The sequence below is a fragment of the Rhinatrema bivittatum genome, chromosome 4 (genome assembly GCF_901001135.1).
Source record: "Rhinatrema bivittatum chromosome 4, aRhiBiv1.1, whole genome shotgun sequence".
Classification (NCBI taxonomy): Eukaryota; Metazoa; Chordata; class Amphibia; order Gymnophiona; family Rhinatrematidae; genus Rhinatrema; species Rhinatrema bivittatum.
Window position 1 is genome coordinate 406749438 of NC_042618.1, and position 260517 is coordinate 407009954.

The 260517-nt window shown below is 44.3% G+C and overlaps 1 protein-coding gene across 1 annotated transcript; it reads right to left on the minus strand.

Annotated features, from left to right (window-relative positions):
* Window positions 1-5670: 5670 nt before the first annotated feature.
* SHQ1 (SHQ1, H/ACA ribonucleoprotein assembly factor) lies at window positions 5671-216695 on the minus strand. The gene is given in 13 exon segments (XM_029601091.1): window positions 5671-7380; window positions 89152-89272; window positions 111782-111905; window positions 128177-128230; window positions 129382-129536; window positions 133949-134079; window positions 161737-161849; window positions 188251-188396; window positions 191461-191493; window positions 191496-191582; window positions 200725-200789; window positions 214231-214415; window positions 216634-216695. Coding segments are annotated over 12 exon segments (1791 nt in total). The 5' UTR covers window positions 214374-214415; window positions 216634-216695; the 3' UTR covers window positions 5671-6761.
* Window positions 216696-260517: the final 43822 nt, after the last annotated feature.

The window sequence follows — 260517 nt, forward strand, 5'->3', positions numbered from 1 at the left end:
GCGGGGGAGGAGGTCACCATGCGTGCGCTTTCCACTTGCTGGGCACGCCAATTCATTTTCAAAGGGACACTAGCAAGCGCGCAGGTAATTGAAAGCAAGCTTACAGGTCCACTGGGACTTGGATCTACAAGCTGCCCCGGTATGGCCAGCGGTACACCTTTTTGGTTTTGGGGGTGAGGGCCAGGGGCCAGCCAAGCTCTGCTCCCAACTCCGCCCCAGCTCTGCCCTCACAAATTTCTTCCTTTACATTAAATGTCATTCTTTCTTACACACATTCGTCACTTAAATCACAGAGCACAATATTCAGTTCAAGACCAACCAATAAAAAGCTTGATGGTGGAAAAGCAGACATAATGGTAAAGGAGAAAACAACAAAAGCAGCGTTACTGATAGAAGTGTCATTACTAAGTGACCATTTAGTGCTGTGAATGGAGGCAGAGAGATCACCAAGTACCAAGAGAAGTAATCAGAGACCAAGAAAATGTGGCCTAAAGATAAAGAAACAGTGCCACTTGTTCGGGTACCACTCACCTGTTTACAAAGTGCTTCCAACTCCCCTCCCTCTTTTGCTTGGTATTACACTGTACAGGCTTCAGAAAGAAGCTGTTTGGAACATTACAAGTATTAAGAAGAGCACTAGCAGTAAATCTGAGAAAGTGCAATAATACCAAATATACCCCGAGGGGACTTAAGAGTGATGTTCATTCTTGCCAATGTATGTGCAAGACAAACTAAACAAATATCCTGTACCTCCAGTTCTGTAAATACATATTCTGTATTCACAGAAACTCCGTCCCAACAATATTTCCCTGTATATCATCATACATAAGAAAATATTCAAATACTGGTGTCATCTAAGCAACAAAACTCCCTCCACTATCAGTCATATTGTGAAATATAAAATCCTGCCAAACCCCCCCCCCCCCCCCCCCAAATCCCTCTGCATACCTGTAGCAAACCTGCCATATCATAGCAGCACTAACTCACAGGACTCCAACAGCAATAAACCCTGCCTATAAAAAAAAGCAGCACGGTAAATATTAAAACAGGCCCTAGTACACCAATATACCTCCTGTAGGGAAAATTTAATGAACAAGACTGCTGCAGATCCCTACATGTTAACAGAATACCTCAGCTCAGTCACACTTGCAGAACATAGCCAGACCTTTACCAAATACAGAACTGTGGACTACATAAGACATAAGAAATGCCACATGCAGGGTCAGTCAGAAATCCATTGAGCTCAGCATCCTGTCTCCAACAGTGGCCAATACAGGTCACAAGCATTCAGCAGGTTCCAAAAGTAAATCCACAAACTATACATGTGCAGGCAAAAAACTCTAATAGATACCCCAGTAAGCCAAACGCTGGATGCAGTGCAAAACTGGAAAAGTAGAAACAGGAATACATTTCCTTCCATGCTTAAGCCAAGCCCCCATCATCTTTCTTGTGGAGAGTGGAGGGTATAATGCAGGGGCTGCCCAGCTCCTGCCATTGCACTTGTGGAGAATGAGGAGTGTTTTGTTACATAAGACTCACCCCCAGCACCCACAAGAACAAGATGGCGGTTCAGTGGCCCAAAAATAATACTTCCCACACTTCTCATGTGCTATTTTGCTCTCCCCATCCCTTAGCTATCACCAGGGATCTGGCAAACCTTGAGGAATGGTCTTGAGTTTGGCAAGTAAGATTTTACAAAATGCATTCATGAATTTTGGCAGCAAAAAACAAATGTAGATGTACAGTATAGGGGGTGAATTTCTTTTAAGCATGAAAGATTGGGTATAGGGGTGATCATATCTGATGATCTTAAGGTGGCGGCTAAAAGCTGCATAGGGAGAGGAATGATCAGCAGAAAGAAAGGAGGCAATATTGCCCCTGAAAGTCCCTGGCAAGACTTTATTTGGAATCCCATGTACAATTCTGGAGACTTCACCTTCGAAAGACTGTAAACCGGATGGGGCTGGTCCAGAGGGGGGCTACCGAGATGATCTGTGGTCTTCATTCTAAAGCATATGGGGACAACTTCAAGATCTAAACACGTATAACCCTGAGAAAAGGCGGGATAGGGGAAATACGATACAGACACTTTAAATACCTCCGAGGTTTCTATGCACGGGAGGCATGCCTCTTTCAAAGGGCACTCTAGAATGAGGAGAAGTGGGTGAAAGGGGTAGACTCAGGAGTTATATCTAGAAAACATTTCTTTACAGAAGAGAAGGTAGTGGATGCATGGAAGAGCCTCCCCGTCGAAGTGGTGGAGACAAGGGCAGCATTTTGAATTCAAGATAGCACGGGAGAAACAGAGGATAGCTGAAGGAGTGGTAGAGATTGCAAATCTGAATACCTCCAGGCCGATGCAGACAGGCGTCTTCAGTTGAATGCTCCTTTCTGCTTGCCAATGAGTGCACGTATTCTGTATGCAAAATTTACAGCCACTGCAGCAAGGAGTTTTGCACGCAGAAAATGTGCGTTTCTAAAACGGGAGCACTGCCTAGCACACTCACATGGAAATCCCAGGCAAACAAAAGCATTGAGCAGAGAGACTGCACCTGGCCAGTGCATCTCTTTTAGAGCCAGAAATTTAACTCCTGGGTCAGGGCTGGAGTTAAGTTTCCGGTGCTATGAAAAAAATAGGAAAAGGCAGCAACACTCTGGGTAAGTGCTGGCAGCTGCCGCCACTTAACCAGATATTTACTTAAGCCAGGTAAGTGGTGGCCGTCACCGCTGCCACTTACCCGGATGCTGATTTATCCGTCCATCTGCCAGCCAGCACTTATCCGGCTAAGTGGCGGCAAACCGAGTCAGATAGCCAGACAAGTACCAACTTATCTGGCTATCCGACAGCTGCTTCCCACTGCCAGTTAGACGGATAAATCATTATTTATCCAGCTAAGTGGTAGCTGCGGCTGCTGCCACTTACTCGATAGCCCGTCAGGGTACGCCTCCACCCAACCTTCCCAAGTTAAAATGTACATTCGGCCTGTGCCAAATGCACATTTTAGGTACTTTTTTTTTTAAACTCCCAATGCATTTGCATAGAAATACTGCATCAGGAGTTAAAATATGTTTTAAGTGGGCACTAAAACTGTGTGCTGAAATCAAGTGCACAAGGTTTTAATGCTCAACTACCTGCATTGGTTTGTTAGTACGGGTAGATTAGTAAGCCATATGGTATTTTTCTGCTGTCGTGTTTCTAGAATCTCCTCAAACCCTCTTGCTTTCCCCATGCCCCGCAGCTATCCTCTCCTCACTTTCTCTTTCTTACCCCCCCCCCCCCCCCAACAGTGGACCAAGGTTGGAGAGATAGAATGCCTGCCTCAGACCTTTAGCCTTGGACCCCAGCCCCTAACCTCAGATTCCCCCCTAGCCAGCCATGGACCCACAACCTGCCTCGGACCCGCCAGCTCCTAGTCTTGGATCCCAGCCAGCTAACCTTTGGCCCCCACTCCTTATATAATGCCCCGTTTTTCTGCAGCGGCATCGCCTGACCGCAACCTCCTCCTACTCCCAGCACTGTGCTGCATCCAGTGTCTCTTTGTATTATTATTTCTTATACATTTTATATTCCACAGCTTCCCAATAGCGCTTAGTCCAGTGTGGATTACAAACAACTCGTGCATATATAAACATATTAAAAACAATGAAACACAAATTCACAGAGTACCAAATATACTAGGAAGTAGACTGCAGCTCCTGAGCCTTTATAGGCCCTGCATTCAGGACTTCCTGTGGGTGCCGGCTGATGACATCACCACTCTCCCTGGATACAAGGGAGTTCAGAATAGCGAACCAGTGCCTCAGCAACTGGTTCTTCTGGATACCTCTGCCTAGGGGTTGTCTTTGCTGTCCCTGCTGATCTTCTTGCTCATTTTCTGGTTCCTTCCTCTGCTCCAGTCCTGCTTTTACCTGTTCTGCTTGTCCTTGCCTTTGGATTGTCCTCTCGCTGCCTGAATTCTGCCAGCCCTGACCATGAGCCTGCCTTCGTTTCTGCCTGAACTCTGTCAGCTTCGATCTCAAACGCTCATCCCTGTCTGCCCTACCAGCCTGCAACACCTCAGCTGCCACCTGTCGCAGTTTGATCCATTCTTGAACATACGAGGCTGTATCAATCCGATAGTTGCCCAAAAGCTCACCTCACTGAAGCATGGTGCCTTAGCCTCTTAACCCCCCCACGCTTGGACCTCCATCCCCTAGCTTTGGATCCACCAGTCAGCCTGGGACCCCCAGCTTTAAATCCCCAGCCGTGGACTCTCTGATGCCCACCCAGCCAGCCTCAGAACCCCAGCCTTGGGACCACTGCAGGCAGCCTTGGACCCTCATCCCCAAGACTCAAACCCCTCCCCAGCCTGCCTCAGATCCACAGACCCCAGCCTCAGTACCCTCCAAGCCAGCCTCAGACTGTCTCCAAGCCTACAGTCTCGAAATACTAGCTTTGGATCCCCAGCCATGGGCCCCCTGCTTCACCCCCACAACCCCCAGCGACTTACCCTGTGCCATTCCAGACGCACTACTGCAAGTCTGAGCTGTGCAGCTGATGTCTGCATTTCTTGCTCCGGGTCTCGAGAGATTCAGCTTGAGATCACAGACACCAGCATGGCTCGGTCCTGTGAGAACACGAGCATCAACTTCATGACAACTCCTAGAGCTGCACCATGCCTGCACGAGCACTTCCAGAGTGGTGAGTGCCATGACAAGTTGGTGGGGGGGATGGTCTACCTCTTCCCGAAGCCTATGGGCCCCGGGGACTTAGATTTGTTCCCTAGGTATCACTAGCCCAGGCACATTCTCCACCACTAAAACGTCACCTGAAAGCATTATGTAGCTTGAGATTGTAAATAGCTGCTGACCCAGGGATCTATCTCCAAATCACTTTCCTGAGGACAAGCAAGGATTCCCTTCCCACCCCTAAAGTTCTGCTGGATGGGTCACTCTTCACCAGACCATCAAATTATATGCAGAGGGTTGAACACACCCAGGTTTTGTTAATCTACAATTTTTCTATTGCTTATAACAAATACCAGAATAGCAGCACTAGATGCCATTCTCTATTTATTGTCACAGCAGAAGTGCCACTTAAAACTTTAACGCTGTCCAGCCAATGTGCCTCAACTCTGCTCTGGAGACACCATCGCTCGAGCTGGAAAGTTCATTGAGTCTTCTTGCTCATTCGGTCCTTGGCTGAGACTGCCAACAGGGATGTCAATCGCTACCAGTGTAGAGTATTTTTTGTGACGGGGACACCTGTCCACCAGTGACTTAACCGAAACCACCAACTCATTTCACAGAAATCGCTAACTAGCTTTCAGATAGTAATAACTTTAGGTCAGTTGTAATTACTGACGAAGACTGGAAAAATTCCATATGTCTCCGGCAGTAATGTTTTCGTTTCAAGGTATCCACTAGCTGTATTTCTCTGACTCAAAGGAGACTGGCAATACATCATTTTTTTTTTTTTTTTTTAGCACAGAAACAGAAGTCAACAAGTTTATTGGACTAATGAAAAGCATTTGCAGCTAGCTTTCGTGACCTCTGCTCCCTTCTTCAGCACAAATCGGATGAAGTGAGTCTCAAATATGAGTTCAATATAAGGGTATCACCTACAACCTGCCTGCCAACCTTTATTTCTAAATATCCAAGTGGAATAACATGACAACCCCAATATTTTTATTTTTTTAATAAAAACATTCCATAGAACAAGAGAACATCATTGGGTAAATACAAAACTTTATGCAAAAACATTCTATTTAATTCTATTTATTTACACAAGAAACAGATGGCGTGATTGCGTTATCTGTCCGGTATCATTTCTCTAAATGTCTTTGGTCTTATTAGTTTACAACACTCCCTGCCCCACCTACGAATATTCGGATGGTAGGGACACCTATGTTTGCTGACAAACCAATTCTGACTTAAGCAGATCCGTCCAGTTACAAGTCGCATTTGTTTCATATTGCTCAGGATCAAATAAAAATTGTGGCAAGATTTAATTCTGCCACACGCAAGCCACTACTTCCTGCAGTACAAATGGAATCCATCTTTCCTATTACATAAATAACTCACAAACGTTCCTTGTTCAATAAACTAGAAAAGGAGAAAATGGCTGCCAGGGCTGCAAGGGATCTCTTCTTTTAGTGCTCACCAGGGCCAAACATTTTTGTGCCCATGGGCAAGGTTGAAAAGCAGGGAGTAGGAGACCTTGGAGATCGGAAAGTGGAGGACGTCTCTTCCCCACCACCACCATCCAAAGTCCCAGAGGGCCATGGCGGTGCCCCTCTGAAGTGGATTGCTAGAGCAGGCTCCTCCTTGGCACAACTGCATTCCTCTTTGGCCTGGGGATTGCCACCCTAGGCAACTGCCCATGTTGCCTATCCCTAAATCCAGGCCTGCTTCTCACCAACCACCTTACAGCTGCTGTGGTGAGGTGGCTCAAAATTGGTGGTCCAGGATGCGACAGATAGAAAAGACCATTTTCCCTGTTCCTTTTTCATTTAACAAGAATTTGTTTTTCCCAGAAAACAGGACCTGCAGAACTTTTCCCTTATTTACTCCCTAACTTGCAGAAAATATGAAGTTTGCTCTGAAGCAACCTTATTACGTTAACCTTTTTCTCAAAACCAGTTTTGTGTGTGTGTATGTGTAACAAAATGCCATGTTTAATTTTTTTTTTATCACATGGTGGAAGGATACATTTCAACAACCCAGCTGCCAGGGTATCCTTTTCAGATAGTGACCAAGGAGAAGGCGGACACATTTAGCATTTAATCTACATCACTGCCTTCTTCATCTGAGTTCCCAACAAAGAGCAGTGGATTTTTTCTTGGGGCCACTTCCAGGAAACAACTCCCCTGGTTGGGTTTCTCGGCATATTGTACAAATCCAGCAGTACTCTTTTTAGTTGCTTCTTGCAAGGTGCTACAGTCTTGTACTGCCAATCTTTCAGGCTTCTCCGACAGCACAACCGTAGTGCATATTCTCTCCGCCAGTTTCTCCATCGCCTCTCCAAGAACAGATGTTGACTGTGAAGTGTCTGCTGTTTTGCTCCTCTCACTGTTGTCAACATATGGGGTTGTGCTCTCCTGGGGAGCCCGGCCAGAAGAATTTATTGTCACATCTTCCTTTTTTGAGGAGTCCTCTTCATCTGATTCAGACTCCTCTGTTTCAGATGCCGAAGTGCTGCTCGACCCTTCGGCGTCACTTGTCTCCAGTTCAGCAGAAGGTGGCAGTTGCCTGGATACTGTGCTGGCTGTCTTTGCCGCATATTCCTCCTCTTTCACTAGCCGTGCTGCTGTTTCTAGCTCTTCAAGTTCAAAATTTAAGTCTGCCTTCGTAAGGCTGGCTGTCTGCAAACACTTTCCAAGCGCTGCCAACTTTATTGACCTAAAAAAAAAGAAATAAATGTTCAGAGAAAGTAAATGCAATAACAATTAACAACTACCTTTAATATCATCACTAATATCTATTACAATACTGCATTGTTTTTGTGTGTTCTAAGAATATGCTTCATGCTTGCTGTCACGATGCTAGCCCTTCCCGCTCAGCCACACCATATACTGTACTGCTTTACTAGCCAGGGAATTAATTTTTTATTATAATTATCCTACCAGTGACTGGGAAGGTCAGGTCAGCAGGGGGAGGGGAGGGAAAAGACGTTGAGGGCATCAGCTTGGGTGGGGGAATTGACAGCTGTTGTTTGGGCCCATGTGGGCCAGGAGTCTGCACCAGTAACTCTGACCCACACATGCTGGGAGAAGTGATAAGGTGAGTTAGAGGAAAAGACAGTGGTGGGGACAGGAAGAGCATGGTGGAGATGGATTGGGGCAGAGGTTAAGAAAATGGGGACCAGTTGAAGGGAGAGAAAAAGTGGTGGAAACAGGCTGGAGGGTCCTACTTTGACTGCAAATGTTTTGCAGGTCTCAGCAAATACAACGTTTCAGTGGTAGATAAACTGTGACCCAAAGCCATTCTGTTTCATTGCAGATATTTTAAACCTTCTCTTGGAATAAGTTTTTCCTTGATCCATGCCTTAAGTCGGTAAGGGAAAAATTTACTTTTATAATTTGAAAAGGCAGAATCCTGAAAATTGGGACCCACTGTGATAATAAATATAAAAGAAACCAGTGACTGCCTTATGCAGACTATTATACTGCACAGTGGGTAAAGAGGAGACATGTATTATAACACAGGCATCTTACTCAAAGGTGTTTCTGACCTCCTTCAGGAGGTCACAATTAAAAATCCATCTTCCCCTGCCACCTTTATACTGATTCGTGTACAATTAGAAGCTTCACGATTCCAGATACTATAACTACAGCAGTCACACTTTCCTTTTCATAATATAATTTATGATGAGAAATCAGACTGGTTGAACACAGCATTACGGGTACACACTCCACACAGGAACCTCCGCTCAGCAAATAAAGCACTCCTAACCATCGCATCAGTTAAAACAGCAAGACTGACACAAGTGAGAGAAAGAGCCCTGTCACTAGCAGGACCCATAATCTGGAACACAATGCCTCCAGAGATCAGACTGCAAAGTGATCTCAAGCCATTCAAGAAAAACCTAAAAACATGGCTTTTTAAACAAGCATTTTACAAAGAGACAGGAGAATAGAGAGAAATTATTCAGGAAAAGACAGAAAGGCACAGACACACAGTCCTAAAGACTGTACAGTAGATTAGTCTATGATTTCTACCCCACAACAAAGCATAACTAGAATACTATGTGTGATAAAACTACCGGTGTAAGTACCTTGGTACGATTGGTCATGAACTACCTCGCTAAATGACTATGTCTAATGATATATTGTAACCGAAACTTTGACGGCACCTGTTAGAATGTACTATAGTACACTTCTACCTACATTAAATATGTGCCTACATGTAAACCGTTGCAATGGTATTTAACTTAGCAACGGTATAGAAAAGTTTTTAAATAAAAATAAATAAATAAAATAATCAACAAATGGCAACGGAACTGTCCCGTCTTCCTCACTGGGCTTCTTCAGTGGAACTTCCTCCTATGAACCGCTTGACAGGCCTTCTAGGACCCAGTTTTGAGTTTTAGCCCACAGAATGAAACCCATTGTTGTTAAAATATAAAGTCCTGAGTCAAAAAAACAAAAAACAAAAAGAGAACTACTGACCTCTAAAGAGTTCTAATTTTAAAACCATTACTTAACCACCAAGATTTCTCTGAGGCAGGTACGAAGACCTTCCATCATCATTACTAACCTGCGTTTTCCTTCTTGGGAGCTTTTGTACTGTTAATATAGTCAAAGAACAGAGGTGGCAGAAAGCAACAAAAACTAAAACAAACAGAAGAATATTCAAGAAGAATCAAGATCCAATGAGTCTGCTAAATATAGAAATGGATACAGAAAAATAAAAAGTAATAGATTAACCACCTCATTATTTGGAAACTTGGTTGTAGCTATGAGAGGAAGACAAAAGCTGCTATATAAATAGATTTATATACCGTACATATCCTGTTGGTCAGTGAAATCTTGCTTTGAACATTAGCTCATATGAAAAGTATTTTTAAAGCCTCTGTAATGGTACAGAACACCCTTAAATTATTTCAGATTCAGTTAAGTGCTTCATAAAGGGATGGATGCCGTAGCCTAGAAGATTTTTAAGTCAGAGTAAAATGCAAAAAGAAAATTTCACAAAATATGAGGGGGGAGGGGGAGCAGTGGGTATAAATAGCAGTCATACATCCTGTTTCTTACTGTAAAGCTCTGCCAACCATCAATCAACTTTTCACCACTTCCTGCAACGGCAAGCTGACTATAAATCCTGCAGTAAGTGCCTGACTCTCATTTCCTCTGCCAGAACCCTGCTAACCTGCAAGGCATGACATACCGACACCCTAGCAAGCAGCTGATAATGTAATACGCAACTCCTGAAAGGAAAACGCTAAAGTGCTCCTTCCCTCTGTTGGTTTTAGAGATCTTTATACCCCACTTCCCAGGGGAGAATTACCCAGGACAACCCAGAGCAGTGTGATTTATTTTCCAAAAGGAATTTTCTGCTTTCAAAAGGTGAGGGCAAAATGAATGCCAGTCCTTGAACTCCGTTGCATGAATTGAATGCAACCTCACAACAACTCTTGCCAACTTTCTCCATTCAGTCCTAGTGCTAATTCATTCTGGGAAAATATTACATTTGAACTACTTGTTGTCCACTTTGTCTACTTCTTGTATTTCCATGCTAATCAAATTTTGAAAGCAGATCATCACAATAATGACCCCTTTTAAGCATACTAATACACATCACAAGTCAGTTCATACAGCACACGGTTGAATACTGTGGATTACAGCTTCAGCCCTGCCTCTGTGATCAGCCACCTCCCTCACCCTTCTCCCCTCCCAACAGATTCCTGCGCCCAGCACAAACCATATTTGAAGTGAGCACTTAAAAAAAAAAATTCACAGGTGACGTAAAACTTAATCTGAGACAATGGGTCTGGCTTGGCTCAGGGTCAAGAATGAATCAAATCAGGACAAACTTGCTGTGATTATAGTTTTAAGTGAATGGGGTTAAAACAATAACTGTGCGGCAATCATGGCAGCTTTCTCGAAGACATTAAATGAATTAAAAGCTGCACTCACTGAACATCATGAGACCACATTTTAAGCCCACGGCCACAGCCCAGAGTTTGAATGATTACATTTTTTGCTCTGGCTTGGCACTCTCTCAACCTCACCCACCCAGCACACATACTGGCAGCTAAGGCAAAGAGCCAGTGAATAGACCTTCTATGCTGAAATGCACAGCACTGGGTATCTGGTGCTACTCTTCCTTTGGAAATGGGCCATCTGGGCTACCTAGGTGTCCAAACAGAGAATTACACTGTAATATACAATCGCGCTACACAAGCCTAAACTGTAAGTTTACTTTGCTGTCCCCAGTCTGAGCGTTTTGAGTCCCAAGAATTGATAAAGGACGTTTCGAAGCAAATTCATTTTTCATCCCTGATCATAGTGCAAGTCAATATCTTCTGATGACCCGAGACAGAAAACTAGCACCTTAGAAATGATGGGGAGCCATCAAAGAAGATCCTGGATGCCAGAAAAGAGTCAACTATTTATTCTAAACATTGGCTGAGAGACAGTTTAAAGTCCTGCTGAATAGTTTTGGCACAAGTATGGCTTCATTAAAGAACATAAACTAAACAAGGCATGTTGTTTACATAAATTCTTACTGATTTTCTGGCAGGGCAAACTGAGACGCACCAGTGTTTCTTTAGGCAGTTATTCTGAAATGCTGCTTTATACACTAACATACCAGAATATCCTGGTGTGTGTCTCTTATCCTGCTTTGTGTTGCTAATTTCTTCCAGAAAATATCTAGGCAATCAGATCATATACATACATAGAGATATATATGCACTAGCTTCTAGCTTTTGGAGAAAACCAAGCAGTAGCTTAATCACACTATCCCTGCCCCACAGCAAACCACCCCACCAGCCGTTTTCTCTCTATATGCACATACCTGGGAAGTTTCAATTTACAGCTGGATTTATGCGCATGGGGGGGGTTTACACACGCCGAGCCTATTTCGCATAGGCCCAGTGACACGCGCAAGCCCTGGGATGCGCGTATATCCCGGGGCTTTGTGAAAGGGGTGGGGCAGGGGGCGGGACCAAGGCCTCCAGCACAGTGGCCGTGCCGGGAGATCACGCGCCGGCACTTGGCCGGCATGCGCAACCTACACTTGCCCAGAGGCAGGTGAAACTTATGGGACAAAGGTTGGGGGGGGGGGGGGGTGGCGCGGAGGGAACAGGAAAAGTCATTGCGGCTCCCCTGGGGCTCGGCGTGCGCAAGGTGCACACGTGTGCACCCCCTTGTGCGCGCCGACCCAGGCGCGCGCATATTATAAAATCAGGCGTAGATTTTTGTGCACGCCGTGTTGCACGCACAAATCTATGCCCGCGCGTAGGTATTAAAATCCAGCCCATATCATTTTGATTGTTCTAGTACTGAAACTTTGTTATCTTTTGAACAATATTGTATTCTTTGTTCTCAATTCTATGGGTATTTTCAGGCACGTCATTATGTACTGCAAACTGTGTAGATGTATTGCTAATGTTTCATCTGAACTCCCTGGTTGAAACACTGTGATCTGTGGGGAGAAAAACCAACACATTATCTAGGTGGTATAAAATACATTTGTTTAAAATTAATTTGGAGTGTTAACTAATAGTGCACAATACTGGTCACAAAATATTGGAATTACAGTTTCTACAACACATTGGGGAATGCTTTGATCAGTGTAATACGGTTGGTTTGGATGCAAAATTTCAGGAAATTTTCTTTAAATGATTACATCATAGTTACATAGATAACATTAAGACTTGTAAATTTGATCTTTCTCCCTCAGCTTTATGTACAAGATGTAGGATTGAGAAGAGCTCACTCATACACAGTAACTCGGGTATGGCCTTCTTTTGATGGTCATCTGGTGTTTTTAGGTTCATTTCCACTATGTAAAGGTTATATGAGATTTATATATGTGGCTTTACTAATAGCTTTTTTTTTTATTTTAAAATTTTGGCTACACCCTGAACCTCCTATTCTTACCTCCTGGTTTCAGGTTATGATGGATTGGATGTACATTGAAAGGATAGATTTTTTTTGTTTATGTATTGGTCTTTGCCCACAGATTACAAACAAGCTTGGATGCTTTTTCATGCTCTTTTGCCTTTATCTGTACAGGATCATTTACTATGATTAGGATTTACCATTGGTTGGAACTGAGTTTAGATGTTTAAGTGTTGTCTGTATTTTTTGTTGGAGTGAGTGTATAGTTTGCATGATTGTCTGTATGTTATGAATATGATACAAACATTCAAGAAAAATCTAAAGACATGGCTTTTTCAGAAAGCCTTTGTATGAACATTATGATGTTTGACAGTTACTGAAGTTTTCTTTTTTTATATATATTATTCACTCATCTGAAATTTTATGAATGTATTTCTGTGATTTTTGATTATATTCGTGAAGTTGCTATTTTGTTTATTTTTATTTTATTAGATGATGTTTTTAATTGTAAGTGCTTTTACTTTTAATTCTCTTAAGTTTTATTTTTGAGAAATATTGTAAAATATTATTGTAAGCAGCTTCATTTATTTCTTGTAAACCGATGTGATATCTCAGTTTGAATGTCGGTATATAAAAATAAATAAAATATTCACATTCTTATCTGTTTTATATAAAAATTAACTCAATTTGAATATGTATTGCTTTGATAAGTCAATGCTTTTAGTTGGCATGATAACTGTATATGGCTGACTTTTTTTCCCTCTTTTTTTGTATTCCATAACTTTCAAAATGAAAAAAACCCTTACCTAAAACAGAATAAAGGACTACAAATTAGAAACAGAAACTTGCACACAAAAATAAAATGGAAAAGCCTGAGAAACCAGACTCTAAATAGTGGAATACTGAAGAAAGAACAAAATACAAATATGTAATGCACATTCCCAAGGATAACATACCAATTACTAAAAATTCATAATAATTTTTTACCTTTGTTGTCTGATCTTATTTTTCTAATCAGTTGGTCCCAGGCTTTATTATTATTTATTTTACACATTCACTTTCTAGGTCTTTTACCTATTCTTTTTACAGGGTCTTTTTTTTTCCCCTGTTTCTTCTCTGCACCTGTCTTCTTCCCTTTCTCTCTAAAACACACTCAGGCTCTCATTCTCACATGCTGTCTCTCTCTCTCTCACACACACACACACGTTCTCACCCTTACAAGCCCTCTCACACACAGGCTCCCACTCTCACATGCTGTCTCGCATACATACATAGCTCTTTCACATGCTCTCTCTCTCGTACATACACTTCAACTCTCTCTTTCACATGCCGTCTCTCTCATAAAAATACTCTGTCTCTGTCTCACATGCTGTCTCTCTCACATACACAGTCTCTCCACTCTCTCTCTCTCTATAGAGCCTCAGTCTCCCTATCCCCTCTGGGTCTCCTCTTCTTGGGCTGCAAGTGATATAACTATTTGAGAAGATTTTATTTCTATTTCCATTTTCTAGGCTGAGTATGTTCTGGGCGACTTCATCCTCTGACGATTAGGAAGTTTCTCTATTTAAATACCATTCAATACACAGCTTCTTCTGATTTTAAAATATTTGGTGTCAATTCATGTGAACGCCATAATGGACAGTGTAAGTTAGGGCAGTAACATTAAATGTGATCGTCCTGTCTTTTCATTTTTCACAAATGTTATTTTCTGATTTTACAGAAATAAAGGACACTGGTCACAGCTATGCGAATGTGATAACCCCTTGATGCAGAAACATGGTTTGTCGGGGATGAAGCTTCAAGATAAGTTTTTTATGATTTCAAAATTTCCTTTTGCACAGATTTATGCCAAATGATTACTTATAAGACAATGAAGGTTGCGAGACCGGTACTGTCTATTATGATGGCTTTATTTATTATGTGTGCATTGATTTAAGGGAAAGTGCTTTATGAACTATTTTTAAAACAAATGTCCATGCCTGATATAAACTCTTCACCTCTGCAGTTGCTCCGTTCAGTTTTTCTTAACCATTTTTTCATTTTATCATAGTCTCCCTTTTGAACGTTAAAGTAGATTTCATTAGTGTCTGCCCTACAGTTATTTATTTATTTATTATTTTTATATACCTGCATTCAATCTCAATTGAGATATCACACCGGTTTACATTCAGATACTGTAGGTATTTTTCTATCAAGTCAAATTTGTCATGTTATGATTACTATTACCAATTGGCCTCAAAACTTACCTCTCGTTCCAAATCATGTGTTCCACTAAAGATTAGACTTAAAATAACTCCCCCTCGTCACTTCTTACACCATCTGCTCCATGAAAGTCATTTATATCATCTATAAAAACTTTACTTCCTTAGCATATCCTAGTCATTACTGGGGTAATTGAAATCACCCATTATTAATATGTTGATAATTTTGTTAGCTTCCCTAATTTCTGTTAGCATTCCATCATCTGTTCATTTTGGCCAGGTGTATATTAGTACACCCCCACTGCTATTTTATTCCCCTTCTCACATGGAATTTCTATCCATATTCTTACAGTGTATTTTGTTTCTTGCAGAACCTTTTTCCTAACTCTATGGTCTCTTTTACATACAGTGCCATCCCTCTACCAATTTGATCCATCCTACCATTGTGATATAATTTATGCCCTGGTATCATGGTGTCCCATTGGTTATCCTCCTTCCATCAAGTTTCAGATTGTAGAGACTTATTACATAGTGATTCCTGCCCTGATTTCCACATTTTCACTTCCCCAGCCACCCTTCCTTCTGCCATTACATTCCTAAAATCTTGTACTTGTCTTGCCTGTGCATCCTTACTAGATTGCAACCTCCATGAAGCCAAGACTATGACTGTGTCTATATGGTGCTGCGTACATCGTGTAGCAATATATAAGGAGGCAATATACAAAACTTTTCAAGTGGGTAAATGTGTGTTTTCCCGCTTAAAATGTCCTTTGAAAAATAGCAGGATGAGTAAAAGTGCGTGCACTGTTTTAAAATGTACACACTTTTACCTGTGTGAAAAAAGGGATGGCGTTAGCTCGGGGAATGAAAGCATGCACAAACATTACATTTTCAAATCTCGGTGTGGAATTTCCAACTGCATAGTATGCAGGCACAAAAGTATCCACATTCCCCAACTGCAGGCCTGCAGGTGCTTCATTGTAAGCTCTGCAGCCAGTATCATTTCCCTCTAAATGATTAATATTAATAGTTTAGGAAGGCCTACCTCAAATGTCATTTATGGAGTTTAACAAAAATCCACAATGACTTTGGTTGTGAGCATTTTTGCTAGCCAATCATTTCAGAAAGCCTTGGCTTAACATTCTCTTTTATTTAACAATGATTCGCACCTGCAGTGTTTCACAAGATTACCAAAACCACATTTGAAAATGAAGTCTACTAATTAATAGCAAGGAAAATCAGGCAACTGGGAGAATACTAATTGGATTAGTTATTGCTCTCAAAAGGCCCTCACTTCCATCTGTTTCACTAAGATGTGCAGTTGTTCCTTCATTAACCAGTTAGATACACATCACATTCTGTTCAGGGTTTCTTAGGTTCTTCATAGAAGTCTCAAAGATCTAAAAGATTTTCAATGGATTTCGCTAGCCCTTTAAGTCTCACTCTTAACAGATTGTACATGTACCGTTTCCTAGGAAAACACAAAAGTGGATTCTTATGTAATTAATCTATTTTATTTTTTTTCCCATGCAGGAAACACTGAAGTGAGCTCCTCTCCAAAAGAAACTTTTTTTTTTGTATACACAAAAATGGCAAATATGTAAGTTGTGCATTTCTTTCCCTGCAGAGTTATGCTTAATAGAAAGAGAATGTACAGATCAGGGTTACATGGCCCATCTCCTCTACCTAATTTTCCTCAAGATCTCTCACTCTCCAGCTGTACCTTCACTTTCCTGCTCATAAGAACATAAGAAATTGCCATACTGGGTCAGACCAAGTGTCCATCAAGCCCAGCATCCTGTTTCCAACAGTGGCCAATCCAGGCTACAAGTACCTGGCAATTACCCAAACACTAAGTAGATCCAATGCTACTGCTGCCAGTAAGAGCCATGGCTATTCCCTAAGGGGCGGATTTTCAGAGCCCTGCTCGCGTAAATCCGCCCAAAACCGGGCGGATTTAAGTGAGCAGGGCCCTGCGCGCCGGGAAGCCTATTTTACATAGGCCTACCGGCGCGCGCAGAGCCCCGGGACTCGCGTAAGTCCCGGGGTTTTCGGAGGGGGCGTGTCGGGGGGCGTGTCGGGGGCGGGCCCGAACCGCGCGGCGTTTTCGGGGCGTGTCGGGAGCGTTCTGGGGGCGGCCGGGGGGCGTGGCCGCGCCCTCCGGACCCGCCCCCAGGTCGCGTCCCGGCGCGCAGGAGGCCCGCTGATGCGCGGGGATTTACGCCTCCCAGAGGGAGGCGTAAATCCCCCGACAAAGGTAAGGGGGGGGTTTAGACAGGGCCGGGCGGGTGGGTTAGGTAGGGGAAGGTGAGGGGAAGGTGAGGGGAGGGCAAAGGAAAGTTCCCTCCGAGGCCGCTCCGATTTCGGAGCGGCCTCGGAGGGAACGGGGGTAGGCTGCGCGGCTCAGCGCGCGCCGGCTATACGAAATCGATAGCCTTGCGCACGCCGATCCAGGATTTTAGCGGATACGCGCGGCTCCGCGCGTATCTACTAAAATCCAGCGTACTTTTGTTTGCGCCTGGAGCGCAAACAAAAGTAGGCTATTCGCGCTCGTTTTAAAATCCGCCCCTAAGGCAACTTGATTAATATCAGTTTATGGACTTCTCCTCCAAGACCTTATTCAAACCTTTTTTGAAACCCAGCTACACTAACTGCACTAACCACATCTTCTGGCAACAAATTCCAGTGCTTGTGTGCATTGAGTGAAAAAGAATTTTCTCCGATTAGTTTTAAATGTGCTACTTGTTAACTTCATGGTGTGTCCTCTAGTCCTCCTATTATCTGAAAGATTAAATAACAAATTCACATTTACCTGTTTAAGTCCTTTCATGATTTTAAAGATCTTTATCATATCCCCCTTCAGCTGTCACTTCTCGCAAACTTTCTAGAATTCTGATATTGTACCATTGTTGCCCCTACCATTTCCATAAGGCATATCTTGCACTATGTTTACTGATTTCTACAAGGACAAGCAGGATGGTAGTCCTCACACATGGGTGACATCAGCAGATGGAGCCTCAAATCAGAAAACATATCAAACTTTCTAGAACTTTGACCTCTCTTTCCTCCTAGACGATGTTGGCATCAACAACATTTAAGGAGGAGCTGGAGTGCCGAGTCCAGGCAGCAGTGGACTGGTGCTTTAGGGCTTCAGTCCTGTGGCACAAACTGCACTGGACCCAGTGCTACCCATCCTCGTACCGCTTCTGGAGCAGCTCATCGTGCTCATCCGTGAGTTACCGACCCAGCTGGTATTGGTTCCATGGGGACTTAATTCTCCCCCTACTGCTACGGTGGTCATCACCGGTTCCTCTGAGGAGGAAGCTCCACAGAGGCTGACAGATGCAGAGGCCTGCCCTCCCCCTGACCAGTTTAACTGGTGCCTGCACCTCTGGATGAAGGCTGAACACTTAGGGACTCATCCCCTGTGCCTTACAGTGATGAGGAGGAACCCTATGACCCCTGGGGGGATGACATTTCAGAGCCCTCCTCAGAGGGCTCTGAGGCTGTCCCTTCAGACCCTTCTCCTCCAGAGGAGACAAGGAAGTCTCTGCCTGAGGACTTGACCATCGCAGGTTTTGTGAGGGGAGTGGCGGAAGCCATCTCTTTTTAGTTATTAACGGAGGAGTATGCCAGACATAAAATGTTTGACATCCTCCAGTTCTTGGAGTCTCTTAAGGAAACTGTGGCAGTCCTGATTCACAAAATTCTTAAGCAGCTGCTGCTGAGGATATGCGACCACCACCTTACAGTGCCTCCTGTTAATAAAAAGGCAGATGGGATTTCTCATCTAGAAAGCTACTAGATTCGATAAGCGTCAACTGCCCCACCAGTCAGTGGTGGCTGAATCCATCCTCAAGAGGGCTAAGCACTCTCAGACTGACTCCTCGGCACCTTTAGGGAAGGACCATAGAGCAATGGAGACTTCTGGGAGGAAGGCATTTCAAGGCACCATGCACATTGCCCACATTGCTGCCTACCAGCTCTACATGAGCCAGTATTTGTGGGACATCTGGAAGCAGGTGTAGGAGATGACTGAGCAGCTGCCTCAACAGCAGCAGGACACCATGTCGCTGGTGCATAAGGACCTAGTGTGTGGAAAGCACAAGGTCCGTGCGACCTGCAATGTTTTCGAGATGGCATCAAGAGTCTCTGCAGTGGGAATCGGCACCCATAGAATGGTATGGCTGCGGACCTCAGATCTTAAACCAGAAGTACAGGAATGACTCACTGATGTGCCATGTACTGGGGAGAATCTCTTCAGAGATAGGGTGAGGGAAGCTGTGGCCCAACTTCAGGACCACCATGAAACCCTCCAACAACTCTGTCAGCACTCCGGACCAATCCTCCTTTTCTAAGAGGCTGGCGAGACAGGACAAGGAAGTCTCTTTTGCCACATGACGTACTATCTTCCACCCCCTCGCTCCTGTCAACACCATCAGGACTCCCGTGGCTGTCCTAGGCAGCAAAGACTCCCCAAAGCCCAAGCTGGCTCCTCTGTCAACTCCAGGGACAGGGTTTTGACTGGGTTGTAGGGAGCATAGGCCAGTCACCCATACTGGGATATTGGACCCTCCAGTCAGGGCCAGGCTGTGGTTCTTTGCAAACCAGTGGCCCCGTATAACCTTGAACCATTGGGTTCTGTCCATCATCTGTCAAGGGTACCAACTGAATCTATTGGGTGTCCCGCCAAATTGCCCTCCATGCCCATTTTGGGGGCCGGTAACAGAAGTTACTACGAGCAGAGTAAAAAGGATGGGGATTCCAAAGAGAACAGGAAGACTCCGTCCCATCCTAGACCTGCGGGCCTTGAACAAGTTTCTAAAAAAAAAAAAGTTCAAGATGGTTTCCCTGGGTACCTTAATCCCCCTGATGCAAAGAGGGGACTGGCTATGCTTTCTCTATCTAAAGGACGCATACACTCATACAGAGATCTCCCCCAGTCACAGAAAGTGTTTCTGATTTGTGGTACATTCAGTACTGGGTATTGCCGTTCAGGCTCATGTCAGCCCCATGGGTCTTCACAAAATGCCTTGTCTTGGTGGCAGTGCAACTCCGCAAGCTGGGAGTGCATGTTTTCCTATAGCTGTACAATTCGCTGGTAAAGAACACCTCTCAGGCAGGGGCCGTCAGGTCCCTGTGATTGACCATCTGGGTGTTGGAGTCACTCACTAGGGTTTGTTCTCAACTATCCAAAGTCCCATCGCAGCCTGTCACCTCAATTGGACTTCAGAGAAGCCCTATTAGAAATGACTCAGGCCAAGGCCTTCCTGCCTTGCCAGAGGGCAGTCATCTTGACAACCATTTTGGCAGAGGTCCAACAGAGCCAGCAGGTGTCAGCCTGCCATATGTTGAGGCAGCTAGGCCATATGGCCGCAACAGTCTATGTCACTCCCTTGGCACGATTATACATGCACAGAGTCCAATGGACCCAGAGGTCACAGTGGCGCCAGGCGACTCAGAGCCTCCAGGATTGCATCCAAGTCACCCCATCTCTCCAGGACTCAGTGTCCTGGTGGCAGATACTTTAAAATCTGGAAAGCAGAATATCTTTTCAAAGTCTCCTGATCCAAATTATCTTAACCATGGATGCATCCACGCTGGGATGGGGAGCTCATATAGATGGGCTCAGCACCCAGGGTGTCTGTTCCACTCAGGAACCCTCTTTTCAAATCAACTTCCTGGAGCTTCGGGTGATCATGTACATGCTATGGGCTTTCAGGGATCAGCAGTCTAACAAAGTTGTCCTGATCCAAACTGACAACTAGGTAGCCATGTGGTATGTCAACAAGCAGTAAGGCCCCAGGATCATACCTCCTGTGTCAGGAAGCGGTCCAGATCTGGTTGTGGGCCCTGTCCCACGGGATGGTGTTCAGGGCCATGTACCTGGCCAGGACAGAGAACGTGGTAGCAGATGGGCACTGCAAGTCCAGCCTCTGCCCCCCCAGTCTGAAAAGAAGTTACTCCACCCCCCTATAAACCTCCCTCCGGGTGACCAAAAAACATCCCTGCCGAGGGCTCCCAGCAGTTCCTGCGCTGCTTCTGATGGGCAGCATGGAAGCATAAACTGAGCAATGGGGGGAGAGGGGTGTTGTAACAGGAGGTCTAAGCAGAAAAGGGGCAGGGGAAAGAGAGGTTGGCCTACAATGTGTGCACGTTTGGAAATCCAATGTTCCTGGTATGGTCTTTACATCTGCGCATGCAGGCCCGATGGAGTTTAACAATTGTGTCATTAAAGTCCACCCTTTCCATTTAATAATTTTACTGTTTTTGTCAAAAATATTTTCTTATATTTCTTTATAATACAATTGGGCACGTAAGAATCAAAGTCCATCTAATCTCCCCAATTTTATTCTTTCTAATGCCATAAACCCCAGCTAATCATGAATTTCCCTTCACTATTACCCACAAACACTCCGCTATTCAACACTCAATTCATGAGGACACTGCTGTTGCTGCATCTGTAATTTAGTTACTTGAGGGTGGTGACTGCACAGATTTCTAACAATGGTCACACTCACATTAACAAATCCTCAATGCTGGGAATAGTAGAGAAAGCTTTCAAACACCACATTTCTGAGGACTGGCTAGGTCAACAATTTGATGCAGAATTACACAACCTCTCACTTCAAAGTCATTGGTTCAAAATTGGTTCCAGTCAATAGTGGCCAAAGAGCATCTCCAGTGGAAAGCCACACCATGTCCTGTGTGGCATGCATTGGTGGTCTCAGTCCTGTCCAATGAACAGGTCCACATCGCTAAAAACCACCATCATTGGCTGACCCAGCGGCTCAACAGCAGTGCTTTGATCCTCGTGTTGGCTGAAGATGTTGCAGAGGCAGCATTCACAGCTCCCAAGGGTATAGGAGGGTTAAACCATCATGATCATTACTCAAGGATGGCTGGATTTAGGCCCATGATTGCAGGGTTCCAGGAGTCGTCCTGATGCATGGCCCTGCCCCATTCTCCACAATGACCAGACTAAGTGCATTGGAGATAAAATAAGGGAAAAAAATCTCCCTGTAGTTGTAAATGAAGATTCATGGTGTCAAAATCCCAATCTTGGTTCTGACTGAGTTGGAGGGCCAAAGGAGTAGGAAACTGCTGGATCGAAACCAATCCCATCATCACAATTTGGTCCTGACACCATTGGCACTCTCAGAGGGGAAATAAAAAAACAAACAAAAAAATACTATGCAGGTATGGAAACTGAATTACTCTCACCCTTGTGAGGGTGACAAAGAAAATCACCTTGGCTGGAGCAGAAAACCACACCGACTCCAGTCTTTTCAAACGCACTTCCACTTTATTCATATTAATAGTACTTCAACAGTAAGAATGACTGCCTACCTTTCAGTACACGTCCCACTCTCTTGGTGATGCTGCCCATCTCTCCAAACTAAAGATAATTAGTTGTGCAGTACCTGATGCTGCTTCGCGCTGTCCTCCTGCCCTGCCTAAGTGAGTCCTGCGCAGGCCTCAGCACAGTCAAACAGTAACATTATTGGGCTTCTAACTTTATAGTTTGGCGATGCTGCAGTCTGTGCGGGACTCACAAACTGCTGAGGCAAAAGGACAGCATGAAGCAGGAGCAGGTGAGGCACAACTAATTATCTTTAGTTTGGAGAGATAGGGCCGCACTACGCGGAACTTAGATGAGGTCAAAGTGAAGCGGCACGTCTGTGGGAGCTGCAGAGGAAGAGGCGAGTCAAACCCAAGCCCCGAAGACAGGCAGTCAGCATCTCCCTAGGAAACCATCAAGGCTCAAACTGAAAGGGAAGAAATGGGGGTCAGGCTGCGGCCCCCACCCCCACCAAGTGTCCAGTCCTGCTCCGTGGAAAAGCTGGCAACCAGAGGCGGATTTGCTCTGGTCACGTGGTAATCTCAGCTCCTGCTGAGGGATTGCTGCGAAACTCGATGTGGCCCAAGGGAGGTCTCGACTGGGCCGCAACAGAGCGCATCTGTCACAGCCTGAGGGAGTTCTCGACCCAAAGGCCTATACGCTCGGCAACAGGAAGCAGCTGGCAGTGGCAGGGCTGCTTCCTCCCACTTCCCCCTCCGGCAGTAAATGAGCAACACGAGCTCTGCCAAGGCCCAGAAGAAAGGACGACGCCCGAGAGGTGTGTGCGTGTGTGTATGAGAGAAGGCGCCAGCATTGGTGTGTGAAAGACAGAGAGCCTGAATATGTGCATGAGAGAGCCTGCAAGTGTGTATGAAAGAGAGCGAGCCTGCAAGTGTGAATGAAAGAGAGCGAGCCTGCAAGTGTGTTTGAGAGTAAGCACGTGCCTACATGTTTGTATGAGAGTACCTGCATGTGTGCATGAGACAGGGAGAGCCTGCATGTGTATGAGAAAGAGTGCCTGTGTGAGTGTGAAGGAGAGAGAGAGCATAAAGATTCTGTGGCCTTCTTCACCCAAATCCACAATCTCTGGAAAATCAAAAGATGCCAGATATTTATTTATTTATTTATTTATTTAAGGTTTTTTTATACCGGCATTCATGAACTCGTTCACATCATGTCGGTTTACAGAAAACAGGGGTGCGGATAATACAACCAAAAAACATAAATAACGTGATGAAGAGAAGCAGTTACAATTAACAAGGGCTAATGAACTGGGAATGTAAGAAATAGAAAGAGATAGAGGAGAATAATTATGTACAAAAGTTCAATATAAATATGGTGTCTCATATGTACAGTCTCTGAGTAGAGAGTTTGTTTATGGTGCATATTAGGTAGAGTTCGAGAAGGCTTGCCTGAAAAGCCATGTCTTGAGTCTTTTCCTAAAGGTTAGGAGACATGGTTCGTTTCTGAGTTCTGGAGGGATGGAGTTCCATAACTGTGGGCCTGCGGTGGAAAGGGCTCGGTCTCTTAAGGTGCTGTGATTAGTGGTTTTCGTGGATGGAACAATGAGGCATCCTCTGTAGGCTTCCCTGGTCGGTCTTGTGGATTTGTGGAAGCGGGGAGGAATTTGTAGATCGATTGTGGTATGTTGGTGAATGATTTTGTATATCAAGGTGATGGATTTATAAATGACTCTGAAATGAATTGGTAACCAGTGGAGGTCTTCTAGCACTGGGGAGATATGGTCTCTTTTCTTAGTGTTTGTCAGTAGACGGGCTGCTGCGTTTTGGACCATTTGGAGCGGTTTTGTGTATGAGGAGGGGAGGCCAAGTAAAGTGGAGCAGCAGTAGTCCAATTTTGAGAAAATGAGGGCTTGGAGGATGGTTCTGAAGTCTTTGGCATGGAAGAGTGGTCTTATCCTTTTTAAAACTTGCAGTTTATAGAAACAGTCTTTGGTGGTTTTATTGATGTGGGCTTTGAAGTTTAGTTTATTGTCGATTAGCACACCTAGATCTCTTACATGAGTGGTTTGTAGGTTGTTTGGCAGAGAGGTTGTGAGATTGTTATCAGGAGTTATGAGTAATACTTCAGTTTTGGCGGAGTTTAGTACCAGATTGAGGCTGTTGAGGAGGTTTTTGATTTCTAGGTGACAGGATTCCCAGTATTCAAGGGTTTTTGAGTATGATTCTTTGATGGGGATCAGGATCTGGATGTCATCTGCATAGAGAAAGTGTATTAACTTGAGGTTGATGAGGAGTTGACATAGTGGTAGGAGGTAAATATTAAAGAGTGTAGGGGATAAAGAGGAACCTTGTGGGACTCCGATGGTCGAGTCGTGGCGTGATGATTCTTTATTCTGGATTTTTACCTTGTAGCCTCTGTTGGTTAGGAACGATTTGAACCAGGAGAGCGCTAAACCAGAGATTCCTATCGCAGCTAGCAGTTTGATGAGGATAGCGTGATTTACGGTATCGAAAGCTGCTGAGAGGTCCAAAAGGATCAATAGAAAGGATTGACCTTTGTCTGTACCTAAGATGAGTAGGTCTGTTAGGGAGGTAAGTAGGGATTCTGTGCCCCTATTTTTGCGGAATCCATGCTGTGAGGCGGATAGAATTTTGTTGTCTTCGATGAAGTCCGATAGTTGGGCGTTCACAAGCCTTTCCATAATCTTAGCTATGATAGGGAGATTAGCTATTGGACGGTAGTTGTTGGGGTCTTTTAGGTCCAGGTTGGGTTTTTTTAAAAGAGGTTTGAGTGAGGCTTGTTTGAGGTCTTCTGGGAAGGAACCTTGGGATAGCGAGCAGTTGATGATGTCTGCTAATGTTTTGGATATGGTGTCTGGTATTGAGAGGAGAAGTTTTGAGGGAATATGGTCCGCTGGGTGCGAAGATGGTTTCATTCTTTTAAGGATGGTTTGGATTTCGGAAGACGAAGTGGGTTCAAACATTTCAAGATGAATGTTTTTGATGTGAGGCATTAGGGCTGGAGTTAGAGGGATGATATTGGAGGGAAGTTGAGTAAGAAGATTTGTGATTTTGTTTTGAAAGAAGATGGCGAGTTCATCTGCTTTAGCTTGAGCTTGGTTACTAGGGCATTCTGGTGAGGGTACTTGGGTTAGGGAGGAAACATAGGAGAATAGAGCTTTTGCATCAAAGACTAAGTTGTGGATTTTGGAGGCAAAAAAGTCTCTTTTTGATTTGGAGGTGCTGGCCTTGTATTGTTGTAGCGAGCGTTTGTAGGCTGAGAGTGTGCTAGCAGTAGGACTTTTCCGCCAGTTGGATTCCATTTGTCTTAATTTTTGTTTTAGCCTTCTAAGATCGTCAGTGAACCATGGTTGTTTTTTGGAGGCGTCTGGGTGGGATTTTTTTGTTGTTAGAGGGCAGAGCTTATTGGCTATGGATTCTGTGATGGAGTTCCATGATCGTAAGGCCGTATTGGGATCGGTGAGAACAATAGCGGGAAGGTGTTTGGTCAGCTGATTGGTGAGGTCGTCGGGGTGACAAGGTTTCCTGTAATTAAAGGAGGGAGTAGGTGGATGAGGAGCAGTAGATTTTTCCAATGCGAATGAGGTAGAAATCAGGGAGTGATCCGACCAGGGTATCTTCGTATTTTTTGGTGGGGAAGATGATTTTATGCCTTTGTTGATAAAGATCAGGTCCAACGTATGTCCTGCTTTATGTGTCGGGTTATTGACTATTTGGGTAAAGCCCATCGCTGAGAATGCTAGAAGGAGAGTTTGGCAGCTAGTTGAGAGAGCTGAGTTATCCATGTGGAGATTGAAATCTCCTAGTATTATTGCTGGGGCGTCCAGGTTTAGGAAGGTTGTGGTTATTTCGATGATGGGTGAGACGTCGGCTTCTAAGAGTCCTGGGGGGGCATAGATGAGAAGTATTTGAAGTTGGTGTGATGTGAAGAATCCAATTTCAAGTTTGGTATCGGAGTGGATCGGATGTTGTGAGAATTTGAGGTCTTTTTTAGTTGCAAGTAGGATTCCTCCTCCCCTCTTTTTCAGTCTAGGCAGGGAGAAGATGTCGTAGGTTAGCGTCGGTAGTTGGTTTAATATTGCAGTATCTGAGGGTTTCAACCATGTTTCAGTTATTGCGCAAATATCTGGTTTATCGTCAGTGAGGTAGTCGTTGAGGATTAGTGATTTTTTGGTTATAGATTGCGCATTGAATAGCGATAGGGTGAATAGGGAGAGGCCTAGTAGTTGGGTTATCGGAGCTATTAGGATTGGTGTGAGTGTTTTAAGGTTGCGAAGGTTTGCTTGTCTGGTTGGATTTCTTTTCTGTGAGAAATAGTGAGGTGTGATTGGGATTGCAAATGTTGGATGCATTTTAGAGGCTAGGTCCATTTTAATTGTGGGTGTTGTTATAGAAGATGCTGTGTTTGTTTGAGTGGAGTTGTTGAGTGGAGTGGCGTTGTTGAGCGGATGCTGGAGTCCTGGCGTGGATGCTGGGTGAGTGCTGGGTTCCTGGGTGGTTGTTGGAGTGTGTAGTCGTTTGTGAAGTTTGATTGTCTTTGTTTAGCGTTGTTCAGAGGCTGCTGGGGTCCTGCAGAGTTGTCAGTGTGTTTCACCGGTACAGCTGTTTGCCTCTGTATATGTCGTCCTGAATTGTTGTTTGAGAGGAAGAGCGTTTGAGCGTTAGATGGCTGACCTTGAATGTGTAGACGGACCTGGTTCTGATATGTTTGGAAATCTTGGTGGATTTTAGCAGGTGTTCAGCCGGCTTCAGTTAGTGGACCAGGATTCAGGGGCTCTCAGGGGCTGCCCGAAGGGGCGCTCAAAGGGGCAGGCCCCTTTGTCGCGCTCCTTCGGCGCGTGACGCATTTATTTATTTAATGGTATGGAGAGCTGGAGATCTTTTCATTATTTAATTTATTTTAAATTTTGGGGTGTTATTTCATGTGTCTGCTGTTTTGAAATATGTTATTGGTGTTTGGGAAATATCAGAACAAATTTGTGTGACTTTTTAAATCATTCGAGGCCCAATACTGAAAGATGGCCATTTAAGTAACTTGGCCGGATATAACTTATCTGGCTAAATTACACGGTACATTCAGCAGCACAGCCTTGTCGCTAAATATATGCATATATATATTTGTACTTAACCATATCAGTTATAACAGTCTAACATAGCTGGTAAACTTGTGGCTAAGGCAAAATATTGATACTTAGTTGTATAAGTTATGCAGCTAAATCGCTCCACCCACTGTCTGCCCACAACTTATGCAGCTAACTTTTTAGCCATACAAGGGACTTGTGTGACTAAGCAGAAGCCACTAAATGTAAGCGCATATTCAGCAGCCGCTACTTAACCACATAAGTCCTACTTATCCGGCTAAGTAGTGCTGAACGCGCTTTTAAGATTGGGCCCCCTATGTTTGTCAGCTGCTTTGATATATTCATTCTTTTCATGATTTTAATATTATGAATGTCTTATAATCTCTTGATTTTATTGCTTGATGTTTTGTGAGTTTTGATTATTTATTTATTTAAAATGCTTTTATTCCGCAACCTCCATAAAAAGATTTGGCGTGGATTACAATATAACAATCATAAAACAACTAAAAACAAACATATACAAACAAGTTAAGAACATCAACATGTATTGTCTCTAAAGCATTTTAAAATGAGTCATCCCACTTCACCCAAATACTACCTCAAAAAAATACTGCTTTCAAAGCCTTTCTAAAAACTTTAAAATCTTGTAACTGTCTCACTTGTACTGGAAGTCTATTCTACTCATTTGGTGCAACAGAGAAAACACGCCCTCTGGTTTTGACCCATTTAAACTATTTTAAACCGGGGGGGGGGGGACATCTAACAATTGCAAATTCTCAGATCTCAGAGCACGCGCAGGAGTATAACACACAAAGTCTTGTAATATGCAAAGGGAAATATTATGCATAAGTTTAAAAATGATAGTTAGCAACCTGAATCTGTTCCTGCACTTAACTGGGAGCCAGTGTAACTCTCTAAGAACCGGGGATATATGACCTCTCTTTGAGATCCCTGTTATAACTCGGGCAGCCAAATTCTGTACTGACTGCATCGGCCTATCTGAAAGCCCAGTGTAGTGTGTAGTACAATAATCTAAATGGCTAAGTACCAGAGCTTGTACCACCATCCTGAAGAATATTGGCGGCAAGAACACTCAAAGGTCGAACCATCTTGAGCTTATAAAAAAAACTGTCTTTATAACATGGCAAACCTGCTGCTTTATAGACAAATGGGAGTCTAAAAATACTCCTAAGCTCTTTTATCTCGGATTGTATTGGAACCGAAAGAGTGTTGGATGTTGAGTTAAAGAATAAGAGCCAGATTTGGCGCTTATTCTTTAACTCAACATCCTTTCCTACCCATAGGATCTTTGTTTTACTCATATTCAAAAACCAGCCATATTTGCATCTGTTTAGCAATTTCTTGTAATCTAATTTCAGGTATGTTTCTGTTTTTCCATTGTTGCACTGCATAATACAGTCGGACTTTGCTGTGGTTACCAGAGCATGTTTGTGAGCAAGCGAGAACGAGTGAGTCAATGAGCATATGTTTGAGCAAGAGGACTATTTAAGCCAGTGGGCCTCTATGAGAGTATACAAAGAGAGCGATTGAGGCAGTGAGCATGTGTGTGCGCAAGAATGAGTCAGTGAGCATGTATATGAGAGAGCATGTGAGCCAGTGAGCATGTTCGAGACACAGCGTGTGATCTAGTGAATTTGTGTGAGAATGAATATGAGAGTTAGAGAGAAGAAAGTTGTGCATATCTCCCACCCCTTACTAATCCATGACAATCTCAGGGTGACTGGAATCTAAAGTTCCCAGGTATAGAGAGCAGGGGATTTATTTTAGCTTTAATTTTAATTATTGGGTGTTGCTGTGTCTGCTATTTTGAAATATTTTATCAATGTTTAGGAAATTAAAAAAACCCAATGTTTTGTTTGTAATCGCTGAATGTTCTTTTCATCTGTTTTGATTATTTATTCTTTTTATGAGTTTGTTTGTACTGTTATGATTGATGCTTTACATTTATTGATGTTGTTGTTTGATGTTTATTGAGGAATTATATTTGTTTTTCCATTCCATACCGTCTGACTTGTTGCGGTTTCAAGTTCAGTCTTTGTCTGCATGTATCTATTCATACTTTATTATCTCTTTTTTTTGTATTTGGTTGAGGGTCTGTCTGTGTTCTACATGTATGACTAAGGTGAGGTATTCTGCTAAGCAGACTTGTGGGGTGGCTCTAACTGATTTGCATGGATGAAATGGGGGTTCTACAGCTTTGTTTACTCACTGCTGGTCTAGAGTATGCTCTATTTCTTAATCATTTAGGAAAAGCATGACATTTATTTTGGAGATATTTGGGCTTAATTTTGCCGTGTTTCAGAGTTGACTTGGCATGTTGATGCATGTGCTTCAGAGAGAGAGTGCACAAGGGCGTTAGATACCCCATGGGCTGGTTTTGAAAAAAATCCCCCGGTCTGATATTTTCCTGCAATCCACCCCTGCTGGCAACCCTATCTGAACCATCACAATCAGCACCCTTTGGCGACTCCTCTGCGGCTCTCACCAACTCAGTGTCACGCCTTTGTTCCTCTGTAGCCCCTCTTGCTGGGATCTCTACATTCCCTTTCTCAGGGATCTCTGTGGCACCTCCTTCCATGCTCTCCACAGGAGTGCCTCCATCTGGCTTCTCAGTTGTCGCTCTCGCTGGGGACTCCATGGCCTTTACGGCCCCCTTCAACTGGCCCCTTGGCAGCGCCTCTCTCAGACTCCTCCGTGCTGCCTTCCTCTGGCCATTCCATGCTGCCCCTCACAGACCACTCGGTACTGCCCGCTCCAGGACTCTCTTCAGTATTTGGGCACCCTACAGTGCCTTCCTCAGGACTTTCTATAGTGCTGACCTCAGGATTCCCTGCAGCGCCCCTCTTAGGCTTCTTCCTGCTGCATTCCTGGCTTTCTGTGACCCCTCTCTCAGGGATCTCCGCAGGCCCTCTCTCTTTAGGCCATTCCTTTATGCTCCTCCATGAGCTCTTGGGTAATACAGTCTTTTACACTGCCCTTTTACCAGCTCACCGGAGATCTCTGCAGCACCTTTCTCAGGGGCCTCTGCAGCCCCTCTCTCCAGGTTTTCCACAATACCTGGTTCTTGTGTCACCAAGTGTACCAGGGCTTCAGATCCTCAAGAGCGCATTGCCACATTTCACTTAGTACTTGCTCCATTTCTGCAGCCATCATCTTTATTTTCAGCCATTCCACTCTCTGTGCATCTATGGCATCTGGGAATGGGTTCCCTGGCCCCCCATTCCATCTGCCATACCTCCAGTCTCAGGTTCTCCTTCTCACCCGGTTCTTGAGACTGGGGAGCTCGCAGTATGCATAAGTACATGACTATGCACTCCTTTTAAGCCTTCTGGCTTCTCTTTCTTCTTTTACCTGCACTTCAGTTCACCTACTGGATCCAGATCAGGTTTTCAATAGTACAGCCTGGGCTTCAAACAGCCGCAGTCTGCTGGGACCACACTCTGTCCGAACGGTCTCTGCACAATTGTTTCTTTATACCAGTTTTTCTCACTTTTTTCCTATAAAAAGGCAACCCCCCCCCCCCCAAAAAAAACCCAACACACACTCCTGTATGTCCAGCACTAACTTGACTTCAGCACCAGCCCTAAACTTCAGATGGAACTTGTCTCCTTAGACTGCAAAACAACCCTAAACCTATCTTTCAGGTCCCACAGACCATTTACTATTTTAAAAGCTGTTTCAGTTTCTTTTCTCTCTCTTGGGCGCTCCTATATGAGCCAACAAGTCTAACTTCCAGTGGGCTACAGCCCTAGCAGCACTGCTTTTCTTCCAGCCCCTTTTCTTAGGCAGGAATTCCACAAACCTTTCCTTTTTTTCTTGTGTGCTTGTTCCCTGAGCCACACAAACTTCGACTGCCTATTTCTTGAGCAGCGATTTGCCTCCAACCTCTTGGCAGGCCTCACAACAAACTTCAGATCATGGTCTCCCCCCTTGGAGACTTGGGTTTTTTCCTGTGTCAAGCTTAGAAAAAACCCCCCATCCTGACACCATATGCGAGAGCGACTGAGTCAAATCACCTTGGCTGGAGCAGAAAACCACACTGACTGCAGCCTTTTTAAATGTCCTTCCATTTTATTCACATTAACTGTGCTTCAACAATAAAAATGACTGCCTACCTTTGCACTACACTTCTCGTCTCCCTTGGGTTTGGTCAGAATAGATTTACAGGAGCTGCCTCTCCTGGAGATGTGGGGGGGAGGGGGGGCCTCCTGAACCCAGATGGGTTTACACTCTTACCCTGCCCCAGCTGGTCCCACCCTCAGGACTCTCCCCTGCCTCGCAGGGTCCCGCCCACAGAGCTCTCTCCTTCTGTGGGATTTAAGGTGGACCAGGCATGTAGCCTGGTCCTGCACACACACAAAAAGGGGAAAAACAGGGTTACTCCGACACATCCCTCCATAGCAGGACTGAGGCGCATTGGCAGGGCTGTGTGAGGAGGAAGCTTGCAATGATGCAGCCTATTTGGATAAATAGAAGCCTTTGGTTTCTAACCTAATCTGCCTCCTTTCCTAAGAATTAAAATACTCAAATTAAAAAAAAAAAACAACTTACAAAAACCTCTCCCCTTAGAAAATAAATTAATAAATAAATAAAAACATGGCATCTGTAGAGATTTCTTTGAATAAGAAACCTCAGTGATGGAGACAGTTTAAAAAAAATACTATGTGGGGACAAAAGCTTCTAGCAAGCAAAAGCTCCAACAACAAAATGTAAAACCATGCAGCAGTGTTCTCCACATGCTTTGCTCTGTATTTTGCATCTGTGCAGAATTTATAGTTACTCACTTTCATATAATGTCAAATGACACAGGATAGTGATGAAGAAGATGTCGCCTTTCTTTCTCTGCCCAAAAGGAACAAACTAAATATCCCATCTATTCCAACTTGTCTTCCTGGACAATCTCATTTTTGTGAAACAGTGCATTAATCAACTTGGTATGTCTGTTTTCTCTTTGAATGTTACAGTGCCATATGAAAGTCATAAATAGATCTGTACAATAACAAAGCTGTAGGAACAATTTCTCACGTGGCAATAACAAAAAGTGAGCAACAGGGCACGTACTGCTTTTGCCAATACATGCCCTATCTGTCACTTTTGTGTTTGACAAGCAAGACATTGTTCCTGCATATGCCAGGACATTGCAGGTCACATTACAATTAGAGTCTGAGCATGCATGTCCCCCTCCAATGGCACAGGTTAGTTTCTGCTGCTGGTGCGATGGCGTCCCAAGTGGGTACTCATGGTGCCCATCCCTGCCGATGGGCCCGATCACAATTCAGTAAAGGAATGCTGGGATGGGAAGAGGCAGACCTTGAGAGAGGTTGTCAAGAGATTGTAAAGTTTTTACAGGTCCAAGGGTCCTATGTCAGATAATGGGTAAGAAAGCCAATGTCTTCCAGCCTTTTTGTGTTTGCTACAAAATATTTAATCATCTTAATTTCAAATACTTTGCATTCTTGTGTAGTTCTGAAACTCCCTCCAAGCACCCTAATGAGGTCATTAAGGGAGCGATCTTAACTTGAAAAATGTTGACCTGGTAAGGCGTCTTTTTTTTCTTCTCTGTAATGTGTTTTCTTTTTGTGTGTATGATGGCTCATTCTTGTCCTTAATTGTCGGCTTTTCCCCCCACGTAGCACCCCTGGCATACGCACACAACCTAGTGGCTAGTTGACTCTGCCACTATTTAAATCCAGTGCAACTGTGCTATGTCTCCACTGACTTGATGAAAGGAGGAGAGCTCTCAAAAGCCGGTCAAGATGAATTGCGTTAGAGCTATAAGAAGGTATCGCTTACAACTCACTTCTTGTAAGCAATCACAATACTTTAAACATAACAGTTCTATAAGAGGTGAGCCACCCTCATCAGAGAGTGTAAAGACAAGAGAGCTCTCACTCAGGGCTGTGACAAGGTATTTGTGCATCCTAGGCAAGATTTAAAAATTGCACCCTCCCAACCTTCAATGAAAATATATAGGGGCGGATTTTAAAAGCCCTGCGCGCGTAAATCCGGAAGGATTTACGCGTGCAGGGCACTTGCGCGCCGGCGCACCTATTTTGCATAGGCCGCAGGTGCACGTAAAGCCCCGGGACGCGCGTAAGTCCCGGGGCTTTCTAAAAGGGGCGTGTCGGGGGCCGCATCTAAAATGACGCGGCGTTTCGGGGGCGGCGACGCGCGTGACGCGGCATTTCGGGGGCAGCAACGCGGGCGTGGTTTCGGCCCGGGGGCGCCCCCGGGACTGGAACACGGAGCAGGGCTGCCGACCGGCACGCGCAAAGTTACGCCTGAATTCAGCAGGTGTAACTTTGCCGACAAAGGTAGGAGGGGGGGGGTTTAGATAGGGCCGGGGGGGTGGGTGGAGGGTGAAGGAAAGTTCCCTCCGAGGCCGCTCCGAAATCGGAGCGGCCTCGGAGGGAACAGGCAGCACGCGCTGGGCTCGGCGCGCGCAGGTTGCACAAATGTGCACCCCCTTGCGCGCGCCGACCCCAGATTTTATAAGATACGCGCGTATCTTATAAAATTCAGCGTACTTTTGTTCGCGCCTGGTGTGCGAACAAAAGTACATGATCGCGCAATTTTTTAAAATCTACCCCATAGTGTACAATTTTACCTCTCAGAACAGTAGTTTATTTACAATGTAGACAGGTCCAAGCTACCATTCACTGCACCCCTACGTGCGCTGTCTCCTAGCTGGGTACCTAGCTCACCCGCCCCTTGTCCCAGCTCTGTTCTCACCTATAAACAGATTTACAATCTCTTGCTATGGGACTGAGTTAATCAATCAGTCAGACAGCCTGATTTAACAAGGACAGTTCAAATAGTTAACTTATCACCACTCGGCAGGAACCTGACCTGACATCAGAGCAAATGTATTGCCGACCAGGAAGCCTTCTAAATGCTGACCCGTGGAACACTTTGGGGGCCTTCTGTGTCTCAGAAAATGATTGAATGGGATGTAAGGTAAAACAACAGAGGAAAATAAATTAACAAACAAGGTGCTTCAGGTCGCTAAGACCATTAGGGGCAGTTACAAAGGCGCTCAGGATTCTCTGTGCACTTAGCACATGCCTAGAATGGCACCCGGCTGCAACTTAAACCATGAGTACTGAAGAAAATGCAAGCGACCCTGTAGTCATCTACTTCCACAGAACTGAATTCAATAAAAAGGGACAGATCTCATTAAAAAAAACAAACAAAAAACAAAGCAAAGTTAATCTCTCAAAAGCAGGCTTGTCTTCCCCTACTTTTGATTAAAAGTCCTTACATTAGACAAAAAATTTGAGTGCAAAATATGTACTACACAGCTATAAATTCTCAAAATAACTTTCCCAGCAAAAATAAGGCAAGTGACTCATGCAATGACTTTTTTTTTTATTTACCTTTAAAAAAAAATAAAACAAAAACATCCACATTCTGAGGATGTACTGCAGCAAATCAAAACTGAAAGTTTTACCGAAGATTTGAAACCAGAGAGAAAAGAAAAGCACTCGCGTTAGCCAAATAATTCTCCTTGCTGCGCAACATAGTTTTTTGCACTTGGATCCCTATTTATTAAAGCATTATTGTTCCAAGGTTTGCATGTATAGCAAAATCTTTACCAAGTCTGGCCTCAAGTCTCTACAGCATTTGTTACACATTTCATTTTATAAAATTGTATTTTTGCAGGTGATCATAAATTTCATAGAGGTGCTTGAGTAAGGAAATTTATATCTGCAAATCAAGTGACTGTTAGCACTAGAGTTAACTCTACTCACTGAGATACAGTTTTTCCTCTGTTCTTAATCATCAGTACAATTTAAATTCCTTTCATCCACCACATGCTCTAGTGCAGTGGTTCTCAACCTTTATAGTTCTGTGACCCTTTTAATACAATTCCCCACTATGTGGCGACCCCCAACCATAAAATTATTTTTGTTCATAGGCCTAAGTAACTGTATTGTATATACCGTATTTTCCAGCATATAAGATGACCCCCAACTTTTACAGTTAAAATATAGAGTTTGGGATATACTCGCCGTATAAGACTACCCCCTCTTCCAACGCATTCCAACATTTACAGCAGGAGGGAGTGACTCGAGGAGTGAGGGTGCGCTGCCCGATTGGCCGGTGCTGGGCAAAAGGGGCTTGCTTCGGCAAGCCCCTTTTGCCCAGCACCGGCCAATCGGGGAGTGAGGGAGCGCAGAATGAACTTTTTTACTGCATCCGGTGAGGGGAGAGAGTGACTCGAGGAGCGACAAAAAACCCATATTTCCGATGGTCTCTTAGGGCGGGCGACCCCTAGCAAATCGTCATTCGACCCCCAAAGGGGTCGCGACCCACAGGTTGAGAACCACTGCTCTAGTGTAATAAGTCACACACATGCAGGCAAACTAGCAACACATTTCTGGTGCCCAAACTGCATGAAAGATTTCCAAAGGGGAAAAGTAACAGGAAGAACAACGTTTGGGCCAATTTGGTGTCAGAGTCAGGTCTTCCGCTCCCTGGGTCAGCTGGGACTGGACTTGCTAAGGAGGGATGTGTTCACAGTCCTGGAAGGGTATTCGTGCTCACTGCTAAAGAGCGACACCTAGTAACACAGTAAACGATGGGAGGAAAGAGGCTAAGTTGGTTTGTCCAGGTTGAGATTCGCCCACTTTAGCATACTACACACCCATGTACAACCCAACACCATTTCCATCCCCCCACCCTAATGTCTTACTGAGCCTTCCATTGTTTTCCTATCACTTCCCCAGAATTCACTAGTGCAGTGGTCTTCAACCTTTTTTTGGCCGGGACACACCTGACAGATGGTTCTCACATGCATGACACACTGAACATGTGACCATCACGGGGCTAAATGTAAACTTGCACTCTGCATCCACGGGAATCCCCTCGACCCCCAGCAATGAGTGCAGAGCAGATCTAGGGCATTACCCTGTACAACTCGCCATACAACAAAGATATTCTGGTTCTGAATGCATCTCAGTAAAAGCAAAACAAACTCCCTTTACTACCAGGCACAATAGCCTTCCTTATGAGAAGACAGTAATTTACCACTAATGCATATCCTATTGAGAAAACACAACAAATAAGATTGATACAAATGCCTGCATGCTAGTAAAATACCTCACCTCGGTCACACACCCAGAACTGACCTTCACCAAGTACATAAAAACCACAAATTATAAATATGGAGACAGAAACTGGAATGGAAAACCAAAAAGGCCACTCTGCATGCAGTGTGAACCTGGAGAAATGGAAAGAGAAATATAGCACCTAACATAATCCCAGGATCTGCAATAATGCACACAAACTAACCCGCACAAAGTTACACCTGTATTATGGAACACACACAAACAGTAACAATCCTAACTATGAAATACAACTATTAAACCAGGCCCTAAACACTAATACATTTCCTATTGGGAAAACAGAATAAGCCAAGCTGCTACAGAGCCCCACACAGAAATAATTGTAAAGTTATACCAAAAATGTTACAAAACAGCTGCTGAACAGAATAATATCCTATCAATTTTGCTCCTTCTACCTATCTTTCTTGCCTTTGCTCTCTCTCCTCTCTTCTCCTCTGCTTCCGCTCCCCCATCCTGTTATTTGTATTTTTTCCATTTGTTTAACAGTTACAATGTAAACCGGCATGATGTACCCAAGAATGTTGGTATAAAAAAAGCCAACAAATAAAATAAATAAATATCCAACAATTAAAAACTCATAAAAATTATTAAAACATGTCCAAATATCAATAAAATATTTCAAAACAGCAGACATGGCATAATACCCAATAATTAAAATGGCAGTCAATCAAGAAAATTAAATTTAAAAAGCCACCTTTTCTTACCCTCTCCAGAAACTCTCCTACTCCAACAGCACTCACCAGAAGCAGCAAGGTCCTCACAGTCCTCTTCCTTAGCGCCCAGAACCAGTCACTCACACACACACACCCCCAATTAGACCACCACGACCAGTCTCTGTCTCTCTCATCTTCCTGACCAGTCTCTCTTTCTCACACAGAAACACATCACCTCCCTGTCCAGTCTCTCTCTCAATCACACTCATGCTCTCTTATATACAAACTCTCAATCACACACAAATGCTCTCGCACCCATGTACACCAGCTCTCACCCAGGCACCGATTCCCTCCCACAAGCTCTCACCCAGGCTTCTATTCACACCCACACACTCTCACCCATGCATCCATTCACATCCACAGACACAAGCTCTCACCCATGCATCCATTCACACCCACAGACACAAGCTCTCACCAAAAACTTCTTCTTCCTTCACTGCAGGGATGGGCTCCAGTTCCACTGCAGCTTTACTCTGGCAGGCCTTTTTTCGCCGCCACAGGGATGGGCACCCGTGGTGGCCTCTGTCAGGGTCAGGTTTTCCTCTTCACCACTATGGGGATGAGTTCCCATGGCAGCCTTGCTTCATCGGGGTTTGACACTGCCATTCCTCCCTTCCCACCCCCGGGCTATGCGATGCCTGCCTCACCGGCCAATCAAAGGCTTCCTTCCTTCTTCCTACTCCCACTGGCAGGTAGAAGGGAGGAGGCTTCCGATTGGCCTGCGCGGGGGCAGGCAGAATGAAGGAGGCTTCCCATTGGGCAGTGGGGGCAGGAAGAAAGGAGGCTTCCAATTGGCCCACGGGGGCTGGAAAAAGGGAGAAGGAAAGTACAACGGGGCAGTGGGACACCGGGAGACACAACACACCTGCCAGTGTTTGGCGACACACCGATGTAGAAGCGCTGCACTAGTGTACTGGCCTTCCCCACCTCCACTGGTAGGCCAATTCAGAGCTCGTTATCTTCCGCTTTGATGCTTAAAAGAGCAGCACTTGACCCAAAACCCAGGTTCTCTGCCATGTCTTAGCATCAAGCTTTTTAAACAATTCCCGCAACCAATAAATACAGCAAGGCCCTACTCCAAAACAACCAGCCTACCCATGCTCATTGAAGTATGGGTTTTAACCATGGCCATTTCATGCAGGTGATCCCAGCTTAGAAGCCAGATGCACAGTTAGGGTCATAACTGCCGCTTCATGCAAATGACCACAATTTGTTTGTGGAAGCTGAATGTAGTCTTATCACTGCTGTTAGGGTCCTAGTAGGCAGATGGGGTGTATGAACCCTACATAGCCAGAAGACATGCTGTGACAGGAGACAGCTCAAGGTGGACCCTCAGGGCAGCCAAGAATGAGTCTGGGTTAAAAATCTTGGCAACCTTTGCTGGAGGAGGAATGTTGCCATTGGAAGGAATTGGAGGATGGAGTCTCTGAAAGGCAGGGAGGGTGGAGAGTCCCGACGCACCACAGAAAAGTCACAGTGTGTTGCCTCATGGTGAGAACGGGAAGCAAGTAAATGCTACTGATAAAGCAAGGGAAGTATTTGATCTCACTGCTTTTTTTTTTTTTTTTTTTGTGAATTCAACAGTTATTGCAAAATCAAGGTATTTGCAGGTAGCTGCAGTGTGTGTTTGTCTCTGAGAACTGAATTGCTACAACAGAGGCAAGGAGTTTAAAAATAGCTGCAGCCTGCATGGTCTGCCTCTGAGAAACATAGTGAATTTAAAGGCAAAGGTAATTTGGGAGGTTAGCAATTAGGCCGGTGCAGAGTAAGAGGCGAGGAAACGTTTGGTCCCACTTTTGTCTGGATGTGGGTCACAAAGACAGGGGCATGCAGTAATAACGGAGGTGAGTGAAGGAGGTTAAAATCTAACCACTGCCCGCTAGCTGTCTCTCAACTAGGACTTCAACAGCAGAGACAATAAGACTGCAGGAAAAGACCGGAACTTTCTCTTATTGTGGAAGGATTGCAATAAGTTAAAGACAGAGTCCCCGTACTGAGGAGGCTGGATTGCAAGCTAGAAGTACAAACAAGTACAAAGGAGCAGGAAACTGCAAAGTTGAAAAAAATTAACATCCTTACCCAATGGCTTGAACTGCATCACCGGGAGAACTGAAAAATGTCACACACAGTAAAAGGGGCTGAAACCTGCATTGCAGGGGGTCTTCGGGACTACTCAGTCAGCGCCCTAATTAACAACTACATCCTACCTCCTCTTGCCACCGTGTTTACTGTTTTTCTCAGGGTCTGCAAGGAAATTTAAAAACTCCTTTTGATATATAGTGCAGGAAACAGATGCAGAGAATCGAAAGCTTGACTAACCAGAAAAAGTACATGTACTCTCCACGTTGTGGAGAGTACACAATGTACTGCTTTCCAGGCAGAAATGCAAAACCTGTGGCATTCTGGTCTAGATTTTTATCTGCATTCTACATATTCCAACAGTACATATTCTGAAATGAGAAGATTTGAGCAGTGAACGTGTCCAATAAATAGCAGGAGGGGATGCAGCCTTCTTAAGCTAGGCATAATATCTAAAAGGGAGAGGTGAACAATTTGCCTGGCTCTACTCTGGGATGAACATAAACGTCACTCTGTAAATAAAATCCTGGATGATCCAGTGTGATGTAAACAAGAGCTGGGCATTAGCACTGCTCAAAGTCTACCAGGATATATCACAAAGATCTAACAGCTTGCGGCCAGCTCAAAGACACGGGGCCCGAATGATTAAACGGACTTTTCCCAATAACGGGGGCAGGCTGGACATCCAGGGCTTCCCCTTCCCATCTTCCTTTCACGGAACCATAACCCAAACACAGAACGTAGAAACATTTACCATGACAACAACCACTCAGAATGCAAATAACACTTGAAACGCTGAGATGGATGCAAATGGCCGCAGCCATTCATTAGCTGTCCTAACAGGGAACTCTAATTGGGGTGCCGACTCCTGCGTGCTTATCTATGCTTTCCCGCGGGGGCAGGCGCCACAAGCGGCATTCTTGCGCATCCGCCCTAGCGGAATGTTCCGGGGGCTCCCTCCTGCGAGCCCCAGTAGATGTGGTGGTGGGGAGAATGTCCTGGAGGAGCCACGAGTATGCGACCACGCAGCAGGCTTACCAAGAGCCCCCATCTCTGTTACATCTGAGACCGTGAATACGTCAAGGCCCAATCCCGGGGTCTGTCATCACCCTTCTTGCTGTCTGCCGTACAAGTGTGGCCCTAGCCTCTAATTCCATTACATGGTACCTCCCCACCCCGTTATCTCCCATTATCACTATGTCACCCCTCCTGGACTCTGTCACTCCTGCCGGCACGACATGGGTAACAAATCATAAATTATGTTAACAATTAAACTAACTACTGATTAGGGTGGGTTGGGTGGAAAATGCTGTGTCCACTGGAGCCGCGAGGAAAAGAGCCAGTCTCTGCAGGCCAGCAGGATTTAATCTCCCGCTGGCCTGCCCCCCTGTTGATCTGCCCCACTCGACTAATCAGCTGGCCTGGCGCCGAGTCATGTGCAGAATTGCTCATCGGGCTCGATGCTGGGCCAATTGGGCAAGGCTGCGTGATCCTGCTGTAACACCAACCCAGGAGCTCTACCTCCCCCCACCCCCCATGCCGGCCGATGCCATCATCCCAGTCAGTATAGGTAAAAATAGAAGGAAAAGGGGGTTGGGTGGCCATCCAGCCGGGTGCCAGTTACTAGCAGCACCTGTGCTGGGGAGGGGGGGGGTCACCCATAAGGCAAAAAAACAAGAGAAACCCCTCCAATGTATCAGATCTCTCGTTTCCATTGGATCTCTCTTCATGACTGCAAAATCTTCATTCACATCTGCAGAAAAACTGATTTACAGAACACCATGTGGCGTATTAAGGACAGATTCACTAGAATATAATAAATGACATAAGGGAATAGACATCTGAAATCTGTAATTATATTTGGCAATAAGAACTAAATGTACTAACAAGAATAGCTTTACTGAAGTTTTTTTGTTTTGAAGGTCTGGAATAATGACAAGTATTTAGCTCCGTAAACACTTCATATGAAGCTGCAAGTTTGGAACTTAAAAAGCATGGATTTCCAACGGCTTTACAAACAAAAGAAAGCAGAAATTACAAGCCTGACTCACTTGCTGTTATGAATATCTGCTTAACAGTAGGAGGAAACTTTATTTTTGATATCTCCTGTTTCCTCTGACTTTAAAACTCCTGTCCCACCACACCTCTCTCCCAACAGTTTGTGCCATCTGTGCCAGATCCTTAGCTGGCCCAAGGGCTGGAAGGAGCGCATGTTTCAAGCCTGACCCTTTCTTCTGTGTTCTCAAGGGTGGGTGGGGTCACACTTCATCTCTGTGCTTCTGTCAGTCCCTTCTTCAAAAGAAGCATCTTTATAACTAGGCTTGAAGCCCACCCAACCTCAGGTCCCAGCTGCTACGCTGCACTACAGAGATCACTAGGACTGAAATCTCTCTCCCTCCCTCTTTCAATATATATATATATATATATATATATATATATATATATATATATATATATATATATATATATATATATATATATCTAGCTATTATCTATATCTATGATCTATATAGATATATTATATTTACATATAAAATGTAATACTAGTGAAAATCCAAACACACCAAAAAGGAGATAGAGAGCCCACTCAAAATTCACCACACATGTTTCAGTTTCCATATGACAGCCATGCACAAAGAGCAGCAAGTCCTCAATGCTGAAGACAAGCTGTTTTAGTAATCTGTGCTCAGTAACAGACACCCACTCACGTTAGCGTCTGTAAACTACATCTCTACAAGTTAAAACTAGCAAATGTCACAAGGAAACTGTTAAAATGTGTGAGACATGTAAAAGAACACCTGTTCTTTTTAACGAAGGGAAGCTGGGCATTGTTTATGAGAAGATGGGCGAGGGCTGTCCTGGCAGTTCATACTGCCATGCGGAGAGTTTCGCTTCCCGACTCAGATCTTCTGCTTCCCAGGTCAAAGGGCGGAGGCAGCATTCGCAGCCCCTGTGTGAAGGGAAGTCATAGTCACTGTGCAATAGCACCACCCAGTGGCCATATTTAGGGCCCATGATTGCAGGATTCTGGAAGGAGCCCTGATGCAGGGTCCCCAGCTGAGGACTGGACTAGAGTAAATTAGAAGGAGCTTTAAAAATAGGGGGGGGGGGGGGGGGGGGGGAATCCTTGGGTTGCTGGGATGAAGGATTATGGTGCCCAGATCCTAGCCCTTGTTCTAACTGAGCTGGAGGTCCAAAGGGAAAGGAGAAAGCTGTTGTATCAAAAAAAAAAAAAAAAAGGCTGGGTGACAGTGGAAAAGTTTTTAGAAAGACCTAGTGCACAATACATGTAGGGTCCTTCCAGCATCTGTTCTACTGGGTTGTGGTATAATGGAGGAAGAGGAGGAACTGCAAAGAGGATGTAGACAAACTGATATTGGCAAATTTACAGCACCGTGCAGGTCTGTAATTCCACAGAGAGCATAAAATAACAAGGAAAAGAAAACATAGCTGGTCCGAAAGAACAAGAGTTTTAAGCTAGAGACTGGCCCATTCTGGCCGTGGTCAGATGTGGTGAATAAATATACTGGACATTTTCAATTGACAGAGGGAACTCAAAACTTTTCCAAAACTATGAAAGGCTTGGTATCTGCTATAGGGAAAGCAGAAAAGGGCACTGGGGCGTTATGCAGGCTTTAATGGAGATTAGTTAACATCGAGCTACCCGAGGATCTCCAGATAACTTTCTTACAGATGAGTGAGAAACCCAGATGCAGCGGGAGAAGAAAACAAGACAAAACAGCAGACTTGAAAACACTTAACAAGCAGCCACAATTCAGGACCGATGGAATGATAATAGAGAAGGAGCCTTGCAGGTCTTCATTCTGGAAGACATCATGCCAAGTAACTGGCACACCTTAAAACTGGCAGATAAGGATCCACAGTTTTCAATAAGGTTGAAAAATTATCCTATAAAAAGCAAGGAACGAGATTAAGGGCAGGACCAGTAACAACCCAAAGAACGTAAAGGTACCCCCCCCCCATCCAAAAAAACAACCCCCCCCCCATGGCTGCCAGCTTACAGAAGATTTTTCAAGTAACTGAATTACTTTATTCCCTTGAAACAATATTGTGTGATGCTCACAGATGTACTAAATACCAGAGTTACCCTCGGAAGCATGACCACCAGCTGTAGCATAACAGATTAAAATTCTCAGCAAAAAATAATCATAGTAGTTTGTTTATTTAGCAGTAACTATTTTGGGGATTTTATTTTATTACTTATTTTATTTTTTATTTTTTTATTAAAGGCGCACTTCATCCAACCAACTCAGAAGTCAACTAGGTTGAAAAAGCTTCCTTGCTGGTATACAGCACTTTATATTAAATATAATCAATTATTATAATTTGGGGGCCAGCCCCAAGGTTTAGGCCATAGCATTGTGTTCCACGATGGGACCAGCGAGGCTAGGCCTGATATGGAGATGTGGACAAGCTTAGGGGAGGAAGGTGAGACGGTCACTGCTGCTCCTGCCTGCCAAGGAAGCATTCATTATCTTAGAGAAGACTTCTTTCCAGCTCTCAGGGATAGCTAAGGTATTTCAACTGCCTGGAAATGCTATCTGGTCTGGGAGTTCACAAACAAGGGGGAAAATGGAGAGAAAAAAAAAGAAGAAGCTATTTTTAATACAGAGTATTCTTTCGAGTGTTATACCCCCAGCTGACTCATAGGGGGGAGGAATATCGCCTGAGATGATACAGGTGGCCACTCTGTGGCTAGCAGCTGGGATGTACCTTAAGGAGGTAATTTTAAAAAGAATTGTGTATAAACGTAGCATACTATAATAGCAATTTTAAAAAGCCATTCACGTGCGTAAAGTGCACTTAACGTGAATAACTTATGGACAATTCAATGGCATATATTGTAGCAATTTTCAAAAGCTCACTTACACGGGTGCTTTTACACGTCTAAAACCCAATTTTCAGCATGTAAATGCTTTTTAAAAATCAGGCCCTTAGTGCAGACAGGATATCGGGGCAGACTAGATAGGCCAGATCTTTTTCTGATGGCATTTGGAATGTTATTGTGTAAAACGCCTTGGTGTACCAATTTCCAAACTGTGGTGAAAAAAGAATTTTTATCCTAAAGACATACAGCACTGTATTATCTACATTCCCATACATATGTACAGGACAACACATATACTACATGCAAAATCCATGAAATATGCTGGATTCTATATATTACATTGGAATATTGCATCTATTTGGGAATTTCTTTGCCTCACAGGTTCTCCTTGCTTCTTTGGGCTTCCAGCTCAATTAGAAAAGGCTTTGACAAGTGACTTCATTCACAATTATCTGGGGGGAGGGGCCTCCCCCTCCCAATTCAGCTCAGTCATCACAGCATTAGTTCTTTTTGGAGGCCATAAATCACAGCTCCCTCCCTGCCTGGACACATCTCACCAATAAGCAATGACAGAGACTCCCTCCCCTTCCAGGGTCTGCGAGCACTGGTCTGGCCCAGGGAGTGGAAAACTTTAACCAGGAACCACACACAGGTCCCTTCCATATGGAAGCATGCAGCACCGCTGTACAGACACTCAGGTCCAGACAGTAAAGTGCACAGGAGAGCTGGCGCTCCGAGGCGAGCGCCCGCTCTCCCAACGCACGCCCAGGCACCTCTCCTGGGTGCGCAATTCACTATTTAAATTAGGGCCTGCGCTAATAAGGAGGCGCTAGGGACACTAGCGCATCCCTAGCGCCTCCTTATTGGTGGAAGCGGCGGCTGTCAGCGGGGCTGACAACCAACGATTAATTTTACCGGCGTCTGTTGTCGAACCCGCTGACAGCCATGGGTTCGGAAAACAGACGCCGGCAAAATTGAGAGTCTGTTTTCCAACCTGCGGGCAGATTTATTTTTTTTTTTTAAGATTTTTATATTTTTATTTTTGGGGCCTCCGACTTAATATCGGTATTGCAGGTGAATACCTAATAGGCTCATCAACATGCAATTGCATGTGATGAGTGCTATTAGTTTTGGGGGGGGGGGGGGGGTTGGCTGCGTGTTTTCTATGCGCTATTATTACATAGAAACATAGAAGTGACGGCAGAAGACGTCCAAATGGTCCATCCAGTCTGCCCAGCAAGCTTTCACACATTTTTTTTTCATACTTTTCTGTTATTCTTGTCCCTTTAATTAACTTTTTTGGTTCTATTTCCCTTCCACCCCCGCCATCGTAGATAGCAGTGCTGGAGCTGCATCTAAGTGAAGTATCTAGCTAATTGGTTTGGGGTAGTAACTAGCGTAATAAAGCAAGCTACTCCCACACTTGTTTACCCAGCCTGTGCAACTCAGTCCTTGTTGGTTGTTTGAATACAAATCCTCTTTTTTTCATACCCCCTGCCGTTGAAGCAGTGAGCTGCGCTGGATATGTATTCTAAGTGAAGTATCAGGCTTGATTCGGGGTAGTAACTGCCGTAATAATAATCAAGCTACACCCATGCTTATTTGTTTTACTCAGACTATGTAATTCAGTCCTTGTTGGTTATTTGAATACACATCCTCTTTTCTTCATTCCCCCTGCCGTTGAAGCAGAGAGCTATCTGGATATGCATTGAGTGAAGTATCAGGCATTTTTGGTTTGGGGTAGTAACTGCCGTAACAAGCAAGCTACTGTATAAGCGGTAATAATAGCACTGTAGCTTACCGCATAAGGGGTAATAATAGCACGTCAAAAACGTGCGTCCAAACGCGGGCTAACGGTGCGCTTGGCCGAGCGCACAGTTCTGCATTGGCCTAACTGTGCTGGCCAGAATCCTGCATCTCAACACAAACAGAAAACGAATACAAAAACTGGAAAGAATATTAACGTGAATCTCAAGCCTGAGCAGTCTGCTCTGCAATTCCTGGGAATCAGTCCACATAAATTAAGCCCAAGGAAATTCATCAGATCTCTTCCAACCACATGTAAAATGGTCAGTCACACACCACAAAATACACAACTGAAAGGCTTGTCTGCACATGATTCAAGTACAGGTATCTGCAGACAAAGAAACATCAGACACGGCAGGATTTAATACTCTGCTAATTATCCTACATTGTAACAATATCCTACATGTGCTGCTGCTTCTGGCTGCGTCCGCACTTTGCAGGAATCCCTCTATCATCAGCCTCTCTGCCTCGCTCCCTCCACTACCCAGCTGGATTGCAGCTACCCATGGACAAAGCTAATCAAATTAGAAAAAACAGTGCCAAGAAGCACTAATGGCTATTGGGGCCCTTCAGACTACGAAGAGCCCTGGGACCCTGTCAGCTGCCCCATGAGCGATTCAATCTGGATCCGTAATCACAACAAACTTTAGTAATAAGATAAGATAACTGCTTTTGTTTGGCTGGCCACACTACTTCTGCTCATTTAAACAGGCTCTCATCTCTTCCAGACTCACTCCTTGTATCAAACAAGTTTTACGCCTCATTACAGCTGTTGGAAGACATAACTCCCATAATTACCAGGTATTTTTCTCTGCAGCATCCGTTGCACCATTGTTGGTCACGACTGGTTTGTTTGATAATACTGTTATATGCTTTCTTTATTGCACCCAGTTGGGGGGGGGGGGAATGCTTCAGTTTCTCTTGTCTTGTAGCATTTTGAGTTTTGCTCTAAATTCATCCTTTCACTGTGCCTTGCTACTTCTTGCCAACAATTTTCAGAAGAAGGGAGGTTCCAGAACAAGTATGGTCAGGACATGAGGTATGAAGGAGGTAGATGCCAGAGTACTTTTTAAAATATATACTGTGTATTTCTCTACAGGAAAGGGCGGTGAACGCATGGAACAGCTTCCCAGTGGAGGTGGGAGAGGCAAAAAAAAAAAGAGAAGAGCAACAGAATTCAAGAATGCATGGGATCAGGGTCGCTCTAACTACTTATGGGGCCCTGGGCAAATTTTTGTGTATGGGCCCCTTGTGTTTTTTCACAGATTGATCCTATTGCCAGATAAGGAACAGAGAAATATGTGGAAAATTATTAAGGAGTTATTTAATTAATGTTAATAACTTTGTATTGCAATAGAAATTAGTGGAACAAAGATAATCACTAATATTGCTAGGGTAATTGCTTGACATAAGGCCTGTATGTTCTGAGAATAAATGTGTCATTTTTCTTAGCTTTCCTGGTAACAAGAAACAAGTCATGAGTTCAGATATATAAACAAAAAGTCACTCATGAGGCCAACTGTGCAGATATTAGGGAAAACAGGACATCAGCAACCTAACCACACCTAACTGTTGCTGATTTACAAGCTGAGACAGTAAAGTGCGGCCGCGGTTACCCTGCTTCTAACCCGCTTTCTACTCACAATTTGGCCGCGTTAGTCTAACCCGCGATTCACTATCCCTTTTAACCCATCCTTACCGCTTCTTTAAATCAACGGGAAACCCTTTCCACCCGCGGCATGTATATGAGATGTAAACGATCGGATTAGCTAGTCCCTCCCATACAGTAACGTGCGCCCCGATTATCGCTTTTTTAACCTGCAGTTTTGCCGCATGTTTAACCTGCTAATTTACCGCCTACCCTTACCCCTGCGTTAGTGTGGAGCGTCAGGTCAGAGAGACGAAATTTCACGGGCAAACGACCCCCCTCACCTCCCGGGACAAGAGCCAGGATCGGGCAAACTTTCCCCCAGCCCCAGCTCACCTGCCCTGGTCGCATCCATGGTGCCGGTCTCCCGTGCGGGCGCGCTGACAGCTCCGGAGCAGGAAGGAAGGACCTGTTGTTTCCAAGCATAATCTAAATTCTTGCCTGTCCAACCTAAAATCCAACGCGCCGGGAAAGCAACTCTTCAGATCACGACTAATCCCATCCCCCAGCCCCCGCTCACCTGCCCTGGCCACGTCCATGGGTGCTGGTCTCCGGGGCAGCCCCAGTCCTCTCTCCCATCCTCCCGGGGGCAGCCGGCGGCGAGAGCAGCCCGGGGCTGATCGCGAGGCGGCTTCCAACAGCCCCCGCCAGCAAGGGTGCATGAACGCACGCCGTGACCTGAGCGCCCGGCTGGACATCAGAGGTCACGGCGTGCGCCCATTCACCATCGCCGGCGAGGGCAGCTGGAAGCCGCCTCGCGATCCGCCCCGGGCTGTTCTCACTCTCGCCGCCAGCTGCCCCCGGGAGGATGGGAGAGAGGACTGGGGCTGCCCCGGAGACCGGCACCCATGGACGCGGCCAGGGCAGGTGAGCGGGGGCTGGGGGCTGGGATTAGTCACGATCTGAAGAGTGGCTTTTCCGGTGCGTTGGATTTTAGGTTTTTTTTTGCTTAAAGTTGGGATCCAATTCCTGGTACCTGTCATTTCAAATGTCATTTGAAATGACAGGTACCAGCGCACCCAGGATACTGTATAGGCGCTGTATAGCGCCTATACAGTAAAATGGATTGCGCTTCATGTACGCGGCTTGCATTTGCATGCCATTTAAATACAGTATCGAGCGGTATGTGATCCAGACTGTGCGTGCGGCAAACACGGGTGCGCCCGGCACTAACGCACCTCTTTCTACCGCACCTTACTGTATGGGCCTGATAATTAGCACAGATAGTTGAGGCCTCAACAGATGACAAGAACATGAGGAAGTAACCCAGAGAAGAAACTGGGACATAGATCAGAAAAATTAACATAAAGAGACCAACGTCACTCAGACTGGTTGAAATCAGAGAAAGAATAGTTCAGAGGAAAGGTTTGTTGGAAATTAAAGTGACTGATGACCTGTACCTGATTTTCCAGCAATGTGTTTGATTTTTCAAGATATATAAGACACACTGTAAACTATGAGGAAAAGTATTTTTGTACATAAGCAATAAAAGCATAAAAGATTAGATTTTGCATTAAGGTTATTTTCAGACTTAAGTAAAATTTCTATTCTTAAAATAAGTGTGTTGTGTATTCTATAACATAACCATCATTCAACTGACCCACTACAAAATGTTATACTATTACAACATTTATTTTGAAGCAATGCTTTACATGCCTGAATGATTACTTATCCAAATCCTTACTCAGAAACTACATGCCAGTAGAATACATCACCTCAGTCACACATACAGACCTTCACCAAATACACAATAAAGAGACCATAAAGTATAAACATGCAGACAAAAACTGAACTGAAAATGGCAAGAAGCCTGGACTTTGTATGCAGTACAACAATGGAAAAACAAATATCACCATTCCTCATAAAAACAATACAATCAAGAAATATAAGACATAATAAAACCATACTAATAAAAAGAATAAATATTTTAAAATAACTAACAGAATGACATCCAATAATTAAAAACACGTACAAATTTTAAAAATTTCCCAAACATCAATAAAATATTTCAAAACAGCATGCACAAACATTCAATAATTAAAAGTAATAAGGATAAAAAATCCCCTGCTCTCCATACCTGTCATCCTGAGATTGTCATGGGGGGGCACAAACTTTCTCTTCCTTCCTTCTCTCTCACATACACACTCCCTCTTCTCTCGCACACACACATTCAGTGCATTCAGAAAGTATTCAGGCCCCTTGAGTTTTTCCACATTTTAACATTATAGCCTTATTCTAAAATGAATATGCATTTTTCTCTCCTCAGTCTACACACAATATCCCATAATGACAAAGCAAAATCTGGTTTGCAGAAATTTGTGCAAATTAAAAAAAAAAAAAGATAAATCAAAACAAATATCACATTTACATAAATATTCAGATCCTTTATTCAGTAATTTGTTGAGGCACCTTTTGCAGGGATTACAGCCTCAAATCTTCTTGGGTATGATGCTACAATCCTGGCACACCTAGATCTGGGGATTTTCTCTCATTCTTCTGAGGATACTCCCAAGCTCTGTCAGGTTGGATGGGGCGAAACTGTACAGCTATTTTGTGTGTCTCCAGAGATGTTCGATCAGGTTCAAGTCCTGGCTCTGGCTGGGTCACTCAAGGACATTCTCGTATTTGTCCCGAAGCCACTTCTGCATTGTCTTGGCTTGGTACTTAAAGTTGTTGTTTTGTTGGCAGGAGAATTGTCACCCCAGTCTGAGGTCCAGAGCGCTCTAGAGCAGGTTTTCATCAAGGATATAGCAAATGTTGCTTACTTGTAACAATTGTTATCACAGGACAGCAGGATGTTAGTCCTCACCTATGGGTGACATCACAGGATGGAGCCCAATCACGGAACACTTTTGTCAAAGTTTCTAGAACTTTGACTGGCACCTACTGGGCATGCCCAGCATGGCACTAACCCTGCAGCCAGCAGGGGTCCCCCTTCAGTCTTGTTCAAAAGCTATAGGAAGTGCCGAAAAAGAAAATAAGAAACATAACGAACCCAACACCGCGGGGTGGCGGGCAGGTTTTGTGAGGACTAACATCCTGCTGTCCTGTGAGAACACCTGTTACAGGTAAGCAATATTTGCTTTCTCACAGGACAAGCAGGATGGTAGTCCTCACATATGGGTGAGTACTGAGCTGAGGATGTCAGAGAAATGCACCAAATGTACCCAGGTGCGCAAAGGCACTAGGACTGGGGTGGAATTTGGCGGAGGGCATCCTGAACCCTACCAGGCAGGCGGAAGGGTGTTGGTACATCAAATTGTAAATAGGTTGCGCAAGACAGACTGCCCGAAGATGGAATCTTGTCTTCTGGCTTTGTCTAAGCAATAATGGGCTGTAAAGGTATGGAGAGAACTCCAGGTGGCAGCCCCACAAATGTCAGGAAGCGGCACCAAGCATAGGTATGCTACTGAAGTCGCCATGGCCCTCACAGAGTGCGCTTTAACACAGTCTTGAAGTGGAATGCCCGCTTGCTGATAGCAAAAGGATATGTAGTCCGCTAACCAGGAGGAGAGAATCTGCTTACCCACAGGCTGCCCCAATTTGATGGAGTGGAAAGAGACAAACAATTGAGTGTTCTTCCTGTGGGCAGCTGTATGGTCTAGGTAGAACGCTAGAGCCCTTTTACAGTCAAGGGTATGCAGAGCCTGTTATCCTGGTCTGGAATAGGGCCTGGGAAAAAAGGTAGGTAGTATATTGGATTGATTGAGATGAAACTCAGATACTACCTTAGGTAAGAACTTAGGGTGAGTGCGGAGTACTGCCAGGTCCTGCAGTTTAGTGTAAGGCAGGTAAGTAACTAGAGCCCGTAACTCACTAACTCTGCGAGCCGAAGTGATTGCCAAAAGGAAGATCACTTTCCATGTGAGATAGCGAAGATCACATGATTAGAGAGGCTCGAAAGGTGGTTTCATGAGCCGACCCAAAACCAGGTTGAGGTCCCAAGAAGGAGCCGGAGGATGCAGCGGAGGCTTTAAGTGAAGCAAGCCCTTCAGAAAACATGTTACAAGGGACTGTACTGAAATAGGAATGTCCCAGATACCTTTATGGAAGGCGGCTACCACACTGACATGCATTCTGATGGAGGAAGTTTTTAGACCAGATTCTGACAAGTGCCAGAGATAGTCTAGAAACTTCGTGGTAGGACAGGTAAAGGGATCAAGGGATTGAGAAGAGCACTATGACTTAAACCTGTTCCATTTGTAAAGGTAGGATTTTCTCGTGGAAGGCTTCCGTGAAGCAATCAGGACATGGGAAATCGGTTCCGAAAGGTTAAGTGGCTGAAGAATTAACCTTTCAACATCCAGGCTGTCAGGGACAAGGCTTGAAGATTGGGGTGGCGTAGGCACCCGTCGTTTTGAGCGATCAGAAGCGGGTCCTCTCCCAAGGGAATGTGCCTGCGAATGGAGAGATCCTGAAGTATTGGAAACCACATTTGGCGTTGCCAGAGGTGCTATCAGAATCATGGTTCCCATGTCCTGACGTAACTTCACGAGAGTCTTTGAGAGAAGTAGAAGTGGAGGGAATGCATATAGGAGACCGGTCGCCCATGAGAGGGAGAACACATCTCGTGGCTGATAAGAGTTGGCTGCGAGTGAGAGAGCAAAAGTTCTCTACTTTGCGGTTTTGAAGTGACACAAAGATCTATATGAGGGTAACCCCATTTTTAGAAGATCGAGTCCGCCACTGAGGGGTCGAGAGACCACTCATGCGGCTGAAAGGTGCGACTTAGTTTGTCTGCCAACACATTGTCCACTCCCGGCAAGTGGGTGGCCCTGAGGTACATCGAGTGGGAGAGGGCCTCCGCCCATATCTGCACAGCTTCCTGACACAGAAGCTAGGAGCCCGTTCCTCCCTGCTTGTTGATGTACCATATGGCCACCTGGTTGTCTGTCTGAATCAGGATGATTTGATTGAACAGGCAATCCTGAAATACCCTGAGAGCATATCTGATTGCTCGAAGCTCCAGGAAATTGATTTGGTGTTTGGCTTCCTCTGGAGACCAAAATCCTTGTGTCTGCAGTTCAGCCACATGGGTTCCCCAGCCGAGATTGGAAGCATCGGTGGTGAGAATTATTTGGGGATCTGGAGCCTGGAAGGGCAAGCCTTGGAGAAAATTGATCTGATTTTTCCACCAGGCTAGAGACTGACGGAGTGAGTCGGTGACATGGACAATGGTCGACAGGGGCTGAATGGATTGAATCCATTGTGACCTTAGAGTCCACTGCATGACTCTCATGGCCAAGCGGGCCATTGGGGTAACCTGAACTGAGGATGCCATGTGTCCCAACAGGATGAGGAAGTGGCGTGCAGTCGTGCAGTGTTGAGACTGCAGCTGATGTGCGAGAGTGACGAGAGCGAGAGCTCGCTGAAGAGGCAGAAAAGCTTTTGCCTGCAAAGTGTCCAAGTCTGCCCCCATGAATGATAAAGTTTGAGATGGGACTAAGTAGGATCGTAGTTGACTACAAATCCTAGCGAAATAAGAGTGTGTAAGGTAAGATGTAGGGACGACAGAGCAGTTTGCTGAGTGGGAGCCCTGATCAACCAATCTTCTAGATAGGGGTAGACGTGAACACCCTGAGTCCTGAGGAAAGCTGCAACTACTACGAGGCATTTTGTGAAGACTTGTGGTGCAGATGCGAGGCCGAATGGAAGCACCCGGTACTGATAGTGCTTGGGGCCTACCAGAAATCTCAGGAATCTGCGATGAGATGGAGTTATCGCAAAATGTGTATGCGTCCTGGAGGTCTAGAGAGCAGAGCCAGTCTCCTCTTTGCAAAAGAGGAAGAAGATAACCCAAGGTTACCATTTTGAACTTTTCTCGATGGAGGTACTTGTTGAGGGCATGGAGGTCCAAAATTGGACGAATGCCTGCCGATTTTTTGGGGATTAGAAAGTACCAGGAATAGAACCCTAGGCCGTGCTGAGAATAGGGCACTGCTTCTATTGCTTTGGACTGGAGGAGGAGGGAGACCTCCTGTACCAGGAGGATAGAGTGGTCGGATGTTCTCCACGTCGGTAGAGGTGAGGAGTCCGGTGGGATGGAGAGAAAGTTCATATGATAACCTTGAGCGATTATCGCTAGGACCCACTGGTCTGAGGTGACTGAGTGCCACCTGTTGTTGAAATGGCACAATTGACCTCCCATTGATATGTGAGGCAGTGGAAGCTGGCTGCTGCTCTCTATGTAGGAGTCAAAAACCAGAAGCAGGGCACAGCTGAGGAGCTGCTTGAGGCTTTTGTTTTCGTTGTTGACGAGACTGGGTTTTTTTGGAAAGGTCTCGTAGAACAAGCTCTAGACGGTGGCGGGTAGGATTTCTTCGGACGGAAGAATGACTTCTTAGTGTCCTTTCGGAGAGATTGTTTTGAGGAATACTCAGAAGGCATCAGAGAGAGCTGTCTCAGGGTCTCATGATGGTCCTTGAGTTCCGCCACTGTCCGCTGAATCTGCTCACCAAACAGATTGTCTCCTACACAGGGCAGGTTGGACAATCTGTCCTGTACTTCAGGGCGAAGATCCGAAGACTTGAGCCAGGCCCATCTTCTTGCCGAAATAGCAGCTGCAGATACCCTGGTAGCAGTGTCAAAGATATCGTAAGATGATCTTATCTCATGCTTGCCTGCCTCAAAGCCCTTGTTCACTAGGGTTTGAAGTTGTTCTTGGAATTGTTGAGGCAGGGAGTCTGTCAATTCTTGTATCTGCTTAAATAAGACCCTGTTGTATTGGGTCATATAGAGCTGATAAGAGGCGATTCGGGAGATGAGCATTGAGCCCTGGAAGACACGGCGACCAATGGCATCTAGAAATTTCTGCTCTTTGCCTGGGGGAAAGGAAGAGTGGGGTTTTGATCTCCTTGCCCTCTTTTGGGCCAACTCTACAACCACAGATTGGTGATCCAACGGAGGTTTTTGAAAACCTGGCGCTGACTGTACCAAATAAGTCGTGTCAGCCTTCCTATTGACTGGAGTAGAGCCAGCATGTTCCCAGTTCTTTTTGAGGAGATCCAGAAGAACCTGGTGAATAGGGATGGAGGTTATTTCCTTGGGAGCATCCAGGAATTGCAACAGCTCCATCATTTGATGCCTGTCATCTTGTTCGGTCTGTAATTGGAAAGGAACCAATTCAGACATCTCCTTCACAAAATTTATGAAGGAAAGGTCCTCTGGAGGAGAACGCTTCCTGCTTTCAGTAGGAGAAGGTGGTGAAGGCAAGTCATCGGTGTCTGGTAAAGAATCATCAGTCTAGGTATCATAGGGATCAGCACCTGCCCCCTCTAGGACCCAATTGGGGACGGGACGGTGGAATTCCTGAAGGGCCAGGTCTAGGCTCCGAAGGAAGAACTGGAGGCACCAATGAAGGCATCTAAGGCACCGGTGCAGGTATCTAAGGCATCACTGGATGGATCGGTGGCGGCGACAGATGCATCGGCATCGATGGCTAAGGCATCAGTAGGACCCCCGATGGAGGGATGCGGAACGGTGTTTCTCCTCCCGATGACAAGGTAAGTGGAGAGGGCACCGGAGCCATCAGTGACCTGGGATCGATCGGTGGAAAAGCGGCAATAAGCACTTCCATCTTCGAGAGCAGCGGTGCCAACGCTTCTGGAATCGGGTCGGTGGTCGGTTCCATGATCGGCACCGGTGTCGGAGGAAATTGGAATCGATGCATCGCCTTGTCGATTGCCTCCTGAACCATCCGGTCCAATTCTTCATGGAGATCTGGAGCAATCAGCCCCGGCTCTGGAAGGGGAGAAGGAGGCAGAGGCATAGCCGGAGTCGTGGCTCCCGATACCCGTCCGGGTCAGGGTTGCCTCGGTGACCTGGTCGCCGAAAAGGTCAGTGTCTTTTGTGGACAGGGCTTTCTCGACGGCGGCTTGGACGATGGCGAAGTCGATGATTTCACTCCCTTGATGGTCAGAGACTCTGATGTCAATGGCGATGTTTCTCTCTACGATCCCCTCGGTCCTGAGGGGGAGTAGAGGTAGTTGAAGGCCGAGAAGTCGTCAACGCCGGACGGTCACCGGTCAGTGGTCGATTTTGGCGTAAAGTGGAAGGTGCCAGTTCAGATGACGTCGATGCAATGGATGGCGTCAGGGTTTGAGCACGGAAGAGAAGTTCCATCTTCTCCATTCTGGCCTTGCAACCCTTTGGTGTCATTAGGGCACATTTGGTGTAGGTCAGGACATCGTGCTCACATCCAAGACACATTACACAGACTTTATGAGGGTCTGGACATGGTGCGGCTACAGTCTGGGCACCGACGGAACCCCGACGCCATGGCCTTGAAAAATTTGAGTCGCGGTACGGTCGATGGCCAGTAGGCCGCGAGGGCCAAACTCGATGGAAATCGACCAAAAACGGGTAAAACACTTACCGGAGTACCGCGGCTTGAAAAAGTTGAAGGAGGGACCCCTGTGGGGTTAGAAAGTTTTCGGTAATTCCGTGAGGAAAATTACTGTCAGGAATCTCTGCAGAGCTCCTTAACCGCATGGCTAATGCTGCGCGGAAAAAAGAAGACTGAAGGGGGACCCCTGCTGGCTGCAGGGTTCGTGTCATGCTGGGCATGCCCAGTAGGTGCCAGTCAAAGTTCTGGAAACTTTGACAAAGGTGTTCTGTGATTGGGCTCCATCCTGTGATGTCACCCATATGTGAGGACCACCATCCCGCTTGTTCTGTGAGAACTCTGTATTTTGCTCCTTTCATATTTCCCTCGATCCTGACTAGTCTCCCAGGTCCTGCAGTTGAAAACCATCCCCACAGCATGATGCTGCCACCACAATGCTTCATTGTCGGTATGATATTTATTAGGTGATAAGCGGTGCCTGGTTTCCTCCAGACATGATGCTTGGCATTCAGGCCAAAGAGTTCAATCTTAGTTTCATCAGACCACAGAATCTTGTTTTACATGTTCTGAAAATCCTTTAAGTGCCTTTTGGCATCCCAACAGAGAGGTTCCAATACTAAGAAAAGTAGTCCATATGCCTATAAGTAAAGGATCATTCTGAGCTAAAAGGTTCCAAATTATCCCTGACAACTGAAAAACAGAATGTTAATACAAACAAAAAATACACTTTGGAGTGTTTGTATGCCAATGACAGAAGTCTAAGAAGTAAGATGAGAGAGTTAGAGTGTACAGCAGTGAATGACAGACTTAACTGGCATCTCAGAGACATGGTGGAAGGAGGATAACCAATAGGATAGAGCTATCCCAGGATACAAATTATATTGCAACGATAGAGAGGAGCAACTTGTTGGCGCTTTATGTCCGAGATGGCATAGATTCTAACAGGATAAAGATCCTGCAAGAGACTAAATGCACAATCGAATCATTATCAGTAGAAATCCCTTGTGTGTTGGGGAAGAGTATAGTGATAGGGGTATAATACCATCCACCTGGCCAAAATGATGAGACAGACAGTGAAATGTAAGAGAAATTAGGGAAGCTAATCAAATTGATAATGCATTAATAATGTGAGATTTCAATTCCCCTAAAATTGACTGGGCATATGTAACTTCAGGACATGCTAGAGATAATGTTCCTGAATGGAATAAATGACAGTTTTATGAAGCAATTGGCTCAGGAACTGACGAGAGAGGGAGCAATTTTAGATCTAATTCTCAGTGGACAACAGGATCTGGTGAGAAAGGTAACAGTGGTGGGGCTGCTTGGCAATAATGATAATAACATGATCAAATTTGAATTAATGACAGGAAGGGGGACAGATAGTAAATCTATGGCTCTAGCACTAAACTTTCAAAAGGGAAACTGACAAAATGAAGAAAATAGTTAAAAATAGTTTTGGGGTGCTGCTATAATAAAGGAGGACAGAGAGAAACAGTCAGGTACGCTGTAAGAAGGAAGAGTCACATTCATGGTCTCTCTCTGCCTTAAATAGTTCTAAACCAGCATTTTTAAAAATCATCCCAAATTTAGAATAATTCTGACCATTCTGTCAGGCACGGCTTTAGTAACCTAAAGATCATCTAGAAATGAAGAATGACCCGCACAGTTACCCTGTGACAGAAGCATCTTGCAACTTCTGGTCAAATGAGGGGAGTCTGTGGGCCAAGCACCTCTGGCAGCAGATGGCAAATTTAAGCAGGAGGCCATGGGCCTGGCAGAGATTGAGAACAGGTGCGTCTGGGTCTTGAGGGACATGTCTCTGGGTTGTAGGTTCTGCCTGTGACATGGGGGTCACAGTTGATCACAGATTACCAACATGTTCTGTAAGCTTTTACCTATGGGCCCCTTATTATGCTGGGCCTACTACCCCTATTGCTGATAGACAAAAGTGGTCCTATCTGGAATAAGCACAGACAATCTTTAGTACAGGGATGGCGAACTCCAGTCCTCGAGGACGCAAACAGGCCAGGTTTTCAGGATATCCACAATGAATATGCATGAGAAAGATCTGCATGCACTGCCTCCATTGGATGCAAATCTTTCTTATGCATGCTCATTGTGGATATCCTGAAAACCTGGCATGTTTGCGGCTCTCAAGGACTGGAGTTCTCCATCCCTGCCTTAGCAGAAAGGAAATGAAAGGAAAACTGAAGATCAACTAGGCTATGTGGTATTGCAACAGAAAAGAAAGCGGGCAGACTAGATTGGTCTTAATGGTGTGTTTGTCTGCCTTCGGAGACTCTGTTTCTTTGCATTACTGGTTCCAGATAATATTTGACGTGAGAAACATGTAAGTTTCCTCTATGTCAAAAATAAAAAAGGTGGACAATTTAAAAAAAAAAAAAAAAAAAGTGTCCATTCTGGGGCCAAAATCCATGAGAACTTTTTACCTGCAAACATTGCACCAATTCCCAAAGTGAAAGTATACACACACTTTCAGCTACATTCAGGGCAATTTTCAGTCAATTAGTACAAGTAATTCGCTATTTACATGCGTCAATGGTTTTGAAAATTGTACTCCATTGCCAACAAGCAGGCCAACTCAGTAAAAGTCGCAAGAAAGCAGGCAAGTGCCCGCTCTCCTGGCGCGCGCACAGGCCAGTCTTCTATGTGCGCAATTCAGTATTTAAATGAGGGCCCGCGGTAAAAAGAGGCGCTAGGGACACTAGCGCATCCCTAGCGCTTTTTTTGACATGAGCAGCGGCTGTCAGCAAGTTTGACAGCCAACGCTCAATTTTGCCGGCATCGGTTCTCAAACCCGTTGACAGCCCCGGGTTCGGAAACTGGACGCTGGGAAAATTGAGCGTCCAGTTTTCACCCGCGAGCCGATTTTAAGTTGTTTTTTTGGTTTTTATTTTTTTTTAATTATTTTTTACACTTTGGGACCTCCAACTTACTATCGCCATGATATTAAGTCTGAGGGTGTACAGAAAAGCAGTTTTTACTGCTTTTCTGTACACTTTCCCGGTGCCGACAGAAATTAACGCCTACCTTTGGGCAGGCGCTAATTTCTGAAAGTAAAATGTGCGGCTTGGCTGCACATTTTACTTAGTGAATCGCGCAGGAATAACTAATAGGGCCATCAACATGCATTTACATGTTGCGGGCGCTATTAGTTTCGGGGGGGGGGTTTGGACGCGCATTTTCGATGCGCTATTACCCCTTACTGCGGTGGAGCGCACTGTACTGTATCGGCCTGTTGGTCAGGGACCCAATATCTAAAAGCCAGTCTCAGTCTCTCTGGATAACCCTCCGTGTTTCTACAATACCACTACTTCTTCTCTTTTTCTATGCCAAATATGCTCCTTATATGTTTTCAGAGAAATAAAATGTTGGAAAGGTGAGCTAGAAATCTGAATAAATAAATTCAAACAATTCCTAGAAAGCCCTGGAAATTCCCTGTCTGTCAACACAAGGATAATCTCATCCATGTGCATGTATGTGGAACTGCTTGTCTTCACAGAATTAATAAACTACACATCTAAAAGTGTGGGACATTTTTTAATATATTATATAATTTTATTTATTTATTTATTTTAAATTACAGCAAATATTTTATGCTATTTCATTAACAGCAATCTCAGAGCAACAAAAAAAAAAACCAAAACAGTAGCTAAATTGACTATGAACCAATTTGTCAATGAAGCATTCAGCTGTGGAGTGCTCAGGGCAGAGCTGGTCAATTAATCCAGTTAATCCAGTCTTTGGTCGGATTAATCTTTTGACCTTTATCCCCAATGCCAAAACATTACGCAGAAATTCACCAGGATGCAAGGGATTCTAAATCAATGATTAGTGGAGACAGTAATATGAAGAAGCCGGGAGATAACATCTGAGAAAAACAGTTCTAGATGTTGGACTCATTTTTAATACTGGCTCATGCACTGTCTGAGCCACTGATGTTTCTGATGGTGCTCCACTGCTTTCGATATCATTCTGAAGCACAGCTCCGAACTCTTGTGGATCAAATAGGCTCGCCATTTTTTTTTCCATAGGAACCAACTGAGAAGACTGCCATATTGCATGGGGTGGGCAATTTCCACAGATTAAAAACTGCCCACTCTGTATGCATTCCCAGGAGCATATTCAGGTCAAGGGAAGAAGAAAATTATGCATGTAAAATTGCATTTTCAAATCAATACATGCACTTTTACAACAAAATTCTACCTGTGTAAGTTACCATATGCACTTTGAAAACTGCCACAGGTACAAAGTGAAAGTGCATGCACATGTTTTTTGAAAATTGGTGCAAAGATCACACATAAAAAGTAGCTGAGAACTTTGCACTAATGTGCAAAGCAATCAACCAGCTAATTTAGAAATTACTCCCTTGCTCCCTCTTACCTCAGTCTCTCAACTCCAATGATCCTAAATCTGACCCCATTGTTTGTCAAGTATTGTCAGACTGAATTTCGGTACAAGCATTCTCCTGTTCTAAAGGGAAGAACTATGAGGCCCCTTCCCTAGACTAAACCAACTGATCCTCATCTCCAACTATCTGTGCTATTCCAAAGTGCCACCTATTCAAATTCACCCTTTCAAATCTCATCTGCATTTCTCGGAGGACAAGCAGGATGATAGTCCTCACACATGGGTGACATTTTCAGATGGAGCCCTGGTCCAGAACTTTGATCTCAAAGATTCTAGAACTTTCAAACATGCCCTACTGAGCATGTGCAGCTATAGTCATCACCCTACCCCCCCAGGCATAGTCCCTCAGCCTCTTTTTTTTCCCCCGCTGTGCCGTGTGGTTGTGGGAGCTGTGTGTTTCACCGTATTCAGCATTGCTGTCTCCTCACAATTTTGTAAGTGATTTTTTTCTAGAGCTACAGATGTTTTCTTTCCCTTATGGCAGTTTATTTTCTTTTCCTTTTTTCCTTTTCTTTCCTCTGTTTGCCAGCTGCAAGGAAGGCCTTAGCTGCAGCCTGGCAGAGTCGATAGGCATGGAACTCCATGCCTATCGACTCTGCTTACAAACAGACATTAAAACCTTCAGAAAACAGTTAAAAACACGGTTATTCAAACAAGCATACAACAAAGAGAAAGGAGAGTAGAACACAGGGATAAAGAAAAAGCGATCTGCAGAACACCCTAGCACACTACCCCAAATCTACACGGGTATATATTCTATTTTTATTCTTAAATATTTTTGATCACTAAAGATTAAGCTATCTATTTTAAACCTGTTACAAAAATGAACATGATATAACACAACCATTTAGGAATAATTATAATGATCTATGTTACCGTAATATCTTTTCATAGTCCCTCGAGGAGCCATCCTAATTTTAAATAAAGTATTTTATTTATTTAATTTTATTTATTTATTATTTAATTTATTTATTATTTAATTTTATTTATCCACAATTTTATTTTATTTTTTGTTTTTGTTCTCGGTTTGTTATGGTTTGTCATGGTTCCCTGTTTCCAAATGTTTTTCTGAATGTTTTTTCTGAATGTTCCAATTGCTAAGTTCATTGTTTAATGTATCGCCTCTCAGCGAACGTTCTGTTCCATTGTAAACCGGTGTGATCTATATTCTTTATAGGAATATCGGTATATAAAAATTAAAAATAAATAAATAAATAAATATATTGGCACATGTTTAGTGATAGAATTTATTATCTGTTTCCAATATTGATATTTGTGCCTTAGTGTAAACCGTTATGATGGTACCTAACTTAATGACTGTATAGAAATTTTTTTAAATAAATAATACTATCCTTTATTAAATAAATACTGCACCTGCAGTTTAGTGTCTGGGTCCTTTCCTTGCTCTGTCTGTTTTTTGTACCTTTGTCAGGTGCTGGCAGGACTAATGGAATGCAGTTTGTGGGTGATCCGTGTAAGCCACAGAGCCATGTCATTTCATTGAACAATCAGAAGAGACTGAGGGCCACACAGTTCCTGGGGGGGGGGGGGGCATGGGGAGCTCATCCTCCCCAAGTTCAAAGGAACTAGTCTCCATGAGCAGGAGCCCTGGACAGAGTAGCCACCCCTTCTGCTTGCCTGTGACAGCAGTGCAGTTAACACAGAGTGAACAGCAGCCTGGGCAAACAGCTTGCTTCTGCACCTTCGGTGCCATGCTCAGTAATGGTTGACTGTGCATATCTGTGACCAGTGAACCAATGATCTGACATGTCAATGTCAGGACTGCATCAGGGACCAGGATTGCCATTGAGTTCTATGGAAACCCTTGATGTAGTTCAGGTGCTGGGGCATACTTGATGCCATCAAGGTGCATGACCGCCCTCTATGCCATAAGGGTCTTCTGAGCCGTAGGCATCTGTGGACTCATTGTCCTCGACTCCTTCAATCCCATCAAGGTGTATGAGTGGGCCGTTGCGGTGCATGGCCTTGAGGCCACAGCTGCCCTCAAGACTGTCGCAGTGGGGTGCTGCCTCAGTACCATCGATGCTCTTGATACCATTGAAGTGCAGGGTCGTCAAGGAGGCAAGCGGGCATTTTGGCCAGTGATGCCATTTGTTGCCGCTCTCAACAATGTCAAGCACCATTGACAAGGTACTTGGATCGCTACTGAGCGCCTTGGTTGCCTTCAAGGCCATTGACCACCAGGGCTCATGACAGCCCTTGAGTGCCACTGAAGCCCTTGAGCAACAGGGGTTATGGCCTTGGATGGACTTGGTGTTGTCGAGCACCGGGGTCACTATTTACTCAACACACCCAGGAGCACTGAGGCATTCTGGCACAATAGTCTGGTGCCCTAGAGGCTCCTTTGTAGTGTCCAGATGGGGCACAGAGGGACTTCAGACTATCCCATCACTGGCCTACAGTTATTGGGCACCATGGATGCCAATGATCTCAGGAGCCCTAAGCCACTGGGATCAGAAGGCATCGGACGCCCTGCCTGGCTTTGTGCACTATGGGTGCTAATGAATTGCTAGTGAGGCTACTGTCAGCCACAGCCACTGAGGAGAGATACCATCAAGCTCGCAGCATCAATGACCTTGGACATACAGGTGAGCAAACGGGAACCGTCAATGATGCCGGCAGTCATCATTTCCTTTGGGCATTGATGAGGCGTGTCAGGGCCATGCTGGGGCTGCAGAAACTCTGCCTGCAGGCACCCCTGGCATCCTCGGTACTGCTGGTCCATCGATGCCTTCAGACACCAGGGTCTCTATCAGTGCTGTGGAGTTGTTGATGTCAGCGAGCGCCTGTGGCGCCGGGGACGGCACTATATAAAATCGCTTAACTGATCAAGACACAGTCAAGCGCTGTTGAAATCCTAGGTGCAGCATTGTTGATGCAATACATCGTTGGTGACCGCCCTATGAGCACAGTCATCACAGTGGGCACCAGTTGACGCAGTCAGATGCCACAGGACACGACTGTAGAGCACCAGGGGCAGCAGTCACCATTGACATCGCTGCTGCCATTCCATGAGGTAAGTGGCAGTGAGCCTTTACCGACAATTTCAAAGGCTGTGTCCAGTGTGATAACACTCCATCAGGTACTGGGGGAACCATGTAGGTGATGCCATAGAATGCTACCCAGCACCACGGTACTGGGTATGCCGTCACACTGTTCTTATCCACTCCACTGGAAGATAGTGTAACAGTGGAGCACAGCAGGGCATCTACTCCAAGCACCTCGGGAGCTAGAGAATGGCATTCTCCCTATCTGTGCAGTACACAGCCATGTCAGGGTTCTGCCATTGCTGCGTCAAGGTATCAGCCCCGTAATCTGTTCTGCAATTGGCGAGGAGAGGCGCCATCACACACTCTGTGATTGCTTTTTGGCAGCGAGCTGCCAATGACTAACATGTGGTGCTCAGTCCTTGCTGTGCCATGGGATTCTATCCACAAGCACAGTGAGTGGGTTTGTAGGTTTGCCGCCATCCATAGGATGGGATACCACTGTATGAGTACTAGTCAACATGTTTTAACAGCAGAGGGCACTATTCTTTCAGTTGCCCTCTACTCTATGGGGCGGATTTTAAGAGCCCTGCTCGCGTAAATCCGCCCGGATTTACGCGAGCAGGGCCCTGCGCGCCGGTAAGCCTATTTTACATAGGCCTACCGGCGCGCGCAGACCCCGGGACTCGCGTACGTCCCGGGGTTTTCGGAGGGGGGCGTGTCGGGGGGCGGGCCCGGTCGTCGCGGCGTTTCGGGGGCGTGTCGGGGGGCGGGCCCGGTCGTCGCGGCGTTTCGGGGGCGTGTCGGCAGCGTTTTGGGGGCGGGTACGGGGGCGTGGCTACGGCCCGGGGCGGTCCGGGGGCGTGGCCGCGCCCTCCGTACCCGCCCCCAGGTCGCGGCCCGGCGCGCAGCAGGCCCGCTGGCGCGCGGGGATTTACGTCTCCCTCCGGGAGGCGTAAATCCCCCGACAAAGGTAAGGGGGGGGGTGTAGACAGGGCCGGGTGGGTGGGTTAGGTAGGGGAAGGGAGGGGAAGGGAGGGTAAGGTGAGGGGAGGGCAAAGGAAAGTTCCCTCCGAGGCCGCTCCGATTTCGGAGCGGCCTTGGAGGGAACGGGGGGAGGCAGCGCGGCTCGGCGCGCGCAGGCTATACAAAATCGATAGCCTTGCGCGCGCCGATCCAGGATTTTAGTGGATACGCGCGGCTCGCGCGTATCTACTAAAATCCAGCGTACTTTTGCTTGAGTCTGATGCGCAAGCAAAAGTAGGCTGATCGCGCTTCTTTTAAAATCTACCCCTATGGGTGTGTGTGTGTGTGTGTGTGTTTCCTTTCTGGCGAGCACAACAGGTTGTGCGCTGTAACCGCAGGACTGACATAAGAATGCGTTTCTGGTCAAACCCCTATGATAGGAAGGTAATATCGGGAGTCTTTTCCATCCTCAGAAGAGGAATAAGTCTTTCGACCCCTCCCGTGTTAGAAAACCCCTTTGTGGGGGAAGTCCCTGGCGCTTCAACCCTTGCAAGTTTATCGCTGAACTGGAGCCTTGATTCTTTTGAACTGGTGCATCTCCTTGTAGGCCAGGACCAGGGAACAGCAGCAGTGGTCATGTGTCCATTTTTGCTGGGGTCCCTCTGTTGATAACCTTGGTGGCCTATCCCATTTGAGGGTGGCTGCAAGGGGCAGATTGTTTGCTTCTAAACCTCAGCGATCAGTGACTGTAACTTAACTCTCACCTAGAGTGTTAAAAGTATTTTTGGGATTGTGAGACCCCGATTCCCATTGCTTTCCTGTCCCTTCAAGAAGGGGAGATACGATTGTGCTTCCAGATAGACCCTCATGGGTCCCCCCTCTCGACACCTGGTTGTCCCTTGTTCTCCGTTTCCCGGAGAAGGTGTGTAACTGCTTCTGACTGGCAGTCACTCTTGGTTCCTCGCAGGATCAGAGAGCCGGTCGAGTAGTAGTGCTCTCCTTAGGTTGTCCTAAGGCACAGCAGGTCTAGTTCATGAGGAAGCCATTCCAGATCTGGTCTCCCTGTAGGACTAGGAGTCTCTTCTTCAGGGTGGTTCCCCAGTGGAGATTAGGGGTTTCTCCTGTCCTTGAATCACCTTTGATACCTGCTGAGCTCAATGGGCATTTTTCGTAGAGTACCACTATTGCCAGTCATTCTCACCTGCGGGACCCTAACTCAGTGAGGAGGGTTTTAATCCATCTAATTAGCCTTTCAACCTATCCATGGCTGAGGGAGTTGGGGGATGAAGGACCCTGCAACAGAGATGCTAATCTTTGGTTGCAGTAGCTTGCAAGTTATTTGTTCCCATTTTAGGGATAACCCTGTCTGCGGACAGGGGAGTCCTGGTTCATGCAACTATAGTTCCATTTACTGGACCACATGCTTCCTTGGGGGAAGCATATGTAGTCATGGCTGACTTATTAATACCTAAGCCAGGTTCATGGGCAGCTTGTTCCGAGATCACACTGACCCTGCCCTGGTTCGGAAGGGGTTGCACTTGCAGCACTCCGGCTTCCTGTCTCTTGGTGGAGTGTTTCTGGATTTCTTCTCCTGGGGGATTCGCCCTCAGTTTCAGCTGTTCCAAGCAAGCTGAGGGCTCTATCTCGGTGGGTAACTCCCTATTGGAATCGACAGCGAGTTATTCGCTTGGGGATGAGACATATAATCTAGCGACTGTCCTTACCCCTGCGGTCTGCCATCTTTGCTCCTTCCAACTTCCAGTTGGAATGTCGAGGGGAAGGGAAGAAAAGATAGATCATTCATGGTATATCTTAATGTATACCTGCAGGGAAAGACGCACTACTTTTCCCTATATTTTTTGCCAAGTTCTGGCCAGTACTGCCTTTAGCTTTTCTCACCTCCCTAGATTGCCAAAGTGCCTTCCTGCTCACTTGAACTATCCTGTAGCCAGGATGGATAGCCCTGCCTTTGACAGGGTGCACCGCAGGTGAGCTTCAGGCCTAATGTATCTCCCTGCTCAGGGGTTTGGGCTAGTGATCCCATAGAGAGATTGCCTTTCATCCCCTGAAACTCTTGGTGCCGTCATGCATGGTCAGCTATGTCTGGTACTTTAACACGTAGAGTCTGCCATAGACCCTGCTGTTGTTGCTGATTATTTTTCCAAGCGCTGCTGGGGTTTTTCTGCCCATTGTGCTTATCAGCCAAACATGGGCATACTTCTACAGATGCATTCTGTCCTTCAGAGGCCAGTGGACCACAGTTTTTTCTGGGGAGCTCTTGGGACCCAGTTAGGTTTTCGGTTGTCTTGCAACTCCAAAGGAAACTATGCGGTCTTTATCCAAGAGATCTTCTCATTTACATCTCTAGACTTTCTCCTGTGTCCAGGAGGTTCTAGACCTACTGTTGTTGTCAAGGTTTACTGATCCAATACCCTGCTTGTAATGTTTTCCATGATGCAGAGGATGTTTCTTTTGGCACTCACATCACTCCCCTGCCTTAGGCGCCTCTGCTATGCATCGGGGTTTGGTGTCTCAGCCTGTTTTATGGTTTTCTTTTTGTAGAACAACTCTTTTCCCACTTAAACCCCTTTGGGGGTCAGCTGCCTCACAGGCAAAAAGGGAGAGAGAGATGGTGTTTTCAACATTGTGCAGTTTCTTGCTTTGTCCTGCTCAGACAGCTTGTAGCTTTGGAATTCACCAATGTGTGAGGACTACCATCCTGCTTGTCTTCAGAGAAAGCAGAGGTGCTTACTTGTAACAGGTGTTCTCTGAAGACAGCAGGATATCAGGATATTAGTCCTCATGTAACCCACCCACCTCCCCGGGGAGTTAGTTTCTCCATGTATAAGCTATATCATGGACTGAGGAGATCTGCTTAGGGGGCAGGGTGATGACTACAGCCACACATGCTCAGTAGGGCATGGCTGAATGTTCTAGAATCTTTGAGATCAATGTTCCGGACTGGGGCTCCACCCATATGTGAGGACTAACATTCTGCTGGCTTCTGAGAACACCTGTTACAGGAAAGCAACTCTGCTTTTTCACCAAATCTTTTTAGTATCCAGTCTTATTTTTATACTTTTCTCTGCTAAGTACTTCCCTGTCCATTCTGCTGGAGGCAACAATAAATATTAAAATCCTGGTTCACGCAGGAAGAAAAAAAAATCCATATCCTGTCTGCTGCTGGATAGCACACTATAACTACATCATTAGAAAAGTCTGTATTCCTTAATTTGAAATATGCTTTATCCTCTCAGCAGCGGTGTTTAGGCAGGAAAGAAGTACTTTACAAAGCCCAGGGGCAGGAAAGGGGAAGAAATGAGTGATCACAATCAATCTCATCACCTCACTGACATGCTGTGAATGTAATTAATCCTCTGTTTATTTAGGGAGCTTCACGCCCTCCCCATAAAGCACAAACTCCCTGCTGGCTTAGGGCGAGGTAATTATGTTGTAACAAGGATGGGGAATTGGTAGGCGGGGTTCAATCAAATCAAGTAGATGAAAAAGCAGATGAAGCTGAGAGAATGTCCTTTACAAGAGACCTGCTTTACAGCAAATTGCCAGGACTTCTGACACTAGCAGACACGCTAGAGTTTCAGATCAAAGGTCCTTTTAGATAAAAGTTATCAGCTGGTTTTTGCATGACATCTGCTTGGCAAGGCCTCTTCTCTCCCTCAGTTTGTGGTGAAAAAAAACAAACAAAAAAAACAAAACAAAACAAAACCATTGAAACATTTTCTGATTAACGACACTGTTCCAGACCTCATTACCCCAGGTAGCTTCTGATCTGAGCACCAGCGCTCACAGTGCTCTACATCAGGGGTCAGAGAACAGCAACAAAATGGAGAAGTGTGCACAAAACCTCAACATTTACAACGGAAATATTTTTTTAAAATAAGAAAATGATGTGGACTATGTGTTTTGTGCTCTGGATGTTTTCTGTCAACCAGGATGAAAGGCAGTTTTCAGCAGAATCTAGCCATGTTAATGATTCACTGGCTAGATTTTCCCTTTTAAAACTGGTTATCCACTCAGTGCAGTCAAAAGTACATGGTTTGTGGAGCAATGTCTGTACTTTTAACAATGCCACAAAGGGACAGGCAGGGGCAGTTCTATCATAAGGCAAGGTGAGGCAGCTGCCCCAGACGGTAAAATTCTGGAAGCAGCAAAAATCCACCCCCACCCCCCTAAAAAAAAAACCCCAAACACTCTTGTGATGGCCACCTCACCTTGCCTGAAGAGTGGGGCTCTGGTGGAGCCCATCCTGCCATGGCCTGAAGAGCAAAGGTCCTGCAGTGCTACAGCAGAGCCCATAGCGCTGTGGCTTGAAAAGCATCACCGAGCAGGGCCATGATGCAGCCCATCCCACCACAGCTCAAAGGGTAAAGGCCCAGCGGGACTCAAAGAGACACCCTGTAGACAGTTGCAGATTTCATCCCGCAGTTTCCGAAGAAGAGAGAGGGAAACTGCCTGTATGCATGTATGTGTATCTGAGAGAGAAGATATAAGTGCCTGCGTGCATATGTGCGTGTGTGAGAGAGCCTATATGCATGTGTGCCTGTGTATTCTGTGTGTGAGAGAGAGAGGGGGTGTAAGTGCCTGTGCCAACCTGTGTGTGACATACAGTTTTTCTTTCTGTTAAAAGCTTCCTGGACCTCTACTATTTAATACATTACACACTGCCTTTCAACCATTAACAGATGGTTATCTCATAACCATTTCGCCCTGAACCTGAAGAAAACAGAAATTCTAGTTCTAGGTTGCTGCCTTAACTACAACATACCGGACTTTTTTCATATGATAATCAAACATTATATATTTCTAAAAAGGCACATAATCTAGGAGTGATATTTGACCCTATACTTAATTTGAAACCTCAAATTTCTTTCATGAAACTGAAGATGCTGAGACATTTCAAACTCTTTATCAACCCTAACGACATTAGAACCGTTCTTCAATCATTTATCTACCCCTCTCTAGATTACTGCAATTCCCTATTCACAGGTCTGCCTCGAAACACCATTTGCGCTCTTCAGATCATCCCAAACAGCAGCATGTTCATTAACCAGGTCTAATATTCAAGACCACATCACACTAGTTCTTTTTTCTCTCCACTGGCTCCCCATACACTACTGAATACAACACAAACTGGCATCAATTATCCACACTCTAGTTTACAATCTCACCTCACTCTGAACCAAAGCAACTTTTAAATTATACACCCCCAGCAGAACTTTATGCTCCTCCAATCAGATGCTTCTTGAGCTTCCTTCACCCCGACTGACTCGTCTTGACTCTACCAGAGAAGGAGCATTTTCAGTAGCTGGTCCAACACTTTGGAACTCATTACCCACTCAACTTTGAAGCATTATTGATCCAAAGATGTTCCAGAAAGCTCTTAAAACATTTTTATTCAATAGTGCTTACAGTGAATTAATAGGATCCAACCCAATCAATTAAGCTGCAAACAATTTTTCCTTTACATGATACATAGTCTCCCAGATAGATTGGGTCCAGACACCTGTATCTGTTTTGTATTTTTATATATATAGGGTTTTTTTTGTGTTACGTTACCCACTTCGAACTTTGGATGGCGCGATACAAATGATTTAAAATAAATATGAGTATATGTGTGAGAAAAAGGATGTGTGTTTGAACCTGTATGCGAGTGTGTGAGCGAGAAAGCCAGTGTGCATGTACGAGTGTGGGTGTGTGTGTGTGCGCGTATGAGAGAGCGAGTGCATGATAATAAAATGTGTGTGGCCTCCATCCCCAAATCCAGAACAATCTCAGGATAACTGGAAATTAAAAGATCCCAGGTATAGAGAGAAGGGAATTTTTTTAAAATTCTTATTTGGGCAAATTTTAATTCTCCTGCGTGCCTAAAAAACGGGAGTTATGCGTGTGGCCAGGCCTTGCGCGCATTTTCAAACGGGCCTGGCCATGCGCATAACCCCTGTTACGCGCCAAAGTGCAGGCCCAGATAAAGGGGCGGGGCGGTCTGGGGAGCGGGGCTAGAAGCGGCCGGTACAGTGGCCATTTGCCTCTGTGCCAGCTTGCGCAACTTGCTACTGCTCCTGTTGAGGAGCAAGATAAAAATAAATTTAAAAAATTGAGGGTTAGATAGGATAGGGGGCAGGAAGGAGAGGGTAGGGAAATTCCCTCCCAGTCTGCTCCTTAATTGGAGCGAACTGGGAGGTAACTGGGGAATGCGTCACCGTGCAAAAATATTGCATAATTCCCCCTCCCCTTGCACGCACCGCATGCACACGCGGATTATAAAATCCAGTGTGCAGCACCCAGATTTTATAACATGCGCACGCATGTTATAAAACCAGCGCATCCATGTGTGCATGCCAGGAAGTGCGTGCGGGTAGGTTTAAAAATTTACCCCATTATTTTTAATTGTTGGGTATTTGTTTTTTTTGAGAACTTTAAAAATGTTCTTGAGTTCAATTATTGAATGATGTTCTGTTTGTCAGCTGTTTTAAATACGTATTCTATTAGTATAGTTTTACTGTTATGATGGTGTTATATATTTCTTGATTTTATTATTGTTTTCTGAGGAACTGTTTTTCCATTGTTGAACTGCATACAGAGTTTAGCTTCTTGCTGTTTCCAGTTCAGTTTGTTTCTGCACACTCCTGTTTATAGTTTATGGTCACATTGTTTTGTATTCAGGCTCAGATTTAGGCATGGGGAACATAGGCAACTGCCTATGGTGCCAGATTTTGAAAGCACCAAAAAAATATCCAGGCAAAAAAAAAAATAGCCTGCTTCCATTTCCTTTAGGACAGTTTGCTGGTGCAGCTTAAAAAATGCCACCATGGCCCTCTGCCTGTCTGTATTTGGTGAAGGTCTCTCTGTATTCTGCATGTATGACCAAGGTGAGGTATTCTGCCGGCATATAGTTTCTGTATAGGGATCTATAGCAGCCTGGCTTGTTCTGTTTTCCTAGTAGGAGGTATAATAAATAGGAGCCTGGTGTAATATTTGAAGGGTTGCCTTTTCATACTCAAGGTTATCACTGTTTGAGTACTGGCATTTAGTGCTGTTTTGGTATGGGAGGTTTACTGTATAATAATTGCAATTCAGTTTACTCATGGCTTTCTGAGGGCCAAACTCACATTGGATACACTTTACAATCCTTGCCTAACACCATATGAGTTCCAAGTGTCTTTTTTGCAGGCTTATTGTGGTTGACACCACAGCAGTGCATGTAAAAATAACATACATGGTGTCGTGATATTTTTACCTCAGAAGACTATGAATGCCCTTCATGTAAAATCAATTAATAATGCAAAATTTTTAAATTGTGCCGCTTCCTTCCCAGGCCTCACTACACACAAGTCTGTAAAGTTTGCCTATGGTGCCCAATACCTTCGCACTGACACACACAGATCTTGACCATTCATCCATCTCCCACTTCCCCAGGGAGAAAATGCTGTGGAAAAGTGGGAGGCAGGTCACACTCAGGCAGGGTTCCTAGAGATATCACCGGCACTCTATCCGCCACTCCTCTGGGAATTTTTGAGCCCTGCATCAAATCACTGAAAGAGCCAGACTCAAAGGGGAGCCCCCCTTGGCCCTTTTGATGATTTAACCTGTGCTGGGTCTTGCCAGGGCGGTGGGGGGCACGGCCACCTCATCCAATGCCTCAGGCAGAGCATTGCCTTGAACATCTCCTGGGGTGGGGGGTTAGGTCTGGAGCAGGGAAGGAGAAGTATACGCAGGGAGTTTCCCTTTGAAAATGAGTTTGCAGGACTACAGGGCCTGAACACTTCCTGGCCACTGTCAAACACACCCCCTTTAAAGACCCACAGGTTTTTTCGTTTTTCCTAGTGTAAGAATATTAAACCAGGCTTCTGGCTCCTAGCTATGCTTAACTCAAAGGATAATGGCACATTCTTTTCTTTCTACATAAATACACAATTGAAAAAAAAATACTAGAAAAATGGAATACTGCTTTCTACTCTCTAGAACCCTCAACGTCATAAACACACAAAAACTGCCAGCTGACACAGGACAGACTTGGTGGCAGCCATGCACAGAGCAGAGTTCTGCACAAAGATTCTAGGTCAAATGTTGCTTGGATTATAAGGAAGAGGCATAGCTTCCCCCACTGAACCTTGATCTGCAGGAGTTAGCAGTCTAGGCATAATTCAGAACAGTTTTGGTTTTTTTTGTTTGTTTTTTTTTTTAACCTGGCTACTCTAACCAGGCAGATATCTAACAAAATATTAGATGGGAACATCCTCTGTTCTTTGACTTTGGTGTACAATACTTTATTTTTCCTGAGCCTTCAGAGAAGAACACTTAACATGAATCTTTTCTGTGGTAAACTCATTATTCTTTCAAGTCCTTCTAGTCCCAAATGGCCCATTCCAGGTGGTCTCCTTCCCACACTCCTCCTACCTCCCATGGTCCTTTTCCAGCTCCTCTGCCTCAATGACGTGCACGGAGCAGGAGAGGGACCTTGGGGTGATAGTGTCTAATGATATGAAGTCTGCGAAACAATGCGACAAGGCGATAGCAAAAGCCAGAAGAATGCTGGGCTGCATAGAGAGAGGAATATCGAGTAAGAAAAGGGAAGTGATTATTCCCTTGTACAGGTCCTTGGTGAGGCCTCACCTGGAGTACTGTGTTCAGTTCTGGAGACCGTATCTACAAAAAGACAAAGACAAGATGGAAGCGGTACAGAGAAGGGCGACCAGGAAGGTGGAGGATCTTCATCGCATGACGTACGAGGAGAGATTGAAGAATCTAAATATGTATACCCTGGAGGAAAGGAGGAGCAGAGGTGATATGATACAGACTTTCAGATACTTGAAAGGTTTTAATGATCCAAAGGCAACGACAAACCTTTACCATAAGAAAAAAATCAGCAGAACCAGGGGTCACGATTTGAAGCTCCAGGGAGGAAGATTCAGAACCAATGTCAGGAAGTATTTCTTCACGGAGAGGGTGGTGGATGCCTGGAATGCCCTTCCGGAGGAAGTGGTGAAGACCAGAACTGTGAAGGACTTCAAAGGGGCGTGGGATAAACACTGTGGATCCATAAAGTCAAGAGGCCGCCAATGAAGAGTGGGTGACTCGCCAGAATGATGGCCACTGCCTGGAGACAATACCCTTAGTCAATAAACATACACATGGTTACTGTGACTCCAACATCACTCTAAGATTCAACAGCAAGAGGAAATGTGGAAAAAAGGATTTGCACTCACAAAGACAGGAGTAGCTGGCTTGTTACGGCGGTTACTACCCCAAACCAAATATCCAAATTACTACCTCCACCTTCCTCTATTCCTGATGCCTTTCAACTAGCTTGATCACTCCATTCTTATACTTCACTTTCAATGCATATCCAGCATAGTTCTCTGCTTCAACAGCAGGGGAAAAGAAAAACTGTTACTTCACACATCCAGCAGAGCTCTCTGCTTAAACGGCAGGGGAGAAGAAAAAAGGGTTCGCACTCACAAAGCGGGGAGTAGCTGGCTTGTTACGGCGGTTACTACCCCAAACCAAATGTACCTGATACTTCACTCTCGACGCATATCCAGCATAGCTCTCTACTTCAACGGCATCGGAGAAAGACTGATACATCACGAATTTCCAGCATAGCTCTCTGCTTCAACGGCAGGGGAAAAGAAAAACTGATACTTCACGCATATCCAGCATAACTTCAACGGCAGGGGAGAAGAAAAAAGGATTCACACTCACAAAGCGGGGAGTAGCTGGCTTGTCACAGCGGTTACTACCCCAAACCAAATGTGCCTGATACTTCACTTTCGATGCATATCCAGCATAGCTCTCTGCTTCAACGGCAGGGGAGAAGAAAAAAACTGATACCTCACGCATATCCAGCATAGCTCCCTGCTTCAATGGCAGGGGAGAAGATAAACAACCAATAAGGGCTGTATAACATAATCTGGGTAAAAACAAATAAGCATGGGTGTAGCTTGCTTATTGCGGCGGTTACTACTCCTACTACCTCTAACTAATCAAGCTAGATATTTCACTTGGATGCAGCTCCTCCACCGCTCTCTACATTAATGGCGGGGGTGGAAGGGAATTAGAACCAAGAGCTAAGAGAAACAGATAAGTATGGGAGAAGAAATGAGGGAAGCTTGCTGGGCAGACTGGATGGGCCATTTGGTCTTCTTCTGCCGTCATTTCTATGTTTCTATGTTTCTATACTCTGACCAAAAGGAAGTCTCCAATATGTCAGCAGGGTTTGGTCTGAATAATAGGAAGTGCGTTACAGATACACAGACAATAGGTTTTATATAGACCGGCAAGGCAAAGCAGCAATGTACTGACTGTACAATTTGCATCTTCTTTCACAGTACTAGCTTAAGACGCTGAACTAGGTGGTCCAGCCGCTATTTAACCATCTGAAAGTTTGGCACCTCCATACTGTTTCTGAGGCCAATGTACCAAAACTTTGCAACTCCCAGACTAAGCATCTCTTGGGAGTTGGGGGGAGAAGGAGATTATAAAATAAGGGGAAAATTCCCCGAGTAGTTACAAATGAAGGCTCCTGATACTGGATCCCAGCCATGGTTCTGACTGAGCTGGAAATACAAAAAGAGCAGGAGGAACTTGCAGAGTGAAAAAGAAAAGAGTATGTTCATTGTGGAAAAATGCATATAATTTCAGTCCCATTTAAAGGAGGCATTCCCAGGGGCGTGTTTTAAGCGGGATTGGAAAATAAAAGGCACATAGAATTTATTTTCCACAGAAAACCTACCTGCGCAGAAAGCAGGTGCAAGCATTTACGGATGCTTTTTAAATGTGACAAGTTTCAAAGTGAAAGTCCCCTCCTACTCTCTCGTTGAAACTCGACAGGTAAAAAGCACCTGTGCACTTTGTCCCAAAGCGGACAATCTGAAAATTACCCTCTTAAAGGTTTACAACAGCTCTTAAAGTCTACGCTTTCTTTCTCATGGGGGAAAGAAAGCAAAATGGCCTTTTGGTAGTATTTAAAAAGAGATGAGGTCTAATTCAGCTCCCATTTGATCTTTTTGATAAAAGTGAAGGGATGCAAACTTAGATTGTAAGCCCTCTGGGGATAGGGAAATAACTCCAGTCCCTGAATGTAATCCACTTTAAAGCGCTGAAAAGAGTGCGAAAAGCGGAATATAAATCTAAAATTAAATTAAAAAAAAAAAAAGGATTGGGAGCACTGGTGTTCTGTGTCCTGATTATTCCTCCCAATCAAAATGTTACCATGTATTCAGGGTTAGTGAATTTGTTTGCAATTGCAATATCCAATTCTGATAATTTTAGGAGATTTTAATCTGCATTATGATGATGATGATGCTGCTTCGATACTTGTAAAAACTTTTAAATCTGCTATATTATCTTTCGATTTACCTCAACTAGTCCCAATTCCAGCTCATAGAGCTGGGCACATTATTGATTTGGTATTAGTAAAAGAAATGTTATTGATAATAGCATTGCTTTCTCATGAAATATGCAGGTACCTTTGTCTGATCATCATTTATTATTGTTTGCTTGTCATTTACATGTAAAATACAGTGGCTCCCATTTTGTTACTAAGGAAATTAGAAAACCATTTGATAAGGAAAAATTTGAAAATCTTTGGTGAGGAACTGAATTGAAATGTCCTGATGAACCTTTAGAACTACTATTAATGAATTTTATGATGATAGTGCTGCCCCTTCAAGGACGGTTTAACAAAAGTTACAAAGCAATAATGCTCCATGGTTTAATAAGAAGCTACAGCTAGGTTGAAGAGATTTATGTAAATGTGAAAGAAAATGACAAGGATATCTATTATACTGTACTTTAGGTACATAGAGAACTGATATCTACAAAAAAATTTCTATTCCACATTAATTGATTCCTTGAATAAACCACCAGAGCTATTTTCGATTGCTAGTCAATTATTAATGCAACCAAAGAAAGTCACTGAACATGTACCTACAAGTGGAGAACTTGTTGGGTATTGCAAGAATATCATCAATAATTTACAATCTGACATTGTGGCAATAGCGAATGCGGTAGATAGAATATGAGTTATCTGAACAATCTTCAACTATTTTTTGGGCTGTTTACTCCCTTACAAAGAGAAGTCTGTTGCATTTCATTGCTCAAATTCGGTCAACAGCTGTTGTACTGGATCCATGTCCTTATCAAGTTATCAAGAATATGATACAATGTACAGGCAATATGTTATAAATATTGAAAATTTTTCGTTATCAGAAGGTTTAGTACCATCTGCTTTGAAAGAAGCTATTATAAGGCCTATTTTAAAAGATCCATCCAAGTCCGCTTTTTTATTCTCTATCGACCAATTTCTAACCTTTGCCCTTTGAGTAAAGTGTTAGAAGAAAGGATTTTAATCCAACTTGATGACTTTTTAAAGGACCATCAAATTTTAGATAGTGAGCAATATGGTTTTTGCCATAATAGGGATACTGAAACTCTATTACATTCTTTTCTAGATGACATTCATAGAGATCTAGAAATCAGTAAAACAGGAGTACTTGTTCAATTGGATTTCTCTTCAGCTTTTGATTTGGGTTGACCACATCGTATTGCTAGGCAATCTTAAGATGGATAGGGATAGATGGTATAAGAACATAAAAACATGCCATACTGGGTCAAACCAAGGGTCCATCAAGCCCAGCATCCTGTTTCCAACAGTGGCCACTCCAGGCCATAAGAACCTGGCAAGTACCCAAAAACTAATTCTATTCCATGTTACCGTTGCTAGTAATAGCAGTGGCTATTTTCTAAGTCAACTTAATTAATAGCAGGTAATGGACTTCTCCTCCAAGAACTTATCCAATCCTTTTTTAAACACAGCTATACTAACTGCACTAACCACATCCTCTGGCAACAAATTCCAGAGTTTAATTGTGCGTTGTAAAAAAGAACTTTCTCAGATTAGTTTTAAATTTGTCACATGCTAACTTCATGGAGTGCCCCCTAGTCTTTCTATTATCCGAAAGAGTAAATAACAGATTCACATCTACCCGTTCTAGACCTCTCATGATTTTAAACACCTCTATTTATTTATTTTATTTATTTATGGACTTTTATTTACCGACATTCGTGAAGCACATCATGCCGGTTTACAGTGAACGGAAAGGAGGAAAATTACAATAAAACAAGGGAGGGGGAGGGGGAAAAAGGCGAGAAGAGGAAGGGGGATGGGGAGAGGGAGGAGACAGGGAGGAGATGGGAAAGGCAGTAAAGATTGAGAAAAAAAACCCAAATAGAGTAACTATATACAGTTGAATATATGTACAGTTACAAACAACTTATGTAGTACTAAAATGGTACTATAAAAGACTGGAAATATTTTATCAATTCAATGGTTGTTCTCTTAAATATAAAGTATTTAGGGGGTGGCAGGGAGGGGTGTAGAAGGGCAGTGGAGGAATTGGACAGATAGGGAGGGGCAAATGGGGATTGGAGGTCGAGTAAGGGTGGAACTGAATAAGGGAGGCAGTTTATGTTTGGTTCACATCAGAGTAGGCCTCTATCATATCCCCCCTCAGCCGTCTCTTCTCCAAGCTGAAAAGTCCTAACGTCTTCAGTCTTTCCTCATAGAGGAGCTGTTCCATTCCCCTTATCATTTTGGTCGCCCTTCTCTGTACCTTCTCCATCGCAATTATATCGTTTTTTGAGATGCGGCGACCAGAATTGTACACAGTATTCAAAGTGCAGTCTCACCATGGAACGATACAGAGGCATTATGACATTTTCCGATTTATTCACCATTCCCTTTCTAATAATTCACAACATTCTGTTTGCTTTTTTGACTGCCGTAGTACACTGAACTGACGATTTCAATATGTTATCCACTATGATGCCTAGATCTCTTTCTTGGATTGTAGCACCTAATATGGAACCTAACATTGTGTAACTATAGCATGGGTTATTTTTCCCTATATGCATCACCTTGCACTTATCCACATTAAATTTCAGCTGCCATTTTGATGCCCAATTTTCCAGTCTCACAAGGTCTTCCTGCAATTTATCACAATCTGCTTGTGATTTAACTATTCTGAACAATTTTGTATCATCTGCAAATTTGATTATCTCACTCGTCATATTTCTTTCCAGATCATTTATAAATATATTGAAAAGTAATGGTCCCAATACAGATCCCTGAGGCACTCCACTGCCCACTCCCTTCCACTAGTATGGTTGTAAAGTGGTTCAGATTTTGTTTGTCGATCAAAGTGGTTTTCATTTTCTGTTGAGTACCTCAAGAGTCTGCTTCGTCAGCGGCTCTTTTTAATTTGTGTGTGCTCATTAGGTCATCTTTTATCTTCAAGCCTTTTATATCATATGTATCCTGACAATGTGCAATTTTACATTCCTAGCTGCGATGCCAACACTTTCTTTTGAGATGATTTAGGGATGAATATAATCAAGTTATGGATAATTAAAAATAAATTGGTTTTAAACTGTAATAAGACATCCATTCTTTGGTTAGGTAGAGCTGGATTTATTTATTTAAACAAATTTATTACCGGTGCCTTCTAATGTTGTGTTTAATGAGGTTCCAATAGTATTGAGAGAGGAAGTACAAAATTTAGATGTGATACTTGATTCTCTTCTCACTTTAAAATCTCATAACAGAAAGATATTTAAAGCTTCATTTTATAAACTGTGCTTAGTACACCCATTACATCAGAATCTACCCTTTAACGATTTTCAGATCCTGGTTCAATTGCTTGTTCTTTGTAATTTGGATTATTACAACTCGTTATATATGGGTTTGCCCAAATATCTTTTCCATGTACTAGATTTAGTTCAGAATACAGAAGTCAGAACAATTCATAGCTTGAAATAGGGTACTAATATAACTTATTTAAAAAGAATGTTGCATTGGCTCCCATTGGCTGAGTGGATAAAATTTAAAGTTTCAACTTTGACTCACAAAGCACTTTACAAGGATGATTTTTGTTTGAAAGCCAGACAGAAAATATACTCAGTTGTGCACTTTAAGAACAAGATCAAGATCAAAATTGGTTAATGGCTCCTTCAATATTAGAAACAAGAAATAGGGCATTCTCTAAGTTGTTCCTCAACAGCGGAATATTTTGCTATTAGATTTCTATTATGAACAAGCCTATATATGGGTTCGAAAGATGTTGAAAGCAGCTTTATTCAGTTAAGTTTATCCTGTTTAATTTAAATTAGTGATTATTGCTAATTTTGATTTTAACATTAATTTTTAATTTTATGTTTTTATTCTCATGTATATATAATTTTATTATGCATGTTTTATTTGTAATCCATCTTGAACAAACTGGAAATGACTGAATAGAAACTGGTGAAATAAACAAAAAGCTTTGTCTGCAGTGCATTTCTTGGGCCTGAGATTGCAGCAGTTTTGTAAGTTTAGGTCTTTTATTCAGTTTGGAATCTTGGTGTGATTGATACTGAACTCTGAACGAAGGCCCATATTAAGGCTGTGGTGAAAATGGCCTTTTTTAAATTTGACTTTTGCGTAGATTGGTCAACTCCGGTCCTCAAGAGCCACATATAGGCCTTGTTTTCAGGATATCCACAAATGAGTACGTGCAAGATGCATCTGCATACAATGGAGGCAGTGCCTGCAAATCTCTCTCATGCATATTCATTGTGGATATCCTGAAAACCAGGCTTGTTTGTGGCACTTAAGGAATGGAGTTGGCCAACCCTGGAGTAGATTGCAGCCTCTACTGTATCCCCATGTCTTGTTTTGTTCTACAGGCAATGGTCCTAGCTAGTCTAGACTATTGCAATTCCATTTATCTTGGTTTTCCTTTCTTCCCTTCTTCATACTCTTCAACTTCTTCAAAATGCTGCTGCTCGTCCTATTACTCACTGCCCTTTTCAGAATCAATCTAAAATTACAAAGTCTTCACTGGTTCCCTTTTAGGTGAGTTAAATGTAAGACTGTCACCTTGATCTTTAAGGCTTTGAAGGGGAATGCCCCAAATTATTAAAAAATGTATACTGGTGGAATATATTGCTTCATGTTCTTTGTGCTCTTCCAGCCAGTCATGCCTTTTTGCCTCGCCTGTTAAAAGCAATACATTTGTCGGAGACTCGACTTTTTGAAAAAAGGTTAAGCTCACTTTTTTTTTTTGCACACCTTCATCAATATCTAACCTAATACAGAATCATCTTATGGGCTCTATTTTTTCAAGTGTTTTGTTTCTATTTTGTTTTGTTTTTTTATTGCCTAACAAATTTATTTTTTTTTTACCTGTCAGTTTTTCAAATTTGTCTTTCAATTTAATGCATTGTTAATTTATATTATGTTCGTAACATGGCATGGCAGCTGGATTGGAGGAATATAAATATTAAATAAATATAAATAAAATCAGTCAGATAAAGACTTCATCTTTAGTCAACCCGAACTCAGCATGCACTCTCTACTGCCACACATCTCAATTACACTCTTCAAAGTATTTCCCCATCTTTAGACGAGCTTTTACTAGTAGTGCAATATATATTTGCCTAGTCTGAAAAATTAACAAATTTTGGGTTATCCTGAAAAGTAGGCCTGCTGGCAGTTCTTAAGAAATTACTTTGAGAACCACCAACTAGAGCAATGGCTGGAAGAGAAGGCAAATATGAATTGAGTAAACTGAGGGTTTTTTTTATATTGTTAGAGGAGGTCAGTGAAAGCAGTGTTATAGATATCACGGCTTATACTGTTCAATCTTTCATCATATTAGCATCCAGTTAGGGCTGGGCATCTAATACAATATTCATTAAAATACAATGGTATCTTTACATTCTTGGCTAGTGTTCAATTATACTGAGTAGACTCCTGGTTTGCCAAACACGTCAGTAATAAATTTACCTTGTCATAAAGTATGTTTTACTGCCAGTTTTGTGTTTTTCACACAGATTCCTTTCCAACTCAAATGGTCAGGTGCCTTGACATATAAAAAAACAAACAAATCCAAACCCCATTCCTTAAATTTGTTGGGAGAAAGTATTTCACTTCTTGGATACTGGGAATGTTTTGCTGTGACCTAGCTCCATCCCCTAACTTATCCCTTTATTCTTACATAACACTGGCCATCTATGCCTCAATGAAAAGTAAGCAGATATATCAATACACGGCACAATGAATGATTAGAACAAATCACATGAGTACAAATCAGGTGCTTTCTGTCCGAATAAGCTTAAGCTATAAATGAGAAGAAATGAGAAACACACGAGAGGTGGAAGGTGGCAGGAATGACGAGAGCTATTTATTGATTTCCACAAAACTCACATGTGCCTTCAGGCAGGATCTGGAGACAGGAGGAGATCGGCCTATTACAAAAGTACAAAGGGAAGGGAACTCATGAGGTAAGGAAGAGTAGGGTAAAAGGTAAATAGGTGAGAGTAAGACTAGTAAACAAAGGAGGAAGGGCTGTGCCAAGTCCAGGAGGGTTAGAAGAGATAAAAATTAAGACTTCCGTTGATGACATGACCGCGACGGAAGCTCAGGAACTGAGATCCGAGGTCTCGCTCCCCAAGCCAGCAGGAAAACTTTGGTAAAAATGCGCTGAACACACCAGGCACTTCACATTCCGGTTTGCCACCACCCCGGGTGTCCACGGTCCTGCAAACGCTGCGCGGGTGATGTGCCAGAGAAACGCTTGCAAAAGTATAACTCACCGGCCCTGCTCAACTAAAATGGCGGCGTCTCCCACCGGCGCGAAGGTGTGGACTCTGTAGCAGAGGACGCTCTGCTTCAAATTTCTCAGAGCATCATGGCAGCTCTGGATCTCCGTCTTACTAAAATGCAATCCTCTATGGAGGAAATAAAATCAGCCCTGGAGGGCCAAACCAAAAGGTTGGATGAGGCGGAGCATGTTATCTCGGAGCATGGTTACCAACTAGTGGAGTCGGAATGCCATGTGGCTGCTCTTCAAGTTAAACAGTGAGAGTTGATGGCAAAAATTGAAGATTTAGAGGACCGGGGAAGGCGAAATAATATCAAGATTAATCGGCCTGCCTGAGACAGTAAAGGATGGTGAGCTTCCTAATTTGGTGGAGAAATTGTTACCAGCACAGATAGGCCTGGAGTTCCCCACAGATCCTCTGATCTGTGAGCAGGCTCACCGAGTCGGGCTGGTGCATGAGGGCAATGCAAGGCCATGGCCAGTGTTGGCTAAAATATTAAACTGAGCCCATAAAACAAAATTGCCCTCAGCAAGCAGGTGTGGAATACCAGAGTCACAGGATTCTCTTATTTAATGACTTCTCAGCTAGCATAGCAGCGCAGTGGAAGATCATGTCGCTGGCTTGTATTGAATTACACAAGCAGGGTATCAAATTTGGGCTGCTGTATCCAGCTAAGCTCCATGTTTTTCATGATAATAAGGTTCTCTTCTTCACATCCAAAGAGGAGGTGGAGGGTTTCATCGCCACCCTACCACGCATAGGAGCAGAGTGAGGGGAGCCTAAATGCTGGTTTTGTTCTTTTCAGTTTCAGCTGCAGGGCTGTCATTTGCTGTTTGCCTGAGATCACACAGTTTTTCTCTATTGCATAACGTGGTGCGAAGATTGCCCAACACCAACGTGCTCGTCAGATGCTACGCTGGTGGTCTCAGATTCTATACTCTTCGTGCATTCCTTATTCTCTACGATTTCAAGACTCTTGATCCAGGGTGGGAAGGTTTTTTGCTTGTGACATTGACAAATCCTGGAATGTCTTGTTATTTTGTAATTACATTGTTCGTGTAAGGTTTGATAAGCTGGTTTGGGGGGGGGGGGGGGCGGAGGGAAGTATCCCTTTTGCCCGCCAAGTCATAGGATGGGGAGAGGGATGGCTTCGAGCCTCTTGGAGTGGTAGAGTGTGTGGTTGGTGGTATGCATCTGTGTATGTGTGTGTGGGTATGGATGTGGAGAATGACTGAGGGCTTGTGTGGACAGGGGAGAGGGGAGATGGGGGTGCGGAAGGGTTCGGGGTCAGCAGCTAGTGAGACCAGGGAACCTGGGTTGTGGTTAATGCTATTATATGTTCTCGCGGCTTAGGCTGCGAGATTGGGAATCATGTTGGATCAGAGCCCTATAGAAGGGCTCTACAAGTCATAATATATGATGTCGGGTGGAATGGCAACGGTTAAAGTTACTATGTTGAATGTAGATGGTATACCCTCCCCTATCAAGAGGAAAAAGCAGTTAACCATGTTTAACTGCATGCATTCACAAGTTGTCTTTCTACAGGAAACCCATTTGAGCGATATTGAACACCAAAAACTGAGAAAAGAGTGGGTAGGCCAATGTATATATTCCTCTTCTATGGCCCATAAGCGGGGAGTGGCCATATTTCTCCACAAACAATTGCATTCCAACTCACTAGAACTTATCATGTTAAAGATGGCCGATACGTAGTTGCAGCCGGGGTTCTCTACCAGCAGAAGGTGGTATTTTGTAATATTTATGCTCCTAATATTTATTCCCAAGAAATTTCTCTCATCTTGTGGGCTTGTTGGCTGATTTTTCTGATCATGTTTTTGTGGTTGGCGGTGATTTTAATGTGGTGGCTAAAACAATTGGATTGCAAGCCGCCCAAACCCTTCACAGCCAAAGACCAGCAATTGGGGGTAAATTTTTTGTGTGCTGAATTGCAGCTCATAGATGTGTGGCGTGTCCTACATCCGGGAGAACTGGACTTTACTTTTTTCTCTAACCCGCACCAAACGTATTCCCGCCTGGACTATTTGCTTGTTTCCCAGAGTGGAGGAGGCAAGTATAGGGGTCATGTCCTTATCATATCACGCCCCTGTCACAGTCTTTTTTCAATGTGGTCAAGGCCAAAGGCCTCCTCTCTCTTGGCACATGCGACCCGACCTTTATCTAGACAGGATGTTTCACACCCATTTGCAGAGTTGCTGGAAGGAATACGTGACGCTCAATGCTACCCTGGGTATCTCGTCAGCTACTTTGTGGGAGGCCGGGAAGGTGGTCATGCGAGGAGAAATTGCTAAAGCTAATCGGAAGCACAATGCTGAGATATTGCAACTTACAAAGGTGCTTAAAGATGCACAACACCGACATGTGGTTGATATGACCCCGGAAACCAAGGGACAAGTTGATCAGGCGAGGAAAACTTTAAATTGTCTACTCCATCAAAGGGCTTCCAAATCTTAGATATTATCAATATCAGCTAAATAAATACGGTAACAGAGCTAGTCGCCTGCTGGACAATTTAGTGCAACCTAGGGATCATAAGAATGCTATAGTGGGTATTCAGGACCGTCAAGGTGCCCATCGGACTGCTCCAGGGGATATTTCTGAAAGGTTTCTAGAATATTATCAGCAGTTGTATGAGGCGAAACCTCGAGATCCTGCGACCACTGAAGCCTTGTTTCACAGGCTCCCATGGCCACGCTTAACCTCTGATCAACAGAAGGCGCTTAATATCCCTATCAGTGAACAAGAGGTATACTCGGCCATACAGAAGCTTAAAATGGGAAAGGCTGTGGGTCAGGATGGCTTGGGATCAGAGTTTTATAAAATCTTGAAATTTTCTTTGCTCTTGCCCCTCAAAAAATTTAATAATGAAATGCTAGACCTGAACTCCCTGTCTGCGGCTATGAATCATTTGGTCATAGTGGTCCTGCCAAAGTTGGGTAAGGATCCGTTAGAAGTGGGCTCCTATAAACCTATTTCTTTACTTAATGCAGATATTAAAATTCTAGCCGCAATACTAGCTGCATGGCTAAATGGCCTTCTCTCATCCCTAATCCATAGCGATCAGTCTGGGTTTGTTCGGGGTCGTCAGGAGTACGTAATGTTGCCGCCTGATAGCGTCTCTTAGTTATACATCAGGGGAGGATGCAATGATACTTAGTTTGGATGCTGAAAATGCATTCGAGACTGTCTTGGGAGGACTTGTTTTGGGCGCTGTGCCAGTATGGTCTCACTGGAGCATTCTTGCAGTGGCTCGAGCTTTTATATAGCAATCCTAGTGCTATTATTCTGGTGAATGGAGTGCCCACTCCTTTTGCTCTTCACTGTGGGGTGCGACAGGGCTGCCCCCTTTCCCCGCTGCTTTTTGTCATGGCTCTGGAGCCCTTAGCTATCCAGGTGCAAGAGGATCAACGGGTTTGGGGACTTAGTGTTGGACATCACCAGTTTATGTTAGCAATGTTTGCCAACGATATTTTGCTTTTTGTGGGTCGGCCCCGTACCAGTATACCTGTGATCATTGCTTTGTTTGGCCAGTTTCAGCGGGTGGCAGGTATTAAAATTAATTTTGAGAAATCCGAAGCCTTAGCTTTGGAACCCCGGCTGCAACACTCTTGGGTTGGCCACTTTCCTCTTAAGTGGGCTCCAGATAAATTGAAATATCTGGGGATTTGGATACTTAGGAATTTGGGGCGTTTATATGACCTAAATGTTATCAATGTTTTAGATAAGATACAAATTCAGTTGGAGGCTTGGGGCCCTTTACCACTGTCACTTTTTGGGCAGTGTGTGCTTGTCAAAATGGTGGTAGCCCCTAAGATACTTTATGTTATGCATATGATCCCCTGCTGGTTGAGGGCAGGAGACCTTCGGCATTTATGTGCCACAATCCAAAACGTTTTGTGGAAAGGGAAGAAGGCGAGACAATTATGCGACACTGGCATGCCCCAGGGAACATGGGGGATGTGGTATGCCGGACTTTTGGCTCTATAATGCCGCCTGTTAGCTACGCTTCGTGGGGGAAGTGGCTTACTGACACATAATTATTGTGAATCTGGTTTGCTAACACGAATGGCTGCCCCCGGTCGACATTGAGCCTTATTCAAACTAGCGAGGGAGCATGGCGGGCGCTAGACTTCCCCAAAATATTGTTATACCCCTGCATTCGTGCATGGCGGTGGTTGCGCATGCAGGGTGGCCGATGGGGGTAGCCTCGATGTTGATGCCCTTATTGGGAAATGTGGGCTTTGTGCCTGGCAGGGATTGCAGTGCTTTGTTTCAGTTTTGGGCTCATAAGGGCGCTGTCTATGCTTTTCATTTCTATAATCATGATATTCATGTGCTGTTGGACTATGCAACCCTGGCCCAAACCTATCAATTCCCCCACAAACACTTTTTTGCATATTTGCAAGCATGGCATTATTTGACTACTTATCAATGGACACCAGAGGTCATAGCGGCAGAATCATTGTTTGCTACTAAGGTCTTTGACACAGCTCACCTTACCAATACTATAGCCGGATGGGCTAAACTCGGGTGGGCTTTAAAGACAGACAGCCGCCTGGAGTATTTGGCGGCAAAATGGTCTACTGTGTTAGCCACGCAGCTTACTCCTCAATACATGGAACAATGTTTTGAGGCTGTGCACAGACAGATTAAGGATATTGGGCTTTAGGAAGTCCAGTTTAAGATCCTGCATCGCATTTATTATACTGATGTTCGACGTTTCCATATGAGATGCACGGACTCCCCCCTTTGTATATAATGCAGACTGGACGAGGGTACGCTATTTCACTGCCTCTTTAGATGCCAAACTTTGACCTCTTTTTGGTGCACCGTCTTTGATGTCATCTCTCAATGCACTGGTGTCCCAATACCGGCGACTGGACAGTTTATCTTGTCCGCATGCTTGTTCTACTGAGACCAGTCACTCGAAGGATAAATTTAGCAGAGTGGCCGTTTTATTGGCCTGTCGCACCATACTCTCTGAGTGGACAGATCCAAACGCGCCCCCCTCTATCATGGCCTGGTTCCAGAGAATGGCCTCATTTCTCCAACTGGAACGCATGGACTTGCTGCTGGGTAAACGGAAACCTGACAAAGTGTATGGAGCTTGCTGGAATACTTGTGTTCACCTTTTACCAGCTACTGTCCTGGACAGCTTGCGTGCTAGCGGTTATGATTCTGGATGGGTATAATCCCTGGTCCCTGAGAGATGGGAGGGAAAGGGGGGAGGCTGCTTGTGGATGAATGAGTGGAGTGAATGTTGGGTGAGAGGGACAGGGGTGTTGGGGATTACCATGGGGTTTAGGGAAGGGGGAAAATAGTAAAATATGTTGGGAAGGGGCTGCTTTGGATGCGCCACTGTTTGTATTGAGCAATATATATTTCTGAACTGTATTTGTTACTATGTACATGGTTTCACCTGCTCTTGCATGGTGGTGTTTCTTTCCCAATAAAAATTATTTTGACAAAAAAAAAACAAAAAACTGAAATGTAGGGAGTGCCGAACTTGTGAGAGAGATGAAACTTAAGTTTAGGAATTAGGAATAGATGACAAAGGAGTAAGGTGTGAGATGGGGAGGCCAGAGAGCAGGTTAGAATAGTCAGGGCAGGAACCTCTGATGCCTCAAGTGAGTCCAAATCAAATGTTTTTGGTTAGGAAAGGTATCAGAGTTGCAGCTAAGAGTTTGAGGTAATGCTATTCTATGGAGCTAAACAGGAAGTCACATGTTACAACAGCAAGATGGAGCAGGAAATAAATATTTAATTTTGAGTCACAACTGCTTAATCCAGAATTTGAAATGGAAATATTACATGTGCCCCTCAATTTAGGATAGTGTCTCAAATAAATGTATAACTTGCCCAGAGGAGGTATGCTTTGTATTATTTTGAAGTTGCCTGCTGCTTCAAGGATGCTATTTTATTCTATTGAATAAACATCTAAATCACAGATATGCCCCATGCCTCCTAATAAAACAGAAAACACAAAGAAAAACAAGCTGAGATCGCAAGGACAGACTTGCAGCAGTGCAAGTGGTATAAGAAAAATCCAAACCATGAAGGGAACAGTGCTGTACACATTTGGTAAACAGAGAAAGGAAAGTTTGCTAACAAAAAGCAATACAGAAAAGTTAATTGTTTCAAACTGATAAAAAGATTAAAGTGGGATGTGGCAGGCTTTGGTTACCCTGCTTTACTGTGCAGTGCTCTGTTAGTCTGTTTCTAATACAGTCTCTTCTATACACCATGAGCTCTCAGGTCTGTCCACAGAGGACTCATCTCTACATGCTAAACACATGCACCCCCAACACTTACAATGTAAGGGTTCATAGTAACGCCTACAACAGAAAGCGTGAACAGGTTGAAATTAAATTAATTTTATTATTAAAATGCAAGCAATAACAGCAAGTAACAGCAGAGTGCCTGATAAGCCCAATTAGCTGGAGCATCAACGAAGTGATGACATGCCAGCCTGACCCTCAGGGGTTAAAGAGGCATGTTCCCATCTGGCTGAATGCGCTTTCAATACAAATGCTGATACTTCCTGCCAGTTTCTCACTGGGAGCTTTCTCCAACATTCTTGCATCTCCAAAAGCAGGAACAAATCCACCCTTTCCTCTCCCCCAGGTTCACCATTTCTGATTTTAGAGATTTTTTTGGTGACTCCCTTTTACTAAAAAAGCAACCATTTCAACAAAGCTAATCAAAGAGTCAAATGTGATGGAATGATCATCTGCAGCTGTCATCTGTAACACAGCACAATAAACCTCTCTTTCAAGCAAAAGTTACTTTACGATAAAGTTATTTCCCACAAAACATCCAAAATATCTGGAGAGCCAGCATTAGGAAGTTAAACAGTTACATTGAATTCATGCATCTTCAACTCAATAGAAGGAATTACTCTAACAGCACAGTACAATTAATGATTAGTAATCTCTCTTTTTATGCGACCATACGGCCAGATTTTAAAAGCCCTACGCGTGCCAGGCCTATTTTAAAAAGGCCCAGCAACGCGTGTAAGTCCTGGGGCAAAAGGTAAGACAAAGGTCGGGGGGGGGGGGGGGGTTACAGTAGGGCTAGGTGGGGGAAAGGTTAGGGGAAGGGGCGGGAAGGGGGGAAGGCAGTGCAGCTCGGCGCGTGCAAGATGCACAACTGTGCACCCCCTTGCGCGCGCCGACCCCTGATTTTATAACATGTGCGCGCCTGTGCTCGCATGTTATAAAATCGGGCGTACATGTGTGTGCACCTTTTAAAATCTACCCCATAGTGATTTTTTTTAAGCTGCAAAACAAAAAAAAAACAAACCCCCAAAAAACCACTTACTTGACTCTTTGAATCCAGATACAATAGTCTGTGACATAGAGATCATTAAGGATGTAAGCTGGGTCATTTTCTCGAAATATACTGTGGATATCTAGTAGGCATTTCAGAACCATGGCTTTACCTGTATGACAGAAGACACTTAATTTAATGCCTACCCCACCACACACACTGCTAATAATACCCCCCCCCCCCCAAACAAAAATTGTTTAGTGCTTGAGATAACAGAAGCCATGATAATTCAACATGTGGTATTTGAGCTTAAACATGAAAAGGTATCACCCCCCATTGTGCTCTTATTCCACTTTTTTTTGTATAGCCTAAAAAATACATTTGTCCTGATGGCACCATGTGTGTTTTGATATCTAAAAATGTTCTATTTTCATACACTCAAAATAAGTTTCATAGAAAAATCACAATATCAATATCTGAAAACCTCTATAATGACCAAAGCTGGTCATCAACTCATCATTGCCTGGGATTATTCCTCCATATCTTACTAAAGGATGATCCATGTTAAAGGATGGTCCATGCATCCAACACTCGGGTGAAAAATATTTCAAGAAACTTTGTAAATTAAGCGACCCAGGCTGAAACAAGAAATCTGAAGGAGTACAGGCTGCCTGAAAGAGTACTTGGTTGAGAATAAGGAGTACTTGAGTTTGAATCTAAACCTTGTGTAAGCCACTTAACCTCCATACACCCAACTCATTCCACCTCTCTTTGGAAGTGATTGTGCATTTTACAACCACTAAAACTGGTTGCAAACCATAACCCTAAGAGGTAGTGTATTTCCAGAAATAACTGGATTGCTAAGCATGCTGGAATCCTGCAAGAGTGAAGTGGAGAACAAAGCCATATTATTAAATTGCACATTTAAATGTACTTTCATCTGAATTGGGAAAAGACTGGCAAGCTATCAAGATTCCACTATACACCATCTGTGTGACTGTCATCATTTGTAGTAATTTGCTATATGCCTATGATTTTTTTTTTTTATAGCTAACTAGACTAAGTTGTTTAGGGTTATAGAGTTCAAGACTAGAAACACTGGGGTAGATTTTCAGAGGGTTACGCGTGTAACCCCCGAAAACCTACCCCAAACCCCCCCTGTGCACGCCGAGCCTATCTTGCATAGGCTTCTGGCACGCGCAAAGCCCTGGGGCTTTCCTGGGGGGGGGGGGGCGTGTCGCGACCGGTGCGTCATCCAGGGGTGTGGCTGCGGCCTCCGGACCCGAACATGGTGTGCGGCAGCCAGCCCGGCGCGTGCAAAGTTACGCAAGCCTCGAGCAGGCGTAACTTGTTCAACAAAGGTAGGGGGGGTGAGTTAGGTAGGGGAAGGTGGGGGGAGGCCGAAGGAAAGTTCCCTCCGAGGCCGCTCTGATTTCGGAGCGGCCTCAGAGGGAACGAAGGCAGGCTGTGCGGCTCGGCGCGCACAGACTGCCAATTTTGGGCAGCCTTGCGCGCGCCGATCCCGGATTTTAATGGATACGCGCGTATCTGCGCGTATCTATTGAAATCCCGCGTACTCTTGTTCGCTCCTGGTGCGCGAACAAAAGTACGCGTGTGCGCAAATTTATAAAATCTACCCCACTATGAAGAGGGTAACTGTGTCTTGGAGTGGAAAGTCCCAGTAAAATTAACTCTGGTCACTGGGAAGAATACACAAAAGTACAAGCCTATGGTAAGACCTACCTGGGCACTGTGTCAGTTATTTGAGAACATACATCAAAGAACACATAAAGCTGTTTTGTTTTCATGGAACAATACTGAGGTCAATTTCAGATTTTCATAGCTTCTGCACCCTTGGGAAAGTAGCTCACCAACAGTCAATACTGTCCTGTTTTCATAGGAGAGTTTTCAGGATCAAAAGTACACTTCCCATGAGACTGATATAAACAACAGTAGTTGGTGGAGATGGTGATGACTATCATCATCTGATGACAAGCTTCCAGTGGATAGGTTCAATGGACAATGACTAAACTATCCAAGTATGGTCAGGGGAGAGCCTATTTTCATCCAAGCAAGCATGACTAAGCGCCACAGGAACTGCTTGCCTGAGATCTAAAGGAGGAAAGGCTGACCAGAAACGAAACTGCTTATCAAGTGTTTGTGCTTGCGCAAGAAACAACTGATTGCTCTCTGCAGTTCTGGCTCCAATAATAGACTACTTAGTTCTGAGGAATATAGCCAAAAGTTGTGACTTGAACGTCTGCTGGACATCTTTACAAATACTATATTTTGGCATACAGATAAGATCCTCCCTGTGGGAGACAGCTGCGTTTTCCTGACTGGAGGCAGAAAGCACACAGACTCCAGCCTTTTCAAATGCAAATTTTATTCAAGTTCACAGTACTTCAACAATAATCAGGACTGCCTACCTTAGCAGTATTCACATACAGGGTTTGTAGACAGCCTTGCTTCTGGACAGGGTACATTCACTCCCTTCTGGTTTGGACACAATGCTTTACAGAGCTGCCTTCCTCCTGGAAGCATAGGGGCCTTTTGAACCCAGCTGGTCCTGCCCTCCAGACTCTCCCCTGCTCCATAGGCTCCTACCCGCAGAGCTCTCTACTTCTATGGATTTAAGGTGGACCAGGCCTCATGCCTGGTCCCACACAGGTTTAAAAAAAGGAAAAGAGGGTCACTGTCACACCCCCTCAAAATGGCTTTCGCAAAAGATTGTGGTACATCATATAGGGGTGCTAGTGCTGTCAGTGGAATAAAGAAAGATCTAAGCATACCATCCTTTCAACCATGTTAGACAATGTAGCTTCAGCAATATTCTGAAATTTCAAGGAGAATCGCTCACTTGTAAGTACAGAGTACCTGATCATTTCACCCTTGGCCAAAAAGCAGAGCAGCAGGAGCAGGGTCATAATAGAAATAAAAGTAGATATAATAAATAGGCCGGATGTCATGAGGATCATGCCACCCTGTTTGCAATTAAGCATGGATGTTTAAAATAAGTGGATCAATGCCGAGACACTATCTTGGGAGCAGCTAGTTTCCTGCCATCATACTGACTGCAGAAAGTGGCGCACTAGGGGAGAAGGTTCGTGGAACCTGCAGCAGAAAAGCACAGATCCAACACCACGAGACTTTCATACATTCCTTTAAATGAAATGCTCTCAAGCTGCATGACTTTGCTTTAAGCCAGAGGTTTAGCAAGGCAGTCTTGTCCTGGGCAAAGTCTTTTACAACTACATGAGAAAGATAGAAGTATATCTGGAAACAAAAATACCATTAACCATACTGTTAAGCTTCTGGTTTGAATGGGTTGATGCCACTTGATGTTACTATGTAAATTTTGCATGTTGTCAGTTGTATTACTACTGTAGATATATTAGAGAGCCAATAAAAGTACTTATGAAAAAAAACAGGAGAGTTAGCTTTCAAACTGCTTTCTGGATTTCATTAATTTTATTATGCCAACTTAGAATGCAAGCCCATTAGAGCAGGAACCTATCTACTGCACCTAAATTGTAACTTGCCTTAAGCATGGATTTGGAAAGGTAAATGAATAAATATGAAAGTTTAAAAAATAATCCTAGTTTTTAGTTCAGATGCAACTGACACCATATTAAACGGAGAAATTATTTACCTGATAATTTCGCTTTTCTTAGTATAGACAGATGGACTCAAGACTAATGGGTTTATGCTTCCCTGCCAGCAGATGGAGATGGAGCAAGCTGATGTCACAGTATATATAGCTCTGCAGTGACCTCAGCCTGTCAGTATTCTCTTAAAAAGCAACTGTGGACATACTAGCAAAAACCTTGATTTAAACACATGTTTAAAAACAGGTAACCAGAACTGTACTCAACCAACCTCAAGCCAGGGACTGGATGAACACTTACCAGCAATCCCTTGGGACACAGAGCCCCACAGAAGGACTATTGACACTCATGCGGCAGCTGAGGGCAGGAAGCTGAGTCCATCGGTCTACACTAAGAAAATCAAAATTATCAGGTAAATAATTTCTCCATTTCCTAGCGTGTAGACAGATGGACTCAGGACCAGTGGGATGTACCAAAGCTACATCCCACTGGTCCTGAGTGGGAGGATGGGAGGCTGCCTGCAGTCCAGTCAACACTGCACATGCAAAGGCTGCATACTCCCGGGCCTGTACATCCAGACGATAAAACCTGGAAAAAGTGTGTAAGGAGGATCAAGTTGCAGCTCGGCAGATATAGACGGAAGACGATAGACTAAACTCCGCCCATGACACTGCCTGAGCCAGAGTGGAATGAGCCCTAACCTGAGTAGGCAATGGCTTTCCAGCATCCACATATGCGGTCGTGACTACCTCCTTAACCCAACGAGCTATGGTAGCCTGCGAAGCTGGAGTGCCCTGCTTACTCCCACCTTGGAGAAAAAAAAAACAGGCGATCTGTCTTTCAAAAAGATTCAGAGACCTCCAGTTACTGCACAAGTCACTTGATATCCAAGGAGCACAAGAGGTGAAATTCATCCGCATCCCTGACCTTATCCAAGGATGGAAAGGAAATGGACTGATTCAAATGAAAGTCTGAGACTACCTTGGGCAAGAAGGATGGAATAGTGCGTAGCTGTAAATGCCCCCAGAGTCACCCGAAGGAATAGCTCCTGACAAAACAAGGCCTGCAGCTCTGAAATTCGATGCACAGAACATACAGCCATCAGGAACACAGTCTTCAAGGTCAATAACCATAAGTAAAGGTTATGCAGTGGTCGGAACATAGGGCCCGCCAAAAACTCCAGCACCAAATTAAGACTCCACAATGGAACCAGTAACATCAAGGGAGGCCTAAAATGCTTCACTCCCTTCAAAAACCGGTTCACATCACGGTGAGATGATCATCAAATCTATTCACTGGGACTCTGAAACAGGCAAGAGCCACAACCTGCACTTCAAGGAATTAAGGGCCAATTCTTTATTCAATCCATCCTGCAAAAAATCCAAAATGAGAGGGATCTTAACTGAATAAGGAAGAACACCCCGCTCCTCACACCAGGCCTCAAAAATGCTCCAAACCCATACATAAGCCAAGGAAGTGGAGAACTTGTGAGTGCGAAGTAAGGTGGCAATCACCGCAGAGAATAACCACGTTTTAACAGGCGAGCCCTCTAAAGGGCCAAACCGTAAGAGAATCGAGATGAATCCTCGTTACAAACCGGTCTCTGCCATAACAGATCCACGTGCGGTAGGAGATTAAGGGGGACCTCCACCAGGAGTCCCCTGAATCTTAAACCACATACGCCTGGGCCAGTCCAGCACCACCAGCAGTACTAGCCCCCTGGGGGCTTTGATCTTGCAAATTATCCTGCCCAGCAAAGAGGAAAGACATAAAGCAGTCTGTCTTCCGGCCAGACCTGTAAGAGAAAGTCTATTCCCAGGGACCATGGATCTCTCCTGCGACTGCAGAAATCAAGGAACCTTCGTATTTTGAGAAGTCACCAGCAGGTCTAGAAACAGAAGGCCCCAGTGATCCACAATCAGCTGAAATATCTCAGCTGACAACATCCATTCTCCTGGGTCTAGTCTCTCCCTGCTGAGAAAGTCCGCTCTTACGTTATCTTTTCCTGCAATGTGAGAGGCTGAGATCATCTGCAGATGACCTTCTGCCCATTCCATCAGCTGGTCTATTTCCTGTGACACTTGCTGGCTCTTGGTTCCTCCCTGGCAATTGATATAGGTCACCATTATCGCATTGTCCAACATCACTGAACGCGTTTATCAAGTATTTTTTAGCTGCAGGTTAAGTTTTATTACCTAGTTAATGAGTAATTTTACGCTCCCAGGTTGTATCTCAATGGGCAATTTCGGAGTCCCAGTATCCCAGATAGTTGTCATCCTGCTTGTTCCTTATAACGTTCACATGTATCCCAGTTATTTTTTCCCTCTTGTTCCATGTAACGCTTCCATGCGATGTTAAGTTACATTGTAAACCGGTATGATCTGTATCCTATATAGGAATGTCGGTATATAAAAGCTAAAAATAAATAAATAAAGCACGTGAATCGCTTGATCCTGCAGTATATGGCTGAACTGAAAGCATGATATCAATCACAAAAACTGCCCAAAATACACTGTGTACTCCAGAAAACGTATTAAGTAGTGACACCAACAATGATCAATGGTTTAACTGGTATCTTTTTTATGCCATTTCAAATGTATTTAAGAGTTTTTATATACCGTCATTAAGTTATTTACCATCATAACGGTTTACAATAAATAGCCATATTAGACACAAATAAAGTATAATTATAACATCTGATGTGGGACCCTTACTCACAGAGTTTGCAAATCAAACTCAGAATTGGTGCAGAATCACTTTACTTTATTTGAATCTTTGTTTTGTTAATTTTTTTATAATTTGAATTTTTGTTAAAATATACAAGAATCTCCCGATAACCTGATGAACTTCAAGCTGCATAAATCATGGGAACACAATTTATTAGGCAAGCAACAAATGCAAGTCCTGAATCCCAATCCAAAACTTAATATGTATCAGAGAGAATACTCATCTCAAAATATTGACTGAAAGTCCCGAGTCCAGACATGATCGTGTTTCGAACCAACAGGTCTTGCTTCAGGGGAAATATATTCTCAAAACTTCATTCTTTTCTATTGGCAAGATTTCCACTCCGTTTCATCAGCAAAATTCTTTCAACAGGCTATTCTTCAATTTTTTTTCTCCCGCGGTCTGATTTCAGACACGCTCATTCAAAAACATGGCGGCAACGGAACCTTTTATCCTTCTATCAGAAGTGACACGTCGACACCCACAGTCTTCAACTAGGTCATGGCCCCTCAAGCAAACAATATCATCAAATCATTGTCCACGAAATAGCAAAAGCATGATAAGACTTTCCTCTAAAAAGTATTGAAAATAATCCCATTTGTTTAACAAAACAAAAGCTTCCTTAAGATCCAAATGATCTATTTTCTTCACATTTCTACACCTAGGTCTGTTCCTCCCAACCATGCTCGTTAAAGTCTTCCCTCACGTCCAAATTTCCTCTAAAATGAATGAATATAGTTCACAATCAGGTCCACTCTGCATTGACATCTTGTGCAGAGTCCTCTATCACATCCAATTTTCACCATACAGATGTGAATCAAATAGTTACACTCCTTTTTCGCCTGAAAAACTGGGAGGTTTACATGCTTTCACTATTTTGTGGACAATGATTTGATCATATTGTCTGCTCGAGGGGTTGAAGACTGGGTGTCGACGTGTCACTTCCGGTAGAAGGATAAAAGGTTCCGTTGCTGCCATGTTTTTGAATGAGCGTGTCTGAAATCAGACCGCGGGAGAGAAAAAATTGAAGAATAGCCTGTTGAAAGAATTTTGCTGATGGAATGGAGTGGAAATCTTGCCAATGGAAAAGAATGAAGTTTTGAGAATATATTTCCCCTGAAGCAAGACCTGTTGGTTCGAAACACGATCGTGTCGGGACTCGGGACTTTCAGTCAATATTTTGAGATGAGTATTCTCTCTGATACATATTAAGTTTTGGATTGGGATTCGGGACTTGCATTTGTTGCTTGCCTAATGAAGGGTGTTCCCATGATTTATGCAGCTTAAAGTTCATCAGGTTATCGGGAGATTCTTGTATATTTTAACAAAAATTCAAATTATAAAAAAATTAACAAAACAAAGTAGGTTCAAATAAAGTAAAGTGACTGCACCAATTCTGAGTTTGATTTACAAACTCTGTGAGTAAGGGTCCCACATCAGATGTTATAATTATACTTTGTGTCTAATATGGCTATTTGAAATGGCATAAAAAAGAGATACCAGTTAAACCATTGATCATTGCTGGTGAACTGAAAGCATGCCACCCGTACTACCCGGGCCTCCAGGTGATTTATGTTCCAACAGGACTCTTTGGCATTCCAACGCCCCTGGGCCATTAACTCCAGAGAGTGAGCCCCCCCAACCATGGAGACTCGCATCTGTCACAAGTACCAACCAGGTCAGAGAAGACTCTGTCCTGGTTGAGAAGGAAACTCATTCTCAGATGATCCTCCTGCAGCCACCACTGAAGGTGGGAGCAGATTTCCATCAGCAAGTGAAGCCAAAATGCATAGTCTTGAAACTGCAGGTTCCAACAAGATAGCAGAGAGCACTTAAGAGGACACATGTGCCCTTGCCCACGGCACCATTTCCAGGGTAGCCACCATCAAGCCGAGCACCTGTGGGTAGGACCACACAGTCTGGTGTATGGTGTTCATCAACTGATGCACTTGAGACATCAATTTCTGTATCCGAACTTCTAGTAGGAAAACTCTGTCCTGTCCCATGCCGAACCAGACCCCCAGATTCTCCAATGACTGGGATGGCTGAAGATTACTCTTGGTCAGGTTCACCATCCAACCAAGCTCCTGCAATAAGGAGATCACCTTGTGTGTTACCAGGTGGCTCTCTTCCTGAGACTTGGCTCGAATCAGCCAGTCGTCCAAATATTGGTGCACCAGGAAAATGTTCTGGGAGCAGTGGCTAGACCAAAAGGTAGTACCTGAAATGGATAATGACACCCCAACACCACAAAGTGTAGAAAGTGTTGGTATTCCAATTGGATGGGAATATGAAGGTAAGTTTCTGACAGATCCAAGGAGGTCAGAAATTTCCCCGACTGCACCGCCATTATCATAGAGAGTAAGGTTTCCATGCGAAAATGAGTCACCTTCAAGTGACGGTTGACCCTCTTGAGATCCAGGATGGGATGAAAGGAGCCCTCTGTCTTGGGCACAACGAAATAAATGGAATATCGCCCCATACTTTGAGACGTGGGCACTGGAACCACAGACCTCAGTCTGAGGAGCCTCTGAAGCGTGAACTCCACTGCCTGCTTCTTCTGCGGGGAGTGTTAAGGGGACACCAAGAATACTTCCCGAAGAAGACTGCAAAATTCTAATGCATACCCTTCTCATATCACCTCCAGGACTCACTGGTCCAACGTGATCTCGACCCACCTCCAATAAGCGAGAGAGAGAGAGAGAGAGAGATGTCCCCCTATTTCCTGTTCTGGAAGGTGGGTCATTGGGAAGCTCTGGAAGATTCATCACCTGAGCCCGCTCCTCTCTTGGGCTGTCGAGGATGAAAGAACCGAGACCTACCGAAAAGGCCGAGTCCGCTGAAAGGTCGTCTCTCTGTAGGGCGAAAATGCCTGGAACCCGGACACAACCCCTCATATCAAAGAAGTGCTGTAACTGCTTCTTATCTTCTGGCAACAGACAAACTGGAGACTCTCCCCACTTACTGGCCAGTTTCTCCAACTTGCTCCCAAACAAGAGCGAGCCTTTAAAGGGCATCTTGGAAAGATTGGCTTTGGAGGCTGCGTCAGCTGACCAATTTCACAACCAGAGCTGACGTCTGGCTGCTATCACCGAAGCCACTCCTCTGGCCAAGGTCCAGACCAGATCACTGCCTGTGCTTGCTAAAAAGGCAGCAGCAGGCTCCATAACCACTCTGGAATTCCCTCCAGCCTCAACCTCCTGAGAGAGAAGCAGACAAGATCTTGCCACTAGGGCACAACAGAAGGCTTGCTTAAGAATAGCCTCAATCCTTCTACCATATACATCCTTCAAGGCCGCTCCTCCCTCTACAGGGATAGTCATCCACTTAGAAACGGATCATTCCAGTGCATTTACTTTGGGAAACTGAAACACTCTCTCACAGCGGGATCCAGGGTAACAGGCTTCCAATGTCCGACCCCCTTTAAAATTTGCCACTGGGGCATCCGATTCCAGATTAACCAATTCCTGAATGGCATCCATCATAGGAAAAAAACAAGAAGCTTTACATAAGGAAACCAAAATGGGATTCTTCCTCAGCTCTGCCATAGCATCCGAACCAGGGACACCCAGCTGTTTCAAAGTCTTGGAAATTAGGGCTGGCAGTTCATCTCTATGAAAGAACCGCAACATGGTTCGATACAGTTCCAGCCCTGGAGGAATTTCCCCATTTTTCAGGGAATCAGATCAACCTCTTCATCAGTGCCATCCAGATTCCTGTTGGGAACACCCGCAGGGAGCTGAGGCGAGCCCCCGCTTAAGAATAGGGTTGGAAGAGGTAGGAGCCACAGGCTGAGGGTCCTACCAGACAGGAATGAGGGAAGCAGAGGACTGCGCCTGAAGAAAGGCTTGTAAGCTGGGAAAAAAGTCCACCCAAGAAAAAACAGCTGGTTTCAGAGAAAGCCCAGAAGGAACTGGAGCTGGTCCCACAGAACTGCCCTTGCCTGCAGAGGAGCCAGTCAAGGGAGAACCAAGAGCCAGGCTTAGCAAAATCCAAGGAAGACAACTCTCCCTGAGCATCTCAGCAGCGCTGACACAGGTTAGAAGCCAGGTCAGGCTGAGAAGCCCTAATATGACAGGCAACACAAATAGGAAGACGCTTAGGCTTCTTGCTTAACAGCACTATTGTGGCGATAAATGTGCGTCGTAATAGCTCACACTAAAAAGTGGAATGTGCACAAAAAATAAGTGCCTAGAAGAAGGCGTGGCAAGGTGCACACATAACTTGTGCACCAAGTTAAGCAAGGGAACAGTGAAAAATGCACCCAAAACCAGAGTGCACAATGCGTGTGCAGAGCAGATGCACTGCACACACCAACAGCCTGTAGAGGGCAGCAGAACATGCACAAGAGTGCGCGAAAACAGCCGCTGCGGCCTACCACGCGGCATGCAAAAAAATGCCTAAGTGTGGGGCCTAGCTTACCAGGCTGCCCAGTTCCCCAACCTCAACAGGAATGGGAACGAACACCGGTATGGTGCGCTGAGCACAGAGACTGAAGGAAGTCCTGAAACCCCTCTGTCTCTGATTCAAGGTAAAACTTTTTTTTTTTTTTTTTTTTTTTTAAACCTTACCTAAGCTCAGCACTTACCAGTTGAGTACAGAGATGATCTCCGGCTGCAGAGGGAGAGGGCATCTGCCATCACCGTCCTGCTCAGCCTCCTGCACCTCCTGCCTTTCAGCTAAACTGGCAGCTAAGTCCACGCTGGGAAACCCAGCTAAAGGGACCAAGGCACACCTCTGAGGGACCATGGAAATCACCTCAGGAATTCTCAACTGGGGAGGGACCTTTAGGTATCACAGCAGGAGAGCAGGCCTTTTCTTTCCTGAATTTAGAATTTCAAATTTCTCCTTCCAAAAAGATAGAAGCAATCTCCATAGAGAGATGCACGTCCACCATGTGCTGGAGGCAGAGAATACTGGCAGGCTGGGGTCACTCAAGGCTACATATACTGTCATGTCAGCTTGCTCCATCTCCATCTGCTGGCAGGAGAGTATAAACCCATTGGTTCTGGGTCCATCTGTCCACAAGCTAGGAAACTGCAATTAGAGGCAATGTAATTCTGCCACTTTTGCATATCACATCACATATGGCAAAGTGTAACAAGGAAATGAAGAACCCTTAAACTGGTTTCAGGCAGGAGGGGTACAAGGGTGCCCATGCTGGGCCCCAGGTTGGTGCTGGGTTCTGCTCCTGTCTGCCTCTCAGAACCAACATTGAAGGTTCTGGTGGTGATAAAAAAAAAAACCATCATTCACTTGTTGCTTTCCTGGCTTATGATAAGGCAAGATCACCAGTCTGAATGTACACAGGGGAACACTTCACTTTTTACATCATTCCCGCCTGTAAATGCCTCTTATAGAATACATTAAACCAGATGCATGTTACGATGGAAACTTCAGCCAGTTTCTCTGGCAGAAATTGCCATTTTCTAACAATGGTTAAAAAAAATTCTTATTTGGAGGAGGAATTCAAATCTGACTACAAACTTAGGTTTCTTTTGAGTCTGTCTCAAAATTCAGCACAAAATTCTTGGCATAAAATCTGGTCAAAAATGTTGCTTTTCTCCAAACAGTTCTCTGAATTATTATATAGCCTTCACAAGAAAACAAAATGAACTCTGTACCCTTATCTATGAGAATCAAGGTGCAGATGAAACTCTAGGCCAGGACACAGCACAACCAGGCCATCTGAACTCTCGGAAATGCCGCACTTGGGACTGATGAACCTGCTCGGATACCTTGATGCGCCTATTTGATTACCACTAATATGAATATAGTTGCCAAGAAATTCTTCAGTTAGAAAGCCTTTTGCAGACACTGCAGACAGAGAAAATCTGAAAAACCCAAATTGCACCTTCCAGAGTGAAATAATTCATTGTTTTACATTCACACTGTTGGTTGAAGCCTTCCTGACAAAGCCTGTAAAAAACATTTTTAAAAAAAGTGCCTCTGTTTTCTCCAATGTGCAATGACCTTTCCTCACTGCAGATTTATCTACAACAAATAAATAAAGCTGGCTTTAATTAAAAGTTGAGTTTGGAATAGAAACGAAAAGGAATTTAGTACTTCATCACTGGTACAGTGAAATTACTGTTTAAGCAAATTATGTTTTAATTCTGTACTATGTGAGCCAGCCATATGGTGCTGCCACCTGCAGTCTATCCATGAAACTACAAGAAAGTGAATAAGTAAAATCCAGCAGCAAAAATTGCTGGGAAACACCTTCCTATGATTATTTTGGCTTAGTCGAGCACTGCTAGCTACATCAGCAGTGGGAGATTCAGTGAATAGCACAAGCCCTAGAAGAAAAACATGGAAGAGAATTATCAGCATAAAAGACTGCAGCTGCTAGAGCCAACAGAGGTCATTCTGCTCCCTGCTTCCTTAGGTTCTTAACAAGGAGCTAATCGTTGCCTCTCCAGAATAAGGACAAGAGCCAAGTCATCCTGCACCCAGGAGGCTCAAAGAAGCAGGCCCATACGTGTCTGCATCACCAAGGGAGGACCTGGGAAAACATGGAAGATATTACAATCTCTCATTAATATTCAGGATAGCAAGAGCACCTTCAGTCGGGAATAAGGTAGGAGAATAACAGGGAAATATGACTAAATGCGATGGGAGCCTCTCTCCCATGGAAAGCACAGGTTTCATCTTCCACACATGAGGCGGATTATCTCCAAACTGAGGGTCTCAACTGAAGGCACCACCCCATCCATGGACAACGAGCTGGGAAAACAATTATAACAATTTTGGTCTTTGGACAACTGCAGCTTAAAACAGTGTACCTCAACCATGTGAGAGAATTTGAACCATTCCAGTAACAGCTCAACACTGTACAAGCCCAGAATTTCATGCTGTGTTGCTTGCTTTTCTTCAAAATGAAGAAACAAAAACAGCAAACCCCACTTGGTCCAAGCTGCCAATACACACACACACACTTGCTCCCCTTTGTATCTGTAGAGAGTGAGCGTTTCATTGGGGGGGGGGGGGGGGGGGGGGCACGAGGGAGATAAGGAAAGGTGCCCAAGGGAATGTTCCCACTGATAATTATGAAACTAAACAAGATAGCTGGAGTAAAAGATAATTATTTTAGACTATATGAATGTAATTTAATAAAAAGAGGAAAAGACCTCAGTACCGGTATTTCTCTCAATTGGATAATCAGAATATGAACCAGTTTGTACAATCATAGGTCAAAAAATCTTTTATATTTTTATTGAAAACTTATTTTTAATATTTTTATGGTTTTCCTAAAAAACTGTGAGACACATCTGAAACAAATTTTTGGCAAATCTGCAATTCCAAAATTGCCAGTACCGATGTGGATGATTTTCAATGAGACCCTATTGGTTAACAATTTTCAAGTCAATCGATACCACTATGTGTCTTGCATTCAATTATGTAGTCCATAAAATGCCCGGTAAACAATTATTGGCTCCTCAACAGGTTGCCAGAGAAATCCGTTTAGCATTCATATATAACAATTTCATAGGCACTGAAACAATTGCCATTGTGATTTAAAGCCCGATGAGATAAAAGACATGTCGTGATAGCATTCATTTTCCAGACACATTACTGCCCCGACGCAGCTCACTGCGAAACTTTGCCAACGTCGGCGTTTTTTGGTGTCTCAGCGTGCACAGGCAATCCTCAGTGTTTAAATTCAAAAGAAGAAAGCATTTCACTGAGATAAGTATTCCTGATGTCGCTTAGGCAATTGTTTTAATGCCTATGAAATTGTTATATATGAAAGCTAAACGGATTTCTCTGGCAACTTATTGAGGAGCCAATAATAATTGTTTACCGGGCATTTTATGGACTACAAGCCACACATTTTACTCTCAGAAATTAACACCTGCCCAAAGGCAGGCATTAATCATGGACAACACTGGGAAATGTACAGAAAAGGAGAAAAAACTGCTTTTCTGTACACCCTCCAACTTAATATCATAGCGATATTAAGTCGGAGGTCCCAAAAATTAAAAAAAAAAAAAAAAACTGCCTGCCGGCCCGCAGGTTGGAAAATGGATGCTCAATTTTGCCAGTGTCCATTTTCCTAACCCGTGGCTGTCAGCAGGTTTGACAACCAATGCCAGTAAAATTAAGCGTCGGTTGTCGGACCCACTGACGGCTACCACTTCTGCTAATAAGGAGGCGCTAGGGACGCGCTAGTATCCCTAGCGCCTCCTTATTAGCGCGAGTCCTAATTTAAATAGAGAATTGCACACTCAGGAGAGGTGCTGGGCGCGCATCGGGAGAGCGGGCGCTCAACACGGAGCGCAGGCTCTTCTGCGGGTTTTTCTGAATCGGCCTGAAAGAAAGGCTGGATGAGGCAAGCTGGACAAGGCAAGGCTGAACGAATCAAATGCGGAAACTATCAGAACGCAGGAGCAACATATGCTGCACTAGGCAGGAGACCAGTTGCTGACGAAACATAGGGAGCACAGCTGTGACTTAAGTACCCAGCTGCGTGATGTCATCAAGTGTGCCAGCAGGTCTGTTTCCAGCTGCAGGAGCTTCAAAAGGCACCATGACTTGCACACCTAGGAGGCCCCAGGGTCTGGCGAGGTTGGTAGCATCATGGTAGTGTCTTTGCCTCTGAAGACAGGACAGACTATGTGTGAGCATTGCTGGAAGGTCACATCTGGGAGTGAGTGAGGCCGGTCGCGGTAACATTCCGTGGCTGGCCAAACATAACAGTACCCCCACTCCAAAGCCCCCTCCCCATTCTTCTAGGCTTGGGTTTCTGGGGGAATCTTCTGTGAAAATCCCATAACAATTGTGGGGCTTGGAGATTAGAAACTGGCTCCCAGGAATCCTTCTTCAGGCTCAAATTTCTTCCAGGAGAAGAGATATTGGATTTGGTTTCTGACCTTCCTGGAATCCAGAATCTTCTCAACCTTATACTGGGTATCTTTGGCTGCGATTTCTGTGGGCCTGAGGGATGGTCTGGCTGGCTTGTTGGTTTTAACAAGGAAACATGGAATACATCATGAATCCAGAGAGTCAGTGGTAGCCATAGTTTGCAGGCGGCCAACAGGGGTTATGGAATGACCCACAAATCTTAAGGTGTAAGCTTTTTGTATTGAGCCAAACAAGAATTCCAGGCTGGAGTTCAGGCGCTGGGTGACATCTCTTGTCCGCTTGCCTTTTGAAATACTCTACTGCTTGTTCCAAGAGGTGATGTGCCTTTTGCAAGAGCTCCTGGAGTTTGTGTTCCATTAAGTTGGCTGCCGGGCAGCTGATGGAGACCGGGACAGGCTTTGGTTTGAGGATGATGGCTGAACACCACATAAAGTGAGGACCTGGTCAAACTGCTTACATGATTATTATACTCAAATATCCAGCTGATATATGGAACTCAAGTGTGACTTGCTTTCTTGCAACCGTCATACATAGCCTCAAGAGTATGATGGCTTATGGTGTCAAGCCCGTGAAACTCTGGGCTTGAATAATCATAGGTTGCTGCAAGTGTATTTAAGAGCAAATACAGTGTGAATACTACTAATATTTGCACTTATCAGTTTCCACCGGAAGGGCTGGTAATGTATAACATCCTGAAGTGCTCGCTCCAACACTGCAATGTTTCGGAGTGTTCGACTCCTTCCTCAGGGAGCTTCAGGGATTGCTCTGGTGTAACTTGTGAGATAATGATTGTGGTCAATAGACAAGCGGTGAAAACCACTGGCTGTACTCGGTGCACCAAAAGTGAAGCAGCCTTGCCGAGGTATATGCCGCTGAAATGGTCACGGCTGCGGGAGCGCAATCAGGCAACTTGTAGGATACCCCAATCGAAGTGGGGCTGGTGTACCAAGAACCAGGGTAGACCTAATATGACAGCATTGACCACTTTGGGAAAGCTGATCTGTTCTCCTTGCAGGAGGCTGGTCTGCATAGTGAGCAGAATAATAGCCCTTTGTGCACCCCAAGTGCTTATTCCATTACACCCTTGTTGAAATTGCCACAATCTTGGATCAGATGTGCTTCATAGAACCGTCATGAACGGGTGACATCATCAGCTGGAGCCCTGATGCAGGAAAACATATGTCAAAGTTTCTAGGCACACTGAGCATGCACACCATGCCCTACACAACGCATCCATGCGGGGTCCCTCTCCAGTCTTGTAACATAGAATTATAATTAAAACAAAAATAGGAGCAACCCAGCTCCACAGGGTGGCGGGCAGGTTTCGTGAGGACTAACATCCTGCTGTCCTCTGAGAACATCTGTTACAGGTAAGCAACTTGGCTTTCTCTGAGGACAAGCAGGATGGTAGTCTTCACACATAGGTGAATCCCTAGCTACAGGCTGCTCCCCAACACAAAAGGGAACCAAATGACACCTAACCAGGTTCAAACAGGCACAACAGCAGTGCCGTTTGGATGTGCGTTTTCGATGCACTATTATTACCCCTTATACAGTAAGGCAGGAGTTAATTTCGGCTGGCACCAGGCAAGTGTACAGAAAAGCAGAAAAAACTGCTTTTCTGTACACCCTCCGACTTAATATCATAGCGATATTAAGTTGGAGGCCCCAAAAATAAAAAACCTCCAAAAAATAAATAAATCTGCCCGTGGCCCACGGGTTGGAAAACGGACGCTCAATTTTGCCTTTGTCCATGTTCCGAACACGTGGCTGTCAGCAGGTTTGACAACAGACGCCGGTAAAATTAAGCGTCGACTGTCAAACCCGCTGACAGCCGCCGCTTCGCCAATAAGGAGGCACTAGGGACCTAATTTAAATACAGAATCACATGCCCAGGAGAGGGGCCTGGGTGCGAGTTGGGAGAGCAGGTGCTTGCCTTGGAGCGCTGGCTCTCCCGCGCACTTTACTGAATTGGCCTGATTATTTGCTGTTACTTTTGTAGACTCACTATCGCACAGTAGGCAAGCTCTGGGTCTCCCTGCTGCCATGCCGTAATGTTATTTATTTATTTATTTAACTCTTTTCTATACAGACCTTCATGGTGAATAACCATATCAGATCGGTTTACACAGAACTGGGTAAACTGTAACAAAGAACAATCATTTAACAGAGGAAGCGAAAAAGTTACATTCAACAAGGAAGGTAAACTTGGAGGCTTAGGCAGCCGGAAGGATAAGGCCAAAGAGGGCAGTTAACTATGAACATAATACAATTGAGGATTAAGGGCTTGTGCTTAATAGGAACTTAGAGGTATGAAGTACCATGTTACCAGCTTTCTTATGAGAGCTCTCAAAACATACACAGATAGCACAGCAATACACTTCAGGGTGCCTGCCTGTTCAAAGCTGCATTGACGTGGCAATCCAACTGATCCCCAAAACTGGAATGGTCATCTTGGTGACTCAATAAATTGCTGCCTCCATCCACTGTACCCATACTGTTCATCTTCCACTTGTCCATGATACAACATTGTAAGAAAAAAATGCTTTTGTCTCCAAATTAAATAAAATTTGTTTTACTGCTTTATATAATGAAAAATTATCACACCATCCTCATAGAAAATAAAACGGAATCACCAATATACACCTTCTTCTCTATTGGCTTAGAACTTTTTAATAATGCATCTATCCAGTCCCTTGATTCTTGTGTCTCAGTATGCACTGGTTCATATTCCTACCTCTTCTCCCATGAATTTTCAAAAACAGTCATCCAGATTCCAGTCAAGTACATTTATATCTTTCTGACTGCTCATTATCAGAATTATCCAGGTGCTTCCCAGGATTTTTATCTCCCTATACCATTTTTTACTCCCTTCTGCTAATCCTGCTGAAAAGCTTATTATTATTAATACTTGTTTTTAGATTTAACAAAATATTTACAAAATAAGTCTTGTAAAGAGATCAACAATAGAAAAAATACATACCAAAGGAAAAAAAATCACTTTTTAGGGCTTATACAATCTACAGTATGGAAGGAAAAAAGTATACCAACACGGATATTTAATAACATTTGCAGGGAAAGTTACACCAGAACTGGACACCCAGCTGCAGAACTCTAGGTCTCATAAGGAAATGTTTCTTTTTTTTGTGTCACTAGAGACATCGGGATAAACTCATGTAAAGATTACAAACCATCTGTTTTTATGGAACACATTCAGTGCTACAAGGTATAGCCTTTCTTCCACAATCTTATCTAACACCTCAATCAAACAAAGAATCAGAAGATAATTGGGCATATTCCTGCTCTTCTTTTTTCTTGTAAGGTGGACGATAAGTTGCTCTAGAAACTGGAGAGTATGAATTCTCTAGAATTTTTAATATCTCAAAGAAACAACACTTGAGCATATCAACAAATGGGACCATATATTTAGGAAACAAATCATAGTGTTCATTGCCTCATTATATTTTCCAGTTTCTCCATTTTATTGTGTAGATGAACATTATCATTCACCAGATAGGATGCCTTCTCAAAGTTTTTCTCCATTTTAATTTCTAAAGATATCTCAATAACTCTAATTTTCCCAAAGAATCTTACATTTGAGCCAGCAGTAACTTATTTTGTTTGGACAGAAACCTTTCTAGTCTAGCAATGGCCTCCAAGATACTTGCCAAACTAAATGCTGCTTGTCGTATCATGGTCGATTGAAAAGAGTCAAGAGAGACATGTGTTGTCCTGGGGCTGTCTGGTGTACTTCCTGTCATAGTCAATTTTGAAACTGCTGCCATATACTTCCTCTCCGCTGCCAAATCTTCCCAAGTAAGCTGGGGCTCAACTGGCACTCTTCCTTGTGTTGCACACTCTGCATTTGCTATCATGGAGACTCTAGCGCCTGCTGGCTCCTCACCACTATCATCTGATGGTGCCGGTGCTGCTAGGCTCCCTCGCAGGCTCACAGATTGGAGGCCTTGATGGAATACGCAATCTTGGGCTTTGACAGATGTTAGGATCTAGAGAGAGGAAGAGGGCTAGGGAACACCAGCAATCCCTCCCCAGCATTATCTCTCAATATAAGTCCTAGCCATGGTATCCAACGGCATGGCCCTTGCATGGATGACAAATTAGTCAATTAAGACAGGCAATGCAGGTAAACCAAGAGCTGCAGGAAAGATCCTGGTCTTCCCTTTCAGCTTAACCATGGTTATCAAGGTAACCAGGCCAGGCAGAGCTCATGCAGTGCATTGCTAACTGACCAACTTAGATTTCTCCTCTGGAAGGTTTAGTGAAATATCTGTGTTGGGCAGTCCTTTTTTCTGCAGCTCCTCCTAGACATTTATATAATTTTTCCTTGCTCATTTCTTTTTGGTTTCATTTTCACAGCAGAATCCAATGTTTGTTCCTGGAATGTGTTCCTACCACTATTGCAGTCTTATCTGAACAAACCAGACAAGTCTGTAAGTTCCATTTTGGTCTGTCAGCTTCAGAATCCCAAGAGACTCTCTAAGACATTTTACCGGCTCTCTGCTTGTCACTGGATAATCAAGCCTGCTTGCCCGACTGATCAGCTGCCACTATGCCCAAGCCACAACTGTCTTTCTATTAACAAACACAGAAATAAAGACCAACCAACAAACTGTTGGGGAGACCTTTCAGTTGGATTAATGCAATACATTTGCGATTCATTCAACACATTCCACTGCATCATATGTCTAACATTTACACTTAGTTTTGCCATACTATTTCAGCAAAATGTACCTGTTGCAACTCATTGCTGAATGCCAGAGTTACAGCATACTTAACAGAAGCATTTGCAGAGAAGTGACTGGGGAATTGTACCACTCTATTAATGTAGAAAGTACAACCAGATTTCATTCTGAAGAGCCCTGATATTTCTACCTGCAGCAAAGAGGAACCTCGCAGTAGAAGGGTTAAAAAAAGTAAAAAAATGGAAATACATCCCCCCCCCCCCTTATTGTACAGCTCTGCTCATGAGCATGCACTAAATCCTTCTGCTACCTGCACTGAGAAGCAGAAAGGTATGTAATAAACACGCCAACTCAGGATGTAGAGCCATCACTTTACCAGCAAACCTAAATGCTGCCACAATGGCACACGGGCAACTACCAGCCAGCAAGGCAAAGGGTTTCATGCAATAGTAGTCTCACATAATTATGCACGCTTTCTCCCCTTATGATTGTTTTTACGGCAAATGAGCAATTAACTTTAATGTACCTTTGAACCCTGACATGGTTTATTTGCATCATACAGACTTTACCTGCGGCAGCATTAGCCCATGCCAGCAAAAACGACCAAGCTTTTTACTTTATACCAACATAATTCTCAGGTCATACCCCAGCTATGCCTCTTACATGACTAGATGGCTTCAAGAGCCAACACTGCATGTTTTACGTAAATGCAAGGTTAGTGCTTTTATTTTTTTTAGTACACATGCCACAAGCTTCATGGACACATTCTAGCTGTACATCTTCTATGAATGCTTTCCAGACGTCCAAAGGCTGTACTTCTTAATACAATGTTATTCTAGATGCCAATGTTACCTTAATCCCAACTACTATGCTAGATAAGAAGCAGCTCCAAAATTTGTCACTAGTGTCAGTATAATAAAATACCTGGGTATGGAAATGCTATATCTGGTAAACTAATTAAATGAGCTAAAATATTGTGTCTCTAACCAATTTTTTTTTTTAGTTTTTGTTCTTAAAAGTACTATGGCCATGTCTCAACACCCTACCTCAGGGTTGCTCAAACTGGTCCCTAATGCTGCCACCCACCCCCAGCCAGTTGGGATTTCAGGATATCCCTAATGAACATGCATGAGACATATTTGCACACATAAGTGCATGCAAATGAGTGTCATGCATGTTCATTGGGGATATCCTGAAAATCTCTGAACTGGCTGGGGGGGGGGGGGTGCATTAGGACTAGTTTGAGCACCCCTGCTCTACCTGAATACACATCACTAACATGAAATGGCTACGCTTGTAACTGTTGATTGCCAATTGCCTAAAATTCCAATCTTACAGATGTATCTTGCACTCCTGATACACCAGGTCATCTTCTGCTGGGAGAAAAAAAAAAAAGGCAGAGAAGCAAAGCACAGCTTTATAGAGCAAGAATGTCCCGCCTGCAAAAAACTGTCCTTTCCATCTGCTGGTCAGGAAGTCAATTGCATGGTTTGAACTGAGATAGGTAGAAAATCTGGGAAAAATATATATTTTTTAAACATTATAGTTTGTAACTGTTGGTGTCTCATAAAAAGAGCTTTTAATTGTTTCCTTGGCGTTTTCCAACCACCTGTAGAAGATCCAAGGCTGCCTGCGCTGAGTCAGCCTCTCCATTAACAGTGCCCACAAGTTTGCACATCCAAACACCTAGAGTTTTAGTTTGCAAATAAACCTGGGGGTTTTTGTTTAAAATTTCAAAATTGCTGATCTAGTCACTAAATTGAAATAAAACAAAATGTTTTATATGTGTTATAGAGCGAACTGTCTTGGAATTCCTTATGACGCCATTTAAAAAATATTTGGAATTCACAAATTAAAGAGTTGTTTTTCCAGTGCCTCTCCAGACAGAACCTACTGGCTCGAAACACATTTTTGGGAGGGTAAATATCATTTAATTAACATAGTTGAGATGTTTTCAGAAGAGCGCTTCCAGAAAAAGAACACATGGATTTTGGGTTTTGATTTTTTGGCAGAGGAGACTGGATGTTGTGCTTACTTGGACTGTACCTGTCAGGCACTATCACTTGATACTGAAGGAGGATCCATCTTGTCAATGATTCATGCTCGCTGGGTTTGGGGTTTTTTTTTTGTTTGCTTTTTTACTTTTGCATCTTCTTCTCCACATAGAGTTCAGTTTTCTATTACCATGTTTTAGTTTTCCTTTAAAGCTATTGGGTCTCCATCTTGTAACCGTTTTTCTCTATTTCAGATTTAACTGAATGGAGAAATCATCAACATTAGCAGCATCCGAATTATCTTCCCAAACATTGCATCTCTGTCCTCATCTAAACCAGCCCAGTCCTCCACCGGAAACTCCTTGAAGTCATCATTCCTCCTCCAGCAACCCCAGGTCTATCAGCTGCTTCTTCTCGGCCATCTTCCACATCTGGCAAGGGCAAAGAGTGCTTCATTTGAAAGGTTGTTAAAATGGGATAGGTTGTTTTTATTTGGGTTTTATATTTGTTTTCTAGACTCAGATTGTATATTATTGTGTACCCCCCCTCTAGTCTCTTTTGTCACTCTGTTTCTATCAAGTGAAGCAATTTGTGGCAAAAAAAACCACAGTAGATCTGTGCGCCTTTCAGTACAAAACTGCATACATTGAAGCAAATCCCCTTTTCATGGGATTTCTACCCGAATTTATTCGCAGACTGCATGATTTCTCCAACTCAACCTGAGGTCAGAATGAAGTCTGGGGATGGAGAAATTTTGTAGGGCAATAGAAATTAAGTATCTTACCCATTTGCAGTAAGACTGTCACATTCTGAATGGCTTTCGTTACCAAACTGAAATGTCTGTAGAGCGGGTAACATAAAACTCTTCTTCCAAAAGACACCAGCACATCCTGAACACAGGTATAGCTCTGTGGAATTTTTTTTTTTTTTTTTAAAGAGAAAAAAATATATTTTAAAAAAAAGACAGCTTGCTTTAACAATCTGTAGAACACCTGCAAAAAAAAAAAAAAAAAAAAAAAAAAAAGCAGCCTATTAACATTACCAAGCTTTAAAATAAGAGGAATTTGTACCAGCAACTGTCAAGTAGGAAACCAGCAAGTGATGCCCAGAACAAACACTCCCCCCCTCCATCTACTTCCTGAACTGCCTGGGGAAAGAAAACAGAGGTAGGAGGGGGCCAGGGCTTAGCATGGCTTTAATCAAAATGTCCAGGGGATGAGTTTCTCAATGTTTTTCCCCCTGCACTACTGTTACTACTATGAAGCAGTGGCATACACTACAAGAGGTACGTAACGTAAGAGATGGACTCTGCTTTTACCCGCAGAGCGTTTCTCTAGGTGAAGCTTGCCCAGCAGAAAGGAATTTGGAAGAAACAAATCTACAGAACGCCATACGAGCTTCAACTGCACTGCCTGCAAGAGGTAGAGGGAAAGAACCTCGCAGAGAAAAGAAAATCAAGAGGATAGAAAGAAGAAAATGCTTCCGTACAGCCTCTGCGGTGTGGCAAGCTCAAGAGAAATTATAAAAATGGCCAACAGGGCTGTTCTGGAACGTAAAATAGCATTCATGACACCATAACACATTTAATGTTAGTCTATTTTAATTTTTTTTATATTCTGCCTCTTTGTGACACTTCAAAGTGGACTACGTTCTAGTAGTGCAGGTATTTCCCTAACCTCAGAGGGCTCACAATCTAAGACTGTGTTCCACTGGGTTTTTAAAACTCTAGTCCTATTGTAAGTAAACATCTTTGGACAAATGATAGAATTAAAAGTTAAGAACCATGTGTTACTAATAGATTACACATGTATGGCCTGTAAAATGATTAATGTCTTTGCAATTCAGGAAGACGAGGGGATAACTAATGTAAATCCCCAAGGCAGGTCCCTGAATGTCCTCGTTCATCAGCCAAAGGCATGAGTGAGCTAGATAGTTAATCATGAATGATTATCTCTTGCCTTTGACTTGTCATCCATGACATATTACTATTTTTTTTGTCTTGACAGGGAATGAACTCTAATCAGACTTAAAACAATGCACCATATATGCTCAGAGCAATTTACTGTAACAATATGAATTATTTTAGTCACGTCCTTAGCTGTCATGTATTGTTAGTCTGGACACCAGAATATCTGTCAATTGCAGTTGTAATGGTGGTGTTGCAGGAGTCAGCAATGGTTGCAGTGATGGTAGAACAATGGAGGAGGGGGGAGCGCAGTTAAGGTTGAGGGGAGCTGGCAGCTGCAGGGATGGCAGCAGAAGAAGAAGAGGAGCCGTCTCGGGGGGGGGGGGGGGGGGGGGGAGGGAAAATCAGGCAGGCAACAGCTGAAACCTCAGTATAGCGTGGATTGACCTTAGAACGCCTTTGGTAGCATTCCCGACTCTTGCATAAATTGCCTTGATAAATACAAAGTGAACCCTGTACTGATAAAGTACATCAAGTTCACAACAAAAATGTGGCAGACTACATGCCTTCAAAATTATGAAGATTGACAATATGTCATCTCTAAAATTAATATCCAGCGAGGAATATTTCAGGGAGATTCCTCGTCACCATTTTTGTTTTGTCTGGCATTATAATTAACGAGCTATGGAATTAGCCTTAATCCCAGAGTGACCAATCCCCTACCAACGATACCTCACTATCTGTAGATGATTTGAACCTCTACAGTTCTTGCGACACAAGGACAGTAACTTTAAAACAAGCGCGCAGGCACTCATGCACAGGAATTTTCAATCATTGGGTGCTCCTAATTTTAAGCGGCTACACAAGTAAATGTAGTTCATGTTTCTTCCCTAGTAGTGTTTGCTGGCTTTAATGCGTACAGTAAGCGGATTTTAAAACATGCTTGTGCGAAGGACATTCCCAGTTTGACTATTTAGTCCACCAGTTGACCCAGTCTCTCTCGAGATCATTCTGACCCCTCTGGTTCTTCAGCCTGCACTTCCCCCAGTTTACCCAGACATCTCACCCGGTCATTTAAGGCCTAAAACGAGTTTTCTGCAGACTTACACCTCATCAAGAGCAGAAGTAAATGGGCATGGGTAACAACCCGACACACGCTGCTACAGTCACTGGAATTAAAATCTGATTTTTGCACGCAAATGCTAGGCCCGCCCCGAAATGCCCCAACTCTGCCCCTTTTTCTCCCACATATTTGGATGCACTCACACACCCACACAAACACGTGCATGACTGGGTCATTTTAAAATAAAAGTTGCTCGTGCTCAGCCCAGATACTGGTGTATATGGGCCTTTAAACATGAGCAACTGTCTTAAAATTCACCCCTCCTTTAGCAGAATAACTGAGTAGTGAAGAGTTTCTCAGATGACATCAATGTAACATTTTCCTGGAAAAAATTTGCTAAGGTAACTTTCCTTAAAGAAAAAACAAAGCATCTTCCTGATTGAAGATTGCAATATAAAAGAACTGGAGCAGGAAGGTGTCTATAAATATCAAGGCATAGAAGAAGGTGGAAAAATGTAGCATAAAGATACAGAGAGAATACTATAGGAGAGTGAAGTGGATATTGAAGAGTGCTTTAACTATATGAAATAAGATACAAGCTATTAATCTTCTTGCAATTCCTGTATTGTCTTAAAGTTCTGAAATAGCAGACTGACCCCATGAATATCTAGAAGAACTGGATGTAAAAACAAGAAAGCTCCTCCATACCCATCAGATAATCTATAAAAACCTATGCATGCAAAGACTGTACATCCCTAGAGCTGAAGGTGGTATGGATCTTATCAAAATTGATTACACATATAGAGCTACCATAATAGGCCTTCAGGAATATTTAATGGCATTAACGGACCCAATGCTCAAATAGTGCTGAAGTATTAAAGCGAGCAAGCATCAGCCATCTCTTATCTTAAACTTGAACAATCGTTCCAGAGAACAGAATCACTGAAAATCTATCAGCACATGAAGGGAAAGAAGCTACAGAATTAAGAAAACAAGAGAGAAAAAAAAAAAACTTTAATGAATCAGATCAGCAAACAAGGAAGGATAATTGGCAGAAGCATAAGTAGAGTGGGAAGAAGAGAGAGCTACTCCAGAAACCCCCATGTGGATCAAGATTCGACACAGCAGTGGTTAAAGAGAAGTGAACTCAGACCTACAGATGAGAGCTTGGTAATTGCACCACAGGACAGTGGACTACAGACAAGATGGTTTAGGGCCAGCATAGAAAAGACTGGTAAGACTGACAAATGCAGATTCTGTAGAACAGAACTGTGAACAATTACACATCTCCTTGCTGGATGTGATGTGCTAATGTCAGAAGCCTGAATACAGAAAGGCCACAAGGCAACACGGCTTATTCATTGGAAACTGTGCAAACATTATTACATCAATGTACCAAAAACACTGGTAGCACAACCCTAATGGAATAGAAGAGAATGAAGAAGTTGTAATCACCTGGGACATTCCTATTCCCAGTGGCCGAAGACTGATGCTAGAAAAACAAACAGAAGAAAAGAAAAAAAAAAAACAGCATTGCTGATAGAGGTGTCAATACCCAGCAACTATTCTGTGGATTGTATGGATAAAGTTAAGATCATTAAGTACAAAGAGATGCAATCAGAGACCAAGAAAATGTGACAGAAAGATCCAGAAATAGTCCCCATTATAATGGGTGCCACTGGTCTGAATTCCCAAGCACACCCTGATATGTTGTCTATCAAAATTACACCTCATGAACTCCAAAAGGCGGCTCTCTTTGGTATAATACACAGTACGAAGACAGCAATTAGCAGTACATTTGTGAGACTGAGATCATATTCAACATACCCTGACTTATAAATGAGGTTTATTCCTGTCAAGGTATGAGCAAAATAAACCCATTTGGAGAAGCTACTCCATGAGAGACTCTGTGCCTGTTTTACAAGGACAAACAGAACATTTGCTCAGTAACGTTTAATGCTTAAAACTTTTAAACTGTTTGAGCAATTTGCAGATTTACAGTTATTATCAAGAAAGTTAATGCTGGTCTAAGGAGCAAGAAGGGAGAGTATTAATGCAGAAATACTAAAATAGTTAACCAAAATCATTAAGAATCTCACTTTTTGTTCGAGTATTATTTCATGCCTGAGGAAATATAAGTGTTTAACTTTTTTTGAAAGATGTTCCTGCTCAGCCTTGTCCATGACAATAAATCTGTCTGGACACTCAATAGAAACCTATGCAAGTACCAGTGTGAGATTTTCAGGTGAATTTTCAAAAGGATTTGTGTATGTAAATATAACTACTACTATCACAGCAATTTTCAAAAGCCCACTTACCCAAGTAAAGTGCTTTTATTCCAGTAAAACCCAGTTCCCTGTACGTACCCAGATCAGTCCAGATTCCTGGGTTTTGCCTCCCTGCCAACAGATGGAGACAGAGAACGTTTCACAGACACTGCACATAACCCAGTGTGCCACCTGCAGCCCCTCAGTATTTTTCTGTCTCCAGCAGATGGTAGATGGTATAAAACCTGCAGACAAGAAAACTTCTGGATCCTCCCAGAGGGTTGTGAGGTTCCCGGTGGGGCCATTTCTCTTGGACTGAGGCAGACAAGCAGGGGGTTGATGACCCTTCTGATCGCTCAGTCTGGAGGTCCATGGGGTGGATATTTGGTGGTCCAGATCCCTCATCCCCACGAGACAGCGGTGGAACCTGCTGGCAGCTCTGCACTGCAAGCCCAGTGGAGCAGGGAAGTATTTTTTATACAGTTTGTCCTAGGCTGGTTCGCTAAAGCTTGGCAAAAGGAAATGGATATAGCCAGGAATATGGCTCTTTTCTGATCTGCCAAGTGGCCTGTGCTCCTGGAATTGGAACCTCTACACCAAAAGAAAGTAATGGTGTCTATGTATATTTATTTGTTCTCAGAGTAAAAAAAAAAAAAAAAAAAAAGAGAGAACAAGGAACTAGTTAGAGGAATCTGTGCAGCATCAGGATTCGGGGGAGGGCAAGGAGCTTCTTTAGCTGTTTGGGGAGCACAGTGATGGGGTTTTCAGTAGCTTCTCTGCCTGCAGAGGAGACTGGGTGTTGGTTCCGTGGCACTGAGGAACTCTTCCCCTGCTTGCCATTAAAATGCTGATAGTATCGTGGTTGCAGGAAGGAACAGTGTGCGCATGTGGCAAAAAATGGCCTGGTGCTCGGGGATCTGCATCGAGCATGGGTGCATTGGTAGAACAAGCCTCGCAGGTGACTGGGTACAGTGGGTAATACCCTACTCAACTATCGCTGGCGGTTCCCTGTCCGGCAGTGGTGCAGAGACACTTGCATTGAGGAGGAGTCTCTGGTTCTGGTAGAGGTCTTCTGCTGGTTTTAAATTTGCATATACACAAAGCTTGTTTAGCAGAACAAGCAGTGGGGGATACTGGCTCTTGGCCCCAGTCTCTTTTTTTTGTAATTGAAGTTTTTATTGAACTCATTCAAATGAACATAACAGCAATATGTAATACAGTACCACAGACACAAAATAACAGCAGTAAATACAAAGCACCTCGGAATGGTACAGAACAATAAACTGATAGCATAATCCTGAGTGAACTGATTTCATATGGATTTTTTTTTCCTCCCTGTTATATCCCCCCCCCGTTTATCAATGATTTTAGGCATGTTACCAAGCTTCCATGTTAAATAGTAAGACCAAGTGTCCCTATGGAGGGCCATTCTATCGTGACAGGCTGCAGTGAGTTTACTCATGTAATATATTCTGTCTAGTCTAGACTGGACGGTTTCCAAGGTGGGAGGCCCCTGGTTGCGCCACCAAAGCGCTATTTCACACTTTGCAGAGGAAACTACCTGTTGAATCCAACTAATGGCCGGTCTGGGTTCTTGGTCCAGGAATAAAATTAAGCAAGCAGCTTTTTGGATCTCTAGGTATTCGGATGTGTGTTACCTCGTAAACAAAGTTAAGGACCGCATCTCATACTGATTCTATACTTGGGCATTCCCACCACAGATAGAAGAAGGTTCCAATCGCACCACAACCTTTCCAGCAAAGGTTGGTACCTCCCCCTCTGAACTTGCATATTCTGTCCGGGGAGAGGTACCATCTATATAGTACTTTATAGGCATTTTCTTTAATTGTTGAGGACATCGAACATCTACTAATTGCAATGAAGGAGTGTTCTCAATCGCTGTCCTCGAGTGTCTCCCCTATATTCCATTCCCATGCTAATTGAAATTTTAGCTTGCCCTGAGGCACCCCCTTTAATGAGTGTCAATTTTAGATATAGGTTTGACCATCTTCTCTGCATGTGAGCAATAATTTTCAAATAGAGTTTTGCCCTGCTTAAGAGTCCCTCCAATATGTGCTGTAGCATAGAAGTGGAAAAGTTGATTATACGTAAGAAAATTATAAGAAAGTGAATGTGTTCTTTGTAAATCACTAAAAGGTAATAGGGTGCGGCCATTCCAGAGATGCTCCCAGGTATAAAGCCCTTTGTTGTGCCAAAATCTTATGTTTGACTGTGTTCCTGGGGTAAAGGACTTACCAAACATGAATGACGTAAGAAAAAAGGCAGTTTTCTTGCCAGATAGGTGAGGTTGCCACTTCTCCCATAATGCCAAAATCAGTTGTGAGGGGATAAACCTGAGACATCCAGCCTCCCCCTTTGCCAGGCCCTAATATATAAGGGTGGGTCGCCCGCCTCTTCCGCTACTATTCTGACCCAAGATTTCGGAGTCTCCTGGCAGTGCCACTGAATGAGCGTGCTCAACTGGGAAGCGCTGAAATACCAATCTAGGTTTGGCACCTGTAGGTCACCCCGTATTTTGTCCTGATATAGAGTAGTCTGGGACACCAGTGGTGGTCTGCGCCTCCATATGAACCGAAGTAGTTTGCGCTGCCAGAGGGATAAATAGATGGCCGGGACTGGCAGTGTTTGGAAAAAATAACAAAGACGGGGTAGAATATTCATTTTGATTATAGCGATTCTTCCAAACCATGAAAAATCCCCCCCTGTCCCAACGATCTAGGTCCTTCCCAATGCTTATGAAAAGCAGTCCATAATTAAGGCAAAAGAGTTCCCTATGATCTGGACCAATCTTAATGCCCAAATACTTAACCCAATTTTTCGTGATTCTAAACAGGAGGGCCTCCTTGATATTTGAAAAACTGCCTGGTGTCAGAGATATTGAGAAGCTCCAACTTGTCCTCGTTAACTTTAAAGCCAGAGACTTTACCATAGGCTTGCATCTCGTATAATAAGAGTGCCACGAGGAGGTCGGGGATGTCACTGTAAAAAGCAGATCGTCAGCAAACATGGATACTTTGTAAGCAGAAGACCCTACCTGTACCCCCTGAATATTGGGGTGAGATCTAATGCCGCAAATGGTTCTAAGGATAAAGCAAAAATAGGGGCGATAGCGGGCAACCCTGGCGTGTGCCCCTTTTCACCGGGAACGACTGAGTATATTCCCCATTGACTTTCAAACTTCCCCTGGGTTTTTCATAAAGCTGTTGGATCCATCTAATATAGAAGGGCTCCAAATTGAATTTCTGAAGGACTTTGAAAAGGTATGGCCAGTGCACTCTGTCAAATGCCTTTTCTGCGTCCACCCCCAGAAGCACCTTAGGGGTGTTTCTCCTGTTGTACCCTCCAGATAAGTTCTAACACATGGCGTAGAGTATCAGAGGCCAGGCGACCCGGAACAAACCCTGATTGATCTTCATGGATTAGCAAAGGCGCCACTTTCCCCAATCCAGTTGCCAGTATTTTTGGCCAAAAGCTTTAAATCGATATTGATCAATGAGATAGGGCGGTATGATCTGCACAGCGTGGGATCTCATCCTCCCTTGGCTAAAATGGTGATGCTAGCTAAATTGGCCTCAGGGGATATGGCCCCCTCAGACCACAAGGCATTGAAAGTATGGAGCAGTGGTGGGATCACCTCGGCCTGAAAAGTTTTATAAAATTTGGCCATGAACCCATAGAGACCAGGTGCCTATCCAAGCTTCAGTCCCTGTATGGGCTGGTAGATTTCAGCATTGGTGATCTCAGCATTCAGAAACTCACATGCCTTTACTGACCAGGAGGGCAGTTTCACCTTTTGTAGGTATTCAATTATAGAGTCATTCCCCAAGTCGTCAGAGGCATACAGTTCTTCATAAAAATGAGTGAAGCATGTGCGGATCTCACTAGCCTCATACAACATCGAACCTGTGGAATCCTTGATTTTAGTTATAAGAGATTGGGCCGCTCTCTTTAAGCTTCCTTGCTAGCAAGCGGACTGCTTTGTGTCCAAATTCAAAATATTTCTGTCGGAGCAAATCAAGTGAAGATTTGTGAAGCAAGACTTGCTGTGGGTAAAGCCATGCTGACTTTGTTCCATTAAACCATGCCTTTCTATATGTTCTGTGATTTTGATCTTTAGAACACTTTCCACTATTTTCCTGGCACTGAAGTCAGGCTAACTGGTCTGTAGTTTCCAGGATCGCCCCTGGAGCCTTTTTTAAATATCGGGATTACATTAGCCACCCTCCAGTCTTCAGGTACAATGGATGATTTTAATGATAGGTTACAAATTTTTATTAATAGATCAGAAATTTCATTTCTGAGTTCCTTCAGAATCCTGGGGTGTATACCATCCCAGTGGTTCTCAACCTTTTTTTGGCCGGGACACACCTGACAGATGGTTCTCACATGCGTGACACACTGAACATGTGACCATCACAGGGCTAAATGTAAACATGCACTCTGCATCCACAGGAATCCCCTCAACCCCCAGCAACGAGTGCAGAGCAGATCTAGGGCATTACCCGTACAACTTGCTATACAAAAAAGATATTCTGGTTCTGATGGCATCTCAGTAAAAGCAAAACAAACTCCCTTTACTACCAGGCACAATAGCCTTCCTTATGAAAAGAGAGTAATTTACCACTAATGCATATCCTATTGAGAAAATACAAGAAATAAGATTGATACAAATGCCTACATGCTAGTAAAATACCTCACCTCAGTCACACACCCAGAACTGACCTTCACCAAGTACAGAAAAACCACAAATTATAAATATGGAGACAGAAACTGGAATGGAAAACCAAAAAAGCCACTCTGCATGCAGTGCGAACCTGGAGAAATGGAAAGAGAAATATAGCACCTAACAGACTCTCAGGATTTGCAATAATGCACACAAACTAACCCGCACAAAGTTACACCTGCATTATGGATCACACGCAACAGTAACAATCCTGTCTATGAAACACAACTATTAAACCAGGCCCTAAACACTAATACATTTCCTATTGGGAAAACAGAATAAGCCAAGTTGCTATAGAGCCCCACACAGAAATAGTTGTAAAGCTATACTAAAAATGTTACAAAACAGCTGCTGAACAGAATAATATCCAACAATTAAAAACTCCAAATATCAATAAAATAATTTAAAACAGCAGACATCGCCTAATACTCAATAATTAAAAAGGCAGTCAATCAAGAAACAAATTTACTTACCCTCTCCAGAAACTCTCCTACTCCTTTCCCTTCCAGGCCAATAGCACTCACCAGAAGCAGCAAGGGCTGCTGAAGCTCTGTCCTCAGAGTCCTCTTCCTTAGCACTCACAACCAGTCACTCACACACCCCCACCCCCAATTAGACCCCACGACCAGCCTTGGTCTCTCATCTTCCTAACCAGTCTCTCTCTCAATCACACATAAATGCTCTCTCACCCACACACACCAAAAACTTCTTCCTTCACTGCAGGGATGGGCTCCAGTTCCGCCACGGCTTTACTCCAGCGGGCCTTTTTTTTTTTTTTTTGCCGCCACAGGGATGGGCTCCTGTGGCAGCCTTGCTTCCTCAGGGTTCGACACTGCCATTCCTCCCACTCCACCCCTGGGCTATGCAATGCCTGCCTCACCAGTCAAAGGTTTCCTCCCTTCTTCCTACTCCCACTGGCAGGTAGAAGGGAGGAGGCTTCCGATTGGCCTGGCGGGGGCAGGCAGAATGAAGGAGGCTTCCCATTGGGCAGTGGGGGTAGGAAGAAAGGAGGCTTCTAATTGACCCGCGGGGGCTGGAAAAAGGGAGAAGGAAAGTACAATGGGACACCAGGAGACGCGACACACCTGCTAGTGTTTGGCGACAATGGTTGAGAAGCACCGTACCATCCCGCCAATAAACAATAGCAAAAAATGCCTGGCATTGTTTAGATAGTCTGGTTTATAACAGAGTGTGAGTGAGTCTCTGTGAGTGCCTGTGTGTCTTCTTATGTGTGTTTGTCTGTGAACCTTGTATGCTTGTATGCATGCTCATGCGCGCCTATGCCTGCCGGTCTCTCTCTATGTGTGGGAGTACGAGAGACAGTGCTTCGCAGACAGAGCATATTGTCTTTGCACATTGCACTTTCCATTCTTCTGGGCACCACCTGGTGGCCACAGACACAACTAAGTGTCACAAGCCTTTTATATACACACTAATATATATATATTACACATGTATCTATAGATCTCTCTATAACGATAGATAGAGACAGACAGTGGGAGCACTGAGAGGAGAGGATCACCTTGCTGGTGGCTGAAAGGAATCAGTAAGTTTTTGCTTGGGACATTGCCCCAATACTTTTAAAAAAGACAAAGTTAACTATTTGGGAATATTATTTAGTGTGTTTGTGCTTTTAATAGTCAGTAAGGCAGTGAATAAACAAGTTAGACTATTTTTAAATAGTCAGTCAATAAGGCAGCTAGTAAGCAGAACTGAGTGTTTGTATTAAAAAAACCAAAAACCCACAAAAAGCTAGGAGCAGTGTATACCTAAGTAAAAAGGTTGAAGAGTTCAGCTCAGTTACTCACCTTGGAAAGGTGTTGAGGTAGTGTGATTTGGTTTGAATAGGGACCAACATTTGTTAATCAAGAGAGCAGTGAGTCACTCTGGCTGACTAACTGAAGTTAGACTGTTTGTTTGTGCTCAGGCTCCTCCAGTATCCACCACTCTTTTTTTTTTTAAAGTACAGACTGCCGCTTTTGGCTGGGCTGGTGCTAATTTGCCAAGGTGCGCTGAAGAGCATCTGCCATGGGAGGAAGGCTGCTGACCAGTGCTCCATTCAGGCAGCCAGATGAAAAGATTATTCTTGGCTTCTATTCAAACAGCTGGAGAGCTTCACACCGGCTGCTGCTTAGCATATTTTTATGCCAAATGAAAGCTCACAGCGGAATGAGCCACTAATTTCTGGACAGCTTCAGGCAAAATTTCTCCTTTTCTAATGCTTTTTATTGCCTCAGCCTTTTACAGAACTAATTTATTTTTTCTTGTTTTACTAGTATCATTTTATGCTGGGATTTTATGCCCCCATTTTTATAGCCCACCCTCCCTGCCACTGCAAGGACAGACAACCCTTTGACCAGGAGGTCAGAGACCACGTTCCCTTCAGAACTCAGGGCACAAGTACTGACCCAAGAGCCGACGTTCTTAATTTCCCCTCCCTCCCACAGCTGGTGACCACTGCCTCTGCAAACTCCACAGCTCTGGCCAGCCTGCGAAACGGGAGCCAGTTCTGAAAAACAAACCCAGGTCTCACATCCCTAAGTAGCTGCAGGCTGCCACCGGGCCATCGGATTGACCTAACAAAACCAGTCTTGATTTTTAGCCAGATTTCAGGCACAAAGAAAGGCATCTCTGAAAATGCCATCTAAAGTCACAGTTACATACATACACTTTTGCTATATGGTATATACATAGGGGGTCAAAGCAGCTAATAACTGAAATTCCCCCCTCCCCCCATATCATCGAGTTATGGTTAATGTTTATTGTTATTGTTAAGATCTTGTTCTCTGTAAACGAAGTTGATTTGATTTGTATCAAGAAAGTCGGTATTAAAAAAGCTCTAAATAAATAAATAAATCATGCAGCAACCTGCCTGCAGAGCACAGACAGGCCGATTCAGTTCGGCTGAGCGCACCATACAACACCCATTTGGCCGCGCGTTTGACGCGCGTCTATCACCCCTTATACTGTATGGGGTAATAGCGCCTTAAAAACGTGCATCCAAATTCACGAAAATTAAATAGTGTTCATCACATGCAAATGCATGTTGATGAGCCTATTAGTTAGTCGCCCGGGATACTGAAAGTAAAATGTGCGCAGAAAGGGGCTTCTGACTTAATATCACAGCGATATTAAGTCAGAAGCCCCAAAAATAAAAAATAAAAACTCCTTTAAAAAAAAAAAAAAAAACTGCCCCGCTGGTCAGTGGGTTCGAAAACAGATGCCGGTAAAATTAAGAGTCTGTTGTCGGACCGCTGACAGCCGCTGCGTCCGCTAATAAAAAGGCGCTAGGTTCACTAATTTAAATACAGAATCGCGCGCCCAGGTAAGATGCCTGGGCACGTGTCGGGAGAGAGGGAGCTCAACTCAGAGCGCCGGCTCTCCCGCAGGTTTTTATGAATCTTGTTTAATGCCCCTGCGGCTTGTTCTCTATCCCTCTATGCTTCTCTCTCGTTCTCCCCTCCCAAGTTCCATTGCCCTGTTATAATGTAATTTTCTGCTCTGCTGTTAATATGTGAACCGGTGTGATGTCCCCACTAACGCCGGTATATAAAAGTTTTAAATAAATAAATGAATCAGCCTGAGAGCAGGTTAACAGAAAACAGCAGGGACAAGGAAAGAAACTAAAGCACTTGCACATACAAGCCCCAGCGCCTGGTGGAAAATAAGCATGACCCCCCCCCCCCAGGTCTGCTTGGTCACAAAGAACAATGTTCCTTCCCAACCAAGGAGGGCAAGCCGAGCTCTGTTTATGTCTGAAAAGCATCAGGGTGATGCCTGCACAGAGTTCTGATGAAGATCAGTACCGCTGCACCTCGATTTACTTATATTCATAGCGCTCAGAAAGGCCAAGTAGCTTCTAGAAGCTTTGAATCTTAATATTTCCAATGACATTTACATAAAAATCATTAAAAAAAAAAAAAAAAAAGGAATCAAAATCATTAAGACAGCCAAGCAAATGATGCAAAAGTTTTTGTTAACTTCATTAAAAATTAAAATTCTTTCAACAGCTCCCCTCTCCAAAAAAAAAGCACTTGTGGATGAGCCAGTATTACCCTCTACATCCTGGGAGCAAGCAATAACGTTTGATACCATCCTAGACCATTTCCACTTTCAGGAGACATGGGGAAAATCTGAGCTATAATTTTAAATGCATTCTTTAATCCAGACAGAATGCCTGCTGTTACTTTCCATGCTTACTTCTGAAAACCTATTGTGGGCAGTTTTCCTTTAAGCATTTTACTAAAAATGACTCACATGTAATCACTGTTCTTTGTGCAGAAGATAATCATTGAGTGACTGAGAGCCTACAAAGAGTTCCTTCTCATCCGAGATTGAGAATTACAGCTCAGTGATACACAGTATGTGATTGTGGCCCAGTGATTCCATCAGACAACATTGGTGCAATTTCCCCTCCCTTTTGTTTTTCTTCTACGAGACCAGTTGTTCTCCATCCAGTCCTTGAGACACAACCAGCCAGTCAGGTTTTCAGGACATCCACAATGAATATGCATGAGAAAGATCTGCATGCACTCCTCTCATGCATATTCACTGTGGGGTAGATTTTCAGAAAGCGCGATTTGGCGTACTTTTGTTGGCACATCAGGCGCAAACAAAAGTACGCTGGATTTTAATAGATACGCGCGTATCCGCTAAAATCCTGGATCGGCTCGCGCAAGGCTACCAATTCTGTATAGCCGGCGCGCGCCGAGCCACGCAGCCTACCTCCATTCCCTCCGAGGCCGCTCCGAAATCGGAGCGGCCTCGGAGGGAGTTCTCTAACGCCCTCCCCTCACCTTCCCCTCCCTTCCTCTACCTAACCCACCCGCCCGGCCCTGTCTAAACCCCCCCCCTTACCTTTGTCGGGGGATTTACGCCTCCCGGAGGGAGACGTAAATCCCCGCGCGCCAGTGGGCCGCTAGCGCGCCGGGATGCGACCTGGGGGCGGGTCCGGAGGGCGCGGCCACGCCCCCGAAACGCTCCCGGCATGCCCCGAAAATGCCGCGCGGATCGGGCACGCCCCCGACACGCCCCCTCTGAAAACCCCGGGACTTACGCGAGTCCCGGGGCTCTGTGCGCGCCGATGTAAAATAGGCGCACCGGCGCGCAGGGCCCTGCTCGCCTAAATCCACCCAGATTTAGGCGGATTTAGGCGAGCAGGGCTCTTAAAATCCGCCCCTGTGGATTTCCTGAAAACCTGACTGGCTAGGTGCATCTGGAGGGCTGGGTGGAGAACCACAAGGCAACCTCTCATCTCACACTTAATCTGCCGCAACAAAAGGTTACTGGGTTACAGGACAGCTGCTACAAAAACCAAATCCCACCGCTGCTCCTTGTATCCTTCAGCAAGTCACTTCGCCCTCCACTGCCTCAGGTGCAAACTAAGGAATATGTTTACTTAACCTAATGCAGCAATATTGTGCGATATTTTAATTTTTGCAATTTATTTCAACAAAAATCAACACAGGCATGGAGATGAGCAATTTTGCATGTATAATGCATGCAAAGCAGATTATCTAATAATGCCATGCTAATAAAATAACACAAGCCGCATTATTTTATTGAAATTTTAGCTACAACTCTTGCAGCATCGGGACGCTAACACATTACTAGATTTTTGTTAATACCATTACCTACTAGGTATATACCAGTTTTTGTATTTTTTAATTTTATTTTCAATCCTATTTTATAATTTTATTTTTACCTTTGTAAACCGTTTTGACAAATAACCTTGCTTTGAAAAACGGTATATAAATACTTTTAAATAAATAAATCTCGATGCTCCCATAGTCCTTTAAATTCGGTACTGCAGCTCTGAAATGTGGGGTAATTCACCCTCCCCCCCCCATGAGGAAAAATTGTGCAGGAAAAAAATACCATAAGGAAATAACCGAAAAATCACACAATAATGGCCTTCAACCAGGGCTGCCATTTCTTAAAGAGCCAGCTGTGGCCCTAAGCAAACACCCCCATCTCACCCCCCTGCTGCCTATGGAGGTGGCCTGCAGGGCTTAAATAAGAAAAAAAAGTAATAAATGTTACATGGTGATGGTCACTCCTCCTGTCCCTACTGTGCCCCCTTTAACATCAAATTCCCCTCCAGCCTTCAACTCCTCCCCCAACACAGCAGGACCCCCCACCCCCCTCTCCTTATATCACCCCTCCCAGGCTAACTTTCAATATCCATGGTGCCCTACAGGGGCCTGCACTGCCCCCTAGACACTAGGCCCTATGTTGTCATTTTCCATTAGACGACAGAGCCTGGGGTCACTCTGGTCCCCACCAGGCCACTATGAATATTGAAGATTAGCTCGGGAAGGATCAGGGATGGGTGGGAGGATGATGATGTTGGGGAGTGGAAGGCTAGGAGTGGGGATGGGGGAGAAGTTGTCACCATGTCACATTTATTACTTGTTTTTTTGCTTGTCCTGGAGCCCATGTCCAGAGGCAGTGGGGGTGGGGGAGGGGAATGAGAGTGTTTGCTTAGGGCCATTACTGGCCCTTTAAGACAACAGCATTCACGGGAGAAGGGGGGGGGGGGGGGAGATCATTATTTTGGGTGATTTTTCTGTCATTTCCTCATGGTATTATTTCCTGTGGAATTTTTCCTCTGGGGGGGTGGTGAGGAGAGGGAGAGAATACTGCGCAGGTTCCAGAGCTGCAGTACCCAGTTCCTCAGCTTGCTAAGTCCGCACGTTACTTTTCCCTTCTGTGAAAAAAATACTGCGGGTTAGTTATGTTGTAAGCCCTCTGGGGACAGGGAACTACCGAGAGCATCTAAATGTAATCCACTCTGAAGTGCCTGAAAAGCAGAATATAAATCAAGTAAGAACCCACAAACTAGCACCAGTGTGGTAACAGCCTTTGGGTGACTTTTAGCTCTTGCACATTCTGAAGAAACCCACAGAAGCTGAAGGCACTCGGTATCTCAACCAAGACCAAGTCCCAGACATACCTAACTGGGACTTAAGTGGTAGAATTTCAGAGTCACAAAGCATCCAACCAAGATTTCTGTGTGTTGCAAACATTTCAGAATTTTTTTTAAATAACTGTCAGCTTTTACTGTCAGAAGTAACTGTACAAATCATTAAAAAAATTAATAAAAACAGTGGTACATCATGCAGATAAGATATACAGCTAAGACAATTGTGAAGTATCATGCAAGCTTTCAAAAAATGCAAATAAAAGGTTTTTCTCACCTCTAGCCAAGAGAGGGTCCCACTTAATTTTCTAATATTCCATGAAGACTCAACCTACAATAAGGACAGAAAAACCTCAGTTGGTTTCCTCGGGAAGCCACGTCAGCTCGGGGATGGCAAAGCCCCGGGTATAACAGCCTGCACCGTATGGCAAATGCAGTCTAAGGAGCAAATCTTAGATTTCCCTGTTTTTTTTGTTGCTCTGACTGGGAATGGGATGCAGACAATATTCAAAGACCAAGACAAGGTGGGTGTAGCTCACTGCACTATTGCACCACCTGGTGGCCAGCAAAGAGCACTTCAATTTCTCAGGAATTTGGAGAACGTTTTGGGTTAGTAAAGGTGAGGGCAAGCCAGGATCAGGTCCAAAGTTAAAATAAAGATTTTTTTCATAGGCAAAGAACAGGGGAAAGTTATTTCTGAAAAAGGCTCCAGGTATGTTTCAGGCTGAACAATCTAGGATTTTACTTTCAAATTAGCACTTGGTACACATTTTGTGAACAGCTGTTTAGGATTTCCAGCCCCAACCAGTCTGAAGAGCAGTGGCACAGGCCAGGAATGGAACCTGAGCCAGCTGAAGATGCTACAGAGAGAGAGAGTTCTCACAGCCCTGAGGCAGAGAGGGAGTCATGGTCATTGCTTAAGGGTGACACCTAGTGGCCGGATTCAGGACTCATGATTGGAGAGTTGTGGTAGGAGATCTAGTGCATGGCCCTGGCCCTGCCCTCCACCCCCGAAGCCCTGGACTATTATAACAATCACCAGACTAGGTACATAGAAGTGACAAAAAGGTATAAAAGTAAGGCAAAAATTCCTTGGGTACTTGCAAATGAAAGTTCATGGCACCAGGATCAGAGCCCTTGTTCCAACTGAGCTAGAGATCGAAGGAGCAGAAACTGCCAGATAAAAAAAAAAAAATAAAAAAAAGAAAGAAGCATCTCTCATACCCACTCCCTGTAAGGGCGTCTGCTCTTTAGGCCCAACAGCTCCGAGCATGCTTTGGCCAGGAGAGTGCCTGACCCCAATGGCTGATGGCACATGTGTGTGTGTGTGTCAGAGGCATAGGGGGAGAATAATGAAAAACACTCTACTTCACATGTCTCCTTCATGGCTTCCCTCCAAGGAATGAAGCCCAATCCAAAATGGTGCCATATTTTGGCAAAGCAGCAGGCCCAAGCCATCGACTGTGGAAAATATTTACGTACATTTTTCTCTCCTTCCGTGACACAGATTTCATAGCAATATGCCAGGAGAAGATCAATCAGGCTGAGGAAGACCAAGCGACGAGATCTTTTATCCAGTAGATAGGATTTGTTGGTAAATTTTCTCAGCTGCTGTTTCTCTTCTTCAGAAAAGGAAACTAAAAAATAAAAAAAAATGTAAACAGCCACACAAAAAAGCACGAGTAACTGGATTTGGATTCTGGATGAAATTACTCGCCTTTCCAAATGAGTCACTGCTGCCCCTGAGGTCGCAGATTATTGTGAGACACATCAACAGCTTCCGGTTTAACTAACAGGACTGTTTGGTTAACTTTTATTAAATCAATTCTTAGATGATTTGATAAGTTATTCTTGTGCACCATGGGGCTGCACAGCACTAACTTGAAAAGCTTTTTACATGGAGGAATCTGTTAATGTGAACGTCAGTCTCTAACTCCCACCTCCCTGCAGAATATGGATCAGACAGTGCTGGAATACAGACTAGAACTACTCTAACATCTCCTGGTAGCATGCAATTTGCTAGGATGTCTATATTCTAAAGGTTATGTTCAGCTAACTTTTGGAGTTAGCTGGGACAAATCTTGAAATTTCATCAGCTAAATGTAGTCTGGGCAAATCATAACACCACAAAATTAAATTGGACAAAAAATAAATAAATAAATAAATAAAAACCGGCAGCCCTCGGGGAATTCCCACGGTGAGGTTAAACCTTAGCCAGTCAGTAGCAATACTCAGTGCTGGCCAGCCAATGCTATTTGGTCCATTCTGGTTGGCTAAATAGCAAGGTCTAAAGCAAACCAGACAGCACTCCTGCTGGCCAAATATTAAAAAAAAATAAAATAAAATAAAAAACAACCAAAACAGAGGGCCAATGCCCCCTTCCCTTTACATTTAAAGCAGATGTCTTTTTCGGACAGAAGGGAGGCAGAAGACGACTCCCAGCCAGCACTCTCTTATTAGGTAGAAAGGATGGGAGGATAGGGGGACCACTGTGGAAGAACAATTTTTTTCAATTTCAAGGGTCAGCAGGGAAGGAGGGATGGGGATCCAACTCTATGGGGAGATTGTTTTAAAATTTAGAGAGTGTAATTTTATAACACTGTGCATAGAGGTAAAAAAAAAAACAAAAGTCTGTGGGTATCTGTTACACACAGATTTTACTGCTGCTTTTCAAAAGCAATTTCATGTACGTAAAACTGACTCAAAAATGCTGGGGGTAAAGTCCCCTAGTACGCACACGAATTACACCTGCTCTTAGCACCATGCAACGTCTGGGTGTGTAAACTTATGTGCAGACTTCTCAAGATCTGAAAGTCTAAGCTTCCTCTTCCCACCTCCCAGAATCCCTACTGTGAATGCATGCAAAATTATGTTCACAATCAGGGTACCCGCGCACTGCGTGCATATCCACCGGGCTATTTTCCAAAAGAGAGAGAGAAAAAGAGTGTGTGTGCGTGAACATTTTGAAAATTACCTCCATAAAGACGTGGCAGGGATCGCTGTTTTGCTTTGTTTTTATAACAGAGTGGACTTAAGTCAGTTCTACCATTCAGTGATCACCTCTTCCCACCCCAGGCTGCATTTTCAATTAGCTGAGACATCACCAAAATGCTCTTGAAAGCCACATGGCACATATAGGAAGACATTACAAGCAAACACCCAGCAAGCACTTAATGATATGCTGCTGCTTTTTAGCTAACACCTGGGTAGCAGACAGCTGGAAGCCTCATTCAAACTCATTTTTCTTATTTCAGAATCAAAGGTTTGCAATGGCAAGGGGTATAACTAAGTGGGCAGGTTAAACAAAAGCAGCAGCACACATTAAGAGCATGAAACCGCAGCACTCTGTGCATCTCCCAGAGGGAAAATCCGTTCTGATGCTGTCAGGGGCAAGCTGGTGAATCCTACGGTGCTGATATTCTTTTCTTGTTTACTTTAAGGCATGCAAAGTTCTCTCCTACACAAAATGAATACCTTGGCAAGGTTTCTAATGTGCACTTCCCCACATATCATTTTCTCAACTGGTGGGCCTAGAGGGCTGGGGGGGGGGGGGGGGGGGAAAGATGGCAGCAGCGCCTTAGGCTCCAGCTGGGACTAGGCTGCAGGAACTGGGGGTGAGGATGAGACGGGGGAAAAAAAATTGTCTTCAGTCCTAATCAGAGCTCCAGAGACAGGGGGGAGGTATCTTCAGCCCTGATCAGCAGACTCAGAGGGAAAAAGAGGAGAGAGGCCTGCAAGGAGTAGGGAGGTGTTGAGAGCAGTGGCGGAGGCAACATGAGCGGATTGAACATAAGGTGGGGTGGGGAGGCAGCGTTTGTGCACTTAGCAGGGGAGAAGCCCACTCAACAGGTACTCCTGCCACCTCCATCCCCTCCCCAAAAAACAATTCCTGTGGGTGGTAGAGGAAGTGGGAGTATATGGCCAGGGTATTTCATCCTTGTAAGTCCTAGAGGAGTTTTAGAATCTCTGGTCCTTGTACTACAGTTCTGTACTTTAGACCAACACAACCTCACAGCTGTATTTCCACTTTGGGCCACATTCCCACCTCAATCTCAGGCTGATGCAGCAAGGTGTTCTGTGTGCAGAAAACACGCATTCCTAAATGGGAGTACTGTTTGGCACCCTCACATAGAAATCCCAGGCAAATGTGGGCCTGGCCCAGCCCGGATTTTTTTTTTTTAGTGCTGTGCTGGCATAAACACCCAAAAAAAGTAAAAAAAAAAAAAAAAAAAAAAGGGACAAAAAATGTCAGCTGAATAAGAACATACTAATCTAAGTGACAGTGGGGTCACTTAGCCGAATAAGTTCTGACTTATCCGGCTAAGTGGCAGCAGCAAATTGTGGCCAGATAGCCGGATAAGTCAGTACTTATCAGACTAAGGGGTGGCAGCTGCCACTTAGCTGGATAAGTACTCTCCTCCATACTGGGCACTTTCTGGAATTAAATGCACGTGTAATGCATTAGCATATCATTAACTTGCTGCATTAAGAGTTTAAAAAAATGTTAATCTGAGCATTAAAACTGCACTAAAATTCAGTACAGAATGTTTTAAAGGCCAGATTTCTGCATTGGCCTATCTGAGGGTTAAGGTGTCCATGGAGGTTTCTTCTTTTATGCTTATGGAAACAATCTGGTCTCAAGTTCTAATTCAACATTCACTTTTAATCCACAAAAGTACTTAAACACACTGGGGTCGATAGTCCAAAAAAAAAAAAAAAAAAGTTGCCCAGCTCACTAACAGGCAGATACAGTACAATGCGCTCCGGATGCCGGCAAAATTGAGCGTCCGGTTTTCAACCCGCGAGCCGATTTTACATTTTTTACTTTTGGGACCTCCGACTTAATATCGCCATGATACTAAGTCAGAGGGTGTACAGAAGAGCAGTTTTTACCAAAAGTAAAAAATAATAAAAAAAATTAAAATCAGCCTGCGGGTTGAAAACCGGACGCTCAATTTTGCCGGTGTCCGGTTTCCGAACCCGTGGCTGTCAGCGGGTTTGAGAACAGATGCTGGCAAAATTGAGCATCAGCTGTCAAACTCACTGACAGTCACCACGGGACCTCATTTGAATACTAAATCACGCGCACAGGAGAGTGGCCTGTGTGCACGCCGGGAGAGCGGGTGCTCTCCTGCGACTTTTACTTTATCGGCCTGTTTGGGAGTTAGTTGGATATATTTTGTGCAGTTGACATTTTCTCCCAGAATAATTTGGTTTGGTAGGAAATTTGTGTCACAAACTTGTGCACACAAAATTTACCGGCATGAAAAGAGGCGGGGCTGGAGGCATTCCCAGGGCGTGGCTAAACTTTATGCGCTCTGAGTTGTTTAGACTTGGGGAGCATAGTAATGTTGCAGTGAGCAGGCGGAACTTTGGTTTCCAAGTGGTAATTAGCACTATATCGTAGTGCTACACACACATAAGGCTTTCACAGTAACTATGCAATGTAGCAGGCCGCTTTAAAACAGAAGCAGCATGGCCCACATAGCTATGGCAGATTTTAAACAAGTCTCTGCTTTTCATACTCATTTTCCCCTTTTAAGAGTTTTTTTTTTTTAAATAATAAAACAGGATCATCAGAAACCAGGGTGTGGCTCTTCACTATTGAACAAAATTGTGACAGGAAGTGCTGTAAATCCTCCCGACTCGACATTTATAGGATTCTGTTTCTGAAAGACTAAATTAAAATAATGCATTCTATTTTTAAAGCCCTGCTATCAAACAATGAAAAGTCAATAATTGACAGCAGGCAAGTGTTTTGCTTTCCACCCTGGGACGCAGCACCTGACTTCTCTAGGAAAGTGGTTGTCGCAGGGAGAAAAAAAAAAAAAAGCCACACAGGAAACAGTGTCAAATATGATGAACTTCTCGTAAAGATCAGGAAGGCATGAGAAGCAGCACGGAGTATGCCTTCTAGGTAAGGGCTAGGTAGATAAGCAGAACAAAGTGAAAACAGAGAAAGATTTCCAAACCAACACTTTCATCCTTCTTTAAAACTGCAGGAGAAAAAGCTCGAGACTGAAAGATGGCCTGCCCAATCCGTTCCTACCTGTCTTGTCGTGCTCTTGGCACCTTGTTTCTTCACAAGCCAGTGTCTTACCACATGGACAAGAGGTGTCGACCCACCAGGATTTGTACATCAATAGGCGCTGGATGGCTTCATCTTCAAATAAGTCAGCCCTGGAAGACAAGATAACCAGCGCTCACACAACAGCACGAGAAGAGTCAGAGCCAAGGCTCGCCGAGGTAACTCCTCCTACTGCTGCTGAAGCAGATAACACATCCTGACGTACACCTGCAAAGATACTTAGCCCGCACATGAAAAAGGCCGAGTGATTCTTGCATGATCACGTGAAATAAAGTTAGTTCTAATTTAAATGCCTAGTAAGAATTTCTAAAGCCCAAGCTGACTAAGCCACCTGCCTCAAACAGTTACTACATTTTTAGATTTCACTCCAACTTATTTTGCCACAGCAAAGTCAGTCACATTATTTTATATCTGAGTAGTAAAAAAAAAACAAACCTTACCTAGTCATAAAGGTACCATTTGAAACCACTACAGAAACTTGGGTAAAATTCGTTTTCAGAATATTTATTTCACACAAAATAAAAATGTTGAAAGTAATTTATTGCTGGAAGAAAACATCCTTTGCAAGGTTCTCATTTGAAGATGCATAAAAGCGAATAACTGTCTGGACTGTGTTATACTTATGCCCAAACATTTCATTTTCTTTAAACACCCGGACCAAAGTTGTTATTAGACAGGACCTACACCAGAAACCCACCTCCAGAATGCATCTCAAGGCTTTTCAGCCCCATGTATGTCCCAGAATCCTGAAACAGCAATGGAAAAGGAAATACCACTCTATGTGCCGTTTCCCAATTAAGCTGGTTTTTAATTTTTAATTAACAGAAAATTTAATTAACAGAAAATTAAAAATTAAAAATTAAAAACCAGCTTAATTGGGAAACGGCACATAGATTGGTATTTCCTTTTCCATTGCTGATTTGGTTTTTGTTGGAAATTATGTGTTCTTTTTTGAGTCGTGCCAGAATCCTGAAACACAGACATTTTCAAAAGCAGACAATGCTTATTCAGAGGAGAGAGGCAGAATTCCACCATGGATCCATATTTTTACTTGCTTGTTCTCTCTTCAGCTGGTGCAGTACTGAGAATGTCTATAAAGGCTTAAGGTATTCAGCACACAGATAGGCTGATGCAATATTGGCGCGCGTTAAACGGGCGCTCATGACTGAGTGCCCGCTCTCAACGCCACCAAGCCACCTCTCCCACGCACCCGATTTAATATTTAAAACGGGCTGCCGCAGTAAAAAGGACATGCTACGGAAAACCGTGCTTCTCTAGAGCCTCCTCGGCAGCGGGTTAGGAAAACAGATGCTCAATTTTACCAGTGTCCGTTTTCCTAACCTGACCGCCAGCAACATTCTATTTATTTATTTCCGGTTCTCCTTTTCTTGGTTCCTCCGATTTACTATTGCCACGATATCGTGTCTGAAGAAAAACAGACAAGCTGCTTTTCTGTTGACTTTTGGAGCTCCTCTAGAATTAACACCTGCTCTAGGGCAGGCATTAATTTGCACTTTTTTTTTTTTTTTGCCATCGGAGGGTAATAGTTAATAGTGCTCAACATGAATTCACATGTGATGAGCACTATTAGCTACACGCTAATCCCCTTATTGCATGAAGGGTTTTGGATGTGCGTCCAAAACGCGCATCCAAGTGCACGTAAAGCCTTGCGCTCGGCCTAGTGCATTATATTGCATCGGCCTGAGTGTATTTCTGTTACTGCAGTGTTTGTGAAAGTGTTAAAGCAGTGATCTATCCCAGGGATGAGCAAACGTTTTGAGCCATGACTCCTCCCCTTCCATTCATGCAATTCATTTGGATCCCCCAAGATGGGATACTTCTGTACGAAGATGTGTAGATGTGCGAGTGTGCTCAGCCCTGGGATATATACACACACACACACACACACACGAAGGATATTCACCAGGCAACCACACTGCCAACCAGTAGCTTACAGCCCCCATTTTCTTTCAGTTGCTGAAAGGAGTAAGCTCATATGGACCAAAGTTGTTGTTAGACAGGACCTACACCAGAAACCCACCTCCAGAATGCATCTCAAGGTATGTCCCAGAGTCCTGAAACACAGACGTTTTCAAAAGCAGACAATACTTATGCAGTGGGGAGAGGTAGAATTGGAGTGGAGTAGCCGCCTAGTGATCAGGGCCCTCGTTGGTTGCTGTTTGAATCCAATTCCCCTTTTCCCCCTGCGTTGAAGCAGAGAGCAATGATGGAGTTGCATCAACAGTATGAAGGCTTATTGGTTAAGGGTATTAGCCACTGCACCAGCAAGTCACCCTATGCACTCTTTTCTTCATTTCCACCCTCTAACCTTTAGGGAGCCACAGTGTTTATCCCATTCCCCTTTGAAGTCTTTCACTGTTTTTGTCTTTACCACCTCCTCCGGGAGGACATTCCAGACATCCACCACCCTCTTCGTGAAGAAATATTTCCTGACGTTATCTCCGATTCGTCCTCCCTAGAGTTTCATTTTGTGACCCCCTAGTTCTACTGATTTCTTTCCAACGGAAAATGTTTGTCAACTGTGCATCATTAAAATTTTTCAGGTATCTGAAGGTCTGTATCATATCTCCCCTGCATGCCTCTCCGTTTAGGTCCTTGAACCTCTCCTCATCAGTCATTTGATGGAGACCCACCACCATTTTGGTCTCCCTTTTCTGGATCACCTCCATCTTGTTTCTGTCCCTTTTGAGATACGGTCTCCAGAACTGAACACAGTACTCCAGGTGAGGCCTCACCAAGGGCCTTATCACCTTTTTCTTACTGGTTATTCCTCTCTTTGCAGCCCAGCATTCTTCTGGCTTTAGCTTTGCCGTCTTCAGATCGCTAAACCCTTATCACCCCAAAATCTCTCTCTTGTCAGTCCTTCACCCCCCCCCCCCCCCCCCCCCCCCCCAAATCACATACAGCTCTTTCGGATTACTGAACTCCAGCTGAACGACTCTGCACTTCTTGGCACTGAATCCCAGCTGCTAGGGCTAGGACTTGCAGACCCCCCTAATTTTACAGCCACCCTTCCCCCCCTGTTAGCTTCAACCCTTAAAACCCCACTGCTTGGCCTACAATTTTTTATTTATTTATTTATCTTTTTACTACTTCCACCTCCTCCACAGCAGAAGTAAATTTACACCACAGGCCCCGACCCGCCCTCACTCCACCCTTTGTGGAAACTTTCCACTCCTGTGCGCAGAAGGAGATACATCCATGGGCAGCTTATAAAATCTGTTCTGCATGCGCCAGCCCAACCTGCGCGCATATCCTTCCACTTTTGGCACACGGGGCCTTTAAAATCTACCTTTCAGTCTTTATTCTCCCTTCCCTCTCCATTTCCTCATACTCTCTAGCCTATTTGCCCATTCCGCCTCCCCAATCTCACCACTTCCTTTCCCCCCCCCCCCAGCGGGCAACAGCCATGATCTCTTTCCTTGGGTAAGAACCCAGCAGCAGCAGCAGCAGCAGAACTTCTCCCAGGCTGAGACCCGAGGGTGGCAGCTCTTCCCATGTCCAGTTCTGTGTACAGGACGCGGCTCCCCACCTGGTCCTGCCGCAGCAGAAGCAGCTCCTCTCCCGGCCCACCGAACGTGATGCGCGGCTGAGCTGGGGCACGCCCACGATGATGCCACTACATTCTGGTAGCTCCCGCCTGATCGCGCAGGGCCTCCAGCAAAACTTGACAGCATAGCCATTTTTTTCTTCCCTGACTGGACAGCCAGTGCCTCCTCCTCCCCCCCCCCCCTTCACGATTGTTCAGGCCCCTCCAGTTTGCTGACCCCTGATCTATCCTACTTGTTTGGGTCATCCAGTTTTATTTTCACATGGGTTACCAGGGATTTCTCGATTGCAATTTTTAAATTTGTCTATTTTATTCATTTTATTTTAGTTTGATTCAAAATATACCTAATGATAATTATTGTTACTCCAATGCAAATTAATTATTATTTATGCTGTCTATTTTGGCCTGTTTTTACCCTTATTGCTGCTACACACACACACCCCTAATGGTAATGTCTGTTACCCTGTTACCCCAATGCTAATGACTGCTACTATACCACTACTTATACCCTCTATTCCCTCTTATTACACTTATATCTATTTTAGCCCTGTGTTTACCCATATTACTGCTATAATCATCCTATGACATCTCTCTAATCACTCACTGTACCTGTCTAAAGAACAGGACTTCCTTTCCACACCTTTATTTAATTTAATACCCTCTTAAGGCCTTTCTTCTTCCAGCTGAATCAGCTTCCAAGTTCATGGTCCTTGTTTTATGTAACTTTTTGCTTCCTCTGATTATAAAAAGTTGTTCCTTATGTTATATTTATCTACCCCCTGTTCGATGTAAACCGACCTGATATGGTATTCAACCTTGAAGGTTGGTATAGAAAAATGTTAAATAAATAAATAAACATTTCAAATTATTTGTAAACAGATGTGAGATGTAAATCAAACACTGGTATATAAAAACAAATAAAATAGTTATGATTTCACTTTGTCTATTATGTTTTGCTAAATTTTATGTATATTGTATAGATATTTGATTTATACTGTAATTTTTGGTAGTTGTTAGATACCTGCCTGAAGCATTTGGGAAGTGTGGTTAAATTAAAAAAAAAAAAAAAAGAAAAAGCAAGAAACAAAGCTGAGCTCTGCAGTGACCGGCAGTAGAACTGGAACAGAGGTCTTTAGTAATCCTGAAAGGAAAAATACACCTGTCAACCTATCAAGAGTCAGAGCAAGTCTTGACAAGAGACAAAACGGTTTGAATGGAAGTGAGAGACGAAGGAGCAGGTGCTGTGGGAACTGTTAGCACAGGAAGCCAGCACCAGGGCAGCTGTTTAGAATAAATCGCTGGAAGCACAGCACAGGCTGCAGAGAGCAGGAGCAGCAAGGCTCAAAACCCCACTTACTGCTGCTGGAAACGAGAAGTGGCTAAGACAAGAGCTCTCGATCTTTCATTTTGCGCACTGTGATAATGGTAATTCTCTCTCCACAGAGGAACAGCACTCAGAGAGGTGCCATTTCACGGTCAGGAGGCGGCATTACAGCAAGTGGGGGGAAAAAAAAACCAAAAAACCTCAGCATCTGCATGGTGGGCACTGGAGTTATGCAGAAATAAAGCTGCCACCTGCAATGTGTGCGGACTTTTCTTTCTATGTAGCTATGTGGACTAACACGGCAGCCCCATTGCTTTGTTCAAGTGACAAAATGAGGGACGTTTGCCCCAACTTTCCCCCCTCCACGCCCAAGGATAACACGGCACAGTGGATGATGGGGTAAATCACGCTCAATCCTGCTCCTCCAATCACAGCCGCAAACACCTGCACAGAACTTGAAAGAGAAAACTGCAAACGTCCTTCCCCTTCTGATCTCACTCTTACGCAGCAAGCAAATGTTCAACTGTGATGTAACGACATAAAGATCGATATGCAAAGGGTTTTGTTTTTGTTTTGGAGTTAACCAACCAAAACCGAGATTTAACTAAATTTTCCCCTGGCCCCTCATCTAAAATTTTGTTGGGGCAACTTATTGCCTGCACAAAATTTATCAGGTTTAAAAAAAAAAAAAAGAGATAGTGCAAGGAGCGTTCCCAGGGCAGTGCTATCAGTGCTGCTTGAACAAAAGGAGGAGCGCTGGCGTGCTGCAGAAAGGAGAAGTCCCGTCAGCCGCGTGGGACCAGAGGAGGCGGCTGCTGCCACTTGTGGGTTCAAGGTAGGAGGGGAAATTGGGTGAGCATGTGAGAGAGAGTGGTGGTGGGTGTGAGGGACAGAAGCAACAGAGTGTAAGTGGGTATGTGTGTGGGGGCATGGATGTAAGAGAGTGTGTGCATGTAGGAGAATGGGCCTGTGTGCTGAGAGAGGAGAAATGTGTGCCTATACCCTTGAGAAGCTCAAGGAGACTCAAAATCTAAAAGTTCACAGATATGCTGCTCTGCCAATTTAGCCTGTAATGGAACAAAATGCCTTTTCAAAAAATATTTTTAAACCTTTTTATTTCTTGCTTTTATTGTCCTGTTACTTTGATGTCCTGATCCCAGCTCAGTTTATTTCATGTTTTTTTTGTATTCCATTCTCTTTAAAAAAAAAAAAATGTTTCCTTATTTAATCATTCTTCATTTGCTCTCCCTCTGATCTCTTATCCATTTTATCTTCTCAGAATTTCTTCTCTTGCTGATCTCATTCACTTAATTCCTTTTACTTTTGTTTCTCTTTGTCCTACATCATGGTATTTGCCCCACTCTTCCTAACCTCCTCCTCACCCACATACAGTACATCCCTCCGTAAAGCTTGGAAGCTGGAAATGAAGAAAAGGGTGCTTGGAGCAGCAGTAACTACCCTTAATCAGAAGACATGGGATTATTACCATTAACTGATTAGCCTTGATGCTTCTGGTGCAACTGCAACATCGCTCTCCGCTTCAACGGTGGGGGGGGAAGGAAGAGGGGAATTGGATTCAGACAACAGCCAATGCTGGTCTCCAACTTTCACGGTCCAGGGTACTGATACGCAGACATCAGGGAAAAACACACAGGACTGCTTCTACAGCCAAGACTAACAGTAAAGCACTTTCAAGCAGCTTGCCCGATTGTAAATATTACTACCCTTAACATAAGGCTTGGGGGGAGGTAACCAGCATGGTACGGCAGTTACTACCCTAAACAGAGACATGGGGGTAACCTGAAGGGAGTGGTGGTTACTACCATAGGAAACTTGTTGGGCAGAATGGATGGACCATTTGGTCTTTTTCTGCCATTGTTACTATATTACACTCATCTCGGACCCTTCCTAACACATACACATGCTTCATTCCACTCCACCTCTCACACTTAACAGTATAGCCACCTCATTCCCCTCATAACACATAAGAACATGCCATACTGGGTCAGACCAAGGGTCCATCAAGCCCAGCATCCTGTTTCCAACAGTGGCCAATCCAGGCCATAAGAACCTGGCAAGTACCCAAAAACGAAGTCTATTCCATGTTACCATAGAAAATAGCCACTGCTATTAGCAAAGTCAACTTAATTAATAGCAGGTAATGGACTTCTCCTCCAAGAACTTATCCAATCCTCTTTTAAACACATATCCCTCCCCACCTCTCTAACACACACAACCTAGCTCCTACACACTACAAATCCGCCATCATCTTTTGTCTCCATCGCCATGCATTTCCATTCCCTCATCTCTACCTTCCCCCATCCCTGTCACCACCCCTCCCTCATCTCTCCTCCACCTGTCAATCTATCACTTCTTTACCATCCTTCAGGCACCTGTCACTTTTCTCCTCATCTCTTCTTTTCCCCCTCCACACTTCCCTTCCTCATCCTTTTCTCTTCCAGCCCTCCTACCTCCCGAAATTCACTTGAACAGCAACCTACCTCCTCCTTATTTAAAAAGGAACAGACTGCAGCGGTCGGGCAGCACCTCAACTGTTCAGATAGCAACAGCCACATGGGCTGTACAGTAACTCCATGCTATTTTGAACTGACTTACTAGGCAAGTGGGACCATCCTTTTGGGTGGGGAGAAGGGGAGGCCATGAGAAAAGGGTGGGGGGGGGAATTTGGAGGCAACTGCCCAGCTAATTCACTCCCAACATCACTTCCTCAGCGCCTGTAGGGTTATGGAAACCAACTGGGCAATGCAAGCAGACAAGTGAAAAGGTGGCTGTACTTACTACTGGCACAGACCAGCTGAAAAAAAGCCCTGGTAATAACATTGTCCAGAGAATTGGGTTGTGTTTTCTGAGTAAAGTTACCCTAATACTGAGAAAGCCAGCAAGCAGGAAACTTACTTATTTAACATTTTTATATACCGACCTTCATGAAAGAAATTCATATCAGATCGGTTTACAAATAACATGGGGGAATAACATGTTATCTTATTTATCTATTTATCTTAGCTATCTTATCTTAGTTATCTTAGCTAGATAACTATCTTATATATTCAGCACAATGATTATCTGGACAAGTTCTGTTGAATATCCAATTAAGATATCCTGATAACTTTCCCACTCACTGGCTTACTCAATATGGACTTCATTTTATTTATTTAACGTGTTTTGTATACAATCATTCCGTTTTCACCATCATGACTTCTTTTGATGGTTCAATGGGTCAAGTATACAAGTAATATCACAGATTTACAGGCAGAGGGTAGGACCTGGAAAATATTTATTTATTTATTTTTAAATACCAACATTCTTGTATAATATACAAATCATACCGGTTTACATTAACAGGACCTGGAAAATATTTGCTTTTTAATAGTCTGCATTTTTTTTTTTAATATTCTATGTTTTAAATCATAAGCTGACCAAACATTGAAGGAAAATGCCATTTTTCTCATGTAGTTTATAAGATATCAAAAATATATTCAATTTTACAGCTGAATGGGCCTTGGTGTGCCATGGAAACAGTGCACTCAGGTCCAGAGAGGGAGGAGGGTGGTAGCTACTATAGAGCTGGCTGCAACATTGCCTCCTACTGCCCATCAAGTGGCACTGAGCATGTTACGTCACAGGAAGCACCCCTTCCAGTCCTCAGACCATCAGTGTTTTCTGGGGCCACTGGAGCACACTAGCTGGAGTGGAGTGGTATGTTGAAGACAGCTAAACTGAAAGTGGAAAAGGCAAAACATTTTACATACACACCTCCTAGCAGCCTCATACAAAGGTCTGGAGTAAGACAAGTACCAGAGAAACTTCCATTTATTTTAGCACAGACTCCTTTGTAATCTTCATCTGAGAAGCTCCTGAGCATGTTATAAGCAGCCCTGCATTACATCCAGTCATTCATCCCGTTCCAGGTTAACACCAGCACATCTTCCTAGCACAGGGGGACAGGATAAAGCAAAGGCACAATCCCAAATTAAGGCTAAATCTTTCAACTACCCCAAGCCAGCTTTCATTATTTCGCTTGGATTCCTGAAAGTTGCTTATCCTATAAAAAGAAACCTTTATCATTTCAACTGCATGAACCATGGTACTTGTCATCTCAAAAGCAAATTACCCTTTGCTGATTATTAAATTTAATAAAATTAGTTGACAAATCTTAAGAGGAAGCTAAGAAGCATCTTTGACGTCAGTTTATCCTGGTCTTTGTGGGGGCAATGTCATCTACTGACCACTGTTGTGAGTCAGAAGGTCAATGAGTGAGGAGAGTGGTGGCGACAGTTAGTCTACAGAACTTTGGTCATGTTTCTAAATGCTATCACCACATCCAACTTTATAGACAGTGTGTAATGGAGTGATCTAATTCCACCCACCCCTCTTCCCGTTGTATGTGCAGGACCAAGCTAAAGGTCTGGTCTACCTTAAATCGCCCACAGAGGGAGATAGCTTTGTGGGCGAGACCCTGCAGGGCAGGGGAGAATGCTGAAGGTGGGACCAGCAGGGGAGCATAAGCATGTAAGCGCAGATGAGTTCAGGAGGCCTCTACCTCTCCCAGAAGTAGCTACTATAAATCTATGCTGACCCAAAGCCCAGGGAGTGGGAAGTGTACTACAAGGTTGAAGCGCTGTAACTTGAATAAAAGTTTTACCTGCATTAGAAAAGGCTGGAGTCTGTGCGGCTTTGTGCCTCCACCCTGGGTAACACCACTCAGATTCCCATAAATGGTGTCAGTTGTGGGATTTTTTCTCTCTCTCTATGCTGGGCACAGAGAAAAAAAAACTCCAAGTTTCCACGAGAAGATTGTGAAGTTTGTTGTGTGGCCTGCCAAAGAAGTTGGCAACAAAGCAGCACTGCAGCGAAAAGGATGCAGCTCAGGGAGTACACTGAAGTATGGCAGACTGCATGAAGAAAGTTTGTCTAGCCTTGCCTATGGGCTAGGACAGAAGAAAAGCAGTGCTTGTGAACAGTCTACAAATGCACTGGAATATAGAGGCTTGTGGGCTCAGAGGAGCATAGAACCCCCCCCCCAAAAAAAAAACAAAACAACCACCACCACCACCTGAAAACTATCTTTAAACTAGCAGTGGTCTGTGGGGCCTGCAGGCTGTGTAGGTTTTTCTTTGCAGACTAAGGGAGAAGCCCCATCTGGAATTAGAACTGTTATATTAGGTAAAGACAGCACTGGCAAGGCAAGATTTTTATTGTAACTTTTTTTCCTTTTTTTTTTTTCTTTTTCTTTAAAAGCAGTTATGCCCTGTGGCTGGAGCAGGACATGGCCCAGAGTGAAAGTGAAACTGCTAGCAAGTGCACAGAAGCCAGAGAGGTTAAAGGCCTGGGCAGTACTACAGAAAACTTGGTCTGGAGCAGTGGGTGTAAAGCAGTACAAGTAGAAGAAAGAGAAACCAGTGTGCTTAAAAGAAGAGTAGCCATGTACCTTTTACACCGTGGGAGTTCCTCATTCTGGCAGAGAAGGAGAACCGGAGACGTGGCAGATGGAAAGGCCAGCTAGGCTAGTGGGGCCAGTGAAGCCACTCCCACATGCCAGAGATGCCCAGAGAGAAAAAGGCAGCAATAAATAACTGCAGCTGATTGCTCAAGTATAGGAGGTTGTAGCAGAGGTGATACAAATGGAGGAGGAGCTAAGACAACTCCCCAAAGAACACTATGGTAATGAGTGAACTGAGAAAAAACCACCAGCCTGCCAGAAGAGAAACCAGGCGAGGATGTGGGGCTCCTGGAAGCCGAAGAGGCACTGGTTGCCTTGAGTTGTATGACTGGAGCTTGACATTTCAGTCAGACTCTACAGAGGGGGCTGAAAGCAGCAATGGGGTTGAATCCCATATGGGGCATGAGTGGCAAAACGCCACAGAGGGGAAAGCAACCAAGCAGAAGAGCCAGAGTGATGGTCCTGCAATGACTGTACTACCCTAGAGCTTATGGAGGAGCTTAAGAGGACTAGCCTAAAGAAAGAAGGCTTGCAGAGATCCCTGAGAGGGAATACAGCGAAGCCAGGTAGAGGCACTGCAATGGAGAGCCCAGAAGGAGGGGCCACGGAGAGTGGTGCAAAAGAGGCTACAGAGGAGCAAAGGCATGGCACTGCTGAGGAGTCAGCGAGAGCCGCGATGGAATCACCAAAGGAAGCTGGTCATGACACTACAAATGAGGCACAAGTCACCACAGAGATGAGTGAGGAGTACTCACCACATGATCCTGCTAGGGTGGAAGTGGAATCTGGAGCTACAGACTGACTCGGATAAAGGACTGTGGGCACACACTGGAAGAGGGCCGCAGTGAGCGATACTAACCGTGTTGTCTGGGGTAACCGTAATGTATTTGGGGGGGGGGGGGGGGGGGGCGCGAGTCTGACCCTAGATTCCTGACCCCAAAAGAAAAAAGACTGGGGTGTGTAGAACTCCCTTGGATGGGATCCAGGGGGAAGCAGTGATGCTCGGTCCAACGGTTCAAAGCTGAGAGGGAGGAGTATGTAATGGATTGACCCCTTTTCCCCCCTTGTTATGTGCAGGACCAGGCTAGAGGCCCCAGTGTGCCGCAGGACACGCACCGTTCATGGCGAAGATGAAGGCCCCTGTATGCCGCAAACGGAGTATGCTCTACTCGCGGCGGAGATGAAGGACCTGGTGAGAGTGAGTGAGTGAGTGTATATATATATGTATATATGTGTGTGTGTATTTATATATGTGTGTATTTATATATGTGTGGAAGAGATTGGGAGCTCGTGTGTATGAAAAAGGGATCGTGTGTATGTGAGGGTGCTAGTCTGTGTATGTGTGACAGAGCCTGTGTGAAGGGGTGTATGAGAGAGAGAGACATAGGTAGCCTGTGTGAGGATGTATGTGTGAGAGAGAAAGGGAGCTTGTATGGGTGTGTATGCAAGAGAGAGTGAGGGAGCCTGTATGAGAGAGGGAGGGACAGAGGGAGCCTGTGTGAGGGGCAGTACCGAGAACGGGGTCAAACTCTGGGACTGGCAATAGAGTGGAAAGGGTTGAGCTTAGAGGTGGAGGAGTTGGGGCCTGAAAGGGCAAAGTGGCCAGGGGAGTAGGGAAAGCGAGTGGAAGAGACACTCTTACAGTGAATTTCTAAGGAAATTCTGCATCTCTAACATACCAATCGGTACATGAACTTGTTTGCTTTGTCAGCCACTCACACCCCCAACCATACCTGATGCAGAAATCTAAACCTAGTACACCAACAGGAGCGGCACATTTTACAAATAAAATATTTGCAAACTCAATTAGAATGAGTTTTTACAATCTTTAAAAAAAAAACAAAAAAAAAAAAACCATACCAGTTACACAAGTCAATTAACATGCACAAAAATTTTTAAAGTTTTGATCAAGTTTGGAGCTACTATTTTCAAAAAAATAAATGCAATTTTTCTCAGAGACCAAACTGCTTAGATTATCAGAATAAAATTAATGGCATTTAAAATTATAATTTAGAAACATACAAACTAACTAGAGTCTCATTTTCAGTTTAAACCAATTTTCACTCTAATTTTAGCCTGACTGAAGAGTAACTCCAGAGCAGCAGATGCAGCTCTTTGAGGCTTCTTACCACTGCTGGAAGCCAGGGCGGGACAGAGGGTGTTCTGTGCTTTGAGTCCTGCCTCTCACCAGTGAATGTGCTTGTGCCCTCGAGTGCCCCCCCTCCTCCAAGCAGAGGCAGTGCCACTGCTGCAGTGTTTAAAGTAAGCACTGCCCAGCAGGGTCCCTGGTCCCGCCCAAAAGCAGAAGCGCAGTGCTGCAGAGTGCAGGAGCCATAGCAAGCAAGCTGCTGAAGGAAGGAGGGAGGGAGGGAGGGAAGGAGGGAGGGCGGAGACTGGAGCCACCACCGGTAAGGATGAATGCTACTGTGATGGGGAGGGGCAAGAGGGAGACTGGACATGCTGCTGAGTGAGTGGGTGGGAGAATCTGCTTAAGATTGTGCTACTGTCTTGGCTTCTGTTCACCAAAATAAATCCATATTTACCCAGACAAAATGAGTTCGTTTTTTTTGCACACTGATTTCTCTCTTTGGTTTTGTCATAAGCAGCCCTGATAAAATTCCTAGGAAAACTTAAAAATAATAAAAACCGAAAATGAAGTACCCTAAACATAAACAGAAGATAAAGACTATCCAGCCCATCCAGGTTTTTTCCACAATACCGCAAGTCTTCATACTAACTCAGTAAATGACATCAGAAAAATAAATAAACACCATACACTGGCCCATCCAATCTGTCCAATTTAAATTCTTCCACTTTGTGAAGATAAGCCCCATAGGTAACCCAATACCAGCCTCCCCCACGCCTCATGTCTTCTACCTGTCCCTTCAACCATCTTCCTACCCCTAACCCTCCGTGTCAGTCTCATGCATGCCCAGAATCCATTAATGTACTGGCTGCCTCCTCCGCCACTGGTAGGCCATATCTGGCCTTACCTTCCCCTTTGATTTTTACAAGATCGATACTTAATCCGAGACCCAGATCTTCCTTCCACTCTTGCGCCTGAAATCAATGCACTTCCTCCTTATGTCATGACATGTCATTGCTCTTTATTAGCTTAGGAAAAGTTACAAGCAACTGGAATATCTCAAGTCCAAATTATATTGATTGCTTATGATTTTTGCTTTGCTTCTGTTTCTTATGTTTTATTGTAATCTGCCATGCTCAGCCTACAGTTGTAAAGGCAGAATGTAAGTATTTGAAAATAATTTAAAATTCTGATGTGCTTCCTTTGTACCACTTAAAAAGCAACTAAAAAATTTCTCCCTGTCAAACTGAGTCAAGACAGCTATGCACCCCAAAATATCTGTGTGCGCAAAGAAAATGAAAGATCATAAACCAGTTGCAGCTAAATTTAGGAGTAAAAAGTTATTCTTGAGATCAACGTCTATCATGAAGTTGCTAAGTAATTTGTGTGTGGATTTACGGGTTTCTGTATACGAATGCAAATCCCTAATGAAGTCAACACACCATACATCAGACTGGAACTCAAAATAATAAAATCCAACTACTGGACATTTCATTTGAAAAAGACAATGATTTTGCAAATTAACAATACATTTTAGATTGTGAATACACGACACAAGAGTGCTGTTCAGTTTTATCCTGCAGAAACTGCAAGGAAACAGATCTTGTATACAGGCTGCTTCTTTTTCTCCATATCACTCACAATAAAGCACATGTTTGGTTAACCACAGAAACCCAAATGAGATTCACTAAAAAGCACTAAGTTGTACCAGCAAGCGCCTCTAAGGCAACGATGGGGGAACCAAAAAAAAAAAAAAAAAGATGCCCAAAAAACAAATCAAATGATTTCAGATAAACTGTCAAAAGTTAAAACAAAAATACAAATGTAAACACCAGAATCCTGGATTTCCTTATCTTGCATTCTCATGTTGGCTTTTGCAGACACAAAAATAGAACCATGACAGCAGGGTGTCCCTGTCGTACTGAGAAAGTGACAGCCTGTTGCATAACTACACAGGCACACATGTGAAACCACCACGAAGATGGAACTTACGGATGTACGGCAGCTAGAATATGCTGCGTCAAAATATCAAAATTTGGGAGGAACCTAATCTGAGCTTTTCAGGGCCTGCAAATGCATTCGCAAAAGAAAACCACCCCATGGGATTTCTTTTTGAAAATTTGAGGTTCCGTGGGGAATGTACATACTTTTGCATCCATGTGCTTCGCAGGGGCAAGGTACATGGGGTAAAATACACGCGGGGATTTCAAAATGAAATCCTCCCCCCCCACACACTTTTCTGCCCTTGCCTCTTTTCAAGATGGCTAAAAACACGCATGCAATCATACACAGCATAATTTTAGCTGCATGCATGGGGGGTGGGTGGAACAACTTTCACAAGGCCTTATACAAGGGTAAACATGGAGAGTTTTTCTTTTTTACCCATGTAAACCATTTGAAAATATCACTCCCCATGTCGTCAGGCAGAGCGTTAGAAGCCATGTACAGGCAACGGCATCACGCTTTAATGACACAAAAGCCTGTCCATACAGCATGCAAGCTGACACGTTTTCAGTGGTATTCAAAAGCAGAGATGGGGGGGCCAAACACACCACACCGCACACAGACAAAAATACAGAAGCTACCCACCACCCAAACAAAATAAGCTAAAATTGATTATCGGACATAACTCTCTCGTTAAATGCGCTAAGACAAGCTGGAGCGAGATCTCAGCTGGATGCCCATCTCAAGGAAAGGTAAAAGAAGTTCCTCTAGGGGTCATTTATTCTTTTTTTTTTTTTTTTACAAAAAAAAAAGTACAAAGCCGCTTTTCAAAGGAGAAAGCAATGACCAGACAAAAAAAATGCAGCTTTAAGGGGAGGGGACTGGTAGGCAATTTCTATTGTAACCATAGTGACACTTTCGTGTGAGGGAATTTTTTGTCTTCTTTATTGTAATGCAAAAGCCTCACATAAACCTGTACTATTAAACAAGGAGCACTTTGCATTAAGAAACATTAAGTCAGGAGTTTATCATGGCACCAACCGCGTACCTATTCATGCTGGAGATGCTGCACTGCTATAGCCTAAAAAACAGTTGAACCTCAACTAAACTGAAGAACTGCTGAAATTCCAACTTAAAGATGTGTTGGAAAGGAGAGAGCGCGAGAGAACACTCATTTAGATGTCACATTTTTTCTGTAGACAACATTTTTTTCCCAGTCAGTTCTCATTTTTCCTCCCAGGTACGTCTGCCATCTGGGACTGTGGAACCCTGCTCCCTTCCCACCCCCCAAGACTGCCTGACAACTCCAAAAATCAAGAACCCAAAACGTGATTTCTCCTAGGAAAAAAAAAAAAAAAAACACCCTGTACTGTCTCAGTGCCTCAACATTCATGAATGAATTTAAACGGCCTACAGCTCAAGTCATGTTCTGGATCGCTCACTTAAACGCTAAATTCTATACATCCTGGGATCTGCCTATCGATCAGCAGACATATACATCCCAGGATGTACTAGTTTGTTAAAAAGTAAAAAAGCAATGAAGTCAATCATTTATGATGATTGAGAGCGTAGCTCTGAAAAGCATGTGCCTCCCCCCCCAAGGCTGCTCAGTAGACTTTGACAGATGCCGCACAGGAGCGGCTCAAGGCTGTCTGTGGAGAGGGATGAAATGCGCTCCCTCACCAAGGCACGGCACAGGTCAAATCAGCATGAGGGTCAAGGAAGGGGGGGAGCTCTTCCAGTCTGGCCCTTTCGGTGATTCAAAATGCTGCAGAGAGGGGAAAGCAGGGGTCAGAGTTCCCAGAGGAGGGGCAGACGAGAACGCCAGTGATACTATTTCTAGAAAGCTGGCAACCCTGCCACACTCCCAGGAACCCTATAAACCTGCTTCCCACATTTCCCCAGCATTTGCCCCTAGAGAAGTGGGAGATGGGGGAATGGTGGGGGATTTGTGTGTGGCAGACTCTCAACAGGTTTGTGCAAGGGTAGTAGGCGCCCTAAGTGAACCTTAGGGTCTCTCTTCCCTTCTTCCCCAGCCCTCACCACACACAATTAAAAAATTATACATTTATAACAGATTTTACATGAGAAGAGGACATTAGTTTTCTCAGGTAAAAATATAAAAATGTATATTATTTTTACATATACTACTATGGTGCCAATCAGAAAACCCTGCAACACTGTAACCCATATGATATAAGGCATATTGTACAGTGCATTCAAGACGGGCTTGGCCCTCAGAAAACCTCAAGTAAACTGAATTATAATATAGTAAACGTCCCATACCAAAACAGCACTTACAAGTATGTTTTCAAAGGCCCTTGTGCACAAGTACCAGGGTTTACGCGCGTGGCTGGGCCGTGTGCATTTTATAACGAGCATGGCCACATGCGTCAACCCCGGTATGTGCACGAGTGCCGGGCTTCTCCAAAGGAGCGGGGCAGGACCGCACCATTCGACCCTGTCCCAGGGAAGTGCACAGCGGCAGCCAGCTGGCACGCAGAGGTTACTGCTGCTCCAGAGGAGCAATAATAAAATAAACATTTTGGGAAAGTTAGGTTAGGTTTAGGGGATGGGGAGAAGGAGGAAGTTGAGGTAGGGAACTGGGGGAGGCCTGATTGCCTCGCCGCATGTATTTAGCGAAAATTCACCCGCACATGTGCGTGCATATTTTAAAATCTGGTGCGGACATGTGAAGAGAAGAGAGAACCATGTGCTTCTTTGAAAAATCGACCCCTAAATGTGAATAAGTAATACTAACTATGAAAAGGCAACACTGCAAAAGATTATACCAGGCCATAAAATACCCTTGCACATCCTATTAGGAAAGCAGAACAAGCTAGGCTGCTATAGATCTCTACACAGAAACTACATGCCAGCAGAATACCTCATATGCACAACACAGATGGAACCTCAAACACAGAATAAAGACACCATAAAGTATAAATGGAAACATGCAGACAAAAACTAAACTGGAGACCACAAGAAGCCAGACTCTATATGCAGTGCAACAATGAAAAAACCAAAAACATCATTCCTCATAAATCCAATATAAAACACAATCATAACAACCGTAATTAATAAAACTATACTATTAGAAAGAACACCTATTTCAAATAGCTGACGAACAGAACCCTCAATAATTATACAAACCGTTTTTAAAGGTTCTCATAACCAAAGTATTTCAAACAAACAGACATCAAATAATAGCCAACATTTACAAAAAAAAAAAAAAAAAAATTACCCAGGCTCCATACCTAGGATTGTCTGTGTCTGGAAATCAAACTCACACAGGCTGAGGCTCTCTCTTTGGGCCCTGGCGGGATGGGGTCCGCTGTGGCCCTGGCGGGCCTCTCTTCAGACACAGGCACTGCGTTAATCATAACTGTAGCAAGGTGAGGCAGCTGCTACAGGGTGGGGCACTTTTTGCCATCCCCAAAATTTTGCTGCCCGAGGCAGCCACCTCATCGAATGACAGAACTACTCGACACCTCAGAGCAGAAGTGTAATTAACAAAAACTGCATAAGATGCAGATACAGTAGGAAGTTATTTTGTGAGTATAGCAGAAAAGTATAGACATCGCACAGTACGAAAAAAATACGTAATGCATTCTGTATGATCCCGGGGCTCTTAGTCATTGGATGCAACCTGGTGAGAACTTTGCTGTTCCAATTTCAATAGAACAGCAAGGACGAATGAGGAAGCCAGAAGCAGGCTGTGTGGGAAACACAGATGCACTAAAGGATGCAATTATGTTTATAATTAGGAAGTCATGTAGGAGAACATGTGAAGAGAAGAGAGAAATGCAAATAATATAACTTAAAAAAATAACTCTCCCCCTGAGAACAGCCAGAGAAGGTTACCCCGAGTTTTTATTTAATACTGTGGGGAGAGTTGTAATTCAGAAAGGGGCAAAAAAAAAAAAAGAGTCATACTTAAAAACCATGAAGAATTCAGCCCACCCTGGAACTAAAATGGTTCAATAGTTGGAAGCATTTTCCAACAGAAAAAAATATTTATATCAAGATCTCAAGTACACAAACATACAATCAAATTACCCTGAAAGCAAACAGACTGACAAGGAATTAACTCAGTGGACTGTTTACTTTCAACCAAACGAAACATAATCAGAGCACCCCAATTTCCTGTGGCATATTAGTCAAGATTCTGTAGTAATTGTGTGGCAAATCTGCATAATTTTGCATAAAGATTCATCCCCCCCTACCTATGCTAAAAAAGTCATTCTTTATTCAAACCATTCAAGTTTTGAACATTTAAACTATACACAAACACAAAATTACTAAAGTACAAAAATCAATTTAAGACACGTTAAGTTTGTAACAATGAAATGTCACTTTTGTTTGTAATTAAAATAGTGCAACCATCCTTTTTATATTTTCTTGAGAAAGTCCTTGTCTTTACAAATAGATGAGCTTATGTATGCTAAAAATGCCCTTAATATCAGTGGTTTTTCATACCATTAATTACACAGAAAACATCATGCATATATACTGGACACATGGTAACAAAACACAAAAAAAGGTAGAAACATGAGCTTGAAACTTGTCAGCAGTGGTTCTAATCAAGGCTTCACTGAATTGAAATTAAATGTCCTCTCTGCCAGCTGAGAGACACTAGCAATTGCAGACTGCCAAAAAAATTCCAAGTCTTTGTAGCTGGTGTATGGTTGGCCACATATGGAGATGCAAGAATCTTTGTATAAAGATGAAATTCTTTTGATGGGACATCACTCTAGCCAGGAATTATATTAAAATCTTTGGTTTGATTTAGAGATCGAACATTCTCGTTATGATTCGCGGCAAGTAGGGCCTGCCCATGAGCCATGGTACTCAGCACCAATGCCACATTTATTTGTTGAGTTTTATATACTGTCATTTGGTAGAGCCATCATAACGGTTTACAAAAATATACATTTTTCTTAGCAGTTGTGTAACAGAAAAAACAATGTGAACAATATCAGAAATAAGCATATCAAGTCCAGAAAGCATTATTAGGTTGGATGAGGAGGGTATGCAGTTCAGGGTGAAGAGAATGTATTTATTTATTTATTTATTTTTGGTTTTTATATACCGGAAGTTCCTGTATAATATACATATCACTCCGGTTCACAGATAACAGAGATAACTATCGCCGAGATGGCGGTTTACATGGAACATATAATTAAGAGGTTTACATGGAACATATAATTAAGAGGTTTATAACAGAGTTCAGTTGAGAGTTGGAATGATCAAGACGTCTGAGGGTCAGTGTAGAATTACACTGCATGGCACAAGCAGGCCTGGGCTCAGACGCTCTATCCGAAGCGCTCTTGCCCCTCCTGGCAGTCCCTCTAGGTGCACGTTCACGGCACGTCTTAAAGGGCCAAAAGGTGGGAAACCAGAGCTCAGCACCCTTTGATGATGTCACCCATTCTGGGTATATAGATGAGACCTTCAGAGATATAATAGCTAAATTTTAACGCTAGTCTGGTAGTCCTGGTGCTGCACTGGGGGAGGAAAGACTTCTGGTCAGACATCTTGGTACTGCAGGAAATGATCCAATAGCAAGGACCTACTCTCCAGGTGATACATCCTTTTTGCGAGAGGACAATGCATCTCCCAGGGTTATTGTTCAGGAGGGTAGGGTTAGGTCGGTCTTCAAAGTTGATTGAATTATTAGGAATTTAAGAACATAAGAAATTGCCATGCTGGGTCAGACCAAGATACCATCAAGCCCAGCATCCTGTTTCCAATAGAGGCCAAACCAGGCCACAAGAACCTGGCAAGTACCCAAACACTAAGAAGATACCATGCTATTGAAGCAATTAATAGCAGTGGCTATTCCCTAAGTAAACTTGATTAATAGCTGTTAATGGACTTCTCCTCCAAGAACTTATCCAAACCTTTTTTGAACCCAGCTACACTAACCACATCCTCTGGCAACAAATTCAAGAGCTTTATTGTGCGTTGAGTGAAGGAATTTTCTCCGATTAGTCTTAAATGTGCTACTTGCTAACTTCATGGAATGCCCCCTAGTCCTTCTATTATTCGAAAGTGAAAATAACCGAGTCACATCTACTCGTTCAAGACCTCTCATGATCTTAAAAACCTTTATCATATCCCCCCTCAGCCGTCTCTTCTCCAAGCTGAACAGCCCTAACCTCTTCAGCCTTTCTTCATAGGGGACCTGTTCTATCCCCTTTATCATTTTGGTTGCCTTCTCTGTACCTTCTCCATCACAACTATATCTTTTTTGAGATGTGGCAACCAGAATTGTACACAGTATTCAAGGTGTGGTCTCACCATGGAGCGATAGAGACATTATGACATTTTCCGTTTTATTAACCATTCCCTTCCTAATAAAAAAGCAAACAATGTTAGGAATTGACTGCTGCAGCACACTGAGCCAACGATTTTAAAATATTATCCACTATGATGCCTAGATCTTTTTCCTGGGTGGTAGCTCCTAATATGGAACCTAACATCGTGTAACTACAGCAAGAGTTATTTTTCCCTATATGCAATACCTTGCACTTGTCCACATTAAATTTCATCTGCCATTTGGATGCCCAATCTTCCTGACTTGCAAGGTCCTCCTGTAATGTATCAGTCTGCTTGTGATTTAACTACTCTGAATAATTTTGTATCATCCACAAATTTGATAAACCTCACTCGTCGTATTCCTTTCCAGATCATTTATATATGTATATATTGAAAAGCACCGGTCCAAGTACAGATCCCTGAGGCCCTCCACTGTTTACCCTTTTCTACTGAGAAAATTGACCATTTAATCCTACTCTGTTTCCTGTCTTAACCAGTTTGTAATCCACGAAAGGACAACACCTCATATCCCATGACTTTAGTTTTCTTAGAAGCCTCTCATGAGGGACTTTATCAAATGCCTTCTGAAAATCCAAATATACATCTACCGGTTCACCTTTATCCACATGTTTATTAACCCCTTCAAAAAAAATGAAGCAGATTTGTTAGGCAAGACTTCCCTTGGGTAAATCCATGTTGACTGTGTTCCATTAAACCATGTCTTTCTATATGCTCTACGATTTTGATCTTGAGAATAGTTTCCACTATTTTTCCCGGCACTGAAGTCAGGCTCACTGGTCTATAGTTACCCGGATTGCCCCTGGAGCCTTTTTTAAATATTGGGGTTACATTGGCCACCCTCCAGTCTTCAGTAACAATGGATGATTTTAATGATAGGTTACAAATTTTAACTAATAGATCAGAAATTTAATTTTTGAGTTCCTTCAGTACCCTAGGATGCATACCATCCGGTCGAGGTAATTTGCTACTCTTTAGTTTGTCAATCTGGCCTACTACATCTTCCAGGTTCACAGTGATTTCGTTCAGTTCGTCTGACTCATCACCCCTGAAAACCATGTCCGGAACTGGTATCTCCCCAACATCCTCATTAGTAAACACGGAAGCAAAGAATTCATTTAGTCTTTCTGCAATGGCCTTATCTTCTCTAAGAGCCCCTTTAACCCCTCTGTCATCTAATGGTCCAACCGACTCCCTCACAGGTTTCTTGCTTTGGATATATTTTAAAACGTTTTTATTATGAGTTTTTGCCTCTATGGCCAACTTCATTTAAAATTCTCTCTTTGTCTGTCTTATCAATGTTTTACACTTACCTTGACAATGCTTATGTTTTATCCTATTTTCTTCAGATTCCAATTTTTGAAGGATTATTTTTGGCTAAAATAGCCTCTTCACCTCACCTTTTAACCATGACGGTAATCATTTTGCTTTCCTTCCACCTTTCTTAATGCGTGGAATACATATGGACTGTGTCTCTAGGATTGTATTTTTAAACAATGTCGAAGCCTGTTGAACACTTAACCTTTGCAGCTGCACCTTTCAGCTTTATTCTAACTATTTTATCAAAGTTTCCCTTTTGAAAGTTTAGTGTTAGAGCTACAGATTTACTTATTGTCCCCCTTCCAGTTATTAGTTTAAATTTGATCATGTTATGATCACTGTCGCCAAGTGGCCCCACCACAGTTACCTCTCTCACCAAATCCTGCGTTCCACTAAGCATTAAATCTAAAATAGCTCCCTCTCTTGTTGGTTCCTGAACCAATTGCTCCATGTAGCAATCATTTATTACATATCCAGGAACTTTATGTCTCTAGCAAGTCCTGATGTTTTACATTTATCCAGTCAATATTTGGGTAATTGAAATCTCCCATTATTTATTGCACTGCCAAATTGGTTTGCTTCCCTGATTTCTCTTAGCATTTCAACATCTGACCATTTTGTCCAGTGGACGATAGTAAACTCCTAACACTATACTCTTGCCCAACACACATGGGATTTCTATCCATATAGATTCTACTGAGCATTTAGTCTCTTGTATGATCTTTATCCTGTTGGACTCTATACCCTCCTGGACATAAAGTGCCACACCCCCGCCACGTTGATCCTCCCTATCATTGCGATATAATTTGTACCCTGATATAGCACTGTCCCATTGGTTATCCTCCTTCCACCAAGTCTCTGTGATGCCACTTATGTCAATCTCATCATTTGCTGCTATACACTAACTCTCCCATCTTACTTCTTAGACTTCTGGCATTGGCATACAGACATTTCAAAGTGTGTTTTTTGTTTGTTTTAACAACCTGCTTTTCAGTTTGGGATAATTCGGAATTCATTAGCTTTGGTGATTTTTTACATATAGGCATATGGACTATGTTTGCTTTTGATGGAACCTCTGTTGGGATGCCCTAACTCTCCTGTTTCATTAGTATCCTTCAAGGATACATTTCTCCAAACCATGCACTGCTGAGTGACTGTCGGCTTTCCCCCTTGTTCTAGTTTAAAAGCTGCTCTCTCCTTTTTGAAAGTTAATGCCAGCAGCTTGGTTCCACCCTGGTTAAGGTGGAGCCCATCCTTTCGGAAGAGTCTCCCCTTTCCCCAAAAGTTTCCCCAGTTCCTTACAAAGCTGAATCCCTCTTCCCTGCACCATCGTCTCATCCACGCATTGAAACTCTGGAGCTCTGCACGTGGAACAGGAAGCATTTCAGAGAATGCCACCCTGGAGGTTCTGGATTTTAGCTTCCTACCTAAAATCCTAAAATTTGGCTTCCAGAACCTCTCTCCCAGCTGAACGGCTGGTGGGCGCGAGGATCGCCTGGTAGTGTGTCTACCTGGTGTGAAGGTGGCAGACCTCACGAGATAGGATTTTAGAGAGTGCTGGGGGAAGAGCCAGCTGTCGTACTACATGTGAGTACCAATGACATAGGAAAATGTGAGAGGGAGGTTCTGGAAGCCAAATTTAGGCATTTAGATAGAAAGCTGAAATCCAGAATTGGAGCTCCTCTCTCTCCCTGGCTCTCTATCTTTGAGCTCCGTCGAGGGAACACCACCAGGTAATCCTGCAGCCGTCAGAGTTGCCCAAGAGTCGGGGGGAGATGTCGACAGTCCTGTGAACAGGCAAGCCAAATCCTGCGGGGGAATAACGGGGCAATGGCAGCAGCTGCGAGTCCAGCTGTCAATCGAGGACAGCCAGGCAAGGGTATTGCATGAGATGTCAGACCGGGAGGTTTTGAGAGCAGCACTATTGAAACTTCACCGTTAACACCTTTAATGCTACCAGGTGTGCAGAGACCGTCAGTTTTCTCGTTGAAGACTATTTGGGAAGCTATTATAGATCTGCGGAGTTCAATTTCTCAACAGTTCTCTCCCTTGGTATCAAAGTATAATGATCTGGAGGGAAAGTCTCGGTACTTTCTAACACAACAGCAGAACTGGGCCAACAGTTCTCTGTTATATGGGATCAATTGAGCTCTGTTCAACAGTCTCAGACTGCTATGATCAAAGAAAATGTTAATACTGCTTTAAAAATTGAAAATCTTGAAAATGTGAGAAATAGAAATTTAAGATTAATTAATTTTCCTAAAGTACTCCTAATACCCCCTAAGGAGATCTTTAGGAGACATTTATTGGAGATTTTAGGTTTCTGAAAATGCAATCCTTCCAGTGTCCAAAATATTCTCTTTACCACAGTTCAAAAGGACTGTCAAGGATACACAAAGCGAGGGAATGACACCATTAATTCCAGCAGTGGAACCAAGCGTGGATCTCTACAATACTGGAGAAAATCGGATACAGCATGGGCAGTTTCAGTTACGCTTATTGTGGCTCTAGCTCTTGAACCAGATAAAGATTGGTTACTGAGACTTTATTTCCGTCACAGATCAGAGTTATTTTTTTACAGTTTAAAGTTAGGATCTTTCCAGATGTCTCGAGGCAGACCCAAAAAAGGCGAAGATTATTTCTCTTGATGCGGCCGCAGGTTCAGCAAATAGGGAGTATTTTCTTTTTGAAATTTCCATGCAAGTGCATGATTAAGTATCAGAATAATTCTTATATTTTTTATGATCCCTCTCATTTAACCCAGTTTTTGATTGGGAAAACTCCTAGTGCTGCCGATAACCTCCAGCTGTAAACATACTCGTTGTTCCCTTAAGATAGATAGTATGACTGCTGTTTGACTATTCTTTCCTTTGTTATTTTTTTTTGGGTTGGGGATTGGATCTCCCTCTAATTGAGGACCTGAGTATATATAGTTTTTCCTATTCTATGATTGTAATAGTCTATTATCTTTTCTACTCAGTCTCATATTTCTGTTCAAGATTATGTCTTGTATAGTTTGAAAATGCATAAACATTAAAAAAAAAAATGAGCTCAGTATGCTGTGGCGATTGAAAAAGCAGACAAATGTTAGACGTTATTAGGAAGGGAATGACAAATAAAACAGAGGAAGTCATAATGTCTATCGCTCCATAGTGAGACCACAGCTTGAAATCTGTGTGCAATTCTGGTTGATGCATCTCAAAAAATGATGTAGTTACACTGGAGAAGGTACAGAGAAAGGTGATCAAAATGATAAAGGGTATGGAACTGTTCCCCTATAAGGAATGGCTAAAGAGGTTAAGCCGATCAGCTTGGAGAAGAGATGGCTAAGGGGGGGATATGATAAAGGTCTACAAAATCATGAAAGGACTTAAAGGGGTAAATGTGAATTGGTTATTTACTCTTTTAGATAACACAAGGACTGGGGGGGGGAGGGGGGCTCCATGAAGTTACCAAGTAGCACATTTAAAACAAGGCAGATATGTAGCTGAGTTTAAAAAAGGTTTGGATAAGTTGCTGGAGAAGAAGTCCATAAACTTCTATTAATCAATTAGGAATAGCCTCTGCTCGTTGCCATTAGTAGTATGGGATCTATTTAATATGTTTGAGTACTTGCAACTTGCATTGGCCACTGTTGGAAACAGGATACTAGGCTTGATGAACCCTTGATCTGGCCCAGTATGGCATATCTTATGTTCTTAGATAATCAGCAACTTTGATCACCTCACTTGTTGTTCCTATTTCCAGGTTGTTTACAAATATATTAAAAAGCAAAAGGTCTCAGGGGCACTACACTATTCTCCTCTCTCTCTTGGAAAAATTTACCATTTAGCCCTACTCTGTTTTCCATCTTTTGACCACTTAGCAATCCACAATATGAAACTGACCCTATCTCCCATGACTTAATTTCTTAAGTCTCTCATGAGGGACTTTGTCAAATGATGTGTTTCTGGATTTCCAGAAAGCAACTGGCTCCCCTTTATCCATTTTTTTTTTTTTTTTTTTTTACATTCTCAAAAAAAAAAAAGAATGTAGCCAATTTGTGAGGCAAGACTTCCCTTGGCTAAATCCATGTTGCCTTTGTCCCGTTAAACTATGCTTACCTATGTTTAGCAATTTTGTTCTTTATGATAAATTTCTACCATTTTGCTTGGCATGCACATCAGATTCATTGGTCTGTAGTTTCCTGGATCACTCCTTGATCCCTTTTTAAAAATTGGTGTTACGCTGGCAACCCTCCAATCTTCAGATACCATAGACAATGTTACTGATAGTTTACAAATTTCCAAAACAGGTCTGCAATTTCATTTCTCAGTTTTTCCAGCACTCTGATGTATACTATCTGGTCCAGGTGATTTGCTACTCTTTCGTTTGTCAATTTGCCCTAGTACATCTTTTTCAATCTATAACAATATATGCTGTGCTTGCAGAGGACTTATATTTGGAACTTAGGTCATGCTGACATATTAAATGATCAAGATCTAGACATATATTGCTTACTCATGCAGACTCTGTATATAAGTCTGATTGTATGTAGTGAGAGTCTGCTCAAAAGTGTAGTTTTTCCATGTAATATTACATTGAAAATAAAAGTGGTAACAGATTTGTCTATTTTTGTGGAGGGAAGTCTTAAAGCCTCCACAGCATGTGTGAAGGATTATACACAAGAAAACCCCCATAAGTCCTTAAAGTACCAGATCCAGAGATCTGGTCCACTCCACCTTAAACCCCAGACAACAGGGAATCATGGTCTGGGTGGAGCTTGCTGGGAATATATATATCTAGCTAGGGCCAGGAGGGAAATGGAGACCCCAAGGAATCCAGAGAAGGTCCAGAGCGAGAGACTGTATTATACTATTTCTTTGTAAACTGCAAAGGAGTGCAGAGCTCTTTCCTGTTTTGTCTGAGTATTAATAAAGTTCATGCTAATAGAGCCAGAGCCTTGCCTGCATTTATTCTCGGCCATTCTGACCACATGCAGTGCAACATATGTCGTCATTTCAGGATCTCTGAACTAAGCTTACATGGCCAGAAACCCATGCCGAACAGAGAATTTTTTTGTTTCTTTTCTTGTTTCTGGGGCCTAGTGACCTCAGCTACAGGGAGAGAGACTTAAAAGAAGAAAAGTCCCTCTCTTTAGGAGGAGCTAAATAGTAAGTCAGTGTTGAACAGGCGGGATTTTTTTTCTGTAAGAAGGTGGCAAGTTGCTGTCTAGGTGTTCCCTGCAAGAAACATTCTGATACCAAATCCAGTAGGCTAGCATGGAGTGAGCCTTACAAGCAGTCATTGAGGAGCAGTGTAGACCCTGAATGAACAACTTAGCCAGCAGCTGGCGATTGTGAACAATCAGCAAACAATACTGAATCACTTAGCACAAACATTACAAACTACGATTACACAGCCATGGCCCTCCACCTCCGGTTCTCTAAGCTGAAGATAGGGAAGGACCCGGAGATCTTCCTGAATAACTTTGAAGTGTCCACCTGCTTGATGGGGTGGCCAACTGGAACACATACCTGGCAAAAATCTCTAATTAAATCTGTTATCAAGCAAGGTAAAAGTTGCTAAGCAGTGCCTGCCTGCAGGTTAAATTTAGGACACAATCAAGGCTTTCATGTAAGAAAAGACAACATCAAACCTTTGAGATTTTAGCACAAAGCAACCAGCTGCAGGTTTACCCACCAAGAAATAAAGCAACACTTACAGGTAATGATCAGAATCAAACTTTGCATCTTCAGCTTCCAGTCGCTTCTGTCTGCGTTCAGTTGGAGATGTTGCATCTGGATTCTTTAGGTCAATGACATCACTCAGTTCATCCTTGGAATGCAGCAGCAAGGACCAAGAAAATATAAGGCTGTGTGTTAGAATAATTACATCCACCTATGCTGTGGCAACCACTAGCTATAAAACCAGGGGCTTCATAACTGCTAATAAACCTGGAATATTAAAAAATACAACATATTTGTAAAACTAATAAGCTTCCAATTAGATTCTCATCATTCACCTTTCCTAAAATGCAATTCATGAAGAAAAGGCAGAGACCAAAGCAGATTCATTAGTACTATAAATTTATAGCATCTCTAAACAAATAGGATGGCCTAACATTTCATAAACACAGCATCTGAACGTGTGGTCATTCTGGGCTGGAAGCCAGCAACATTCAACCATATATTAGCACAGTGCGCTACTGCCAGCATGAAGGATTCTCATCTCCCATGGCAAAATGCATCATGAACAAATGTTACAGAAATTTTCACCTGTTAAATTTTCTTTCCATTCATCTTGCTACAACAGACTAGTCCAGTCCAAAACAGATGGGTTATGTTCCCCTACCAGCACATGGAGTTTGAGCACACAGATTTCTCTTGACACCACTCTGTATAGGTGAGGCAGAACTGAGAAAACACAGTTTTTACCTTGAGAAGTTCTGAAACAAACTACAGTCATGAATTATAAGTTTCAAATGTTTTTGGAGAGAAAATACTTTTATATCCCACTACCTGTCCAATAACTGTGAAAGAGGAAAAAACAGAACAAAAGGACATGAGGGTTAAGAAAGAAGATAACAGGCTGAGAGGGTGAAATGTTCTTCTGAAATATATACGTCTGACCAATAGCATCCTATGACTAAGTGGCCTTACTGCCCTGGAGGCTCCTGGACCAATGTAGCAGTATTCATGGAAAGAAAATTAACAGGTAAAAAATGTCTCCTTTCATTTCATCCTGCTACACCAGTCCAGTATAATCCAAAACAGATGGGAACTATTCAAGTCCAACTGCTTAGGAGAGGGAAGAAGTAAAGGCCACCTTAAGAACCCCAGCTCCATAAGCTATGTCTTTGGTAAAAACATCTAATCTGTAGTCTTCACAAACAAATCTAAGGATGACTAAGTAGCCGCCCTACAAATGTCTTCTGGTGCAACAGCAACCACTTCTGCCCAAGATGACTGCGCCCTAGAGGAATGAGCGTGAATCACCACAGGAGCCACTAGCCCTTGAGCAGATATGCTGAAACAATCATGCCCTTGATCCACCTAGCTGCTTCACTCTTGCACAGTGCTACAAACAGAACAAACAGCTTGTCTATTCTACAAAAAAAAAATTAAAAATTTCCAAATATCTGATCAGCACCCAAACATCTAGAAATCTCAGAGGCCTATTACTTCGACACTCGTTCCTCAAAAAAAGCCAGCAAAGTAACAGACATTACACCTTTGGTATAAAGGAAGGTTTAGGATGAAGGTACATAGTTGGAAGCAATGATTAAAAAGGGATCCCTGCGAAAAAGAGCATGAATCTCCAAAATACAGCAAGCCAAACAGACTGCCACCAGAAAGACTGTTTTAAGGTGAGATCCTTAAGAGAAGCATGCTTCAAGGGCTCAAAGAAAGCCAAAACCAATGCCCTCAAGTCTAAATTGAGATCCCACTAAGGAAGAAATAGTCAAAAGAAGGCTACAATCTTTTTACTCCTCAAAGAAACCAAGATACATCCGGGTAGGCCGCCATTGAAAGCCCTTGAATTCTTCTTCTAACAGGAGATAGCTGCAACTTGAACCTTCGGAAAAAGTGTTGAGACTAAGTGCTTCTTTAAACCTCCCTGAAAGGCAGGTTAAAACACATGGACTATCAGAACTCCAAGGAAAAACTGAATGTCTCTTGCAGAATGTTTTGTAAGCACACCAAACCTGAATATAAACAAGAATAGTAGAAGTCCTTCAGGCCTGCAGAGTAGAAACTATTAGAGAGGAATAGTCTCTTTTCCTCAGGCGAGACCAAGCTGTCAGATAAAATGGAAATGATCCTTCATCACAACTGTACACTGCAATACAAGCCCCAATCATCTGTCAAGTACAATAGAAGGTTGATCTGAAATCTCTTGAGATCGGCATACCATGGCCTCTGAGACCAATCTGGAACTATCAGGATGACTGGATCACTCTTCACCTCTATCTAATGCAGAGTCCTGTTGATTAGTGGCCAGGAAGGGAAGATATAATGGAGAAATTACTTACCTGATAATTTCGTTTTCCTTAGTGTAGACAGATGGACTCAGGACCAATGGGTATAGTGTACTCCTGATGTCAGATTGAAATCTGATCCGTCTCCAACTGCTGTCAGTCCTAGTACATATACCCCAGCAGGAAGTGCTGTTCTTCAGTATTCTCCTCGAAAAGCAATTGTGGACATGTGTGACTGAATAACTTGTATAACTTGGTTAACTTTATTAACTTGAACTGGTTGAATTGGTTATAGCTGGAGACAGTCAGTGCCCTCAACCAAGAACATCGACATCCGGTAGGATGGGTGTCCTAATTGGAGGGAAAGCTTGGCTTACCCGTGAATAACTTGCTCTCTGGGATGTTGCCCGAGAATTCCATGAATGATGGCAGCCATGGGTGGGATGCTGAGTCCATCTGTCTACTCTAAGGAAAACGAAATTATCAGGTAAGTAATTTCTCCATTTCCTAGCGTGTAGCAGATGGACTCAGGACCAGTGGGATGTATGAAAGCTACTCCTGAACCAGGTGGGAGGCTGCCCTTGCAAATGCTGTGTCCTCTTGAGCCTGAACATCCAGGCGGTAAAACCTGGAGAAGGTGTGGAAGGAGGACCATGTCGCCGCCCGACAGATCTCGGCGGGTGACAGCAACTTGGTTTCTGCCCAGGACACTGCCTGGGCTCTAGTGGAATGGGCCTTGACTTGCAAAGCTTGCCTGCTTCTACGTAGGCTGCTTCCCCTTGTGAAGGATGACTAGATGGTCCATCTTTCATACGGATTCAGACCTTTCCAGGTCTTGGACTAGGAGTCTGCCAACGTTGAGGTGGCGCAGGCGGATTCTTCAGAATCCTTATGCTCATCTGGCGATGGTAGCAAGACCGTTTTGGTTGAGATGGAAATGATACCACTTTGGGGAGGAAGGACGGGTTCCCGGGGTGAGTCTGAGGAACGGTTCTTGGCATGACAGTGCATGTAGCTCAGAGATACAATGGGCCGAACAGACTGCCACCAGGAAGGCTGATTTCAAAGTTAATAGTCGGAAGGACAGGCTGCGGAGAGGTCTGATGGAGGTTCCTGCTAAGAAGTCTAGGACCAGGTTGAGGTTCCATAGAGGCACTGGTCACTTTAGGGGTGGTCGGATCTGCTCGTCTCCCTTCAGGAAGTGGGAGACATCTGGGTGAGAGGCTAGGCTACCGTCCTCACTCTTGGTTCCGTAGCATGACAATGCAGCCACCTGTACCTTGGAGTTGAGAGACAATCCCTTCTGTAGGAATTCCAAAATCGTGGGAATTTTGACTAAGCATGGGATGATATTGCGATCCTCACACCAGGCTTCGAATATTCTCCAAATTCTTACATATGTTAGGGATGTGGAGAACTGCGTGCTTGGAAGAGGGTGTCAATTACTGCCCCCGAGTATCCGCTCTTCCTCAGGCGAGTCCTCTCAATGGCCAGGCAGTAAGAGAGAATCGAGCTGGGTCCTTGTGGAGGATCGGCCCTTGTTGGAGCAGATCCCTGTGTGGCGGTAGCGGCAGAGGGCTCCCTGTCAGTAACCTTCGCATGTCTGCATATCACGGCCTTCTTGGCCAGTCCGGGGCCACTAGAAGTACTGGTCCCTTGTGGTGTTTTATCTTGTGGATGATTGCGCCCAGCAGAGGCCACGGTGGGAAGATGTATAATAGAGAGTTTCCTGTGGCCAGGTCTGTACCAGGGCATCTATTCCCTGGGACTGAGGTTCCAGTCTGTGGCTGAAGAAGCTGGGCACTTGGGCATTGGACCGGTTTGCCAGGAGGTCCATGGTTGGTGTTCCCCAATGGCTTACTATCAACTGGAATGCTGTGGTTGACAATCTCCATTCTCCTGGGTCTAGACTTTCTCTGCTGAGGTAATCCGCAGCGACGTTCTTTCCCCGCGATGTGTACGGCCGAGATCTCTCGAAGGTTCGCTTCTGCCCACGTCATTAGGGGGTCTATTTTCAGAGACACCTGTTGGCTTCTGGTTCCTCCCCAACGGTTGATGTAGGCCACTGTTGTGGCATTGTCTGACATGACTGACTGATTTGTCTTTGAGTCTGTGACCAAACCGTAGGCAGGCTACTCTGGACTGCCCATGCTTCTAGACGATTGATGTTCCATCCCAACTCTTCTTTGTTCCATTGCCCCTGGGCGGTTAGCTCCTGGCAGTGTGCTTCCCATCCCCGTAGGCTGGCATCCATGGTGAGCAGGATCTAGATCTGTGAGGACAGCCTCACTCCATGACTCAGATGGCCTTCTTGTAGCCACCCTCGTAGTTGGGTCCAAACCTTGTCTGGGAGCTGGAGGCGAACGGTGTAGTTCTGGGACAGCGGGTTCCATCGTGACAGTAGAGTGTGCTGTAGGGGGGTCTCATGTGAGCTCTTGCCCATGGCACTACTTCCAGTGTGGATGCCATGAGGCAGAGGACTTGGAGGTAGTCCCATGCTGTGGAACAAAGCTCGCTCAACAGGGTTCGCAACTGGGTCATCAGTTTTGATCTCCTTGTCTGTGTCAGGATGACCTTGTCTTGTTTGGTGTCGAACCGAACTCCCAGGTATTCTAGGGATTGGGAGGGCGGCAAACAGCTCGTTTGTGTTGACCACCCACCCGAGGCTCTCCAGTAGAGTTTTGACTCTGTTGGTCGCCTGGTGACTTTCTTCTGGGATTTCGCCCTGATCAGCCAATCGTCCAGATAAGGGTGTACGAGGATTCCTTCCTTCCTCAATGTTGCTGCCACTACCACCATGATCTTGGTGAACATCCAGGGTGCTGTGGCTAACCCAAATGGTAGTGCCTGGAACTGGTAGTGATGGTCCAGGATCGTGAAGCATAGAAGACGCTGATGCTCTTGATGGACCGGAATGTGCAGGTAGGCTTCCAACAGATCTAGGGATGAAAGGAATTCTCCCGGTTGTATTGCCCTTATGACAGAGCGTAGGGTTTCCATACGGAAGTGAGGAATCTTCAGGTGGCGGTTGAACGACTTGAGGTCCAGGATGGGCTGGAACGTCCCTTCTTTCTTGGGAACGATAAAATAGATGGAATAATGTCCAGTATTTGTTGAGGGCACTGGTGTTATAGCCTCTAAGGCGAGTAATCTGGTCAGTGTAGCTTCCACTGCCGTCCTCTTGGAGGGGGGTCGTGGCAGGGGAATTCCACAAACTTGTCCGGAGGGATGTGGTGGAAATCCAGATAATATTCCTTTCGAATGATGGCTAGGACCCACTTGTCCGAAGTTCTCTCGACCCATCTTTGATAGAATAGGGCAAGTCTGCCCCCTATGGCTTCTTCCCTTGGAAGGGTCTGCTGATTTTCATTGTGGGCTGCGGCTGGGACCAGGACCTGAGCCAGCTCCCCTTTTGTTGTGCTTATTCCGAAAAGACTGGCTCCTGCCTGTGGGGTGAGCCGCTTGATATGCGCTTCTGTATGGGTTGAAGCGCTGTGATCCTCTGTCCCCTAGAAGTTCAGGGGAAGGGTCGCTGGTTTCTCTTATTCCTGTCCTCTGGTAGCCACAGTAGTGGGTATTCACCCCATTTGTTGACTAGCTTCTCTAGTTCGCTTCCGAACAGGAGGGTTCCCTTGAAGGTCATCCTTGTGAGTCTCGTTTTGGACGATGCGTTGGCTGACCAGCTTTGGAGCCAGAGGTGTCTTCTGGCCGCCGCCGCGGATGACACCCTCTAGCCGCAGTGCACACCAGATCAGAAGCAGTATCCGTGAGGAATGATACTGCTGGTTCCAGGGCTTCCCCAGGAGTGTTGTTCCTGGTCTGTGATAAGCAGGCATGTGTCACCATGGCACAGCAGGCTGCGAACTGTAGAGACATAGCAGAGACATCAAAAGACTGTTTGAGGATGGATTCCAGACGTTTGTCTTGGGCATCCTTGAGCGCTGCTCCTCCCTTGACTGGGATATAGTGCGCTTCGAGACCACGCAGATCATGGCATCCACTTTCGGGACATGCCAGGAGATCTTTGGCAGCAGGGTCCAAAGGGTACATGGCTGCCAGGGCATGACCCCCTTTGAACGTGGTCTCCGGGGCTTCCCATTCCAGGTCAATTAGCTGCTGGACGGCTTGTAACAGTGGGAAATCACGGGAGGTCTGATAGAGTCCCTCTAGGAGGGGGTTCGTCTTAGGTTCCCCCAAGGCACTTGTGCCCGGGATAGCTAGCTCTTTCAAGCTGTGTGTGACTAGGTCTGGAAGCTCGACCCTGGTGAAGAAACACCTTATGGTTCGGTGGGGTTCGGTCCCTGGGGGGGGGGGTTCCCCTTCCTCTTCCTCCAGAGGTTCTGAATAGTCATCCGAGTTGTCCGTGTCCCCAAAGGTGGGGCTTCTGGACAGTAGAGGTATTTCTTTGGGCATAGAAGGTCCTGGTATGTTGAGGTCCTCTGGTGGAGGCTGTGGCCGTGATATCGGAGGCCCCGGCTGCATGTGGACGAAGGTATGCAGGCCTTTGAAGAATTCCACCCAGGAGATAGATGCTGGGTCTAAATTAAGAGGCGCTGTGTCCCTGGGGAGTCCCATTTGAGGGAGACTCTCGCTGTGGGACGCGAGGTCCGGCGTACTGTTTGAGAAGCTGGATCCTGGCACTGGCTGGGGAGGGCCATGGGCTGAATCCCCCAGGGCCTTCTCATGCTGCGCAGCTCTGATGTGGCATGCTGGGCAAAGGCCCTGAGCTTCTTCTCCGGTGGTGCCATGGCTTGTGCGCGTAAAAAATACAGGGACCAGCCGGCCTAGTTATGCGCTCTGATGCGTCGAGGTTGTGCGCGTAAGTCGGGTGTGCGCTCAATAAGATGCGCATGCCGCTGTACGCAAGGGCCAAACTTATGCGCCCGGCACAGTAAGCGTGTGGTTGTGCATGTCGCTATGCGCACGCCGATGTGCACACGTCTCGCCTCTGTGCACACGGGTCAGGACAGCAGACAGGGCAGCAAACAGGTCAAGATGGCGACCACGCGGCCAGTATGGCGACCACCTCTGAGGGTCTCCACGTGGGAGGACCCCCAAATCTGACTGAGGCCTAGCCCTGCTAGGGCTGATCAACCCGGTGGCACTGGCGCTGACTGGCGACCTGTGCAACTCTTCGAACTTCGGAAACCGGAGACTTTAAAGAAGTTTTCTCCCTTACCTTGACTTGGCGTTTCCCGGTCTCGTTCCGGGCGGTCTCCGGCTGCGGGGGGGGGGGGGGGAAGAATACCTTCACCACCGCGCTCAAAGTTCACCCGCTGCCTCTCGGCCTCACCTGCTGCCGGGGGCTAAGTCCACGCCGAGGGTCGGCTGTCAGACCAAGGCCAACCTCCGAGGGATTGTGGAAATCACCTCTGGCATTCTCAACTGGGGGAGGGACCCAAGGGGTGTCACCGCAGGACAGCGGGGCTCGTCTGTAGAGGTAAGATTTCTTGTTTTGGGTTCCTTTGGTAAAATTACTCTAACGCTGTGCGAGCGTGCATAGAGTCCCTAACTGCTATGGAGACGGAAAATACTGAAGAGCAGCACTTCCTGCTAGGGTATATGTACTAGGACTGACATCAGATTGAAATCTGTCTCCAACTGCTATCAGGAGTTCACTATACCCATTGATCCTGAGTCCATCTGCTACATGCTAGGAAAGGAAGCTTCTCTTCCTGTTAAGGCTGGACTACAGCATCTATGCCTTCAGCACCAAACTCTCTATAAGACTGACCTTGGCATTCTTGTGAGTTGCTATTAGATCTTTGCGACTTAACAGAAGGGTTGTCGGGAAAGGTTTGTCTTTTTGTCAATGATACCAAAATCTGTAACAGGGTGGATAGCCAGGAAGGAGTGGAACACATGATGAGGAACCTAGAGAAGGTCGAGAAATGGTCTAAGGTTTGGCAGCTAAGATTTAATGTGATAAAATGCAGAGTAATGCATTTAGGATGCAAAAACCAAGGGAAAAGTACAGTATTAGAGGTGAAATTCTTCTAAGTATAAAGGAAGAGTGGGATCTGGGGGTAATCGTATCTGATGATCTTAAGGTGACCAAATAGGTGGATAAAGACGATAAAAGCCACAAAGAAGATGCTTGGCTGCAGAAAGAGGAATGGTCAGCAGAAAAAGGGAGGCAATATTGCCCTTGTATAGGTCTCTGGTGAGACCTCACTTGGAATATTGTGTACAATTCTGGAGACTGCACCTTCAAAAGGATATGAACAGGATGGAGACAGTTCAGAGGGTCACTACTGAAATTGCCAGTTGTCTTCATTCTAAAGCTTATGAGCATAAACTCAAAAAGCTACACATTTATACCCTAGAGGAAAGGCAAGATGGGGGGGGAAATAACAGAAACAAACATTCTAATATATCTAAAAGGTTTCATGCACAGGAGGTGAGTCTTTTTCAGTGGAAAGAAAGCTCTAGAACAAGGGATCATGAGACTGAAGTTGAAAGAGGGTACACTTAGGAGTAATGTTAGGAAATATTTCTTTATAGAGAGGGTGGTGGTGGTGGATGTGTGGAACAGTCTCCCAGTAAAAGTGATGGTGATAAACTGTATCTGAATTCAAGAAAGCATGGGATAAATACAGGGAAATCTCTAAAGTGATAAGAATTATAATGCTAAATTAACTGCATGGGCCATATGGTCTTTTTCTGTCATGTTACATGTTTATGTGAGGGAAACCTTACCCGAAACAATGCAATGGAAGGCTTCCTGGCTGAGCTCCCATTTCCTGGAATCATAATATTCCTGCTCAGGAAATCCACTTGCACACATTCTCTTGTCCCACATGTGACATGGATAAAAAACAACCATACCTACTGGCTCTTTTAGATCTATCCATGGCCTTTGACACCGTCAACCATGCAATCCTCTTAGACCGCCTTGCAGACATAGGCATCGCTGGTACGGCACTCAGCTGGTTCAAATCCTTCCTTTGCAACAGATCTTTCAAAGTAAAAATAAACAATGAAGAATCTCATCCGATCAACTCCAACTAGGGAGTCCCCCAAGGATCCTCCCTTTCACCAACCCTTTTCAACATTTACACCTTCTACCCCTCTGCCACCTACTCTCTAAGCTAAAGATCACACATTACCTCTATGCGGATGACATACAAATCCTCATTCCAATCACCGAACCTCTACAAAAAACCCTAAGCTTCTGGAACAGCTGCCTCCATTCAATCAACATGCTCCTCTCCAGCCTCAATCTAGTCCTGAACACCAACAAGACGGAAATCCTCATCATCTCCCAAGAGGACAACAACCTGCTCCTAAACGCACCAATCTCCATGCATTCCGCTAACTTCAATCACTCGCCCCATGTAAGATATCTTGGCGTTCTCTTGGATAACCAACTTAACCTTAAAAAATTTGTAAACACTACTAAGAAATTCTTTTTCAAACTGCAAGTCCTAAAAAAGCAAACACCTCCTACACTTTCACGACTTCCATCTGGTACTCCAATCCATCATCTTCTCAAAGATTGACTATTGCAACTCTCTTCTTCTTGGCCTTCCCGCTAACACCATCAAACCCCTACAGATGTTGCAGAACTCCACCGCCAGGATTCTGACGAACAAAAAAAAATAAATCACATCTCCCCTATCCTCTATAACCTCAATTGGCTCCCCAAATACAGAATTCTCTATAAAGTCCTCACTATAATTCACAAAGCTGTACACAAGCTCTCCCCTACTGAGCTCACCATCCAACTACATCTTCATAACTCCGTCAGATCGATCAGAAGTGCCTATCTAGGCACCTTATACACCCCCCCAGCAAAAACATCCTTAAGGAAACTAGCACTATCTACAGCTGGCCCCCCACAATGGAATACACTCCCTCCGGACCTCCATCAAGATCCATGTCTTCTCTCATTCAAAAAAAAAAAAAAAAACAAACCACTCAAAACATGGCTCTTCAAACTAGCATTCCCAGAATGAAGACTTCTGTTTTTTCTGTTCACTCAAATGGACTCTTACACCCTGGTCCTTAAATATGTTAATTGGACTTAAGTATTTAACAAGTTCCGTGAGTATTCATTTATTTATTAACTATTATGGTTTTTCTTATTTATCTCAACGGGCAAGTTCGCAGCCCCGGTTCTTCCTATTACTTACTTGTACCTCACTTTGTTCCATGTAATGCTCAAATGCGATGTTTTGTTTACTGTAAACCGGTGTGATTTGTAGTCTTTTCAGGAATGTCTGTATATAAAAGTTCAAAATAAATAAAGACACTGACAAGAGCTATATGTTCTTCTCTGCCCAAGGAAAAAGGAGGTTCATTCATTCCTCCAACACTCCTAGATTTCTGGTACTCCCCCCTGCTTGCTCACTATAGCATTGCCGGATAGCTCCCAGACAGCTTTCCCTCTGATCAACAGAAAGAAATGGCAGAGCCAGCCTTATTGCCATGGTTTCCAGCCTGTTGATAGACCAGGATAACTCCTCCAGAGAACAGAGTCCTTGGACACCTGATCCAGAAAATGACCTCATCAAATGGATAGACTCACATCCATTGTGACTAAAATCCAAGGAGGAGTCATTAGACTGACACCCGTCAAAAAGTTCTGATGGCACATCCACCACCAGAGACTATTCACAGGCAAGATGAAGCGAACTTCGAAATCCTGGAAATGGGGCAACCACTGAGTCAGAAGGGAATGCTGTGGGGGGGGGGGGGGGAAAGGGGGTCACATTTATTTATTTATACTGGGCAATTTAGAAATCATACATGTGATCTTTGCTCAAGGAAGCAGATCTCGAACAACTACCATGGAGCTAAGCAGCTGAAGATAATCGCAATGTCTTGGGACTTCAAGAGCGACAAACCTGTACACCTCACAAACCAGCTTGTTCACTCTGTCGGTAACTGCACCAGCACATCTTTATATTGAAGTATCCCCCAGATGCTCCAAATAAATGTGAAGGGATAAGCTTGCTCTTTAGAAGATTGACCACCTAGCCCAAGCTTTCTAAAACTTGGACCACTCTGCAGGGCTGGATTAAGGGGTAGGCCAACTGGGCAGTCATCCAAGGCACTAAACAATAGTGTGCTGAAACCTCACCAGCCTCTGTCCAGCTCCTCCCAGAGTACACTGCCACTACATTAATAATCTTCCGCTGTGTGCAAGGGGAAGAGCTAGATGGGAGCTGGTGAGATTACAGTATGAAGAGAAAAAATGGGTGGAGTGGGGGCACTAACATGTCTCTCTCTGTCCCTGCCACTCTGATGGATACCTGAACCTCTTCCTGATGAGACTTGGTCCTGATCAGTCAATAATCAAGTATGGATGAACTGACACTTTCGTGCCTCAAAGATGCTGCCACCATTACCATGACTTTGGTGAACATTCACGGAACAGTTACCAAAGGGGAGCACTCTGAACTGAAAATGCTTTTGAAGGATACAAAGACAGAGATGCTTTTCATCCTCTTGCTGGGGGGGGGGGGGGGGCGGGGAAATATGAAAATAAGCCTTCAACAAGTCTAGAGATGATAGGTACCCGCCCTGTCGAGCTGCCATTACCACTGAATGGTGAGAGAGTCTCCATTGAAAAGTGGAGAGATTCAGAGACTGCTGTTGACTCCCTTCAGATTGAGGATAGGCCTGTATGTCTCATCTTTATTGGTGCTCCTGAACACCATACAAAATATCTTGTGACACAGATTGTTGTTTAAAAATCCCCCCGAAGCAGCCAGACTGGCGAAACACCGGTCCGGGTCGGGGACTGTTCTTAAACATTGCATTCAACTGTCAGGAGTCACCGTGTTGAAGTAGTAATAAAATTTTCACATGAGAACTTTGACCAAGTGAAGTTTATGTGCACTTTTGGTGTCTATAATTCACAGTGCAGAGTGCACCCGCGCTCCAGTGTTTTCCTGGAATCATCTTTATTTGAAACCACAAATTAAACTGAATATAGACCATGACCCCTCTCTGAGAGAGGAACCAGGGCTACTGCATGTAACAGTTGAAGCCTCATGAGTACTGGTGGCTGAAGCACAGGAAGACAGAAAAAAAAAAAAGGCATTGGGAATGGTTACAACATTCCTAGATAGAGAGAATCCATCTGGGTTATGCTCCAACACCCACTGATCTGAGGTTATTCTGGTCCACTCCTACTAAAATTGCTGTAAGCGGCTGCCCACCAGCAGAAGCAGAGACTGAAACTGTTGTGCTTTACTGGAAGTCTGACTGGTGCCAGAGGAGGAAACCGATTCTGGCCTTAGCTTTCAAAAGCTCCAAAAAGGACTAAACCTCTTCCTCGCAAACCCTGCAAACACTAAAAAGGAGCAAGACAACAAGGTCTTAGGACTATATTGCCTAGAATCCCGAAAAATGGACTTCATCCTCTGCTAACTTGAATGAATGAACATGGCTTATTTTCAGGCAGTCTCTTTGGCTTTGAATCCTCCAGAGCTGCTCTAGATCTTCCCCAAACAAAAGCTTTCCCTTAAAGGGAAGCCTACCCAGCTTATACGTTGACCATGAATCTGCTTTGACTTCAGAACTGGGCAGGCGTTTCCTTGGCAGCATCACAAAAGCCATTGATCTAGAAGAAATTCAGAGATGATCATACAGAGCAGCAGCCAGGAAAGCCACAGCTGATTCCATCCTAGCTGCTGCTTCACTTTCAGGTCACCTGTTGAAGCCAGCACAAAAAATGACCTAACCACAAATAGAAATTTAAACAGGCAAAGCTGTAGATGTAACCAGATGTTTCAAAGAGAGCTTAATCCTCCTCCTACCCCGGGAATCCTTGAGATAAGTGCTACCCTCCACAGGAATCGCATCTGGAGGAAGGGGATACAACTTAAATTCTTCACACCTTTAAGACCACTTTCTGAAGTCTCCCATACTGCCAGCATCCTTTCCTACACCTCAGAATGTAAAGACAAAGCTTTGGTGAATTTGTGGTCCCCTTGATAATGGGGTCCTAAACCAGAGGCTCCTCCACCTTGGGATCTGATATCCTGAAGCAAGTCACCACCTAATCAGAGAGAGTTCTCTCTTTCCTATGAAACAGCCGAACAACAATCATCCTCCCTTCCTCAGAGGCACAGATGGCTGAGTCCAGATGATACTTGGCTCCTCCTGTGTACTTCAAGTCAGGGGAGGCAGAATCTGCCATTTCCCTGGGACATTTACAAGGAGCTGGGCTCCCCAGGAGAAAAATTAGTAGTCCCCAACAGAAGCCTTGTGCTTTCCTTCAGGCTTTTTGTATAGCACAAAAAGCTTGTATGTTAAAAAAAAAAACAACCCACACCCACTCCAGAACTAGAGAATTCCCACATTCCAAGGCCAAGTCCATGGTTAAGTCAGCCTCTTGATTGTGTTGCATAAATTAACAATGGCCACAGATTCTACCAAACCACAGCATACTAGGCCTTCTCCCACACAGGCTATAACCGCAGAATGAGTGACTGAGGATTTCCTAGTGCCATCTTGGTGCCCTTGGAGTACTCCCCCCCAGAATCTTTCCATTGCACACACATGGCACATAAAGACCCAGCCGGTGATAGTAGGCCTTCTGCAGCTACATGCTCCGCACTGGCAGCCTCGGTTCTGCTTTTCTTTTTCCATGAAGCCTGAATCACCCCCCAGCATGACTCTAGAAACTTCCAGTAGAGTACTTCCCCTGCTTGACCAGGAGGTCCTTTAACAGGTCAGTCTTAGTCTTCCCAAACAAAAAACTGACCAGACTTCTGTTTTTTTTGTTTTGTTTTTTTTTTGTTTTTTTTGTTTTAATTCTGCTGGGCAGAATAGGGAACAGGTAGGAAGAGTCATCAATCCTATATAAAAAAAAAAAAAAAAAACCCACCAACCACACACACACACACATTCTCCCTTTCAATTTTTTTTTTTTTAGGACATATTCCTGTGCCAGGTTCTATGAACTGGGAGCCCTCTGAAGCAGGCTCTCTCTCTCCTGGACACACCAGGAGACTGTACCATGCAGTGTCGGTACCTTCCAAAAATTCCACTGCACTACCAATGAGTCCTACCACCTGTTCAAGGCACAGTACACAGGATTTCTCAATGCTGCACCACCTATACATAATGGAGATGTCACAGAGAAATCTGTGTGCTCTGCCTCCATCTGCTGGTAGGAGGTCATAACCCATCTGTTTCGGACTAGAGTAGCAGGATGAAATGGAAGAACAGTACTTCACCACTGAAATCTTCATAGTATAGAACTACAGTTACTCTTGTGCGTGCAGGATCTTATCTCCCTTGTTTAAAGGTTTTACAGTGTTGAGAAGAAGTTTGTAAACCCCCTAGGATGGTTTATATTTTACTACAATTTGTACTCAAAACATAATTAGATACTAATCTAAACCCTGATAAGAGACAGTTAACCACACTAAATAACACATTTTGATCAACTATTCAACAATAAGTATTTTGTATGAAAAGTATGTGAACCCTTAAATAACTAGTGGCAGCTCCTTGAGCAGCCATAACTTTTAAACATTTCCTGAAACTGATCAATCTCTCATATTGCTCTGGAGAAATCTTAGCCGATTCTTCCATCTGTTGTTTCTACTCTGCAACATTTGAGGACTTCCTTGCCTGAACAGCTTGCTTTAGGCCTTGCCACAACATTTCAATAGGGTTTAAGTTGGGACTTTGACTTGGCCAATCCAAAACCTCTTCTTCCACCATTCTGTAGTAGATTTGCTTGAATGTTTAGGGTCATTATCTTGTTGCATGACCCACTTTCGATTCAATTTCAGCTTATGGACAGATGGCATGACATTTTCCTATAGAATTCTCTGATATAAGGCAGAATTCACGGTTCCATCAATGTTGAGAAGCCGTGCTGGTCTTGATGCAGCAAAGCAGCCCCACATCTTGATGTTTCCGTCACCATGCTTGACAGTCATGGAGAGGTTTTTACTTTGGAAGGCAGTGTTTGGCTTTCAACTTTATTGGAGGAGCTAAACTACAACTGGTTAAGATTTTCTGGCTGAATTCAACTGCAGAGACCTTATTTTGAAGGGGGATTTTTATTAATAACTTTGTTCTTTTAATTTTTGAAAGGGATTTTTTACATTGCTTTTTTGTTTTAGACATTTTTCTACTTAGTTTTAGAAAGGAAGAGTAAAAAGGAGTATTCTCCCTCCCACCCACCCCTACCTTCACTAACTTTACAGATTAACCCACTAGTTAGGGGGGGTAGACATTGGTTGGCAGAGTATCATAAGGAAGTAATTCAGATAAATTTAATTACTGTCAGGCCGATTGGACGCGCGTTTTCCCTTACCCCTTATTCAGTAAGGGGAGGAAAACGCGCGTCCAACCCGTGGCACCTAATAGCGCCCTCAACATGCAAATGCATGTTGAGGGCGCTATTAGATATGCGCGCGGGATACAGAAAGTAAAATGTGCAGCCAAGCCGCACATTTTACTTTCAGAAATTAGCCTCAGGTACAAAAATTTTAGATTGTAAGCCCTTTAAGGGGATAGTGAATTACCTATTGTACCTTATTGTAAACCGATGTGATATCTCTTTTTGAAATAAACGTCGGTATATAAAAATCGTAAATAAATAAATAATTTCTTCCGGCGCCGGGAAAGTGCACAGAAAAGCAGTAAAAACTGCTTTTCTGTGCACCCTCCAACTTAATATCATAGCGATATTAAGTCGGAGGTCCCGAAGAGTTAAAAAAAAAATTTTGAATTTGGCCCGCGGCTGTCGGGCCGAAAACCGGACACTCAATTTTGCCGGCATCTGGTTTCCGAGCCCGTGCCTGTCAGTGGGCTCGAGAACCGACGCCGGCAAAATTGAGCGTCGGCTGTCAAACCCGCTGACAGCCGCCACTCCTGTCAAAAAGGAGGCGCTAGGGACGTGCTAGTGTCCCTAGCGCCTCCTTTTCCCCCGTTTTTACCACGTCACCTAATTTAAATACAGAATCGCGCGCACCGAAGTGCCGGTGCGCGCGCGTCTGCTCTCCCGCGGACTTTACTGAATCGGCCTGTGTGTAATCAAGTAAAGTTTCAGGAGGAGATTAATTAGTAATACCATAGTAAATATTTCAGGTAATTAATTTTCAGGTTTAGAGAGAAAAAAACTGGTTGGTACCAGAAAAAGGAGAGCGTAAATTAGCTCATTCTATGTTTAGCAAACAGAACAAATTAAGTACATTTCTTGTGAGCTGATTCGTAGCATCATATTAGATCTTGTGGGAGCATTGAGAGGAGAGGATCTTCTTGCTTGTGACTGAAGAAAATTTGTAAGTCCTGCTTTGGGAAATTTTAGAACTTAAAAGGTTTTGGGGAGAAGTAAACTATTGGGGCATATTCTTTAGTGTGTCTGTATTAAATAGCTAGCCAGAAAGCAGGCAGAAGGCAGGAGTTTGGGGATTTTGATTTCCCTCCCTCATTTGATTTATAGATAGGAAACACTTTCACATAAATAAAAAAAAAAAAGGTAATCAGTCTTTTAACTTAAATACAGGATTGCCCAAGGCCTTATCAAGAGTTTAATCATTCCCTTGTAGGTCACTACCAAATAAATAGTGACTACACTAATAAATTTAAAGGACTCAAATTGTATGCATCCCTACTCCCATAGTAACCTAAACTTAACTAGGAACCGAACAAAATTAAGGCAGCAGTCCAGCAGCAAGAAGGGAGCCTTTCAGTCTTTTGCAGCGTGTGTCACATGTATGATTTTTTACCCACCTGTGAGAGGCTATACGTGTGCACCTGGTGCAAAGCGCTCTCTCTCAGAGAAAAAAAAAAGTCTGATCTCTGGAGGCTAGAGTGGCAGACCTGGAGGAGCTGAGGCAGACAGAAGTATATAGATGAGACCTTCAGGGACATAGTAGCCAAGTCCCAACTTCAGACTGGCAGCCCTGGTGCTGTCTTGGAGGAGGAATGTCTTCTGGTTGGAATGCATCAACCTGGTGCGGCAGAAAATGATCCTGTAACAAGGATCTGCTCTCCTGGTGATGCATTGTCCTCTCGCACAGAGGATGTGTCTCTCAGGGCTACTGCCCAGGACAGAAGGGTTAGGTCAGCTGTCATAATTGGCGATTCAATTATTAGGAATTTAGATACTAGGTGATCCTCCCACCCAGCTAACATGTCTACCTGGTGCGAAGGTGGCAGACCTCACGCATTACCTAGATAGGATTTTAGACAGTGCTGGGGAGGAGCTGGCTGTCATGGTACGTGTGGGCACCAACGACATAGGAAAATGTGGGAGGAAGGTTCTGGAAGGCAAATTTAGGCTCCTAAGTAGAAAGATGAAAATCAGAACCTCCAGGGTAGCATTCTCTGAAATGCTCCCTGTTCCACGTGCAGGTCCACAGAGGCAGGCAGAGCTCTAGAGCCCCAATGCATTGATGAGACCATGGTGCAAGGAAGAGGGATTCAGTTTTGTAAGGAACTGGGGAAAGAAGTCTTTTCCAAAGGGATGTGCTCCACCTTAACTAGAGTAGAACCAGGCTGCTAGCATTTACCTTTAAAAAGGAGACAGAGCAGCTTTTAAACTAGAATGAAGGGGAAAGCAGACAGTCGCTCAGCAGCACATGGTCTGGAGGGAGATATCTTCGAAGAATACTAATGAAGCATTAGAGTTAGGACATTGCAACAGAGAGGTTCCAATAATAAAAGTAGTCCATGTGCTATAAGTAAAGAATCACCTGAGCTAAGATTCCAAATTATCCCCGACAACTGAAAAACAGAATATTAATACAAACACACTTTGAAATGTTTGTATGCTAATACCAGAAGTCTAAGAATTAAGATGGGAGAATTAGAGTGTGTTGGAGTCAGTTTTTGTTACTTTTGCTGAGAATGTATATAGAGGGTAGGCTGTATGGATTCAGAGTTTTCATCCAGAGACAGTCTAGTTTGAAGGCCACAGGCCAACCTCCAAGTGAACTCCTGTTTACTGTCTTGTGCTGTGAAATATTTACAAACAGGCAAAAGAGTCTGTTTATTTAGTTATTCTAGCAGGTCTATGATGAGAAAGCAAGCAACTAACTTAAACTAAAGCCTGAGAGAGAATGAAGGCCACACAGCTGCACCTGAAATTGATAAGAACAATCGCTGCTTTCACAAGCATTGTAGTGTATAAGGAGAAAATAACAGCTAGGGAGAGGGCTCTCTGGATGTGATAGCACAGGCTGATCCTTTGGAAACTAAGCTTTTTCTGCCAATACTTCTCTTGTATGATCTGATTTTTATTTGTTCTATCCTCCTATTGCTTAAATAAACTTACTTTCCTAAGTACCTAGAACCGTGATGTACTGAATCAAAGTTTGAGTGTGCTCTTTGTGTAGGAGATAAGCTCCTGGGTTCAAGCCCTCAGGTATAATCCCAGTAAATGTGTGTGTTTATATTGGATAAGACCCTCAGGTAGCTCCCCCAATGTAGACCTCAGTGAGATTAGCCCCCAGGTCAGAATGCCAATATGCACAGTGATGAATGATGATAAAGACTTAATTGGCATCCCAGAAACATGGTGGAAGGAGGATAAACAATAGGACCATGCTATACCAGGGTACAAATTATATCACAATGATAGCGAGGAGCAACTTGGTGGCGGGTGGCATAGAGTCCAACAGGATAAAGTTCATGCAAGAGACTAAATGCACAATCAATTCTTTATGGGTAGAAATCCCTTGTGTGTTGAAGAAGAGTATAGCAATAGGAGTATATTACCAGCCACCTGGCCAAAATGATGAGATGGACAGTGAAATGCTAACCAAATTGGTAGTTCAGTAATAATGCGAGATTTCAATTACCCCAATATTGACTGGGTAAATGTAACATCAGGACATGCAACTAGAGAGAAAGTTACGGGATGGAATAAATGACAGTTTTATGGAGCCAGGTTCATGAATCTGACAAGAGAGGGAGCAGTTTTAGATCTAATTCTCAGTGGAGACCAGGATCTGATGAGAGAGGTGATGGTGGTGGGGTCACTTGGCCATAGTGATCATAACATGATCAAATTTGAATTAAGAGGAAGGGGGAGACAGTGAGTAAATCCATGGCCCTAGCTTAAACTTTCAAAAGGGAAACTTTGACAAAAATGAGGAAAATAGTTTAAAAAAAAAAATAGAGGAAGATGCAGATACAAAGGTAAAGAGTGTGCAACAGGCGTGGAGTGTGTTTAAAAATACCAACTTAGAAGCACAGTAAGGATGTATTCCACACGTTAAGGTGAAGGAAGGTCAATGATTGCCAGCATGGTTAAAAAGTGAGGTGAAAGGCTATTTTAGCCTAAAGATCTTCATTCAAAAATTGGAGGAAGAATCCAGAGGAAAACAGGATAAAGCATAATCTTTGGCAAGTTAAATGTAAGAGACTAATAAGACAGGCTAAGAGAGAATTTGAAAAGAATATGTCCATAGTGGCAACACTCATAATAAAAGCTTTAATATATCTGAAGCAGAAACCTGTGAGGGAGTCAGCTGGACCATTAGATGATCGAGGGGTTAAAGGGGCACTTAGGGAAGATAAGACCATTGCAGAAAGACTAAATAAATTTGCTTCAGTGTTTACTGAAGAGGATGTTGGGGAGATACCCGTTCCAGAAACTATTTTCAAGAGTGATGATTCAGACGAACTGAACCAAATTATAGTGAACCTGGAAGATGTAGCAGACCAGATTGACAAACTGAAGAGTAGAAAATCACCTAGACCGGGTGGTATACACCCCAGGGTTCTGAAAGAATTAAAAAATAAAATTTCAGACCTATTAGTAAATTTTGTAACCTATCATTAAAATAGTCCATGGTACCTGAAGACTGGAGGGTGGCCAATGTAACCCTGATATTTAAAAAGGGCTCCAGGGGACATCCAGGAAGCCATAGACCGGTGAGCTTGACTTCAGTTCCGGGGGGGGAAGAAATCGCAGAAACGGTTATAAAGAATAAAACCAAAGAACATTTAGATAGATACGGTTTAAGGGACACAGCCAGCATATATTTACCTAAGGGAAGTCTTGCTTCACAAATCTACATTTTTTTTTAAAGGGGGGAATAAACATGTGGACAAAAGTGAACTGGAGGATGTGGTGCATTTGGATTTTCTGAAAGCGTTTGACAAAGTCCCTCATAAGAGGCTTCTACGAAAACTAAAAAGTAATGGGATAGGAGGAGATATCCTTTTGTGGATTGCAAACTGGTTAAAAAAAAAAAAGAAGAAGAAAGAGTAGAATTAAATTGTTTTCACTGGAAAACAGTAAAAAAAAAGTGGAGTGACTCAGGGATCTGTACTAGGACCAGTGCTTTTTAATATATTTATAAGTGATCTGGAAAGGGGCACGACGAGCAAGGTACTTAAATTTGCGGATGACACAAAATTATTCAGAGTAGTTAAATCTCAGATTATAATAAACTGCAGGACCACCATGTGAGACTGGAATATTGGGTGTCCAAATGCCAAATGAAATTTAATATGGCAAGAGCAAGTTGTTGCATATTAGGGAAAAATATCCCTTGCTGTGGTTACACAATGTTAACTCCTAATGTGGAATGTATCACCCAGGAAAGATATATTGGCATCATTGTGGATAACACATTGAAATTATCAGCTCAGTGTGCTGTGGCGGTCAAAAAAGCAAACAGAATGTTAGGAATTATTAGGAAGGGAATGGTGAATAAAATGGTAGATGTTAAGGACGTGCAATCATTTAGGACAAATTAGGCAATTTCAACAAAATTGCCTAATGCGTCCTGTTCGGGGAACCCGAAAACCAAACTTTCCCGAAAATTCAGGAAAATTCGGTTTTCGAGTTAGCGCATGCTAACCTGAAATTTGGGTCCCCCAAATTTCAAAGGCCCGAACCACAGGAAATACGAAGTTTCCCGCAGCGGGCCGAAAACTAAGCCCGAGCCAAAAGATTAGGGCTTTGCACATATCTAGTAGATGTCACAATGCCTCTATCGCTCCAAGGCGAGACCGCACCTTGAATACAGTGTGCAATTCTGGTCGCCGTATTTAAAAGGGGAGCCATTCCAGCCTTCTCTGTACGTTCTCTCTATAGATAAATAGTTGCACTGGAGAAAGTACAGAGAAGGTTGGAATGGCTCCCCTATGAGGAATAGCTAAAGAGGTTAGGGTTGTTCAGCTTGGAGAAGAGACAGCTGATAGAGGACTAAAAAAGATCATGAAAGGACTTGAACGGGTAAATGTGAATCGATTATTTACTCTTTTGGATAATACAAGGACTAGGGGTCACTCCATGAAGTTAGCAAGTAGCTCATTTAAAACAAATTGAAGAAAAGCCTCACTCAACACATTATTAAGCTCTGGAATTCAATGTCAGAGGATGTGGTTAGTGTAACTGGGTTTACAAAAAGGTTTGGTTAAGTTCCTAGAGCAGAAGTCCATAAACTGCTTTTAATCAATAAAGATTAGTAGCTTGGGAACTATTCATTTAATGTTTGAGTACTTGTCATTTACTTGTGACTTGGTTGGCCATTGTTGAACACAGGATACTGGGCTTGATGGACCCTTGGTCTGACCCAGTATGGCATATCTTATGTTCTTATAAACAAAATGTCACGGTGACTGAAAGGTTCAGTTTTTAACTCATTTGCACAGAAAACATTTCATAAGTCTTGTAGGTTATCCAAATGCTCCTTGGAGAAAACAATGGGAACAGCAATGTTCTTTTTAAAATAGCAGTGGTTTCTTCCTAGCTATCCTCCCATGAACACCATTCCCATTCAGTTTTTTCTTGATGGTTGACACATGAACCCTCACATAAGCTGCAACAAAAGAGTCCTGCAGATCTTTAGATGTTAGTTTGGGGTTCTTTGTAATTTGTGGATGATTTTCCAGTTTGCTCTCTGTGTGATCTTGGCAGGACAACCACTCCTAGTAGTGTTACTGTAGTCTTCAACTTTTTCCATTGGTAGACTGACAGTGGATAGATGAAGCCCCAAATGTTTAGAAATGGTCCTGTAACCCTGACCAGACAATGGAGCATCAATTACTCTTTCATAGATCCTCTGAAATTTATTTTCATTGTGACATGATGAATTTGGTAAAGACCAAACTCAAAACCTTTTGGACCTTTCTGCAGGCCAGGATCCAGAAACTCAGGTCATATAGATTTACTCTGCCCCAATCATTTAGGCTCCTGATTCTAATTAGCTAATTCAAACTACGGGTTCACTTACTATTTCATACCCAGTGACTCTGAATTAATCTCATTAGCCCTACTTTGTACATTGTGTCTCAAGAAACAAGGAATTGTTTAATTTATACCCATTTTATTGCAAGACTGTTTTCAATTAAACAAAAAGAACTTGTAATTCTCATTATTATACTTTGAGTTCACAACCTTATTCTCAGCACTGTAACTATATAATGCAAAGAGCTTGTTTAGCCAGCTGTTAAAAGGTGGCTTCTTTGAAAAAGGATTTTGTCTTAAAAATTCTCACCCTTCCCCTTCCTGCCTTTGATATATAAGTTGTTCTAAGTTGGAGACCTGATATTTTTGCAGCTTTTCCCCAACTAGATAAAGGGTCCCTCCCATCAATGAATATCCACTTACAGCACTATAAATCTTAAACCCATTTCTCCCGAAACATTTATTTTGTCTGCCTCGACTAGGTTATGAACTCCAGAGAAGGGACGGTTTCGTTTCATATAAACAGTAAGTCTCAGCATGGACAATGCATAATCAAACCGCGCACAAATCGCAAGTTTACCCAATAAGCAACCCAGCTCAGTTTATAAAGGGACTGTTCCTTGCATACATTAAGATCTCAACCCTGCACAGACAGACCCATGTAATATAGTGCGCTTGGCACGGCTTTACATGCCCTTGGATGCAGGCGTCCAAAACCCCTTATGCAATAAATGAGATTAGCATGTCCAAACCAGCACATAGCTAAGAGTGATCACATGTAAATGCATGTTGATGAGGCTATTAGTTATTATCCCTGATGCAAAAAAAAAAAAAAAAAAAAGAGTGCGCCCAATGTGTACATTTTTACTCTCAAAAATTAAATGCCTGCCCCAGATCAGGTATTAATTCTTGAGAAGCCCCTAAGTTAACAGAAAAGCAGAAAATACTGCTTTTCTGTAGTTCCTCTGACTTAATATCATGGTGATATTAAGTCAGAGGAACCAAAAAAATGAGAATGGGAAATTTTTTTTTTTTTTTTTTAATTTTAAAAAGTCACCGGCACCTCTCCTGGGCAGCTGATGCTGAGGCGGCGCTAGGGACACACAATTTCCCCAGCACCTCCTTTTTACCACGGCAGCCCATTTAAATATTAAATCCGACACCTGGAAGAGGTGGATCGGTGCAATTTAGGAAAGCATCGGGGGGGGGGGGGGTGTAATAATAACTAATAGCCTCATCAACGTGAATTTACATGTGATCAGTGCTATTAGCTATGTGCTGGTTTGGAAGAGAGTGTCCAAAATGTGTGAAAAGGGGATTAAAGGGGCAAATGTCAAGCATCTGAAAAAATCCGGTAAAAAATCCGGTAAAAAAGATCGCAGACATTACCTGCCCTTCCATCACAAAAGTAGTACAACCTTCGCCAGACAACAGGAAACCCTGGTTCACCCCAGAACTGAAGCTGCTTAAACAAGAGCTAAGAAATAAAGAACACACTTGGAGGAGAAACCCATCCCCCACAACATTAGCTATTTATAAAACCTCCCTCAATGCTTATAGGATCACCATACTGAGAACAAAGAGAGATTTCTCAAAAAAAATACATCATTTCATATTTGATTCAAAAGCACTTTTCTCCTACGTTTCAGCTCTCACTAAACCATCACCTCCTACCATTCCTGATGATCAAGCACTCAAAGCATCAGAACTAGCAGAATACTTTAAGGATAAAATTGACAAACTGACTATCTTTCTCATCATCTTTTTCATATCCCCCTTTCCCTCACATTACCTCACCTCAACTAAATACAACGCTGGAAACTTTCGAGACCACTTCAGCACTTGAGATAGAAAACATACTTAAAAAAATGAAACAGTCATCTCATCCCTTAGACACAATTCCTACTAACCTTCTCATCGCAATAAGAAACTCCATATCAAAACCAATTGCAGACATCATTAACTGCTCTCTCTCCCAGGGTCTAGTTCCTGACCAACTTAAATTAGCCATTCTCAAACCTCTACTTAAAAAACCTAACCTTCCAACCACAGATCCAGCTAACTTCCGCCCAATAGCTAATCTGCCATTGATCGCCAAAATTATGGAAAAGATAGTCAATAAACAACTATCTGAATATTTGGAAGAAAACAACATTCTTGTATCTTCCCAGTATGGCTTTCGGAAATCGTTAAGCACTGAATCTCTCCTTATCTCTCTTACCGATTCTATTCTATCTAATATGGACAAAAAACAACCACATCTTTTGATACTACTAGATCTCTCTGCAGCCTTTGACACTGTCAACCATTCATCTCTATTAAAATGTCTGGCAGATATAGGCATTAAAGGAACAGTCTTCAGCTGGTTCAAATCCTTCCTAGCAAATAGACAATTCAAAGTAAAGATTAACAACAAAGAATCACAACCGATCCCTTCCAACCGGGGGGTCCCTCAGGGTTCCTCCCTTTCCCCTACCCTCTTCAACATTTACCTCTTACCTCTATGTCATCTACTTACTAAACTAAACCTAACTCACTATCTCTACGCGGATGACATCCAGATACTCATCCCAATCTCAGAATCCTTACAAAAAACCTTGGCTCACTGGAACAATTGTTTGCAACAGATCAATCATCTTCTCTCCAGCCTTTGCCTCATTCTTAACAACAACAAAACTGAGATCCTAATCATCAATCAAGACATCAACATCAAACTTCTAAACCCAGCTGACCTACTCAACTCATCCACTCCCATATTAAATCACTCACCACATGTTCGAGATCTAGGTATCATGCTAGACAATCAGCTCAATTTTAAAAAATTCATAAGCACAACCACCAAAGACTGTTTTTATAAGTTACAAGTCTTAAAAAATTGAAGCCTCTTCTTTATTTCAACGATTTTCGGATGGTCCTACAAGCCATTATTCTATCAAAGTCGACTATTGCAATTCGCTTCTCTTTGGCCTTCCATATTCATCCATCAAACCCCTCCAAATGCTACAGAACTCTGCAGCCAGAATCCTTACCAATACGAATAAAAGAGATCACATCACCCCCATTCTCAAGCTCCTCCACTGGCTGCCTATAAAGCAAAGGATCCTATATAAAGTACTCACCGTAATTCATAAATCCATTCACAATATCTCTCCTCTTCAATTATGTAACCAACTACGCCCTCACTCCTCCTCTAGACCCATCAGAGGAGCATATAAAGGCACACTATGTACCTTCAACAAAATCCTCGCATCATAAACGTGCCATATCTACAGCAGGCCCCATTCAATGGAATGCGCTCCCACCAGACATTCGGCTTGAGTTCTGCCACTCTTCATTCAAAAAAAAACTTAAAACCTGGCTCTTTAGCCAAGCTTTTCCAGGACCATGATCATCATTTTTTCCCCTCCAACCAGCAAGAACATATCTTCTTCACAAACCCCCATTTTCCATACCACTACCTACTTCGGTATCTAATCTCTTGCTGCAGGACACTTGAGACTTTCTCACTTATACGTTATAATTTTTATGCTCAATAAGACCTGTCAACTTAATTGTTTAAGTCTTTTTTTTTTTTTTTCTCCTTTATCTTTTGGTCATCAATGTTACAACGTTATTGTTAAATTTTGAACTTATGTACACTGTTCCAAGTTTCATAACCTTGTTCTATGTAATGCCTTTTGGCAATTTTCATGTTCTGTTTCAATGTAAACCGATGTGATCTTTATTTCATATAGGAACACCGGTATATAAAAATCTAAAAATAAATAAATAAATAAATAAATCAACGTGAATTTACATGTGATCAGTGCTATTAGCTATGTGCTGGTTTGGAAGAGAGTGTCCAAAATGTGTGAAAAGGGGATTAAAGGGGCAAATGTCAAGCATCTGAAAAAATCCGGTACTAATGACTGCATCTGAACTGAAAGTCACCATGCAGAGAATGTGGGACCTGCAGCAACCAAGCTCAAACCACCTAGGAACACCACGTCCAAGTCTGCAAAGTTTCTGCCTTAGCAAGAACAGCTCAGAGGAGTTACCTCATGTGTCTTATTTTGTATTTTCGTCCTTTTATTAGAAACTTTCTGTACCAGACTAAATGCTCACAGGATCTACGTTTAACATAAATGACACACCTGGAGATGTCTGAAGACCCCTGCTCGCAAATTTCCAAATCCATAACACTGTAAATTTATTGGGTCTTCTGCCGTTTCCTCACATGGGGTCTGCTCAATTTGCCAGTCAAACTCTTCTTCCTCTTCTGGAATATCAGTAGGGGCTCCTAGGAAAGTTTCAAATCATCATGAGAGAGAATTGTTCCTGGAGTCAAAAAAATGATCAAACCGCACCAACCTCATGGCAGCATTGCACACCGCAATTTGGAAAACTCAGATATGATTCCTGAACCCAACCTCTGTTCCTTGGGCCAGCAGAGTAGGAATGCTTAGAAGTCAGAACTTACAGCCTGAAGGGGAGGATGGGGGAGTTCCAGTTGTTACTCAATAGTGACATTTACTGTCTAACAACACACTTCTGCCGGGGTCTAGATGGGGTCAAAATGAATGCACCTCAGTCAGAAGACTGCTGCTGCAGCAGTAGGGGAATGGGATAAAAAAAAAAAAAAAAGTGGAAAACGCTAGATAATTGTGAATGAAGGCCCACTGATCCCTCTCCTGTCAAAGGGCAGCGAACATGGATGATGGATGCACCAGGTTCAGTGGAAGCCAAAAGGGTCCCTTCCACCCTCCCCCCAAAAAAAAAATTTTCAATAAAACGATGAGTACATTTAAAAAGCACAGTGCTCGTTATAAGAGGGGGTGCTTCTTTTGACTATTCGTGATTTTTGACAAACCATTTAAAAGTTATTACTGAAAAGTCAGATGCTGAATCTTGTTCAGCTTTCAGAGCACTCACCTACTGGCACCAGAGGTAACAGAAAGACACAGGAAGCCTGAAATCATGGCAAGGTTTAACAACCAGGCAGGCCCAATGTAAACTCACCTGCTGTGCACTGCTTTTCTATATTCAGCTGCAGAGTAACTACTTATAAAACGACTATCAAACTACAGATTTTTATCAAACAGAGCACTTCAACAATGGAAGGCTCCCTTAAACTTCATTCAACACATCCATCCGATAGATCAGGGGTCGGGAACCCATGGCTCGCGAGCCAGATATGGCTCTTTTGAGGGCTGCATTTGGCTCGCAGACAGTCGCCACACTTTCCCGCTGACCCAGCTGCTCCCCGGTCCTCCTCCGCCCAGGCTTAAAATGCTGTCAGCCCGGGCGGAACGCGGCAGGACAGCTGGAGTCAGCGGCACCGGCGTGCTCTTTTCCCCCCCCCCCCCCGGCCCGGAAGAGGAAGTGGAGAGTATCGGGTGCCTGCGCGGCAAGAAGAGGCCACGCTAGTGCGCTCGGCATCGGCCCGAAGAAAAGAAGACTGCAGCGCGGCTCGGAGGAAAATGAAGAGCTTCAACCGCGGCCGATGGGACTCCGCCTCCGCGAGGGCTGAAAATGAAGAGGTTAGCGTTGGGAGGAGGCTGCTGCTGCCGCGAGTTCCCGGGGGGGGGGGGGGGGGGGGGGGGAAGAGAGATTGAATGAGCGAGCAAGCTGTGTTTGCTCGCTCATTCACTCTCTCTCTCTCCCCCCCCCCCCCCCCCGGGAACTCGCGGCAGCAGCAGCAGCCTCCTCCCAACGCTAACCTCTTCATTTTCAGCCCTCGCGGAGGCGGAGTCCCATCGGCCGCTGTTGAAGCTCTTCATTTTCCTCCGAGCCGCGCTGCAGTCTTCTTTTCTTCGGGCCGATGCCGAGCGCACTAGCGTGGCCTCTTCTTGCCGCGCAGGCACCCGATACTCTCCACTTCCTCTTCCGGGCCGCGGGGGGTGCTGTGCGTGCGTGTGTGTGTGTGAGAGAGAGAGATTGCATGTATGTGAATGATTGAGAGCCTGTACATGTGAAAGAGAGTATGTCTGTGATTGAGAGCCTGCCTGTGAGAGAGAGAGAGAGAGCATGAATGTAAGTTTACCATTGGGAACCTGTATGTGTAAGTTTGTGATTGAAAACCTGTTTGTGTGAAAGAGTATGTGTGTATGATTGAGATCCTTTGTGTGTGAGAGAAATCATGTGTATGTATGATTAAGAGCCTGTGTGTATAAGTAAAAGAGAGATCATGTGTGTCTGTGTGTGATTGAGAGCTGGTTTATGTGATTGAGAGCCTGTGTTTAAATGAGAGAGAGAGACCATATGTGTGTGATTGAGAGCTGATTTAGGTGAGGGAGCATGTGAGTATGTGATTGAGAGCCTGTGTGTAAATGAGAGAAAGAGAGGACATGTTTGTAAGCATGTGAATGAGTCTGTGTGTGAGAGAAAAAGACAGCATGAATTTATGTGATTGAAAGCCTGTGTGTGTGTGTAAGCGTGAAAAGATAGACAGCATGTGTGTAAATGTGTAATTAAGAGCCTATATAAGTGAGAGAGAAAAAACATGTGTATATGTGATTACTGAGAGCATGTGTGTATAGGTGTGTCATTGAGAGCCAGTGTGAGTGAGAGCGCTGGTATGTGACAGAGAGGAGAAAGTTCCAAGCAAACCACCCCGCCTCCTGCTAATTCAGAACAATCTCAGGACACCTGGATATCAAACGTTCCCAGGTATGCAGAGCAAAAAATTTTTTGTATCCTTATTATTTTTCATTACTGGGTCTTTGTGTCTGCTATTTTGAAATATTTTGTTGGTATCTGGAAATGTTTTATATGCGTTTTTAATTATTGGATATTCCACTCATCAGCTGTTTCGAAATATGTTCTTTTTGTTAGTACAGTTTTACTGCTGATGATTTTATATTTCTTGATTTGTTTTATAAGGATGGGTGATGTTTCTTTTTTCCTTTGTTACACTGCATACAGAGACTCTGGCTTGTTGCAGTTTCCAATTCAGTTTTTTCTGCATGCTTCTTGTTATGCGTTTTGGTCTCTTTATTCTATGTTAGGTGAGGGACAGCACGTGATTCAGTTGAGGTTTTCTGCTGGCGTGTAGTTTCTGTGTAAGACTCTATAGCAGCCTGACTTGGTCCGTTTTCCTAATAGGAGATGTATTGGTGTCTTAAGGCCTGGTGTAATATTTTCAGAGACTTATTGTACTTTAAAAGTGTGATCTTACATAAAATGCACACATTTACTTGTATTTAGTTTTAAACATATTGTATGGCTCTCATGGAATTACATTTTAAAATATGTGGCGTTTATGGCTCTCAGCCAAAAAGGTTCCTGACCCCTGCGATAGATCTACCCAGTGAATAACACGATAGGTGAAAGAACGCATTCTCTCATCTCTCTCTGCCACTTACCCATCTCCTCCACTAAGGGTTTCGCAGATCTTGTTTTCTTTGTGCCAAGAGAGCAGTCAGCATGCTAAGCCCCTCAAAATGTTGCCCAGGAGTCTCCTTGGGAATCTGAACAGTAAAAATCCCTGGAAAGTGAAGCCAGACATTGGTTCAAAATACACTTCAATTCTAAGGATATCTTTTCTATTAAAATAAGGAGGAGGATTATTTCACTGCCCTGTTGGACAATCAAGTTCAGGCTTCAGCAACTCTCCATCAGTCCTTGGGGAAGGGGGTTCCTCCAAGTACTGGGAGAATCTTTTTTTTTTGCAAAATCTGCTGCAGAGTGGTAATGTTAGCAGGTCTCACCTCTGTGCAGCACAGGAACAACCACCAAGTCTTTGTCGCCAACTGCTCTGCTGGCATGAAAGTGTGCTCTCTGATCACCAACTCAGTACTTTAAAAGTACCAAACCATATAACTAAAATTGTTAACCTTGACTTTAAGAAAATAGCAAAAAAAAAAAAGCCACAGGGACACTTTAAGAACAGCACTCACTGGGGATGCGGGAGGGGGGGGGGGGGGGGGAACGGGACTTCTTTTAAACTCCTGAAATTAGGTGGTGCCTTAAGGAGATTGCAGCTTTAATCTAAACTCACCCCTTCCTACTTCAAGACAGTAAATAAAACAAAAAAAATTACAAGCAGAGAAATGCTATTCCAAACTCCCTATATCAGAACACTCACGTCCTCTTGCCTCAGGGCCACAAGACCTGACCCAGTAACCTGCAGTTTAAATTACTTGCAATCTTCAAGACTTAATTTTTATTTTCGATCGCAAGTCTCCAAATCCTCTCTAATAAGGGAGAAAAAAAAAAAAAAAACAAACTTCCATCTATCAGCGTCAGGCCTGGCTAGTATGGCTAAAATGGGAGACTATAAGGAATCCCAGGTATTGTGGGTTACAGAAAACACCACCACACCAATACAGTATCCTGCAAATAATGCCACAGTTAATATGGTGGACCATGATTGCCATCACTACCACTGCTCAATACAAGCAGTGCTTTTACCTGAACTGCAACAAAACAAGGTTTTGGAAGCTACGGCAATTTTTAGAACCAAATTGGTTGCAAAAAAAAAAAAACAAACTCAACATTGTCATCTAGATCAGCACTTCTCAACCGGTGTCGTGACACACCAGTGTGTCGCCAAACAACGGCAGGTGTGTCACTGCCCCATTTTACTTTTCTTCTCCCTTTTCCCAGCCCCTGCGGGCCAATTGAAAACCTTTCTTCCAACCCCCACTGCCCAATGGGAAGCCTCCTTCATTCTGCCTTCCCCCGTGCAGGCCAATCGGAAGCCTCCTCCCTTCTACCTGCCAGTGGGAGTAGGAAGAAGGGAGGAAGCCTTTGATTGGCCGGTGAGGCAGCCACGGCATAGCCCGGGAGTGGGCTGGGAGGAATGGCAATGTAGAACCCCGACGAAGCAAGGACGCTACGGGAGCCCATCCCCGTAGCGGTGAAGGGGAAAACCCGACCCTGACGGTGCAAGGCCGCTACAGGAGCCCATCCCCGTAGCGGTGAAGGGGAAAACCCGACCCCGACTGTGCAAGGCCGCTACAGGAGCCCATCCCCGTAGCGGTGAAGGGGAAAACCCGACCCCTAGCGGCGAAGAGGAAACCCGACCCCTGACTGAGGCGCCCATTCCCATGGCACCGAAAAAAGAAGGCCCGCTGGATTAAAGCCGCGGCGGAACTGGAGCCCATCCCTGCAGTGAAGGAAGAAGTTGTTTTTGGTGCGAGCTGGTGTGTGTGGGGGTGCGAATGGGTGCGAGCTTGTGTGTGTGATTGAGAGAGCGAGACTGGTCAGGAAGATGACTGGTGTGAAAGAGACCGAGACTGGTCGTGGGGTCTAATTGGGGGTGTGTGTGTTGTGAGTGACTGGTTGTGGGTGCTAAGGAAGAAGACTGTGAGGACAGAGCTTCAGCAGCCCTTGCTGCTTCTGGTGAGTGCTATTGGCCTGGAAGGAAAAGGAGTAGGAGAGTTGCTGGAGAGAGTAAGTAAAGGTGGCTTTTTAAATGTATTTTTCTTGATTGACTGCCATTTTAATTATTGGGTATTATGCCATGTCTGCTGTTTTGAAATATTTATTGATATTTGGACATATTTTAATAATTTTTATGAGTTTTTAATTGTTGGATATTATTCTGTTCAGCAGCTGTTTTGTAACATTTTTGGTATAACTTTACAATTATTTCTGTGTGGGGCTCTGTAGCAACTTGCTTATTCTGTTTTCCCAATAGGAAATGTATTAGTGTTTAGGGCCTGGTTTAATAGTTGTGTTTCTTAGACAGTAACAACCCTATTTGCGTGTTCCATGGTGTAACTTTGTGCGGGTTAGTTTGTGTGCATTATTGCAGATCCTGGGATTATGTTAGGTGCTTTATTTCTCTTGGTTCGCACTGCATGCAGAGTGGCTTTTTTTGTTTTCCATTCCAGTTTCTGTCTCCATATTTATAATTTGTGGTTTTTCTGTACTTGGTGAAGGTCAGTTCTGGGTGTGTGACCAAGATGAGGAATTTTACTAGCATGCAGGCATTTGTATCAATCTTATTTGTTGTGTTTTCTCAATAGGATATGCATTAGTGGTAAATTACTGTCTTTTCATTAGGAAGGCTATTGTGCCTGGTAGTAAGGGGAGTTAGTTTTGCTTTTACTGAATGTCATCAGAACATCTTTTTTGTATGGCGAGTTGTACAGGGTAATGCCCTAGATCTGCTCTGCACTCATTGCTGGGGGTTGAGGGGATTCCTGTGGATGCAGAGTGCATGTTTACATTTAGCCCTGTGATGGTCACATGTTCAGTGTGTCATGCATGTGAGAACCATCTGTCAGGTGTGTCCCGGCCAAAAAAAGGTTGAGAACCACTGATCTAGATGGCAGTTAAGACAGTTTGAATGAAAAATTTACAATTGCATATTTGCAAGGAATCATCCCTGACAAAAAAAAAAGGATATCACAGCATGAAAGTAAAGTAAAGTGAAAGGTACTCTTTAACACATCTGTTTCATGATAATGCCATTAAACAAAACTGTTTAGAAAAAAAAAACCCCCAAAACCCTAACATTTATTACAACCAATCCACTATTAACTGCAGGTTATAACAAGGAGATACGTGAACATTTCATGATGCTTTGTTTCCTTTTTTGGTAGAGAAAAGTGCATATTTGACAATATTGACTGATTTTTTTGTGTAGTAGATACATCACTAAATATGAGAGAATGTTTTTCCCTATAGGAAACTGAGTCATCTGGTGACCACAGGCACTGACCAGTGGCACAACATCTTTAAAATTGCATCAGATAATAACAAAAATAGGGGAGAGAGACATCAGGTCACACCCAGCAGTGGCCTCCACCTTCCACTTTTTTCCAATGGGGAAAATGAAACAAATTCAAAGAAGCTCTAGGTTGGTGCCCTAGAAGGAAATCACCACTGAATGACATCCTTGAAGCTTCATAAGACTTCAACTGAAGTGGGCCGATTCCCCAAGGAAATGTTTAAAAAAAAAAAAAGGGGGGGGGATTCTAACAGGTCAGTGCACTAACTCGTGGAATTTTCCATGAGTTAGTGGCCTTTTTCTGCAAAAGTTACTAAAGATGCAAATGAGTTCCATAGGAAACTTTTATGCAAATTTTTATGCACATTCCCAGTTGTGGAAATGCATAAAAAGTTTAGTGATGTGCCCTATCTCGTGGTTGCCTAGATTAAAGGGGCCACATAGCCCAGTAAACCCCTACCCCCCCCCCCCCCCACCCCCATGCACCAAATCCTTGGTGGTCTGTGAAGCAAAGGCCAACCTCCCCTCCATGGCCCTTAAATTTTTAAAAATATCCCAGTTGAAATGCCCCTTCCACCTCAAAGCTATGCCTCTTAAAAAAAAAATAAATATCTACATAGTCTTCAAAAGCCCCCGAGTGAGGCTCCCTGCCCCATTTTAGCATTCTTCAGGGGTCAGGAAGAATCCCATTCACTCGACTACACTGCTGACATTTTGAAAGATGGCACCAACAGGGCAGGAGTAGGTACCACTCCTGCCCCTTGAAGAGCCCACAGATCTCAAGGGGGGGGGAGACGACACTTAAGGAGGTCCAGTCAGGGGCTTTGCGGAATGACCTTGCAGACTTCTTTAACGAGACAACACCACACCACCACCATAAGAACATGCCATACTGGGTCAGACCAAGGGTCCATCAAGCCCAGCATCCTGTTTCCAACAGTGGCCAATCCAGGCCATAAGAACCACAACCACAACTAAAAATACTATTAATCAAACATCAAGTTGGCCCAACATCATCACTAGAAGTCCAAAACATCATAAAAAGAATGAACCCAGCCAAACACCCTATTGACAGCATACCCAGATGATCAAAGCAATTGAACCATCAATATCCAATTTATTAACTGACATCATGAACCTATCACTCACAGAAGGAACCTACCCCGAATGCCTAAAAATCAGCAATTATCAAACCCATCCTGAAAAAGACAGACCTTGACCCAGAAAACCCGCTAAAGTACCGTCCAATATTGAATCTACTATTCATGGCCAAAATCTTTGAAAAAAATCATCCACTCACAACTCAGTGACCACCTGGAAAGGAACAAAAATTCTTCATCCCACGCAATTCGGCTTCAGGAAAGAACTAAACACGGAAACCCTACTCCTATCATTAAACACCTCAAAGGCTTCGACAAGGGCCACAGCTACTTTCTAATTCTACTAGACCTATCTGCAGCCTTCAACACAGTAAACCATGCAATACGGATCAACCGCCTCACCGAAATCGGATTAAAGGATAAAACACTGCAATGGTTCTCATCTTATCTAACACAAAGAACATACCAGGTATCAATGACACCCTTTCAAGGAAAATAAACCTTGACACAGGAGTTCCCCAAGGTTCAGCATTATCAGCAACGCTTTTTAACATTTACCTTCTACCGATTTGTCACTTCCTCTCGAATCTGAACCACTTCATTTACGCTGACATACAAATACTCATCCCAATACAAAACTCTGAAAGATACATACAAAAAAAATGGCCAACTACCTCACAAAAATAAAATGATTGCTAAATAACATGACTCATTCTAAACATTGATAAGACCGAAATTATCCTGGATAAAAAAAAAAAAAAAAAAAGCCACAAACAATCCCACACCCATGCCACCCCTCAACATAACGAATTATAAAACACAGGAATCTCCCCCGTCACACACGCACGCAACCTTGTCATAATTGACAAGGAACTATCCTTCAAGAACCACATCTCTGCAAAAATAAGACGGATACCACAAATTCCTAACACTACGACACCTAAAACCATTCCGGTCTCCCAACGATTTCAGAACAGTACTCCAATTACTCATCTTCTCCAACCTGGATTACTGTGACTCGCTACTTTTCAACTTCCCTCTCACCACTATCAGACCCCTCCAAATCCTTCAAAATACAGCTGCCAGAATACTCACAGAAACAAGAAAATGCGATCATATTACCCCTACCCTCATTTCACTACACCGGCTTCCAATAAAATACAGTATTGACTACAAAAAACACTTTCCATAATTCACAAAATATACAAAAAACAAACCAACTGGCTCAGTTCATCCATAAAACTCCATGCACCAAACAGAAATCTCCGATCAGCGAGCAAAGGCCTAATAAATATCCCACCTTCCTGGCACAAATTCATCTCAACCTGGAAGAGAGCCATATCCCTTGGAAGCCCAGAACTCTGGAACTCCCTACCAATCGATCTGAGAACACAACAAAACAAAACCCTTCAAAAAAGAGCTAAAAACCTGGATGTTTACAAAAGCTTACCAAAACTCCTAATGTCACCATTCTTAAAATGTTTATACCAGAGTAAACTAAACTATGCCTTAACGCCTCTATGAAATAACATAAACGAGATTGACTAAAGAAAAATACCATGAACTAATGTGTTATATAACTGTTTAAATCAATCCTTTGTAAATCTTTGTGACTCTACGAATGTATATACGAGATTGACCAAAAACACCACGTTAACTAATATATGCCTATATGATTATATAAATCGATCCTTGTAAACCGTTGTGATGGCGATACCGAACGACGGTATATAAAACTTGATAAATAAATAAATAAATTTTTAAAGGTGTTAAAGGTGGAGGGCTTAGAGGTGGTGGTAACTTTGCAGTCAGGCTATTTTTAAACACATTTACAGACTGTGTGGGGAAGCATGGGGGAAGTTAGCTCTTGCTCCACAGACCACCAGGAATTTGGCACACACAGGCAGAGCCGTAGCCAGGCCACGTGGCACCTATGGCCAAGTGAAAAAGTACACCCTCATCCTGAGCACAACATACAGCACCAAGAGCTGGGAGACTGTAAAATGGAGGGGGCTTTGAGTTTTATTTTCACCCTGTGGTTCCTATGGAGCTCCTTTAGGCTTCCAGCTCAAATTGGAACCAATACAGAGATCCTGGCACCAGGAGCCTTCATTCATAACTCCCGGGGATCTTTTTTTCTCCTGTCAACTTTATTTACTCCAGACATTGCGGTGTCAGTCCTGGGCTAGGGGCCATGCACTCTGCAATCATGGGCCCCCAATCCAACCATTAGGTGTCATCCCCTCCCTGTCACACCCTCCCCACACACAAAGATTATTCTGATTTTACATGAAAAAGGATGTAGGCTTATCCCTTAAGGCCACAAGTAAACTGAATTACAATATATTAAATCTCCCATACCAAAACAGCACTAGCTACCAGCATTCAATCCTACCTATGAAAAAAACAACAACATTGCAAATATTACACCAGGTCCTCAACACCAATACACCTCCTATTAGGAAAACAGAACAAACCAGGCTTTTATAGATCCCAACACAAATTTCAATCTAGCAGAGCACCTCACCTTGTTCACATATGCTAAACCAGACAGACCCTCATCAAATTCCTAATAGAGAGACCATAAAGTCTGCAGACACAAACTGAACTGGAAACCACAACAAGCCAGACTGTATGCAGTGCAATTATGGAAAACAGAAATACCACTATTCCTCATAAAATATCAAACCAAATCAAGAATTATAAATCATAATAGTAAAACCAAACTAATACAAATTATAACTATTTCAAAACAGCAAGTGAATAGAACACCCAAAAAATACAAAAACTCATCTCTCAATCCATTTCCAAAAGTCAAAATATTCAAAATAGCTAATACAAATATAACCTAATAATTAAAACTATTAAAAAAAAAAAAAAAAGTCCATGCTGTCCATACCTGGGAAAATTTTGATTTCCAGATGACCTGAGAGTCATGGATTAGCAGGGAGAGGGGGCTGTTGCATACCAACTTTCTCCATGCTCACATCCACACACACACACACAGGCTCTCTCTCAACCACACACACACACACACACAGGCTCTCTCTCAACCACACACACACACACACACAGGCTCTCTCTCAACCACACACACACACACAGGCTCTCTCTCAACCACACACACACACACACAGGCTCTCTCTCAACTCATACTCATTGCTTTCTCATCTAGCCTCGGCAAAAGTATGGGGAGGGAAGCAAATACTTCTTGGCATCACGCGGGCCACGTTGCTGCTCCTTGCAGCCCTGCCAGCTGTGCTATTTTTCACTGCCGGGTGGGAAAAGTGAGGAGAAAAAGACCAATGCTTTTTGCAGCCCTGGGGCCATGCTGCTGTGCACTACTAGGGCAGGGGTGGATGGAGAAGGCGGACAATGTTTATTGCTACCCTATGGGCAGCGCTACTCTTCATTGCTGGGGTGGGTGATAGAAGGGTCAAGAGTGTGGGCAACACTGCTCTTCATTACCCTGGCAGGAGAAGGAGAGATTGTTTAAGGATCCACGGGCTGAGCTGCTCTTTCTGCTAGGGTGGGGGAGGGAGAAAGAGGCTGGAGGCCAATAGTTTTCATGCAATGGCACCCCTACTGGATGGCGTCTATGGCCGAGGCCATATCAGCCATAGGCTAGCTACAGCTCTGCACACAGGGCTGGCTTAAGCATTAGGCAAACTAGATGGTCACCAGCTTCTGTGGGATGGAAAACAGCATCAGCAATGACAGCAAAACAATAGGTTCTGACAGCTGCACAAACTAAAGTACCATTACCACTTTTAATCACTTCATTTCTTTCATGTACATGAATAAATAGCCACACCAAGTCCTGCATTTCACCATGGCTTTATTTTTATGCTTTTTTATTTCAGTGGTTTGACTTGCTTTATGTCTTCACATCTAAAAGGACCCAAGTTTCTTGTAGCTAGTAGTAGCAAACTAATGCAGTGATACTTCACTCTGTCCTGGAAGCACACCTAACTTGTCTGGTTTCTCATGCAGTCACAAATATACATAAAAATCTACATATATTTGTATTGCATATTAGTTATAAATACCCTGAAAACCAGACTGGATAAGTGTGTTTCCAAGACAGGGTTGAGAAGCAAGGAAGTAATGAACAATATTTCATGACTGGACATGCACTGTTCTGTTTGCCAACAAGACTGGCAGAGAAGACTCTCCAGTATCGTTAAATGATTACAAAGGGTGCTGTATTGCAGGGCTTCCCAAACCTGTCCTAGGGACCCCACAGCCAGTTGGGTTTTCAGGATATCCAGAAAGAATATGCACGAGATAAAATTTGCATATACTGAGCCTCCATGGTATGCAAATGTATCTCATGCATATTCACTGTGGATATCCTAAAAATCCGACTGGCTGGGGGTCCCCAGGACAGGTTTGGGAAGCCCTGCTATATTGGTTCTGGAGAGAACGTAATGATCTGGAGGGTGCAATACCTTTTATTGGACCACAAGAATTATCCAAAAACATAGGATCACCACTTGACCCCCCCCCCCCCCAAGTCATCAGGGACTGGATGAACTGGTCCCAATTTTGTCCCATTGCATCTATAGAGTTGTCGTTCCAATTTCACCAAGCACAGCAGACTTAAAAGCACATAATGGGGTAAAATCAGGGTTCACTGAGCATGTCCCTTATGATCTGGGGCCATTGGTTGTTTCAAGATAACATAGATTCCTTCTTAAAATCTGAATGAGATCTTCTGAGTAAAGGATCTAAATAGTCGATAGATCATGCACATCAATGTTCTGGATAATCCTTATGTCTATCCAATAAAAAGGTAACACAGCCTGCAAAGAAGCCAAAGAGACAAACATGACATATCATTCTACCTTCTTCTGCATTATAAGATGCTTTTTCTCTTCCATCTTCTACAATCCTTCCAGGAAGTGTTAATCTGCAGTAATACAGATGAATCACAAAACGGAAAGGGTTAAGGCTTGGGCAAAAGGAAAAAAAAAAAAAAAAAGTCATCCACAGAACACCCTGTAAAACAAAGTATTTAGGAACGCAATGATTTTTTTCTTCCTATGCACCAAAATTTAAGGTTTATGCAAAACACAAACAGCGGGGGGGAGAAAAAAAATTGGCAACAAACATTAAAACGAGGCAAGGCTATTCTCTTTTCAACAACTTGAAGACTTTGCCTTTGAGTGACTTTTGCATAAATTTGGTGAAGTTTGTATGATTTTCTTTTTTTTTTGTTGATTTAAGCTCTTTGAAACAATTGCACTGAAATCTCCCTTTTTCATTATGGCTTTTTACTGGAGGCTTAAATTAGTACATAAGAAAATAAATAACAGCAACTTATCAGTATTAGCAAGTAATGAGAATTAATCTGTTTCATTGAAAACCAACAAAAATAAACATCCTGAGGCAGATATTTAGCACTACTTAGCCAGTTAAATAGGGGCTTATCTGGTTAAGTGGCAGCCACTAAATATGGCTATGTTCAGCGGCCACAACCTAGCCAGATAAGTAGGTACCCAGATATCTTGGGGCAGGGATACTTACCCAGTTATCAATATGCAGATTTATCCAGTTAAGTTAACTGAACAAGATAGCCGGATAAAACTTATCCAATTAACTAGAACTTATCTAAGCATATTCAGCAGCATAGCTGCGTCGCTGAATATCCCTTCTAAGTTAGACAGATAAGTTATATCCAGATCTCTTTGAATACTGGATCCCTGTTTCTATTTCCAAAACTGAGAAATTTCTTCTTACTTGATAATTTCCTTTTCTTTAGGACAGTCAGATGAATCCAGAACAAGTGGGTTATGCATCTCTATTAGCAGATGGAGACGGAGCAAACTGACGTCACAGTTTATATACCCCTGTAGTGATATCAGCCTGCCTGTATCCTCTTCAAAAGCAACTGGACAGAATAGCAAAAAACTTGATTAAAAACAGATAAACATGTCAGTACTTGGCCAACAGGCAACACTGACCTCAGATAAGAATCTAACATTAGTTAGGGACTGGACTAACTCTTAATAGTAATCCCTGTAATATGTAGTTACACAGGAGGACAATACTACAATCACCCGGCAGCCAAGGGAGGGAAGCTGGATTAGTCTGACTGTCCTAAAGAAAAAGGAAGTGATCAATAAGTAGTAATTTCTCATTTCTTAGCATCCAGAACAAGTGGGATGTACCCAAGCTACTTCCAAATTGGACCGCGGGCAGCCTCCCACCCTATCAAAACTGCACATGCAAAAGCTGCATCCTCCCGGGCCTGCACATCCAGATGATAACACCTGGAAAAAGTTGTAAGGATGACCACTTCACAGCTTGGCAAATGTCAACGGGAGTCAGCAACCTAACTTCCATCCGTGACACTGCCTGAGACCTAGTGGAATGAGCCCTAACTCAACTAGGTAACAGCTTGCCAGCATGAACATATGCTGCCATGACTACTTCCTTAATCCAGTGGGCTTTTGTAGCCCACAAGATCTGTTCTCCTTGTTTAGTACCGCCATGAAGAACAAAACAGGCAATCTGTTTTCCCGTAAAGTCTCAGTAACTGGGAGGCTGCTGGTGAGAGACATTTCCATTTCTCTCAGTGTAGAGGAAAAATACAGCTTTTACTTTGTGAAATTGTGCCGTGGGAAACGCTGGTTCCCAACGTCAGAGGGAGGCGCCGGAAGACCAGGATAAAGGCGCGCTCCTAGCGGTGTGTCGCTGCCGCCGGCACGTCGCCAAGCCGCGTGCGACTTTGTCTGAATTAGCTGGATTTGCTGTTTCAATCTTTTGGATTTTTCTTGTAATCACCTAGGAATAAGGAACGGCTACTTAGTAGTCAAGAAATTGGAATAGTTCTTGGAATACGCCTGCAAAGAGGAACGGGAAGATTAGGGTGTTTCCCTCGACACCTACATCTTCTACCCTAACTCACCTTGAAATAAATTCTTGAAACAATTAGGAAAATAAGGGAGCTGAGGAATCTGTTGGAGCTACACAGAATGGAGATTTGTGTGGCTCCCAAGAAGAAGTGTCCCTTAGCCCAGATAGCCGCCCACCACCAGTCCAACGCAGTATGGACGATGCAACAAGCCTGCTGCCACCCAAGGAAGGGGAAGTTGCAGAAGGACAGGAGGGAGCATCAGTCCATAAAGTAGATGACCTTCTGCAAACTCCATCTTTGACTGGAAAGGTAACACTTGAAGCGATATGGCAAGCAGTAAATAGTTTGAGTACAGCTGTGGCAAGCTTGGAAGGAAAGATTGATTGTGTGTCAGACTTTCAAGGGAAATTGACTGTTCAAAATCAAAATAATGAAACATTACGTAAAGTAAATGAGAATGAAAGGAATATATAGTCTTTGCAGAAAGTTAATGTTTGTTTAAAGATCAGGTTGCTAGCGCACGACATTTAGAGCTGTTAGAGAACCGTGCACGACAACTAAATGTAAGGATAACGATTTCCTCAAGTCCTGGGTGAAATTCCTTATATTTCTCTAAAAAAGTATTTTAGAGAAATATTGTTTTCGGAGGAAGAAATTCCTCCAATTAACACGTTATTTCCTCTCTCAAAAATCCCCAGTGCCTGTAAATCTTACTAATTTCTTAGAAGATTCAAATTTAGATGTTGTGCACAGGAACACACTGATTGTATCATTTATAACAACTCAAGATATCAGTGTAATGAAAATATATTTTAAGAAATTTCCAACAATGTTTCATGGACAAGCGGTAAAAATGTACCCAGATCTAGCGCCAATTACTAGAACAAGGCGAAGAGAATTTCTAGCCTTACGGCAACAGATTATTTCACTAGGTTTTACATTCTGTCTACGTTATCAGTGTAGATGCGAAATCAAGAAAGGTGAACATATGGTTTTTTTTACCAGATAGATCAGATTCAATTTGTGGAAGCCCAACAATCTATGGTTCCATCAGTATTGCCTATAGCAGAGTAATTTCCTTCAAATATTATACCAATTAGTGAGTAACTAAGAAGGGCATATAGAAATAATCCAGTTGACTAGGTATGGCTTTCTTAGTTGTTATTGTAAATTTATCTCCATGTTACCTTAGGTTTCCTTAATCAGCCTCTCCTTTTTCTCTCTTAAAATGATTAGCCGAATGTTTTTGGATTTCAGATATACAATATTTAAGAAGGATTCTTAAATAGTTATTATCTTTGTCCTTAAATACTGCTGATATATTTTAATGGATCTGACGTGCTTTTGTTTTTCCTGTATATGTGAAATGAAAATATAAAGAATTTAAAAAAAAAAAAAAAAAAGTCTCAGTAACCTCCAGATACCAGATAAAATGTCTCTCGTCAACCAAGGGTCGCAACAGATCATACTCCTCTCTCTCTGTCCAGGGACGGCAGGGAAATGGACTGATTCAAACTAAATTCAGTGACCACCTTTGGCTAAAAAAGAAGGAACACTATGCAATTGTTTTGCCCCTGGAGTCACCCAGGAGGAAGAGCTCCAGGCAAGACAAGGCCTGCAGCTCGGAAACTCTCCACACAGAACTGCCACAAGAAACAGTTTTCAAGATCAGTACCCGCAAGGACAAGCTACGCATCTGCCTAAATGTAGGACCTAAGAAATCCAAGACCAAATTCAGACTCCATAAGGGTACTGGAAACCTCAAAGGAGGACGAAGATGTTTCACTCCTTTCAGGAAACGGACCACATCAGGATGAGCAGACAAGGAACAACCATTCACCTGACCCCTAAAACAGGCGAGGGCCGCTACTTGTACCTTTAAGGAATTAAGAGCCAAACTATCCCGCAAAGTTTCCAAAACGAAGCAATCCCCAAAAGGGAGAAGCATGTCCACCATCTGCTGGAGACTAAGATTAATGGCAGGCTGATGTCACTGCAGGGGAATATATACTGTGACATCAGCTGGTAGAGGTACATAACCCACTGGCTCTGGATTCATCTGACTGGACATTAAGAAACTCTCATTCCAGAAGCATTAACAGTATTAACAAGGTTAAGCTCATCTTGCATATCTAATCCCATTAATTTTAATGTATTGAAATCTAAGTGCTCGTTTATTTTTTTGGATAAAAGTAGAGCCTTTTTTCAATTACATGTTGCAAAGTAATTTTCACTTCTTCTGATATATGTTTCCCTAGAGAATTGATCTTCTGTCCAAACTACAAAGCTGTTTGTAATGGAAATATTACTTATCTTTCCCAAGATAAGTTTTTGCTCTTCTTCTGAGAAAGGCAAGTAATATTGCCATTACTTAATGACTGTGAGGTTTGGACAGAAGTGATGCTACGAAGCTTGCATACAAAACGCAGTTATGCCCATTTTCATAACTTGAAACAGAAAAGAGTAATACAGAAGACTAAAAGCAGTCAGTTTTACAGATTTGAAACTATCAAGTGAAATTATAAATTTATTTATTAACATGTATATCTGCCTTTCCCCCCATAGTCCCAAGGTAAAAAGAATGTAACAGAAAATTACAAAGCCACTAAAATCTTACCACTCCACTCCTCACAATGCTAACCTCATGCAGTTTTTTGTTTTGTTTTTTTAATTAAAGACCTTCTTAAATGAAACAGAGAAACAAAAAAAAAATGTGGTTATCCATCAAGAGTCTATAATGTAATGTGTATACATATGGAGATGCAATTTAAAAAAAAAAAAAAAACACTTATCCAGTTCGTATCAGATAATTCTTCAACAAAAACCTTTTTTGATTTACTTAGCTACATATGTATATAAAAGGTCTTAATTTTTGAAAACACACATTGCATGGTGTTAATTTTATGAGAGGAGGAGTGACATGGTAGAATTTTAGTGGTTTTCATATTACCACTCCTTCCTGCTTAGATCATATTTACTGGGCTGTTACAGAAGGAGAAATGTTTACCTGTTAATTTTCTTTCCAGGAGTCCTGCTATACCAGTCCAAACAGATGGTTATGTCCCCCTACCAGCAGATGGAGGCAGAGCACACTGATTTTACCAGTGACATTCCACCACTATATATAGGTGGTGCAGTACTGGAAGAATCCAGTATCCCTATGTCAAAGCACCAAAAACAACTAACAAAACAGATCCATGAGATAACATTCATAAATTCTCAATTGAGAAAAAACAAGAAATCCTAGTGATTTTGCCCACCTGTCTAGGAACAGAACAAGTGAACTATACAACACAAACACTCTGTGCTGATTAGCCTGGAGAAAGACATACCAAATACAGAAAAACCTTGAGCTGAACACAACCCCAAAGAGGCTCAACTTCCTGGGAAGGTCCTTGGACTAGTGTAGCATAACTCCTGGAAAGAAAATTAGCAAGTAAAAAAAAATTCTCCTTTTAATTTGTCCTGCTACACCAGTCCAGTCCAAACAGGTGAGAAGTACCAAAGCCCCACTACTCTGGGAGAGAGGACGTTAGGGCCAATTTATGGTGGTATCCTTTTTTGCAAAAACATCCAAGTGATAATGCTTGGAAAAAGAATACAAAGACGACCAAGTAGTCATCTTGCAAATATCTTCAGGCCCAATCTCTTTTGCCTCTGCCCAGGATGAAATATGTGCCCTTGCTGAATGGGCCCAAATGAAATCAGGAGCATTAAGCCCCCTAAGCAAATAAGTCAAAGCTATGGTGTCCCTAGTTCACCTAGCAATCATGCACTTAGAGGCCACTTCATCCTTGTGCGGCCCCACAAAGCGCACGAACACGTGATCAGTCTGCCAGAAAGAGCTGGAGAGCTCTAAAAATACTGGAGAAGGCCCTGGCACATGTCCAAAAATCACAAAGACCTGTTTTCACCCTAACACTCAAACTTCAAGAAAGCTGGGAGAGTGACAGACTGATTCAGATGAAACTGTGATAAGAACTTAGACAAAGACACTGGCCTAAAGGACACAAAATAGTATCCAATAACCAAAAAAAGTGTCCCTGTAAGACTGTGCTTGGATTTCTGATACATACTGTACTGATAGCTACCAAGAAGACCTCAGAGAGATCCCGCAAGGAAATTGTTTCAGTGGCTCAAAGTGACAAATGATTAGGGCCTTGAGGACCAGACTGAAATACCACTGAGGAACCAAAGGCTGAAACTGAGAATGAATCTTCTTGACCCTTCACAAAAGAAAAACTATATCCAGATGAGCTGATATGGATACTCCACAAATCTTTTCCCCATAATCTGAACCTTAAGAGAACCTAGGACCAGACTACTATCCAGCTCTAGGAAGGAAGGAAGGCTAAAACCCTAGGAACATCAGCCAAGATATGGACCGGCCTCTACAGAATGCCAGACTCCAATATAAATCAAAGTAGTAGAGGTATTCTGAGCCTTCAAGAGAGAAGACAATTGAAAATGAATACCCCATTTTCCTCAAGCAAGACCTTTCAAAACCTAAGCCATAAGATAGAATAGAGACCGGTTGACCATGACACTTGGTCCCTGAACCAAGAAACCACGGCCACTGGAAGATGGAGAGGATGGTCATTGTGAAGCCTCATCACATCTGCATATCCAGGCCTGTGGGGCCAATCCGGAACCATCAGAATCAACTGACTGCTCTCCACTTCTATCCGCCACAGAATACTGCCCACTAGAGACCAAGGAGGAAATCCAAGAACCTTGGCTGGGCCAAGGTGTCTAAGCTCAGCGATCTGAACTCCCTGAAACAACTGAAGAACAGGGGTACCTTGGTAATGTTGCAAGCTACCATTAGATCCATGCAAGGAGCTTCCCATTTGGATACAATGAGTTGAAAGGCCTCCCCACTAAGCTCCTTCGCTCCAGGATGAAGTCATTTCCGGCTTAGGAAATCTGTGTGCACATTATAACTGGTAATGTGCACTGTAGACAGGAGTCGCAAATTTTCTTCTGCCCAGGGAACCAGAAGATGTGTGTCCTTGGACTCCTTATGACTCCTGGTGCCACTCTTGTCTGTTCACATATGCTACTGCTTTGCATTGTCAGAAAGGATCCAGACCACCTTCCCTCAAATCATAGGCATAAAATGCAGCAGGAAGAGCTGAAAATCCCCTCAGGGCCTGAAGAACATTCCCCGGATCTTTCCCAGCCTCAACGCAAGCCAAACACAGAGGCCCCACGGCTGACTTAGCCTGCCTGCGGCCTCAGGCTCTGAAACATCGGCTCTTCCCAGGCCTGTCCATAGCGCACACAGCATACCTCCCCAGCTCAGATCTCTGAGTACACAGAGGCCTCAAAGCCTCCTCTCAGCTAGAAGAAACTACTTACCAATAGGAAGCCTACAAAAAACAAACACTTCTCCATAAAAGCAAACAGCTAACTAGAGGCTCCAGTGCTATTGCTTTGCCCTGGCAGCTCTAGTCTGCTATTTTTTTTTTTTATACACAGAGGAGATAGAGGAAATGGGAGAGAATCAAGATAATTCCTCTAGGAAAGAAAAGAATGTTCTCTCCTTGCTTGATTTTAGAATTTACCTTTGTTTCTCTCCTAAGAAAAATTACAGCCCCCTGCCCCCCTGGGATCAACCAAGTCCCTTCTGAGACTGGGAACCCGTTACCGGACTCACGCAGTCTGATGCACTAGTGGTCAGGCCCGAAACAGCCTGATTAAAAGTTCTGCTGCTTCACTAGTTTGTTCTACCATCTGCTGGAGGCAGAGAATACTGACTTCTTCAGTGCTGCACCACCTATAGATAGTGGCATGAGGTCACTGGAGAAATCAGTATGCTCTGCCTCCATCGGCTGGTAGGGAGACATAACCCACCTGTTTGGACTGGTGTATAGAACGAAATGAAAAAAATTATAATGCCTACAATGTTAAATGAATGTAAGTCACAAGTGATTTTAAAAATCATAACCAAATTAGTTATAACACAAATAAAATCTAGAATCAATATAACATCTTGCATCAATCACCACCACCACCTATTATATTGTGGGAACAGAGAGGAGGCTGGTAACTACAGACCGGTTAGCCTCACTTCAGTGGTGGGAAAAGTAATGGAGTCACTGTTGAAAGAGAGAATAGTGAACTATCTACAGTCCGGAGAATTGATGGACCAGAGGCAGCATGGATTCACCAGAGGAAGATCCTGTCAGACAAATCTGATTGACTTTTTTGACTGGGTAACCAAGGAATTGGATAGAGGAAGAGCGCTCGATATCATATACTTGGATTTCAGCAAAGCTTTTGATACGGTTCCGCACAGGAGACTGGTGAATAAAACGAGAAGCTTGGGAGTGAGTGCCGAGGTGGTGACCTGGATTGCAAATTGGTTGACGGACAGAAGACAATGTGTGATGGTAAATGGAACCTTCTCTGAAGAGAGAGCGGTTTTAAGTGGTGTACCGCAAGGATCGGTGTTGGGACCGGTCCTGTTCAATATCTTTGTGAGCGACATTGCAGACGGGATAGAAGGTAAGGTTTGTCTTTTTGCGGATGACACTAAGATCTGCAACAGAGTGGACACGCCGGAAGGAGTGGAGAGAATGAGACGGGATCTAAGGAAACTGGAAGAGTGGTCGAAGATATGGCAGCTGAGATTCAATGCCAAGAAGTGCAAAGTCATGCATATGGGGAGTGGAAATCCAAATGAACTGTATTTAATGGGGGGGGAAAGGCTGATATGCACGGAGCAGGAGAGGGACCTTGGGGTGATGGTGTCTAATGATCTGAAGTCGGCGAAACAATGCGACAAGGCGATAGCTAAAGCCAGAAGAATGCTGGGCTGCATAGAGAGAGGAATATCGAGTAAGAAAAGGGAAGTGATTATTCCCTTGTACAGGTCCTTGGTGAGGCCTCACCTGGAGTACTGTGTTCAGTTCTGGAGACCGTACCTTCAAAAAGACAAAGACAAGATGGAGGCGGTACAGAGAAGGGCGACCAGGAAGGTGGAGGATCTTCATCGGATGACGTACGAGGAGAGATTGAAGAATCTAAATATGTACACCCTGGAGGAAAGGAGGAGCAGAGGTGATATGATACAGACTTTCAGATACTTGAAAGGTGTTAATGATCAAAAGACAACGACAAACCTTTTCCTAAGGAAAAAAATCAGCAGAACCAGGGGTCACGATTTGAAGCTCCAGGGAGGAAGATTCAGAACCAATGTCAGGAAGTATTTCTTCACGGAGAGGGTGGTGGATGCCTGGAATGCCCTTCCGGAGGATGTGGTGAAGACCAGAACTGTGAAGGACTTCAAAGGGGCGTGGGATAAACACTGTGGATCCATAAAGTCAAGAGGCTGCCAATGAAGAGTGGGTGACTCGCCAGAATGATGGCTACTGCCTGGAGTCAATACCCTTATTAAATAAACATACACAGGCTTGACTCCAACATCGCTCTAAGCTTCAACAGCAAGAGGAAATGTGGAAAAAAGGATTCACACTCACAAAGAGGGGAGTAGCTGGCTTGTTACGGCGGTTACTACCCCAAATCAAATAAGCCTGATACTTCATTTTCAATGCATATACAGCATAGTTCTCTGATTCAACGGCAGGGGAGAAGAAAAGAGGGTTCACACTCACAAAGCGGGGAGTAGCTGGCTTGTTACGGCGGTTACTACCCCAAACCAAATGGGCCTGATACTTCACTTTCGATGCACATCCAGCATGGCTCTCTGCTTCAACGGCATGGGAGAAGACTTATACGTCACGCATATCCAGCATAGCTCCCTGCTTCAACGGCAGGGGAGAAGAAAAACAACCAATAAGGGCTAATAACATAGTCTGGGTAAAACAAATAAGCATGGGTGCAGCTTGCTTATTGCGGCGGCTACTACCCCAAACTAATCAAGCTAGATATTTCACTTGGATGCAGCTCCATCACTGCTCTCTACATTAAAGGTGGGGATGGAAGGGAAATAGAACCAAGAGCTAAGAGAAACAGATAAGTATGAGAGAAAATATGTGTGAAGCTTGCTGGGCAGACTAGATGGGCCATTTGGTCTTCTTCTGCCGTCATTTCTATGTTTCTATATTTAAAATATTTCTGTTCCACCCACACAGAACGACTATGCTGGGCAGATTACAATAAAACATTCATAAATTAAAAAGCAATAAAATTATTTTGATTTAAAACAAAAACCTAACAAACTAAGATTTCCTTATCTTGCTAATATACAAAATGCACTCCGATAGCCAAATGCTTCCTGAAATAAATGTCTTTGTTTACGGAACACAGCCAAATCTGAAATCGATTGGAAATCTGATGGCAAAGCTTTCCATAAAATTAGCCAAATAATTGACAATGCCCTAACTTCAGGTTTCTTTTAAGCTGGTCCTGCTTCAAAGGTATACTTAGGACACCCTTATTTGCATAAGAAAGAAAAGCCAAAGAAACATAGGCAAAAAATGTTCAAACAAGGAGTCAACTCATTCCTTGATTTAAACACTAAAACCAAATGTTTAAACCTAATTCTTTGTCCTATGAGCAACCAGTGCAAGTCTTTCAACAATGAGATAACATAACACCCCCCCCAAACCAATCTTCCGTGTTTCCCCGAAAATAAGACATCCCCCAAAAATAAGACCTAGTAGAGGTTTTGCCAAATATAAGACCTCCCCCGAAAGTAAGACCTAGCACATATTACATGTAAACGATCAAAATAGCTACGGTATTCCCTCCCATACAGTAACGCGCGCCCCTGCCGTTTTGCGCGCGTTTAACCTGCTAACTTACCACCTACCCTTACCCCTGCGTTAGAGGCAAACTTTCCCCCAGCCCCCGCTCACCTGCCCTGGCCGCGTTCATGGGTGCTGGTCTCTGGGGCAGCCCCAGTCCTCTCCCCTCCTCCGGAAGCAACGAAAGCGGTAAAAAAATCGAAAGCGCAAAAAAAAAAGTTGCGAGAGAGAGGACGGGCAATCCTACGCTCGGGACTGCCAGTCCTCTCCCCTCCTCCCGAAGCAAGGCACAAAAAGCAGCCTTGCTCCGGGAGGAGGGGAGAGGACTGGCAGTGTAAAGCAATGAAGTGACTCACTTATTTTTTTACAGCCCTCCTCCGGAGACGGACATCGACTAACACGGATCGCGGCTCCCCTGCCTCCCGGAGGCAAAGATGGATGCCTGCACGAGCAAAAGCGGCCCCTGTGCGTGTGAATGGGCCACTCAATGCGTGACGTCACGACGTTTGGCGTCACAGCATGTGACGTCACGCATTGAGCGGCCCAATCGCACGTACAGGGGCCGCTTTTGCTCGTGCAGGCATCCATTTTCGCCTCCAGGAGGCAGGGGAGCCGCGATCCGTCTCCGGAGGAGACGGATCGCGCCTTGCTTCGGGATGAGGAGAGAGGACTGGCAATCCCGAGCGTACTGTAGGATTGTCCATCCTCTCTCCCTTGCAACTTTTATTTTTTTCACTTTTTTTTTTTCCCCGCTTTCGTTGCTTGCTTCAGGAGGAGAGGAGAGAGGACTGGCAATCCCAAGCGTAGGAGAACCGTCCACTTCCTGGTACCTGTCATTTCAAATGACATTTGAAATGACAGATACCGGTACCAGCGTGTCCGTGAAGCGTTAGGCCAGCGCACCCAGGATACTGCATAGTGCTCTATACAGTAAAATGGGTTGCACGGGCCTAACGCTTCACGGGTGCTTCTTACCGTAGACGCAGCTTGCATTTTTTTAAATTACTGTATAAAGAGCGTCACTCTTCTTTTTCAGTCAATCTGTGATTCTGGGAGCACGCAAGCCCAAAAGGGAAGAGAATGCAAGCTTTGTTTTGTTTAGCAACTGCCCTATATATTGGTGATATAATTGGACATCTAGATTAATAAAATCTCATACAAATTGCTATAAGAAGGAAGGAATCAAATTAATCAGATTAGTCTGAGTTTCCTTTCTTCTGCATTCTCTCAAAGATCAACAAATGAATGGAGAAGAATGGATGGAAATGGACAATGTGCTCAACGCCCCGTTCTCTCAGGATTCAGTAATATCAGTGGTCATTTTCTAGATTTGAGTCAGCAGCAGCCTCCACCTTTCAGTTTTTCCCAATGGAGAAAAGGAAGCAAGTTAAAAATGATCCCAGCAGGCAGAAGTAGTTGAATACAGGCACAGAGGCAGGGAGAGCAGGCCCTCGAGGAGAGAGTTCATTTTTTTGTTCAATATACCGGTATGTGAATTCTTCATGGAAAAATAAGACATCCCCTGAAAATAAGGCCTTGTGCATCTTTGGTAGCAAAAATTAATATAAGACACTGTCTTATTTTCGGGGAAACAGGGTTGCAAGACTTGAAAAACTTTTGTATGTTTTTTAGGAAGCCCTCCGTAGAGAGAAGAAAATCTCCCTGGGGACAAGAAGTGTTTAACATACCTTAATTTAAAAAAAAAAAAAAAAAAAAAACAATCCAGATCAGAAAACTTTTATTAATCTTAATCCTGTAACCTGTTTCATCCAAACCCTATGTTTCTCACAGATTCCCTAAAAGGAATAAGTATCCCATTTAGTAATGGTTGGGAATATCAGGCTTAGGAAATTTAGAAGGTCTCTGATTTAGATGGATTGAGAACTTGTTAGAACACATCCAAATATGTATATCCTTGCCTTTTAGAGGCCAAAGTAATGATTATGGGAAATAGGGAACAAAATATCATCCGCATAGATTTTGAAGCATACACCATGAGCTTCTATAAGAGAACAAAGAGGTCACAAATAAATATTAAACAAGGTTGGCGAGAACGCCAGACCCTGTGGTACTCCAGAATTTGACACAAACCATATTACTTGTCCCACATTTTACTTTTTGTTCTCTATCTTTTCTTTCAAATCACTCTCCCATCCTTCCCAAAGTTTTGCATCTTATTGATTAAAATCATATGGCACACCATATTGATGGCAGTTGAAGCATAAAAAAAAACCGACGAATACAGCAATGCCTCTATCCTGTTCTTTTAATAAATAACAGAATCCAAAAGGATCTCCATAATATGAGTTTGGAAGCCACATTGGTTAGGGTGAAAATTATCTATCAAAAACTAATTCAATCAGGAGCTACAATTTTCTCTAAAACCTTCCCCAATGTAAACACATTAGAGATTGGTCTATAGCAAGATGGCAAATCTAATAGTAAATTTCTTTTTCTCTAATCTAGGTCAAATAATTGCTCTCTTTCTAAATCTTTTGGAATACAGCTCTCAGAAAGATAAAATTTACTAAGTTCTGGATAAGGTTCATTCTGGCTCCATAAAAAACTGCATAAGTTCATGGGTCTACTGAAGGTTGCTTTATAATAGAGCCTGGTGATGCCAAAACCAAGTGGCACCATCTTCCAATAAAGAAAATATCTCCTTACATGGCTGAACATTGGGATGTTTGATAGAATTTGTTTTCTGATGCTATGACACAAACGGCGATGAAAACGTTTTACTTTTCAATTAAATCAGCTCACTCATGTCCACTTACCTGAGAAAGTATGGTTTGGCATAAAATTTAAAATCTTCTCCTTCATAGTATATGTCAAACTCAGAAACTCTAGCATAAGGCACTCTGATTGTTACAGTAAGGAAATCAGGATCCTGACTCAGTTCAAATGCTGGGGTTATCATACTGAATCTAGCTGGAAACCCAAATCACAGAACTGAAAAGTCCTGAAAACAAAACCAGAATGTGACATTAAAATCTCAATTTGCAATCCAACACAACAAGATTCGTTTACATGAAACACCATTACAGTAGATCATTGCTGACTTACATTCACTGAAAGTCAGACCATTCTCCCAAGCCAATGATCGCTTTCGAAGTGCAATATTTGTGAGACAACTGCATTTTTTTTTAATTAGACCGTTTTGTGCTGCGATATACCTCATGAACCCTTGCTTTCAGATCAGAAGACATAGCCTAGCTCAGAAAAACTTAACCAGAAACTTTCTGTATGTAAACGTCAAGCCTAAGTGACACGGTATAACCAAAAAGCAGGAAAACTGATCTAAAGAAATTAGTTATCAAAACTGCTTTATTACGCAAATGTTGTGGAGAGATAGATTAAGGTCCCCCCCAAGCCCTAATAATAACTACTGTTTCAAAAGCTGAAACTACACCAATATCCGCTCGAGGAGCACATGTTTACAAATATTATTATATTTTAATTTTGACACTTAAGTAAAACCCCAGTTGTCGGTTTTGCTCGAACTGCCAAAAAGTGACTACTGTTCAAGCACAATATTGTCACCAATGCAGGCCAAAATATTTTACAACACGAACTCAGTACTCCAGAAACAAAACAACGACCCAGACTGCAAATCTGGGTATGCACTGCTCCTAGAAACTGTCAGTGCCAGTCGCGGGCCACCGATTCATTGTTTCCAAATTGCTCCCTCCCACTTTACCACCGCTGGGACAATTCCTCTCTGGCTCTCTCCTCCAATCACTCTCCACAAAGCCAGGAAACAACCTTCCTTCCACCTCCCCCGGCCAAACGCTACTGCTCACTTGCCTCCTACTCAGTGTTGCCAGGTTTTCATGAAAGAACAAGCACTTTTTTCCAAAAAAACAAGCCCAAAACACATGAGATTGAAACATTTTATTTTTTTATAGCAGTTAATGCCCTCACATACTCATACCCCTCTCCCCACCCCCTTACAAGCAAATCTCTGGCCCCCACACTCTCATTCCCCCCTCCCTAACCCCTCCGAGCACATCTATGGCCCCACACACACTGATTCCCTCCTCCCAGCACATCTCTGGCCCCCACACTCTCATTCCCCCCCTCTGTAACCCCTCCGAGCACATCTATGGCCCCGCACACACTGATTCCCCCCTCCCTAACCCCTCCTAGCACATCTCTGGCCCCCACACTCTCATTCCCCCCCTCTGTAACCCCTCCGAGCACATCTATGGCCCCGCACACACTGATTCCCCCCTCCCTAACCCCTCCTAGCACATCTCTGGCCCCCACACTCTCATTCCCCCCCTCTGTAACCCCTCCGAGCACATCTATGGCCCCGCACACACTGATTCCCCCCTCCCTAACCCCTCCTAGCACATCTCTGGCCCCCACACTCTCATTCCCCCCCCTCTGTAACCCCTCCGAGCACATCTATGGCCCCGCACCACTGATTCCCCCCTCCCTAACCCCTCCCAGCACATCTCTGGCCCCCACATACTCATTCCTCTCTCCTCAGCCTCCTCCAAGCACATCTCTGGCCCCTCACACACATTCCCACCTCCCTAACCCCTCCCAGCACATCTCTGGCCCCCACACTCATTCCCACCTCTCTAACCCCTCCGAGCACATCTCTGGCCCCCCCACACACTGATTCCCTCCTCCCAGCACATCTCTGATCCCCACATACTCATTCCCCCCTCCCCAGCCCCCTCCAAGCACATCTCTGGCCCCCCACATGCTGATTCCCCCCTCCTAGCATATCTCTGGCCCCCACATGCTGATTCCCCCCTCCTAGCACATCTCTGGCCCCCACACTCTCATTCCCCCCCTCTGTAACCCCTCTGAGCACATCTATGGCCCCGCACACACTGATTCCCCCCTCCCTAACCCCTCCTAGCACATCTCTGGCCCCCACATACTCATTCCTCTCTCCTCAGCCTCCTCCAAGCACATCTCTGGCCCCTCACACACATTCCCACCTCCCTAACCCCCTCCCAGCACACCTCTGGCTCCCCACACGCTGATTCCCTCCTCCCAGCACATCTCTGGTCCCCCACACACTCATTCCCCCCCTCCCCAGCCCCCTCCAAGCACATCTCTGCCCCCCCACACACTCATTCCCCAGCCCCCTCCAAGCACATCTCTGGCCCCCCACACACTCATTCCCCCTCCCAACATACTAATTCCTCCCCTCCTGATACCTGGCTGTAGCTGCACACTCTGGATTCCTTTGCTGTTGCGCTCCAATGCCGTGCTGCTCTTCCCGTTCCGCCCACGTGCGATGCTGTGCAGTGCTGGCTAGGTCTGCCCACAAAATGTGCTCCTTACGTATGCATCAACAAGGCTTGCAGCTCCTGCTCTGATTGGCTTACTGCTGCAATATAGGGATAGGGTGCGCCTGCTATGGACAGGCTTCATCGCAGCAGCAGCCAATCACTGTAACATGATTCAGAGCACAAGTCCCGCCCAACAAGCCCAAAAAAACGCGACTGGCAGAAAAAAATAGCCCAATTAAAAGCAACCCGCGAATCGGAAAAAAAAACCGCGAATGACTACTAAAAGAAGCCCAATCTCGCGGTAAATAAGCGAGGTTGGCAACACTGCTCCTACTACACATGCCGCATACGCACCCGCCGCCTGCTCAACTCTTCCGGGGACTACATCACTGCGCGCACGCTGTCCTTCCAACGTGCCTCCTGATTGGCGCCGATGGAAATGAAATGTATCGGAAGGGCGGGAACGAGGATCTTGCCAGAAAGATGCAGCTGGTAAGGGAAATGTGGCGTGGAGGCTACAGATGCTGGCGCAGCAAAACGCCTTTTGTTGGGCGGGGCAATTAAGCTCCACTCACATGCCATCCTAGCTCTTCTTTCAGCTCCAAAGCACTCCTAATTTCTTAACTTCAAGTTTTTAGTTAATTTCATTCTTACCCACATACATTCTTTTCATAAATTATTTAATGCCAAAACAACCAATAAAATGCTTGATGCTAGAAAACCAGAGCACTAAAGGAAAAAATGAAAAGGCAGCATTGCTAATGGAAGTGTCAGTACTAAGCGTCTATTCTGTACTATATGAAAAAAGAGAGATCATTAAGTACCAAAAGATGTAATGAGACAGAAAATGTGGTAAAACGATATAAAAACAATCCTGATTGTTTGGGCACCACTCACCTGATTAAAAAACTTTCAAGCTCACCTTGATATGTTGCCTGGGTATATGTACAACACCATACAAGCTTCAGAAAGAAACTGGCACAATAAAAGTATTGATAAGAGCTCTAGCAGTAAATATTCAACAAACTACCCTGGCTTAAGAGTGAAGTTCATTCTTCTCAATGCATGCGCAAATAGCAAATATAAAGCCTGCATCTATATTTCTGTAACTATATACTCTGTATCCACAGGAAACCCCCCCCCCCCCCCCCCCAACACATACAGCAAAGTTGCTTACCTGAAATGGGTGTTCTCTATGGACAACACAAACATCCACACAAGTGGCTGGCATCCTATGGCATTAAGATCAGGCAGGCTCTCCATGTATGTTCAGATTCTTCTAGATCTTTGTTCTGAGCATGCGTGGGTTTTCCCACTTAACGGGTCTCTCACCGGCATTCCTCAGTTTTGTCCAGTAGATGTATAAGCTTTCTGGGGGGGGGGGAAGAATTGTGTGGCTGCTTGCGTTACTGTCCACGGAGAACATCCATTTCAGGTAAGCAACTTTGCTTTCAGTATGGACAAGCATGCAACACAGCCACTCCAGAGCTAGGGTTGCTCTCTTTCCTAGTTTTGCTTTTGAGTCATCTTCTGTATCTCCAGGTGGGATTTCCCCCTCTTCTGAATCTTCAGATTCCGAGTCTGTTAAGGTTTGGACATGCTTTGTTTTGCCCTTTACTTTCACTCATATTCTCTGTGCTGGCTGCCTGCGCCATTAACTCTGCACCCTACGTTGGCGCAGATGTTTCTACACTCTGCACTGTTTCTGGTAAATTTTGATAAATCAACTCTAATTCCCAACCCAGAAAATCAGATTCCATGGAGCTTGCATAGATTTTCTGCAAAAGTTCTCTTGCATCTGTCAGACCAGGTGAACCCCCTCAGGTCCCTTGCATAGAGACTGTTGAACATGGATCAGTCAATGGCCTGGGAAGTACTGGTCATTCTAGGCTACATGGTGGCTGCAATTCATGCAGTTTCACTAACCTGCCTTTACATATGGCTCCTGCAGTGGGGCCTTCACTCCCAATGGGACGAGGCAACTGTTTCGCTTGCCGACCACGGTAAGCCACAGCCAGCCTTATGCACCTGACGCCGTGACACCATGGTGAAGCCTGCCCCGAGCTCCCTCGTAGTGGCAAGGAGTAGCCGCCGACGTGCCGCTCCTCCTTCATGGCCCTGAGTGTTTTTGCGCTCAGGGTGCTGCCGACACTGCCGTCTCCATGCGGCAAAAACGCCGCCAGTACTGCTGCACTCCCTCTGTGGTAGCAGGACGTCACCGACTCTGCTCCTGCAATGAGACTCCCTAAGCGTGCGCGCGCACCACTCCTCCATATTTAAAGAGCCCACAGCGGGAAATGCTTCATGACCACAGGTAGCGCCAATACCCCCTCGGTCCTAGGGTCCACCAGCACAACAGATTGCCAAGGCCATGGACTCAGCAGAGGCTTCTACTCATCAGGCCATTCCAAGACTCGCACATAAGATTCAGGAGCAGTAGTGCTTCCTAGAGGCTTTGGCGGCCTCCATTGAATGCCTCAATGCCTGATTGGACGCTATGGCAATCTAGGTTGCACCATCACTCCACCAACTCCAGCGACACCTCTACATCCTTTGGTTTCTTGCCGGCACCCCCACAATATGGCGGAGATCCAAAACAGTGCTGAGGGTTTATAAATCAGTGTTGTATGCACTTCTCTCTCCAGCCAGCTCTATTTCTGGACGACATCACCAAGGTCACCTTTATTCTCTCTCGCCTTGATGGCAAGGCTCTGGCTTGGGCTTCTCTGCTCTGGGAGCATTCTGACCCACTCCTGCAGGATCTATCTCGCTTCATCTCCTCCTTCTAAACGTTCTTCGATGACCCCGGTTGACTGGAAACTTCTAGTGCGGAGCTCCTGCATCTTCGTCAGGGGAATCATTCTCTGACCAACTATGCTATAGAATTCCACACCCTAGCCACGGAGCTCGGCTAGCTGGAAGACTGCTTATGTCCCATTTTTTTTTAAGGACTTTCGGTCCGTATCAAAGATGAACTTGTCGCTCGTGACTGATGTGTTGGGAGTAGCAGTCTGCTAGGGAGTTAGCAATCTGTTGTTATTTAGGAGAGTTGTGGGTGGATCCTTGGACCGGTGGCAGATGACCACGCCCCCGGGGGAAGATCCCGAGAGGGACCACCGGTCAGGCTCACAGCTGGAGAAAAACACACACTAGTTCTTTTATTAGACAGTATACTGAACCACCAGAGGTGGCAGTAGTGAGCTGGAATGCCTGGCTGGGCTGTAGTCCCTCAGATACTGGAACAGCGATCCCTGGAGGTGGAGCTGTAGAGAAACTGAAATACAGTGAGTATGCAGGGTATGCAGAGTTCATGGACAGAACCTGATGGTAACACTCACACAATGTCTCATAGAAGCCCAGGAGCTGGAATATATAGGCCCTCAAGGAGCGAGTACCTGGTTCCAGGGAAAGCTCTGAGAGAGCAATGGTAACTCACTGATGTATTTGGCAGTGATGACTTCCAGGCAGAAGAGAATACGAAGCAAGTCTGGGAACGAGGGCCCTCAAGGAGCGAGTACCAGGTTCCAGACTGTCACCTGAAAAACAAAGGAGAGAGCAAGGCTCCCGTGGAGCAGGTACCCCTGGTAAATCCGAGGAGGCAGAGTAGCTTAGGTAGAGTAACCCAAACCCGTACCCTTGCTAACTCAATCTATTAGCAAATTCTAAGACCTTATATATCCGTCGCGGGTGACGTCATCTCAGAGGGACGCCCCTGAGGTTCGCGCCATCGCCGGTACTTCAGTCGGGCCGCACCACGCGCGTGCCCCTAGGCCTCCAGGAAACATGGCAAGTTGCAGCGTTTAGCCAGTCCGAGGACGTTGGAGAACTTCGGCAGAAGGTCGCCGCGGCAGCCAATCTTCCTGCGGACGAAGAGGGAGGCGCCAAAGAGGTAAGGAGGGCGGAGAGAAGGTGTCGGGAACCGACGGACACAACAGTGACCTTCCAGAGTCCTTAAAAGACCTCATCAACCTGGCCGGAAGGATTGATCGTTGTCTCCAGGAGCATGCCCGGAAATTATGGACCCCCCTCCCCCATAGAAACACCACGATGAGGCCTCGTTGTTGTGAATCTGCTAGGAGTTAGCAATCTGTTGTAAATCTGCTGTTAGTTAGACTGCGGAGTAGCAATCTGTTATTAATGGCTCTTAAAGGAGGAGGAATCAGCAATCTTGTAGTGTCTCAGATATCGTCTTGCTAAGGAGTAGCAATCTGTAATTGAATCTGATATAATTGTGGATGGATCCCTGGGCTGGTGGCAGATGACCAAGCCCCGGGAGGATGTCCCGAGAGGGACCACCGGCTAGGCTTGAGTATGGAGACAGACACACATTAATTCTTTTATTAAACAGGTTTTTGAAACCACCAGAGGTGGCAGAAGTGAGCTGATATGCCCGGCTGGGCTGTAGTCCCTCAGGTACTGGAACAGCGATCCAGGATGGCTGAGCTGTTGAGAAACTGTAGAAAGTGAGTAGGCAGAGTAGGCAGAGTTCATGAACAGAACTAGATGACAAAACTCACATAAGGTCTCAAGGAAGCTCAGGAGTTGGAAAGGTTTAGGCCCTCGAGGAGCGAGTACCTGGTTCCAGGGAAAGCTCTGAGAGAGCGATGGTAACTCACAATTGTTTGTAGCAGCGATAGCTTCCAAGCAGTAGAGAATCTTCAGAGTGTCTAGGAACATGGGCTCTCCAGGAGCGAGTACCGGTTCCTATCTGTAATCTGAAAGTAAAGAAAAAGAGCGAGGCACCCGAGGAGCGGGTACCTCTGGTAAGTCCGAGGAGGCAGAGTAGCTTGGGGGAAGTAGTCCGTAGGTAGCGAGACACATTCCCATACCCAACCCCTTGGAGGGTTCAGGAAGAGGAGGTGATGATGCCAGGGAATGGAGGGAGAGGGGAAAGTGATGATAATGCCAGGGGGGTGGGAAAGAGGGATGGAAGGAGAGGGAAGGTGATGATGCCAGGAAGACAGGAAAAGGGAAGTTAAAGATGATGCAGGGGGGTGAGAGAGACGATGCCAAGAAGTGAGAGAGGGAAGGTGATTGCTGAGGGGGGGAAGGGTGGGAGGGAGAGGAAGGAAGGAAGAGAGGTTAGGATGCCAGAGAGTGGCGGGAGAGGAGAGATAATGCTGATGATGATACTACCAGAGGGTAGGGAGGAGAGGTGGAAGGACAGGGAGAATGAAGGTGATGATAGTGCCAGGGGGTGGGGGAGAAGGAAGGGAAAGGGAAGATGATGCCAAGGAGAAGTTAAATAAGATGATTATGATGCTGGGGCAGGATAGTGGGAGAAGGTGACGATGATGTCAGGGGGGGAGGAAGAGGTGATGGTGCCAAGAGGTGTTGGGGGGGAGGGGTGGGGGGGTGGGGGTAGGCAGAGGGAAGCTGATAATGATGCCAGCAGAATGGAGGGAAAGAAAAGAGTGATGATGGGAAAGCTGGTGGTGTGCCACAATGAAGTGAACCCTGTGCCCGGTGTGGTGTGAAACAAAATGTTTGGGAACCACTGAAAGTCCCTCTGCCACACACACCCCTCATTCCCCCCCCCCCCGGGCTGTAAGTGCAGCTTCTGCAGCATCCTTAGTCTTGGCAGGCCCAGAGTACAGAACTCTGGCTCAGGAATCAAACCCAGGTCATTTGCACGACAGTATGTAATTCTGCCAGTGAGCCATTGGCCTGGCTCTTAAAACCTTCTCTGTTAAATAACAAATATTATTCAGCTACAGAAAAAAGACTTAATCTGGAATAGAATCAACATTTCTGTCAATATATTTTTCTCTTTAATATTTCTAGAAAAATATGATATAGTTAAGCGCTGCAATATCCAAACAGTTTAAAAAAAAACATTTGCTGAAATAATTCTGCTACATAATTTATTTTTAAGCTCCCTATGAGATCTGCTGTAACAGCCTAATAAAATTCCTGATGCAAGCAGTGAATTAAAGTGCAGCTGAAAATGTTTGATTGGGATGGGCAGCAACAGGCAGATTTCTTTAGCCTATAATCACCAATAAAATGTTGCACCAGGAGGTAGACCCTTGGCCTGGTGCAGGATTGGTAGGCTCCCTGGTCGGACCCAGAGAGCGCCTGCCACCAGAAGGCAGAGCACAAGAGAAGACAGGGGCCAGCTGGAGCTTCACAAGTAGCAACCTGGGGTTCCCTCAGGTTGAGCCCTTGGTTACCGGGGCCGCCTGGTCTTAGGTGAGCCTCGCAGGATCTCCTAGAGAGAAAGTTCAGAGGTGTGCCCACCACGATCTACCCGATGCCAAGGCAAGGAAGTGCAGGCAGGCACTTCCTTTTGAGCAACGTTCAATCAGGGCATGCCTCGGAGCTGGGATCCACCCTTGGCCCTTTAAGGGGCCGGGAGGTCTGTGTGCTCGCGCCTAGGGGTGGGGCCGATGCCACGGATGACGCCGAGCCCCGCCATGAGGCCTGGCTGGAGGTCGAAGGCTCGGTGACCGCCACCGTGGGACGCCGAGGCCTGGCTGAGCTCGCTGCTGAAACAGGGGAGGACGACCCGGGACCCGTGAGAGTCTTAGCGGGGTGAGTAGGCCCGGACGCGGGCCGAGCGCGGACAGGACGCGCAACATAAAAGATGTTTATTAAAAACACAGGTTTAAATGTAGTTGTGATTTTCTGCCAGGTTACAGTTCTGGAACCTTTTAGAACTTGCTTCCTCTTCCCCATTGCAGCTGAAGTGGAAGGCGGAGGCCACTGCTGGCCCCTTACCTGTTTTGGTTTTTTTTTAAGGAATTAACACTGTTTAAATGGTCATTGAGATGCATCTCACTCCTTCTCAAATAGAATTTCTGGAACATTTAGGAGAAAAAAAAGTGTCTCTAAATCCTGTGTTCAGCATTCCCCCACAGAAAAGATACCTAGCACCATAGTAGATGATGACAGATAAGGACCAAGTGGCCCACCCAGTCTTCCCAAGTATTTCTGCCTATACTGCTCTAGCTAAGGATATCTCCCAGCTGTTAGCCTGCAGAATATTGCTCCTTATCCAAGTCAGATTTGTTGCCTTCCTTCCTTGGTTCTTAAACCATTCCGTGTAGATAAGTCCAGCTAGAATTCTTGCTTGCTAAAATAGGAAACGTTGCTTTGGTGTTCAGCTAAACATGTCAACAGTACATCAGTAGCTTGCTAAAAAATGGATGAGCTGACTTAAAATGTGATGGTTCACAGGAAATGGGCAGGATCAGATGGTGCTGCAATGTGTCCTTGGCAGCAGTGACGTATTCCAGAATCACTATAGAAAATGTATTAATTGGATAACAGGAGAACTGCATGTTGCTCAGAAGAATACTACAATAAGAACAACATAAAAAATAAATGAGTCGCTCACAAATAAGGAGGGGCAAAACACTTGAGATTTTTAAAGAGACTATTTCCACATTACTGCATTAAGACAACTGCAATAAACAAGAAGAAAACCTGCAATATAAATCATGCCCCTGATAATTAATTAACAGGTGCTATCTGAGAAATAGAAGGTATAGTGAGTTTCCTGGAATTAATAAAACTCAGCAATTGCTCAGGAAGAAGAAACAAAATTCCTCTGCACTCAGGCAGGCCAGTCCCCACAAGTGGGTTATGCATCTCTACCAGCAGATGGAGACAGAGTAAAAGCTGACGTCATAGATATATAACCCTTCCAGGACATCAGCCCACCTCCAACAGATGGTGGACATGCAGCTCCATACTGAGGATTGCCTGTAAAAAAAAAAAAAGAAAAGTCAAGGACAATTTCTGGAGCAGACAATTGGATAGCACCGCTTGCCTCCTGAGATGATACAGTTGAATCACTCTCTCATTTGAGAGCCTTTAGTCCTGTAGCCTTTTTTCTGGCATGGACTTAAAAAAAAAAAAAAAAAGCTAGCGGTTGCAGGCTGAGACAGGTTCGGCTGTGAAGGCTTTCGCCCTCTCCCCCCGAAGCCGGAGGCCCGTTCCTGCTTTCAGCCAGGGAGAGCTGAGCTCATGCAAAAAAAATTTAAAAAGAGGGAGTTTTAGTGAGGCTGTCCTTCTACAATGGTCGTCTTTTTCTGCATTGGTGGTCGGTCTTCTCCTGCTCACATCTCTTGTGAGTTTAGTGAGGTACGGAGGCAGCGCAGGCTGAGTGGGTTGAGCAGCCATTTGGCAAGGCTCCGCTCCCAGGCTTACTATCTCTGGCCGAGTGGTAGGCCGCGGAGGTTCTTTTGAGCATTTTTTTGTGTGACGTTGCGCACATGCACGCCTACTTGTGCAACTAAGATCCGCGTCTCCTGTTATGCGCGTACTTATGCAGCCTATCAGTGTGCACGCTTTTAAGAATGGCTAAGCACGTATTGTGCGCACATGGCTGAGTACATAGTGTGCACATATGGCACCCCTATCAAGTTTGTCTGACAGATGTCACTATCCCTGTGGTATAACCCTCTATAAAGGAGCCAGCCATATCACACAGTCCCTCCCACCCAGGGCCGGTGGAAACACTAGGCAAACTAGGCCTGGGCCTAGGGTGCCAACCATTAGGGGGCGTGAGCAGTGGCGTACCGAGGGGGGGACAGGAGGGCCAATGCCCCTGGGCACAGGGCGATAGGGGGCTGCGGATGGCCGACATGGAGGCCCATGCGGCTGCCGGTGAACTTCATTCCACCGGTGGCTGAGCAGAGAATTACTGCTGTGCTGTGTGCCGGATGCACACAGCAGGAAGATTGGCAGGGCTGTGGCAGAGCTCATCTCACCACGGCCCGAAGAAAAATGTCAAGTCCAAACCTGTAGGTGCTCCTCCTCTTTCCTGCCTGTGCAGCCCTGGAAGAAAAATGTTGCCAGAGCCGCACAGGCAGGAAGGAGGAGGAGCATCAGCCGCGTGCAGAAGAATAGCAATGTTTATGGACTACTGCAAAACCCACATCGCAGCAGCCCGAGAAGAGGAGGAGGCCCGGTAGCAGGGCCACCGTGGATCCAACGTAGCGGGTGGCCCTAGAAGATCAGGTCTGCCACAGAGCCCATCCCGCGATAACCCATGAAAACGAAGCCCACAGGCGAGAGAGAGGCTGAGGGCCTGTAGAGTGTGTGTGTGTGTGTGTGTGTGTGTGTGTGTGTGTAGGAGATGAGTTGTGAGATTCTGTGTGGGAGTGAGGACCTGAATGTTGGGAGAGACCATGTGAGAGCCTCTGTGTGTGAGAGAGAGACAGCATGTGACAGTGAGAGCCTGTGCTTAAGCAAGACAGCATATGAGAGTGAGAGAGCCTGTGTGTGTGAGAGTGAGACAGCATGTGCAAGAGAGAGATAGTGGATATGTATGTATGTATGAGAAAGAGCATGTGAGTGTGAGAGCCTGTGTGTGTGTATGTGAGAGAGAGACAGCGTGTGAGAATAAGAACCTGACTGTGGTTTGAGGGAAGAAGACAGATGGAGAGAAAAGAAATAGAAAAAAAGACCCTGTAAAAGGAATTGGCAAAAAAAACAAGAAAGGGAAAGTGGGGAATAAAGCCTGTGACCAACCGATTAGAAAACTAAGATCAGACAGCAAAGGTAAAAAAAATAAAATGTTTAGTGATTGGCATATGTTATCTTAGGGAATGTGCAAGAGTAGCACTTTCTCTATGCCGATCTCGCAATGTATGAGATTAACATGGAGGAAGTGGAAGCCCGCAAATTTTTAATACCACGGGGCCTGCACAGAGGAGGCAGCAGAATGGGCTTCAGTGCCAGTAGCAGCAATCAGCGCCTCCCCAAATAGCCATGCGGCAGCAGTGACAGCAGTAGTAGCAGAATGAGAGAGGCTCTGAGGTTGCTGGCAAAAGAAAGAGAGGGGGTCTGCCTTTAGTGTGTGTATGTGTATAAATGGGAGTCTGCCTGGGGGTGTATGTGTGTGAATGCATGGGTGCCTGCCTGAGGGTGTGTCTGTGTATGAGAATGAATGGGTGTCTTCCTGGGATCTGTGTGAGAATAGGTGCCTGCCTGTGTGTGGTATATGAGTGTGTGAGAATGAATTGGTGCCTGCTTGGAGGTCTGTGTGTATGTGAGAATTAATGTGTGCATGCCTGGGGGGTGGGGAGGGAGCGGTGTGAGAATGAATGGGAGCCTGCCTGGAGGTCGGGGTGCGTGTGTGTGAATGTGTGTGTGAGAATGATTGTGAGCTTGCCTGGGTGTGCGTGTGTTTGTGTGTATGTGAGGGAGCCAGTGAGTGTGAGAGCATGAGTGTGTATGAGAGAATCCAGGGGAATAAGAGCTTGTGTGTGGGGGGTGTGGAGAGGAGAGAGGGTCTTAGAGCCTGAGAGTGTGTCAGTGTCTGTGAGAGAGAGATTATGGTGGGCATAGGAGCATGAATGTGTATGCATGTGACAGAATATGTGGGAGAGAGAATGGACATGTATGTGTGAGAGAGAGAGGATTAATTTCCTTTATAACTAGTAAGAAGGATAAAGTGTTGTCTCCTACTTGTGCAAATTGATTGTGCACTTCTAATATGTGTAATGGGTCTATCAAAGATTGTAACTGCTACCCCTTTATCTTAATTTCCTCTTTGTCTAATATTTCCTGAGATTGTGAACATCATTGGATCTCTGTTTGAGGGCTTGATTTAGATGCTTTGTAGCTGATCCCTTTCTTTTAGGGGGATTTTGCCCTAATTGTATATATCTCTTTTTTTCCTTTGATTGTTCAAGCTGCAAAATATGTATATTTCAATTCAAGTGATTCTTGAAATTATTGTAAAAATGAATAAATAGAAAATTAAAAAAATGAATAAATAGAAAATTAAAAAAAAAAAAGTTTGTGCGCTCCCGTACCCTCCTAATCCTCAACAATCTCAGGGTGACTAGAAATTAAGTTCCCAGGTATGGACAGCAGGGGTTTTTTTTATCCTCATTAGTTTTAATTATCGGGTATTATTTGATATATGTGCTGTTTTGAAATATTTTATTAGTGCTTGGGAAATTTAAAAAAAAAGTATATGATTTTAATTAATAAAAATTATTCTGTTTATCAGTAGTTTTAAAATATTCTTTTATTAGTATGGTTTTACTGTTATAATTGATGCTACATGAAGATCTGGGTTGATTATATCTTACGGTTTGGCCCTTGAGAGGGCTAAGTTATTGAAGCGTGGTTATTCACCTGCAGTGATTTCCACCTTGCTCTGGGCGAGGAAATTTTCTACATCTCTTGCCTATGTTAGAGTTTGGAGAGTTTGAGGCCTGGTATACATAGCAAGGCTCTCAGCCTCTCAAAGTGGATACTACATTAGTTTTGGAATTTTTACAGGAAGGATTGAGTAAAGGCTTGGCCCTTTACACCTTGAAGGATCAAGTGGCAGCCTTCGCTTGTTATAGGGGGAGAGTCAATGGTAGGCCTTTGTCTTCCCATCCCGATTTGTCACAGGTCTTGAAGGGAGCTAAGCAACTTTGTCCTCCCTTGCAATTGCCAGTCCCTCTGTGGGACCTTAATCTGATCCTGAATTTCTTGGCGGGTCCAACCTTTTGGCCACTGCGTGGCTTTTCTTTGTGGCTGCTTACTTTGAAGACAGTTTTTCTAGTGGCAGTCTTTTCTGCAAATAGGGTTTGCAAGCTGCAGGCTCTTCCTTGCCATGGGCCTTTTCTGTGTATGACTCCGGGAGTGGTACATCTTCAGACTATGCCTTCTTTTTTGCCAAAAGTAGTTTCGGAGTTTCATTTGAATCAGTCCATTTCCCTGCCCACATCAGACAGGGCCAGAGATGAGCACGAGTACCGTCTTTTTAATGCCTTTGAAATAAAGCGACATTTGCTGCGGTACTTGGAGGTTACTAAATCTGTCCGGATGTTTGATCGCCTGTTTGTGCTCTATGGTGACGGTAAAAAGGATGAACCTGTGACACGGGTAACTATAGCCCGTTGGGTTAAGGAAGCCATCACGGCCACTTATAAGGATACCGAGATTTCTTTCCCAAAAGCAGATTAGACACATTCCATGAGGGCTCAGGCAGTATTGTGGGTGGATCTTCGTTTATTGTCTCCTATAGAGATTAACTGAGCAGCGATGTGGTCATATAATACACCTTTTCCAAGCATTACTGCTTGGATGTTTGGGCTCAGGAGGACACTGCATTCACACAGGTGGTGTTGACTAGACCAGGAGCAGCCTCCTGCCCTGTTTGAGAGTAGCTTTGGTACATCCCATTTGTGAGGACTGGCCTGCCTGAGTGCAGAGGAAGAGAAATTACTACTTACCTGATAGTTTCCTTTCCTTTAATGAAGGCAGGCCAACCCTTGACTTGCCCTCGGCTGCCAATTTTTGCCTTCGATTCGCCCTTTAGGTACGAACATTGCAGAGTGTTATTTCTGCTATTTGTTTGAAGACTGGTAAGTGGCTTAACAAGCCCCTCCGTTTTGTGAATATGTTAATTCTTTTAGCTGAGCTCAGTGTTCCCTATTGGTTGGAACCATGAGTGGTTGATTGTTAGTAATCATGTTCAAGTATAATCAGTTTGTCCACAGTTTGGCTTTTCCAGAGAATACTGGTAGGCTGATGTTGAGGCAGGAGTATATATCAGTGACATCAGCCTTTACTCTGTCTCCATCTGCTAGTAGAGGTGCATAACCTACTTGTGGGGATTGGCCTGCCTTCATTAGAGGAAAGGAAATTATCAAGTAAGTATCATTACAATATTTAATTAAACATTTACAAGAACAGCATAAAAGAAACATGGCCTCTATAGAGGAAACTTCTTTACGTAATAGAAGAAACGTTCCCTTGATTCCTGAGTTGCATGAGACAAGTCTGGAAATATTTTAATCCCATAAAGTGAGAATTAAAATTCCTGAAATAGCTCTTCATTACCAAACTTAAATCATGCTCAAAGAAAAAAGTTACCAACAACATGGCTCTTTCTACATTTTTGTAATTAGAAGATTCCAGGAAACCAGACAGATCAAAAGACTCAATTGGGACTTGACAATTGGCAATAGTAAAGAAGTAAACATTGTTGAAAGAAGGAACTGCATCAGGTAGAAAGGACAGTCTTGAGAAAAAATCTCTGTAAGATAATACGTGGCAGCTCTCCAGTAACCCTTGAAAAATTAAAAAAACATAAGTTTAGAGAGTGCAGTTTGTTTTTAATAAATTCAACAACTCACGTTCCTTGATAAGTGAAGACTGAACAGTATTTAAGAGAGAAATATTCTCTTCTGCTTTGGAGATTTTTACTGAAGCTTCTTGCTGACAGGTTTCACATTTCAAGACATGAAAACTTAGCCTGGTGGATACAAACATCCACCTTGGCTGATACAGATACATTTGCAAGCCCAGTACTGGCAACTAAGTCCCAGAGAGCATCTAAGATGACAGCAGCCAGCTTAGGGGGAATCAAATTCACTGCCGGAGGGAGACTGGCAGCTGAAACTCACCACTGGGTACCTCTGATGGCTCAGGCCCAGGCCCCAACATGCCAGCAGCAGAATCCAAAACTGCAGAGATGGTCACGTCTTCCAATTCCCTTCCCAGAGGCTTCCCTCAGTGCACAGGTCTCAATGACATCATCAGTCCGAAACATTGCTGCCTCAATGCGCGTTGAGCTGGGATAGTTTGTCTTCCAGTCTGTTTGCGCACTTTTCGGAGGGCTACAAATGGATTCAAGTATTTAGGTGTGTATATTCCTAAAGATTGGTTTAGGCTTTATGCTCATAATTATGCGTGGGTCTTACTGACTCAGTTAAGAAATACTTATTGGAGTGGGCGGATCTCCCTGTCTCTTGGGCAGGGAAGATTAACTTACTCAAGATGATACCTGCCCAGGCTCCTATATCTGTTCCAACATGACCCCTGCTCTATTCCATTGAAAGTGTTCAATGACTTACATAGCTGCATGTCAAAGTTTATTTGGCAGTATAAGCAGGCGCGCATTGGGGTAGATTTTCAAAGGGTTACGGGCGTAATATATGCATGTAACCCTTTAAAAACCCTCCTGCGCGCGCTGAGCCTATTTTGCATAGGCTCGGCGGTTCGTGCAAGCACCAGGACACGCGTATGTCCTGGGGCTTTGAAAAAGGGGCAGGAAGGGGGTGGGGGCATGGCGCAGGTCTGGGGGCGGTCTGGGGGTGGGACCGTGTGCACCCCCTTGCGCGCACCAACCCTGGATTTTATAACATGTGTGCGGCAGCGCGCACATGTTATAAAATCGGGTGTACATTTGTGCGCGCCGGGTAGTGCACACAAATGTACCCCGCGCATGCTGTTTCTAAAATCTGCCCCATTGGTTTTGCCCAGTTGTGCATGCCCAAGAGATAGGGAGATATGGACCTACTTAAATTAAAAGTCTATTACTGAGCGGCTAGACTAGTGTGTCTCAAGGCTTGGGCAGGCCATAGGGATACCCTGTGGGTAGCATTGGAGCGTGCGCAACTAGAAGGTAGCTCATTAGCTATGTTGCCCTTCCTTCCTACTGCTTCTCTGGTGAGAAGCCGGGCTAGTAGATGTCATCTCATTATCTCTCGCACTCTCAAGGTGTGGTCTTAGGTTCTGCACTCTCTTGGGGTTTCTAGTAGAGAGCTATTACCCATTGCACCAATCTATAGAAATACTTCTATTTCAGGATATATTTTTTCAGCAGAATTAATTGTGGAGGAGTATGGACCTGTGTATGATTATGCAACTCTGGGATGAAGATGGTTTTCAATCATTTAAAGATTTATGTGATGAATATGAATTACTGGATTCTTCGAGGGCCCACTTTTGAGACTGTGTGAGGCCTTGGCTGTTCACTTGGATGTCTTTTTACCATTGGGGTTCCTGTCTAAATTAGAGAGTTATTTGGGTGACCCAGATGCTTTTGCTAAGGGGAAACGGCCCTTTATTGGGTTATACTCCTTCATAGGTTAGGTGAAGAAACATCTCAGAAATTGATAGTGCAATGGAACATGGATCTGGGGATTGCTTACGACTCCAAGGTTTGGAAACACATTTGGTTGATGGGGCACCATAGCTCCTTCTTTATCAAACGGGTGGAGCTTATGATCTGACTGTTGCATAGAATTTACAAGATACCCCTTTCTTATGGGAGGATATATGGGGATGCAGCAGCATTGGGTTGGCGAGACTGCGGTGAAGTGGGATCACATATGCATATGTGGTGGCAATGCCAAAGTGTGCGTCATTTCTGCAGTCAAGTAATGCAAGAAGTTGCTGATATACTGGGCTTCCCTATTGGTATTACTCGTACACTTTGCTTACTTGGTAGATGGGTGAGTTCTATGATCCCCAGGAAGCATCGACCTTTTGTAGGTCACCTTCTCTTGGCTGCTAGATTTACTATAGCCACCTTTTGGAAATCTAGCCCTGGGTTATACCATTGCCAGGACAGGTTAAGGAAATAGCGGTTATTGAGCGTTTACATTTTGCTTCTAAGAACAAAAACTTTAAGAATCAAAATATTTGGGGCCCTTATCATGCTTATTACCAGAAAGGTTGATTAATGCTTTGTTAAAAGGGGGAGTCATTACTTGCTATTGCCTGTAATGTTTATTGATGTTTTTCTGAAGCAGTATTTACTTTGCTCTATATTCCTGTATACTGGAAAATTTGTTAAATAAAAAGTTTAAAAAAAAAAAAAGAAATTAGCCAGTTTTACAAGTGTCCATTTTCCTAATCTGACCACCAGCAACTTTTTTTTTTCTGTTCTTTTTTAGTTTCCTCCGACTTAATATCATCATGATATTAAGTTGGAGGAACTACAGAAAAGCAGTATTTTCTGCTTTTCTGTAAACTTGGAGCTCCTAAAGAATTAAATGACTGCTCTGGGGCAGGCATTAATTTTTGAGAGTAAAACTGTGCGCATTGGGCGCACTTTTTTTTTTTTTTGCATGGGGGGGGTAATAGCTAATAGCCTCATCAATGTGAATTTACATGTGATGAGCGCTATTAGCTTTGTGCTTGTTTGGATGTACGTTTTGGATGCACTAATTCCCTTATTTTATGAGGGTTTTTGGATGCGCGTCCAAGCACCGGTTAGGTCATGCAGTCAGCCGAGTGCACTGCATTGCATCGGCCTGATAGTTTTGCTCCAAACTATGAGCCTGATTTACAAAAGCTTTTTTCCTATTCTGTGTCTATGGAAAAAACGCTTAGTAAATCAGGCCCTATGTTCGAGACGAATAATGCCAGGTGGCACTCAGCCATTGAAGAGTGGTTTCTTCTAAGGAAAAACTCACTGGTCTAATAGCTGTCAAACTTCTAGCACCCTCCAAGACCCCACAGAGACACAGGAGACCTTATGTAAGCTTGTAGCCAAATCCTTTCTTCCATTAAAAAAAAAAAAGAGCCATAATCTCTCATCTGACAGCAGCATCCCCAAGCTAGGATGTGCCTTCCAAATATGTGAACTGCAGTGATCTTGCTGATCTGCGAAATAAGACAGCTGTTTCTGAGTTTCATTCTTTTCACTTAAAAGCCAAATTGGCCTGCATATTTTTGTTGTTCATTTATAGCTATCAGATTGTCCAGTTATGGTTAGAGAATATGTAGAGTTAGAGAATGTGTTGTCTACTCTAGGTTACCTGCAGACCTGATATCGTGGTGCAGGAGCCAAACAATCACGAAAAGGAATATCTTCAAATATTAGAAAACATTTTTTCAGCAAGAGTAAAAAAAATAGTTTGTTTAGTTGTTTCATAGGTCATAGTTATTTGTCAGGTTCATCTAAAATGAAAAAAAAAAAAATTTGTTCATGTCATTTGTTTTTTTTTTCAATTTACAATGAAGTCAATGGGGGAAGCAATCCATAAGCCCCAGTGCTTCAATGTAAAAGAAAAAACAGCTGGGGCCAGTTCCATCACTGAAGCCCAGGCCTGACACCAATGCCTGTCCCATTGTGGAGGCCTGGACCCATCACCAGGGCCCAGCCTGAAGCTGGGTCCTGTCACCAAGGCCCAGGTCTGATGCTGGTGTCTGGCTCAAGGGTCGTGTAGCCTAGGCCTGAGCTGAGCAATGGAACCTGGCCGCAAACCAGCCCTGGCATCAGTCCTGGGCCTAAGCTAGGCCTCAGCAAGACCTGATCTCGGGCTGGCCTCTGACATCAGGACTGGGCCTTGGCAACAAGACTCAGCCTCAGGCCAGGCCTTGACATTGGGATAGGCATCAGCGATGGTCCCTTTCATGGTACTGGGAGAAAGGTGAGTCCTTGTGCCACTGCTCAGCTGGCACAGCCTGTAAGCATGGGCCAGACCTGAGCAGGTGACAACAGACAGGAGGATCCAGAAGCTGGAGCACGGAGAAAGTAAGATCCAGAGAGCCAGCAGAGGTCAGAGCAGGTAGCATACAGGCAAGGTCCAGGTAATAGGCACATGTCAGGACAGACAGCATTCAGGCAAAATCCAGGTGTGAGCAGAAGTCAGAACCAGTTGCATATAGACAAACAAAAGCATCAACACTCAGGCACTGGCTAGGTGCAGAGAGATTCCTTATATATGCAGGCAGTGATGACATCATCAGCCAGCGACACAGGAAATCTCAGTTCCAAGTCCTCTATAAAAGCTCTGGAATTGCAGCATTGCTCCCCTGAAAGAAGCGCAGTGCCATGTGCTATGTCAGAGAAACCTGTGGTCTGAGGGTGCCATTAGAATGCTGGAAAGGTAGGGAATGGGTCTGCTGGAGGTCCTTTTTTTTTTTTTTTTTTTTTTTTTTTTTTTAATTACCCAAATAAAAAAATACCCAAACATTTTGGGCTATTTTCATCAGAGGCTATTTTCTGTTAATTTAATTCATAACAAATTGAAAATGGCCTCATTTAAATTGTATGCATATTCCTACATTTTAATTAATTTTTAATAAAGTCTATATTATGACTAACTTTACATATGATAATCAAAGCAAACAGGTCTCTTAACACCCACATTTTCTGGAAATAATCCTTATAATATTGAGTGTAATAGCACCTTCATATTTATGGGCAATGCTTGCTCATGAGAAAATATGGCAAATGCACGTACTTATACATGCATAAGAACATATGACATGCCATACCGGGTCAGACCAAGGGTCCAAGCCCAGCATTCTGTTACCAACAATGGCCAATCCAAGTCACAAGTACCTGGCTAGTAACCAAACATTAAATAGTTCCCAAGCTATTATTCCTTATTACTTAATAGCAGTTTATGGACTTCTCCTTTAGGAACTTATCCAAATCTTTTTTAAACCCAGTTACACTAACTATCGTAACCACTTCCTCTAGCAATGAATTCCAGAACTTAATTATGTGTTGAGTGAAAAAGAATTTTCTGATTTGTTTTAAATGAGCTACTTATTAACTTCATGGCGTGCCCCCTAGTCCTTGTATTTTCAGAAAGTAAATAACCGATTCACATTTACCTGTTCAAGTCCTTTCATGATTTTGTAGACCTCTATCATATCCCCCCTCAGCTGTCTCTTCTCCAAGCTGAATAGCCCTAACCTCTATAGCCATTTCTCATAAGAGAGCAGTTCCATGCCCTTTATCATTTTGGTCACCCTTCTTTATACTCTCTCCGGTACAACTATATCTTTTTTGAGATGCAGTGACCAGAACTGCAGATAGTATTCAAGATGTGGTCTCACCATGGAATGATACAGAGGCATTATGACATCCATCACTTTATTCGCCATTCCCTTTTAATAAATACTAACATTCTGTTTGCTTTTTTGACTGCCAAGGCACACCGAGCCAATGATTTAAATGTATATTCCACTATGATGCCTAGATCTCTTTCCTGCGTAGTAACTCCTAATATGGAACCTAACATCTTGTAACTATTGCAAGGGTTATTTTTCCCTATATGCATCACTTTTCACTTGTCCACATTAAATTTCATCTGCCATTTGGATGCCCAATCTTCCACCCTCACAAGATCCTCCTGCAATTTATCACAATCCGCTTGAGATTTAACTGCATAATTTTGTGTCATCCGCAGATTTGATCACTTCACTTATTGTACCCCTTTCCAGATCATTTATAAATATATTAAAAAGAACTGGTCCAAGTACAGATCCCTGAGGCACTTTACTGTTTACCCTTTCCACTGTGAAAACAGACTAATTAATTCTACTCTGTTTCCTGTCTTTTAACCAGTTTGCAATTCACAAAAGAACATTGCCTCCTATTTCATGACTTTTTAATTTTCTTAGAAGCCTCTCATGAGGAACTTTGAGGAATGCCTTCTGAAAATCCAAATACACCACATCTACCAGTTCTCCTTTGTCCACATGTTTATTCACCTTTGCAAAAAAAATGTAGGAGATTTGTGAGGCAAGACTTCCCTTGGGTAAATCCATGCTGGCTGTGTCCCATTAAATGTTCTGTGATTTTATTCTTTAGAACAGTTTCCATGATTTTTCCCCGACACTGAAGTCAGGCTCACCGGTCTATAATTTCCCTGACCAGCCTTGGAACTCTTTTTAAATATCAGGGTTATATTGGCCACCTTCCAGTCTTCACGTACAATGGATGAGTTTAATGCTAAGTTACAAATTACTTGTAATAGGTCTAAAATTTCATTTTTTTAGTTCTTTCAGATCTCTGGGGGATATACCATCTGGTCCAGGTGATTTACTACTTTTTATTTTGTCAGCCTAGCCTGCTACATCTTCCAGGTTCACCGTAATTTGTTTCAGTTCATCTGAATCGTCACCCTTGAAAACTGTCTCCGGAACAGGTATCTCCCCAACATCCTCTTCAGTAAACACCGAAGCAAAGAATTAGTTTATTCTTTCCGCGATGGCCTTATCATTCCCTAAGTGCTCCTTTAATTCCTTTATCATCTAATGGTTCAATTGACTCCCTTGCAGGTTTTCTACTTCCGATATATTTTTAAAAGTTTTTATTATGAGTTTTTGCCTTTACGGCCAACTTCTTTTCAAATTCCCTTTTAGCCTGTCTTATCAATGTTTTACATTTAACTTGCCAATGCTTAATCTTATTTTCTTCTAATGGATCCTTCTTCCAATTTTTGAATGAAGATCTTTTTACTAAAATAATCTTTCACCACACTTTTTAACCATGCCGACAATCGTTTGGCCTACCTTCCACCATTCTTAATGCATGGAATACATCTGGACTGCGCTTCTAAATGGTATTTTTTAAACAGTGTTCACACTTGTTGCATAATCTAAATCTTTGTAGCTGCACTTTTCTTTTTTTTATTATTATTTTTCTCATTTTATCAAAGTTTCCCTTTTGAAAGTTTAGTGCTAGAGCCATAGATTTACATATTGTCCCCCTTCCAGTCATTAATTCAAATTTGATCATATTATGATCACTATTGCCAAGTGGCCCCACCACTGTTACGTCTCACCAAATCTTGTGCTCCACTGAGAATTAGATCTAAAATTGCTCCCTACATACTGTATAATCATTGGCGCCAACTATAAAACAATGCTTTGTCTTCATATTTATTTTTTATCTTGTGCATAAAACTTTCAAAACAGTATGTTTTGTAACCCCTTATCTTTAGAATTGAAAGCAGTTATCTTTAAATTGAAATCAGATATGTAGTCCACTCAAAGGGTCAATATAAATTTAAATGTTCCGATTGAAAATGGTAGAAGAGAAGGATGCAGGTAACAAGTGCTGCTTTTTTTCAGCTGGTGGGAATGATGGGTCAGGAGGATTGTACTGGGTGAGGGTGCTGAGTGAAGCTCGCACCTAGAGGTATGTGAAATGTAACTCTAACCCTGAACCAGGCACTAATTTTTAAGCTTCTGAATAACCTTGCACCAAAGACTTTTCCAGCCTAAGCATCTCCATGACTTAACCATAGTAGGAGGGAAATAAAAATGAGGAGAAAGTGCTGGGATGAAAATAGTTAACAAGAAAAAGGAAAATTCATTATGCTGACTTTTAGAGGATTATATGGCTTGGTAGTAATGTTTGGAAGAATCTGTGAAAACCCGATAAGATCTGTCATGATTGAAAATGGAAACATATGGGGCCTGTTTTCTGCCAAATTACAAAAGCCATGGAAAGGGCTGGAGCTATGACAGCACGAGTTCCAAGCCTTAGATCCTCCTTTAGATTTTCTAGGGCAGACTTTGAGGGCTGTTCTGATCACAAACAGTGAAGTGCTAACAATTTGAAGTTGATCTTGAGGTATCTGAATTTTAGCCTGGCTCGCATTCCATGGGATTTTAAAGATTAATCTCAGATCTTCTAGAGCTGTTAGTTGAAATTTCTTCCCGCAAATCTGAGAAAACCCCAAAAGACTCATGTGGATTCGCCAATTTGCAGGTATTTGCAAATACCTGCAAATTGGCGAATCCACATGAGTCTTTTGCATCAGGGCCATCTGTGAATTGGCAGGACAAGGTGGGAATTGGAACATAAAACACAGACTGAAACACACCTTCCTTGTGTTACAGCAGAAGCCTCCAATTCTGCAACTTTTTTTTTTTAACCCTCTCCTTTGTACTTCCAGCTTACAGGTCGATACAGTTATGCCGCGTTAGAAAGAGTGCAGCAGTGCAGGGCGCACCCTCGTTCCCCGCACGCACAGTTCTCTTCACAAGCCGCGTCTGCGAAGCGTTAGGCGAAGCGTTAGGCCCGCGCAACCCATTTTACTGTATAGGCACTTAATACAGTGCCTATACAGTATTCTGGGTGCGCTGGTACCTGTCATTTCAACTGACATTTGAAATGACAGGTACCAGGAAGTGGATGGTTTCCCCCCTCCCGAAGCAAGGCGGGAGGGGGGAAACCATCAAAACTAAAACAAAAGTTGTTTATATATATATATATATATATATATATATATATATATATATATATAATACCTAGATGTCACTTTCCGAATCCCCCATCTCCAAGCGCGTTTATGCAGGCGGCGGCGGGCGGGTGGGCGCCCGTTCATCCAGGCGGCGGCGGGAGGGCGCGCGTTTATCCAGGCGGCGGCGGGAGGCGGCGGTGGGCGGGTGGGCGTGCGTTCATCCAGGCGGAGAGAGCCGGCGGCGAAAGGGACCTCCAGCAGCCCCCGCCGGCAGTGAATGAATGCACGCCTGTTTACGCCCGTGCAATTTCGGCGCTCAAGGCGTGACGTCACGACGCTTGATGTCACGGCATGTGACTGCCTTGGGCGCCGAAATTGCACGGTTGTAAACAGGCGTGCATTCATTCACTGCTGGCGGGAGCTGCTGGAGGCCGCTTTTGCCGCCGGCTCCCTCCGCCTGGATGAACGGACGCCCACCCGCCCGCCGCCGCCTGGATAAACGCGCGCCCACCCGCCCACCGGCTCCCGCGGCCGCCTGGATCGAACGTGCGCCCACCCGCCCGCCGGCTCCCGCCGCCGCCTCGATGACCGCACGCCCGCCCGCCCGTGTGGAGATGGGGGTTTCGGAAAGTGACATCTAGGTATTTATATATGTATATATATATAACAACTTTAGCATTTTATGAGAACTGTAATTTTTGTAAGCCGCTGTCAGCTCCCATACGGAACATGCGGGATGAAATAATTTTTTTAAGCAAATAACTAATGCAATCGGAGTTCCGTGCAGCATCGTTTATGCAAAAAGAAGGGCTGAATGCAGTTTGAAAGCGGGTTAGTATATATGGAGGTCGTCCATGGTGCAGGACTAACACCAGGTAGAGGGTAGGCGGTAAACTAACAGGTTAAGGACACGGCAAAATAGCGGGTTACAAAGGAGATAATCGGAGCGCGCATCACAGTATCGGAGGGAATAGCTAATTCCTTCATTAAATAGCTAATTCGTTCATTTACATATGATATACATGCTGGGTGCGGAAAGGGTTATGCGTCTGTTTCAAGAAGCGCTAAGGACGCGTGAAACTGGAGACTGTATCGTAGGATCGCTTTACGCGTCCCAATTGTGCGCCCACAGCGAGTTGCAGACGGGGAATCTCCAACCGCACTTTACAGTATAGACCTGTTAGTCAGAACCAGGGCTGGGAGCCTAGCACCATGAGCCTTCATTTCTTCCTCTATTTTATATCCTTCCCCTCCATCCCCTAAATGTACCCAGGCTGGTCATTGCAGTGACAGTGACAGTCCTGTGCTGGGATGTACCTGAACTCTAGCAGGAACCCTGCAATCATGGGCCCTGAATCTGGCCACCAGGTGTAGCACTTAAGCAATGACCACGACTCCCCCTGGTGTCTCCACAGTATCCCCAGTCGGTCCACTGGGAAACAGAAGACCCAACTTGTGGATCAAACTGGGGACCTTCCACATGACAGTACCTAGCACTGAACTACCAGACCAGCCCTGCGATGCCTTTTATTGGAGGAGCATAAGACTTAGCTAAAAATGATGTTGGACATTCGAGTTTGAAATTTATTTATTAATAAATGTATATACTGCCAATCTACAGTTCTTAGCGGTTTACAAAATACATACACAATAAGATACAAATCCATAACATAAAAAAGACTAACAAGTCATAATAATCACAAGTCCTTTCTTCGTGTATGTAGTTTTTAAATGCAACTTGACCTATGTTATAAGTGCAATTGCAATATCACTCCTCATGAAATCCAGTGATGCTCAGACATATAGATTTCTCAGATGATGAAAATTAATAACTCAATACAGTATTGGTGTTTCCTAGATAATCAGATACCCCATCAGACATCACTGTTCATATAATCAGATACATAGCTTTGTGCAGTGTAAATACTTCTGACTTTTTAATACTGGACACTTAAAAGTCATTTTTGTTAATTTATAGAACTGAAATGTGAGCAAAGTAAGCTCTCCCTCCTCCATTGAAACCAGAGAATCATAAGTTAATGTGTCTGACCATAGGCCTAGCTGTAGACTTTTTAACAGAACCCACAGAATGTGGCTTTTGTATTTTCCAACTAAATGAAATACATTTAAAAGTGATTTATATTTTAATTGGATCCATGTGTTCTGCTCCTAGAACAGAAATACATGGAGAGTGCCAATGGAAATACAAATGCTTTCCTTGTCCTCAGAGTAGCTCCCTCAAAGAGACAATCAGATTAGATGACCAACTTAGTGAAATCTAGTAAGTCCCTTTCTATATCATCAGCTGACTGGTTGATTACACAGGCTGGCAAATTCAGAAGCAGTGGTATTTATCTTCTCTCTCTCTCTCTCTCTCTATATATATATATAATAAAAATAAGAGGGGTATCCTGGTTGGATTCCAGAACTGAAATGCTAGCTTCGCCCAGGGAGGTGCCTCTATTAGGCAAACTAGGCACCAAACTAGAGCCCCAAACGTTTTAAGGGCAGAGAAATTCTGCAAGAATGATGCCCAGATGGGTGCTGTGCCAGAGCTGATAGCGCCAAAAATGGGAGCACTATTCTGGATTCACTGCTACCAGTTGGAGGGAGCGCTGTGCTAGAAGTAAGTTGGCGGAGAAGGGTGCATGACAGAAAATTCGCCTAGGGTGCCAAATACTCTAACACTGATCCTGGCTCTGCCCCCTTAAAGGAGTTAAATCATTAAAAAATAAAACAATATTGGCAACTATCAGGCCACTTCCGTCCTCCCGCCCACACACACACACACAACAGGTCCAGAGAGCTCATCCTGCAAGGCAACCAAAGATGACTGTCGCATGTTATTAAACCCGGGGCAGCGCTCAAGGCTTGGGCGCTGCCTCCCGCCATATTCTACAGGTACCTTAGGGCTCACACGCCGTGCGGCTCTCATTCTTATTTCCTCATTGGCGCGTTCCTCAGGGGAGTCCCCCTGTGATGACGTCACGCTGCCTGGATATTTAAGCCTACAGTTTATTGCTAGCCGTTGAGTGCAAGGGTGATTCTTACAGATGGGATTCGCTCTCCATACCCAGCTACTCTGCCTTTCCAACTTCCATATGACTCTTTCTGCTAACGGGGTACCCGCTCCTCGGGGGCCTCTTTTGTTTCTTTCAGGTCGCTATCAGGTAACCGGTACTCGCTCCTCGAGGGCCCATGTTCCCTAACCCGCTACCTGCATCTATCTCCTCTTCTACTTGGAAGAATTCGCTACAGACACCATCAATGAGTACTACTATCATCCACTCCTCAGACCTGTCTCCCTGGAACCAGGTACTCACTCCTCGAGGGCCTGCCTCCGTTCCAGTGCCGGTGCCATCTCCCACATGGAACCGCTGTGTGAGTACTTTGCCAACGAGTCTCTCTGCTCCCAGGGATCTGGTACTTGCCCCTCAAGGGCCAGCTCTCCCTTTCTCGGGGCTTCTCCATACTTGGGACTCTGTGAATGTTCTATTGTACTCACTTTCTCAGTTCTCTCCACTCAGCACTGCTACCGGAGGAACCGCTGTTCCAGCGCCCTAGGGAATACTAGCCCAGCTGGCCTACATCTTCTACTCACTACTGCCACCTCTGGTGGCTTCTCAAACTGTCTAAATAAAGAAATATCTGTGTTTGTGTGTCCAGAGCTGAGCCTGACCTGTGGCCCCTCAAGGGACTTCCCCCCCCCCCCCCCCATGGGCGTGGTCAGCTGCCAGGTGTAGCACTTAATTATAACAGATACTCTGCCAGGCTCTCAAATGTTGATCCTCCTTCCTCTTGAGTCAATAACTTAGTTTTCGGGCCAAGTTGTCAGCCACTTGCTGCCTCCCAGGTTGGTGATCTGAGGGGGCTCTGCTTACGCCTTAGACTCCTGCCCCACAAATCTGTTTAACTCTGCTAAAAATACTCCATCAGAGGTGCTTGCTCCCATAATGAACAAGTCTTTTGAGGATGACTCCTTCCAATGCCAGAGCATGTGCAAAGGTATTAGGCAGCCTAGGCGAACCTTCTGCCTTGTGCTCCCCAACCACCCACCCCCCCCCCCCCCCCGGCCCAAACACACAAATAAAATCTATTATAAACGTATAATTTGTATGTGAAAAAGGACATTCAAAGTATATTTTTCAGAGATAAAAGTATCAATTACAGCATATTAACCCCCCCTTACCACAACAGCACTAAGTACCAGCACTCAAATAGTAGCAACCCTACCTATGAAAAGGCAATGCTGTAAATGCTACATCAGGCCCTAAAACACCAATACGCCTCCTAGTAGAAAACAGAATAAGCCCAGTTGCTATAGAACCCTACACAGAAACTACTCACTAGAGGAATATCTCATGTTTGATCCCACATGCAAAACACAGACAAAAACTCACCAAATACAGAATAAAGAGACTATAAGGTACAAATTAAAAATGTGCAGACAAAAATGAACTGGAAACCATGTCCCTAGATTCTGGTTGCAGTACAACAAAGGGAAAACAGAAATACTGCCATTCTTCATAATATATCAAATAATAAAATGAAGAATTATAAAACATCAATGATAGTAAAACCATACTAGTAAAAGGAATATTTCAAAATAGCAGACAAATAGGATGACATCCAATAATTAAAAACTCATAAAAAAAAGATTTCCAACTCCAAAACAAAAAATTGAAAAACAGCACACACATCAAATATTAACACCCAATGATTAAAATTAAGAAGGATATAAAACGAACCATTCACCAAACCTGGGAACTTTTGATTTCCAGATGCCCTGCGTTTGCTGTGGATTAGCTGATGGGGTGGGGAGCAGGGGTTGTTGCGCACAAACTTTCTCCTTTCTCTCTCATATACACACACATAATTATTCATGTTTATTCTCTCACATACAAACATACACAGGCTCTTCCAAACTCTACAAGACACACATACACAGGGCTGCTGGAAGCACTAGGCAAACTAGGCCTGCGCCTAGGGCGCCGAGCATTAGGGGTTGCCGAGCAGTGGTATACCGAGGGGAGGTCAGGGGGAGCCAATGTGGCCGCCAGTGGACCTCATCCCACCGGCGGCTGAGCAGTGAACTACCGCTGTACTATGTGCCGGACACACACAGCAGGAAGAGCGGCAGGGCCGTGATGGAGCTCATGTCACCACGGCCTGAAGAAAAAGGTCCCGTCCAAACCTGCATATACTCCTCCTCCTTCCTACCTGCGCAGCCCCGGAAGAAAACGTTACTGGAGCTGCGCGGGCAGGAAGGAGGAGGAGCATCAGCCGCGTGCAGAAAAGGAGCAGCATTTATAGTCATCTGCGAATCTCAAGTCGCAGCGGGCTGAGAAGAGGAGGAGGCCCGGTAGCAGGGCCGCCGCGGATCCCACATTGCGAGCGGCCCAAGAAGATCAGGGCCGCTGCAGAGCCCATCCTGCGGCGGCCCATGAAGAGGAGGCCCAGAGACAAGAGAGAGGCTGAGGGCCTGTGGAGTCTGTGTGTGTGTATGAGATAAGTTGAGAGATTGTGTGTGTCTATGAGATGAGAGATTGTGTGTGTGTGTGTGAGTGAGTTGAGAGACTGTGTGTGGGAGTGAGGACCTGAATGTTTGCAGAAACAGCATGTTAGAAACCTCTGTGTGTGTGAAAGAGACAGCATGTGACAGTGAAAGCCTGTGTGTATGAATGAGTATATGAGAGAGAGCATGTGACAGTGAGAGCCTGAGCTTGAGCAAGATAGCATGTGAGAGTGAGAGAGATTGTGTGTGTGAGAGTCAGACAACATGTGCCAGTGAGAGACTGTGTGTATGAATGATTGTATGAGAGAGAGCATGTGACAGTGAGAGCCTGAGCTTGAGCAAAACAGCATTTGGGAGTGAGAGAGAGCCTGTGTGTATGAGAGTCAGACAGCATGTGCAAGAGAGAGACTGTGTGTATTATTGAATATATGAGAGATAGCATGTGAGAGTGAGAGCCTGTGTGAGAGAGAGAGAGAAAGCATGTGAGAATGAGAACCTGACTGTGTGTTTGAGGGAAGAAGATAGATGCAGAGAAAATAAATTGAAAAAAAGACAATATAAAAGGAATTGGCAAAAAAATAAGAAAGGGAAGGTGGAACAAAAAAGCCTGTGACCAACCGATTAGAAAACTAAGATCAGACAGCAAAGGTAAAAAAAAAAATTACTTTTTACTGATTGGCACATGTAATCTTTGGTAATGTGCAAGAGTAGCACTTTCTCTATGCAGATCTCACAATGTACGAGATCAGCATGGAGGAAGTGGAAACCCACGGGGCCTGCACAGAGGAGGCAGCAGAATGGGCTTCAGTGCCAGTAGCAGCAATCAGCGCCTCCCCAGTAGCCACGTGGCAACAGTGACAGTGGCAGCAGAGGAATGAGAGATGCTCTGAGGTTGCTGGCAAAAGAAAGAGAGGGGGTCTGCCTTTAGTGTGTGCATGTGTATGAATGGGAGTCTGCCTGGGGGAGTATGTGTGTGAATGCATGGGTGCCTGCCTGAGGGTGTGTCTGTGTATGAGAATGAATGGGTGTCTTCCTGGGGTTTGTGTGTGAGAATAGGTGCCTGCCTGTGTGTAGTGTATGTGTGTGTGAGAAATAATTGGTGCCTGCCTGGGGGTCTGTGTGTGTGAGAATGAATGTGTGCATGCCTGAGGGATGGTGAGGGAGTGGTGTGAAAATGAATGGGAGCCTCCCTGGGGGTCAGTGTGTGTGTGTGTGTGTGTGTGTGTGTGTGTGTGTGTGTGTGTGTGTGTGTGTGAGAATGACTGGGAGCTTGCCTGGGTGTGTGTGTTTGTGTGAGAATGATTGGGAGCTTGCCTGGGTGTGTGTATTTGTGTGTATGTGAGAGAGTCAGTGAGAGTGAGAGCATGAGTGTGTATGAGAAAATCCAGGGGAATAAGAGTTTGTGTGGAGGGGGAGAGAGTGTCTTAGAGCCTGAGAGTGTGTCAGTGTCTGTGAGAGCGAGAGATTATGGTGGGTATAAAAGCATGAATGTGTATGTATGTGACAGTGTATGTGTGAGAGAGAATGGACATGTGAGTATGTGTGAGAGAGAGAGGATAACCTCCTAATCCTCGACAATATCAGGGTTTCTGGAAATCAAGAGCTCTCACATATGGACAGCAGTGGCTTTTTAAAATCCTTATTAGTTTTAATTATTGGTGTTATTTGATATATGTACTGTTTTGAAATATTTTATTGGTGTTTGGGAAATTGCTAAAAATGTATATGATTTTAATTAATATAAATTCTATTTATCAGTAGTTTTAAAATATTCTTTTATTAGTATGGTTTTACTAGTATAACTGATGCTTTATGTTTCTTGATTTTATATGTTTTATGAGGAATGGTGGTTCTGTTTTTCCAGTGTTAATACACAGAGACTGGCTTCTTGGGGTTTCCATTTCAGTTTTTGTCTAATTTGTGCTCCTTTATTTTGTATTCTGTATTTGGTGAGGGTCTGTCTCTGCTCTGTGTGTGACCATGATGAGAGATTCTGCTAGCAAATAGTGTCTGTATAGGGATCTATAGCAATCGGGTTTTGTTTTGTTTCCTCAGTAGGTGGAAAACTAGGACCCAGTGTAATATTTACCCTTGCTTTTTCACAGGTAGAGTTATTAAGAACATAAGAACATAAGAAATTGCCATGCTGGGTCAGACCAAGGGTCCATCAAGCCCAGCATCCTGTTTCCAACAGAGGCCAAACCAGGCCACAAGAACCTGGCAAGTACCCAAACACCTAGAAGATCCCATGCTACTGATGCAATTAATAGCAGTGACTATTCCCTAAGTAAACTTGATTAATAGCAGTTAATGGACTTCTCTTCCAAGAACTTATCCAAACCTTTTTTGAACCCAGCTACACTAACTGCACTAACCACATCCTCTGGCAACAAATTCCAGAGATTTATTGTGCGTTGAGTGAAAAAGAATTTTCTCCGATTAGTCTTAAATGTGCTACTTGCTAACTTCATGGAATGCCCCCTAGTCCTTCTATTATTCGAAAGTGTAAATAACCGAGTCACATCTACTCGTTCAAGACCTCTCATGATCTTAAAGACCTCTATGATATCCCCCCTCAGCCGTCTCTTCTCCAAGCTGAACAGCCCTAACCTCTTCAGCCTTTCCTCATAGGGGAGCTGTTCCATCCCCTTTATCATTTTGGTTGCCCTTCTCTGTACCTTCTCCATTGCAACTATATCTTTTTTGAGATACGGCGACCAGAATTGTACACAGTATTCAAGGTGTGGTCTCACCATGGAGCGATATAGAGGCATTATGACATTTTCCGTTTTATTAACCATTCCCTTCCTAATAATTCCTAACATTTTATTTGCTTTTTTGACTGCTGCAGCACACTGAGCTGACGATTTCAATGTATTATCTACTATGACGCCTAGATCTCTTTCTTGGGTGGTAGCTCCTAATATGGAACCTAACATCGTGTAACTACAGCTAGGGTTATTTTTCCCTATATGCAACACCTTGCACTTGTCCACATTAAATTTCATCTGCCATTTGGATGCCCAATCTTCCAGTCTTGCAAGGTCCTCCTGTAATGTATCACAGTCTGCTTGTGATTTAACTACTCTGAATAATTTTGTATCATCTGCAAATTTGATAACGTCACTCATCGTATTCCTTTCCAGATCATTGATATATATATTGAAAAGCACCGGTCCAAGTACAGATCCCTGAGGCACTCCACTGTTTACCCTTTTCCACTGAGAAAATTGACCATTTAGTCCTACTCTCTGTTTCCTGTCTTTTAACCAGTTTGTAATCCACGAAAGGACATCGCCTCCTATCCCATGACTTTTTAGTTTTCGTAGAAGCCTCTCATGAGGGACTTTGTCAAACGCCTTCTGAAAATCCAAATACACTACATCTACCGGTTCACCTTTATCCACATGTTTATTAACCCCTTCAAAAAAATGAAGCAGGTTTGTTAGGCAAGACTTCCCTTGGGTAAATCCATGTTGACTGTGTCCCATTAAATCATGTCTTTCTATATGCTCTACAATTTTGATCTTGAGGATAGTTTCCACTATTTTTCCCGGCACTGAAGTTAGGCTCACTGGTCTATAGTTACCCGAATCACTCCTGGAGCCTTTTTTAAATATTGGGGTTACATTGGCCACCCTCCAGTCTTCAGGTACAATGGATGATTTTAATGATAGGTTACAAATTTTAACTAATAGGTCAGAAATTTCATTTTTGAGTTCCTTTAGTACCCTGGGATGCATACCATCCGGTCCAGGTGACTTGCTACTCTTTAGTTTGTCAATCTGGCCTACTACATCTTCCAGGTTGACAGTGATTTCGTTCAGTTCGTCTGACTCATCACCCCTGAAAACCAACTCCGGAACTGGTATCTCCCCAACATCCTCACTAGTAAACACGGAAGCAAAGAATTCATTTAGTCTTTCTGCAATGGCCTTATCTTCCCTAAGAGCCCCTTTAACCCCTCGGTCATCTAATGGTCCAACCGACTCCCTCACAGGTTTCTTGCTTTGGATATATTTAAAAAAGTTTTTATTATGAGTTTTTGCCTCTATGGCCAACTTCATTTCAAATTCTCTCTTCGCTTGTTTTATCAATGTTTTACACTTAACTTGACAATGCTTATGTTTTATCCTATTTTCTTCAGATGGATCTTTCTTCCAATTTTTGAAGGATGATTTTTTGGCTAAAATAGCCTCTTTCACCTCACCTTTTAACCATGACGGTAATCGTTTTGCCTTCCTTCCACCTTTCTTAATGCGTGGAATACATATGGACTGCGCCTCTAGGATTGTATTTTTAAACAATGTCCAAGCCTGTTGAACACTTTTAACCTTTGCAGCTGCACCTTTCAGTTTTTTTCTGACTATTTTCCTCATTTTATCAAAGTTTCCCTTTTGAAAGTTTAGTGTTAGAGCTGCAGATTTACTTATTGTCCCCCTACCAGTTATTAGTTTAAATTTGATCATGTTATGATCACTGTTGCCAAGTGGCCCCACCACCGTTGCCTCTCTCACCAAATCCTGTGTTCCACTAAGAATTAAATCTAAAATAGCTCCCTCTCTTGTTGGTTCCTGAACCAATTGCTCCATGAAACAATCATTTATTACATCCAGGAACTTTATATCTCTAGCAAGTCCTGATGTTACATTTACCCAGTCAATATTGGGGTAATTGAAATCTCCCATTATTATTGCACTGCCAAATTGGTTTGCTTCCCTGATTTCTCTTAGCATTTCATCATCTGTCTGACCATTTTGTCCAGGTGGACGGTAGTATACTCCTATCACTATACTCTTACCCAACACACATGGGATTTCTACCCATATAGATTCTACTGAGCATTTAGTCTCTTGTATGATCTTTAGCCTGTTGGACTCTATACCCTCCCGGACATAAAGTGCCACACCCCCACCAAGTTGATCCTCCCTATCATTGCGATATAATTTGTACCCTGATATAGCACTGTCCCATTGGTTATCCTCCTTCCACCAAGTTTCTGTGATGCCAATTATGTCAATCTCATCATTTGCTGCTATACACTCTAACTCTCCCATCTTACTTCTTAGACTTCTGGCATTGGCATATAGACATTTCAAAGTGTGTTTTTTGTTTGCTTTAACAACCTGCTTTTCAGTTGTTTGGGATAATTCGGAAATCATTAGTTTTGGTGATTTTTTACATATAGGCATATGGACTATATTTGCTTTTAATGGAACCTCTCTGTTGGGATGCCCTAACTCTCCTGTTTCATTAGTATCCTTCAAGGATACATTTCTCCGAACCATGCACTGCTGAGTGACTGTCGGCTTTCCCCTTTGTTCTAGTTTAAAAGCTGCTCTATCTCCTTTTTGAAAGTTAGTGCCAGCAGCTTGGTTCCACTCTGGTTAAGGTGGAGCCCATCCTTTCAGAAAAGTCTCCCCTTTCCCCAAAAGTTTCCCCAGTTCCTTACAAAGCTGAATCCCTCTTCCCTACACCATCGTCTCATCCACGCATTGAAACTCTGGAGCTCTGCCTGTTATGTTACGATGGGACTGCGGTATAGATTTTGAGTGTCTTTTTTGCGGGGTTTTGTGTTAGTTCACAATGTGCCTGGCAGTGGAAGGTGTTTGTGCTGCTGTTACTGTGAGGTGACACCAGAATTTGAAAATATCTTTTTGTATGATGAGCTGTAAGGGAAACATCCAAGCTCCATTGTTTGGGGGAATTTCAGTGGATGCATAGAGTTACAGAACTGAAGATGCAGGATTTATATTGACATTCTGTCCCTTCCTATATATTCCAGACTTCATTCTCATAGCCATATAGAATTAGTTGAATGAGGCTATCAAATAAGTTTATAGTAGTTTTACTAGAAGTGTGAAACTGGCCAGCTTTTTAAAATTACGCAGAAGACCCTTTGGACTTTTTTATTAACAACTTTTTTTTTTTATAACCAATTTTAAAGCAGGATCCATTCTATAGAGGTGGGTGTGATGAAGAAATGTCATTTTGGCTCCCCCCCCCCCCCCAAAAAAATTCTTCTGTCTAGAGACGCCACTGATTTTCTGTGACCTTAAGCATTAGTACAAAAAGGATTAAGGGGGCGATGCTGGAGAGGCACACAAATGCATTGGCCCCCAGACGCTGGAGACCCTTGGTACGCCACTGGGTGCAAGCCATATGGGGCCGCAAGTGGTGGCAAAGAGGAGTGGAGATTTGGTGGGCCGTGAGCAGTGCCCAACCTGCTTGTGACCCAGAAAACCACCCAGTCGGCGGGCGTGATCGAGAATGAGGTAGAAGTTGGGGCCGAGACCAGGGGGTGGCAGCGCGGCCCGGGAAAGGGGGGTGCAAGGGAGAAGGCTCGCCTAGGGCGCCAAATCCCCTTGCACTGGCCCTGCACATATGCTCTCTTGCTCTCACACCCTTTCTCCTTCACATACAAACACACAGGCCTCAGACAGGCCCCCTCTCTCTCACACACACACACACACACACACACACGTTCCTTGTCTCATTCACATAATGCACCCATGCACCCTCACACAGGCTCTCTCCCTCATTAATACCATCACTCTCTCTCACATCCTCATGCAAGCTCCCTTTCTCTCTCTCACTCACATACACATTCCCTCAAAGAGGCTCCCTCCAGTGATGGATTTAGGGTATTAGCGCCCCCATCTCCCCCCATTCCCCGAGGTTGAACAGGGAGCAGAAGGTGTAAAGCACAGTCCTAGTTTCCTGTGGCAGCTCAGGGGTAAATTATATTGTGGCAAAAATTTAAAAATTCAGAAGCAAATTGGCAAACATTTCCATCTTTTATATAACATTATTTATTTATTTATTTATTTATTTTTCTAAACCGATGTTGGTATATACCTTCACACCGGTTTACAATATTTCTTTAAAATAAAATAAAACATAAAATACAATTTTTCATAATAAAACAAAATACAATAAAGTTTAAAACCAATCATAAAAAACTTCTATCATATAAATACTTAAAATAAAATAATTTAATATTTTATTGTGTTAAGAAAAATGATCTCAAGTATCAGTACAGGGAGGAGAAAGGGATGGAGAGGGGAAGGGAGGGGCATCAGGAATAGGGGGAGAAGTGTGAAAAAGAAAGAGGACTAGGGATGAGAAAGATGGGAGATGGGGAGGATTAGGAATCTGTGATGGGTAAGAGGCGAGAGAGAGAGAGAGAAAGAATCTTGGATTGAGGAAAAGGAGGAGGGAGTATGAAGAATTGGGGAGTGGGTTTCAGGATCTGGAGAGAAGGGAGAGATAGGAAGGGAGGTTCCAGATCTGGGAGATAGAATCCAAGACCAAGGGAGGGAGAATTTGAATTGCAGTGAATGGGAGGTGTCCCAACCATGCTCCAGTCCTGTTCTTCCTTGCATCCCCCTCTCCTAACATCCCACCCAATATCACATAAACACACACAATCCTTTCACCCTCATCCACAGACCTATGCCCTTAGCCAATCCCCCCTCCGTCTATGGAATTAAGGTGGATCAGGCTTCTAGCCTGGTTCTGCACATACAAACAGGGGGGAAACGAGGTCTCTGTCACAAACCCCATCCCTCAGCTTGGACCCATCGGTTCAAGCGTTGCTACTCCCTCCTGGATCCCATCTAGAAGAGTCCAACGCCTCCCATTCCCCTTCATCTGGCCTCCCACCAGCTGAGCTTGGGAACGGGGATCCTGGGTCATGCTCACCCCCCACACACATTAGGGTTACCCCAGGCCATACTGCTGAACCATTCCCTGCAGCCCTCGCTCAGCATACACCCACAGTCCTTTGTCTGAATCCATCTTTAGCTCCTAGTTCAGCTTCCACTCTAGCAGGACTCCTTGGACTGGCTGTGGGATGTTCGGTGAGTACTCTCCACTCATCTCTGCATTGACTTGCATGTCCTCTGCACTATCATGATCAGCGCCCTCTAGAGACTCCATTGTGGCTCTTGCTGACTCCTTGTTGCTGCCATACGTTGACTCCAGGGGCATGGATCGGCTCCCCTATGAGGAAAGTCTAAGGAAATTAGGGCTGTTCAGTTTGGAGAAGAGACTGAGGGGGGATATGCTAGAGGTCTACAAAATCATGAAAGGACTTGAACAGGTTAATGTAAATGGGTTATTTACCCTCTCAGATAAAAGAAGGACTAGAGGGTACTTCATGAAGTTAGTAAGTAGCTCATTTAAAACAAATTGAAGAAAATTATCTTTTTCACTCAGAGCCTGAGGATGTGGTTATGCCAGTTAGTGTAACTGGGTTTAAAAAAGGTTTGGCTAAGTTCCTAGAGGAAACATCCATAAACTGCTATTAATAAGCAAAGGTAGCTTGAGATTTATTTAATGCTTGGGTACTTGCCAGGTACTTGTGACTTAGATTGGCAACAGGAGACTGGGCTCGATGGACCCTTGGTCTGGCCCAGTATGTTCTTATGCCAGGGATTCCACTGACTCCTCTTCAGGGTTTGGGCACCCTACAGGGCCTTCCTCAGGATAGCCTGTAGCGCCGAATTCAGGCCTCCCTGCAGCTTCCTGATCAGGCTTTTCCCTGCCGCATTCCTCGGGCCTCACAATACTGCTGCCTCCTGGACAGTTTGTGTTGCCCCTCCCAGGGCTTTGTGACCCCTCTCTCTCTCAAGGTTCTTCACAGCCCCAGTCTCTGGCTTCTCACAGGAGCTATTTCTGGACTCGCAGTAGTGTTTGGGCATCCTACAGGGTCTTCGTCAGGACCTACTGTGGCGACAGTCTCAGGCTGTTGCTCCAACTTGGCCAACTCTTTGGACATCTCTGCCAGCTTCTCGTCCATGAACTGTTGGCACTCCTTGTCCAGCCGCTCCAGGCATCCAGTCTCCTGCCTGGCCTGGATTCCTGGGAGTGGGTTCCCTTGCTCAGTTACTCTGGTTGGCCTTTTTAGCTGCCACATCTCGAGCCTTAGGTTCTCTCTCTCACCGGGCTCTTGGGACTGGGGAACTCCCACTACACAGAAGTGCATGGCTGTTCTTCTTTTAAGCCCACTAGCTTCTCTTTTTTCTTTTTCTTTTTGCCTGACTGCACTGGATCCAGACCAGGGTTTTGATAATACTGCCTCTAAGCAGCTGCACTTTCACTCTGGGCTACGCCCTGCTCCAGCCATAGTGCACAACTACATTTTGTTTTTTTCTCTTTTTTCTTTTAAAAGGGGGGGAGGGGAAGGTAAAAGGTCCTAGCTCACCAGCGCTTGCTACACCATGAAACACCAGCCCTAACTCCGGACAGAGCTGCCTCATTAACTAAAGGCAGTTTCAGCTTTTTTTCCTCTGTGCTCTGCCACTCCAACAGCACTGTTCTGCTTCAATGTGCTCACAGAGCCACACCCTTTTACTTCCAATTTCCAGTGTTCTTGTGCACAGTTTAAGAACAGTGGTCTGCATCAGTGTGCACCCTGTGCCACACCCTTTTGCCTCCAACTGCTTGGCTGTATACCTCAAACTTTCTGTTACAGTCTTCCCCTGTGGAGACTTTGGGTTTTTTCTCTGTGTGAGGCTTAGAGAAAAAGAAATCCCACAAATGACACCATATGTGCGAGACCGAGCAGAGTTTCCCTGGCTGGAGACATAAATCCACACTGACTCCATCCTTTCTGGTGCAGATAAAACTTTATTAACCAAACATAACACTTAACAATGGACTTCCTACCTTAGCAGTAGTCACTTAGGCCTGGATTCTCTAAGGTCGCGTGCGATAGCGTTAGAGAATGACCCCCTTACATACACAGGGCTGTAAACTGCTTTGCTTCAGATCAGCGTACCTTCACTCCCTTCTGGTTTGTGCAGAGTATTTTACAGGAGCTGCCTTCCTCCTGGAGACATAGGGACCTCCTAAACACAGCTTGGTCTGCACTCTTATTCCAGCCCCAGCTAGGTCCCACCTTCCGGACTGTTCCCTGCCCCCCCCAAAAGCATTCTCACATACACAAACACACAATTCCAATCTCTCTGGTTCATAAGCTCTCTTGATCTCTCCTTCTTCCTTCTGCAAGCATAAGGGTGCTGCCCCCAGCTCTCCCCGGCCCATCTCTTCTGTCTTCAGCCATTCCTAGGCCCCTCTCTCTCTCTCTTCTGCCTAAAGCCCGGCGCCAAATATTTGATCCTCTCAGCTGTGAGCGGGATGGGCTCTGCTCGTGGTCCACCAAGTCTCTGATCCTCTTGGCCACGAGTGAGATGGGCTCTGCTTCTGGCCCGCTGCAGAGTCTCTGATCCTCTTGGCCATGAGTGGGATGGGCTTCACCTGTGACCCGTTTCTGATCCTCTTAGCCGCAAACGGGATAGACTCTGCTCATGGCCCGGCGCCAAGTTTTTGATCCTCTTGGCTGTTAGTGGGATGGGCTTTGTTCGCAGCCCCACACGGCTGCTCTTTGCCACCCCCTAATGGTTGGCGCCCTAGGATACCACCTAGTTTGCCTAGTGGATGCGCTGGCCCTGTCCAATGCTAAAGAAGGCCATTGTAAGCCCTGTATTTGAAGAATCTTTCTATCTTGTTGATTTGTCTAGTTATCATCCAATTTCCGCACTCCCTTTTTTGGGTAAACTTATTGAACAGGTGTGTTCTTTATCAATTACAGGATATTTTAGATGAGTGAGGAATCTTAGAACAATTTCAGTCTGGTTTCCTCAGGGAGCACAGTGCCGATACCTTTTTGGACATGTTGCTGGATTCCCTGTGGATCCATTTGGATAAGGGAAAGTCTTATTTGATGTTTCTAGTTATTTCGTCAGCATTCAACATTTAAGAGTACTGCGCAGTTTAGCCCTTTGGTTTTCTTCTTTTTTTGTCAGAACATTCTCAGCAATTCTGATTAGGTGATAATTTTTCCTTTTAGAGGTCAGTTTCCATTGGTGTTCCACAGGGTTCAGCATTCTCAGGCCATCCCAGGGCTTGCTCAACGGCTAGTGCAGCAACAACATGTCTTGGACTCCTTAGCGGCCACTGTGGAACGCCTGGCTACCCGCATGGACGCTGTGCCCCTAGCTCCCCCGCCAGAACCAGCGCCTGCACCGGTGGTGACGTTCCACGCCCCCACACAACTTCCGGCACCATCTCGTTTCTCTGCGATCCCAAGGCTTGTCGGGGTTTCCTGAACCAGTGCTTCGTGCGGTTCGCCTTGTTGCCCAACCAGTTCCCTACGGACGCCGTCAAGGTGGCCTACATCTTCTCGCTGCTGGATGGTCGGGCCCTGAACTGGGCATCTCCTATGTGGGAGAAGAACGATGCCGCCTTGAGTAACCTGACTATATTCGTGGAAGACTTCAAGCTGGCTTCGACGAGCCGGCACGCCAGACCTCGGCAACTTCTGAGTTGCTCCAGCTTCGGCAGGGAACTCGGACCCTGGCGGATTACGCGCTGGAGTTCCGCACGCTTGCGCTGGAGGTTGGATGGCATGATGATGCCCTCCCCGGAATATTTTTAGAAGGTCTGGCAGCTAGGATAAAAGACGAGCTGGCTGCTTGGAACCTCCTTGAAGACCTCAACGCACTCATCGAGGTGGCGGGGCGCATTGATCGCCGCCTACAGCAGCGGGCAAAGGAGGGGCGCCCACCACGGCGTACGGCTCCTCTGGCCCCGGCCTTCTCTAGACTTCTAATACCGGGTTCCTGGAGTGCCAACGTTCCTTCTGAACCGCTCACGGAAGAGCCCATGCAACTGGGAAGAACTTCCTTGACTCCAGAGGAGAAGCGCCGCCGCCGCAATCTAGAATTGTGCCTGTACTGCGGTGGTAAAGGACACTTCCTATCGCAGTGCAAGGAGCGGGCGGAAAACTCCCGAGCCTAGGAGCAATGGAGGAGCGTCTCCTAGGCTGCCTTAACACTGCTCCTCAATGTACAGTACCTATAACCCTAAGATATCCGGGGGGTTCTTTCGACACGCAGGCCCTCATTGATTCTGGGGCCGGGGGGAACTTTATCACCCGTGAACTCGTGCGTCAGCTCCAGCTCCCGCTCCCCACGCAACCGCGGAAGCCTCCTCTACGGGTTACGTCTATTCAAGGCACTCCTCTGCCCGGCAGCATCTCAACTACCACAGCCCCCCCTCACACTCCAGACTGGATTGTTGCATACTGAGGACATCTCGTTCCTGATCCTAGAAAAGGCCGTACACCCGGTGCTCCTCGGGCTACCCTGGCTCCAGCAACACTCCCCCGTGATCCGATGGGACGATTTGCAGATCGCCCAATGGAGTCCCCATTGTTTCCAGTCCTGTATCAAACCCTGTATGGTCCAACAAATTCCCTTGGCTCACATCGGGACCTTACTCCCGACCCAGTATGCGGATTTCGCTGATGTTTTTTCAAAGGAGAAGGCGGAACTCTTGCCCCAGCACCGCCCCTTTGATTGCGCCATCGACATGCTGCCCGGTACGACTCCGCCCCGGGGAAGGGTGTATCCCCTGTCTCAACCCGAGACTCAGGCGATGTCGGACTACATCACCGAGAACCTCGCCAAAGGATTCATCCGCCCATCGAAATCACCGACGGGTTTCTTCTTTGTAGCCAAAAAGGACGGGTCCTTGAGGCCATGTATTGATTATCGTGGGCTTAACGCCATTACCAAGAAGAACCGCTATCCATTACCACTGATCCCTGAGCTATTGGACAAACTCCAGGGAGCACAAGTATTTACCAAGTTGGATTTGCGGGGCGCATACAACCTGGTTCGAATCCACCCCGGGATGAATGGAAGACTGCTTTCAACACCCGGGACGGGCATTACGAGTACTTGGTCATGCCTTTCGGCTTGTGTAATGCCCCCGCCGTGTTCCAACATCTGATGAACGAGATACTCCGTGAACTATTGTACTCCTGCGTAATTGTATACCTGGATGACGTCCTCATTTACTCCCAAGACTTGACTTCCCACCAGTGTCATGTCCGGCAAGTACTCCAGATTCTTCGAGATGACCATCTGTATGCGAAACTCGAGAAGTGTCTATTTGAACAGGAGTCACTGCCGTTTTTGGGATATGTTATCTCTGCAACGGGATTTTATATGGACCCGGAAAAGGTATCTGCAATCAAGAAATGGCCCCAGCCGGTGGGCCTAAAGGCATTACAGCGCTTCTTGGACTTTGCAAATTTCTACAGGCACTTCATACCGCAGTACTCTCAGCTGGTTGCGCCTTTAACCACCCTAACCAGAAAGGGCGCGGACGCCCGAGCCTGGCCCTCCGAGGCCTGTAAAACTTTCAACGATTTAAAGGAGGCTTTCCTACTGGACACCTGCTTGCGCCACCCCGACCCACTGCGTCCTTTCTTTGTTGAAGTGGATGCCTCCAGTGTAGCTATAGGAGCGGTCCTTTCTCAGAGCTCCAGTACTGGGCACCTCCTACCATGCTCTTATCTTTCCAAAAAATTCACCCCAGCCGAAAGCAACTATGGAATAGGAGATAAGGAACTATTAGCAATCAAATTAGCTTTTCAAGAATGGAGGCAGTGGCTGGAGGGGGCTAGTCATCCGGTCACTGTCTATACCGACCATAAAAATTTGGAGTTCCTTAGTCAGGCCCAAAGTCTCAACCCCAGACAGGCCCGCTGGTCTTTATTCTTCAGTCGATTCGACTTTGTACTCAAATACCGCCCAGCGTCGAAAAACGTTCGAGCAGATGCCTTGTCTTACAACGCTATCCTAGAGGAAAAGGAGGATCATCCACAGTACATCATCGATCCAGCCAAGATCAACTTAGCCAGCACCAGCGTCTCCGCGCAGGGAAGAGTGGTCATTCCCCGAAGAGACCAAAGGAGAGTTCTAGAGTGGGCCCATGACTCTCTCACAGGAGGCCACGCCGGCAGAGAGAGGACTCTTGACTTCCTGAACCGCTATTACTGGTGGCCCAAAGTGCGGCAAGATGTACGTGTGTACATTGACTCATGCCCAGTCTGTGCCAGACAGAAGCCAAACAACGGTCGGCCTTGGGGTCTCTTACAGCCACTACCTATACCCACAGAGCCGTGGACCCACATCGCCATGGACTTCGTGGTGGACCTACCTCCCTCAGAAGGGAACACCGTGATCTGGGTCACCGTTGACTGTTTCTCTAAAATGGTTCATCTGGTACCCTTGCCCAAACTCCCGTCGGCACCTGAGCTGGCCCTCCTGTTCACGCAACACATCTTCCGGGCCCACGGTCTCCCACAGAGCATAGTGTCCGACCGAGGGCCGCAATTCACGGCTCGGTATTGGCGGGCTCTCTGCAGGAAGTTTGGAGTACAGTTAAACCTGTCCACAGCGTTTCATCCACAAAGTAACGGACAAACCGAGCAAATGAATCGCTCCCTCAAGACTTTCCTTCGCAGCTTCATCTCCAAGAAGAGGGACAATTGGGTCTTTCTTCTTCCTTGGGCCGAATTTGCTTACAATAATCATACCCACTCGGTTACCGAGCAATCTCCCTTCTAATTGGTGTTCGGTCGGCACCTCAGACCACCTGTGCCCCTTCCTGTCGCTGTTCCCTCGCCTGCAGCACAGACATCTGCTCTCCAACTCCACCGACTTTGAAGAGTTATCCAGCAACAACTCTCAACAGCCGCTGACAAAGCGCGAAAGGTCACGAATCGACACCGATGTCCGGCACCAGTTTTCTTGCCCGGCACCAAGGTCTGGTTGAGCACCAAGAATCTCCACCTGCCCGCACAGTCGCGAAAGTTGGCATCCAGATACTGTGGCCCCTTCCAAGTAGCAGAACGGATAGGCTTGGTGTCCTATAGACTCCAACTCCCTTCCTCTTTTCGCATCCACAACGTATTTCACGTTTCCCTGCTGAAGCCAGTGGTACTCTCCCGCTTCCATTACCCAACGCCAGATGCCACATCGTCTTCCACGAACGAAGAACCCACTTATCAAGTATGGGACGTTCGTTTCTACAACCGCCGTTGGGAATATCTCCTGGCTTGGGAGGGGTGCGGACCCGAAGAGGACACTTGGGAGCCCGCTCGAAATATACTGGACAAGTCCCTGCTGACCCAGTTTCATCACGATAACCCCGGGAAACCTGGACCCCTGCGGAGGGGGCGTAAAAAGGGGGGGGGGTACTGTTACGGTCGCGCTCACCGTGACCGGCCCCTTAACTCACTCCGGTCCCGGGGGACGTCCTGGCCCGCAATTTCGCCGCCTCTGCTGCGGCCTAGCCCGCGGCGCTCCCACAAAGGAGACGCCGTTCGGAGATGCAGGCCCCGCCTCTAGGGCTCACGCGTGCAGAGGGAACCCTTTTAAAGGGCCTCTGGCGCAAAGAGCCAGTTCCGCCCCTGGAGTGACATCAGACGCCGAGGGGGATTTAACTCGGCGTCTGACTCCCCTTCAGTGCCTTGCAACGCGGTCGCTCCCTGAGTAACAAGCTGCTGTTCCTGCTTGCCTGCTCCAGTGTTCCTGATCCTGCCTGCCTGCTCCAGTGTTCCTGATCCTGCCTGATCTGGTACGTTTCATCGTCTCTGACTTCTGCAGCCTGTCCTGATCCTGGTCCATCTCACCATCTCCGACTTCTGCTGCCTGTCCTGATTCTGCTCCTGGTCCATCTCACCGTCTCCGACTTCTGCTGCCTGTCCTGATCCTGGTCCGTCTCACCGTCTCCGACTTCTGCTGCCTGCCCTGATCTTGGTCCGCTCCTGGTCTTCGCCTGCTCCCAGCCGCTCTCCTAAGTCCCAGCGGCCCGGGTCCCTACAGGCTCCTCCTGGGGGGACCACGGGCTTCCAGGGCGAAGCCACCTAAGTCCTAGCGGCCCAGACCCAGACAGCTCCTCTGGGGGGGTCACGGGTCTCCAGGTGAAGATACGTCTCCGGCTGCGTGTGTCTGCCTCCCGACCGTCTCTCATCGCCGATCGGCCCAAGGATCCACTTCTGGACCACAACATATTGAGTCCCCATTTTAACGTGTGTCTTATTGCATCGGTCCCTGAAGGTCTTACTCTTCTTCTCAACTGTTCACAGCTAACTTATAAGTCATTGTATCTTTAAGGGAAGGAGCATCCCATCCAACTCCTTTAAAAGTGCAGGAGTGCATGGGCTAATGCAAGAACAATGTATCTGCCAGTACCTCACATTTCAATCAGATTCACTGCATGGACCCTACGTGCCAGTGCCCAGTGATGCTCCTGCAACTAACCTTACCCCCCCCCCCCCATCTTTTGGCTCCTACCCTGGACCTCTTTCTCTTAGACTTCTCCCTCCCATGGCCCTTTCCTGGGTCTGCTGTCCTCTCATTTCATCTCATGTTTGGGCTGGAAACTGAAAATCAGCATGGAGCTGCTAGGGTGGAATTTATGCCACTGGCACCATACCAAAATGCATCTAGAGGGTGGCTCTAGAAAGCCATAACTCGCTAAAGACTCCTTTCAGAAATGGGTTTCTGGGCAATAGTGACCTCTGGTTTCCCTTCAACCTAACCAATTAGGAACCTGTAAAAGGGGAATTCAGCACTTGCAGGTGTACGACCCACTATGGTCAAGCTACATTATCCGGAAAAAGCCTTTAGACTTGCCCTGATATTGATATCACTCTCCTGATGTATTTTGGCATCTGTAGCTTCTCAGCCTTTTGGTTAAGATTCAAGTGCCGGGTCTGAGATATGAGCTGAGAATAGTCTTTTTTGG